This window comes from Scatophagus argus, chromosome 7 (assembly GCF_020382885.2).
Source record: "Scatophagus argus isolate fScaArg1 chromosome 7, fScaArg1.pri, whole genome shotgun sequence".
Classification (NCBI taxonomy): Eukaryota; Metazoa; Chordata; class Actinopteri; family Scatophagidae; genus Scatophagus; species Scatophagus argus.
Window position 1 is genome coordinate 1,120,292 of NC_058499.1, and position 258,892 is coordinate 1,379,183.

The 258,892-nt window shown below is 46.8% G+C and overlaps 18 protein-coding genes, 2 long non-coding RNA genes, 3 other non-coding genes and 1 pseudogene across 37 annotated transcripts; 11 read left to right on the forward strand and 13 right to left on the reverse strand.

Annotated features, from left to right (window-relative positions):
- Positions 1-13,974: 13,974 nt before the first annotated feature.
- Positions 13,975-48,024, reverse strand: LOC124062343 (ankyrin repeat domain-containing protein SOWAHC). Its single transcript, XM_046395031.1, has 11 exons — positions 47,878-48,024; positions 46,389-46,522; positions 40,761-40,961; positions 35,249-35,293; positions 32,954-33,076; positions 32,279-32,290; positions 31,103-31,105; positions 25,258-25,344; positions 19,055-19,127; positions 15,433-15,528; positions 13,975-15,238 (listed from the first exon to the last, which is right to left on the reverse strand). Exons 3-11 carry the CDS (start codon positions 40,761-40,763, stop codon positions 15,096-15,098), a joined length of 585 nt encoding a protein of 194 aa, XP_046250987.1. The 5' UTR covers positions 40,764-40,961; positions 46,389-46,522; positions 47,878-48,024; the 3' UTR covers positions 13,975-15,095.
- On the reverse strand, positions 26,236-26,308 carry trnak-uuu. The gene has a single exon. It is a non-coding gene; the product is annotated as a tRNA-Lys (tRNA).
- Positions 48,025-53,364: 5,340 nt separating the features above from the next.
- irx5b (iroquois homeobox 5b) lies at positions 53,365-57,544 on the forward strand. The gene is made up of 3 exons (XM_046395364.1): positions 53,365-53,879; positions 54,797-55,202; positions 56,401-57,544. The coding sequence occupies exons 1-3, from the start codon at positions 53,646-53,648 to the stop codon at positions 57,051-57,053; spliced, it is 1,293 nt and encodes a 430-aa protein (XP_046251320.1). The 5' UTR covers positions 53,365-53,645; the 3' UTR covers positions 57,054-57,544.
- A 7,076-nt stretch (positions 57,545-64,620) lies between these two features.
- LOC124061744 (protein ANTAGONIST OF LIKE HETEROCHROMATIN PROTEIN 1-like) lies at positions 64,621-67,776 on the forward strand. The gene is made up of 3 exons (XM_046393962.1): positions 64,621-65,478; positions 65,553-65,670; positions 66,643-67,776. Exons 1-3 carry the CDS (start codon positions 64,697-64,699, stop codon positions 67,087-67,089), a joined length of 1,347 nt encoding a protein of 448 aa, XP_046249918.1. The 5' UTR covers positions 64,621-64,696; the 3' UTR covers positions 67,090-67,776.
- On the reverse strand, positions 65,670-78,904 carry LOC124061745. 3 transcript variants are annotated; one of them, XR_006843812.1, is made up of 6 exons: positions 78,782-78,904; positions 77,026-77,225; positions 76,030-76,163; positions 75,781-75,891; positions 73,214-73,289; positions 65,670-65,805 (listed from the first exon to the last, which is right to left on the reverse strand). It is a non-coding gene; the product is annotated as an uncharacterized LOC124061745 (long non-coding RNA). The 3 variants fall into 3 exon arrangements; XR_006843810.1 differs by lacking the exons at positions 65,670-65,805; positions 78,782-78,904 and adding an exon at positions 70,746-70,935 and having other exon boundaries at positions 77,026-77,160; XR_006843811.1 differs by lacking the exons at positions 65,670-65,805; positions 73,214-73,289; positions 78,782-78,904 and adding an exon at positions 70,746-70,935 and having other exon boundaries at positions 77,026-77,160.
- On the forward strand, positions 68,002-80,849 carry rbl2 (retinoblastoma-like 2 (p130)). Of its 2 annotated transcripts, none has more exons than XM_046393960.1 (22): positions 68,002-69,223; positions 70,123-70,253; positions 70,629-70,829; positions 71,098-71,162; positions 72,512-72,640; positions 73,668-73,828; positions 74,109-74,173; positions 74,492-74,663; positions 74,782-74,945; positions 75,027-75,139; positions 75,223-75,326; positions 75,495-75,632; positions 75,724-75,888; positions 76,146-76,254; positions 76,692-76,964; positions 77,041-77,240; positions 77,523-77,699; positions 77,818-77,889; positions 78,019-78,118; positions 78,419-78,657; positions 78,795-78,962; positions 79,160-80,849. In XM_046393960.1, exons 1-22 carry the CDS (start codon positions 69,086-69,088, stop codon positions 79,325-79,327), a joined length of 3,252 nt encoding a protein of 1,083 aa, XP_046249916.1. In that variant the 5' UTR covers positions 68,002-69,085; the 3' UTR covers positions 79,328-80,849. The 2 variants fall into 2 exon arrangements, with proteins under 2 accessions (XP_046249916.1, XP_046249917.1); XM_046393961.1 differs by having other exon boundaries at positions 78,422-78,657.
- A 1,590-nt stretch (positions 80,850-82,439) lies between these two features.
- sall1b (spalt-like transcription factor 1b) lies at positions 82,440-87,986 on the forward strand. The gene is made up of 3 exons (XM_046394136.1): positions 82,440-82,577; positions 82,941-86,062; positions 87,235-87,986. The coding sequence occupies exons 1-3, from the start codon at positions 82,508-82,510 to the stop codon at positions 87,502-87,504; spliced, it is 3,462 nt and encodes a 1,153-aa protein (XP_046250092.1). The 5' UTR covers positions 82,440-82,507; the 3' UTR covers positions 87,505-87,986.
- trnae-uuc lies at positions 86,356-86,427 on the forward strand. Its single transcript has one exon. It is a non-coding gene; the product is annotated as a tRNA-Glu (tRNA).
- Positions 86,841-86,912, reverse strand: trnae-uuc. Its single transcript has one exon. It is a non-coding gene; the product is annotated as a tRNA-Glu (tRNA).
- Positions 87,987-91,641: 3,655 nt separating the features above from the next.
- Positions 91,642-94,087, forward strand: snx20 (sorting nexin 20). 3 transcript variants are annotated; one of them, XM_046394140.1, is made up of 5 exons: positions 91,642-91,707; positions 92,014-92,097; positions 92,185-92,261; positions 92,729-92,871; positions 93,336-94,087. In XM_046394140.1, the coding sequence occupies exons 3-5, from the start codon at positions 92,198-92,200 to the stop codon at positions 94,005-94,007; spliced, it is 879 nt and encodes a 292-aa protein (XP_046250096.1). In that variant the 5' UTR covers positions 91,642-91,707; positions 92,014-92,097; positions 92,185-92,197; the 3' UTR covers positions 94,008-94,087. The 3 variants fall into 3 exon arrangements, with proteins under 3 accessions (XP_046250096.1, XP_046250095.1, XP_046250094.1); XM_046394139.1 differs by having other exon boundaries at positions 91,666-91,792; XM_046394138.1 differs by having other exon boundaries at positions 91,666-91,792; positions 92,014-92,261.
- Positions 94,088-94,800: 713 nt separating this feature from the next.
- mphosph6 (M-phase phosphoprotein 6) lies at positions 94,801-97,809 on the forward strand. The gene is made up of 5 exons (XM_046394142.1): positions 94,801-95,417; positions 96,146-96,258; positions 96,495-96,585; positions 97,046-97,146; positions 97,452-97,809. The coding sequence occupies exons 1-5, from the start codon at positions 95,370-95,372 to the stop codon at positions 97,585-97,587; spliced, it is 489 nt and encodes a 162-aa protein (XP_046250098.1). The 5' UTR covers positions 94,801-95,369; the 3' UTR covers positions 97,588-97,809.
- Positions 97,810-98,532: 723 nt separating this feature from the next.
- Positions 98,533-101,779, reverse strand: hsd17b2 (hydroxysteroid (17-beta) dehydrogenase 2). Its single transcript, XM_046394137.1, has 5 exons — positions 101,186-101,779; positions 100,265-100,477; positions 99,855-100,040; positions 99,375-99,512; positions 98,533-98,975 (listed from the first exon to the last, which is right to left on the reverse strand). Exons 1-5 carry the CDS (start codon positions 101,451-101,453, stop codon positions 98,635-98,637), a joined length of 1,146 nt encoding a protein of 381 aa, XP_046250093.1. The 5' UTR covers positions 101,454-101,779; the 3' UTR covers positions 98,533-98,634.
- Positions 101,780-102,178: 399 nt separating this feature from the next.
- On the reverse strand, positions 102,179-111,996 carry gpia (glucose-6-phosphate isomerase a). The gene is made up of 18 exons (XM_046393113.1): positions 111,734-111,996; positions 109,976-110,066; positions 108,754-108,822; positions 107,696-107,815; positions 107,531-107,614; positions 107,018-107,164; positions 106,572-106,643; positions 106,280-106,324; positions 105,996-106,049; positions 105,437-105,497; positions 104,917-104,960; positions 104,085-104,237; positions 103,583-103,712; positions 103,408-103,484; positions 103,202-103,330; positions 103,046-103,121; positions 102,655-102,721; positions 102,179-102,541 (listed from the first exon to the last, which is right to left on the reverse strand). The coding sequence occupies exons 1-18, from the start codon at positions 111,850-111,852 to the stop codon at positions 102,418-102,420; spliced, it is 1,662 nt and encodes a 553-aa protein (XP_046249069.1). The 5' UTR covers positions 111,853-111,996; the 3' UTR covers positions 102,179-102,417.
- A 1,181-nt stretch (positions 111,997-113,177) lies between these two features.
- On the reverse strand, positions 113,178-125,717 carry lsm14aa (LSM14A mRNA processing body assembly factor a). 5 transcript variants are annotated; one of them, XM_046393115.1, is made up of 10 exons: positions 125,402-125,717; positions 124,173-124,336; positions 123,919-124,081; positions 122,630-122,737; positions 120,577-120,909; positions 119,120-119,302; positions 118,640-118,814; positions 118,465-118,503; positions 117,991-118,234; positions 113,178-117,646 (listed from the first exon to the last, which is right to left on the reverse strand). In XM_046393115.1, exons 1-10 carry the CDS (start codon positions 125,520-125,522, stop codon positions 117,626-117,628), a joined length of 1,551 nt encoding a protein of 516 aa, XP_046249071.1. In that variant the 5' UTR covers positions 125,523-125,717; the 3' UTR covers positions 113,178-117,625. The 5 variants fall into 5 exon arrangements, with proteins under 5 accessions (XP_046249071.1, XP_046249074.1, XP_046249073.1 ...); XM_046393118.1 differs by lacking the exon at positions 122,630-122,737 and adding an exon at positions 119,810-119,890 and having other exon boundaries at positions 113,178-117,649; positions 125,402-125,716; XM_046393117.1 differs by having other exon boundaries at positions 113,178-117,649; positions 120,709-120,909; positions 125,402-125,716.
- A 1,559-nt stretch (positions 125,718-127,276) lies between these two features.
- LOC124061722 (transcription initiation factor TFIID subunit 4-like) lies at positions 127,277-143,502 on the forward strand. Its single transcript, XM_046393906.1, has 15 exons — positions 127,277-128,509; positions 129,829-129,989; positions 130,414-130,488; positions 130,728-130,916; positions 131,013-131,135; positions 131,221-131,310; positions 131,469-131,660; positions 131,767-131,842; positions 131,929-132,034; positions 132,937-133,106; positions 134,007-134,137; positions 134,547-134,672; positions 134,873-134,929; positions 135,619-135,741; positions 141,019-143,502. Exons 1-15 carry the CDS (start codon positions 127,318-127,320, stop codon positions 141,178-141,180), a joined length of 2,973 nt encoding a protein of 990 aa, XP_046249862.1. The 5' UTR covers positions 127,277-127,317; the 3' UTR covers positions 141,181-143,502.
- Positions 143,503-143,507: 5 nt separating this feature from the next.
- Positions 143,508-150,889, reverse strand: LOC124061723 (BTB/POZ domain-containing protein kctd15-like). The gene is made up of 5 exons (XM_046393907.1): positions 150,082-150,889; positions 147,656-147,831; positions 146,901-147,045; positions 144,973-145,275; positions 143,508-144,084 (listed from the first exon to the last, which is right to left on the reverse strand). Exons 1-5 carry the CDS (start codon positions 150,106-150,108, stop codon positions 143,923-143,925), a joined length of 813 nt encoding a protein of 270 aa, XP_046249863.1. The 5' UTR covers positions 150,109-150,889; the 3' UTR covers positions 143,508-143,922.
- Positions 150,890-155,158: 4,269 nt separating this feature from the next.
- Positions 155,159-196,343, reverse strand: LOC124061603 (carbohydrate sulfotransferase 8-like). Of its 3 annotated transcripts, XM_046393621.1 has the most exons (4): positions 196,066-196,342; positions 178,135-178,323; positions 158,138-158,178; positions 155,159-157,600 (listed from the first exon to the last, which is right to left on the reverse strand). In XM_046393621.1, the coding sequence occupies exons 2-4, from the start codon at positions 178,253-178,255 to the stop codon at positions 156,554-156,556; spliced, it is 1,209 nt and encodes a 402-aa protein (XP_046249577.1). In that variant the 5' UTR covers positions 178,256-178,323; positions 196,066-196,342; the 3' UTR covers positions 155,159-156,553. The 3 variants fall into 3 exon arrangements, with proteins under 3 accessions (XP_046249577.1, XP_046249578.1, XP_046249579.1); XM_046393622.1 differs by lacking the exon at positions 178,135-178,323 and having other exon boundaries at positions 196,066-196,343; XM_046393623.1 differs by lacking the exons at positions 178,135-178,323; positions 196,066-196,342 and having other exon boundaries at positions 158,024-158,139.
- Positions 178,779-194,143, forward strand: LOC124061747 (annotated as a pseudogene).
- Positions 196,275-199,355, forward strand: LOC124061604. Of its 2 annotated transcripts, none has more exons than XR_006843782.1 (2): positions 196,275-196,410; positions 198,977-199,355. It is a non-coding gene; the product is annotated as an uncharacterized LOC124061604 (long non-coding RNA). The 2 variants fall into 2 exon arrangements; XR_006843783.1 differs by lacking the exon at positions 196,275-196,410 and adding an exon at positions 197,438-198,723.
- Positions 199,356-203,335: 3,980 nt separating this feature from the next.
- LOC124061748 (G-protein coupled receptor 35-like) lies at positions 203,336-204,337 on the reverse strand. The gene has a single exon (XM_046393965.1). It carries the CDS (start codon positions 204,335-204,337, stop codon positions 203,336-203,338), a length of 1,002 nt encoding a protein of 333 aa, XP_046249921.1.
- A 1,573-nt stretch (positions 204,338-205,910) lies between these two features.
- Positions 205,911-213,677, reverse strand: tph2 (tryptophan hydroxylase 2 (tryptophan 5-monooxygenase)). The gene is made up of 12 exons (XM_046395355.1): positions 213,168-213,677; positions 211,862-212,225; positions 210,884-211,018; positions 210,593-210,776; positions 210,403-210,503; positions 209,999-210,066; positions 209,603-209,799; positions 209,182-209,317; positions 208,663-208,789; positions 208,208-208,303; positions 207,449-207,582; positions 205,911-206,582 (listed from the first exon to the last, which is right to left on the reverse strand). Exons 2-12 carry the CDS (start codon positions 212,018-212,020, stop codon positions 206,408-206,410), a joined length of 1,512 nt encoding a protein of 503 aa, XP_046251311.1. The 5' UTR covers positions 212,021-212,225; positions 213,168-213,677; the 3' UTR covers positions 205,911-206,407.
- A 2,490-nt stretch (positions 213,678-216,167) lies between these two features.
- Positions 216,168-226,978, reverse strand: tbc1d15 (TBC1 domain family, member 15). 2 transcript variants are annotated; one of them, XM_046395353.1, is made up of 18 exons: positions 226,870-226,978; positions 226,369-226,441; positions 225,286-225,387; positions 224,977-225,051; positions 224,586-224,727; positions 223,769-223,976; positions 222,110-222,212; positions 221,693-221,890; positions 220,483-220,611; positions 220,197-220,300; positions 219,697-219,791; positions 219,260-219,376; positions 218,947-219,047; positions 218,643-218,742; positions 218,043-218,140; positions 217,481-217,597; positions 217,004-217,090; positions 216,168-216,608 (listed from the first exon to the last, which is right to left on the reverse strand). In XM_046395353.1, exons 2-18 carry the CDS (start codon positions 226,390-226,392, stop codon positions 216,429-216,431), a joined length of 1,980 nt encoding a protein of 659 aa, XP_046251309.1. In that variant the 5' UTR covers positions 226,393-226,441; positions 226,870-226,978; the 3' UTR covers positions 216,168-216,428. The 2 variants fall into 2 exon arrangements, with proteins under 2 accessions (XP_046251309.1, XP_046251310.1); XM_046395354.1 differs by lacking the exon at positions 226,870-226,978 and having other exon boundaries at positions 221,693-221,887; positions 226,369-226,539.
- On the forward strand, positions 226,906-245,553 carry LOC124062523 (zinc finger C3H1 domain-containing protein-like). Of its 2 annotated transcripts, XM_046395351.1 has the most exons (35): positions 226,906-227,706; positions 228,496-228,897; positions 229,202-229,389; positions 229,472-229,874; positions 230,342-230,529; positions 231,085-231,208; positions 231,345-231,439; positions 231,529-231,720; positions 232,026-232,181; positions 232,402-232,539; positions 232,882-233,000; positions 233,104-233,244; positions 234,079-234,253; positions 234,360-234,488; positions 236,179-236,811; positions 236,950-237,068; positions 237,223-237,354; positions 237,438-237,559; positions 237,652-237,753; positions 237,834-237,962; positions 238,177-238,354; positions 238,444-238,630; positions 239,441-239,629; positions 239,833-240,070; positions 240,154-240,259; positions 240,575-240,773; positions 241,091-241,185; positions 241,274-241,378; positions 241,954-242,058; positions 242,470-242,632; positions 242,763-242,863; positions 243,103-243,204; positions 243,539-243,578; positions 243,958-244,020; positions 244,628-245,553. In XM_046395351.1, exons 1-35 carry the CDS (start codon positions 227,139-227,141, stop codon positions 244,721-244,723), a joined length of 6,222 nt encoding a protein of 2,073 aa, XP_046251307.1. In that variant the 5' UTR covers positions 226,906-227,138; the 3' UTR covers positions 244,724-245,553. The 2 variants fall into 2 exon arrangements, with proteins under 2 accessions (XP_046251307.1, XP_046251308.1); XM_046395352.1 differs by lacking the exons at positions 243,103-243,204; positions 243,539-243,578.
- A 296-nt stretch (positions 245,554-245,849) lies between these two features.
- Positions 245,850-255,676, reverse strand: LOC124062526 (leucine-rich repeat-containing G-protein coupled receptor 5-like). Its single transcript, XM_046395356.1, has 9 exons — positions 255,462-255,676; positions 252,940-253,155; positions 252,455-252,526; positions 249,374-249,442; positions 247,884-247,955; positions 247,672-247,743; positions 247,523-247,591; positions 247,375-247,433; positions 245,850-247,036 (listed from the first exon to the last, which is right to left on the reverse strand). The coding sequence occupies exons 1-9, from the start codon at positions 255,629-255,631 to the stop codon at positions 246,549-246,551; spliced, it is 1,287 nt and encodes a 428-aa protein (XP_046251312.1). The 5' UTR covers positions 255,632-255,676; the 3' UTR covers positions 245,850-246,548.
- Positions 255,677-258,892: the final 3,216 nt, after the last annotated feature.

A 258,892-nucleotide genomic window follows, 5' to 3' on the forward strand; every position in this document is an offset into this window, starting at 1 on the left:
TTATTTGTTTGTTGCTGCTCAATCTAAACAGTTTAAACTCTTTATTAAGTGCATTTTACCGACTGAGAGATGCAGGATTTTTAATCTGATGATGTGCAGCTCAGTATTAAACCAGCATCAAACGTGCTGCTGTAAACTGGACTGAAATGTGCAGATATTTATTCAGGAAACGCAGTCTGAGACGTCTCTGAGCTCTCAGTTTTAATCTCTCTGAACGTCTTGACCCATTCAGATGTCTTTTACATGTTGAATGGGTGTACAGGTGTGGGCAGGTACCAGCAGGTTCAGGGATTTTCATGTCACAGATGTTAAATAAACCCACAGTACATCTTTAAGCCTCATTTGATATTATTGTTGCATGATCTTCCAGTGGGCAGATTTTTCCTGTTGACTTAGTTTTGAATAAAATCTGTGACAGCCTCAAACAGACTTCACTTATCTGAAAGTGACTTCAGTGCATTCATCTGACAGCTGTTTAACGTGCACACGCATGAAACATTGTTAAATATGCAGCCTTTCAGGTTCATGAGCGCTCATAAGAAAACTGTCAGGCTTCAGACGTGTCTGAGAGCTCAAATTCTTAAATATCAAACGAAACGCAGGTTAGTGAAAGACATAACTTCAGATTTGTGTCTCTTGTCAGTTTCTTATGTTTGTTGAAAGTAAACTCTCCTCTTGTTTCAGTGACTTCACTTCCTGTCCTTGTGTCTTCCACCCGTGTGTGCTTATTTAACGTCCCAGCTCACCTTGTCGTAGCGTCGAGCCTTTCGCTGCAGCCGACTGATGCTTCCCGAGTCCGCAGGCACACGGAGCAGCTCGCCTCCGACGCCTGGGAAGAAGAATATGAATAATATTCTCATCTGAGGAGTGGATATCTAAGCACACACAGAACGCAGGCCATCATTCTCATTTAGTATGTGACGGCTCTAAGCACCTCCTTTATGAAAACGGCCCTCGCGCGCCTCTCAATCTCCTCCATGATTGACAATTATAGCTGCATATTCAGCCTCCTTCAGTCTGCCGGTCCAGCTGACAGCAGACAGATAAATATGTCATAAATCACGGCGGCGGGGCTCCCGGGGCTCTCTGGGGAGTAATCTTCTGCTGCCTCGCCCGGCCGGCCACTCCTCATCATTAGGTGGAGAGTCTTCAGTGGCGGTGACGGAGCGAGCCGGAGGAGGCTCACGCAGCGGGAACAAAGCCCTGCTCGCCGTTGCCAATAACCCGCCACCATGAGACTGCATCCCCCCTGCTTATTTTTTTCCCGCGGTGAGATAACTCGATTTGATGTCGACGGCGTTCCTTTTTTTCTCCAAGTGGGGCTGGTGTCAGCCATTGTTAGCCTCCTGAATTATTAGCAGCCTTCAGCTCTGCCGCCTCTCGCTGTCACTTTCGTTAGCCGCGGCTAGCTTGACAGTTGCAAAGTTAATTAGCCCCGCTAATGGGAAGCCGGTGTTTGGCCGGATGTGACATTTGAGGTGTGTCGAGAGAGAAAACAAACAAATCAAGCATTTCATTAGCGAGCTGTGACAGTCGGTGTGTCTGAGCTCAGCGAGGCCCCTCATTTGTTTTCAGGCCTGTAATGAACTGCTCAGTCGCTTTGCTTTCTGCACAGGCAGCTGCTGAATCTTTACTCCCTCCACTTATTAACGCCAGGACAAATAAAACCACACGCTCTTCTGGAGGTAACGACACACATTAATAATTTATCGATGTAACGGCTCGGGGCTGAGAGCCGATCTGAAGCTGGATGATCAGTGGGGCGCGGGGCTGTGTGACCATCCGGATTATATTTACTGTTGTCAGTTCTGTCACTCGGGTGGTGATGAGAGCAGGGGAGGCCTCGAAATATTACCTGCCCATCAGGGGGAGGCGCTGAGAGTAATTACAGCGCCGAGGTGGTGACAGGAAGTGAGCGTGAACAGCTCTGTGCTCGCTGTGCTCTTCGTGGTTCAGGGCCTGGTGGACATCAGATCCCTCAGTCTGCTGACGGCTGATCAGGATCAGTCGAGTTCCTCCACCCGAACCGAGCATCCATCTGAATGGAGCTGCTTCACTGCGACGCCGACTTTGACCTGTTTACAGGTGGAACGAGTACTCAGGTGCTTTACTTCAGTAAATGTAGTAGTACTGCAGTTTCAGAGTGCTAGTAACAAGCCACAGCCTTGTACTCTCAAAGCATTGAAAGTGCTCGTTGCAACCCAAATCAGGCTGTCAGTGTTGCAGTTGTGAAGTTTTATCGCTGCATTACTGTCATGTTACCCATTTTACATGCTGTCATGTGGTTTCATTCACTGCATTTCATAAAATCATTACAGGTTTTTAGTTCTGCAATCGGGAACAGCAGCTGGAAGATAAATGTGGTGCAGTAACAAGGATGGTGATGTAGTATGTGGATTTTAAACAAACTTCCAGAAAATCAGGAAAAGAAAACGTGACGGCTAACAATTATTTTCTCTACCGATTGATCTGTTGGAAATGTGAGAAATTTGGGCACTTTTTCTTAAAAATGATTAATCGATTATCAAAACAGGGCTGAGTCCAAAGATCTTTTAAGGATGCCTGCATGTCTCCTGGCTGAGCTGAAAGTACCCACAATCCTGTGCACATTTCTTCCTCTCCTTCCTCTTCTTCATATTACCCACAATCCTGTGCACATTTCTTCCTCTCCTTCCTCTTCTTCATATTACCCACAATCCTGTGCACATTTCTTCCTCTCCTTCCTCTTCTTCATATTACCCACAATCCTGTGCACATTTCTTCCTCTCCTTCCTCTTCTTCATATTACCCACAATCCTGTGCACATTTCTTCCTCTCCTGTGTTTGTACTGCTGGTGTTGATGCACACCTGTTAGCCGGTTGCAGTTTGTCCCGCCGAGCCTCCGTAGGACCGTCGTCCCAGGCCGTCGTCCACCTCTGAACCAGTCAGAGTTGAAGCTTAATGACTAAACTTTCGCGTCCTGCTCGTAGGTGCATCCGGGTGTTTTCGGTCCCGGTTCAACTCTCAGCTCGTAAAGACGAATCCTGGTCAGCAGGAAGCCTTCAGGCTTTATGACATCATTCTTTAAAAACCTCATTTCTACCTTCAGTGAACCTCTGCAAACATTTCCATTCCCCTCTGGCCCACTAACATCCTCCTGCTGCCTTTCACCATAATTCCTTTATTTTCCCATTTCCTTGCATCTTGTCTCCCTAAATAGCTGCTCTCTTCCTCTTCCATCTATAAATCACAGGCTGTTTGTCAGCGCCTCTGCCTCGCTGTGATAACCGTCCTCATCTCTGGCTGAGCTGTGGAGATTTATAGCTCTTTGATAAGCAACAAGCTGGCCATCACTCAGACCGCCGCTCGCATTTATGCCTTTATGCTTATTGTGTTTGTGTTTCTTTCCCCCTCAGGAGGTCTTCACAGGCTGCCAGAGCGGGCAGCAAACACACTCTGTGTCATTATTTTCTATTAGATAAAGAAATAAATGGCCCACGACGGGCTTGGGCTTTGATAGAGAGAGAAAAGGTGACAGGCTCCTGAAGACGGCTTATTGTGTGTGTGATGCTCCTCAGCCTCACTTTCACTGCGGCTCTTTGTTCATCCCTTCATTCTGCTTAATTGGCAGTCAAATGAATTTATCAGCAGAAAGGAGACGTGACACACACATCAGTCCTGGTCACGTTTATCTGTAGTTCAGCCCAAGTATCACACCAGATTAATACGGAAATGTTACTACGTGTATTTATACACAGCACTGTTTTCTTTCTTCAGTACATTTCAGAGAGAAGTACTGCACTTTACACTGCACTACTACTCACTGACAGATGAGCTGTTCACAAGAAGATTTACTTCATTTGTGTACAATGTAAGTGTAAAACACTATTACTAATGTAATAGTGTACTAAAGTACACGAGTATTGTCAGCTTCATGTAGTGAATACCTGTACTGTACCTTTACTTTGTATGCCACATTTTACTTACAGCAGCAGATTTTTCAGCAGTTGTATCTGAGCCCAGCCAGCAGAACGAATGACAGAAACTTTATGCTTCTTCATGGTCAGTTTTCAGGTCTGCTTTAGGCACAAAAACCTCCTGGTTGTGGCAGGGAAAAACTCACGTTCTTCTGCCGTTTAACCTTGTGTTGTCACCACAAACACACAGAAATGGTCCCAGTGTTTCGCTGCCTGAAGTGGCCTCAAACTGCAGTCTCTCAGTTGGCAGCCAAGGTCCTCACCCTCCTCCTCCTCTTCCTCCTGCTCCTCCTCCTCACCCTCCTCCTCCTCACCCTCCTCCTCCTCCTCCTCCTCTTCCTCCTGCTCCTCCTCCTCCCCACCCTCCTCCTCCTCTTCCTCCTGCTCCTCCTCCTCCTCTTCCTCCTGCTCCTCCTCCTCCTCATGATGATTAAATCACATCTTTTACAAGTAATCTCAACATTCCTAATCTTAACCCGGGGTTTGCAGGAATGTACGTTGCCAGCATTTTATTCTGGTGACCACCTCAAGTACAGGATGTGAGGCCTTCTTCCTGCTGCCACATGTCAGGGTTATTGTTGGTGGTCTGGTGCATCCATCAGAGCCATCAGCTGGGTTCACGCGCTGCCCATTTGACGCTCACTGTGTTAATAGCCATTTGTTATCAGCGCACACAGATGTCTGTTGACATGTAAATGGCTGCGTGCACGGCGAGTCCTGACTGAGGCTGAGCTGAGGGAGCAGCGGCTAATGTTGCATGAAGGCAGCGTATGGCACACAGAACGCCACGCAGGCTGTTATTTACATTTGAAAGATATACGTCATGACGGCCGTCCAAAGCCTCGTTTCCACTTATTATCATGTCAGCCAGATTGACTTCGCTCTGCTGTCATCGCCCCCTCTCAAAGGTAAATTAGCCGTCGTTTGATTTATAACGTCATCGCTGTGATAATGTGGCTTCATGGCCGATGAGGCGGAGTCACTTTGCAGATCTGAGCTGTGTTCATTCTACGCTACAAACTGAGGGAACACGATTAGGGAAATCACACTAATTATCATGAAAGTGTGCTCCAGCCGAGGACCAGGGTGCCGTGTTCGACTCTAATTCTTCTGTCTGTGACAAAGCGTAACGCTGTGTTGGGCCTTCATCGAGGTCGCAGGATGAAGCTGGAGGCCACAGTCTAACTGAGATACCAGCTTCAGATTATATGCAAATACACCCAAATGTTCTTGTTATTTGTCATGTTCCCCCCTCTGGGACTCGTCCTGCTGGACACAGAGGCTACAGGGCTCGTCTGTTATCGAGACATCGGGAGTTTGTGCTGCAGGTTGCAGCGGTGCTTCGGTCTCCTGATTTTATGGTTTCAGATGGAACAACGTGTAGAGAAAAAAGTGCTTTACTTCATTCATCCCAGTGATGGTCAGTTAAAGCTCCACTGCTGAGGTCTTTGAGGTCAGTCAAAGTATCACAGTAAAAGTACTGTGTTAGTACAAAGTACAACATTGAAAATCTTACTCAAAGTACCACAAGTAAAACTGCTCATAACCTCAAGTTTATAACCAGTCAAGAGCCTGAAAATGAAAAGTGAAGTTTAAAATTCTGAAATGGAAAACCGAAAAGCGTTGAAAATGAAAACACACTGATTTTATTTCCACACAAAGGTTCGAATCCCGGTCTGGGCCCTTCTGTGTGGAGTTTGCATGTTCTCCCTGTGCCTGCATGGCTTTTCTGCAGGTTCTCCAGCTTCCTCCCACAGTCCCAACAACATGCACATTGGATTAGTTGGCTGCTCTACGTTGTCCCGAGGTGTGAGTGTGAGAGTGTGTGGTTGTCTGTCTTTGTGTGTTGGCCCTGTGATTGGCTGGCGACCAGTCCAGGGTGAACCCCGCCTCTCGCCCGTAGTCAGCTGGGATAGGCTCCAGCCCCCTGACCCTGATGGACAAGTGGTGTAGAAAATGGATGGATGAACTGATGAGCAGCTTCCTTAGCCCCACATCACGATGCTTGTTAGGTTTGTAAAGACGCTGCAGTCCGGACTTCTTTGCTTTTGTTTTAATAGCTTGGCTGTAATTACAAGAAGAGCTGGAACAGTCAGGCCTTACAGCAGCATCGCCTGTAAACGTTTGTCTTCTCTCTGACGATGATTAGTCATCAGATGCTAAAAACACGTTTCCTCAAAAGGAAGAGAAACGAAGACCCCCAGCGTCAGCTGTTTGATTCCCTCTGTGGCAGCACAATCTGAGGAGCTGCCACGGATCAGAACGCCGGCCTGGTTCTGCTCCTCGAGCCGGCCGGCGTGTTTCCAGCAGAGCAGGCGACGAAGCCGAGAGGTCAGCCTGACAAGAGCTACAGAGGCCCAGGTGTTGTTCAGCACAGGTGATCTGTCTGTCACGACCGCCAACACCAGCACAGTGACTTCGGTTGGTTTACACAAATCTTTATGATCAGACAAACCAAACAAAACACTGAGCCAAAGCCACCAACAGGCCACCGTGCCGACAGGCTTCAGATGAACACAGTGACTTCAGTGACTGTGATTTAATACAATCTGTGTTTTAAAAGGTGAACATTTCACAGCCCAGCAGCCTGCGAGCTGCAGCCAGAGGCTCATCATATCAGGCTGGTACATCTTCCTCCATAAAAACACACAGTGGATCCTCTGCACAGACCATCTCCGCTAATCATCTTAGCGATTGTGTCCCTTTATCTTCACTATCGGTCTATAAAATCAATCTGTGCCTCTGATTAAATGATAAATGGTTCAGTTGAAGGAAAACATGAAAAGGTTTCTTACCGCTGTCATAAAGTGTGTCCAATTTAGTAACCGGAAATGATTACAGAATGTTTATGCTTTCGTGTCTCCCAACATGTTTGAAATGTGGAAGTCATGAGTGAGGAGCAGACACTCATTTCATCAGACAGATTTATTGTGTCCTGGAGGTCAAGCTAGAGAATATGATCCATCCTGTGGGAGCTAACGTTTGTCAGAGTTTATGCCAACAGAAGCTGCTCTGTCCTGCTTCTCATACAGCCTGGGTAGGTTTACGCTGCAGTATCTCTGGCCAAACATGCATCGTTATAGGCTCTGCAAAACCCATCAGTAAGTCCATGTTTGCTTTTTGTCTTCTGGGGTTGGTTGTCTGTGTTTGTTACGAATGTGAGTCTTTTTAGAAGCTGCTGTTCAAGTCCCTGAAGGGCTGAAACAAGCCAAACTAATCCTGCCCTGCCAAAGCATCTTCACTGCGTTCTCTCGAGTCGCTCTGGGTAAGATCTTCATCTCTTATCAGTGGTAGAGTCTGCTGTTCCACTGGACTCTTTCCTCAGTTGTTCTACTTCTGTTTACAAGCAGGTTTATTGTGAGGGGAATTTCTACACAGTTGTTTTTCTTGTGTGCTTCCTGGAAAAACAGGATCCATTTTCTCTTGGATTCCCTTCATCCCAGTGTTTGCGTCCTCCTCTTCCTCCGGTCCGTCCTGGGAGTGTTTATTGTCTGGGTGAATATTTCATGACCCCTCTCATCCACAGGACCACAGACCACATGAATAAATGAGAGGAGACAACAGGAGAGGCCGGCTGTCTGAAAGCATGTTTTCCTCAGCAGGTGAGTCCATATCGCAGTGCTGCTAGTTTGGAGTAAAAGTTAAGATCCACAGTTTGGTGTTTTAACCCAGAAGGGAGCAGCTGAGGGCTAAAGGTCCCCACATGATCTCAAAATCAGAAACCCTCTTCCTCAGGACCACTCGCAGCAAAGTTTGATTCACTTTAGGTGACATTTCCACTTAATATGCCAAAGTGCTGAACACATTAAAATGTTGACGTGACGGTGAGTCAGAGGATCACCAAAGTTCTTCATTCTGATGGGAGTCTGAACCACATTTCATCACAGTCCACCCCAAAGCTATTGAGACATTTCAGAACCAAAGGGGGGGGGGCAGACAGAGAGACAGACAGGCAGACAGACAGGCAGGCAGGCAGGCAGAGAGGCGGGCAGGCAGACAGACAGGCAGGCAGGCAGGCAGGCAGGCAGACAGGCAGGCAGACAGACAGGCAGGCAGGCAGAGAGACAGACAGGCAGACAGGCAGGCAGACAGACAGACAGACAGACAGACAGACAGACAGACAGACAGGGACAACAAACAAAACTAACCTGATAGAAGCTTTGTCTGCTGGCTCCCCGCTGCACTGGGTTAGCAGAAGAAGAATCTTAGCTGCAAAATCTAACAAATCAGCACACAAAACTGTGTGAGGAGCAGAGAATTTACTGGACGGTTTAGTTTCAGTGATCACACTCTGACTGAGGCGTGCAGCTGCCTTGAAACTGAATTAGATGTGGAGTTTTACAGGATCTCACGGTGGATTTCAGCTTTTGTCTCCTCTGAGAGATGAATTCATTTAGGCTGAAGACCTGAGCATCTCACACACACACACACACACACACACACACACAACTGAGTTTAATTGTAATTCTTCTGTTCTGGTTTGTGTAACAGTTAACAACAATGAGGCTCTGTTAAAGTCAGGTGACAGTGATGAGCGTCAGATTCTGTTAGATGGATCATTTATAATTCATCAGATGTTCCCCTCGTGGAGTTTCTGTTTTTCCTTTTATTCCTGCGATTTATTCCACCAACACATGATCACAGAGTAACTCTGGCGAAGCTGCGGGGGCCTGTGATAGGCTGAAACAGATGTCCATCAAACAGAGCGTCCTCAGAACAGACAGTGCGGGACAATCATCACATGACACACATTAGAAAACGTGGGATTTGGCCACTGATGTCATTGACGAGATGGAGTTGAACGCTCCTCACTGTAAACACGAAACATGAAACTCATCACGTTAACTACGACTCCCAGGGTGCATTTTGGCAAGACCGATCCGACCACAGAGCTTCATACTGACGAGCTCCGCCCGCTAAACGAGCTAAAGCTAAAGATCAGTGTGAGAAAAGTGCATTTACGATCTGCACATTAAATTTACTTCTTATTTGGATTGGATGGATTGAACGTTCAGCAGTAACACAGTTTAACACTTTTCATTCAAAGGAAAGGCCCAACTCCCTTTACGTCTTTTCAGCTCTTCACACTCCTTTAGCTCCTTCTTCCTACAAATTAAAGTCAGCAGTACACTTTAGCATATGATTTCCTGTCATCCAGCACACACACCGCAGCTTCTTCTCTGGATTACAGTTGTGAGGCTGTGGAGTCAGCGGGAAATGAGACGATTTCTTTTTTTCTCCGAGACACTTTTAGCATCTTTGATCACTTCCTGTACCTGACAGTGATTGTTAGCTCACGCTCAGGCTGAGCACAAACTAAATTTCTGAAAGCATTAGAGAAAAGCTTCATGAGAAAGCACGTGGTCCGTAACGCCTTTCGGAGAGATGGGGCTGAGGCGACGGCGGAGAGGTCAGAGGTGAGCAGCGACAGCAGCAGGGTCAGTCCTTCTCCACGTGTCTGACTTCAGTTAAAGATCACTTAAACTCTGCTTTGTTTTCCGGTAAACTTTGACTTTTGGTGCGGTTCAGTCGAGCGTGTGATTACAGAGCAGCGACTGGGCGTCCAGGCCAACACTCTGCTGATAAATATCCCCATCCAATTACAAGATGTAATAATTTTGCACTCAAGTTGGTAATGAGGTCTAATGCCGGCCCCATGTGATAATTCCCCCACCGGATGCCGGCTTGATCAGATGTTGAGCTTTGTAATTAGACTGGCAGAAAATCATTATTTGGTGTTCAAATAGAAAATGAGGTTGGTGGGAAGTCAATTTGGCTCGGCTCTGTGAAGCGTAGACAGGAATTTAATGATTTAATTACAGTTGTAAGCTCCTTGGATGAGGCTCGAGCCGAGCCGAGACTCCGGCCAGGCTGCTGCACCGAGGCTGAGCCGGGTGGAGGGGGAGGTGGAGGATCAACTAACTGAGCTCTTGACATCAGTTCAGAAACGACATGGAGGTCTGACTGCAGGGCGACGAGGTGAAGTCCAGCTCCGAATGGATTCTGACTGTGCTGCTCACAGCCTGAATGTCACATTGAGACGAGGCTTTTAGCCACATCAGTAATGTCAGAATATAACGTTCATGCTTTAGCCATAACGCTTAAAGGGTCAATTCACACAACCTACAGAATACTTATTTGCACGAGTAAAGTTTAATTGCTCTTTTTCCTGAAAGTGTCCTCCTGTCCCCACACACCTGAGCTCAGTCTTTACTGCTGTCCTCGCCGACTGCACCGCCTGTTTCTTTGGATTTGTTGTAATTATTTTGTTGTGAAGAAATGGTTTTATTTTGCGTACTCTCAGGTCGATTCTTTGAACAGCGCACTGTTCACGATATGATTTGATACAACTCAGCTCCTTCAGTGGATCTGAGACGATGCCTGAGATCTTGTCGTCCTGTCGTTACCTGCCTGGTGCTGATGCTGAGACACGTGGGGATCTTCTTATTATTTCAGAATAAAAGCATGTCTGAAAGTTGATGATGATGGTTTATCGATGTTTGGTCGTTCATACTGGATCGTCATTGGAGGTGGCTCAGTTTACAGGAAGGAAACCTTCAGCCTCTCAGTGTGACGTCTGATCGTTTGAAGCTTAATGTTGTCTACAGCTCAGTTACTGACTGTTGTTCAAAATCCAGACTGGTGGCCTGTTCTCAGATCAGATAATAAAGGCCTGAGGTTTCAGACGCCTCCTGCACGTCAGACTTCATTATTCCTTTTATTTATTCCAACAGACGCAGGTTTGTCCCCGTCAGCATCCCATAGCCGTCTGACCGACTGTTGTGACATCGGTTATGCTGCTTTCCTCTCCGTCAGTCGTTCACTGGCTGCAGCAGCTAAAACACATTTCTCCTGCTTACATAAATAATGCCAACCCCTGCTGCCATTTACATACAGATGGCAGATTTTCTGCATTAATCATCTCAGCAACAGGAAGCGAACGGCTGTACCCAGAGAAATAAAGCAGGAGGCATTTCAGTGAGTATTATCCAGATAGGCCGAGCTGAGCATAATGGAGCCCTGATTGCTTTCCTATTGAGGCTATAAGTGCTTTCATTTTCGCCTGTCATCTCTCATAAACGTTTACTGCACTGTGGAGGTTTGTGTGATCGTCTGGGACTGCGGGTGTATTAAGTAACCATTAGAGGCCAGCAGCCAACTGTAAATCTTTCTTTGTCATAAAGACTTCAGAAGCAGCGACAGCAGGGAGAAACAACCCAAACGACTTCAAATATTCTGGACTAATTTGATAAACTGGTGTGTTGAGGAGCGATGAAACTGGGAGGCATCTTGTTGCTTTGTTTTTGTTTACGGACGTGAAGCAACCATAAACAAAATGCAACACAAACGAGTCACATTATGTTCCATTCATAACCGTGTAGAGATGTTAAACACCTTCTCCGACCACTCCAGGAGGGGCAGCGTCTCGCTCCTCAGGTGTACTTAAGCAGCTCCTCCTCCTCTTGAGCTGAATGTTGAAATCACAGCCATGAAGCTAAGTATTACACAGCTGTGGTAAAGTATCTCAGTAACTAAAGATAAATAAGCCAACAACCTAGCATAGGATATTAGTTTAGGTTAGGAGACTAGCTAACGTTAGCTTATCTGCATCACATGACTCCAGCTAATAAAGCAAACAAATGACTCTTACTGCGCTTTACATCAATACCTCACAAATTAACAACTTCACTCACTGACAGTGGAAATCTAAGAAATCTAAAAAGTCTCATAACGACAGAGGACACAGAGTCGCAGAGACGCCACTTCCTGTTTTTATGGTGAGTACTATTAAGTGCCACTAGGGGGCTCCAACAATCACACAGTGTCCAGAACAAACCAGGAAGAACCGCTGAATCGAAATATGAACAACAGAAACTTTTCACGCTTTTCAGACTTCTAACTCAGTGGAAGAAGTTTGCTTTAAAGGAGAATTTCTGTGTTTTTAAACGCGGACACCATGTTCACATATTTTGATCAGTGATCAATGATCTGCTGGACTCTCTGAAGTGATGATGTCACCGGTCATGTGACTGCCTGAGCTCTTCAGGGCGGGCTGTGTTACCTGCAGATTTAAGTGATCACATCCATCCATAACGCTTTAGATTTCACATCGTACCAACTGTACAAACCTTTCTCTGCTCCACGTCTCCATCCTGACACCACCTCCTCTTTCCTGTCAGTCTGGTCCCCTGGTCCTCCTGTCTGATGTGTGTCATGATCACAGTGGTTTTCTGAGCGCTGACTTCCTCCCACATGGCAGCAGCTGAGAGCGTCACAGTGTGCACTAATGGTGTCCAGGCCTGGTCGTCCTCTTTAATCAGCGCTGACTGTCTGTCAGGCTGCAGCCTGCAGCTCATTAAGAGCTTCACTCCTGGCTCTCTGCAGGCCTGCTGGGCACACCTTTACACAAGAAAACACATCACGCCATGATGGCAGCAGCCAGCGTCAGTGACTGACAGCCAGTCTGTCAGGCACTGACGCTCCACTGTGAAGGACGTGGGACTTCAGCTTGCTGATGCAGTGGGAGAAAGTCATCAACAATGAGTGAGCAACATCAGACAAACACGATGATACACGGGAGGTCAGGGGTCACTGACCTGCAGTCCTGCAGTCAGCAGAGGGACACTCTGCAGTGTTTGGACTGATTAGCTGTAATGTGAAGCACACAGAAAACCATCTACAGCTCTGCTGAGCTTTTTAGCCTCCGTTAGCTCCTAGCATTGGCTGTGTGGCACATTTAGTTCCTCCACGCAGACACAGTTTGGGACAAAGTGTACAGCTGGGACTGCCTCTCGCTTGGCAAGACGCATGCAGGAAGAGTAACTCAACGACTTTAAAGTTTTCTATCAGCAGCTCCCATATCACTGACTTAAAGTGCTCAAGAAACCCCACAGGAATGCGTCCAAACTACACAAGAAGGACTTCAATGAGCGCATAAATAAAAAAGTGAATGCAGGCAGTGTCCTCACAGAGACGGACCCTCACAGAGACTCAGACACTGTCTGTGAACAATGGAGGCTTTCTTCTCCGGCTGCATGCAGCAACACATCGCAGGGCTGCTGGGATCGCCTTCATTGTGTAAACCTTTGATGTGCTTTTCAGCTCATTAGGCTCCATTTCCCATTGACCGGGAGTCATGGTGACAGCCATTTTGGGCCGAACAATGACCCGCGATGAGTTAATGGCTCTGTTTTCATTCTCAGGGTTTAAACGCCGATCGTCAACGCAGCGCCGACACGTCCTCGTCGGACGGCCTCTTCGCAGGCTTTGTGAGAGGTGACAGCTGTGGGAAAACACGGAGGTCAGAGTTCAGCTGGGCCACGGAGAAGTTCAGAGGTCGTCTCATTGTTGTGCCATCGAGGAGGAGGGACGCTGGAGGCTCCGCAGACATCACTCACCCCCCGCCCCTCACTTCCCATGCAGCTGCTTTGTACCACATCATGAAGACTCCCAGTGCCCACTCGGCTTTTGAAAAGGCTCCATTTCGCTGGGTTTTGTTGCTAAATAGCTGTTGATTAGCTGAGGTGGTGAAATTAATGGCCGCACAGGGCAGTAAAATGGTGTTTCTTGTTAGGAAATGGGCTTGTAAATGCAGATTGATGCCATTGCTTCTATTCAACGAGCGACTGCTAATGAATCTTGTCAAGGAGGTCGTGACCAAGCCGGGGACTCCAGTCTGTTATGGACACGAGGGCCCACTGGTTACCAGGCAAACAGACAGTGAAAGAAACTGGAGTTTGTTGCAGGCTTCCATCTAATTTCAGTGGGTGGGGTGGGGGTCTGCACACACGTATGAATGTTGAGGATAAACTGCTGAATGAAGACAATGAATCGGCCTCTTGGGGCTAACATGTGGACAACGGACGCTCTCTTCCATGTGGTTATTAACGCCGTCCAACAGTCTTTGAGTTATCCCGCATTACTTCATTCAGATGAAGTGACCTTCAGTCCATTGATGTCCACGCTGTCACTCTGTGGTTTTTAAATGTGGACTAAAAACACAGAACACAAACTTGATGTTTTATATTTTACTACCATCGTATTACATTTAAAAATTAATTTTACAGTCTTTTCTGTGACAAATGTGTGCTCACAGCTTGGACCAGTGGTGGCGCTATCAGCGAGGACTGCAGTCCATACTGCTGTCAGGCGTCTCTAACAGACGCCTGAAGTGTTGGACTCTCTGATGGACCCGACGCCTCTGGCTCGCTTTCTACTGATGATGCATTTGAATTTCCACTTCGCTGTGTGTACTGTATGTTCCCATTAACTCACAAAGACCTTTAGTCACACATGGGCTGCATCGCCGCAGTGCTTTGCTAATTTCCACATTAACTGAACTGAGCGTTTGTTATTAGTGTTAAGTGTGTCCTCCCACCAATCCGCTCATTTCCCGCCGATCATTTACACAAACGGCGCTGGTCTGCCTTATTAGGGCAGATAATGAGCTTTATGCTGTGAGCCAGCCGATGGAGTGGAAGCTAATGAAGACATTTATGAGGCTGAGACGTGTTTCACCGTGTCAGACATTCACAGCTGATTCTTCATGGAGTCGAGCAGGACATTCAGTCTGATCCTTTTGGAGCTTCACACCAACAGGAAGCTGAAACGCACGTCTCCCGAGGGGATTCAAACCTTTAAACATCCCACATGATCCCATTCAAATGACCTCAGTCCCCATCGTTTTTACAGTATGGTCATTAAAGTTGAATTCTGTCGCTGCAATGAAAAAATAGCTGTTGTCCCGCCCGAGCAGCCGATTGGTTGATTTGTTGTCCCACATCACTGTGAAATCTAAACAAGACGGAAGACATTTAAACCTGTCTTGTGCCTTGTTGTCGTTATTTGTAAGTTTATTGTCTATCCTGTCCTGACCGTGTTGTTTACCTGACTGTGGGCCTGAGAGAAGCGCAGTTTCACTCCTCTACATGAAGAACAATACAGCTGACATGAGAAGGACAATCACAGAAATCTGTTCAATCTGTTGCTACTTCAAAGAACATCAGGCAGTATGGGACACAAACTCGGGTCTTTTCACAGGACTGCAGCACCAGGAACCTGAAAGTAAAGATCAAAAACCTCAGGAGCGTACAGAAGCTTCAGGGTACGAACGTCTCGTGTTTTTGTCCAACAGGAAGCTAAAAGTCCAACACGTCGTGGGAAGCAGACTGAGGCAGCGTCCCAAACTCCAGGTCGAGCTGTCCCTGACTGCGAGAACGAGACAGCAGCAAGGACGGGAGGACGTGACGCTGCGTCTGTCTTCCCCGATACAACCTCCCACCTGGAGATACAAACACAGCTGATGGGCCTCCAGACAATCATGTGACACCAACTCAACCAATCAAAACCGTGAGAACATTTTCATCTTTTTATGCTCATCTTGGACCACAAACGTGCTTCAGTATTACAGTAATACAAATTCATAAATATACAAGGGAAAACCAGATAACACATGAGGTAAAGCTTCCTGTTCACCTGACTGAAGGTCTGGTCTGTTGAAGACGTCGATGCAGCCGCTCCAGTAGTGGACAGCCATCTTCCCGTGATAATCTCTGATGTTTGTTTTAGCACCTGATGGCAACAAGAGAAAAAGTCACAGTGAGACTTTTTCAGGCTGGTTAGTCTCAAAATGCTTTTTCATCTGAAGTGTAACTGACAGCATCACAGCACAGCGACAGGAAGGAGGAGCGACCACAGACACGTCACATCGTATGCGTCCTAAAACCCCCCGGATGTCCCGGTTCTCATTTCAAAGTGTATTTCTTAACATATTTATTACACGGCTTTATGAGACACTGAAAGCAAAGAGACGACGTCAAAGGAGACACCAAAGGCTTCCGGTCGAAAAACCGAAAAGCACTGAGAGGAAAACTACTGCAGGTCAGCGGGAAGCGTGACGCCGTCGGCAGAAACACGTACAGCCATAAAACGCTCCTCCAACGACACCTGCAGGGACCTTCAGGGACCTTCAGGATGTTCTTCACTCCTCAGCATCGATAGCAGACGTCTGAATTCCTACAGTCTGCTCCTGTTCAGAGGTGAACTATCAGCTGGGTTTACACAGTAACGTGGCCGTCGTCCTGGTCCACCTGCCCAGGTGACCGGTGGACTTTGTGGTGCAGAGAAACAGCAGCTCCACCTCACCTGTGGGGGTCATTAAAAATAATATCTTCACTGTATCGATGGCTGCAGGAAATACGATGCAGTTCAGCTACTGAGGGTGCATTTCCCTCCTGATTCTCATCAACACATCCTTGGACCTGCACTCCATCATGTGGGGGTCTTCACAGGCACCAGGGTGGCTAATTAGCAGACGGCTTCCTGGCTGCAGGCCTGACGGACACGTCAAAATCCCTCTCCTCGCTCCTCGCCCCCCTCTGCAAACAAGAGGCTCAGAACGAGGCTGCAGAGGCCCAGGAGAGTCCCGGAGAGGCGGAGGGTAATTATTTGAGATAACATGTGGTGGAGGGGGGGAGGGAGGGGGAGAACAGAGAAAGGTCAACAGCTCCTTCTTCTCTCACTGAGGACAGTCGGCGGCAGCCTCTTCAGGATGAATGACACCACATCCGCTGTTTCCTGACAAACGTCTGATTCAGTATGCAGACAGAAAGGCTGCCGTCTAATCTGAGTGAAGAAGACAGAGTGTGTTGTCTGTTTTCATTTCCATTTTTGACTGTTTGATAAAAAAGGTTAACTCTTTCAGAACGGGGACAGACACCGACTGATGCTACAGGGCGTCCATGAAGTCGGTGCTCTTCCTCTGGACTAACCAGGCTGAAGCAGGTTCACGGCGGCTCTTCAGAAACTTTTATACCATCTGTGCTCTCGTCCATCTCCTCCCTCCGTCAGAAACACTTCACACCTGGAGATGTGACTTTTAGCAGCTGGACGTAAGGTGGAGGTTCGGGTGTAGCTCTCCGACACGTGTGAACATTTGACTCCTGGTCACTTGTCCAGGGTGACGTTTGGTGTCTCCTCCACGTTCGTGTTGTTTTGTTTGTGTTTGTTTGGAGGATGATGTATGAGTTTTCAGAGCCACGGTGGGTTTAATCAGGACACGCGGCTCGCGTTGACGACGTTGGAGACTCAGCGGTCGTCATGTTGCAGTACAGAGGAAGAAGCTCCTGTGCTCCTCGGTGTGACTTTGAGAAGCTAATGGTTACACAGTGTAACCGACTCTGGTCATTACAGACGGTTTACCTCCCACCGACACTCCGCCCGCCTCCACCAAACGCAGTTTAAAGGGCCACCGCTGCTTCTCAGAGAAACAGAAGCTCACCTCCGCTGCAGCGAGGAGGCCTCCCTGAAACCGAATCTTCACTCCGGCGTGCAGTCGAGTTCAACTCAGTCAGAACTTCTATGTGAGGAAGTGCTGCTGGTAACTTTTCTGCACCCCCCGTCTCACATGATCTCACATGATCCTGATCAGGTCGTGATGTTGCACCTCGAGGAGACTGAATCGCCGTTTCGCCTCTCATCCAAGTTCAGCTCACGCTCATCAGACAAGTCTCGCCTTCGAAGACACGTAACCAAGTCCAGCTGGATTCTTTTCAGTCTCCTTTGGATGGTTACGACCTGGGAGAGACAGAACGTCCACAGACACGTCGTGATGTCCTACATTTCCCACAAGGCTTTTGGACAAATGAATTCTCTGACTTGCACTCAATCACAAGTTTTTCAGTCAAACGTTTGAGAGTAGAAGTTTCAGCTTTCAGTTTGCCTCCTCCTCACCTTCACGGGCCGTGACTACGGACTGACGCTGAGACACAACAGACAGCCACAACACACAGACACACACACACACACATCTGCCTTCTCACACACGCAAATTATCTTCCAGTCCCTTGAAACTCCAGCAGACTTCCTGACAGGAGCTGTGAACACCAGCTCTGCGTCTCGGTCCCCCAGAGCCACTACAGGATCTGGATTACTGGACTCCACGTGACGCTCAGTCGGCCAGCACGTAAACCAAACCAGATCTCAGCTTGCAGGTTTTTCTTTGAGCCGTGAATCAACAAGAGCTCAGTTTACGGCTGATTTTGGAGGCTTTTTGAAGAGCGCTCACAAAACACTAAACACGTTAGCTAAATCATGTCTTTTCACCGCGTGCTGACATTCGTGTGATTTTACAAATGAGTTTTTAAACTGGGTTTAAATGAATCACAGGCCCTGAGTTTTGACTGGCAGGTCGGATCAGCTCAGACACACACTTAGTGTCCATATGGAGCCATCTCTGCGTCTGGAGACGGGGACCCTGCAGGACATGTGTGTCCATGCTGAATCGTGCGCTCTGACTCGCTGTCCGTGGTTACAAGGAGGATCAACCTGAGGTGCGGGGAGCCGCCGGAGATCCACGGGGATCATCAGGAGTCCATCATGAACCAGCCAGCCAAAAGGAAGCTCTGCTCTAACTGAGGAGTGTGTGTGTGTGTGTGTGTGTGTGTGTGTGTGTGTGTATGTGTGATCAGAGTTTGGACTAGACTTGTCAATCAGGGCGTTTGGGTGGGTCTTTTGTGTGGCAGAGGCGATTTGCATCGCTGCTCTCTCCGCCTTTCAGAGAGCCTCTGAGGCGTGGAGAAGAAGAATCCCTCGCCGCTCGCCTCTGAACGTGTGAATATCAATTTTAAATCTGAATAAAATCCTCACAGCTACAATCAGACAGAACAAAAGTCAGTATAACAGTATAACAACATCTTTCTAATCCACTTTACTGCACGAGATGACAAATTACAGCAAATACAGAGGAAAAAACTAAATCTAATCAATGACAAAGATGATTTGTGGTCCAAATATTCTGCATTCAGTATTTATCAAACGAGTCAAAGCAGAATTGATTTAGTTTTGTTTTCTCTTCTCTCTGATCTGTGTTGTGTGGAGACACGGGAGTGTTTCCTGTTTTAATTTTCAAGAGCCACACACACACACACACACACACACAGCTGAAATGAAAGTTTTTTACAGGATCTGAAAAGTTGCAGTAGCTTTGTTTACGTTTGTTTTTTTACATTTGTTTACACACAACATGACGCTCATGTGCCATGGTGCAGTTTTTCCTTAAAGTTCTGCTTTGGTCAGAGTTTAAGGTGGACTCACTCACTGTAGGTGTTGATCAGGGCGTGGACGACGTGCTGGTGGCCGTGAATGGAGGCGAGGTGGAGGGCTGTGTAACCCTGTGGACAGAACACACAGCATTAAGAAGACAAACTGTGGTCCTCCACCTTAATGTCTCCACTGTGGGACTAAACTTTGAGAGAGCTTGTGAAGCTCGTCTCTAGAGATATAAAGTGGTATTACAGTCAGGACAGGCTGCGGCTAGCTGGTTAGCATGCTAACTTCTGTAGGTACGCTATATAGACAAAAGCATTGGGCCATCACACCAACAGGGACTTTAATGACGTCTCATTGTAAACACACAGACAGCTTTGCAGCTCTAACAGCTTCCACTCTTCTGTGAAGGCTTTCCACAACATGTTGGAGTGTTTCTGTGGGAATTTGTGCCCATTCATGCAGTAGAGCATTTGTGAGGTCACACACTGATGTTGGACCAAAAGGCCTGGCTCACAATCTCCGTTCCAGTTCATCCCAAAGGTGTTGGATGGGGTTGAGGTCAGGGCTCTGTGTGGGCCAGTCAAGTTCTTCCACACCAAACTCATCCAACCATGTCTTTATGGAGCTTTGCTTTGTGCACTGGGGCACAGTCATGCTGGAATAGAAAAGGGCCTTCAACAAACTGTTGCCACAAAGTTGGAAGCATAGCATTGTCCAAAATGTCTTGGTGTGCTGAAGCATTAAGATTTCCCTTCACCGAGGAACAGGTCCATACCAATACTTTTGTCTATATGATGTATCTCTGCCTCACAGTACACATAACACTGTTGTTTCTGTACCTTCTTTTCTTTCTGTTTATCATTTATTAAAGCTTTTCAACTAAACTTGCAGCCACATCTTACAAACTGCACCTTTAAGCACGAGGAGGTGTAGTTGTGTTGCGGTGTTGATGGGCAGGATGTTTCAGCTGTTTACACTGGAGTTTTCTCTGTTGTTTCAGAACTTTAGCTGCATGAAACCAAAGTGTGTTCAGATTTGATTTGATTTATAAAAGACGGAGCCTGTCAGCTACAATGACGGTGATAGTTTCTCTTTGGCGTCCCTGTTTGTCTGAAAGAATCCGTCTCGGCGTCCGTCCGCCTGTCTGCTCTGATTTCGCCTCTTTGACAGGAAGTCCTCATCCTCGCTGTCCTCTCTGCCGTCCCTGCGAGTCGTCGTTTGTACACATTAACACCGACGAGTCCCAGCGGACGAGCCGCCCGTCAGCCTGAGCTGCCGTCAGTGTGGCAGCCTGTCAGTCCGGCGTTTACAGCGGAGTTAAATGACAGGAGATGGTTTGAAGCCCGCGCTGATTAAGAGAACGAGTCTGTAGTTTACGGGGAGCCGCGCTGTTAAACCCTCATCACCAACTTGACTTTAAGTGGGCCCAGGAGGCTGTTTGATGTGGAGAACAGAAAGAAGCCATCAAACGCCGCGCTGTCACTTCCTCCTCACAGGCTGCCGTCCTGTCAACGTCTTTACCTTCAGAGTGAGACGCACGTCACACCTGGGAGTCTATAGGATGGAAAATGAAGCTGTGTGTGGGACCGACATGAGACGAGTCTTCCTGTAACTGATGCATTATGTTATTAGGACAAAAATTGACTAAACACCAGCAGAGGCTTCCTAATGATCACCTTTAGGAATCCAAATGCGTCAGACACAGAAAAGCAGGACGTCCCCGATGCAGGTGACACGAAGACGTCTCTGTGGCCGCACGCCGAAGCCTGTTTGACATTTTGCTGAAAGGTTGAGCCGCTTTAATGTGTTCAAATGCGCTTTGAGCTTCATATCAGGAGGTAAAGGCCACGTCGGCAGGAGGTCCTGAGACTGAAGGAGGATCAAGCTGAGGCGTCAGTCCTGATCCAAGATGTTTGAGCGTTCTGCGCTGGCTGACTCCCAGCTCTCAGCACATGGACGATCTGGAATCAGTTCTGTGAAACTGGCACAAGGTTTTTACGTTCTGTGCATGAAAGATGAGAAATATTCTCCACCACGAAAAGGTGGAGGAGACGAGAAGCAAAAGTCCCGACAATCCAGCCAGGAGTCGTTAAGATATTTCAGTCCTGAAGTCCTGAAGGCCACACCAATAAAGGAAGAGTTCTCATAGTTCTGACAATCGTTGGTAGTAATAACACCGTACACACACACACTCAGGTTACACAAACAGGTTGGACAACAGGGCGATCACCAGTGTTTCCTGTGCTCTCACTGGTTTTATCTCTCAGTAGAGTGTTTGGACATCCCAGCTGTCGACTGCTGGGCTCACACCGTGCTGATGACTGCCAGGTAAACTTTTCTAAATCTGGTATCTGTTCCTCAAATAAAACAGACAAAAGAAAAAGTGTGTGATGGGATTTCACTGAAGATACGCAAAGTCTGCAGGCTGTTGTTAAGACTCTTGCATGACCAGCACAAAGATCAGCTGTGATGCAGGTAACCTGGCTGAATGGTCAGCTAGACTGGAATCTGAAAGCAGAAGACAGCTGAACGCATCTGACACAGAGAGGACCAGAACCACCTGAGAGTCCACCTCTCAGAGGCCTTAAGGCCATCGCCACACCCTGACTGGCTCAGAGGGCTCCGAGCTGCTGTCAGACTCCACAGGTGATCTGAAAAACAGTCCAATCAGTGCAGTCAGAACGACCAGTGGGGCGGAGCTACAGAAACTGAGTAGCAGCTTCAAACAAGCTGAGTAGTTGATGATCACCAACAAGTCTGAGGATCAACACTTCACATCTGGAAGCAAATCCACAGAAATGCAGGAAACAACCAACACTGAGGATTGAGTCACTAAATCAAGACACAGTTTTCTCCCTACACACTGCTTGTAAACCCTCTGCCTTATATCCTTATATGTTGCCTGCAGCAGGTGTGTGTTGTAGCCCACAGACATGAATCTGCTGCTGAAGTGAACTGACCTCCATCACGCATGTGAGAAATGTGATTTGTCTCGTTGCTGGAGGACGTTTTCCTCTGGTTCTCTCTGAAACCACGCGAAGCTGCTGGCACCCGTTTAACCAAATTTGTATCTCATATGTTGTTGTGTACATTTTAAAGGTGCATTAAAGAGGACTTACCCCCTTCAGAGAGACGCGTGTCCACGGATCGCGAGCAGCCATGAGAGAGGTCAAAGACATACAGAGTGAGACGCAGATCAAAGACACAGGCAGCAAACTCATTTCACACCACCGCCGCAGGTAATTGGACTGAAGTAAATATTTGTCAGAGCTCTATTTACTTAAATAGCGTGACATCTAAAGGGAGTTTGGCACGAGGCCTCATCTTTGTGGGGATTTGAGGAGCCATAATGGTTCAGAAACTCACTCACGTGCTGCGGTGGTGATGGACGATGGGAGAGGAGGTTGAAAAGGGGATCAAAAAGAGAGAAAAAAGACATTTAGACGTCAGTGTGTAACATCTGGAAATAAGAAAATATGTGATCAATACAAGAGCGCCACATGTTTTGTGTAAGAGCTCCATCACGATCCAGCTGAGTGAATTATTAGGCTGTTTATTCATATCAAATAAGATCCAGTTTTAAATGTGACATTAAAATCCATCCGATGGCTGAAAAACGACACAGCGTTTAGAAGAACATTACAGTCAGTTATATTACCAAGATGGCCGACACGTCTCCACCACCAAATTCTTTATGCCCCCAGTGCCAGTGACAGCCATGACTTTGAACTCTGAATTTCATATCTCAAATCAGAGTTTGGAGGTCGAAGGTCACTGTGAGCTCACAAAACACATTTTTACTCTTAAACTCAAAACTCCTGAACTACTTATGACAAAATTTCACCCAAATGTCTAACAGGATGAAATGACATTTCCTCTCCAACAGGTCAAAGGTCAGCTTCACTGTGACCTCATGATGCTTCCTGTCCGTTAGTCAGCAGCCGAACTCAGGAACTGAAGGGCAGACTGGGACCAGAGTCCACATGAGGTCACATACTGAACTGGAGACCTGATCCTGGGTGTCGACCTGTGCTGACTGTACTGACACTGTATCGCCTGTGCAACATACGCATACAGAATAACGCTGGAATCACAAGGTAAAAAAAGCTGAAACACAATTTAATTCTCCACTGCGCAGACGTTTCTTCTTCGATTTCCTTCTTCAAAAGAAATATTCAACTTCAGGAGAGTATTTAAAACTCTGCATGGAGAGAAACCCACCGACTCGAGGAAAATCCATTACGAAAGCACTGAAAATTCCCTCCAGCGAACCCAAACCGTTCACTGCAGCCTGAGCTATTTTTCTCCTCTTAATGCCGTTCTATGGATTATTGATTTTTGATTTGCAGGCTGCTCGAGCTGAGGGTCTTTTTATCAGAACCATTACCTCCTTAACGATTAGAGACAAAAAGTTAATTATGTAATTATGGAGCCAATAAGTGACTTGTCTGCTTCGCTTTGCTCTGGTGGGGCTTAAACATTATCTTCTGTGTGCACATCATGAGCAGCGAGGCAGCCGGGAGGAGAGGAGATTAACACTTAGAGAGGCAGATGCTAAATTGAATTCTCCAGGCCCACGGCTGTCTGGGAAGCCATTAAGTAATCACAACATTGGCCCTCTTGAATCAATCCACTTCACCCTGTGTGTGTGTGTGTGTGTGTGTGTGTGTGCACGCGTGTCAAACAGTATATTTTCACTCCATATTTATTGAATGTGAAAGTGAAAAGAGAAAGAAACAAAACGCCTGTCGAAGCTTCAGCAGTAAACCAGCAGAATGAAGTCCCAGTCGAGCTGATGCATTAGCTGGCCAGGCTAGCATTAGCCACTAGCTCCTGGAGCTAACCTCTGTGCTCTCTCTACTGTTTACTCCCCTCGACGTTTGTTGGTCACCATTTCATCCAATAAAAAGAGAGAAAACAAAGCTCTCCAAGCCAACTAGCTAACACTCAATTAACAAACCTGTTAGCTCTTTAACTTTAGCTGGGTTGGTGTCTGGAACTTCACTAAAACTGGGCGGTGACAAACAGCTAACAAGTTGTGATAGCTTCCTGTGTTTGTGAAGCTCAGCTGACAGGAGGATTTGCTAACGGTCTAAAGTCATGGGTCAAAGGTCACCAAGCTGACAGGGAAAGTGCAGTACACGCTAGTCCTGCTAGCAGCTCTGTGAGGCCGGGGTGCTTCGAGCTCAATGATCTAAATGCTAAATGCTGTTTAGCTATAATGTTTACATGCTCACCAGCTTAGTTTAGCATGCTAACATGCTAACATTTGCTAAATATCAGTAAACACATCAACACAGTCCAGCTGAGGTTGATGTGACAGTCGTCAGTTCTGCAGGTGTTTGGTCATAAACTGAAATGTTGACCTGATGATGGCTGAATCACAGAAATGAGCAATGATGGACAGACAGACAGACACACAGACAAGCAGGCAGTTAGGCAGGCAGACAGACAGACGGACAGACAGGCAGACAGACAAGCAGTTAGGCAGACAGACAGACAGACGGGCAGGCAGTTAGGCAGACAGACAAGCAGACAGACGGACGGACAGACATAAAAATGTGTGTGTTCCCCAGCAGCGGCTGCAGGAGGATTATGGCAGAGCTCTCCGGAGGTAAACAATACTCGACTGTTGTTTGTTGTGTGCCGGCAGCCTCTGACCAGCGGAGGTTAACGCTGTGAACTTCAGAGGCTGAAGGAGTAATTGGAGAGGAAAAGCCTCATGGGGAGTCCACTGTACGTAACCTCAGGGTTAAATGAGAGCAGGAATGATAATAATTGGATAATCAAAAAGCCCCCACGGGCTTCAGAGGATGTGTGTGTGTGTGTGCGTGTGTGCAGTAAATGTGACTGTGTGCTGGTGTGATGTTATGTTATCAACAGGACTTTAATCCATGTAAAATCCTGTGTGGATTAAACCCAGACTTTTATTTTGAGGGGCACAGACTGACATTTCTGCTGGTATATTTCCTACTTTTTCAGTTCTTTAAATGCAGTAAATATGTGTTTTACTGGATGTGCTATCTTATGTTTCTTTATACATTTATTCTTTAAGTTATTCATATTCATTATAGTATTAAGAATGTTGAACTGTTCCTTTAAGGATACATTTTAGGGGAAACGTTGGTTGAAGAGCTGAAGACAGGATGTTTGTTTATGCAGCGGAGGTCCTGAAGCTGAAGTTATTAAGGTGCATGACGGGTGCTGATTCTGACACACACACACACACACACACACACACACACAGCTCACCGATCTGACGTTGACGTCGGCTCCGGAGCAAAGCATCAAGTCCACGGCCTCCTGACGGCCCTGCTTGGCTGCCCAGTGAAGAGCCGTCTGAAAACACACACACACACACTGACAGTTAAACACACACACAGTTTACACACTCCAGCAGCAGGTTATCATACAGCACTGACTCAACACGACGATGGCTGCACTGCTGTGTTTATCTGAGCTCGGTCTCGTTCCCAGGACGTCCAAGGCTGAAGCTTTGACACGTCCCTCAGCGTCTCATTCATTCACCGAGATGCAGGACTTTAATGCGCCCCAACACAAACCGGATCAGACACAACAAAGAGTTAAAGTCCTGAGCCGATTGTCACCCAGCAGACCAGCAATGGCGTCCGGAGTGAAACCAATCTGCTCCTGAGTCTCGGCTCATCACATCCCTCTTCTCACAATAGTTTGCAAAAGAAAATGCAAAACATTGACTTCATCTGACCAACAGTCCGAATCAAACACATACGACATATGAAATGAACTGAGGGTAGGAGCTGATGCTCATGTCTGACCATCTGAAACCTGTTAAGGTTTGCTCTGGAGACTCTGGCTCCAAATGACATCACCAGAACAAGATGGCGGCACTCATATCAGGGATGTTTTGGCTTCACTTTTGTACAGAAGAAGAAGAAGAAGAATCACTTTATTGACAGTATATATATACACAGTAAAACACACAGGAGCAGTGGGCAGCATCAAGCGCCCGGGGAGCATATTGGGGGGTTAAGTGCCTTGCTCAAGGGCACATCAGCCAGCTAATGGAGGGGGGGGGCATTTTTCACATTAATCACTCCACCACACCCAAATTTTTCCTGCCCGTCCGGTGGGGGGGTCTATAAAATATCAGAAAACTGTGGATAATGAGGTGGGGGAATTGAACCAGTGACTCTCGGATCACAAGCTGCTTCTCCAACCTCTAGGCCACGGCTGCCCCCAAACAGCTATCACCCGAACAGGGACTTGAACCCTGGACCCTCAGATTAAAAGTCTGATGCTCTACCGACTGAGCTATCCGGGCTCTACAGTGGGAGGAAGCGGAGACACGTCGGCCATCTTTGTACATGTTTTTCACTGTTTCACACATTTCTACTTCAAAAACCAGCTACTGGCTGAGTGTCGACTGTCAGCCGACAGTTTTGTGGTAGGAAGTCTGATTTGCTGAACCTTTGGACTGTGGCTAACATTAAATCCACTGATTGTTCTCTCTATTAACCGATTAATCATCTGGTTTATAAAATATCAGAAAACAGTGGATAATGAGCACCACAATTTGTCCTAATGAAACACCAACGATATAAAGAATAGTTTTACAGCAGCAAAATTGCAAACATGGAAGAAGTTTGTGTGTTCAGACATCTGAGAACTTTTCTTCTTCCAGCCTTCACTTGTTTCACACACAGAAGAAGTCAGTTCATTTGAATAAAATCCTGCTTTGAAGTGAATTCATGGTTAATTAGTTTAAACACATTTGGCTACGAGCTGCACATGCACACACACACACACACACACTGTTCTGTAATAACATGAGCTTTAATTCAACCCAATGGGAGTTAATTCTCTGCTTAAGAGCCACGTTCAAGGACGGTTATGCCATCTGCATTGTGTTCTATTAAAACATGTCACTAATCACGCTGGTTAATGTGCTCCAGTCCGTCTGTGTTAAACCATGAAGGTGTGGAGGATGACGAGATGCGATGAGTTCGTTTATGAAAATCATTTATGAAATCGTTTTCACAGATTTGATAAAAACATTTTGTTCAGTTATGATGTCTAAACTGCTCGCTAACAAGAAACGTGTGGAGGATCTGCAGCGTGTGGAGTTTGGATAAAAACACTTGATTGGACTGTTAAGTTGTGGTCTGTGTCTCACTGGGACAACCAGTGGGACATTATGACTGTCCCCAGTTCGAGTGCTGCCATCTTGTTCTGATGACATCATTTGGAGCCAGAGTCTGTGCAGCAGGAATCGGGAGGTGGAGCCGAGGTATCGAGTTCCCGCCCATCTGAGCCAATCAGGAGCAGCGCTCAGGTCAGTCATGACATTTCATTCCTTTTTCATAGCATCAAATGACTAATTAAAACCAAAGTGAACAGACAAATGAACACTAATGAACACTAGCAGCAGTAGCAGGGTTGCTAATGCTAACAGGCTATGCTAACACAAACGTCAACACTATAATTGCTGAACTACAAACACTACAAACACAACCGCAGAGTGAAATTAATACACTTACAAACTTGATGTGTCAGAGGGATTTGAAGCCCAAAGCAAAATTAAAAACAGATGTTAGACTGTTAATCTGCCAGCAAAACAGCAAACAAAAACGTCTTCCTGTGACTTCAATGTGCTAAAAAATGTGTTTTCTTGAACAAGTCTCAGTGATGTCAGTGTAATGACAAATGAAATGTGCTGCAGGTTCAAGTGTCTCACAAGATTTCAGTTTCATCAGCAGCACCGAATTTTGGATTTTAGTTCTCTGAATGTTCAAAGCACAACCGGGCTGAAAGTGATCAGCTGATCAGAGTATTGATCACACTGTGTGACAGACGTTCTCGCTCTTCATCACACAGCCTGTAGCACACAGTAACAATACGTTCAGGTGTCAGACCTCTGACAGAATACTTTAATATAATGTTTACTTTTGTGTTTGTGCAGTTTAAAGCACAAACGTCACATGTTGACTCTGGAAGCCAGAAAAACGTCTTCCCATCCTGCAGCACAAAGCGAGTCCCTGCTTTAAATGTTAGCCGCTGAGGTGGTGCTGATGTAGTTGGTTCTGTAAGGGGAGCATCACGAGCCGGTCAGGTTTAATATATGCTGACTGTTGGTTCCGCCTCCGTGTCACAGCTGCTTTTCCCCGTCACAATAAAATGAAACCCTGTGATGACATCTGTTTGTGCAGAGTGCGTCTCCTCTTCATCCAACACAAAATTAATCAAACTGAGGATTTCTGGCCAACTGATTTCCTCCTCTTTGATAAAAACGAGCTCTGATTTCCCTCCTGGTCCGAGCCGTCCTGGGTTTTTGGACCTCCTCCCTCTCAGGGCTCATGTTGTTACTGTAAACTGGATCAAACAAATGGAACATTGTTTTCTGCTGTTTTCCGCCCATTTAATTTCGCCACACTGATGTTCCTCATTCAGCCAACAACCGAGAGCGTGAAAATCGAGCGGGACACAGTCATCATCGGGAGAAAAAAAGCCCCGTGGTCGTGAGCGGGGTGGTTAATGGAGGTTTATTTTGGCGGTGTGTCTGATTCAGGCTGACTGCTGAGGGGAGGTGGGCGGTGCTGCCACGCTGCCTCAACAGTGACGGTTTTCATTAGAAGGTGCTAAGTGAACCCCACCTCGCCCGCCGGCCTCTTCCGACACTCGGTTAGATTGTTTGTGCCTCCACCTGAGTCTCACACACCTGAACACACACCAACAGTACTGCGATTAGGAGCTGTGAGTGATATTGTCCACACCGCTTTGATGCTTTACTGAAGGTTTCTGTGCAGAGAAGACACTTTGTCAGGATTTAACTCTCCAAAGGTGGAGGTTTCAGAGCTGTGGGTGGAGCACAGTGACGTACAGAGAACATACAGAGCAGATGATGATAAGCTGCCCCGGCATCCATCACGGTTTGACAGCCTGTGTGAGCGGTGAAGACATTAACACTGAACGTAGTCTGTCTCCGATCAGTCTCTCAACAGTGTTCTCTGAGTAGGTTCTGATCACAAATAATTTCAAACAACGTTCAGTCACCTCCGAGTGAACATTTATGAGGGCACCAGCAGAAATGTGCTTCAGGTTATCGAGTCGCTGTGAGTGTTAAGGGGAACCACTTTGATCCATTGTTTCTGAATGGGAATAAGTCTGAATCACCTCACAAGTTGACTGTGATGGACCACAAGATTTAAGTGTCAAATCCATAAAAATATCTCAGCAGTGAGGTGAAGTATTCCTGATTTGTTGGGTTAAAACATGGAAGTCAGTGCTGCTGGAGGAACAGGCCACACCTCCACGCTCACAGACATGATGGACACCTGTCCGCCTCAGCGGGACGCTCCGGCCGAGCACAGCGTCCTCTGACAGAGACGGGATCACTGACGGTGACCCGGCACAAACCGCACGCCGCTGACCGGCAGTCGGCCTCCGGGCGTCAGGCATCTGCTGGCCTTTCGGTGGTTGCGGAGTGACGGGCGGAGCGAGTTAGCGCAGCTCGTCTGAAAGCAGCAGGGAAAAGCACATCAAAAAGGCGTAAATTTCACTCCTTCCGTTTTGATCAAGTGAAGCATGAAAAGGAGTGTAATACTCTCAAGTGGCGCGAGGGTTACACCATTGATGTTGTTATTTCTGCATGGGGAGGTCCATGCAGCTAATGGGAGGAGGAGGGGGGAGGCGCACACAGCAGTGAGGCAGCGCATTAGGCGAGGCCATATGGAGGGGTCCTTTTGCAAAAGCTCTTGAATAGGAAGCTTAGAGTCCCATAATGCCGTGTGAAATTCTACTTCTGGCATCGGCGGGGAGTTTTCAAAGCCAGCCTGCAACAGTTCGACCATATGTGCCGGTTTGAAATGCCGTCTCTTTTATGGGGTGTGGAATCACACTTTGATTTAACAATGAATCTGAACAACATATGCTGGGACTTGAGGAGACGGAGCTCCTGTAAGAGAATCAAAGATCGCTGGGCAGACACTGTGCACACATCTGTGAGCCTCCTCACTGGCCGAGCTGCCTAAATTAGGAGAATCGTACTTCATCCCCCTGTTGACTAATTTCCAGATCCTCACCACAAAACTGTGAAATCAGGTCTTCAAGAAAAAAAAGGCGTTAAAAGCACACACACTCGCACGAAGACGAGACGGTGGACTCAAACATTCGAGCGAGTGAAAGATCTTCTGCCTGATTGTGTGATGATCAGTCCCTCCCATCTGGTGTGGAGCCGAGCAGCTTCCCTTCAGGCCGACTGTTTGCTCAAATATTAATTACCATGTAATTACAATATCATTACACATCCTCATTGTCTGGGCTGCCGGCCCACTGAAATCACACCCGTCCCTAATGAGCGTGAATTCCACATCCTGCTGCCGCGTCCGACCGCTAAACACGGATGTATTCTGAGACAACGGGCTCCTGGGCACAGAGGCGTGGGCCCCCATCCCCCCACAGAGGAGACAGAGAGCAGCCACAAAGAGACACACAACAACAACAACAACAAGCGACACGGCGGCCATTCTGCATCTCCCGGCCGCTTAACATTTGACTTTTCAATATACAAATATTAGCCGTCACTTCAGAGGTTCTAGGACACTCGGGCCCCACCGACACTCGGGCCCCTGGGCCTGTAGTCCCACTCAGTAATCCATCCCTGCTGCTATTATTAACCAGCAGCCTGAAGAAGGTGGCAACAATAGGCAGGCAGTGTGTGAGCGGCGGGGGTTTTGGTGTGTGTCGGTCGGCGCTGAGCGTCAGGTGTCGGCCTGCACCGAGCTGTCAGCTCTTTGAAGGCAGGACTACACGCCTCGCAAAGCAATGCTGCCTCTCTGCTGCTTTCATACACAAACACGCCACTGAATTAGACGTCCGTGTGAATCCCATTTACATGAACTGCATTTTGCATCAGCAGCACCACCACCACCACCACCTCGCCTCAGAGAGACGGCGGACGTCCGAGCAGCCGACTCCTTCAGACTGTCATGTAGGCAGCGAGACAGAGGAGAGGGAGCTCAGCTAATTGAGGCAGAAGTAAGTGTTTTGTTGAGTCCCGGCTGCTCGTCTGTGTTTGGATGATTCGTGTTAAGGCAGCCAAAAGGAAAAGACAACTTACCCCCTTTGTGTACAGCGGCGTTCACATCACACGAGGTCATCAGAGGGAGTCGGGAAGGAGAGGGAAACAGCGAAACAAAGAATGCATTTCAACACGTCCTACTGGCTCCTTTTAGAGCAGCAACCTGTGAGTTGAGCTGTGAAACACTGCAATAATCACATTAAATGTACATTTGTTAATGAGGCAGCAGCTACACATCAGCAGTGGCATTAAAGCGCCTTCCTGCACGTCCCCACACACCTCAGCTCACTGCCAGGAGAGCATGATGGGTAGTAAACAATGTAAACATTCACACATACACAAAACGTGTCCTCCTCACCTCTAACATGTGAGTTAGAGGTGACATGTGAGCTTCATTAGATCAGAGCCTGGTCAAAAATGAGGAACTAAACTCAGAGATCAGACATCAGACTCCGACGCTTTACTGCACTGAGTACTTTCACTTTGAATATTCCTTCAGCTTGAGGCTCGGACGGCGTTCATCTGCCTCCGGTGCTGATGGGATTTTTGTTTATCTGATTCATCTTCCTCATCTTCTCCTGCCGTCTGATTCTCAGCAGCTTCTTATCCAAACTAATAGGATCATTACCCCCCACCGCCCACCCCCACGTCCTGTCCTCCGTCCCTCCCTTTCATTCATTTCAGTAAGAAGATTACTAACTTGTTTACTGCTGTTTGAACGTTTAATTTCCTTAAGCCAATTGTTTTCTCGAGCCGCTTGGCTTTCTAATGCCGTCTATCGAGTTTCACTGACAAAGCGCTGAGCTGGCGGCCGCCGAGGACGGACTTAACACAAAGCTGTTGGCTGATAAGATGGAGAACGCTGAGATTTATCCTCACATGCGCATTGTTTCAACCGCACTGTCACACTGCAGCCTTTAAACGACAAATTAATTATTACTAACATTCAACAGGTCCGTTACCAGCAACTTCAGCTCAGCAAACACCCCGAAGTGAATTTGTTGTTTGTGATTCTGGGCCTCATAAATCCAGCAGCCTGCACAGTGAAATGCAGCTGTTGCCTCATCCACACTACAAAAACTCTAAAGAATAAAACAAAGCAATTTAAGGAGGGTTAGGGTTTGAGTGTGTGTGTGTGTGTGTGTGTGTGTGTGTGTACAGTGAAACCGGTGAAATAAAAATAAAATGAGTCTAACTGCACCACGTGGAACTTACAGTGATGAAGTCCTGACGACAGCAGAGAAGAAGAACAGATAAATACAGTAACACGAAGAGTCTGATGCTCTACAAACTTCTAACCAAACACGTCTCCACTTCCTCCCACTGTACAGAAGTGAAGCCAAAACATCCCCATGCCGCCATCTTGTTCTGGTGATGTCATTTGGAGCCAGAGTCTGTGCAGTAGTGATCGGTAGGTGGAGCTGCGGTATCGAGTTCCCGCCAGCACATCCATCTGAACCAATCAGGAGCAGCCCTCAGCTGTCAATCATGATGTTTCAGCCCCTTTTCATAGCATAAAATATTTAATTAAAACCAAACTGATGAGGAAATGAACACTTGAACAAACTTCAGCGTAATAAAAACTACCTAAAATGACAGAAAGCATCTTTGGGAAAAAAGTTTTGACGTGTATTTTGCGTTTTTAGCTCATGCCACATCTGCTAACATGGAGGGGGAGGAGCTTATGAGCTGTACTGCAGCCAGCCACCAGGGGGCGTCCAGATGGTTTGGCTTCATGTCATCCATCTTTAAATACAGTCAGTGATCTGAACTGATTCTTGCTCTTTTCTCTGAATCTGCTGAAGCAGCTCAACCAAAACTGATCTTTTACTGATGAACTGACATCATTGTTTACTAAGAGACCACTTGTTGGTGGTGATGTTCCTGTACCTTCTTTGACACAAGGCTGGACTCCTGAGAGAGCAGCTGACGCTGAGCGGCCATGTTCCCCAGTGCTGAGCTCCTCAACCAGTCCCTCTCCAGTGGATCCATCTGAACCCTGTGGAACAGAGACTGGGAGGGGGTGAGGAAGGTGAGAAAATGAGGAAAGTCATCTTTGATTGGCCAATGCAGGGACTTGCTGGATGATGTTTTCTTTTTAAAGTCAGTCTGAAAGAGGCCTCAGCTGAACAAGGTCCACTGACAAGTTTCAGGTTATTTCACCTTCTGCTCACACTCCAATCATATCACCTCCACACATGGTTATCGAGGTGGAAGCTGTTCAAAACAATGCATATAAACTCTGAAACTCACTGGTACTGGACTGTATGCGGTCTGGACGATACGAACAGTTGCTGAAATGTCTTGAGAAGTTTCAGCTTGTTGGGTCAACATGTGAGTTCGGTCTACAGCTCCCATGAAGATTCAAACCACTAAGTCTTCAGAGTCATGGATTTTCAGCAGAGTTTCCTTTAATATTCTCTCTCATGTTGTGTTATTTTCCGACATGAAGCGGCGTCCTCGTTGCCCTCTAGCCGTGGTGGGGGCGGCCGAGCGGCAGGGCGGGGGTCCTGATGCCATTAGTGGTGTTTATTGGCCAGCAGGGTGCTGCGAAGCACCACCCAGGCCTTTAATCAGAGGCCTGCCGGGCCGTCCTCACTGTTTACCTGATACCTCCATGTTAATTACACAGTCTGGAGCAGTCACAGAGGGAGGCTGTCCTTCAGCCTGACGACACACAGAGCCCAGAGAGGCAGGAAACCAAACACACTGTGTGGAGGAGGAGCAGCACTCAAACATTTAACTCACCAATTAGAGTTAATCTTTCCTAAAAAGAACGTTGACACTGAAAAGACATAAAACAGGCACTACACCCTCCACATCACCACGGTCTCAGTGAATACTGGACTCTGATTGGCTGCAGGGAGTCCCATTAATTCCTGAACAGTCATCAGTGAAACTGTTCTAAACTAATGTGCTGTCTGCAGACTCCTCGATGTCAGAGGGAAATGACATAAAAAGCAATGTGAATATCGATGCTGAGCGTAGTCCTGCAGTAGCTCATCCTCACCACAGGGTGGCGGCTGTACACGAGCTGCAGCAGCCTACACGGCCTCTCTGAACTTCCTCTGCAGGCTGTCAGAGATCATCTCACATCACAGTCACTGCCGACAGCACACATGGACTGTAGGTGAAAATCTTGTGACTGATCAGCAACGCGGCTGGACAGCTGATAGTCTTGTTGTTAAACATCCTGTCAGATTATATTTACTGTTTATTAGCGACTCTGAATCAGTTAGCATCACGTTAGCTTTCCGACACACAGCTGAGCAGAGTGTGTGTCCTGTTTACTGGATGGAGTAATGAGCATCACATAGGAAGCTTATGGGGACTGACTGTCTTTCTGACTGTCTTGCAATAGACAGATTGTATGTCTCTTCAACAAATATAAACAAAACATTTAAAAATGTCATCCTGGTCTTTACTGTTTACTGTTACAGGAGAACATAAACAGATTAATCAATAATGAACACTAAGATTTCTCTCTCAAAACAAAGACTTGTACATCAGCTCCAGTTCAAACCAGGCGTCCTGCTGGCTCCAGTCACAGAGAGAAGTGGGAGGCCGTCACAGCCAATAAGCAGCCGGCGCTGCGTCCTGTCAGGACGGCACTGATTATGGGATATCACCATGGGAACAGCATGTGTGTGTGGATGCTGATGGCTCACCACTGTTCAGAAAACACACCAACACTACAGGACAGCCGAGCTTACACACACTCTCACACGCACACACACACACACACACACACAGCAGACATCACAGACACGCACACATGCGCAAACACACACACACACAGCAGACATCACAGACACGCACGCACACACACACACACACACACACACACAGCAGACATCACAAATACACACACACACCCACTCTCTCTCTCACACACACACACTCACTCTCTCTCTCACACACACACACTCACTCTCTCTCTCACACACACACACACCCACTCTCTCTCACACACACACACTCACTCTCTCTCTCACACACACACACACACCCACTCTCTCTCACACACACACACTCACTCTCTCTCACACACTTTCTCTCTCTCTCTCTCTCTCTCTCACACACCCTCTCTCTCTCACACACACACACACACCCACTCTCTCTCACACACTTTCTCTCTCTCTCTCTCTCACACACCCTCTCACTCTCACACACACATGAACGTACCGTGACAGAGGATGCAGTGACACTCGTGCTGTCGTCGTCCTCACTCTGTAAAACAACATAAACAACATGTGAGTAAATGTACACGTTTTGTTTGTACTCTGCCTGTCAGAGTGAATACTGTGACTGCACTGTGTGTCTGACAGCTGCACGCAGTACGTGTGTTTTCTGTACACGTTCAGGTGTGCTCACATTTTCCTCCACCTGTAATGAATGAAACGCGTGACGCCGTCCAATCTGAGCATCACACACAACATTTTGCTCTTAAAGCAAACCACTTGATGCCGTCAGGATTTCATTTCCTCGATAATTTCGTGACTCAGTTGTGATGTTTTTCCTCTACCTTTCCTTTCCTTGTTGTTTGATATGTCACCGGCCGGTCACCAGATCAGCTGTTTCCTCCTGAGTGTGTGTGCAGGAGCACTCGAGACATGCATTAATAATCATCTTTGAGATAATTGAGCACACGACTCTTCTTGTTGTGTAATTGTTTGCAGAGCGACTCATTATATAAGATTCCTGCAGACTGAGAGTGAACCTCCCAGAAGGAGCGATAAAGGATAAAATCTAACGAATCCGTTAAATCACCAAAAAGACGGCTCATCTCTCAAAGGCTCAGTAAAACACACTTCAGAGAGGACGAGGCCGCTTTCATCTCTCAACCCGACATCTTTATTTACCGTCTATTGTCAGCCCGGCAGACTGGAGATCCTCTCTCAACTTGTTAATGAGCACCATTCAATTACGTGATTCATTCTTTCACTTCCTGCACATGAATAAATCTGTTTCATGTTTCCTTTCTGAGTCATTGTCTCTCTGATTCCTCGGTTTGAAGCCCCCCTTCGCTTCTCTTAGATTTTTGTTTGATTTCTCTCAACAGCAGGAAACTAAAGTGCAGAAATCTGAACATCGGAGGTGAGGAATGTGGGAGCTCAAACTTTCCCTGAAGGAGGTCGATGGACGCGTGGCCTGCACGCGGGACCGCTGGCAGGAAGCTGCCCTTAACGCCGCTCGCCGTGTGTGAGTGTACGTTAACACGTCTGTGCCGTGTTTCTCCGCGACGCTGTGTTCAAAGGATGAAAGGTTGTGTTTAGAAAAGAGCCAGGATGTTCAGTGTAAACCTCTGAACTGCAGGGGGCGCTCTGATCCTGACAGGAACCTGCTGCACCAATCACAGCTGGTGACAGAAGAGTCAGAATAATGTAATGCAGTACTCTGTCCCGTGGGGCAAACCGCCACGTGAATACAAACACTAAGGATCATGGGTAATGACGGCTAAAACGCTGCTGGACGCAGGCCTGCTTCCTCGCCTCCTCCCAGCACAGCAGGACGCCGACTACAGGAAGTCCTGGTGTTATGATGGACGTTTACTGACTGTGAAGCAGAGAGACGAATGTTGGTCTGCTGGTGAGGAGGGAACACGAATCCCAGGAGAGACGAGGAGGAGGAGGCTGCTCTTCATCGCTCTCATTAGTAAACACACACACACACACACACTCAGGTGTCACACTAAATGATTGTGGCTCACTGCAGAGGTGAATTAAAGGTAAAAAACAACACAGTGTTGTGAGTGTCTGAAGTGATAACACACGCACAGCACACTTCACTAAAATGGGAACGCCGCTCACATCGGTGAATACGTCGGAATTTAAGGTCAACGTAGCAGAGTTTTACTTCTTCCAGCGATCGCTTTGGCTTTACCGCGCGTTGATGTTCTGTTCAGAAGAGTCGGCTAACTTTAGTTTACTGCACGGAGTGAAAATGCAGCTGATGTGAAAAGGTGAAGCTCTGAAATGTTCTGTAAATTCTCCAGCGAGTTTGACAGCTTTAGCCAAACGGCGGCTGCGGCTAACGTTAGCATCGCCTCCGTCAGCACCGCAGTGACCACATTCAAAGCACACCTTGTTACTGTTGTAGAACACTTTGATCGACATTTCCCGGCGGTCTCCGTGGAAACCAAAGCAGATATTTGCAGCACTTATGGGTCGGCATGAGCGTCGAGATTTGAACAAAGAACCGAGTCAGATTCACAAACGACCTCAGGTCATCGTGTGGTCATCTGGATCTCTCCCACTCAGAGCTCCTCGCTGTGCCCCCCCCCCATCCTCACCCACCACCCCTCAGTCCTGAAGCCTTTCACAGCTCCGGCTGTGCCACAAGAAGGCAAGAAGATAATAAAATCAGCTCATTCTGTGTGGAGGAGACATGAATGGGCTCCTGTTTCATCGCCAAACTCTGCGGAACAAAGTGGCCCTCCGTTAGCATAACAAAAGCCTTTCCCAGCCACTTCCACCCCTCCATCTATTCATCCTGTCAAAACACGGCCGCCGCTGGGCTTTTCCTCCTCTTTCTCACCCCCCCTCCTCCCCCAGAGATCCTCTGACAGCTACAGAGGCGGGAGGAGAACCTCCCACCTCTCATCACCATTTAGCAGCGGCCCTTTTGTAAGCCAATTGCCCATCCTAATTGGTGGCGTTTACAAGCCGCTACGTCAAAACGGCGGGCAGTGAAATCCTGCAGAGTGGGCGATCAGTTAGAAGAGAAGGAGGAGAAAACAGAGGGGTGAGGGTGAGGGTGAGGGGGGGTCTGCAGAGTCGCAAGGCCGGTCGGAGGAAAGAGAAGACGCACCACTAAAAAGAGAAGAAGAAGAAGAGAATAAAGACGACACTGAAAGACACCAACTTAACCTCGGAGCTCGGATGTCTTTTGTTGTTTCTGTCTCAATCACGTTTGTCAACAACGAAACAGAAGATGAGATCAAGAGAAAATTATGAAGTCCCAGTAATTGTTCATTTCCTTTGGGATTAAAAGAAAAAGAGCTTTTTACTTTATCGGACTAAATGATCTCACAGACTCTTGATCATCCAATCAGCGTCGCTGTGCTCCTCGAAGGGAAGACGTTTCTGATGATGAAAAGAAGACATATTGATCCCCGGGGGTTAATTCACTGAATAACTGAATGTTTCACTATTGAACCTCAGTGTTTTAATTTGCTTTACGCTGTAACGTTGTAGACAACAGTCACCTGACGCTGAGGAAGGCGTGTCCGGACTGCTGGTCAGAGGAAACGCCGTGAGGTGTGTGGTAAACTGCGTTACCTGGCCGACAGGTGATGAAGACGACCTCTGCTCGTGTTCGCTCTGAACCCTGTGAGAGCTGGTCAGCCAAACTTGACCATCACATGACAGAAGTGACAGAAATGCTGCTGTGGCAGCTCAGTGTCGTCAGTCTGTCAGTTAATTGTCTGGAATATTAACATAGAAAACACCTGGAGCCACAGCTGATTTATTCTTACAACGAGGCAGAAGCCCATGAGGGCAGGACTTCCCCTTTAATTACACTCGTCAAATCAAACAGCAGCCCTGCAGTCACAACTCGCTGAGTCTGTCTGAAAATTAAATGTTTCTGAACAGCCCAGAGAGACGGACGGAGACGTATTAAAGACTCTGATGAAGTCCGCTTCACAGACGCATGACTAAGCTTTATTAGCGAAAAAGACTCCCGACTCCTTAATCCCACCGCGGCTCCACTCTCGTTTTTAATAATTGTGTGATCGTGTTGAACTTTGTAGTGGGAGAAAATATTACATCACACACATAACGCGGCCTGTTGGGTCCACGTGTGTGTGTGTGTTGGATCTGAGCGAGGCGGGACAACATGGCGGACCCGCCGGTCGACCGCCTGCCTCTGTGGATGTGAAAGGTTTTCAGGTGATGGCAGATCCCACACACTGTGCTTTTCATTTCATTCGTTTGTCTACTCTAAACTTTCATTGAAGCAAAATTACATTATTTTAATTACATTTTACATTTTATATTTTATATGCGCTCCTTCAAATGAACACTGACTTGTGCTACTTTTGCATTAATTAATCAATAAAAACTAATTAATATTGATTTGTGTGTCACTTTGTTTAAATGACTGCTTCTCTTTGGTCTGACTGTTGATTTTATTGTACTGATTTTAAAAATGCTTTTAATCCCTCTATTTGTTTTAATTGTTGTTGTTTACCTATTTTACCTTTTTTTATTGGTTTTATTATTACATATTAGATGGTTATTACTCCCGTTGTTGTTCTTCTGATTCTGTTAGCTATCGTCAGCTGATGGGTCGTCTGTAAACACCTGAAATCTGACAGCAAAACTGCACTTTTAAAGGGCGAACGCGACGCTCACAACAGCGCGGACAGAACGAAACCGTTCGGATGAGTCGTGCTGGAGGCCTTCCCTTCATGTAAGTAATGAAAAATCTCGCACACATTAACATATTAATTGAGGTTTTCCAACAATCGTGTTTTGCTGATGGATGCATTCAAATCAGGCTTTCGGTCGGAGGAGACGCTTAATGAGCGCGGAGAAAGATAACGACTTTGTCAGTATGTGCTCTTAGTGTCGGGCCTTTTGGAGAGAAAGCACTTATCTCGCCCCGGGAACCCCGGCTTATGTAATCTGCCCTCTCATTCACGGCCGCTGCCATGCGATTGTTTGAGAAATGAAAAAGCCATTTTGGAGCGAGCGGCCGGTTTGAAAGGAGCCGCCTGTTCTGCAGCGTGGCCCTCGTTGTCGAAGCCTCACGGGGGTCACCGGAGGTCAAGGGAATTATGATTACGCTGCAGCCTCGGCGCTCATTCGTCGGGCTCCATATTGGCCCCAGTGACCCCTCCATACAGAGAGCCCTTTTTGGCTGCTGATGAAACTAGATAGCTCTGCAGAGGAACATGAATGTTTTGTTAAGAGGGGAGTATCGCCGTTGTTCAGTTCAGGAGGTTCATCTCGACAAGATGGAGGTCGTTTTTCTTTATTTCTTTTCGCTGCTTCTTCACAGGGTTTGTTGGGCTGAAATCACAAATGCGGTTTGAAACATTTTTCACACCTGAGCTCGAGTCACACAGGTGAGTTGGTGGCTGGCTGGACAGACGACACCAACACTAAACATCCAAGGTGACAAACAGATCCTGTTAATTATTACACAGCCTGCGGGGGAACAAGTACTTCAGTGCCACAAGTAAAAGTACTCCTTATCAGAATTTTAAATAATTAGATTATAATTAAAGATGCATTCATGTGTCTATCACTGTAATGTTGTAGCAGGGAAAAGTGGAGCTCATTTGAACTACATTAAGTATTATACACACATACTTTATGTATTAGGCTACATACATAAAGTATGTATGTGTATTATATTTTATATTTATGAGTTTCCTGGCAGCTCATCAAATCATTTTCCATCTTCAACTCATCTCTGAGTGTCGTGAAAAACATGGCCGAGTCATACAGATTGAAGTTTCTCACCATTCCACAAACGGCTGCGATGCCGAGTGGTTTCACAGCTGACTGCTGGGGCAGCACCGCGGGGCATGGTGTGTTACGCTCCACATGACCTCGATAGTCATGATCAGTAGATTAACCACCAGGTGCATTTCAATCGGGACCTCCAGAGCTCATCCCACAAGTTCTCAATTAGCACCACAACATTCATAAACGATTGGCTAAGACGCAGTTTGTGTTTCACTCACCATCCTGGAGATGGTGGGCTCACTGGCCAGAGACAAGGAGTCGCTCTTCAGAGACAGCAGGTCGGAGCAGGCCAGGTCTCCTCCGTCACTGCTGGAGCTCAGACTGGGCTCTGAGGGCCCCACAGAGATCACCAGGTCTGCAGGTCTCTGTGGTCTCTGAAGCTCCACTGCTTCTACCAGAGTCGCTGCTGGTCGCAAGGTCTGGAAAACACACGAGGAGAAGCATGAAACTGTGGCCAGTGCTTGACTGAATAAAATACTGGCCTTTTTGTCAGTGGTTTACATGTCTTAGCAGATGTTAAAGAATTATTATCTCCCATTTCCATCCAGGTGATCACTTTAGTTTCTGTGTTTGTGGCTGTAAGGATCACAGCTAAGTTACTGAATGGAAAACAAAATTCAAAATGGAGGAAAAAAATCTTTAAATTAGGGAAAAAACTGTTTTAAAATGTCTGATTTCCATCATGAATCCCTGAATCCTTGAAATTTCCATCATTAGAACTTTGACTGGCGCTTGTTTTGGACTTCCTGCTCGATGCTCAGATTATGTAAAACATTAATGATTAGGTATCTGACTTATTTACAGGACATTTTTACCTCACATAAAGTAAATCTGGTGGATTACAGCATTTTGCTCTCCAGACCTCCAGTGAAGAGTTTTGTGAATCCATTCAGTCTGACTCTATTCGCTGCCACATCTCTGTGCTTCCATCACTTTGCTGATGTTACTGAATGATGAAGCCGACGTGAAGATGAACGCACCTTTCCTACCTGCTGTACACGTACCGTCTGACTTGAACAAGTGCGATACACGAGGAACAGTCCCGACACAAACAGTACAAACGAACTCCACACAACACAAACCACCAGTCATCTCTTCCAATCTTCACTCGTGTCCCTCACACTGCGCCGAGCTGCTGCCGAATTAGCATATGAGAGAGTGTTTACAGCTCAACAAAATGTCCGTCTGCCTCCCTGAACGTGGCGTTCATCTTCATACGTGGCTAACAGGACGAACTGGCTGCCTGAGCCTGTTGACTACAATTAGGCCCCAGTTGGCAAGAGACATCAGCAGCGACAGTTTAACATCTCACACAGCTCAGATTGTCCTTTAACTGTTTAGGACTGGTGTCCCAAGAGACCTAATTACGCCTCTCCAGTCACTATTGTCCCGGCCACACACACACACACACACACACACACACACACACACACACACACACCGAGTGGAAGAGCCTGATAAAACGTCACACCGATCATTTTGATTTCAGCTAATTATTTAAAGTACTACATCACTTTTACAGTAAACAATAATGACACTGCTTTGCACTTCAGAAAAGGTTCCTGCTTGGCTTTTAATTCAGATGTAATCATCACATAGAGGCCCGGGGTTTACACTGGCTTACTTGTTCTGCGGTGAAGACCAGCGTGTTGTGTGTTTCAGTGGTGTCACTGAGGTTTAGCGCACACACGGAAAAACACCGTCAGCCAATCAAATATTCTGTCAGGCTGTTTAACTGTGCAACCTGTTCACAGGATAAGGAATATAATTTTATAAAATACAAATAAAGATTCAGATTCAGATAAAGGAAGAGAGTTTGGTCCAGATCATATTTAGCCTGATGTTAGCTTAACACAAATGCTATAATGGTTAGCTGTCGTCGTGGGAGAAAAATTTGCCCGTCAAAAACTTTATTATTGACGTTCTCTTGCAACCTAGTCACTAATCTTATATATTACATTTCTAAGCTAAACTAATAAGCTGCAAAGCTAAATAAAAGCAGATATTAAAACAGCATATTAAACCTATTAATACAGCAAAGGAAATAAATACAGTTATTAACACAGAAACATGAAATATGGCAACTGAAGTGAGCTTGGGTTAAGATTTTGTGTCACTGTAATTCTGTTCTGCTGTACTGAACCGTTGACATTCCTCTTTTTGGATTTATTCAGAATGCGTATTTTGTGTTGAAACGTAAGCTTGTGTTAGAAACAGTAAGAAGATTATGAGATGAAATATTTGATATTCAGTGTGCACAAAAATCGTAAGTCGTGTTGGAGGACACATGATGTTTTCCTCGATTTGTACCGGGTTGTTTTTACTCAGACCTGGTAAGGAAGGTTAGCTTGGATGTTGCACACTCGTACATGTTTGTTTAAATTGTCTTCATGTTGAGATTAATGAAAATTGTGGTTTTTTTTTTAGCTGCGTCGTTCACTGTCTTTTTACTTCAACGTGTATGTGTACGTGTCCAGGAAGAGCTAAACTCAGCCTGCACGAAACATGAAAACAAGCTGTCTTAGCCGCTGTGTTAGGATTTTAATTAACAATCACTTCACTCCTTTGAATGAACAGTGAAGTGATAAGGATCAGTGGGAGAACACTTAAAAGCATACATGTCTGATGTACGGTGTTTAATGAGCAGGTTCTCAGCACTACATGATCCCTGCTGTATGTACAGCGAGGACACGTGCGGGAAAACGATGTGTTTGGGATCCTCCTGAGGTTTGTTTGGGGGGTCTGACTGTCATTAAAACAGGAAAAGACCTCAGCATAACATGACGTGCAGCGGGCTTTAATTGGTGCTGCTGACTGTCATGTGCATCATCAAAGTGTCCCGACACGTAAACGCCACGTGCAGTACATGCCATTAAAGCACACTGAAGTGAAGACTCGGCAGCGAGGAGTGAGCAGTATGACGTTTAGGTGAACGCACGAAACAAGATGGAAACACTTCCATTGGTTACAAGTACAATACGAGTCACCAACGAAGAAGAACGAACAAACAGGATTTTACTTTAACTTGCATCTGAAATGCTTCTGTAGTGGCAGATTTGATGCTTCAGACGGCGAGGACACTTTCTGAGTTAAAGTAAATGAACAGAGCAAAGAATCATGGAAAAGCCAGTGTAGCATCTCCCCTTAGCTAACAGGAAACGCTTGACTGCAAGCCAAGACCACAAGAATCAAGGAAACTGGGGTCCATGATTAAGCAGAACTATCTAATGCCACGTGTGGCCGAGGGACTGGTGTGCTTTGTTTTGTTTTTTTTAATTATTTAATTCTAATATTTTGTTTTTTGTTTGTTTTTTTTCCTTTTGTTCTGCTTCCTCTGTTCTTTTCATTACAGCCGTGAATGTGCCCAACATACATATAACTCCATGGTTTTTGCTTTGCATACAACATGAAGCTGAAATCATTTCAGATTATTTGCAGTTGGCACAAGAGCAGCGTTAAATGGTTCAGATCAGTCAGCCGGTCTTTCTGGTGGGTCTACAAAGCCAAGCATGGAAACATGCTATTGCCGATTTGGATGCAGGTGGATCATCTTTCTGTTCTCCACTGTTTAATTCATTCTAACAAAGTAAGCACATAAAGAGCCTTCAAGAACCCTGGCTTGGGCTCACAAACTGATCTGCACTGGAGCTTCAGTGGAAGCCAAAATTGCAGCGTACATGTCAGACTTCACTTTCCGCCTCAGCGTGACTGCATCGTGAGCATCACATCGATCCTCTGTCTCCTCCATGTCTCAATTTGTTTTTCATTTCAGCACCCTCCGTCCTCAGTAACTGAGGAACTGATTTGAATGTGCTGTGGCTCAGCAGCACTATGAAACTCAGCTGTGTGTAGGCAGCGTAACGACCTCTCCAATAATCTGCTGGATTTAGCAGTTCTTCTGGCTGCGGCGGACTTGATGTGACGCTACAACAGCAGTCTGGAGAAGGCTAATAACAGCAGAAGATGGAGGGTTAACCCTGATAAGGTGCTGAATGGACCCACCTCACCCCCCTCCCTGCCTGGATTGCCATCTCCCCATTTCCCATGCAGTGGAGAGCATATCCCCCAGTGAACACTCAGGCCTGTAAATTGTTTATCAGACACTAATGCAGTAGCCTAATCCTATTTGCATTCATATTAGTTCCCCCGTATCACCATCTGAGGGAATTACTTATTTGAATTCTTCTGAGGGGTAAATAACCTTATGCATGATATCAGTATCTTCATAATTCAGATCAGTAAAGTCAATTTGGTTTAAGTGCTCCTCCGCCGCATGCCGGAGAGCTTCTGAGCAAACTTATTTGGAGGCGGTTCGGATCAGTGAGCGTGTACACATGAGGGCGGGTAATGGGATCTATCAGAGAAACGCTGTACGAGAACTGAAACTCTCACATGTTTAACCCCTCAGAGGCAGATTTAAACACGCAGTCAGACCCGAGCTGCTTTGTGCTCACCAAAACCAGTCGAAAATCTTTACTCATTTGCCCTGAATGTGCTTCACTTTAACCTTTCTGATGTATTCTGTTGAAGCCTTTTCCCAGTTTCTCTTTTGTCTTTTCACTTCATGTTATTGCTGGCTCAAGCAACTTAAAACTCTTGGATCTGATTGGTTCACACACTCTGCGTGAGACCTGACACCAGCACATCTACCAAAGATATCACAGTGAAGTCACGTGGTGTCGAAAATGGAAATCTTATTTCCCAATTAGGAAAATTCAGGTTAAAGTAGAGCCAACAAAACAGAAAATTTCATATAAGACTTGACGACTTTCACGTCACATACGCAGAAAAATGCTCAATGAAAGCAAGTGTTTGATAGAATTTGGTTAACATTAATTCATATCAGTTTGTGGATTGAACCTGAGGTCAGTTAGGAAGGTTTGCGTTAACCCTGATGAAAGCAACAGGTCTTCTTCGTAGCGTCTTTGTTGTTCACACATTATGACTTAAAAACTCACAAACAGTCAGAAGAACGACTTCCGGTACAGGAAGTGCGACCAGTCGAGGAGCAGGTGGGCGAACTGTCAAATTAATAACGACCACCTTCGGCACAACATTAGCTAAAACGTTAGCCACAGCGAACTCGCAACAGGCTCGACTAGCTTACCGTGAGTGGCAGCAGCACAGCAGCTCGATGTCAGAAACTGGAGCAGCTTCGCCGATAAATCGACTGGAAAAGTCGCAGAGCTTCAAACAAGGTTGTTTCTATTTATTTCACGAAAAGTCCTCAAAATTTTGATTTCTAATTTAAAGCCCTTTGTGGTTATTTTTATGCAGAAAGAAATAAGATATGCGAATGAGATTTGTTTATGAAGCAATAAAAATGTGATAGAGAAAGCAAAAAAGAAGACTGTCAAGAAGTGACGTTTGTGAGATCATTTCTCATAATTCAAAACACAACGTTGTGGAAATCTTTAAAATAGTTCACACACACTGAACAAATACATTATTGAAAACATTCAGAGCATCTTAAATCAACGAAGTGACGCGTGGAAACGAGACCTGAATACATAATTACAGCAATAAACGCACAAACCCTGAGTACAGTGAGGCGGTAAGACAGAAAAAAGGGGTTTTGAAGAAACAGAAAAAAGGCAGATTGATGAAGAAAAGCTGTCAGGACGGCTGGGCTTTGAACTTGATCAGAGACATCGTTTAAACAAAGAACAAAGACAGCAAATATGGAGAAGAAAGTGCTACCTGTGAGTGCTGAAAACAAAGGGTTTGAGGAAGACGAGACATTTGGCACCAGCCACGTTAAAGTGGAGCAGTTGAAGCCCATGAATATAGATGAGAGGCGGATGTGCATATTATTTCCCATCAGGCTTTTCTGTCTCTGCACTCACCTCCTCTGCATGAGTGATCACCAGCGCCGGGAGGCTGCCACCTGGCTCCTGATTGGCTGTGGTAGTCGGGTCCTGGTCCCGGTCGGAGCCGGTGTGTCCCTGATGCCCGGCTCGGTCCTGATGCTGAGGTGAGACTTGGTGTAAACAAACAGAGAGAAATCAGACTTTTCAGTCCACACATCAGGTCATTTTATGCATACAAAGACTCGCCAGGGTGCAGCTGCTGACCCGAGTCCCAAAAACTTAAAGGAACATTCACCCCAAAAATTTAAATGTAGTCATTATTGGTATTTAGTAGGCATTTATTTAGTCATTTCATCCACATGCCGATGAAAAGTCGGCTGATGCTTCTTACTTAACAAAACACTTCTGATGCTACGTTTAGTACAGAGTCTTTTAAAGGGATAGTTCATCATGTTGGGAGATATGTTCTTTTCAAGACTTATTCAAGAAGCTTTGGAATTAATACTCAAAAGTATGTTTACATTTAGTTCTATTTTCAGTTCAATTTCAATTCAGTTCATTTATATGGCACCAATTCACAACAAAAGTTATCTCATGACACGTTCCAATTACAGCAGGTCTAGACCAAACTCTTTAATTAAATTGTAACATAGAGAACCCAACATTTCTAATCAGAAAACACAAAAAAATGGCGCAAATGGTCATTTGAGAAACCCAAGCAGTAATTTTTGTGCCATTACTGGTTTAATAAATGACGTAAAACAAACAGGTTTCTATCTGTTTTCCTCAGAGTATCGACTACTAACAACACAGTATAAAAGTGTGAGTTTTTTCTTTCATTTAGTCTGTAACAGAGAAGTGAAAGCAGATGGAAATGGTGCCAGGCTGCCAGACTGACTGGACCACCAGTCAGCCTTTACAACATGCAGTCATCATTTACTGCACACCTTAAAACCAAAACCCAGTCAGTTTAAATTGTCATTCGGTTAATCGCACTCTAAAAATGCTGGACTCTTCTTCTTGTCGTATGTTTTCTCTGTGCTGGTCCAAACCTCTCGTATCCATTAACACTTTCTTTCACTGCTCTCATCGTCTCAGGCCTCAAGCTAACTGGTGACACCCAACAACACTTTTACATGTGCAGAGGAGCAAAGAGTCTTTCTGAGTAAAGGTGTGATCACACTTGAACGAGCATTTCCTGCCACAGTCTTTAGGTGCAAACTTTGACCCACTTCAGTTCTAACTGCCACATTCTCACAGACGTTGTTTGTGGTGTTTCTCCCAGCTGTACCAATATTCAGTCACCTCCTTTGAAGCCCATTGTGTCTGGTTTCAGTGCAAACAGACGTATCACCAGTGTTCACACCAGATTCAGAAACATTTTTATCTTGTCAAAACCACAGAGTCCTTCTGGGCCCCCCTCTCTCCCCTTCATTTCCTGTCATCTCTTTCTGCTCCACCAGCTCTCTACTCAAGATCACAAACTACATTTGAGTGAAAGTTAAGTCTCACAGTTTCTTCTCACCTCCATCCAGATCCACCCTTTGACCCAACTTCTGGTTCTGCTCAGGCCATAACAGGTCCTGATCCCGGCCACTGGAGAGATTGGACTCCTCAAGTGAAGCTCTGGTTGGATTCTGGTCTACTCCCTGCACCTCTAGCTGGTCCCGAGGTGTATTATGTTCATCCTCAGTACTGCCTTTGTCTTGTACTTGAACCTGGTCCAGACCAGAGTGAAGACTTTGTTGCTCCTGAACCCGTTTGAGAGTCTCGGAACTCTTGTTGTACTGATCCTGGGGTTTCAGGTCTTGCAGTGGAGCATTGTTCAGAGGAAACTCTGGGAAATCCTCCTCCATCATCAACTGATAGGGAAAGTTCAGCTCTGGAACGAGATATCCAAAACACTCAGTGACAATTATGTTCTTACTTGATCTTTAAATAATGTTAAATGTAATCATGTTTAGTTTGGCTCATGTCCCATCTGCTAACATGGAGGGAGTTTATGAGCTGTACTGCAGCCAGCCACCAGGGGGCAATACACGTTCTCACTTTGGGGGGGCTCTCGTGTCGATCACCTTCATAAACAGTCAATGGTTTCACCACTGAACCAGTGACTGTAATACCACCAGACTCTCTTTAAAAATCAAACTGTTTTGAGTTGTTGAGTCAGGAGTAAAAAGTATTTACAGCTAATTAGCCAACGTTAGCATGCTAACATGCTAAACTAATAATCATAGCCTGCTAAACGCCAGCATGTTAGCCTCATTGTGACCAAGTTAGCATGCTGAATTTAGTATTTAGCTGAAGCCTTACAGAGCTGCTAGCACTGCTGTGGTTTATCTCAGACACCTTAGATATACTCTGGTCATTGTTGCTCAGTTAGCCTTTCAACTAATGATGGTTCTTCCTTGATGATCACTTTAGAGAACGACTCTATGGCAAGCCAAAATAATTTTTCAGTCAGAGTGGGACACCCCAAAGCATTTGTTTAAAATGTCTAACTCTCTGATGTCTTCTTTACATTTGGTGGATGGCAGATAATATTTAGTCAATTGTAACAGTAAACAGAGAATGCAGTCCTAATCTAAACCAGTTTATTATGAAATCTAAAGTGTTTGTATCCCAGCTGAGCCCACAATCCACTCTGCAAAGTCTCTTCATTCACAGCAACATTTCTAACACTTAACAGAGAAATCCCACGGGTGGTAATTATGTCTGAGCTCACATAACAAGGCCTGCATTTCATACTTAGATAATAACTATTAAAAAAGAGTGTTTTCCAATTAATTAAACACACTGTCTTTAAGTAACCTCTGGACATTAGCCCCGTGGACTAAACTAATTTATGAGGTACTGGGGGAAAACAAACCAGCGCTCCTTTCATGTGAAAATCTGAACAAAAGAGTCAGTACCATGGAGAATAGGAGGGGAACTGCACTTCACATTTCCCTGAATATTCAACTTTGTACATGCAAATTGTTAACATAAGTTTTTGATATGATAAAACCGCACTACAGTGTCATTTCATGGGCAGGCCTACTGGGGCTCTCGACTTGGCGATGATGAAAGAGTCATCTGAGCTTTTCCGAACCATTACTTCATACTGCAGGAAGCTCGCAGAGTATTTAATATCAGACTGAGGAGAAGCCTCTTGAGTATCATTACCAGCAGAGGAGAATAAGAGGTGCATTCACCTCGGCCGCCGTGGAGCACTTTAATGAAAGATGCTTAAAAAAGCGTGAAAATGCCATCCCTAATCTACTCGACCCATCTGTGGAGGAGCAGCTTAAAATCGCATCGCTCGCACCATTTCACCCCGTCAGTGCAGTCATGCTCGTGATGTGCTTAGAGAGGCTCCTTAAGGAGAATGTTTTCACATTACTCAGGCTTCATTATGCCAAATCAATATTCGTTTGGCATTGCAGGTGATAGACTCCACCTCGAATCGAGGCTCCGTCCTCACAGCGCTGTACAAAACTGCTCAGGAAAAATATGAACCATTTGAATTACAAAGGAAACTATGGGGAGAAAATGAAAATTAAAGGAGTTAAATTTCTGGTGCTGATGAGAATCTTCACAAATCATTTAACTCTGGAATCTGTTTGATTTAACTCTGTCAACAAAGAGTTAGTGTTAAAACCCAGAGAGTATCAACTCCTGAACTGAAACTGACACCAGGACCTGGATTCACAAAACATCCTCAAGCTACAAGTAGCTCCTGTTGGGCCGCTCCAGTGTGGAGGATTTAGGGGAAGATATGGAATATAATATCCATAAGTCTGTCTTCATTAGTTAGCAATCACCTGAAACTAGGAGCCCAGAAGGGACTGGCCAAATGCTGGCTTTAGTGGCCACCATAAAGGAGTCTGAGACGAGGGGTGTTCAGTTGGTTGCAATACGCAACCTCATCACTAGGTGTGCGTATTCCACAACGTATTTTAGCTCTACAAGCAGCTCCTCCACACTCAGATGATACACATTATGTAAAAATATGACACTGAAAAGATTAATTAAAAATGTGACATTCATCTTTTCAAAGCTAAAGGTGAAGACAGCTGAACTGAACACAGCCTGCAACTGATGGAGGCCACTTTGAAAGCACAAAGCAGCTAGCTAACTAGACGTCGCAAACAGTTTCAACTTTAAAATTACATAACAGACCGGATGACACTCAGTGACATAAGCATTCATAAAGACTGCATCATGATAACGACAGATGACACGTCAGTCTTATGCACACCCCTTCAAATGAAGAGTCACTGGAAGAAACGCCAACTGAGGGCAGCTGCATAGGCAGGTCTGCAGCCTTAAATAGTTTAGTAATTAAGATCAACAGCAATTAATCAATGAAGCTCGTGACAGCAGCCGTCAGCTGCTCTCACCTGTAAATCTGGAAATCCCTGCTGCAGAGCCTGCAGTCCTGCTGCTGGTCCAGAAGACAGTCCACCTGGTGACTTCATCACAAACAGACCCATAAGACACGTTTTTCTGGCCGTTTTCAGCAATAAAGAGTGACGCCACTTTCGCTCTCCTCCTGCTAGGAGGAAAGTCTTCCTTCAGCCACCCTCCTCGTCTAATTATAGGACCCACAAATCAGATTAGACTGTGGCTGTGTGAGCTGAGCTTAAACACACACTGACCTCACATTAACACACACACAAACACAGCAATATCTCAGCAGCTGTTTGTGAAAGAAGGCAGCGGGAAGGACTGAAACCACAACACGTCCTCATGTCTAAATGACATCACCACAAGCTGTATTCAAACTCACCGAGCTCAGCAGTCCCCTCAGCAGGGTTTCAGTTTCAATTACATTACAAATACTGTTAATGTCCCCTCGCACCCGCTACATGACAATAATGTATGGGCTGCTTTTCTTCTGCCCTGGTTCATGTCCAGCAAATCATTGTTTAACTATTATGAGGAGGGTTTGACATGAAACAACCAAGATGGCCGCCAGAGGGAAGCTGGCATGGATGCTTTACTTTGAGCAGGATATCAGAACCAAAGATGGCGGCTATTGCACTTTAAGGCGTCAGCAGTTTTACAGACGCCTCTTTGGTAAAGAAGACTATTGGGGAAAACGCTTTTGGGCTGCAGTGGAATTTTTCACTGCAATACCACAAGTGGCCACCAGGCAAAATTGGAAGGAAAGCTGAGCAGCGCCGTCATATCTAGGTCTCAATATTACATTCATGAACGTCGAGTATAAAAAAACATTGCAAAAAAAAGAACACTTTCACATCTAACTCAGTGAATTAAGGGTTTAGAGGTATTTTTTGTGAGTTTTATTTTGCTTCTGTCAAGTTTGAATGTAGCAAGTTTTACGCTATTGTGAGATGTTAAATTACTGTTTTTGTAAATGGAGTCTGGTGGCTTTGGGGCAGAGCCGGCCCTATCCAATGTGACGCCTTAGGCGAGATTTTATATGGCGCCCCCCTCCATCGGCAATTTACATACGCTTACAAAAGAAATCGAATAGCATTGTTTCTACCGTTGTCTTTAATTTATAAGTCACCCAACATGTCACCCAATTTACATGCTTAACAAATTACAAAAGAATACAAAAAAATCAGAAATAAAATATAAATATCCTTAGCACAAAACAAATAATATTATCTCTCTATATGTAAACATGTATGTTTACAGACATATCGATGCTACACCATCACAGCTCATCTCTGTAGTTCACACTTTCCCATTGCTTAGTGCTACGTCACACCTTCAGTTGTTCTGATTGGTTGCAGGGCAAATTAAAAATAAACTGAGAAGTTCCAGCTGGACACACGTCTGTCCAGTTATATTCAAAACTAAAACTGGCTCCATGTTGACACGAATATGTTTTTGTTAGCAATAAAAACTATAATTGTGTAAAATTTGGAAATTCTTTAGAACGAGTTTCTTTTACTGTTGACACTTTGAGAACTTTTTGCTGATAATAAATTCTTTTACTTGTAACTGGGTGCTTTTGCCATGTGGTTTTACTACATTTATTTACTTTTTATAGCATGTAAACCATTGATCAGACATTTTGTAGGACGTGTACCTGTCTCTCTCTCCTTCAGTCTCTCTCTCTCTTTCTCTCTCTCTCTCTCTCTCCTTCAGTCTCTCTCTCTCTTTCTCTCTCTCTCTCTCCTTCAGTCTCTCTCTCTCTCTCCTTCAGTCTCTCTGTCTCTCTGTCTCTCTCTCCTTCAGTCTCTCTCTCTCTCTCTCTCTCTCTCCTTCAGTCTCTCTGTCTCTCTCTCTCTCTCTCTCTTTCTCTCTCTCTCTCTCCTTCAGTCTCTCTCTCTCTCTCTCTCCTTCAGTCTCTCTCTCTCTCTCTCTCTCTCCTTCAGTCTCTCTCTCTCTTTCTCTCTCTCTCTCTCTCTCCTTCAGTCTCTCTCTCTCCTTCAGTCTCTCTCTCTCTCTCTCCTTCGGTCTCTCTCTCTCTCCTTCAGTCTCTCTCTCTCTCTCTCTCTCTCTCTCTCCTTCAGTCTCTCTCTCTCTCTCTCTCTCTCTCTCTCCTTCGGTCTCTCTCTCTCTCCTTCAGTCTCTCTCTCTCTCTCTCTCTCTCTCCTTCAGTCTCTCTCTCTCTTTCTCTCTCTCTCTCTCTCTCCTTCAGTCTCTCTCTCTCTCTCTCTCTCTCTCTCTCTCTCTCTCTCTCCTTCAGTCTCTCTGTCTCTCTCTCTCTCTCCTTCAGTCTCTCTGTCTCTCTCTCTCTCTCTCTCTCTCTCTCCTTCAGTCTCTCTGTCTCTCCTTCAGTCTCTCTCTCTCTCTCCTTCAGTCTCTCTGTCTCTCCTTCAGTCTCTCTGTCTCTCTCTCAGTCTCTCTCTCCTTCAGTCTCTCTCTCTCTCTCTCTCTCCTTCAGTCTCTCTCTCTCCTTCAGTCTCTCTGTCTCTCTCTCTCTCTCTCTCTCTCTCTCCTTCAGTCTCTCTCTCTCTCTCTCTCCTTCAGTCTCTCTGTCTCTCTCTCCTTCAGTCTCTCTCTCTCTCTCTCCTTCAGTCTCTCTCTCTCTCTCTCTGTCTCTCTCTCTCTCCTTCAGTCTCTCTCTCTCTCCCTCTTCAGTCTGTCAGAGGCTTCAGCTCAGCTCAGTTCAGCAGCAGCGGAAGTGGAAAAACTTGCAGCAGAAGCGCACAAACTAAACCCAGCGGCCACCTGCGATGCTCCTGGATGCTCCTCCGCTTTTAAACCTCCTCTTCCCTCTTTTTCTTCTTCTTCTTCTTCTCTTCTCTCTGCTGTCCCGGGGAGACGCACACGTTCACTCTCCGATGTGAGTTCGTCCGTGCGCAATAGTCCGGCTCCGTGCGCGCCGTCATGGCTTACCAGCCTCAGGGTTTCCTCTTCCAGCCGTCCGTGTCGCTGGCTCTGCACTCCTGTCCGTCCTTCGGCTCCGGGGTCATCTTAGGGCCGAGGACGGAGGAGCTCGGCCGCTCCTCTTCGGGCTCAGCCTTCGCTCCGTACTCGGGATCGGCGACCTCTCCCGGCTTCAACTCGCACCTCCCGTACGGCGGGGAGCCCCGGGCCGCCGCCACCCTCAACTCCTTCGTGGTGAGTGTCCGCAGCGGAGCGGGCGGGTCCAGCAGGGGTTTGGGTTTTAGTTCTGGGAGTTTGTGGTGAAACCCAATTGTCACTTTTGGTGTGTAAACGGAAAGTGTGCAAAGCGGGAAAAGACGCTGCGTTTTATCACACCTGAGTTGGGTTTGAAAGCCACGAAGCTTTGGTCCTTTGTGAGAGGAACTTAAAGTTTCACGAGTTTAAAAGAAACCACAAAATGTTATTTTATTTTTACCAAATAAACAAGAATATTTCGATTCTCTTCGGTTTCTGTCTGTGTGAAGAATTTCCCGTTTTGATCTTAAACCGCATTTCAAAATGATTTTTAAATTTTCTGTCTCTCTTCTGCACTTCTGCTTTTTTTTCTGAAATTGTCAAAATGTGAATCTGATTTTTGTTGTCATTTTTATTTGTCTGTTTTGTTTAGTTTTTCAGTCTTGCTGTGCTGAAGAGACTTGAATATTGAATCTGAATTTCTTTATTTTCATTTATTTGTATTGAAGCACAATCCAACAGCAGCTGTGAATTTCATACAAACTGACTAAAACTGAAGTTTTAATGTGAAAGATTAAATGTGATGTAGAGAAATGTGTTAAAGTGTTCTAATCATGTTGTGATTTCAAGGTGGCCTTCTGCCTGGACTGTTGTTTTCATCCACAGTCCGTGTGCAAATTAAATGTTGTTTGTCTGTTTTAATTAAACTTTTCTTTCACCCTTCAGACCCGTAAAGATTAGGAATCTCCTTGTCAGAGGCAGGCTGCCAAGAAAACAGCTTCAGCTTAAAGCTGCAGACAGAAAACACAGTGACGCCGTGTGTGCAGAGAAAACACTGAAAAATGACTGAAAGACAAAACAGAAGGTCTCATCAGAGTGTTTCCGCTCAATAATCATCACATCATGTCCTCTTTCAGAGTCCTGGTTATGATCCGTCCTCGGGCATCTCCGGCTCCTTAGATTACCACCCGTTCGGGGCCCTGGGGCCATACCCATACGGAGACCCCACCTACAGGAAGAACGCCACGCGGGACGCCACGGCCACGCTGAAGGCCTGGCTGAATGAGCACCGGAAGAACCCGTACCCCACCAAGGGGGAAAAGATCATGCTGGCCATCATCACCAAGATGACCCTCACTCAGGTGTCCACCTGGTTCGCCAACGCTCGCCGGAGGCTGAAGAAGGAGAACAAGATGACCTGGACCCCCAGAAACAGGAGCGAGGACGAGGAGGAGGAGGACAACATCGACCTGGAGCGGAATGACGAGGACGAGGAGCCGCTGAAGCCCAACAACGACGAGCCGGAGACGAAGAGCGAAGCCGGTGAGTGAGAGGAGGAGGAGGAGGAGGAGGAGGAGGAAGGTGCTTTGTTTCAGTCCGTGGTGCCTTTCAGCTGCAACCTTCAGTCCTCTAATCGATTAGTCAAAGATTAATCAGCAGCAGGTTTGATTACTGACTGATCGATCGGTCAGTTCAAGTAAAAATGTCAAAGGTCTGAAGAGAATATTTTCAGTTTTTTTATGACCGAATCTCTTTGGGTTTCGGATTGTTGGTCGAACAAAACATTTGAAGACGTCATCTTGGAGACTGACCTCAAACATCTCGACTTGCCGTTGCAGACCTAAACGGAGAAGTTATTCCGCGACAGGCTGCAGCAGATTCAAATCCTAACGGGAACATTTGATTCAGCTGTGGGGGAGAATTCAGGTCCTTTACTAAAGAGAAAGTATCAGTACTGCACTAGAAAAACACTCCATTAGTAGGAAAATACCTGCTGTGAAAATGCTACTCAAGAAAAAGTGTGAGTGTTATGAGCAAAATGCACAAAAGCTAAAAGTATATCATCATTTATAAGCCGTTCAAAGGCTTTAAGGTAAAATATGAAATCTTAAATTAATATGAAATAAAATGTTTACAGTAATACTACTCACACTGTACTGCATTTTTGTGTGTCCCGAGTATGTGGAGACAATAAAAAGCAGGTAGTTTCAGAGGAAAGGTGTACAGTTTGCATGATCTGCTGTAATCACTGAGTGTTTTGTCATCAGCAGATTCATCAATCGATCACATCAAGAGATTGATTGGATGTTTGATCTGTAAACTGTTAAATGTGAAGTCTTTAAATGTCTCGATTTGTCTGATCAAAAGACCAACTTCCCCCAAAAAACAGTAAGAATAAATTACACAAAATTATTAATCGATCGTTAATATTTTTTATTGGTTAATTAATTTTTGCAGCTGTAGTTCTGTTCAGAGCGTTTTCATTTGCTTTGGTTCATTTTGTGTTTGTTTTCCATCAGCCAGAATTAGTTTGTCTGGTGAATATTTGTTCATTATTTAAAAAAAATAAACAAAGATGATCAATCAATTTGTCGTGAAAATAATCTGCAAATTAAATGAATATAGTAACAAAAATAATTATTATTTCCAGCAGCGTGTGTGTGTGTTTATGTCAGCGTGTGTGCTGTCCTTCCTCTCCTGCTGACCTCCTCTTCCTCCTCTTCTCCTCGTCCTCCTCCAGCCGTCCGCCGCTCGCCGTCCGTTGGAGACTCCTGTGTGCTGATGTTCAGAGACGACAGCGGCAGCAGCAGTGACGCCGATCGAGGGTTCACTGACGCGGACTTTAAAGACTCCGGGGACGGGAGGCCGCCCCACATCCCGGGCCACACCTCCACAGGGGCCCCTCCCCAGAACTCACCCCCGGGGACGGTCAGAGTGCTGGAGCCAGAGCACACGCCGGGGCCGCCGTCTAAGGAGCACGCCGACTCCTGCAACGCCATTCAGGGGCCAAACCCGGCCCCTAAACCCAAACTGTGGTCCCTGGCAGAGATCGCCACATCTTCGGATAAAAGTAAAGGATCTAATGACTGTTCACAAAGCGGAGGGGCGGGACAGCAGCAGGCCTCAGCCCACCCCTCGTCCACAAGCCGGACCCCGTTCCCCCACAGCCCCGCCCTGCCCCGACACCTCTACTACACCGCCCCCTTCATCCCCGGATACTCCAGCTTTGGCCCCCTGGGGCCCCTGCATGGCAGCCCCGGCTCACACTTGGCCTCCACGACGCATTTAAACGGATTACACCAGACGATGCTGCAGAGAGCCGAGGCCATAGCCAGAGACTGCAAACTGCGCAGTCATGAACTGAAGAAAGGCATGACGAACATGCAGACCTGAAGGGCCGTTAAAAACTTTATTTACTCGGACCGTTTGTGGGATCCTCCTCAGAAACACCCTGGATATAAAAAAACTATTGAACAGAGACAAAAGGCCCATCTGAGGCCCCTGACTTTTATTTAGAAAAACAAATGTTCATTTTTAGACGCAGTTTTTCTATGTTGATAAGATGTAATCTTTGTAGTGCGTTTCTGCACAGAACATGAAGCATCATTAAAAGATAGTTTTATTAATACAGAACTGACCACCGGCCATGTGTCAAATTAAATTTGCCTCAAATCGAAGCTCGACATTCAAAACTGCTCAGGAAAAAGATGAACAGGAGCTTTTCAATTTGATTTATTTTTCCAGGAGAACTTCTCCTGCTGGAGAATAACAGTTTAACCACAGTTTGAGGAGGATGTTTGCACATCCCAAAAAGTCTAAAAATTGATTGAATTCAGCACTTTAATTAAGTGGTTGGATCAAAATAATGTAATTCATCGTTAAGGATGAGTTTAAAAATTTTAAAAGACAAAAGCCTCGTCGGGGGGCGCCTGAAAGGGAGGCAAACATACCGCAGGGCTTGAGTTAGAGTCGTTACAGGGGTCTCCTGATGGTTTTAATTCTTCCTGTCTTCATATTGGTTCCCCCGTAGTCCCATATGTTGGTGTTAGCATGTTAGCATCTATCAGATTAGCTACAACATTTTTCACCTCCTCCATTTTCACACTGAACAGTCAAATTTCACAGTAAACTGATAAAACGTATCAGAGAGGGATCTGAATGAGGGGAGGAGCAGTCAGTTCACAGACAAACAGGAGCTCATAGTGTGGGCGGTTAAGACTGTTTAGATTTCTCTGCTGCTCGCTGCAGTAGCTAAAAATGGTTGTGCTAGCATTAGCATTAAGCCAGTCCAGTTCTGTTATGACTGTAGGAAAGCAAACAGTGAAGAGTGAAGCTCATGACAATCAGGTTAAGTCGCACTGATTGTGTCACGTGAAGGTTTCTGAATCGAGAGCAGGGAAGGCGGACTCCACCATTAACAAGGAAAATGCTATACAAACTGCTAATTACCAAATGTGAATGTCAATACATGAAATCTGACCATAATTATCAAAAAGGCAGTCTGGGTTCACGAAAATTTAAAATCATTTTTAACTGGTTAATCAGTCCTGTTTTTGCTGCTTGTGCTAATTTAATTTAATATTTCATTATTTACTGCTGAGAAGTACATAATTATTATTATTATTATTATAATTTTAGTCCTGTTGTCAGTACTGGTACGTTACCTTCTCCGTGCTAATGAAAAGGTGTGAGTCGCAGTGTAAATGAAATACCTTTGGACTGCTGATCAGACAGATGGGTATTCCCATATGCCACCTTTCTGTCACAAACTCACCGTGAAAGGCAGAGGAAAGACTTTTAAAAAGGTAAAAATATAATACGGATGGATAAAATAGATGAAATCAACTTATCCTTTGGAGGTTCACGGGGGGCTGGAGCCAGTCCCAGAGGACAGTACACCTGGACAGGTGGCTGACACATTCTCACCCATTTTACGTCTCCAGTTAACCTGCATGAGTTTGGACTGCGGGAGGAAGTCGAAGCCGCGCCAAGACGAGGAGAACAACCAACCATGCGACAGATTCGAACCAAGGCCTGCTAACCACCGCGCCATCGCCGCCGCCTGCAAATAAAACAGATAAACAGTGGTGCTTAGCATTCAGACTCGACAGCGTGATTCTTTGCGTATGATCTGTGTGTCAGCACAGCACTTCACATGTAGGATGAGAAGCTAGACAAGAAGGGGGTAACAACGTGGGAGCGTGACAGGTACTTTTAAACTCTGCGGTAGGAAGACGGGCTCTTTGGTGCCGCTCTGATTAGCCTCTGGCTTGGTGCTAACGTTAGCTTGCAGACTTCGTGTCCCAGCTGGTGGAGCTAACAGAACGTGTCCACGCTCACACTCAGTGGTCTGTCCTGAGCTTACCAGGAATCTGAGGCAGACGTTCAGATCACCACATGAAGGGTTCGAATCCCGGCTGTGGCGTGTGTGTGTGTGTGTGTGTGCATTAGCTTAATTCTCCTGTCAAGGCCCCGGTCTGAGCTAGAGTCGGTCCCCAGGCACGGCTCAGCGGGCAGCAGTTTTTGTCCCAAAATAGCAAAGACAAGTCATGAATGTTTAATTGGCACGAAATCCATCCTGTCATAGCGAACAAACCGCCAAACCCTCTGACGGCCACACGAGAAAGAGACGCCAGAGTCCACACTTACTGTACAATCATGACTGCTGTTATACACTTCCTTTATACCTCACAAGATCCTCAAAAAGCTAAAGTTAAACTGAAGAACTGTTGTGTGTGATGTGTGTCGGACACACATACACACACACACACACACACACACACAGGATGATCTGAGGCGAGTAGGTAGCCAGTCGTGGATCAGCGGTTAGGGTGTCGGACCCGTAACCGGTGGATCGCTGGTTCGATTCCCCGTCCCGGTGTCCATGGCTGAGGTACCCTTGAGCAAGGTACCTAACCCCCACTGCTCCCCGGGCGCTGCACGCGGTCGCCCACTGCCCCGGGTTTGCTGTGTGTGTGTGCACGTCACTTGGGTGGGTTAAATGCAGAGCACGAATTTCGTTGGAGTGAGTTCCCTCCAATGACAAAATATGTCACTTTAATCTAATCTTTAATCTTTAATCTGCCTATTGAGCTGCTGCTCTGACAAACAGGAGGGGACTCTGAGAGAATATTAACAGTTAAGAGGCTTATACTTTTTATTTTTATTTTTTTATTTTACATTTCTTACATTTTCTTGGGGCGTTTTTGAGGAATTAATTGTGTAAATTTCATACGGAGTTGCTTCTCTTTTGAAGCGGGTGGATTTGATCCTGATCTGACAGCAGCTAACACGGGGAGTGTGTGTGAGCGTCACGATAACACACGGCGAGAGGCCATGTTCCACGTCCACTGATGAAGAGGAGGAGGAGGAGGCCCTGAACCGTCTGAAGGCTCTTCCTGTTCAGCCGTTAGCTGAAGGGCGGTCAGATGAGTTTTTGGTTGGACTTTACTCTGCTGTGTTTAGCTGGATGTGGCATTTAAAACTTGAGATAAGGAGATAAAATGTTGAAGATGTTGTCTGAAAACCCTTCTGGCCTGAACATAATTATTTTCATCTTTAAATCCCAACATCTTCAAAGTTTTCATTTCATATCAAATCTGAAAGAAGCCATTTTATCAGTGACTTTGCTACTGATTTTACAGGCAGGACTTGTTTACTGTGACTTCAGTAAAGGTGTAGTATAATCATGTGTTCAGAGCTCTGAGTGCAGTAAAGCGTCTGACCTCAGATCAGATGAGTGCGGCTCATCTGATCTGAGCAGCCGGCTTGTTTCATACGTTAGCTTGCAGACTATTATTGCTTATTGATTATGGTCATTAGTGATTAATTTGCTGATTATTTTCTCCATTGACTTTTTTTGGTATAAACAATAGTGCTTATAACCTATAAAATTAAATAAGTGAAAAGCTAACAATTTTCACATTTGAAAAGCTGAAAGCATTAAAGTTTGTTGTGATTTGGTATAAATAAACTGAACTGAAATGTTTTTACACAAAAATGAGCGACGGTCAGCATTAATGTCGTGTACTTTCTGTCAGTTTAATAGTTTCAGCTTGTACATCTTCATACATTTAGTCACAAAAATCTCAACCTGGAGTGGAAAGTGGCACAGAAAGGAAATACTCAAGTAGAGTACAAGTACCTCACATTTGTACTTAAGTACAGAACTCAAGTAAAAGTACTTCATAGCAGTCCACTGCTGGAAATAAATCAGAGTTTCTGTCTTTTTCAGGATATTCCACAGAGTCAGCACAAACATAAACTGACAGATTCCAGAGTCTCGAGGAGGATTTCTTACGTGACAAATTCAGAGTTTTCCAGATGACATGTGAAGCGTGTAGATTTGTGTTGTTTAACCCGAGTCAGCCGGTCAGCCGGTCAGCCGGTTAGTCGGTTAGTCTGAGTCTCACTGAAATTCGCTTGTTCGCGCTTTCACTTTGGATGCAAACATCTGAAGTTGTTTTAAAAGTGAACCTCTCAGATGAGCTCATCTGTCCAAAGTGAGAGAATAAAGCAAACGTGTTGACAGCACAAACGGGAGGCTGAGTCTGCTTTTCAACACGTGAAACTGAACGAAATTCCACGCAAACTGCAGTCACGTTGTGCTCACCGTGACGGAGGGGAGGACTGACTGCTGTCCACGGACACGTTCTGGGTTAAATGTCGTCTACTGCATTCGGCCTTTTTTCTTTCCACACAAAGTTTTTGCGGAAGACAAACTCGCCACGCGCCCCTCCGGCCTGTTCACACTCCCCCACGTGCTGCCTGCTTCCTGTGGGGCTCGCGCTTCCAGCTGCGTGTTAACACCGACCTAAATGCTGTCAGACACCGCGGAGCCTGTCGGTGAGCCGGCGAGAGGCCCCGCCGCGGGCCGCGGAGCCCCCGGGACCGGCAGATGTCGCGTCGTGATGCCACGCTGCTCCTCTGCCCTCTCCGCCTGCTTCAGCCCTCCGTCAGCGGCAACAACAGCTGGGCTCACAGGCAGACCAGCAGACGGCTCCCCGCGGCTCCCCGTGATGTGCCGTCCCTCAAAATACCCCAGAGTCCCCGGAGACGCCCGGGCTGCGGCCGCTGGGACCCAGCCGGCCGGCTCGAAGCGTGACCCCCCGGTCTGCTGGGCAGAACCGGAGCTCCGCTTCGCTCCTCTCAGGTGTCACAGAAGAAAGGCGCAGGTGTGCTGCAGCACGAGCCCTTTAACACGAGCCTCAACGAGTTTCCTCCAAAACTGTTTTTTTACTATCCTCAACATATTATTATTATTATTATTATTATTATTATGATCATCCACGTGTTTCATTCACGCCACTTCACCTCAGTTTGTTTCCCCTGGAGCGCCCCCTACTGTCACATAACCACCATCAAACATTTCACATTTTAAGATCAGCTAAACATGACTGAGGCCTCACAGGACATTTGTACACACACACACACACACACACACACACACACACACACACACACAGATTAAACTGTGTTTCAATGCTGCACTTTCCTGAAAGGCAAACTCAGCAGTGAAAATCAGTTCTGTTTACTTTCTACTCTGTTTTACCGACGTCTCCGTCATTTTATTTATTTTATTTTATTTAGGCAGACACAGATTATTTAGGTTTTGTCACTGTGTATAAAACACAACATTTGGTTTGACAGCAGTTCACTTCACTTACAGCATTTCTATAAACGCATTTAAAAAAACAGGAAATGTGAAAAATTATCATACTTTGCACTCTAATCTGCTTATAACATGTAATACATGCCAGTTTAGTATGTAACTGCAACAATGTGACAAAATGTCATTACCTTCAGTGAATAATGTCAGATTATTCTGGCGTCCAAGACGATGTTTTCAAAAACACCAAATTATTCACTTTACTGTAAACGTTAAATTCTGTAATATTTTGGTATTTTTGCTTGAGATTAGCTGCACATTAATTTTAGATCGATTAAATTTAAAATCAGGATTGTATGTGTAAAAACTGTGAAATATAAACAGTGAGAGGAGCGCTGAAGGCCTCCGTGAGAGCTGCAGGTGCAGCGTGTGGGACTGAAGGTGTGAATAAAGGTGGTGCCGAGCCTCCTCCTGCAGGCCGCCGGGGCTTTGGCTGAAGCTGTGTGACAGATGGTGCCATTTGCTAGCAGTCATTCCTCCAGTGACCCTTACTGTTGAATATCACACAGCAGGAAGCTCCTCCATGTGTTTTACATGGTGGCATCCTGTTAGCGTAGCCGGCGCTAACCCATTGAGGTTCGAAGTAAACACCCACATGATCTCTGACGCCCCAAACCACCAGCTGACTGCATGTGGAGCAAATGAAGCCACTGGTTTCCTGACAGCCTAAGGTTCTCCATGATGTTTGAAGCAGATTTCTCTGAGTCTTTCACTTGTTTCCAAAGCAACATGTCCTCATTCCTGTTGGACAGAACCAGGCTCAGGTGTACTGGACCTTTGTCGTGCTGTCACGTGGTCAGTGTGGGGAGGTTCGACAACTTGGTCAGGTTTAGGAAGAGATAATTGTTTGGTTGACTTTTGGTTTCATGTGAGACAGGAACAGCAGCTGCTTCTCAAAGCCAAGTCAGCGTCCTACGAAGTCGGGTCCTACAGAGGTGAGACGTGAATCCTTCTCAGCATGTGGACAACATGTTTTGTCTCTCTGAAAGGCTGTTCATATGCTGCTGTGTGTCCTCTGGAACTTAATTTGATGAGTTAAGTGTCCTCTGTGAGAAGACGTCAGCAGGTTTTTAAGTTCAGGCATCGTGATATAAACTATACATTTAAAATTTGTTCATTTTAGTTGTCGCTCTAGATAAAATGTTACACATAAACATTAAAATAACGCTAAAAGATTCATGTTGACAGCCTTCTGTTTGTTTGTTGACAACATTTGTTTGGAGTCTCGGGGCCCCGGGTCGCCGTAGCCTGGAGGAAGGGGGCCCCCTGCAGGCCGAGCCTCCCCACAGCAGCTGGCCCGGCCTCACGCTCCACCTGAGCCAGTCAGAGGCCTGCTGGGACCTCCTGCGGCTCAGATGCAGACATCAGAGCGGCTCAGGAGCTGAATCTCAGACTGCATCGTTCCCCTGAAGCTTCAGCTGTCGTCTCTGCCGGGAGCGACGCCTCCTGTGGGCCTGCAGGTCGGCCTGGATCAGCGCTGTCAACCACCTCCGTTTGTTGTCGAGGACCTGGATCCTTAAACCTGGACCCTGCTGCCAGGGCTCTGAGCCAGCTGGAGCTCTGTAGACTCCAAAGAAGCAGGAGAGACAGGCTGTACCTGTGTTTCCTGTCGGGTTTGCTGTGAAACACTTTGTGTTAGTTTGGTGTCAGTGATTCAGAGTCACTGCAAAAAAACCTCGTTTCATATTGTTTTACATATCATTTTGATTTTTTAAATTGCAATTAATTAATTATTTCCATGATCAAGTCTACAAAATATAAAAACTGAAACAAATAAATCACAACGTCATCACAATTTTTCATCAGATTTCTAATTATGTTTGATCAAAAGTCCAAAACCCAAAGATGTTCAGCTTAAAACAACAGAAGACAAAACAAAAAATTCAAAATCGGTAGGAATCAGTGAATTTGACTTTTTTATCCGGTTTATTTTGCTCTCAGGTGTTAATTTCTATGCTGAATCTGTTCTATCAGCTGCTCTGTTTTTCACTTTGTGGTTTGGTGATGCAGAGCTTTTGCTGTTTGCTTTTTTCATTTTTTAAATCTGTTCATGTACTCAACGTTACATTTGCTTTGTTTTATTTCTCGTTGATTTAAATGAATTTTTTCACTGAATGTAAATCAGATTCAGTCCATCATTATCATCACATCAAAATATTTGAAATATTAAACGCCGTTCGGTGTGTTGAACGCATGAGAGACGGAAGGGAAAATCCATATTTTATCTGCATAACAATGAAAAGCTGGCGGAAGAAGCCACCTGAGAGGCTCAAGTTCAGCACCACGAAGGTGACAACGCGGGAGTCACGTGGTCGCGCGGCCTCTTACGTCATAAATAGGCGCCGTTGAGGTTAACCGCCAGTTCAAAATGGAGCCGAGCTCGGAGGATAACTCATCCCGAACAGCTGCGTTACTTTCCTCCGTTGTGAACCTGAGCGCAGCTCCAGCGTTCGGGGACCAGATGTTCGAGCTGTACCGGCTCCAGGCGGCCCTGCTGAGGCGGAGGAGGGCGCGGGAGATGATGGAGCGGGACCGGCGGCGGCGGCAGTACCTGCGGCGGAGGAGGGCGTTCGTGCTGTCCTCCTTCGCTGCTATTCTGAGCCTCATCACATCCACCACCAACAGACACATCTGGGTCCGGAACCGAAGTCCCGGGCAGAACCTGTGGTCTTCGGCGGAATCGTTCGACGACGAGCAGTGGAAGGCGCAGTTTCGCGTGTGCCGCGCGACGTTCGACTACCTGGTCGAACAGATCGGACCGGCCATCAAACGGCGTCGGACGAACTACCGGGTCCCCATCGAGCCGCGCCGCAGACTGGCCATCGCCCTGTGGTGGTTCGCCAGGTCCGGAGAGTACCGGTCCATCGCCACCATGTTCGGGGTGGGGATCGCTACCGTGTGTGTGATCGTGCGTCAGGTCACCTCGGCCATCCTGGAGCGGCTGTACCAGCGCTGCGTGTCGCTCCCGAGCGGCCAGCGGCTGGACGACACCATGAGAGCCTTCACGGACCGCTGCTACCCGCAGTGTGCGGGGGCCATAGGGAGGACGCACATCCCCATCGCTCCTCCCAGAGACAACCCGGATGACTACATCAACAAGAGAGGCTGGCACTCGGTCACCCTGCAGGCTGTGGTCGACCACGACGTCTGGTGAGCGCCGGGCAGCGTGCTGTGAGCCTCCCACTGACCGACTCGGCTTAACCGGTGTTCTCTATTCGCCACAGCTTCACTGACATCTACGCCGGCTGGCCTGGAAGCACCAGCAGCGCCGCCGTGCTGTCCAGCTCAGACCTGTACCTGAAGGCAGAGGACCGGCCGGACGGTTACCTGTTTCCCAGAGAGGTGATCTGCAGGGCCTTAACGTCCCTCCTCTGGGGCTGCCGGATGGCGACACCTTCCTAAAGTCCATGTACACCGTCTGTGTAGTACTGCTGCGTTGTCCATTAGAAGCCATTAGTTGTTTGGTCCATAAAATATCTGAAAAAATCGAGAAAAATGTCGATCACTATTTCCCAAAGCCCAAACAGACGTCCTCAAATGTCTCATTTTGTCCACAACCCAAAAACCTCTGTTCACTGTCATAACAGAAGAAAGAACCCAGAAAATATTCACATTTGAGAAGGTGACAGAGAATCTGAACATTTAAAAACCCAATAATAGTTAATGTGTTAACTAACTTTGTAGTTGCCAGTGAACGCACTAACTGGTGCAGCTCCAAAGTGTCCCAGTCTACACATGAAAACTGGTTTGTCTTTTCGTACGTCTGTCCCCGATGTGGACCATGTAGGATGAGGTCCAGTGTTTTCACGTGTCCTGGGGGACAGGACACTTTGGGCTCTGGGAAACTGCGGTGAGAAACTTTTCACAGTTTTGACATTATATAGACTAAACATGTAAATGTGGAAGTAATCCACAGATTAATTAATGATGAAATGTTAGTGGGAGCCTCACTGAGCATTCGGTGCTGTTTGCAAGAGGCTTTCTGCAGGTCCTGAAGTCTTTAAAAGCATCAACTTCCTTTAAAAAGTTTTAAATCTTATCTCCTGACTGCTGTAACGTTCTTTTGGAAAGGTTTCTGTAGTGACTGTGGCTGTCAGGAGGCGTTCAACACCTCTAAACTAAAGGATGTTATGAAAGAAAATGTGATGTGAAATGATTGTGGTCCGTCTTGTCCCTGCTGGTTTCCATCATGCTGTGGCTGCTGTGATGCAGAAGCTGCTATGGAAAAGGCCAGAAAACCCGTTAAAGACGAGATGAGATGTCAAAGTGTTTTTGTATTCGCGTCACGTGTTGACACTGAAGCGTCTCTTTCAGAAATCAGTTGTGTTTGACGGAGTGGAAATCCCAGTGCACCTCATCGGCGACGCGTCGTTTCCTCTGAAGCCGTGGCTGATGAAAGGATACGGCCAGGAGCACCAGCTGACCCCTGAGCAGCGCCGCTTCACCTACACCCTCACCTCCGCCCGCTCCGTGGTGGACACGGCTTTCACACGCCTGAAAGGACGCTGGAGGTGCCTGCTGAAGAAGAGCGACATCGACATCTCCATGATGCCCAGAGTCGTGGCCGCGTGCTGCGTTCTGCACAACATCTGCGAGAACCGCGGAGACACTTTCCTTCCTGAGTGGAACGTCGATGTGGCTCCGGGTTCAGGTTTTCTGAGGCAGCCCGACACCGAGCCGTACGAAGGAGACACGTACTGCACTGCAGAGGTCATCAGGGACACCATGACCTACAACCTGTTGACGATACTGCAGCACTGACGCCTGAGGACCTGCTGAGGTGCGGCCGCCGCTCAAATCAACACGAATCGCTTTGCTGCATGTTGTTCAGCAGCAGACAGGAAGGACGATGAGGAGCTCTTAGGCTCCGTTTTAAAACTGTTTGGGTTTACAGTCAAACCGAGTCTGAAGTTCGCTTTGGTTCACTAAAGATGCTGAGCATAAAAAAATGCTTAAAAGGAGCAGTTCAGCAGTCATTGTCTCCTCACAATCAGGTGGTCTCCTCATCCGCGAAACGTTTACGGACCGAAGGAGTGACGAGTTCATTTCCACACCGTTTCTGCGTCACACAGTTCGTCCTCTGCAGCAGCAACACGTCTGGCTTCGGGCTCCTTCGCCGTCCAGCGGGCGAGAGGAGGTCGCCAGGCAGGTGCTGCCAGCTGAAGCTGATGTGACATTTAATGATCACAGGTGTGTGAGGGGGTTGACACAAGCTGCTGAACGACGTAAACACACTGTTGGAAATCATCTCAAGGATCGTCCAACAGTGTTTTCACAAATGAGGTCTCTGCACGAGACTTCCAGACTTCTTCCTTCAAAAGTTTTGTATTTATTTATTATATTATATAATATATTATACGGTTTGTCTTCTGTGTGTGTGGCGGGGAAATACAACTCGAGTTTTGTTACGCAGTCTTGTGTGATTAATTAAATTAATCTTGAGTCCTGTATGTGGTTTTTTTTGTTTTGTTTTTGCTCAAGTCCAACTTGAAGGAGCAGTTGGTGTCTTTAAAAGACACAATGAATCTGTTCTGAGGGAGACCCGCTCAAGGCAGCACATTTCACACAGAAATAATTCAAATATCAACAGCAGAGAGAACAGACTAAATAAAGCTCAAATAAAGTAGATGCATTTCTCAGCTGCACGGACTCAGATGGAGGCTGTTGTTGAGGTTTCTCTGTAAGATGATATTTACATCACATGATATCAGACCTGCTGGAGGCTTTCAGGTTTACAGCATGAAGTAAAACAACAGTGCATGTGCAGTATGTACTGTCATTTACTGTGTACAGACACATCCAATACAAAGTACACACCTTACGTACTTTTACATCAGATATTGCTGGAAAGCGTTCCTGTTTGTGGATGCCTTGTATGCAATAATGGATCAATAATAATCTGCTAATGTGATTTATTCTCTCCAAAGTCCCACAAGTCCTAAAACAAATCATATACCTGTGCACACTATTTTAACTTTTATACTCGATACTTCAGGTACACTTGATGATAAAGTAAGTGACTGCTGGTAAATACATGTTAACTAAAGGTACATTTATTAATTTAGTGCTGCTACTTCCACTGAAGTCTTAAATAGAATAATTAATGTAGGATGCGTTTGTAGTTAAGGGAGCATTTTCAGAGTTCAACCATGGATGACGTCACTTGAGTAAAACATCACTCGTTAGTCTTAACTGAACTGCCAGCGTCACTCACAGCTAACAGTTTTGTGCCCGTGAGGCGGAGATTTCGACGGAAAACATGACAATTTAAAAGAGAAGAATAACGTTAACAAGGCTGTTAACGGCTAGGAAACACTGTTCAATACGTGTGGAGACTTTTCCAGAGGCCGTGCAAACTTTTCTTGAGAGGAAACAAGTCAAAACAAAAATAACCGGAAGTAGTAGTATTCGGCCTGACGGCAGACCCACCCATTCATGCTAACCTACGCACGTTTAGTGGGCTGGGGGAAGATACGCCGTTTTTGTTATTCTCTGCGTAAAATACGCGCCTAAGTGACGCTCCACTCGTTTTTCGTGGCTCCCCGTACGTCCGTAACGGCTACGCGTAGACGTACCTGTCAAAGGACATTTAAATGGGCACACTGTACCGAGCCGTATACCGTGCAGCACGCTAATAACGCTGTTACGATCACATTTGGACAAACAGCTGCGTGAGAACCGCCTGTTCTTCTGGTCGGTGGTGTTGTTTTTCTTTTAACCTGCTTTTAACCGCTAAGTTCGTTCAGAAAACCAAAAAATGACGGACGAAGACGACTTTGTGCAGAAAGCTCGAACCGGGTTTGAAGATCTCTGTCGGGCTTTGAATATGGACGAAGAGGCGAGCAGCGAGGCTTGGAAAACCTACGAAAGCATCAGCAGAAATTTCACATTAGAGGTAAAACACAAAGCATCTGTCGTATGAATTTTTGTGTCGTTGTTTCTGCTGCTCTCAGCCGGTGTCCATATTTACGGTAACGTTACCGCAGCTAGCTAGTTATTACACTTCCGAAGCTAACGCTTCTGTGAATTCAGTCCACTTTCTGTCGTTTCGCTTTCTCAGAATAACAGAATCATTAATCGAAAACCCGAGTCTTAAATTTGGATGACTTGTTAAGACCACAAAACACCACAAGCCACAGTTTCCACGCGTAGTCATGTGTAAGTACGGCGGTTAGCATTTCACACACAGGTCGCTGCGATGCTAAACTAACGTCTCCTCCTGCCGTAATGTGAATACATGCTGCACGTCCCGGCTGTCCTGACATTACACAGTAATATTAATGATAATAATAATCTGTCGGTAAGCAGGAAGCCACTAGAGGGGAGGATTTCCATCATGGGCCAGTGAAACCCAACACATCAGACCGACTGATGATAATGACGGAACCTGCTTATGAATACGGTTATTTATAGAGAGACTTACGTCTGAAATCTCTCTGCACAAAAGTGCAAAGTAACTACTCAGTACTGTGTTCAGTACAGCTTTGAGGTACTTGTGTTTTCACAGGCTGCACTGGAAGACAACCTGTATAAAGTGGCGAACACATGCACGCATCAGTCATATAACATACATGACGCTGAAATATACCACTCTGCATAATGAATACTTTGACATGTCATATCCTTTGTGTATTTTTCTGATAGTAGTTTTAAAGTGCAGTATTCATACTTTTACTTAAGTCAAGGATGTTTGCTAAGAAAAGATAGAACGTTAGAGTCATCCACATCACTGTGAACACTCACACTCTCCCTCTCCTCCCCCTCCTCCCCCCTCATGTCCTCCTCTGTGTGCAGGGCAGCGAGCTGCACTGGCTGGCCTGTGCCCTGTACGTTGCCTGCAGGTCCTCTGTGCCCACGGTGGGAAAAGGCACCTCGGAGGGGAACTACGTGTCTCTGACCAGAATCCTGCGCTGCTCAGAGATGAGGTAGGCCCACAATGCACCTGTGGACTCACCTGCAGGTTTGTTCACGGGAGGCTCTCTGTGTGACTGTTAATGCAGGACGTGCAAGACGAGGGTCACGTGACAGACGACCAGCCTGACTGCGTCTCCTCTTTACAACACGCACACGTGTTATTATGAGTTCACTACTGTCATCATTGCTTTGTTGTCTTTTTCCGAGCTACAACTTCAGTCTGATTTTCTAGTTATGTTGGGAAGGCGTTTGCTTGCTACAAGTCAAGTCATAATCGTAATTTTTACATTTGAAAATAAACAAATATTCTTTTGTTACTTACGCAGTGCGGATGTTGAAACAAACCGCAGCCTAGTGTTGTTCTTCTTCTCTCCTCGTCCCTGCAGCCTGATCGAGTTCTTTAATAAGATGAAGAAGTGGCAGGACATGGCCAACCTGAATCAGGATTTCCGTCAGAGCACCGACAAGCTGGAGAGAAACTTCACCGTGTCGGCGGTCATCTTTAAGAAGTACGTTCCCATCTTCAAAGCCATCTTCAAGGCCCCGTCAGAGGAGCCGCCGCGAGTTCACCGCAGTCGCAAACAGAGGTGAGACATCGTGACCTCTGACCTCAGCAGGAGTTCAGCTAGCTGGCTTTTTGTCACTGAGGTTATTGTCAGTCGAGTCGTCAATAATCATGTCAGTCAGCTTTCTCTGTGGGGAGATGAAATGCAAACAGCTGTTTAAAGATGACAAAAATGACCGGGACAGTTTGGGCTGTGTGTGTGTGTGTGTGTGTGTGTGTGTCACCACTGAAGGTGTCCACTTAAATGTTTCCTCTGATGTTTTCATCTCCTTCATGTCTTCTGTTTCCAGACGTCATCCCTGCACTGTGACTGAGGTCTTCAACTTCTGCTGGGTTTTGTTCGTCCACGCTAAAGGTAAAGATTTACTGTTTCCTCGCTGATTCGTTCACTTTGGAGTCAATGTCAGTGTTGGTGATGGGGGACTAAATGTCCTCATCCTGAGCGAAATGTTCTGTTGAAGCATGTATGAAGTTACAGTGATAAACCTCTTAAACTACAGTCACAGTTTAGCCTCAGAGGGACAGAAACACAAAGAGGGAACTTCAGACCATAAAGCCGACACGTGGACTCGAGTCACGCGACTTTAGACTCGACAAAATCCAAAAACGTTTGCATCTTAACTTGTGACTTCACTTGGACTTGAGCCTTTTGATACCTTCCTCCAAACCCAAAGACTTGCTTAGGACCCCAAACTCAAAGTCGAGGACTCGGGACTCGTGTTTTGAAGCTTGTCAGTCTTGAGTGCAGAGACTTGAAGCTCACTTAGAAGATGATTCAGCTGATTAGTCCAACTTTTATGTCACATATTGAAGCTGACAAAGCATGAGCAGCCAGCAGAAAGCCTCTACAATCTGTAACTTGAATGGACTTTAAGGTTAGGGGACACTTCATTTTACCAGTCGTGCTAAGAAGCAGTAAGGAAGCCTGTTGGATGTGAGATTTACTGATCTGATCTGAGAGCAGGTCCAGGCTTGTTCACTGGAGATCATCACATAAACTCCTGCTGCCATTCACAACAACTCGGTCCTTTTCTCTCCTGCTCGGTGAAGATTATGCTGTCACTGCTGTTTCTCAGTTTGTCTGTCGTCAGGACTCCTTAAACATGTCCACATGTCCTCATCACATGCTGTTATGAAACTAAGAGCACTGCAGATTCATCACAGACAGATGGGTTGTCTTGCAGTGCATCTGAAGTTTTGAGTCAGTTTGAAGCTTTGGGACCATGCAGACCCGACCTGCTCCGGTCCTGTTCTGCTGGTGGCTCCTAGCTGGCTCACCACTTGGTTCCTCTCATGTATGACGATTACATTCAGGTTAAGAACGTGGAAGTCTGCACCTTTTCTGTTCAAGCAGCTGGAAGTGATATTATGTTCAAGTGTTATTTATTTTATATACAAATCAAATAATAACTTTTTAATTTCTAATTTGTTTATTTTTCTTTTTCTTTCTTTATTTATTTGTTGCTTTGCTCAAGGGAACCGCAGTGGTTTTTAGTGCGGGGAAGAGTGTGGGACTCGTTTACTTTCCCCTCATAAAACCTGCTGCCTGGATCCTTCTTAATCCTCCTGACAACTAAAGAGTCAAGCTGAAACCCGCCTGGTAGATTTGGCAGTAATCATGCTTACGGTCTGCTGTGCCAACTTAACCTGAGGACATGAAAACATCCCTCATGTGGTGTCACGCTGTCTTTGTGTCTTATCCAGGGAACTTCCCGATGATCAGCGACGACCTGGTGAACTCGTATCATCTGCTGCTGTGTGCTCTCGATCTCGTCTTCACCAACGCTCTGCTGTGCAACGCCAGGAAAGACCTGCTCAACCCAAACTTCAAAGGTACGAGCTGCAGCCGCCTCCAATGGGAGCTGCTGGCCCCTTCTGTGCAGCGTAGGAACAGACGTCCACCCACTTAGAGCTTCTCTCTGCTCACTGAAAACGACTCCAGTGTCAGGATGTATCTCAGCTATGCTAGCAGCGCGGCCACTTTGCTTCAGGCTAAAAGAGCTCAACAACTGTTGGACATTCTGTGATGACATTAGACTTTTCATCTATCGCCATCACGAGACCAAAACTTCACTGTGTCCAGCAGGGAGGAGAGGCCCCCCCTCCACCATGAGACCTCGTTTAGTCAGACAGAAACATAACGCTTTTGCTAATATCAGTTAAACCTTTGATGTTCATAGTCTTGAACGAGACCACAGACGTCACAAAGCTCAAAGTAAATTCGGTCACTGAGTTGCAAAATGTGACATTGAAGAGTCATAAAATTAAATCAGCGTTGGCGTATAGGAAGCCTGCTTATCAGTCATGTACTCTACTGAATCTAACTCACAAAATAAATCAAAAGTTACGTTCTTTTTGTTGAACAAACTCCAAACTGAGGCTGCTGCAGTGTGTACCAGCACTGACCTCCCTTCCTGTTGACACCCGGTGTTTCCTCTGCTCCCCCCGCCTCCACCTCCACCTCCAGATCTGCTCTGCCAGCCTCAACATGAAAAATGACAAACTGTGTTCAGACAGGAAGCAAACTTTTTTGCATGTTGGTTTGAAAATCCCAATACACAAACAGGGAATTTAAGACCCAGTGAAACCTTGTTGACCTCCTGATTTCTTTCCCATGGGACTGAACTCAGCTGGACAAAATCCAGCAGCAGTTTCAAAATCTTCTTTTATCTCAGGGAAGTCTTACATATCACAGATATCAAGATTCAGAATTGATTTGAAAAGATGTTATTGACACCACACAGACACACTGTTGAGTTTCGTGCACCCACTTCAGACGAGCGACAAGTGCAGCAGTTTTTAAAGCAGTTTTAGCAATGATGTTTGCCCGTCTGTCAGCTCTCTGTGTGCTCTGGTCCAGGTCTACCAGAGGACTTCAGCAGTAAAGACTACAGACCGCTCGCAGGTCCGTACTGCTTCATAGAGCAGCTGTGTGAGCTGCATGACGGTCTGGTGCTGGAGGCCAAAGGAGTCAAAGAACACTTCTGGAAACCTTTCATCAAGAAGCTTTTCCACAAGAGGGTGAGACACGCTGCCTTTCACATGTATGTGTGATGACACGTCTGCTGCATGTTCGCACAGCAGCAGAGAGGAGGAGCCTTTGTGACCATGGATGTCTCTTCTAATAAATGAACCTGCCTCTGATTTTCCCACCTGATGTGGGTTTTTTCCACTTCTTGTGAACAGGAATAGGAAGTAGATGTAGGGGGAAAACATACAAACACACACACAAACACACACACGTCTGGTCTGGTGGTGTGTGATTTGTGTCAAACCGAACTTCCTCTCTCTGCGTCCGCAGATTCTCAGAGGAAAGGAGGACAGCCTGACTGGTTTTCTGGATCCCATGAACTTCGGCGACAGTTTGTGAGTGTCTTAAATAATTAACACAACTCATGGTTACAGAAGGAACATTTGTAGGGCCCTGCTCCCGCCATGGTTTGACTGTTCCAGCTGCTTTGCTCCTCTTTTATGCCACGTGTGTTGAAGAGGACGCACCTGTGCGTCGTCTCTCCTCGAGATGCAGGAACTGAGACATCTTTCAAGATTTCACTCTGAAATCGATTTCCAGGTCACAGACTGAGAAGACGAGGAGGCACTAAATAGAGAGAAGTAATGAATGTAATTCTGATTCTGCTCTGCCATCCTTTTCATTTCCTCGCGTCTGTCGCGCTGTGTCCACAGTTTATCTCTCACTCGGGTCTATGAGGAACACGTTCTGGCCACCGGCAGTCTGGATGAGAGGATCTTCACCGGTGAGGGGGCGAGCGAGGACATCGGCACCCCTGGGCCTTGTCTGTGTGAAGGGGCGGAGAACCAGGACGGCCCCACCGGCAGGCTTCACAGCAGCCTCACTGTGAGACGACAGACTTTATTCATTTGTCTCTGTTAAAGCTCCTCCGTGTTTTATTATCAACTGCTGTAAATAAACTATAAATATAAAATAACCAAGATGGTGTCACTGCTCTCGTCAGGCCTCTGCACTGAAGGTCTCCACCCCGCTGACAGGCAGGAAGTACATTCAGGAGAACAGCTTGGCATCTCCGGTCTCGTCCGCCATGAAGTGTGTCGGGCGACTCCATACCCTGCTGTCAGGGACCCAACAGGGGCCGAGCGCCAAGCTAATGGAGACTCTCAGGTATGTTGCTGGACCTGCAGCCTGTGTGTTACACCGTAATGAGTAGAAATGATGAAGCTCATACAAACTGTGGCCCTGCAGGACCTGTGCCAGGGACCCCAGTGAGGTCATCAGCAGGCGCCTGAGGGACATGTTTGAGCTCTTCTCTCAGCACTTCGAGGGCAGCGGGGCAGAGAACCGGGGGATGGGGAAAGGTTTGTGCACTCTCAAACTGATGAACAGAACGCTTAACATATCATGCTTCTTGATAACTGCTTAGATGAACTTCCTCCTTTAGAAATGGCAGTGAAGTACTTCCATCTGGCGGAGGCGCTCTACTACAGGATCCTGGAGTCCATCATTGAGAGAGAGAAGATGATCCTGGGGGACGCCGACCTGTCAGTGAGTACAGTCCAGGCAGACCTTTCAGAGCTGTGAGATATTTCAGCCTCTGCAGAGAAAGGTTTGAACGTGTTATTATGCAGAGTGTACACTGGTTTATGGGTGACGCAGTTACTTTGGAGGAACGTCTTCTCAGCCTTGTGCTCGTGGGGACCCTGTGTGTTTCAGTGTATTCTGGAGCAGGACGTCTTCCATCGCTCCCTGCTCGCCTGCTGCCTGGAGATCGTCATCTTCTCCTACAGACCTCCAGGGGATTTCCCCAACTTGATCGGCATCTTCCAGCTCCCCGCTTATCACTTCTACAAGGTATCAATACAACCTGTCACGTCAGTCAGAGTGTGTGCTCAAGTGTCGACACCAGCACATTAACAGGGTGTGTGTGTGTGTGTGTGTGCAGGTGATCGAGGTGTTGGTGCGCTCAGAGCAGGGTCTGTTTCGGGAAGTGGTGAAGCACCTGAACCAGGTGGAGGAGCAGGTCTTGGAGACCCTGGCCTGGACCAGTGACTCCCCCCTGTGGGAGAGCCTCCGTGGGACCAAAGACCACGTCCCCACCTGCCAGCAGGTCCTGAAAAGACACAACAAACAGGACAACACTTCACTTTGACTTTTGAAAACAAAACAAATACTCGGGTCTTTATTTGTTCTTAACACAGATTTGAGTATTTTTCAGTGTTTTCTGAGCATGAATGAGTCCTAAATTCACATTCAGGTCTACTCAGTGTGCACTGAAGACAACACAAGCTTCAGCTCTTCCTGTTGCTGAAGAAGCAGGCTCGCGGTGCTCAGCTCGTGACTGTGGTCCCCGTGTGTGCGTTTCAGGTGATGCCTCCTCAGCATCTGGAACAAAACGATGACAGCAGCTCAGGCGGCGTTTCTGTGACTCCTATCAGCCACGCACCAGACCTGAACGCCAGCAGCACTCTCAAAGGTGCGTCTGTGGGCTTTTATTCACTGCTCCTCCTCCCACTGTGGCCTTTTACTCGCCAAACTGTCTCAAAGTCTCAAAACTCTGGTGGGAAGTTTACAGTGACAAGAGTCCTTCAGCAGGTTTGCATGCAGATAAAAACATTGAAATAAGACTGAAGTGATTGAGGTGAAGAAGAAAAAAGATTGAAGAAAGATGATTTTCACAGCTGGATTTCTGCAGGAGAGGTGTGTGAGAGTGACACCGAGTTTAGTATAACGAAAGCTCAAGTGAAGCTAAAGTACCTCTTAAGCACAGTACTTTAGTATTTGTAGTTACTTTCCACCTGTGAGGCTCTTTGTGTATTTTAACCTGCCCTCTCTATATAAAAGTGTGTCCATCTTTGAGTTTATTAGAAAACCCTGAATCTAAAATAATGTCCCCTCCTCCTTCCCCTCCAGGTGTGTCGCCCTCGCCCACCACCCTGCTGGACCGGTACAGCTCTCCGCCCACCGGCACGGCTCGCCGCCGCCTGTTTGTCGACCCACTGGACGGCGAGCCTGGAGTCCCCTCCAACAGCACCACCGCCACCACCAGTACGGCACCAGCCGCCACAACCAAGACTGGGCAGCCCGGCCTCGTCACAGCCATCCCAGCTGGGCAAACTGTGGTCACCGTGGCGACCGCCACCGTTACTGCTAACAACGGGCAGACAGTGACCATACCTGTGCAGGGTAGGGGGAGTGAAAACATACACCTGAATGTGAGATGTGAGGATTAATAAGACACACTGACCTCTGACCTCTGCAGGTATAGCCAATGAGAGCGGAGGCATCACCTTCATCCCGTTCCAGGTGAGTGTGACCGGACAGGGCGGAGCCATGTTGCAGCCGCTGTCCGCACAGACTCTGAGCGGCACGCTCGGCGTCCAATCAGCCGTCACCAAAACAACTGGCAAACAGTCCGGCAGTCCTCTGAGGAAAGGCTCGCTGTCGCTGTTCTTCAGGAAGGTGAGAGATTCTTCTTTTCAGCATTTTGAATTTAAAGTATCTATCAATCTATCTATCTAAAATGTCTATAATCAACTGGACCTTTGCTGAGTTTGAGTGTTGAGTTTAAACCCAGACAAATCTGTTCAACAGTGTGTTAATCAGTGAGAGCTGCGATAGCTGTAAGCTAAGCTAAGCTAAGCTAAGCGAAGCGACTGCAGCTTCATATCTATATATATTCAGACGTGAATAATTCTAAACAACGATTCCGTGTTGTGACTCTGTAACCCTTTCCACTCGCAGGTGTACCACCTGGCCAGCGTGCGTCTCAGAGATCTTAGTGCCAAACTGGACATCTCCTCCGAGCTGAGGAGGAAGATCTGGACGTGTTTCGAATATTCTCTGGTTCACTGCACCGACCTGATGATGGACCGTCACCTCGACCAGCTCCTCATGTGTGCTGTTTATGTCATGGCCAAGGTGTGTGTGTGTGTGTGTGTGTGTGTGTGTGTGTGTGAGAGAGAGAGAGAAAGAACATTACCTCCACGCTGTCTGTGTTCCTGTCTACTGAAGTGTGTGTTTTTGCCGTCATTGTCAGGTGACCAAAGAAGACAGATCCTTCCAGAACATTATGAAGTGTTACCGCACTCAGCCTCAGGCCAGCAGCAACGTAAGGAACCTCTGAATCAGATGTGACACACATGAGGAAAACTGCCGCACACAACAGCTTAAACATTTCATTAACCGTTTGCTGATCCTTCTCGTGGATGTTAGAACACTTTCTGTGTGTGTGTTTCAGGTGTACAGGAGTGTGTTGATCTCGGGGAGGAGGAGACGTCACTCAGGCAGCAGTGATACCAACAAACACAACTCGTCTGCTGACACCAGCCAGGATCCAGGTGTGAGAACACCTTGTTTAAGTCACTGTGCTTACTGTAGGTCTGACTGAATGTGAGCTGTGTGTCACGGTGACGACCCCTCACAGTATTGCGTTTGGTTTTGGACACATTTCCTGTCATCCCTCAGAGTGCACGACCTGCTGAGCAGCAGTCAGACTGAGCCAGAGACCAGCTGGTGAACTCAGTGCAGCTTTTAGCAGCTAAAGAGGCAGAAGTTTACCTCACGAGGAGGTGGAGACCGCGCTAAAACTGATCTGATTGTGCTGTCCTCCCCTCGCTCCCTTACCCCTCTCCCCCCAGCAGGTGGAGACATCAGTCCAGTTCCCATTCGCTCCAGCAGCACCTTGCCCACCCCCCAGCCTGGCAGTGCCCCCTCCACCCCCACGAACACCTCCAACAAGAACTCCTGCCCCTCCTCGTCCACCTGCTCTGAGGGCGAGCAGGAGCGGGGAGACCTGATCCACTTCTACAACAACGTTTACATCAAACAGATGAGACACTTTGCTCTGAGATACTCGGCAGGCTCGCCCTCTGCGGGGGTACGTCTCTCTGAGCTCGTCTACGTGTCTCAGCGTCAAGAAATAAAGGATATTCAGTATGCTGCTCGTTGGACATAATATTATCACGTAGATTTTAGTACAACTCTGCAGTAATTGTACTTACTTTGTGTGTGCAGGTGGAGTCCCCTCCTCTGTGTCCGTACCCCACCCTGAGGACGGGCTCTCCTCGTCGGATGCTTCTGTCCAGCAAACACTCCATCTACATCTCACCTCATAAGACAGGCTCCGCCCCGACACCAACCAGAGACAAGATTTACTACTACATCTGCAGCAGCCCCCCCAACGTGAGCCCCACCCCCACGCAGCACGACACTCACACTGTAGTACACGTTCGCAGTACGGTGCGTCGTACAGCAAACACTGAAGTGACTTCAAAGTGAAATTCATCCGTTTTTTTTTTCCAATTATGGTTGGAAACTTAATTACATTAAATTTACCGTTTATTTTACCTCGTCTGTCGCTGTGACCTCTGACCCCTCAGCGTCTCCAGGAGATCAACAGTATGATCCGGACCGGAGAGACCCCCACCAGGAAGCGCATCATTCCTCTGGACGACGAGACGTCACCCAAGAGGGTTTGTCCCGACAACCACTCTGCCCTGCTGCGCCGCCTGCAGGATGTCGCCAACGACCGCAGCTCCTCCCACTGAGACCACACACACACACACACACAAAAGCTTATCTTGCTATACTTGTGAGGACCCTTGAGTCCATCACAACCATCACGGCTACCGTATTTCTTCTGAATTTTCTTCCACACACGTCAAAACTCTGCTGCTCGAGTTCACTCTCCACTGTGTTCACTCACACTGAATGAGCTTCAAATGTAGCTACTGCCATCTGTTGGCAGGATTACGTCACTACAGCGTACTGTTGGCCGAGACATTAACACACATTCGGTGGCTGAAATCAGACGACGTGTGTGCAGGTGTAACAAAAAGCAGGAGGTTAGCTGTTGTAGTTGTTACAGATGGATGCAGTTTGTGTCACAAACCGCAAATCTTCTCGAGTCATAATGTGTTTTTAGTTTCAGTGTGACATACACTTCCAGAGGACATCGTTATCTCTGATGTCCATAAGGTTAGAAATCAGAGACCATTCAGAACTGCGCAGATAACTATCATGTTTTTAAGCATTCAGCTAATTCAGCGGACTATTTGCCAAAAACAAAACAGTGATAACCTTGCGATCTCACCGGCTCCATGGCGGCCGTCCCTCAGAGCATCATGGGAACTGTGGTTCCTAATGTCAGAGTGTAAAACACAGAATATTAACAAATCCATCCATCACATTGTTTTATGTTGCACTATAATATTTGTTTGACTTTACTGAGACGCAGAATGTCCTGCTAAAATGGAACTGGGGGAGGAGGTTGAGCTAATAATCAATGAGAAGATGGTGATCAACCATCAAACACGTTTTGTCTGCACTGTGTTGTGTAGAAACAGAGCGTGTCGTTGACTCGTGCCGTTGGTGTTACGCTCTCTTCATTCCATCCATTTATTCTCTTTATTCATGAATGTATTTTTGTTACTGAACATTTTCTACATGAAGTTTCTAACTGAAGTGAAGGTCTGATGAAGTTTCAGCAGCTTTCTGAAACAGGATGTTCTCATTCTGATGCTTTAGTTTTACTTTATTCTCTTATTTTATTTACTTAAACTTTTATTAGTCATCCCCGTTTTCTGTCATACTAAACAAAATATGACTTAATTCCATGTTCTGTTTTACAGTTCGTTTACAAAATCGTGATCCTTTGTTTTTAAGCATGAAACGTGTCAGTTAAAGGGCTCAAGACTGACATTTATAAAGTTAAAATGTGACTTTTATTGGCACGTCAGGAGATATTTTGATCTCATTTTTCAAAATCTCACGTAGGAATGAAGATGTTTATATGTTGCTCTCCTCCTGCCTTTCTCATGTGTTAAACAAAGCGGGTTATTGTCGACTGTTTCGTCAACTGACTGTCATTACGAGAAGTGTGTAAATATTTGTAAAAAAACAAAGAGAGCGAGAGAAAGAAAAGCTATTTTATGAAGGTGATGTAAACAAAGTGCCTTTTATTTTTTTCACTCCTGAAACCTGTTTGTTTGTTTACAACAAACAAACTTGACTTTTATTAGACTTCCTTGATTGTAAAAACTGATGGAATAAATAAAGTGTTTAAAGTGACCTGCTTGTTCCTGCGTGTCGCCACCAGATGCTGCTGCTGCTTAACATGAGCATTTTATCATGAAGTACACCGATCCTCACATCATGAATTCATTTAACAATTCAAATAATACAAAGACAGCGCAAACAAAGTTCACAATCAAATTGAATCAAATTGTGCGACTGACTGGCGACCAGTTCAGTTCAGGGTGAACCCGCCTCTCAGGTGGGACAGGCTGTAAGACGCACAGCTGCTCCCTGTGATTTATTAACATTATCACCTGCAGCTTCACACCTCCAGCATGACGCGGCAGTAAATCTGCTGAGTCGTTCTGATGAAGGTGCTTCATGCTGAAGTCTTTACGTTCCTCAGCACTCGATCTCGTTTGTCTCGTTTGATCTTCACGTGTCGTCTGAACAGCATCGTGTCTGTGGAGAAATAAACTCCCACAAAACCTGATCTCTCATTGATCTCTCATCTGTGTGTGTGTGTGTGTGTGTGTGTGTGTGTGTGTGTGTGTGTGTGTGTGTAACTATAGCAACAGACTCAACAGCATGTTGACATCACAATTTTCATCATCATACAGTAGATGGCTGTCAGTTTGGAGGACTGAAGGGAGCAGGAGGTCCTATGTGAGGATGAGGAGGAGCAGACGGAGGAGCAGAGGGAGGAGCAGAAGGAGGAGCGGAGGGAGGAATAGACGGAGGAGCAGAAGGAGGAGTGGAGGGAGGAGGAGCGGATGGAGGAGCAGATTTTTATTGTGTGTTTAAGAACACAACAAACCAGTGAACAGACTGTTTTTATGTGCTCAAACAGAAGCAAATCAGCACATAAAAATCAGTTCTTTCCATCCGTCACTTTGTACTACAAACAGGTGATGATGTGATGTGATGTGATGTGCAGGTGACTGACACACACACATCACATCACATCACATTCAGCAGACAGGAAGTGGACTTCAGTCACTGTTGATGTGACTCAGCCCAGCAGAGAGCTGCTGAGAAGTCCTCATGTCTATTGACAGAGTACCTGCTGGAGCTCACCTGAGTGTGACAGACCACCTGGATGTGTCCTGTCCTGTCCTGTCTGACCTCAGATCAGCTGGCTGTGGCTCCTGCAGGTTTTGACTGCAGCTGATGATTCATCTGCTGATTATTTTCTCCATGAATCCACTGACTGTTTGCTTTGTCGACCTGTGAAGACAGCGAGACACGTGGGGTTTGTACCTGCAGCGTCACAGCGGTTTATCAACAGCAGAAGGTTTTTCAAATGGGATGTAAAAAATAATCTGGTCAAAGAAAAACAAACTAACTGCACTGCCAGGATTGGAATATTTTTATTTATGACTTTAGTTTACAGACTCCAAAGTTCATATTCCTGCAGTGACAAACAAAACCACACGAGTGGGAGGTGTCTGTCATGACAAATACTTTGTTTTCTATAGTCCCCCCATCCTGTCTCTCCTCCCCGTCTCTCTCTCTCCGCCTCTCCTCCCCATCTCTGTCTCTCTGTCTCTCTCTCTCTCTCTCTCCCCCGTCTCTCTCTCTCTCTCTCTCTCTCTCTCTCTCTCTCTCCCCGCCTCTCCTTCCCATCTCTGTCTCTCTCTCTCTCTCTCTCTGCCCCCGTCTCTCTCTCTCTGCCTGTCTCTGTCTCACTCGGTCGTGTCAGAGTGGGAATCATGTCCCGGAGGAAACAACCCAAACCGCAGCACATCCACACTGATGGTTTGTCTCTGCACAGACGCTCTGGTAAGTTATTTTAATCCTGAAGTTCAGTTTTATCTGCGTACTTAAACTTCATGTGATTTTTATGCTTCTAAACAAAAGTTGGATGGTAAAGAAATCATCTCTTCGTTTTGGTTATGGTGTGTCATGGCTTTCAGACTTATCTTAAATTAAGATACTTTTATTTGCTGCTGGTCAACGCATTTACGTTAAACGTGAAAGAGACAGGAAATGTTCATAAACAGGCTGCCCTCTTTAAATTCAAGAAGTTCATGAAGGTTAATGGATCACTTCAGCCAACACTTCATTCCTTATGATACACAGACATTTATGAATGTTATTAAATGTCCTGACAGCATTAACCTCTCTGTCATTCGTCTGTTGTAGAAGATGCGGAGCCTCCTGCAGTGGATCACTTTGCTCATGTCTGCAGCCGATGCTGTGCTGAGTTTACTGCGCTAACAGGCCTGGAGCGACATCGCAGCGACTGCTCCGCAAACCCTCCGGTTCTGATTGTGAACGAGGATGAAGATCTGCTGTCCGGCAGCAACATTTTTCCTGCTTCATCACCAGCCAGCCGGAAGCCGTGTGAAACAGCTAATAACTCTGAGATGGAAGACGTGAACGCATCACGGGACAGATCCTACTCAAATGCAGAATCCATGGATTGTTGTAGCAGCAGAAGTAGCCGCAGAAGCGTGGGAAGCCCAGGGAGCACGAGCAGTAACCAGAGCATCACTGGCACTCAGTGTGAGGCTGTCCGTTGGACCTCGGTTTTCCCAGAACCTGAACCCGGCCGCTCAGCTGAGAATCTTGAGAGCCCTGAAGTGGCCGTGGCTCAGCTTTCGAAGTCGCCGCACTCGGAGAGCTGCCACAGTGAGGCCGACATCTCGTCTCTGCTGCAGCAGCTCCTCGCTCTGCAAATACAACAAATCCACCAGCTGCAGCTAATTGATCAAATCCGTCACCAGGTTCTGTTGTTTGCTTCTCACCAAGCTGAGACACAAGAGACTGTGGTGATCTACACCAAAGACCTGTCATCTCCAAAATCCACCAATCAGCTCAAGGCTCTCAGTGCTCATCAGCAACTCACTGCAGCTGCTGGCACAGCCAAACGTTTATCAACTCGGTCTGCTAACATAAGTAACTGTGAGCATTTTACAGCCACAGAGCAGCCAAACCAAAGTCAGCCTGATAGCAAAGATGTGCCATCAAGCTCAGAGTCCTCACAAACTTTTAGGAAGCTCACGACAACAGCAGTTCACAAGCGTGTTTCCAAAAACCAGCATCTGAGCCGTGGTGCTTCTGACTCCCCACTTAACTTCTTATCCCAAACCAAGATGTCCTCTTTGATGTTTAGCAATAATTGCTTCATCAGTCAGACTTCTGAGACCTCCAGTTTACCGAAACCTTCATCAGACTGTGTGCCAAACATCAGTGAGATCGTGGAGGATCTGGACGCCCTGACAGCTTTGGCTCGGAAAATGAAATGCAAGAATCTGAAGCTTTCTGCAGCCACCCGGTCATCGAAAGGGTCTCTCTTCCAATGCAGATTTTGCACCAAAGCTTTTGGGAGCAGCAGTGCCTTGCAAATTCACCTGCGATCGCACACTGGAGAACGGCCATACAAATGCAACATCTGTGGGAACGGCTTCTCCACACGAGGGAACCTAAAGGTTCATTTTCAGCGGCACACAGAGAAGCACCCGCTCATCCAGGTGAACATGCTTCCAAAGCACCTGGATAATATCCAAAAAACTGCTGAGATTCCTCTTGACACGAATTTGTCACCAAAGAAGGCAGCTGCAAGATGGCTCAACAGGTCTCCACTCCCAACGACAGGAACCTCCGGGTCCCTGGAGGAGTCAGACTCCATCGACCTGTCCTCTCTCATCAAAAAAGAGGAAAACTTTATCTCAGTAGCCATTAATACAACACCATGCATGGAGCTCAGGTCAAAGGCAAACCTGACAAAGACCTCTGATTCAGATTGGACCAGTCAACATGTGAAACCATCTTTTGACTTCCTGTCCACAACAATGGCCACAAAGTCAGAGGAATCAATCAGTGTCATACCCAACCCATACATCCTTCCCAAATCTACCTCACTGTCAGGATTCCTTTCATTAAAACGCTCTAACAAGCCCAAACTCACCGCTGACAAAAGAGTGCCAGACCCAAATGAGTGTGCCATCTGCCATCGTGTACTCAGCTGTCAAAGCGCCCTGAGGATGCACTTTCGCACACATACAGGTGAGCGTCCGTACCAGTGTGAACTGTGTGGCCGAGCTTTCACGACCAAAGGAAACCTGAAGACCCACCAGGCTGTTCACCGTGCCACAGTCCCGTTAAGAGGACAACACTCCTGCCCCATCTGCCACAGGAAGTTCACCAATGCTGTAGTCTTGCAGCAACATGTGCACATGCACATGGAAGGTCACTTTCCCAGCACAGACCTCACAAATCAGAAATACTCAGTGGATTGTAATGAAGCATTTGGGGACAAAACTAAACTGAATCAAAGAAAAAACGTTCCTGAGGACGGAGGCTTTCGTGACAGCTCATTACGTGGATTCAAATCCCTGTCCATCCATTTGTCCCCATCTCCGTTTGCTAAAAATCTAATTGATGCTAACAAGAAGACAGGTTTCTATGGGCTGCATGGGGAGCTGCAGCTCAAACGGATTAAAACAGAGAGGCCAGAGGGATCAAATGAGGAATGCAGTCAAACAAACAACCAACAGGCTGCTGACAGCAGCCAGCGGTGGGACACTTTGTCCATGTCTGGCAGTCCAGCTCCTGAGCAGGCTCCTAAAGGCCAAGCCTCCGTGTACTTTAAAACTGCAAGGCTTGACCAACCATTCCAGACTTGGCTTGACTCGACCACTTTAGCTCTTCATTCATCTGCTACAGCATCCGGTGACCCGACCACCACAGGAGATCCTCCCAGCCTGAGTCACAGTGTCAGAGAAAAGGCTTTCTGGAGGAACACTTACTGTGATGTTTGTGGGAAGAACTTTGCCTGTCAGAGTGCTCTGGATATTCACTATCGAAGCCACACTAAGGAGAGACCGTTTATCTGCATGACATGCAGCAGAGGCTTTTCCACAAAGGGGAATCTCAAGCAACACATGCTCACACATCAAATGAGGGACTTCCCACCACACCTCTTTGAACCCTCCAATCCTGACCGAGCACCCACCAATGAAGGCTCCTTGTTGCCTGTTGGTTCCCAAGCTGTAACGGCAGAGATGACTACTTTCCTGAGCTCCTCTTTCAGGAATGGCTCTGATCTTTCTGGTTGTTCACAGAGCTCCTCTGTTTCTGAGTCCCCTCTGTGTGCTGTTGCACCACATCGCCGGATGCCCAAACAGCACCACTGCAAGACTTGTGGGAAGAGCTTCTCCTCCTCCAGTGCTCTGCAGATCCACGAGAGGACCCACACCGGGGAGAGGCCCTTCGCCTGCGCCGTCTGTGGACGGGCTTTTACTACCAAAGGAAATCTAAAGGTTGGTTTCAAGCCTTTTCTACTACAGAAACCTAACGACCCAAAACAGGCTCCGTTCTCCCCCTGCTTCAGGCGCAATGTTCCAGAGGTCGCGTGTCATGTAGATGTACTACTGTGTATATCTTCTAATCCTGTGGTGTTCCAGCTCAGGATTTCTGGTTTTCATGAAGCAGTCTGGTATAGGAGGTATTCTGACTCATTTATTTATTTATTGTAATTAAACATCTTTGTTACAACTGATATCTTTCAGACCTGGTCTGTACTGGGACAGCTGTAACACCGTGACACTTCATGTCCCATATGGTCTAGCGGTTAGGATTCCTGGTTTTCACCCAGGCGGCCCGGGTTCAACTCCCGGTGTGGGAATTAATATTTAGCCAGCATGAATCTGTCATTTGTACATTTGAGTTGCTAAATTCACTGCTGAAGCTCTGAAAACAAGAACTTACTTAAACCCTACAGGAGAACCAACAGATGGAGGTTGCAGACTTGAAGCAACCTGGCTTTGGTCTGGTGTCGGCCCTGGGATGAGGACTGTGTTAAACCAGTACGGGAGGCTGCGTTGGTGTTTTAATACAGGAAGCCTGGCTGGAGTCACGGGAATGTGTTTAAGTGTTTATCAGACACCAGCGTTTTGTAAGAAACACACACAGGATTTTATCAATGACTCGACTACGTAAACATTCAGCGCATTAATCAGAAGCCACACGTTCGTATTCGAAGATGAACATTTTCAGGATTTACGCAGCGACTGTTGTCTCTGCATGGCTAAATATTAATTCCCATACCGGGAGTCGAACCCGGGCCGCCTGGGTGAAAACCAGGAATCCTAACCGCTAGACCATATGGGACTACATGTCAGTAAACCAGTTAGTTAGTCTGCACATGAATAAAATAAACAAAATATTTAAATATTTAATATCTTAAACTGCTCAACCTGCACAGACTGTCATGTGACCGTCACTGCATTTGTGTGTGTGGGTGATTTGACACTTCCTGCCACGAGTCCATTCATAAATACATGTTTCAGAAGGACATTATCTGTCGCCAGTCGGGTTTCTCCATCCATTTCAGCCAATCATATGAGCCTAGATTCATGGTTTGCGATCAGGTAGTGTTACACCTGTGGAAACAAAAGCACGTCCAAACTAACCAGTGACTGCACTCCTGCAGGTCCACATGGGAACTCACATGTGGAACAGCGCCCCCAGCAGGAGGGGCCGCAGACCGTCGGCGGGGTTTGGGACTCGTCCCCTTAAACCTCCTGAGTCGTCGGCGACGCTTTCCTACTGCAGAAAGTCGGTCCACCCCTGGAACCAAAGTCCAGGAGGCGTGAAGATGAGCGAATGCTTGGTGAGTGGAGGGACGTCCTTCCCCTCAGGACACGTGGGACTGAAGAAGACGCCTGTCCACAGCAGCGAGCCTCCAGCTGCTAACAGTTAAAGAGCCTCACTGCCAATTCGCTGATTGGTGGAACAAAATGAAGGCTGAATTGTTTATTTGTACTTTGCAACTTGTTCTGCTCTGTCGCTGCACTTTTTAAAATGCATTTAAATGTTACGATATCAAATATAAAGCTGTGGTGCTGTGTGAGATTACAGCTGACGTACATGTTCCACATGGCAGTGAGAAGTATGTTATCATGTCCAACAGACTTAAATATGCTGATTATTGTGATTGCAGGTCTACCATTTATCTTTGTTTTTAAGTCTTACATAACAAACGTAACAGAGTTATGCTTTGTTGTTTGGATTTATTTGAATTGTTTACTTCTCTGATTTCATCAATTAGAAACTACTGATTATGTGACAACTGAAACAGCTCGCCGCGTTTGATTCACAGTGTTGCATTAAAGCCCTTTGAACGGTCCTGTACAGCAGGCCAGCCAGCGTCAGTGACGTGAGACAGCTGTCGTCATGGATACGGGCAGGACAGTCGAGGGTCATATGAAATGTATCTGTTCTGTCCCTACTGAAGCTGCCGTCACAGTTCAAATCTGAGCTGAAGACTCAAACGCCGGCGAGCGTTCAGCCGCACAGCAGTGGCGGGCCGTACATTTGGTACCTGGGCCTTCAGTGGGGACATACCTGACTTAGTCCACCTCTTAACACAACCGCTATCATGTCGCAATTAAAGAAAAATATACTATAACGATACTATCCAAAAACGCAACATGACGAGGCGTGGCGTTAGAGAGAGAGGAATTTCGCGTGTTGAGGATAATAACCATTATTAATACAACAAGAAACACAGTTAAGACAACTCCAACCTCTACACTACAACCGCAGCTGTGCCGTGTACATCACCTGGAGCAGTTCAGACCTCTGCTCTGACCGCCCAATCAGAGGACAGAGGAATGCTCACAGTGAGGATTCTGAAATCTGATTGGCTAAAGAAACAGTCAATGGCCAACATAGTCTAAATTGCACTGGCCAGCACTACTGATTCTGAAGGCCCTGGGCAGATTAGACTGACATGGTAACACATAGAGGCTGAAATCTGATTGGACAAAAATCGAATATCCACACACACGTACTGGAAGCGGTGCAGCCCAGAGACATGCTACGAAGTGAAGAGAATAAACTGTTGGGAATAAATTAATACAATTTCATGGAACAAATATTAGAATTTAGGTTGTAAATGTGGGTCAGTGGTTCTGATCGTGTTTAGGCCAGCAGAGAAGGCCTTGCTGGTCCTGAGGGCCCCCACTGCCACACACAGGACTGAAGCCTGAAACTGAACCTGCAGGCGTCTCAGACAGACAACAGACAGACAGACGGACAGACATGACTCACTGCTGCACACACACACACACACACACGCACAAACACACACTCTGTTAAAATAACGATGACTAAGTTGGAGGATCGCAGCTGAGCGTCCCTGTGAAGGTCAGCACTGCAGCGACGCGCCGACACAAACAGCCGCTAATCTGCTTTCTTCACTTCCGCTAAGACGTTCATGATGTCAGCCAAACATTCTGAGTTCAACGGAACGTGTTCCTCTAAAGGTGAAACTGGTTTCTAGTCCATAGGAGGTATCACGTGCCGGACGGTCAGACGGCCCTGAAAGACGGACTAACGTGTTCAGGATACTTTCTGACTATTAGAAAAACATCAGATTCACCCTTTAGGACTCAATCAGATGAACGTGTTTAATCTACTCAGGCCTCAAAACTGGACTTTTTAAATGTTTTAAAGGTCTAATAAACTGGCTGGCTGTTCTGTCATGATATGACAGCGTTGTGATTGACCAGCAGCAGGACAGGCTGCACCTCCACCCTCCACCGCCCGTCCTGGTGGTGTTCTCATGTGTAGCGCAGCAGCACAATCAGCAGCTTACTTAAAAAAAAAACAAAACAAAGGTGATGATGCATATTTCACATCAGAACTGCCCGGCTCAGCACGTTGTTTGCAAGAAAGCATTTCCTTTGTGAGCATTTCAGCGGCAGCCACGGCTCTATTGTCACCCTGACAATGGAAATATGCAATAACAAGAAGACCTGCCAAATCTGCGACGGGCTGACGGCCTCCCTGCCCCCTCGTCCCCGCCGAGCCCCCGCCGAGCCCCCCGCCGAGAACACACTGATTTAGCTTTGTTGGCAGCTGCTCACATCATCTGTGATCACAAAGCACACAGCAGCTTCAGAGGCAAAGTCTCAAGCCTCAAGTCTTCTCGGTCGCATCCGCACAGAAATAATCACAAGTCCAGGACTGACTGATCAAAAGAGCAGCAGAGTAATCATCATTAATCCATAAGTAAGTGTGCTAAATGAACAGCTGAGCTTCAGCAGCCGCAGACTCCTCAAGCTCCTGAGTCAAAGTTAAACTGACGTGAGATCAGAGAGGAGTGAGCGCTCTGTTGAACAGAAAGTCTCCGTCCTCTGGCTGAGGGATCAGCCTCAGAAGGTCTCAGAAGGCCTCAGAAGGCCTCAGAAGGCCTCAGCAGGTCCCGGAAGGCCTCAGAAGGTTTCAGAAGGCCTCAGAAGGTCCCAGAAGGCCTCAGGAGGTCCCAGAAGGCCTCAGGAGGCCTCAGGAGGCCTCAGAAGGTCTCAGGAGGCGTTTCATGGACTCACTGGTCTCCAGGATGTGATCACATCTCAAAGTGTCAAGTCGGTGGAAACTGATGCTTACGTATCACTGAGTCTTAACAATAACATTCATTAATACAAGACAAACCAGCCGTTAAGTTTCCCCTGGCAACATTCAGCCTACAAGGAAACCAAACTGAACACTTGGGGTGCATCCCAATTCTCTTCATCACATCCACGTCTCCTTCACTTGCATCTTTTCCTTGTGCAGCGTGACAAACACGCTCACGTCGTAGTTAGAGAAGTACTGCATCAAGAGTGGACATCTTAACTACATGGTGATAAAGCAGCAGGCTGAGCTCTCACTCTGTGACTCAGCTTCCTGTAGCTCATTGATTATTGATCGTAGGACGTGTGAGGGCTCGGAGCTGCAGCATCCATTAGTGACAAACACGCGGACGCTTCATTGGTCGATCTCTGAGTGTGTCTGACATTTCACGTGACCTTTTCAGGCGCTTCAGAGTCGTCCAGATGGCGTCCATCACGGCTCACAGTGACGGTTCCTCTCACTCGCTGTCACATCCACATTCACACTGTCACTCGAACATGCGCAACAACAAATTTGACTCGGACTTGAGCACCAAAGACTTGTGACCTCACTGGGACTTTGGACTTGAAAACACTCAACACCTCAAACCCAACCGACACCAGCGGGTTGTGACTGCGTGGTGACCTGCTGTTTGCCCTGGACAGGAAGCTGCGGCGCTAACTTTGGTTTTCAGGTCACTGCGGAGTAAAATCCCTGTGATCAGAGGTGGAGACAGCAGCTCCTCCTTCCTGTCTCTCTTCTCTCAACAGTCAGCTGAGGACGTGTCTCACCGTCCAGACGTCCAAACAGACAGAGACCTGTGTGGTCCAGCTGGTGCCTTGTTGAGCCAGCGAGGCCTCAGAGGAATCCCTTTGTCTCCACCACAAGCGCTCGTTTATGTGCTTATTTTGTAAATGAGACACGAGTCCACAGGCTGACGATTGTTTCATACGCGAGCAGCAGCGTGGAGACAAGAGGCGCCGGCTGTCACTGCATTACGACCTGAAAAGGAAAATATGCAGCAGCCAGCAGATGTCCTCACGTCCACGTCAACTGCTTTATGTACTTTTATGTTGTACATGTACTTCATTGAAGACCGCATCAGCAGTGTCCTCTGTGAGGCAGCACACTGAGACGTCCAACGTCCTGTGAACGTGTCTCCACCCACTGAACTGTCTGTCGGACTCTCAGCACCGACCGCTCGCGCGATGTTGTTCGTTTTGCTCTGACGCGCCTCTCACGTTCCCGCACGTTCGTCTCTTCATGTCACGTACCGTCAGGTACCATCAGGTACAGTCAGGTAAGTGGCTCGCGAGGCGTGTGTTGCCTTCAGATGATCGGTCGGGATGTCTGGACTGTTTGGCACAGAGACACGTGATCTGTCGCGGGGTAGACACCGCCCGGCTGGTGCCACCAGAGCCACGAAACAAACTGACTGTGATGCGCCGCGCCCCCCCCCACACACACACACTCACACTGATCTTCACTTTCACTTCCGCTCCACCCGCTTTGTTTGTCACTTCAGCTGGTTTGAATTCTTCCTCAGAGGGACTTCCTCCTTCACACACACACACACACACAGGTTGTATACTCTGAACACTAAAGTACTGCGCGTGAGTAGAACTGTGACAAATCTGTTCTTTACTGCAGTGTTTACATTTTGTCTAATGTGCTCTTCCATGTGTTCATTAGTGATAAAGGAGAGTGTAACGCCGTGTAAAGAATACTCCTGTACTTCTATCTGAGTGACAGCCTGAACTCTGGACTTGTACACACGATGGAGTATTTTTATACTGTGGCTTTACTGACTGAACTGTTCTGTGTGTGTTTCCAGCACACACTCTGGGTATTTGTACTTCTCTGGAGCTTTTCAACCCCTCGCTGAGCTGCAGGAGTCGAGCTCAGACGGTTGTTACTGGTGTGTAAATCCTAAACCAAAGTGAGAGTCGATGAAGAAAGGACGTGCTGGCTGTTAAACAGGTTTTTCCTTCCTGTTTTGGATCAGCTGTTGGGCTGCGATGGCAGAGGCACAGAAAGACACCAAAGACCCGACTGAGCCTGACGGGACCACTCAGGATCCAGGTTCACAGTTTTTATGTTAACCTTCTGTTCCTCAACAGGCCTCATCTTCCTCTTCTTCTTCTTCTTCTTCCTCCTCTGCTGCAGTGATGTATGAAGCTGATGATAAAGGAGCAGTTCAACAAACCAGAGATTGTGTTCAAACTTTACGATTTGGTTTCATGTTGTGACATCACTGGGCTTAAGGTCTGCTTTGTTGTTATAAAATGTAAAAGCATTTCATTCAGCCGACTGGGCTGGAAAAGCTTTTCCTCTTTCAGGAAGCTTTCTGTCTGTGGCCGCACACTGAAGACATGAGGCGTTCAAGTGCTCCTCCACTTGTTTTAGATGACAAAAATTCTTCTTTCTGCTCCCAGTAATCAAGATCTTAAACCTTGTGTGTGTGTGTGTGTGTGTGTGTGTGTGTGTGTGTGTGCGTGCGTGCGTGCGTGCGTGCGTGCGTGCGCGCGTGCGTGTGCGTGTGTGTGTAGACAAGCCCTCCTGTGGGTCCAGGTTAACCACTAAGGAGCTGCAGCAGAACTGGAGGGAGGTGAAGCAGAGGGACCGACCCGTCAGGCTGCTCTTTGAGATCTCATCCACTCGGATTGTTGAACAGCATCTGACTAAATATGTGGTGAGATCCTGAAACACACACCTGACACACACCAGAGCACCGCCGGAACGTAACAAAGTACTTAAGTACTTTTACTCAACTAGTACTTTGTTGTCTTGCTGTTTTCTACTTTGGCTCTGACGCCAGATGTAGCCTGCGCAGGGTTAGTGACAGCAGCTAGCTTAGCTTAGCATACAGACTATAAACAGGGAAACAGTCAGCTTATCTTAGCATACAGACTATAAACAGGGGAAACAGTCAGCTTAGCTTAGCATACAGACTATAAACAGGGGAAACAGCTAGCTTAGCTTAGCACACAGACTGTAAACAGAAGAAACAGCTAGCTTAGCTTAGCACACAGACTGTAAACAGAAGAAACAGCTAGCCTGGCTCTGTCCACAGGTAGCCAAATGTCTTTTCCAGCAACTCTGAAAGTCACTGACAAACGTAGATGTGAAGTTGTGTTGTTTCCTGTTTGTTTGCAGGTGTACGAGATCGTGGTGATGCGTTCTGGCAGCTTCGATTCTCGCCGTGTGTCTGTGGAGCGCCGATACAGCGACTTTTCCCGCTTTCACCACACATTGCTGGAGGAGTTCAGTGAGGAGCTGGAGGAGGTGGTTCTCCCCCGAAAACTCCTGACTGGGAACTTCAGCCCTGAAATCATCTCGGAGCGCCGTCTCTCCCTGCAGGACTATCTGGCCAAACTGTACGCGATCCGCTGCATCCGGCAGTCACCTCATTTCTCCAGATTCTTCACCGAGCAGGAGCAGAAGCGAGCGCACACCTTGCTGCGGGCGGGACAGTTTCGGCCGGCTGTGGAGCTTCTGCAGACCATCTTAGATATTGAGGAGAAGCTTTTACCGTGGCAGAAGCCCACCCTGGTTGTACCGACCCTCTGCGCCCTGGCGGTCTGTTACCGGGATCTGGATGAACCAGAGCAGGCATTTGCGGCTGCCCAGAGAGCTCTGCCTCCGGTGAGACGCTACGGACTGAAAAACTACAGATCAGCTCTGTTGGACCTGCTCATGAATTTGGGCTATCAGCTGGGACGTCCTGTGGCTCAGTTACAGGAGGAGCTGACTGTCCTGAGAGACGCCGAGAGGGGGGAGGTGTCCTCCCACTCCCTGAAGGAGATAGTGGTCCACGAGTTCACCTGAGGAGGGGACTGGAACCCACAAAACTCCAAAGATGAATCACTGACTGAATCTGAAGCTCAGATAATAAACAGTCAGAGTCACTCGGTTAGTTAGTCCTCTACAACAAAGTGTAAAATGTTCAGGTTTTAGTTCTCTGTTTATCATCAGCTCATATTTTAAGGTGCTGCTGGAAGTGTTTCTACTTTTGGTCCTCCATATTGGTAAACATGAGGTGGTCAGAATATTAGGAACCCCCTGACTGTTGATGCGCCACCAGCTGAATGCTCCGACACAGAGGTGAACATTAGAGGCTAATCCTAATCGTACAAATGTAGATTAAAACAACTCACCACTCTTTCCCAGATGACATCTTCAGAAGGTCCTGACCTGAAGTCATTTCATCAGCTGTCACGTCAGACAAAGAAAAACAAGCTGGAAACAACAAATGCTGCATGAAAACTTTATTGGCAGTATATATTTTTTTACATACACATATCAAATGCAGAAGTCAAAGTCAGTGTGTGTATGTAAAAATGTATATACTGCAAATAAAGTTGATTCTTCTTCTCTTAAAAAAAAAGAAATAATAAACTGTTCATCTGAATAGTTCCTAATTACTTTTTTGTTTCTGACTGACTAATTGATTGACTGCAGTCATCGCTACACTAACGTGACGAACTGCGTGTCAGAACTTGTTTGACTGACCTCAAACTGAACTGAGGTCAGTCACAGGCAGCTTGTCCACGTGTTGTTGTTAAGAAGAGCTGACTGTGGAGGTGAACTAAACGAAACGTTCTGAATCCCTCCGCGTGGACAGGAAGACGTGTTTGTCTCATGTCAGTCTCTTGAGAAACGCGCGTGTCGTCCTGTTGCTGCAACACAGATTGGTCCACAGACAAACAGCACTTGAACGCAACACACCAACTCAACACCAGCATTACTCAACATGCTTCACCGTGTCGCGTTTACACGACGCAGACAGAAGGTGACAACAACAGAACTTCAGTAAGTGTATGTCAAAGAGACTTTGTCCGAGTCTCCCGGCGGAGGGACAAGTCCGTTTAGTTTGTACAGCGACAAAACAAAGTGAACTTATCTTACCGGGCTTTTCATCTTGAGACAAGAAGGCACAAAGACTCCGGGGAAGATGCTAAGCACCCCCATCCCGTTTTCAAAGACGTCTAGTTGTCTTCATGAACATCGAGGATATCAGAGGTAGATTAGCCGGCCTGCTAACCGCTGGACGCTGCTCGACGCTCGACTGCTCCTGTCTGAGTGTTGAACAGCAGCTGCGTGGAGCCGCAGCTCGTGGCTTCAGCTAAGGACTTTAACTGCTCAAACTGTCCCGCTGGAGTTTAGTTTGTCATTTAAATCTGCTCAGTCATGGCGAACGACTCTGTGAAACTCTCCAAAAACCTCTTACGCATGAAGGTAAGCGAAGCCGTCTTTGCCAGCAAACAAGAAGAGACGTTAGCCGTGTGTTAGCTTAGCTTTAGCTCTCAGAGCCCTGCAGCTCCACTCCGAATCTCGTTCACAAAGTAGACTATAATTGGTTTCATGCTTTTCTGAAAGCACGAATCTGTGGCAAACGTTGGCGTTATTTGTTTTGTATGAAGTTTGAAGCAGTTACTGATTCGGCTTGTAATTCAGCGACCGAATAAAAGTTAAACCTAACACACAGTTAAACCTAACCCTGAAACAGCCCCCATCCTTACACTGGACGATGACAGTCACAAATGTCATCATCTACCTCACTAATTGAACAGCACAGTACCATGATTATCTGTCTATTGCACTGCACTGCACTGTATTTATTTATTTAAATCCTAGTCTACCTACACTGTCATTGCACTGCTCCACAGATTCACTGCTATTGTATGTAGTATTTTTCTATTTTTTATCTTTATCTTATTCTATATAGTACCTTTGTGTTCTTACTGCTACATGTTTGTTTTTGTACTCGAGAGCAAAATCTAACCGGAGTCAAATTCCTTGTTTGTACACGCAAACTTGAAAGCTGATTCTGATTCTGATTCTTTATCTGCTGTATATTTTGGTGTCTGTAGATGATAAAGAAACTGTTAGTGATTTAAATAGTTTCTCTAATGTTCTAAAATAGCCTTTGAGTAAATGAAGTGTGATCCGGTGTGCCTCCACAGTTCATGCAGAGAGGTTTGGATGCAGAGACGAAGAAGCAGCTGGAGGACGATGAGAAGAGAATCATAAGTGATGAGCACTGGATTCTGGACCTGCCAGAACTTACAGCTAAAGAGTAGGTGTCAGGTTCTCCAGCAGACAGCCTTGGCGCTTCACGGTCTGGCCAGCCTCGCCAAACTCTGTACAGAAATCTGCCAGTTGAGTTTTCGTGAGCTAAGTGGAAAAGCTTGATGTATCCACCAGTCACACCTCACCTGGTGTTAACTTTTATGGCAGTGTAAGGAGGGTGTTTGCCTTTTGTTGTCATAGTGGGAGCTCTTTCTAAGAGTTTGTCTTGTTTTCCTCTTTCAGGAGTTTGATCATAGAGGAGAAGAGTTTTGTTCCCTGTGAGGACCTGAAGTTCGGCCGCATCTCATTCAAGGGTTTTAATCCAGAAGTCGAGGTCTGTTTTACTTTGTCAGTCCGTCTTATACTCTGCGTGAATGTTACTTTCAAGGACATCAGAATAACTTGGTGTTGTTCTCCACGGTGTCGGCACATTTCGCTTTGCTTCTGCGTCATAACACAAACATTTCTTCACCCCGTCATGTTTATGTTAGCAGTCGGGCCCAGAAAAACTCTGCATGTGTCGTGTGCATCAGATTGTGCAAAGAGTCCAAATGTCAAAAAACGACAAGTCCAGTCAGGCCGTTTAAAGCCAACAAAAACTGACCTGTGACTAAACGTGATCGCTGACTGATGGAGCTGAGGTTGGCATTTTAGTCAAACTGTTAAAAAGTCTCATTCGGGTTTTTTTTGACTTCCTCCTCAAGATGATGTTAAAATATTTGAGATGAAAATGCTGTGCGTCACATATGAACGTGACCACGTTTCTTTAACCGTCGGCCATCGTTCTGTCACAGAAGCTGATGGCTGTGATGAATCCAAAGGACGAAGAGGAGAAAGAAGAAGAGGAGGTCAGCCGGATGCAAACAGACGTCACAGATGAGGAAATGGCTCTGAGGTACAAAGTGACGCCAACCGTTCATCACATTCACTACGAGCGTCCCGTGAATCACATCTGGGTTGCGATTTTAGACGTCACGGATGCTCTGATGTTTTCAGATGGAGTTAAAATAAGTTAGTGCTTCCTGCTTGCTATAACCTGCACATTGTTCCTTTAGTGTTAAAATGGTAAGAACTGTTGGCGATATCGAGACGTGAGAAGGAAACCTGGAAGCTGACGAGGCTCAGCGAGCTGATTGGCTGTGCTGCACGAGTCCCAGGATTTCATTTTTTGTCTGTGACTGAACGTTTCTTCTTTGGCAGGTACGAGAGTTTAGTCAGAAGCATGAAGAAGAAGTTTGCAAAGAAGCGTGACAGAGCAGCCATAGAAGAAGAGGACCTCAACCAGAACCAGGACCAAACCAGCACAAAGAGGGTCTTTGTGAAACCTCAGGACTGAGCCCAGCATGTGACGGACTCATTTTTATGTCAAAGGTTCAAATATATTTTTTAACATCAGAGACTGTTGAGCAGCGTGTGCAGCATTTAAAGCTGATTGGATGTCATACATCCTGTTTTTTTTTTAAAGAGACGTATCTGTGAGATGCTGTGAGAGTATGAAGAGTGTTTTTACAGTTTGTGCAGAACAGATGAGACTTAAATTAAAATCACAGCTCGTGTACTCGTGTGTCTGTGCTTTCTTTAAGCAGCCCTCACGGCGGTGGTTCAGTCACTTCCTGCTGAAGTCACATGTCCAGACCCAGACGAGGACTGGACTAAATGTTGAACTGTCCCTTTAAGCCGTCTCAGGCGGCTTCACTTTGGACAGAACATGAAGGGTTTTTAAAGCAAGCAAAGCAAAACTGTTTAAAAATATTAAAACCAGTTGGTCAAACATGACAGCAGTCAGGATGACGTGAAACTGATTCGAGTTCAGGGTCTTTACAAAATAAGAGCACGTGGGAGGACATTCGTGTTCCTGTGGGAAACTGCCGACTGTCACTTTTACAGGTGAAGTCGTGTGTGAGCAGCGTGAACACACACACTCAGTGCAACATACAACCTGCTGCTGCAAATACACACTGTGGATTAATCCGCTGCTGAAAGTAGTCCCCAACGGATGCACGAATTCGTCTGACTGAGGACATCACTGAACCTTTTCTCACGTGAAGCTAAAGAGTTCCACGCTCAGTATCAACCAATGAGCTTGGAGCTGAGAGCGACAGACAGGAAGTCAGACAGCAGTGACAGATGCACCAATGGAGGCAGAAACAGAAGTGACATGAGGTGTTGGATGACTGAATCTTCTCTGGCCTCCATCTTCGTGACAATAACTGACCATGACTCACTTAAATCTCAGCACCACAAGTTTCAAGTTCTGAAAATAACTGAAGCCACCAGCTGCTCAGGTGAAAACTCGAGTCAGTTTTATTCTCTGAAAACCACAACACCTCCGCAGGAAAGTCACTCTGCCGTTTGTGTCCTGGAGGACATTTTCCCATGAGCCTCAGCTCCTGTCGAGGCCTGCCGGTTGAAGCTCAGTGTGCTTAACGAAGTTGATCATGATGGTGTCGAACAGGGCGGTGGGGCAGCAGCGGTGGAGAAACGGGAGCAGCCGCCCCATCTGTCCCGGAGCGTACACGGGTTTGGGACGGACTGACAGCAGAGCGTGACACATGTCGTCCACCACAGGAGACAAGTCCCCCGCCACATCCTGGGACATCCTGGACAGACTGCTGGGGAGAGACGAGATGTACGCCTCCCCATAATCCTCTCTGGCCTCGGGGGAAACCGCTGCGAGGATCTGGTCTCTGTGGCGAGCCGCGTCGTCACCGGTACCGAAGATGTCTGAGAGGAAGAGATGTGACGGTTTACACCAGGCTGCTTTCTGAAGCCGACCTCCCCCACGCGTGGACGTGCACGTGCACGTGCGAGTGTAGGTAACTCATTTTCATTCATATGTGACAAAAGCCCCTCACATGACAAAATGAACACAACGTTCACATTAAACTTTCAGTTCACGTGAAAATCTGGAAAAAATGATTGAGTTGATTTGTTTCCACATGAAGAAGATATCAAAAAATGAGACGGAAGAGCAGACACAGCAAGAGGACAATGAAAGAGAAGGAAGAACAAAAGGCGGGACAGACCAGCAGCTGAACAGTGTGACGTTGAGTTTTACAGGCGTGCAGTGAAGGCATCGTCCTGTCTGTTCTGTCAGCTGACAGACGCGTGAGTTGGACCTACTGGTTCTGAAGCCCGCAGGCTGAATCAAGGCCACTTTGACGCCCCACGCGGACAGCTCCATCCTCATCGCCGCCGTCACGACGCTCAGCGCCGCCTTTGACGCTCCGTATGCAGTAAGCATGGGCATCGGCACCTCACCTGCAGGGCGGAGCAACACGGCGTTACATCACACACACCTGAACACGCACAACCTCTTCGATGAGGCTGAGGGGTCAGAGTTCAGTCGGTGCCTTCACCGCCGACCCCCCTGTGAGGGTCACGTGCACTCAGTCACATGTTTCCCTGACGCAAAGCACCGACGCAACAATGGCGGCAAGCGGGTTTGATTATATTCTATATTATTAAATCATTTTTATTGTTGGGTAGTTTACCAGCTGGATCACAGAAATACTGCAGTACAACACAAGTACCTCAAAGTGTGCGGATTTTCAGCGGCTGCAGTCACATTGAACTGTGTGGACCCTCTGTGGTCACGTGTACCTGCCATGCTGGACACGTTGACGATGCGTCCTCTGGACCGCCTCAGCAGAGGGAGGAAGACTTGACTCATCTTCACGGCACCCAGGAAGTTGACGTCCATGCAGAATCTGTACGCTGCGATTGGCTGGAGCTCTGCGTCCGCGGGACACTGAAAGACGCCCGCGTTGTTCACCAAACCCCACAAACCTGCAGGGACGTGACACGAGACAGATGTCCTATGGTGCATTCAGGCGTTCGTGGTTTTCCCATTACTTACGCTGAGTTTGTCAGCAGGCGGCGCTACAGCAGTGATTATCACTTTGCTTTCACAAAACCAGATGTTCTTAAAGTCAATAATTAAAATAAAATTGAAAATCTTTATTTGATCAATCAAAGCAAGTTGCATAAGATGGTGTAACTTGTTTCTTCACCTGTGGCAGACACCTGAGCACAGACGTGTCGGTGTGCCGTCTCTATCTGGCGGCCGTCGGTCACGTCCAGCTGCAGGACCTGCAGGTTTCCAGATGTTCCTTCTCTGAGCCTCCGAGCTCCGGCTCCGTTCACGTCCAGCACACCAGCAAACACCATCACCCCCATCTCGCTGAGCCGCTGAGCCAGCACGTGTCCGAAACCTGAATCACAACCTTAGAGCAGAAGACAAAACCTGCATGTTCAGCAACAGTCATGAAACTTCTCAGTTTACGGTCCAGATCCAAGACTGACCTGATCTTCGTCCAGCAGCAGGGAGCAGAGCAGACCTGAGTGACCCCCCCTCAACTCTCCTCAGCAAAGCTTTTCAAACCATAAACCACGTAATCTTCTGAAAACAACCACTCGGAGGTCATCGTCACTGGCTGCGGTCCTGCTCGTTCCGGCCCACCTGCAGACAGGTATGTTGTGTTCTTGCCAGCAGGTGTGCTTTCTGAAACCTGTTCCTGTCAGCTGTTTTTCCAGTTTTCTGCCTGGAGAGTGATGTTAAGGTGACCGTGTTGCAGTCAAAGTGGTGCACCAGCTTGTGTCTTGGGTCCACTCTGTGCTCGCACTGGACTAAACAACCACGTCACTCCGGGCTCCCTCTCCCCACCTGTGGAGGAGCGTGCGGCTCACGTATTCGCCACCGACGCTGTTGGCTCTGAACCCCCTCATTGGCCCGAGTGTTCAACCAATCAGCGCAAACTAAGGTCTGGACCAGGTCTGGATCACCACACATGTCAATCGCCAACACACTCTGAAGTCGGAGCTAAAGAAGTTCCTCAAACTTCATGGATCTACGATCCTTCCTGGTTCTCGCTGTGCAGATGCAGCAGAACCGAGTTCTTCTAACTGTGAAAAGAACTCGTGACGTGACTCACCTGTAATCAGCACCGCTTTGCTCCTCGCCGGCAGCAGCTCGGCTCTCCTCTCAGTCAGGTAGATCAGGGCGAAGCTGCAGCTGAAGAAGGCCACCCCACAGACGACCGGAGGAACAGTAAGATACAGAGAGGCCCCGACGAGGGCCCCGACGAGGGCCCCGGCAGCTGCGGCCCAGGATCCATCGCCACAGCCCTCTTTGAGCTTCCACAGCACAGTGAAGATGAACACGGCCGCAGCGACGACACAGAAGCAGGAACCGACCTCCATCTTCTGACGGGCATCAGCGTCTTTTCACCTGTGAAGTGCTGAGTCTGATGTGAAGGAGCAGGAAGGACGAGCAGTCCTGCCCTCTGAGCCACCTGCGCAGGTATGCTGAGCTCCTGCCAACAGGTGTGTTTTATGAAACCTGTTCCTGTGGCTGCACGGAGGCCTGAGAGTGCAGCGTCAGGTCCTGCTCTTATCAGCACATCGACCTCCACCTACTCTCCAAACAGCACAGCCGAGATAAAGATCACACACACGAGTCCTGTTGTCTGTAACCTTTGACACCGCAGCACAGACCGACAGGCTGAACAACAAGCTTCGCAAAACGAGGAAACACGTCGAGAGACGGCAGGAAATCCAGACCTCATGTGCTTTTCTGATTGTGACTGACAGGAAGTGAAGCATCATGAGCACAAACTGACTTTTTTTCCTCTGAAGTTTGTGCTTTTTCTTTGGCCGACGTCTGATGGCTCCTGAAAGTGAAGGCGGAAGATGATTTTCTTTAACTTCTGAATAAGCAGTTATGACAATATGTTTTATTCTGGAGTTGAATCTTTAATAAAACATCACTTATTTTATTAATCCGAATCTGCAAAGTAACGTGTCAGATAAAGTACAAACTCGCATTATGGACAAAGTGATTGATCAGTGAACGGGGACTCTGCTTTGGTCCACACTGAAGTTATCCTCCCCTTAACCCTTTAATCATCAAAACATGACGCCAAGAGTCAGTGACAAACAGGGCTTTTATTTTGAAAGTGAGGGTGAGTGGTCACCTACAGTAATGTCTGCACGCTTTGCTTTGCCCTCTCAGGTAAAAGCAACTGACACAAGATGCCTTTTCAGACACGTCTACATGTGAAGATCAACAGACATAAAGTGCTCGTTCTCAAGGGCCACAAGGACACACAATTTCAGCCAATGACAGAGGACTACGTGGTGGGAGGAGCCAGCGGGGGAGGAGGATTCAGGCGAAGTTCTTCTTCAGGAAGTTGATGAGTCCGTTGGTGGACGAGTCGTGGGAGCTGACCGCAGAGTCGTCCTTCAGCTCGGGCTCGATCTTCTTCGCTAGCTGCTTCCCGAGTTCGACTCTGCGAGCGGGGAAACAGGAAGAAGTTACTGAGTGATGTCACTCGCCTGCACCACCCTGACGCCTGAATTCATTTAGTTTCAGAGTGTGAAGACACACGAGACGTGCGCTCACCCCCACTGGTCGTAGCTGTTGATGTCCCACATGACGCCCTGCACGAAGATCTTGTGCTCATACATGGCTGAAAGAAAGAGATTTATGAGAGTTTATGGATTAAACACAATCATCTGGATCATCAGTCACATCAGATAAGGTTTTCATATCAGACGAGATGTCAAGTCAAAGTTCACGTCGACGTCAGAACTTTGAATCACTGACGTGTGACTGACCGGTTAAAACCCTGACAGTTTCATTGTGTGTGTGTGTCAGCTGCTGTAGTTTAACCTGTAGCTACAGTGACCTCTAGTGGCAGCAGGCGGCTGCTGCAGAGTCTGGTGGACTGCAGGCTTGACGTCCCACCAGTTCAGCCAGCACAGACCCTCTGATCCGTTTCCTGTCTACTCACCAACCAGAGCTCCCAGCACGAACGGGCTCAGCTTCTTGAAAACGATGGAGTTGCTCGGCTTGTTCCCTTCGAAAACCTTTGAACGGAGAGAGAAACGGCGTCAGAGCAACGCGTCTGTGATGAACTTCAGCGGACTGACGTGAGTGATGGAGTTACTTTGTGAGGCAGCAGCTTCTCCACAGCGTCGCCCTTCAAGCCTGCAGCCTCCAGCTCCTTACGAGCCTCTTCGGGAGTTTTTCCTTTCATCAGAGCTTCCGTCTGGGCCAAGAAGTTGGCCACGAGGATCTGAAACACAACAAGCCCTTATCACACAGGATCTGTCAGAACCTGACAGGACCACAGAGCAGCACGGTGGGCGTTACCTTGTGATGGAGGTTGTCTCTGATTGGATGCTGCGACTGAGCAGGAATGAGGAAGTCGGCAGGAATCATACGAGTTCCTGATGAGGAAACAGGAAGTCAGTTTGCGTCTTCTTGTTCAACAACTGACACAATGAGAGCACTGACAGCAGCTGGAGCACACAGGTGTGGGCCTCACCTTGGTGGATGAGCTGGTAGAAGGCGTGCTGCCCGTTGGTCCCTGGCTCGCCCCACACGATTGGTCCGGTGTGGTAGTTGACACGGGTGCCGTCTTTAGTGATGTACTTCCCGTTAGACTCCATGTCGCCCTGACGACCGCACAGACACTCAGTCAGTCAGTCAGTCAGTCAGTCAGTCAGTCACAGCGACAGGAAGAGCAGCAGCAGGTTTCAAACTCGGCTCAAGCTTTTCAGACATGCTGGGTTTTTTTTGTGAAGTGAATTATGTTTAAATATTTCAGCCAGTCAATGAGTCGATCAGCTGAAAGTCAGTATGAAATTATTTTAATATCGAAAATGTTGTTTTAAGTAGAAATCCAAATCTTCTAAAGCTTCAGTTTGTTAAGATTTGATGCTTTTCTTTGTCTCACATGAGAGTAAACCAAGCGTGAAGCACTGAGCCGTGTGACATTTGGGATTAATCGTGACCAGATGGTCTCGGCCTCCCCGTCTCTCACCGACCTGCTGGAAGTAGGCGGCGAAGCGATGCATGTACTGGTCGTAGGGCAGCAGCGCGTGAGTCTCAGCCTGGAAGAAGTTGATGTACCAGACGCCCAGAACGGCCAGCAGGACGGGGACATTCTGCTCCAGAGGGGCACTGCGGAAATGACTGTCCTGCAGAGGAGAGGGGAGGTCAACCACAGACAGACGGGGTGGGGGGGAGGAGGAGGGAGGAGGGAGGAGGGAGGAGGAGGAGGAACAGGAGGGGGAGGAGGAAGAGGGACGAGGAGGAGGAAGAGGTGGAGGGAGGGAACAAGAGGGGGAGGAGGAAGAGGAAGAGGGAGGAGGGAGGAGGAAGAGGAAGAGGGAGGAGGGAGGAGGAAGAGGAAGAGGAGCAGCAGGAGGGGGAGGAGGAGGAGGAAGAAGAGGAAGAGGGAGGAGGGGGAGGAGCAGCAGGAGGGGGAGGAGGAGGAGGAAGAGCGAGGAGGGAGGAGGAAGAGTGACGAAGAAGAGGAGGAGGAGGAGCAGCATGAGGGGGAGGAAGAAGAAGAGGAAGAGGGAGGAGGAAGAGGAGGAGGGAGGGAACAAGAGGGGGAGGAGACAGAGGGAAAAGGGAGGAGCGAGGAGGAGGAACAGAAAGAGGAGGAAGAGGGAGGAGGAAGAAGTGGAGGAGGATCAGAAGGAGTGCGAGGAGGAAGAGGAGGAGGAGGAGCAGCAGCAGCAGGAGGAGGAAGAGGAGGAGGAGGAGCAGCAGCAGGAGGAGGAAGAGGAGGAGGTTTCATGTTATAGAAAAACAAACAGTCGATACTGAAGTGTGTGAGAAGCAACAAAACAGAACTGAAGGTTTTCCTACCATCCAGTGAGCTCCTGCAAGAAGCTGCTCAAAGTTTTCAAAGCCTGAAACACACACACACACACACACACAGGTCAGAGGTCACATGTGACTTCAGGTGCTGAGTTTCTCTTTAAGCACCAACAGTTTGGTTTTAGCTGAGAGTATCCTTTAATCAGTACTGTGATCCGTCTGTAGCAGCTGGAGAAACTGGTTTTACTGAACCTGGAAGACTGGACTAACAAGCAGTCGCCCCAATCTCCTCCGCTCAGGCTGAACACTGAAGTAACGTGAATCAGTCGGCAGAGCAGAGGACAGGTGGACTGTTCGGTGTGATGAACACGTTCTTCATCAGCATGAAATAAAACTTCATGTTTTACATTTTGTGATGGATCAGGAAAAACATCCTGACAAACATCCGAGTGTGAATTCAGCTTTCTGAAGCTGATTAGCTGAAACATGCAGTCCACCAATCAGCAGGCAGCTCTGGTTTGGGGCTGAAGTGCAGGTCAAAGGTGAGGAGCGGTCACGGCAGACGTACCTACGTGCAGCGCGATGGACAGACCAATGGCCGACCACAGCGAGTAACGACCTCCAACCCACTGAGGAAGAGCAAACATGACATCACAGTCACTCCACCAATCACAGCACACGCAGAGCAGCATCAGGACGGAAAGTCAGTCTGTACTGATCTACAGTCAGTCTGTACTGATCCTGAGTCAGTGTGTATGCAGTCAGTCTGTACTGATCCCGAGTCAGTCTGTATGCAGTCAGTCTGTACTGAGTCTGAGTCAGTCTGTATGCAGTCAGTCTGTACTGAGTCTGAGTCAGTGTGTACTGCAGTCAGTGTGTACTGATCCTGAGTCAGTCTGTAGTGTTTGCTTTGTGTTAATATTCCAGGTGGTGACGTTTAACAGTGAATATTACAAAGTTATTGAAGTCAGACAACAAGCAAACCAAACTTTTCGTCTGACATCATCAATCAGCTGCTTCACATGCTGCTCAGTTTTACATGATGCAAGTCAGAACCCAACACACCATCATCATCATCATCATCATCATCATCATCAGTCTAATGGACGACAACATGGCAAACTTACATCCCAGAACTCAAACATGTTCTGTGTGTCGATGCCAAACTCCTGCACTTTGGCCTGGAGAGGAAGAGGAGGAGGAGGAGGAAGAGGAGGAAGAGGAAGAAGAGGAGGAGGAAGAGGAGGAGGAGGAAGAAGAGGAGGACGAGGAGGAGGAAGAGGAGAAGTTACTCATGAAATCTGACATTGAGGTTTTTGCTCACACAAGTGATTTGATTGTGGGGCTTGAACACAGCCAGCAGCTGACCGTGGGGTCCGTCTCAGTTCAGGGACACAGTGTGGACACTTACTGCGTTGGTGGACAGAGCCGCAAAATGCTTGGCCACAGCAGATTTCTGTGGAAGAGAAGAGAGAACATGAGGATGACGTCTGTCTCATGGACGGCTGTGTCCCGCCCTGCAGTGTGCATACAAACGTCTCAACGTTCAGGCGAAGACACCAGACGTCCACTCAGGGAGGAACCACAGTTTTAACCATTTGGATTGTCTGTGCAGGTCAGCTCTTTCTGGGTAATCTGATTTCCTTTGGTGGCTGCAGGCACATCATCATCATCATCATCTTCCTCTCATCTCACAGACTCACATCATTGGCTGTCTGGAGGAACCAATCCCTCGCAGACTCTGCATTGGTGATGGTCTCCTGAGTGGTAAACGTCTGAAAACAGGTCAAACATCACAAAGTGAGTCCAGCAGTGAAACAACAGGACTGAAACACACACACACACTCTCACATGAAACAAACACGCACACACACACACTCACATGAAACAAACACACACACACACTCTCACATGAAACAAACACGCACACACACACACACACACTCACATGAAACAAACACACACACACACACTCTCACATGATATGAAAACATCTGACTTGAAACCATGAAGCTGTGATCTGAATATGTTATCAGCTGACATAAACATCTAACAAATGGACTGATGGTGCGAAGCAGGTCGTGTGTGTGTGTGTGTGTGTGTGTGTGTGCGTGTGCGTGTGCGTGTGCGTGTGCGTGTGCGTGGTCACCTTGGAGGCGATGATGAAGAGTGTGGTCTCCGCGTTGAGCTGAGCGAGAGTCTTGGCCAAATGAGTCCCGTCGATGTTGGAGACGAACCAAACGTTTGGTCCACCGGCTGAGTATGGCTTCAGAGCCTCGGTCACCATCAGGGGGCCCTGAACGCAACACAGCGAACCTAACTGGTCAGCGTCTTCATCGTGTGTCTTACGGTTACTTCATACTTCATACATAAAATTACTACAGGAAGTGATGACATTCACAGTGTGACTCCATCAGATCAAACACAACATCCGAATGAATCCCGTTTTTCTACTGTCCACTTACTCATTTATGACTCATCATCTAAAAAAAGCTCAGGGCTACTGAAGGCCCCTGAAGGCAACGTGTTGTAACTGAGGCTGCAGGCTGAGGAGCGTCAGCTGTCAAAGTGTATTTCTAACAGACCTGCTGCTAGTTACAGGTCACAGAGTTTATCTGTGCGAGACTGATGACATCACACAGGTAAACGACAGGTGGCTCACCAGGTCGGAGCCCCCGATGCCGATGTTCACGACGTCAGTGATGCTTTTCCCGCTGAAGCCTTTCCACTCGCCGCTGCGAACTTTCTGTAAGCGGCAGAAGGCAAAAGGTCACAACCTTCACGTCTTCTTCTGTGGTGGCGGGAAACACGAGCAGTCGGTACGTACGTGACAGAAGGCCTTCATCTTGTCCAGCACCCGGTTCACCTCTGGCATCACGTCTTTACCGTCAACAGTGATGGGCGTGTTGGAGCGATTCCGCAGGGCGACGTGGAGCACAGCACGACCCTGCGCACACACACGGGATCACAAAGGTTTTCACGATGAATCGAAAAACACGCTTACACAGCCTGTAGCCCCGCCCCCACCACGATCTGATTGGTTACACATCACGAGTAGCAGCCAATCAACAGTGAAGCTACAGTCAACATCAAGAAGAAGGCCGAAGTCGCCCCGCGGAGGCCAAAGCAGCAGGTTTTAAATCATTCGAGTCTCCCTGAGCCAATCAGAGGAGAACAAATCTGTCGTGTCTCTTTTCACTGCAGCGCTGACATGGCGGCAGGAAGTCTGCACTTCACACTGTGAGTTTCAGATCTTTTAATTAATCTGCATTGATTGATTTGATGTTTTCTGAAGTAAAAAAAATGAAAGAGAAGAACATGATGCTGATAATCCTGATATCCAACAGCTGCAGCCATATTCACTCGTAAACCTGTTCACTCCTGAATCTGCACAAACTGCAAAGTCACCGAGGATGCTGTTACACAACACCATTGCATCATGACCGCTGTGTGTGTGTGTGTGTGTGTGTGTTAATGTGCACAGTCACTGTGAGGGCAGCTTTTGTCACTGCTGATAACGTCTCCTCATTGCTGCAGTGTTACAACAAAGGAACAAAACAATCAGTTGAGGGGAAGTAAAAATCTATTTGTTCTGATTTGATTTTCTGGACAGGAACTTTACTGTTCTAACAGGAGAATTCTGTCCGAAAACAACAGCAGCTGACTGTGGATCCAAACCAGTGATGTACGTGATCAGTCGACAGAAGACAGATTAGTTAAACTAAACTAATTATTATTATTTCATTAACGTCTGTGCAGGAGCCTGTAGAGCTCAGTGAGTGTAGGACACCACACTGTCCAGTAGGTGTCACCTTTGTGCCTTCAGTGGCCACTTTCTGCCACATTCAGGTCTGATTAGCATGTTTTAAATGTTGTGTTCAGTACCTCGGTGAAGTTGATTTTCTCTCCAGAGAACATCTTCTCCCGGGCCTCCTCCACCCCCCTCGACTTGGCCTGTGAACGTTACAGCAGTACAGTTTACACACATGAACATACCAGCATCATATCTGCCCCACGAGCAGCAGCGGTGTGGCAAATCTTTACTTCTTTTGTGCAGCCTAAAGAGGAAGTTTTGTAAGCCGTGTTACCACATTCCCACAGATGTTAACATAATGCTGCAGAACAATGGCAGCACTCTGCTTGCTGCAATCCAGAGTCCAGGTGGGAGGTTTCTCTTTCAAAACAACGTGGCGAAACCTTCCTGTTTCATTGTGTCTTTGAGCAGCAGCATTCAGATCAGCTCTCATTTTATCAGAAGAGGAAGAAATCGACCCAACAGGTTGACAAAAATGTGGTCTCACTTTCCAAAGACTGGCTGACATGATATGTGATATCAAGAGTCGCTGGACAGCGAAAGAGAACATGAAGCAACAGTCGGCCAGACAGCTTAACGTTATCACAACATGGGCAACACGCAACGATACTAAAAATGGTGGAAAGCAATGTGGCCTGACTCAAATCATCTCTTCGTTTACACATTGAGCCGTTTGGTTCGTCGGGTTTGGCCTACAGATAAAAACTGAGAGCGTGATGAGGCTGTGACGTTTCAGCCTCTGCACGAGTCAGCGATGAAGCTTCATCAGGCGCACGGTGCGTTTCAGGCCTCATGCAGACAGAACGAGCCGTGATGAAGCCGAAACTCGTTCTGCTGATGTCATTTGGAGCCAGAGTCTGTGCAGTAGTGAAGGGGAGGTGGAGCCGCAGGATCGGGTCCCCGTCTGACCCAATCAGGAGCAGCATGTCCACCAGCTCCGAGCATCACCGTGTGGCCTCAGGACGGGTTGCTCCAAAAGATGGTTTTGACCGCAGGACTGATGCGTGTCCCCACCCACACTCAAAATGAACCGGAGGGCTGGCGCTGATGGAGGCCTTCGCCTGACGCTCACCCGCAGCGAAGCAGCAGCATGTTTACTCGTGTCACAGCTGATTAACATCTGGCTGGACGGCCATCTTCACTGCAGATTGGATTTAAGAGGAGCTCAAGTTGTGTTACGAGCGAAGAGACTTAAGGTTGATTAGAGGAGACAGCTTCAGCTGTGTGTGCCGTTTCAAATTAAAACACTGTTACAGGAGAGAGAGAGTGTGTGTGTGCGTGTGTGTGTGTTACCAGGGCGAGCAGCATTCCCATCACTTCCTGGTTGATGAGATTCTTGGAGAAGTCGAGCAGGATGTCTCCGTCGTCCGTCTCCAGAATCGTGCTGTCCAACACACAGTCAGAGACACATTCAGCTCAGAAAGATGGACAAAAGTCAATGTCTCATTAGGACCCACTTTGTCCTCTCTGAGATGCAGAAACCGTCACGTGTTATCTGCTGCTGCCTTAATTCACCGAAATAAAAATGTTCAATGTCTTGTTTCTTTACTGATTAATTCATCCAATGCCAATGAAGGAAAGCCAAACACAAATTAACCGCTAGATATTTTGACAGATGATTAAACAACAGAAATCCATGGCGGCAGATTAACGGATGTTTTTCACTAGTCTGATATTCTATAGACAAAATGATTAACTGAAAATCAGTAGAATAATGATGGTGGTACTGTGAAGAGTACTCAGAGTACCGCGTTCCCTCACTGCTGTACTACACACACCGTGTACTCCCAGTGTTCGCTGCTGATTGGCTGCGGCTCTGGGAGATGAACGGGGCGTGTCTGCTGTTCAAACCGGTCATGTTCACCCAAACACGACGACATGAACGTCTCTGTGCAGACCGTAATATTAGTGTTTCTGTTTAGCCCTCCGTTAACGCTGCACGCGGTAGGTGTTCCTCTGTGGCGTTAACAGACGCGACGCGTCGCGCCGCACGTACACATGCAGGATGACTCAGTTCATCACAAACGCTTCCCTCGGGTTCACATTTCAATGTTTCTGCTTCATCGTGTGCAGAAAGTGACTTCAGCTGATTTCACAGCAGCTACGAGCTGAGGCTTTGAAGGAAGACGGCAAAATGTGCGGATGGCGTCCATTCTCGGACACGTCCCTGTCCGCACGCGCGGCTAACTTTAGCACGACGGCTCACACTTCACGATGTTCAACAAGTTTGGTCCAACTTGCGCTAGCATTAGCCAGTTTGTCTGTAGACACGGTTAACTGCGGGGCAGGTCGGATGTTCAACATTAGGAACAGTTTATTCTGCAATGTGTCGACACACTCACCAAACTGTAACCGGGCTGTGAAATCTCTCATTTGGACAAGTTTTATGTCCTTGTCCCATAACGGACTTAAGGAATTCACATTATGTTTAGCTAACATTAGCCAGGTATAAATCACATCCAGTCTAAGCAGGGGAGATGGACAAATGGTGCAGTGTTCATCAAAGTATTTTATTAAACATTTTAGACGCTCTGACAGATAACCTGTTACACGGAAATCAACCCAGCTCGGCTGTCCGATAATGGATGCTGTGACATTAGCAAGCCAGCTAACATTAGCTGGATGATAATTGAGTGCCGACATTAAGACCGTCGCTTGTTTTAATCGACTGACGGTCGACAGGCTGACGAGTTGAGCTGACATGTGATCGCAGGTCTGAGGATTGCAGCCGGAGACGTTTCCAGTTAGGAAATGAAAGCGGGGGGAAGTTCTGCTGTGAAGCAATGACCTTGTAAGTGAAGAAGAGCGAGAGATTGATCAGACCCGCGCTGTTTGGCGGCGGACGCACATCGAATACAAGCCGTCAGTGAGCTCACCGAGCGGGCAGCTTTGAGTCGTGTTAGCTGAATTACTGCGGTGATCTGCAGCGCAACGTGAAGGCCGAACAGGCTGCGATGTCTGTCAAAGTCCCAGCTGTCAGCATCACGCCCACCTCCCCATCCTCATCACCACCACCACCACTTCCACATGATATCAAAATGTCTCCCCTACCTGAATTTGCTGAACCTGTCCTTGTCGGAGTCAAACATGTCCCTCATGTTGAGGCTGCCGGCGTTGGCTTTGTACCACTGCTCCAGCTTCTTGTAGGTGGGATCGTTGGTTAGCGCCATGATGCTGGTTGTCCTGGTTATACTGGCAGCGGCTCCGTGTTACTCCAACCTCAGAGGCGGTGTTGTGGTCTCGGTGTGGTGCTCAGGAGGAGATGAAGAGGGCCGGGCGGAGCTGATAAACCACTGACGGGGGACGGAGGTGGTTAGACCCGTCTGCACCAATGGCTGCTGAGGCCAAACACCGCCCCGCTGGATTAACTCCTCCCACAGCAGCACAGCCACACCTAATGGGACAGTCCGGGACTGTGGAGGCAGATTAGGGCCCATAACACACACACACACACACACACACACACCCCTCAGGCTGAGTTACGTAAAATGAAATGAAATGTTATGATGGGACCGTATGGAAGCAAATCATACCGACTGCCTGGGATTATATAAAGTGAAGGCGATCATACTGGATGTGATGTACGGAGGCATATTAATGCCAAAACTGACTAAAGTACAGTCACGTGACACGCCTGACCAATGAGCTCTCACCATTTCCTGTTCTGGGCTATGGAAGCCTACACACTCAACAGACTGAAGCATTTCCTGTTCAGGGTTTGTAGCCCAAACATTCAGGTGACTTAACGGTCTGCTAAGGAAAGAAAGGATTCACTTTTAGTTTATTTTAGGGGTGCTGATGCATCTCTAAAGCCCTGAAATTAAAAACCTCACAAGTTGATTTGGAGCATAATAAAGTTGTGTATTAAACCGCCAGTGGCATGCAGACAAATACGTGCTAAAGTTAATTAGACTTTGTGTTTCATCATGGCCGCACACTGATCAGACATTTTCTAAATAAAACCATTACATTATACTGTGTTTGATTAATTCATATATTTTAAAGCTGGAATCGCAAACATTTATGTAAAGAACAGATCGCGTTTCTTAAAATTACATTAGATGCATGAAGTTAGTTAATATGCTAGTTCTGCATGCAACAGAACGCCACATGCATGTCACGGTGACAGTGCACAACATACATCACAACTGTTCAACCAAAATTTGTCATCTCAGCCTTTTCATGTCTCTGCATGTTAACGATGATCTGCTTTCACGGTGAAACGTCAGTTCTCAGACTACAAAGACGACAGAACAGTGGGTCGCACCTGAAAAGGCTGACAGCCCTGCCCAGGTTACGTGACGCCACAAGATGCTGACATGTCTGTTTCTACATGTCGGACACTTCACTCCGGCCAGGCAGGTTACGATAATCTAAGTCTGAAGAGAGAAAATGTTTGGGTGAAAGCAGCTGAAGATGTTAACCTTTAGGTTTCTGTTGTCACTCGACATTTCACATCCAAAGAGCACAGACGAGACAGGAGGACCACAGGGACTAATGAACAACAGTTTATTATTTGCTCTTAATAAAAACCCCAGTCCACTGAGGCCCACAGAGGAGGACGCCATGCTGGGTTCAAAGACAAAACATGTGGCTGTGACTCCAGAGTGTTAAAGGAAGCCGGACGCGAAAAGCAAGCACGACCTCGGCGAGCCTGCTCTCCACGTCCTGATGCTCAAACCGCCAACACTCGCTTCAGTTATTGCATCAACAACCTTTATGGAAAAAAAAAAAAAAAAAAAAAATCTTTTCCCACCCAATTTTGTGGCGACTGACACATACGAGCATCATGTAGTGTTGTGTGCATTTGTATACAACACCGGTCACATTCGCCCTCTCCCACCCCAACATCCTTCCAAACACACTCACATCTCAGCAGTTCTTAACTTGGCCTCAGAGGAACCTGAAATGGACCTTAAACTTGGTCAACAGGTGCAATTTTCACTTTGTGCACTGAATGCATTTATTTATGAAGCTACAGCAAGCAGCTGCTTAGCTGAGCTTAGCTTAGCATAGAGTGGAACAAAGCCAGCCTGACTGTCCAAAGGTAACAGTTTTTACACTCTGACTCCTGGACTCTGTTCCAGTCTTACTGCTAAGCTAACAAACTGGAGCTTTACATTTAGTGTGCAGAGTGGCGTCAATCTGAACATCGAACTGAGAATATAGCAATTTCACTACGTGCTGCACTATTCCCGTAAGCCTCGTCTTTTCAGCACATATGCTTTACTGGTGTGTACAGCATTACTAACACAATGAGCAGAGAGACAGCTGGGACCTCTCAGGTCCTCTGAGGGGCTGGACCCTGGCTGGTTCTCTGCCTGAGGCTTTTGTTAACATTTGATTTGTTTGAACACAAGTCTTCTTAATGCAGACCTTCTTTGTCTTACAGCTCTGAGGAGTTAAGAACCACTGCTGTGACTGAATCAGTTCCCCCTGAACAACCTTCTGAAATTTGGTAAAGAACCAAACAGGAGCGGATTTCTGTCCTGGATCAGGTACCGAATCAGTTTAGACACAAGAAAAGTCTGAAATTTTCAGGCGTGTTGGACTACAACAACCCCGAACTAAAGTGTCCGACTGCAGCAGCTTCAGACCTGCTTTGGGTTAAAAAAAATGTTTATTATGTTTGCCAATTAAACATCATATTTTCTTACTCTTCTTACGTCTTTAAACGATAGGTTGCTGATTTGGATCAGATTCTTCCAAGTTTTGCTTTTAGTTTTTCTGTGGCAGCTCCATAATTTTCAATCTCACAATTTGGTTTGTGGTTTCAATTTAAATTTGTTTGTGTTCTAATGACTGAAAATGGGAGCTTTTTCCAATCTCATAATCACTTTCCGCCTTCTCCAAAATAAGGAAATATTTCATTTTTTCCATGAAGGACTTTACTTTCACAGCACATCATACAACACCTACTTGATTAGAGTTTGAATTTAAATGAACTGCAGGTTTTTCTGCTGCATCCAAAGCTCCCAAAAACTATCACATGGGTTATACAAGTGGTTTTAGTGCCTTAATGCAAAGGAATAGCTTCTACAACGGTGAGGAAACATTGTGAAGTTCAATTCCATTCATCAAGATTTTTAAGAGTCACGTGCACTCAAATTCCACGACAGCAGTGTGCAATACTCGACAACAAAGTCTCAAATCTCTTGTTTCCATCTGTCTAGTCTTCGAGGTGACATTAGCAGTTATTCTCTAACATTAAGGCGAATCAAGGAAAAAAAAAAAAAAAAAAATTTTTCTACATTTCCTGAGCACAGTTAAGTACTTTAAAGGTAGCTCTGCATGTCAGGCTGACATCTATTCCCAATAATTTGGGGGACATTTTCGTTCTGGAGTCAAAGCCAAGAAGGAGACATCGTTTAAAAACAACTTTACGGAAACAGACCTCAGTCAAAAAGATTAGCATTTAACTTTCATACATTTTAAACTGCTACAAGTTCCGGAAGCAAATGAAAGTAAATTTTTCCTACTTTTCTCCCACGACGTGAAAAAGCTGTCGTTGCTGACAGTGTCTGACCCCAGTCTGTACAGAATATTGAAGTCCAGCATCATTTTTAACCAGTTCAGGGCAGCTAGTGGTCGTCACAACAATCTCAGTTAGCTGAGGACAACCAGAAAATATTATTTCATATCAAATCTTTGCTGCCAAATTAGATCAAACGAGTTTAAGTATGTAAACCACGCTAGGCGAGGATGGCGTCAGATTATTCGGTCAGAACTCATCAAACGCGGCCCAGAAGTTCGTGTATTGCCAGAAAACTCTGCTGATGTTGCTACACGCAGACAGCTAGCTCCTTTTCCTACTCTTTTCATTAATGGCCGACATCACTTCCTGTAGCGTTAGCGGGCTGTCAACCACCGTGTAGTGCTGAGGGACGTTAGTGGCATCAGGTTGATTTTGTCGTTTACAAAGTGAGATTTACTGTAACAAGTGCGACTCGTGTGTGCATTTTTAAATTAGTGTGTTTCATGAAGCAGCCACATAAACAGCTGAAAACACACACACACACACACCACATGAACGAGTGATAACATCTGCAATACAAAGCTGCTATGGAAGATTGAAAATGTCTGAATAAAAACAAGTCAGACAAAGAAACAGAATGAATTCACTTCGCGTATGAATTTACGGTCATAATTCCATTAAAAACATTTTGACCTTTTAAATTTGTTTTCTTTTTGGCTGTTATGTGAATTTTCCAAATTAAAACTGAATCAGGACACAAAAACGTTAAAATTCAGGCAGGACTATGAAGTACGAAATTCTGACCGATTATCAGCCTGGATGATTAACGGATCCAATGTTTAGCATTTTTCATGTTTTTTTGTTGATCTGATTTCTGATCAAATAAGTCATTTAAAAAAATTATTGTTAACAATATTAGATATACTTTGTACTGATAATCTGAATGCACAGTAAATAAAGCTGTCAAATGCAATTAAGTACAATATGTGCTCTAAAATGTTATGGAGTGAAAGTGTGAAGCAACAGAAAATGGAAATATTCAAGTAAAGTACAGCAACCTCAAAACTGTACTTAAGTATAGTACTTAAGTAAAATAACTTATGACACTTTTTACTGTTATTGCAAATGTGTATCAGCTCTAAATATTGATTATTGGTCTCACTGATCATTAATAATCGATCACTTGTACTGAATTAAGTCTTCTTGGGTGCATCGGTTCAGTTTTTCCATCTCCAACAGAAAAAGCTGCTCCTGATCTCATGAAAACGAACGCCGGTGCTTTGGGTTTAATGCTGGCAGGTCTATGACTTTTTCTGTTGTGATTTTATTTTTATGTGGAAAACTCACAATGAAAAACTAATGTCTGAGTTACTATAGACAAATAGAAGAACTTTACTATTAACTGAATTACGATGGCAAATGCAAATGAAATCGTGTGTTGTTCTTCACATAACTTGATTTTCTTTTTTCCTTTTTTTTTGGATTTACTTCAGGCATTTTGAATCTTCCACACCCATCTGCCAGAAAGCTTTAAGTGAGTTAAGATTTTAGGGCTCATCTGAGTGGATTCAACTCCAGCTCCAGCTGAGGCAAACTGCAGCATCTTTAAGAGACAGCCATTCACGAATGAAGTAAATCAGAAGTGAAAAATATTTTAAAAAAAAAAAAAAAAAAAAGGAAAAAAAGTGACTGAAATCTGTCCTATGATCCATGTGCGTCCCAGACCGAGTCAAACTCGTGGACCAGGGGGAAACACTACCACGAAATTCAGTCGAGCACTCATGTCGACGTCTACCACCAGCTCCCTACTCTAATGTTAAAACATGACGTCTACTGAAGAAAGCTCGTCTACACGGTTAACATGAGGAAACGCTATGAGACCAACTGAGGAAGAAAGCTACGCAAGTTGAAAAGTGAGAGATTCAGGTGAAAGAACCACGAGCACCGAGACTGAAGACGGGCGGGAGACGTGACGGCGAGCGGGTGACTACATAACAGCATCGAAGTCTATGGAACAGTAGAAAAATACATGTTAGAAAGGTGTGGCTGAGACCCTTTTGGTGCTGAAGGTACGTAGGATAGACTGAACCCCCACCCTCCAAATAAAGCTAAGTCATACAACTCTGTGGACAATCCTGGACAGCTAACAAAATATCAGATACGGGTTTGGGAAAGGAGCCGGGAAGATCGTTCACTGAAAACATTCCTCTGAAATATGAGAATTATTTCAGCCACCTGGAAGTTGTTTTTTGAAGAGATTTGGACTTTTTTTTAAAAATGTTTTTCTCAGAAACTGTGTCGTTGTTTTTGCCGTTTCCATCGTTGTATTCAAGCAATCTACCCCAGTGCTGGTGACAAATACACAACTAGAAGACAATCTTCATTATTTATAGCAACTCAAACTATTTGTTTTCCATTGAAGCGTGAACAAGTTCCACCTTTTGTGTACAATCTTCCTCCCACTGAGACTACGCAGCCACTTTGTTGTCCTTCTGGAAGAGAACAACAAACAAAAACAAAACATTTTGAATTAAAAAAAAAAAGAATTTTATGTGTCACATCTTTGTCAGTGAACGTGTGTGTGTGTGCGTGTGTGCGTGAGTGTCAGCACAGCAGAGGAAGAGCAGGAGAATTTATGTGGACCACAACAGAAAACCTGGTGTCCAGAGTTCAGATGGGAAAACCCTCATCAGGTTCTGATTGTTTTTTCTGGCACAAACTTACAAACTTTGGATGTGAATGTTTAAGAAGAGCTGCACATCCATGTACTGTCTCATGTTGCAGCTTACATTAGGAAACAGCATCCGATTGAAGTACGTTAATGAACTTTTACCCTGTATGCAGATAAGTCGGCAAACTCCCGGCCAGCCTGGTTTCCTCTGTATCCTCCCCTGAAGGCGCCGCCGCTGCCCTGAGGCGGCCCGAAGGAGCCTCGGCTGGCCGAACGACCCCGACCTCCTCGGAAGCCCATACCACCACGTCCACGGTAACCCCCGCGTCCTCGGCCCTGACGAAGAGGGATGCCGAAGGTCTCGGCGTTCATCCTCCTCTCCTCTGCCCAGGTCTGCCTTCGCTCCCTGCAGGAGGAGGTGATGGAGAGCAGCTACACATAAATGACTTCTAAACCTCTCATGTCCCACAGCACACGTCCGTCCTCACTTATCAATACTGAATTCAGCAAACAGACACAGCTTGGATGCAGCTGGTTTAAAGTTACAATAAACAAAGCACAAACAAACTAACTGTGTTAAATGAGCATATTGTAAGCTGTATCAAATCATAGACTGTGTGACGTGACGTGACCTACCTCAGAAAACCTGAGCCTCCAGACTTGTCGTTTGCTTTCCTGGTGAAAAGAAAACAGACAACACAGTCGTGTCATTGCAAAGAAACATCTTTCAGGTCCTGGGGATACACAACACAGCGACTGTCCGTCTGCGAGCTTCTGCTTTCACATCACGTTCGTTAACACAGACTCGGACCTGGTGTCATCACAGGAGATGTTGTCGAAGAAAGACTTGGACTTGTCGTAGTAGCAGTTGGGGCCAAGCGGGTCACACTCTTCGTCAGCGTTGCCCTCGCTGTTCTGGGTTTCGACACCGGAGTCGCCCTTATCCTCTCCGTTCACCGCTTTCTCAGACTTCTCAGTCTTTTCATCTGAGTGAGAGAATGAAGAGTCACAACTCAACGGTGGCTGAGAATTACCTTTGGAAACAGACAGAGCGGGTATTTACTGTGGTTTCTTTTGGGACTATAAACAAACAAATTTTGTCTCTAAATATGTAATTAAGGCATACCTGTACGTGGGTGAAAAAATGAGAGGAGGGAAAATAAATGTACAAATAGATGCACAGATGGGCAATGTGTCCACAATCACACCCATGACGACTGCAGACTCTTTAGACCCAGGATTTTCACAATAAAATGGCTGAAAATATCCTTTCACACAGAACAGAAAATACCTTTCAACTTCAGCTTGCTCTGAAACTCTCTGTCAATCTCCTCCTTGTTGAACTGGGCGTTGGCACTCTCAAAGTCAAAGTCTTTCTCAAACTTCATGGGTCCATCTCGGCGAACGTTGAAGCGTCCTCTGCCACGGTGTCCGCCGCCTCGCCCACGCCGGGTTGCCGGTGCACCGGCAGCACCTAACAGAATGAAAAGAAAACATTATAATAAAAAGAGACAGAGCAGAAGATAAACCACCAGGAAACACAAATTACATGGCAACACATGAGGTAGCAAACCAAAGCACACATCCACAATGGCAGAAGTCTTTCAAAATGAGTTAGCAAAGAGCCATTAAACATCGGCTTGGCTGCAGGTGTTAGCTTTACAACGAATCAATTACAGGAATAAAATACACATCAAACATGGTGAAAATGCAGTAAATCATTCGGGTAGCATTCTCAGGTATTCACTGAGCATGAAAACACCGTCTGAAAACAAGGAGACGTGTCTCATCGCCTCGAGTCTGTTGACATGAAGGGCATGTCAACCTGCACACATGTTCACTAGCAAAGAAAAGAGGGATGATCGGGGTCGAGCGGCCGCAGAGGATGACTGTATGGGCTCCGCTGTCCAAAAGGAAAGTTTGACAGGCATGCAGAGTCTGAATGGGCTGAGGATGGTTTCAGAGCAGAGGAGGGTTTAACCTGTGGAACGTTTACTGGCATCCCTGCCTTCACCTCGCACCTGCTCAGACTCTGGTTTGGGGACTTTCGGGACGTCTGCGCCTGGAATAGCAGAGTCTTTTAGTCTTCCAAAACAACGTCAACAGTCATGAGAAAAGAGCCCTGGTGGCACTAGTCTCCTACCTTCAGACAAAGGCACAACGGTTTCAAATGTGGGACCTCTGGAACAAAACGTTAACAAATCACACAAAGTGGAAATGATTTGTCATTATAAAACTACGGAGGTTTATTTGTGCCTCCTTCCTGAGCCGCATCAGGCACACCTGGAGGGAAGTCAACATGCAATCTGGGCAAAACAAAAGTCTGTTTCCTCCTCAATATATCTGCATTTTTTTGCTGCTGTTTTACACACATCCTCACTCAGTATCTCTGCTGTGTGCTCACAGTCATTTGTACATCAGACACAAAACATCCAATCAGAAAGACTCTCCCCCAGCTTTCTGATTGGCTGGTATTATGACACACAACACCGGGAGCGCAGAGCAAAGATACGAAGACAAACACTGAGCGAGGGTCCAAAGGTCTGCGAACACACTCGGGTCAGCATCGTCATTGTGTGCAAAAACACAAACTTACTGAGCACAGAACAGATTCGTTTGCTCAAACTGAATGATTTGTTGGTGTTTAAAAGGTCTGCTGCATGGTCAGGAATGAGGCACAAATTTAGCTCCATACAGGACAGCAGCACATATCACAGCAGCGTGCTGATCTCTGGCCTGAGGTCTCACCTGAGTGGCTAAAGATAGAGTGGGTAAGCCCTGTAGTGGAAGCCCTATCTACAGCAGTGATGTGAGAGGCGGAGATGGTTCGGGGTGCAGACCAGCCCTGGTTGCTGCTGCGGCCTCCCCTGACAGTCTCACCCCTCCTTATGTCCACGCCATCCTGGTGCTGGACCTTCTGGCTGGCGCTGGAGGGGGCCGTGCGACCGTGGGTGGGGCTCCTGCGTCCGAGGCCAGGGGCCGGAGCTGTGGTGGCGGCAGTCGGGGCTGACGGGGCCGCCTGGATCACCTGCTCCAGGGTGGGGCTCTTCCGCAGAGGCTCCAAGGTGGGGCTGCTCCGGCCTACAGGGAAAACCAGCGCAGCGGTCGGATTAATGACACACACCGCTCACAATGACTGTTCATTAGTCAGCATCGATCACCAACACCATCGGGCCTGAAACTCAGGATGCCTTCACACATCAACTGTTTGGTTTAGTTCAAATAAAACCTGGTTAGTTTGGGCTGTGAAAGCTGTCGAAAACTCTGGTGTGGACTAAACAACCGTAAATTTCATCCATCTGAATTTCCAGAAAATGATGAAAATAAAACATGACTGAAGCAGTTTGTTTCCGTCATGTTTTATGTTGTGTGAATATGAGCTGCTGGTTGATGGAGATCAACAGATGGTGAAGCTAATTAACCAAGTTTGTTTATGTCATTGCTACCAGCCAATAAAGGTTTTAAAATGAAATATAACCGACACGAACATTTCTAAAGATATGACAGGCCGACAACGCTTTTATTAAGCCAACTGCCGACTGTGTAGTTTTCTTATTGTGCACACTGAACGTGAACTGAATGAATGAATTCAGCACTGCAAAATGGGCCAGCGATGTTAACCCCCCCACAGGACAGACTTGATGTTCTCTGCAACTTTGGGGAAAAACATGATTTGGAAAGTATCTGGAAAGTATCAGCATATTGGATGTCCCGAATCACAAAAGGCAGATGGAAACAGTCTTTGTGTCTGTTTGCAGGTGAACTCTGGAGGCTTCCGTCTGTAGTGGCAAAACGAAGTGCACCACAGGATTCTTAGAGCACATGTCAGATTCTGGCATTAATTTAAAGCCTGGAGGATCTCAAAGTGATGTACAGTACAGCTTGTACGTTCATAAGGTAATTCTGTAACCATGATAATGTGTGATTCACGAGTGTTTGGGGGTTTTTCCAAAATGGAAAAAAGGGAATGAAAAAGGAAGTGGTTTCAGCCTATCTGCCCCTCTGTTTATTTTAGCTGTTAAACTAACAAAAAAAATTACAGGTGACCAACCATCTCTTTATTTGTCCTGTTTTTGATTGTTCACGTATGATTTACACATGAGGTGGAGTTCCAGTGTGGTCCAATAATGTTGATAATCTTTAACACTTCTGTGAACTCTTTGTGACACCAGTAAAGATCAATAAACACATTAGAGTCAGAAAAGAGCTGACCTGCTGTCATTTCCTCTGACGCAGGATGACATCGCTGTCCAACCAGTGAGTGACCGGTCAGTCCATGTGACTTCATGTTTACTCTTGGTTTATTTGTTTAAAAACAAAAAAAAAAAAAAGTCAAACTGAACCAGAAGGGAACAACATCAGTGGATGTTTTTATCCTTTGTTGTCGACCAAATGAAGTGAGCTGTACGTGTGAAAATGGCTCTCTGAAATGTCACATTACAGCCTGCAGGCAGCAGCACATGCAGATTACTGTGAAGAGCGTGCACTTTTGTTTGCAGCATGGGGGGGAAACAAACCGGTTTAAATGTATTACTATTAAACTTTTGATTCTGGAGGCATTTTCTAAAGATGGATCTCATTCGCATCCACACTCACTCATCACAACTTGGAAACACAAGTCAACACAAGGCAACTAAACATCCTCTCTGTGCAGCTTCTGGCTGATTTTGCTGTTAAGTGAAACACATATTTCTGATTAGTGCAGAGTTTTCACCCTCGTGCAAATGACTGATTTGGTACTGCCCGCTGTGGTGAGCGGACACACAGATTTGTGACTCCATTTTCAAGTGGATTCTTTTACCTTGAGGTACAAGGGAACCCAGAGACCGCGAGTCAGAGCCAATAGCGCTGCTCTGAGACTGGGTCGAGGCTGCAATCGTGTCGCTCACCAAGGAGGCCACTGATCGTCCTGTGTGGGGAGGAACAGCAGGAACACAGCACTGAGGGCAACATCACTCTGGGTTGCTTTAAATGCACTCTGTTGTTCTGCATCGCCGTGTACCAACATACTGACTGCGACAAGGAAACTGAAGTAATATAAACCAAACTATGACTGACAGCTGGAGCTCACTGTTCTCCCACAATGCACCACACACAGAACATGGAGGAGATGCTCACACTCAGTTGTGATCAGTGATGAAAGTGAAAAACCTGTGGGAAAGACATTAAAGTCTCTAACTTTAATTAGCAGTGTGACATCATGTGGTCATTTCATGATGTAGTTTGTGCTGCTGTTGAACTGATGTTTCTCTTATTTTGTACAGAATATTTAAATCAATGAAGGAAATATACACAACAGACATCTCTAACAACTTCATCTCTCTTCCCTTATTTCCTGTCATCTATCATCCTATCAAATCAAGAAATATAAAAATACCCAAAGAACACGCTATTTCAAAAGTATGCGCTGCTACAGCTCAGGCTTACTGTGAAAGTGAAGCTTTTCTCTTGTGCTGCTGTAAAGCTTTTGGCTCCAAACAGGCAAAATACATTTGTACAGAAGCTGCTGGTGTTCAGGAACAGTGTGCATCCACCAGGTGTGGACACCTTCATTCACAGTGTGAGCTGAACACTTTTGGTTGCTTGAAGTGCTCAACAATAACAACCACACGTTTACGAGGTGAAAGGCATGAGAACATTTCAATGTCACTGGAAGCAGGAGTTTGTGGGAGAATTTCCAACTGTGTATTGTGCAGTTTGCTGCAGATTTGAGAGCAACTCAAAGATAAAGAAACTATTTATGTAAGGGCAAATAAAAATTGATCTTGGGCAAGAAGAATTTTGACTTTAACACTGAAGCCTGAAAACCCCTAAAATCAAAGTTCTGGTATCAAGTGAGCCTTGTTAATACACATGTAGAGGAGGAGGTGAAGGCCTCAACTGCTTAAAGTCACTGATGCCATGAATCAACCCCTCCTCAGTTTCTGTGGCATGATTTACGTGGTACAAGAGCCATAGAGAGACCCTGAACCCTTGGATGTCATGCCCAACTGAGTCCCTGCTCACATAAGACAGGCTGAGGACAGGCTGCATCACAAATAATACGTTTTACGTCCAAGCCACTCTGATGCCCCAAAGTGTTGTGCTTACCAACACCAACTGGTCCAAACTGAGGGGAAACCAGGGGACTGGTGCTGAACTGGTTATAGGCAGGAACCGGGGCCCGGTTGAAGAGGCCATAGGAACCAGCAGACTGGAACGGAGTCGGGGCAGCGGCGGAGGCAGAAGACGAAGAGCTAGAGCTCATGGACGACTGAGGGGAACAGAGATGGTTAATGCTCCACCACTGCAAACCACAAAGAGGAACACCAAATACCCTGTCAGGTGCCACATGTTTGTTTTACCTGGACGATGGCAGGGTCCTGAGGAAGAGAGCATGTTGGTTTGGGCGGTTCACACACAGTCAGGTCCTTGATGTCGCTGCCTCTGAAGATGATGTACTCGAAGGTGTCATCTCGTGGTGGGATGGGCCTGTCGGTTGGCCGGTCCTCCGTGCCAAAAGAACGTACTAACAAATCACAGGTCAAAGCACAACTAATGTCAATGAAATACAGAAATAGTCACTTCATCAGATCTTTTTCTCATACTTTAATGTGCGCAGAGTCAAGACCTTCAGGCTCTTCCATGCAGTCAGTAATTATTTGACAGGTTCATCACATGGGACACTGCACAATGTATACAATCACGTTCAGTGCTTCAGTGCTACTGCCTGGTTGCACCACTAGAATATTAACACGCCAACTAATCTCATCTATCTCAGGTATAACAGAAGAATCACAAGCTTGTTTATGATAAACTTTGTTGCACCGGGCTGCTCGTTAGAGGGATTAAGGCCGCCGAGACACGAGTTTCATTTAAAGAGTTTGTCGTCATAATCTGCTGTTAGTGAACCAGGTGAGACGAGTGCGCACTCTGTGACGTCAGCTGTTCAGCCAACCACACACACACTTTAAGCTGCTTTGTTATCAAATAAAGCAGTTTGAAAACGTACAGACTTAGTCGTGGAACATCATTTTCTTTTGGGTTTGCCTTCACATGTTACTGCTCGGCTGCTGCAGGCGTTGTTTGCATGCGACTATCCCACTTGCTAACGTTAGCTGACAAGTTGGAGAGCTGACTCATGTTCCAAACACAGACTAACACGATTGTACCCACATAGCTTTAGAGGTCGTTAAAAGGCCGTCGGATTACATCATTGTGTGATAGTTTCCTACTGTGCAAGTAAATAATTCATCAGACCGAAGTAACATTGCTGTAAGCCTTCTTGACGGACGCTTTAGCATCATAGCGTAACGTAACTCCATTACTGGAGGTAACGCTACGGCATGCTAGCATGAGCTTGTTAGCGTATGATAGCAAACACTAGCCGCTTGGCTAACGTTATTAATTTGTTCACGTTACGACTCTGAACTAAATACACACACGTCAGACTGTTTAAGCCCCGCCTGCCTCCAAATCATACTTTAATAGTTATCTGGAAAATATGAACAAATAATGCACACTCGCACGCAGACGACGACAACAGAAACTAATGTTAGCTGGTGTTCCAGTAACATTAGCCGACTGCTGTTACCTTTAGCAAGTGCGACAGTCGAGTTCTCGGTGTCAATAGTGTAGAGGATTCCTTCGTAGCGAATCTCGGCCTTCGAAATGAGGCTGATTTTGCTGCCGAGGTATGGCGTCCCGCCGCTCATGGTGTCTTCGTGAAGTCGGCAGTGTGAACAGGGAACAGAGCTGACGGCTCTTTCGAACCGTGTGGTTAACCTGCACTGATTCTACACGAAATTTCTACGGTTTGCGCTTTTCTGCCAACTCGCTCTTCTCGCCGCTACAACATGGCTACCTCAACCTCCATCGACTCTCTCCGAGCGCGGGGGCTAACGGGAAATCATAATATCGCGCGTTTACGCTCGGCCGTGAAATCTAGATCTGTGCAGGACGGAAGAGCAACACAACCGGCGTGGACTCTGGGTAACAGCAGTGGGCAGAGTATTCAGATCACTTATTTTAGTAAAAGTGCACCGCACTATAAAAATACGAAATAAAAAGTCCTGCTTTGAAGATGTTACTTAGGCAAACGAGTATACGTTTAATCAGAAATAGGTATCTACTTTACGTATTAAAAGTAAGTACACTGAAATGTGACTTTCGTTGACTTTTCTGTTTAAGTTTTTTGAAATGTAACATATCTTAATTTTAACAATCATTTTAAACTTGAATTAATGATTTATTTTCCCAATTTTTTAATTTTTTGGTTAGTAAACTTTCTGAAAATAATGTAGACACAAATAACTCAGAGCCCAAAGTGACACCTTCACAATGTTTGATTAGTACCAACAGTCCAAACCTCAGCTTATTTCAAATGTATTCAAATTCATTCATTTCTCCAGTTTGGTTCAAATCAGTACCAACATTTATACATATACATTTATATTATTAGTATGTGGTGGGAAAACAACTGAGATCTTTCACTGAAAGAAAAGTAGGTTTGTTCCAAAGTAAAATGTATAAACTGTTTGTTTTAATAATCTCATCACAATGAACAAACACAATCCTGGGTTTCTTTTGCAAAACAACTAAGTGCCTCTCAAATAACTCAGCCTGCAGCAGCTCCTCATCTTTGGTGAAAATGTTTGAAATCTTTTAGTTAATAAAGTCATCAGAATATAAGAACATTAATCATGTCCGTAAGTCTCACCCGTCTGTACTGAGCCACCTGAACCCTGTCCCGTCCTACCTGAGCAATTTCCTCCCACATGTCCCTCAGACACTCGACTGATATTGTGTCCCACACTCAGTCCTCCTCGTGTCAGTGTCCTTCCCACAGTGTTACTTAAAGGCACCTTTGACGTTATTGGAGCTTCTCTGTTTGCTACCTGAAGCAGCCCTGTTGTCCTGGATCCCATCGAGTGGCCACTGCTAAAGGAGCCACACCTGTCCTCTTTAACTCTGATCACTTAGTATGCCAGTTATCTCTCTGATTGATCACTTCGACCATAAAACATCAGAAAATTGTGAAATTTAAAATGTCTTACTGACAGTCCAAACTCAAGGGTACTCACTTTACTGTGAAATAAAACAGACAAAATACATACTTTAGAAGAATGGAATCGTGAAATGTCTGTTTTTTTGTTTTGTTTTGTTTTTTGCTCGAAAAATGAATAATTAATTAATTGATGATCAAAATAGCTGCCAATGTTGCAGCTGTCGTCTGAATAAAGTAAGAAGACATTAACTCACTTTTTGTCGGATATGTAAGTTCCGAGATCCAAATGAAACTTAAGTCAATAGTGAGCTGAGCTTTTATTAGCTGTAGCCGATCGTCAAGTCCCGTTTACGGTGTGTTTTAGCTGCCGTTTAAACCTGTGTGAGGCGCCACAACTAACATATCGAATCTAGTTAATCTATATCTACGCTGAAAAACAACGCCGTTCCTCCGCGCATGCGTACATTCTAAAATACGATTTGCACAACGGTCCAACATCAAAGATGGCGGGAGCCTCCGACCCACTGGAGGACATGCTCTTCAATGAGGTGGATGAGAAAGCAGTTAGCGACTTAGTTGGCTCTCTGGAATCACAACTCGGCGATCGACAGGTTCCCGCTGCTTCATATTCCGACGGGAAACGGGAGGGAGCTCCGGCCGCTGTCAGTCAGTTCTCAGGGAAAGTGCGCGATCAAGTGGGGTCTCTGGAGCAGCCGCAACAAGGGCATCCAAAAGCGGGGTTAAACCAGGAACCCAGCGCTAATGATCCACTCTCCGGCAAAACTCTCACCTCCTCTACCTCCTCTGTTGTTGCCGGGGCCGTAATAACCGCCGGAGCTAGTCTGCAGACAGTTGGAGCATCTCCTCCCACTATTTCCCCCGTACCGGGACCCGTAACTTTGACCACTCAGTCCGCGGCTGCTAGCTTCCACCGGGCTGCTGTCTTGGGTCCGGGCACGGCTCCCAGCACCAATATAGCCCCCGCGGCGGACGCTATAAGGACCGCTTCTCCCGGATTACAAAGTTTAAACGGCAACGCTGGAGCTGTAAAGTTGGTGAACTCGCCCGCTGTCCCTCCACCAGCCGGGGCCAACACAGTCATAAGTACTGTCAGTGCCGGGAGCTCCACCATCATCGCCCCCATGGCTTCACAACCCACTTTTCCCGTACCTCAGTCCTCGGTGGCGTCTCCCGCTGGAACTTTGCAGAGGCACCCCAGCCCGGTGGCCAGCGTCGCCCAGAATGGTGTAGACCCAAAGGGTGCCCAGCTGGTGACTCAGGGTGCACCTTCCCCATCAGCCTCCACCTCTCAGGTCGTAAACCACAGCAACCCTCTGATGCGCACCAAGATGTTGGTGCCTAACCAGTCTGTTTCTGGAAACTCTGTCATCCTGGCAAACACCCCTCCGCCTGCTGCAGTCCAGTCCACCATCAGCCAGACTCAGACTGGGACCAGTACAGCTGCGGTCGCCCTGGCTGCTGCCGGGGTGAAGCCTGCCGTGAACGGAGTGGGTCAGCCGGCTGTGACTGTGGTGAGGCCGCCCGGCTCTCCCGTGGTGGCCACCTCCATCCAGCAGCAGAGACCCGGGCTGGTGGCGAGCTCCACCAGAGCGGCTGCTCCTCAGCCTCCGCTGGCTGTGCGGCCTCAACAGCAGACCACCATCCAGCTGCCGCCCGGGTTCACCATGCCTCCTGGTGAGAGAACACCCCCGTCCACCTCACCTGTGGTCGGCTGTTGTAGCTTCAGTTTGTGCCTTTCCTGTGTGGCCATCACAGAGCGAAACATCTGACAAACTCAGGAGGAGCTTTAACAAACCTCCAGCAGGATTCTTAAAACCTCCGTTAGCACCTGAGCGAACCAGATTCAGTCTGCTGCAGCTCAGACAAGAGTTTTAAGTTTTCCATCATGGATCAAAGTGTAACATGCAAACACCAAACTGTTATTACTTACCAGTGTGAGTAGTAACACATTTTGTCATTTCGGTTCTCTTCTGTTTTGCTGTACAGATTTTGTAGTTTCCACTTCTGGCTGTCATGTTTGCTTGGAGGAAACTTCACAAACATGAAAAGTCTTGATTACGCTGCAACAAACTGAATATTTGGTTTGTGAGGACTTTTTAAATATCAGCAGGAATTCTGGAAATCGGATGCTCGAGAGGAGCAAACTGGAGCTAAAGGCCACTGAGTGATGAGTTTACAGTCGTGACAGAAATGTGAAAATGCTTGGACGTCGATCTCACTGTCAGGCTAAAGAGACAACAGATGATTCGTCACTAACTGATGAGTAGGGCTGCAAGTGACGCTAATTAATCTATTAATCCATTAGTTGTTTGGTCCATAAATGTAGAGGTGTTTGGTGTTTCCCAGGGTGCCGTCCTCAGATGTCTCGTCCACAAACCCAGCTGTTGCACTGGAGATGCCTGAAAATATTCACATTCAGGAAAATGTAGCCTTTTTTTCCTTAACAAAGTCACTCGAGCTGATGAATCAGTCATCAGATTAGCTGCTGATTCAGAGAACTGATTGGTTATCACGCTGGTCTGCTGGTTTCAGTGTCCACAGAGTGCAGTCATTACATTTCAGGACCGTTGAACAAAAGTGGTCTTGGAGTGATTTACCTGCTGGTGTTGATGTTCAGCAGGCGAGCGCGTGAATGTTTCCTGTTTGCGTCTGGAGCGTTTCCATAGCGATGAGACACGCGACGCGCCCTCATCCTGACCAGTCGCTGTGGCAAATTCATTAAAACACCTTCCACAATTTCCTGTCAGTTTCAGTGCACAACTCTGATACCTAAAAGTTGGCTCCGAAAAGTAAAAACGGAAAGGCGGTCTTCCTGCGCCCACTTGGTCGCATCCTTCAGTCAGTCAGACAAAGTGGTGAACTTGGGCCTGTGAATGAGTCTTTCGAGGATGCTCCGCAATCCTGTCACCTGTTAACCTGCTCACCCGTGGAACATCCCCAGCTGGCGTCTTTGTCAGAGGGACGTGCTGACGACTGTTTCCTGTTTCCCTCAGGTATGGTTCTGGTGCGGACGGAGACGGGTCAGCTGGTCATGGTCCCTCAGCAGGTCCTGGCTCAGGCTCAGGCCAAGCAGGGCCAAACGGTGGCCAACATCGCCCAGAGACCTGCAACGCCGACAGCCGGGGCCACCATCCGGGTCAGCACCGCCACCACGGTACGTCCGCCGCACATCACCGCGTTCTGATGGTGAAGTTAAGTTTGTAGTTTAAACCCCCGAGCTGAGCAGCACCATTAATCAGTTAGAGTTCAAATGAAAATTAGTTGCTATTTTGTTAATCGATTAATCGTTTGAGTCAAAAACTTTTTAAAAGTTTTCTTTCCAGCTTGTTAAGCGTCAGAGTTTGTTGCTTCTCTGTGTATTCTGTGACAATAAACTGAATTTGGGGGTTTTTTGACTGTCAGACAAAACAAAACGTTTGATTCCATCACCTTTCTGATATTGTGAATCTGGTGAAAATCACACCAGCAAATAAAAATGAGTTGAACCGATTTTCCTCATGTGACTGCTTAGAATTTGATTTCCCATGATGCTTTGTTGGTGCTTAAAGTCATCTGTCTTCCCTCCCTGCTGTCTGCAGGCTCCTCAGACCGTCCGCCTGGCCTCCCCAACTCAGACCAGAATGGTTCAGCCTCCCTCCACCACAGCTGTACAGGTGTGTGTTTCCTGTTTCCTCCACTTCCTGTCTTTCTTTTACACCAGCTGTTCCTGGTCCTCAGGAGCAGTTAGCTCGGCATAGACTATTAAACTCAAATAATACAGCAAAATAAACCACCACCAAACTGTGAATCTCTGCAGCCGAAAAGCATCTAAGTAATTAAAGACTGTGGTGATAAATTATGATTTGTCTGCTGGTGGTTTCCCTCCCTGATGGTGTTGGTTGTTTCCCTGAAGGCTATCACGGTGGCGCCCGGCGGTGCGGCGGTGTCGGTGAAGATGACCACCCCTCAGAAGGCCCAGACAGTGATGACCGCAGGGGCGACGCCTGTGGCCAAACCCGCCGCCGTCCCGTCTGCCCCCCTGACCAGCACAACGCCCGCTGCGCCCGCAGCACCTGCTGGCAGAGTCACGGTGGTGTCTCAGGTCGAGTTCCATTTCCTGTTCACAGAGCAGCTCGAGGCTGCAGCCGAGAGAGAAGCTGACACACTCTGGTGCTGTTGTTGTTTTGTTTTTTAACAGGAGATGCAAGAAAACGTGAAGAAATGCAAGAACTTCCTGGCTACGCTGATCAAGCTGGCGTCCCACAATTCGCCCTCCCCAGAAACCTCCAAGAATGTGAAGGCCCTGGTGCAGGACCTGCTCGTGAGCTGCTTTATTCCGTCACGTTTCGCCTGCACTTTGGCAGCGTCTTGGGCTGAAGTCTAACTGGTTTTGTGTTTCTCCTCAGGATGCTAAGATTGAGCCTGAGGAGTTCACCACTCGGCTGCAGGCTGAGCTGAAGTCCTCCCCACAGCCCTACCTCATCCCCTTCCTCAAGGTGCTTCTGCCTTTGGTGTTTTGCTTATATTTTGTTGCTAATGTTTTAGTACTTTTACTGTAATGAAAGCTGAATGCAGTACTTGTACAACATTTAACTTCCATGTTCTCTGAGTGGAGCCGTCACTCATCTGCCGACTTGTTCTTGTTGCTCTGCAGAAAAGCCTCCCGGCCCTGCGTCAGTCGCTGCTCAACAGCCAGCAGTCTCTGGTGACGGTCACCCCCAGCACCTCCGCGCCCCCCCTGGCTGCCCCCGGCTCCGTCACCGCCGCCGCCGCCATCAGGCCGCGGCTGCCCATCAGTCCAGCGAGTGGCGCCGTCAGACTGAACCCACCGCTCACAAACACTCTGGTACGATGACGAATTGCTGAACAGCCTACGAGAATACTTGAGAAATCAAACAGTTTGAGCAGGTTTTGTCGTGTTGTTGATGTGACTGATGTTGGTCCACCTCCAGGCTGTGGGCAGAGCAGGAGTCCAGACTGTACAGACTCGTACGCCTGTTGTCTTCAGTCAGAGTCTCAGACCTCAAGGTGAGACTGTGGACTAACGGATGGCAGCGACTTTCTGTGTGCATCAGTATGAAGAGTGACTGAACGTTACATGTCTCTCTCTTCAGGTACACTCATAAGGGGACCCACAACTGTAATTGGCAAAAGTCCGATTCACCTGGCAGCTCAAGCCAATCAGAAGAAACTTAGTGACCCAGGGGGCGGGACTTTCAGGTGGAAAAACTCATCAGCACCTCTCAAACGCAAACACAAAGTATTGATCAAACTAAATGTGATTACAGCTTTTGCTATGATTTAGCAGCTCAGCGTTCGTTGTAGATTTCAGAGCGTGAGAGTCGAGTGCACTCACGTCAGACGTGATGTCATTCAGGTGCGTTATTCTGCACATTACAGAGTAAAAATGTCTGAGAAACGCTATTGACTGACACCTGTGTCTTCACATCACAGAGTATCACACCGTTTCATTTCCTTCTTCTCATATTTTGCAATTTGAATAAGAATGCATTAAAACAATACAAAATATGAATGAAACCAAACTCCGAACTGTCTGAGATGCTGCTTTTCTTGTGGACCTAAATGAAGACAGACACACTTTGAGTGGTGTTTTTAATGTCCTAATCATGAAAAATATGTGATTACAAAAGTGGTGACAGTTGGATGTGACAGGACTGGATTTCATTTGCTTTGTAGTCCTGAATTCAGGAGGAAAACATTCTTCCTTCTTCTGTGAACGAAATGTTTTGTCTGTCCTCACTGGATTTCCTGGGTGGCTCTCAGTCCTGCAGTTCACAGATGAACCACTAGATGGCAGCACATGAACACAGCGCTGACACTCAGTACATCCTGTCACAGCAGCGTCTGTTCACTGCAGGCAGCTCCCCGACAAGGACCCAAAATACATGAATTATACGAGAAACATCAAACACAGTCATGCATTTTAAAATGATGTCATCAGTGTTTGGGTCTTGGCTGCTTGGGATTAAATCAAAACTAAAAGAATTGACTTTAAAACAAAGGCAGTTTGTTTCTATGGGAACGACGTTACAGAATAAACTCGCAGTCAAAGTTCACTTATCGAAATGCTAATTTCTCCCCTCGGCGTCTGTCCACCTTAGAGATGATGATGACATCAACGACGTGGCGTCCATGGCCGGAGTCAACCTCAACGAGGAAAACGCCCGTATCCTAGCAACCAGCTCGGAGATCGTGGGCACCAAGATCCGCTCCTGTAAGGACGAATCCTTCCTGCCCACCGGCCTTCTGCACCGCCGCATCCTGGACACAGGTACGGTCACCTGACACCCGCCATGGTGTGCAAACAGTCTGAAGTCCTCAGTCTGAAACTGGAAATAAAATTTAAGCTGACAAAATTAAGATTTTGGTATCAACCTTCATGTCAAACTTGTCTGACTGAGGAGACGAAGAGGAAAAGGTTTCTTCCCAGAGATGCTCTTCTTCTGCTCTCTGATTTAGGTGCAGTTTCTTCTGTCTGTTCATCAGGACTCGTATGACGTATTTCTGCACAAGTTTTGGGGTTTGAGCCTAAAATGAGTCCAAGAGGAAAAGCGGAGCTGCAGGGCAGCTCGTAGTGGAAACCAAATCACAGAATTCATCTGATGAAAAGTTTAACAATCGTGCTGTAAAAAGAAGTAATCCATTCAGACTCTTCACGCAGAGTTTAGTTATTACTTTAGTTGTCTCAGATGTTTATCTTTCTGTCCTTTAAGCGTCGCTCTGCACTGCAGTGCAGCCTGTGAAACTGGAAGCTAAACTGAATCATCAGCTCAGACTCGCTCAGCATCTCCTCTGAGTCCCCGCACAAACAGACCACACAAACGTCTGATCTCCAAAAGGCCACTTGAAATCCAAACACAATCCAAACAGGCTGCAGAATTCCTCTACACGTCTGTCAGACCCGCCGCTTTGTGAAATCTGACTCAGATCATCTGTGGATGCTGTCATGTGATAACGTGTGTTCACGCTGCGTGTGAACGTCTTCAGCAGAGCCGCACTGGAACGCATGTTGGTGTCAGCGTGCATAACAAATACATTGAAACGTATTTTTGTATGAAGAATTTTCTGTGGAGGGAAAATGACATGCCTGTTGAAGTGAGAGTGCAGCACAGACGACGGTGATGATGATGATGATGATGATGATGCGTCTTGTGTCTCCTCTGGTCCTCAGCTAAGAAGCTGGGAGTGACTGAGGTGCCGCTGGAGGTGGTGAACTTCATCTCTCATGCCACCCAATCCAGACTGCGCTCCCTGCTGGAGAAGGTCTCAGCTGTCGCTCAGCACCGCACAGACGGGGGAAAGGCAAGACACACATGCACGCACATGCACGCACACACACACACACACACACACACACACACAGACTGAAGATTATCACAGAGTGATTCACAGGCTCTGAAGGATGTCAGTGTCTCCTGACGACATACAAACAAAAAACCCCACATGAAACTGTCTCAGTGGACTTTCAGACAGGAAACATGCAGGCCACAGAGTGGCCCTGGTGCACAGTGGCCCCTGGCCCCTGGCCCCTGGCCCCTGGCCCCTGGCTGTCAGCGTGTCACTCACAATCCAAACATGAAGGTTTAATGCAGCTGATAGGACAGTCAGTGTGGTCAGGTGATGTGCAGCTAAAAAGAGGTTTCGTCTTTGTCCCTCCTCCTTCTCCTCCCCTGCCTCCTCCTCTTCCTCTTCCTCCCCTTCTGTCCATCAGGATGAAGAGCATCACGAACAGACGTCAGACGTTCGCTCTCAGCTTCGTTTCTTTGAGCAGCTGGAGCGAATGGAGAAACAGAGAAAAGATGAACAAGAGAGAGAGATTCTGCTGAAGGCGGCCAAGGTACAGAAACAAAAGACTCTCACTGTGTTTTATTTCTATTGATTTCTGCCTCTGATCTCTGAAGACACTCCATCCATCAGGTTAAGCTTGAACAGGAAAACAAAAGTCTGAGTGCAGATTTTGTTTCCATGTGAGCTGACGTCTCATGTTTCAAAGTTCTCCGATAAAATCTGACTGATGTGTTTGTGTTTAACTTCCAGAGTCGCGCCAGACAAGAAGATCCTGAACAGGCTCGCCTGAAGCAGAAGGCAAAAGAGGTACGTTTACATACACACAGTCAGCATGTCGACAAAACAGCCTCGCCTCCAGCAACATTTAGCACCTGTTCCAGGCCTTTAGTCGTACCACACCAGCCTCGCCCGACGGGCTTTCCTCACAGAGTCAGTCTTGTCTCCAGCCAGCAGTGTTGAGTGTGTGGCTACACCCTCCCTCCACCTTCTGTATATTCATACACCAGCCACACATGGAAATATCCACCCTGCCCGCAGGCTGGCTTTACCCTCCTGCAGCGTCTCCCCTGAGGCCAGCAGAGGTCAGGGGTCACTAAGTCCCTGTGCTGAGGCCCCAGGGGGAGCGAGAGCCGAGTTTAGGCATGTGACAGCAGTCTGAAGAGGTCTCACTCAGGATGCTTTATGGCTGCTGATCATTCAGTCTTATGTAACTGATGAGGAAATGAATTGACCATATGAATCATCACAACAATAACAGGACATTATACGTCCTGTTAACATCCCTCATGGCATCATGGGAACTGTAGTTCCGTCACTTAGCTCAACATCAGTCCTCATGTAGTAGACAAGAAATAATAAAAGGGACAAACTTCCCTCATATGAACTTTAGTTTGTTTTTGGATGTTATGGTTGATTGTGAATGTTCTCAACATCTGTTAAAAACATAGAGATGTTTACCATTTTGTGACGTTTTGTCCTTTCGTTTTCCTCCGCAGATGCAGCAGCAGGAGTTGGCTCAGATGCGACAGCGAGACGCCAATCTCACGGCCCTCGCCGCCATCGGGCCACGCAAGAAGCGCAAGCTCGACTCGCCGGGAGCCAGCACGGCTGGCACGGAGGTAGGAGTCAGCGGTGTTAAAGCTTCTGTCAGTGACGCTCCTGATGGTTAAAGAGAATCTTCTGCCTTGGTTTTCTGCTCTGCAGCTTAGGTCGGGCTCAGCTGTTCCCGGTTTTATGAACTGGAGAGATCTCAGAGGCTGAAACCAGATGCACTTTTTCTCTCTGCATGTCAGACATTTTGTTTCAGAGTAGGAAATCCATTGAGACTAACACTTTTACACCAGCTGTAGCATGTGGGGTTTTTTTGACAGTGGGTAGATAGATAGACAGACAGACAGATAGATAGATAGATATTTTATTGATCCCAAGGGAAATTCAAGGGTAAACACACTAGCTGGTTTGACTTCTCGCCCTTTGCCAGTACACGAGTTTTGCAGATCATAACTTCATGGACTGCGTACAGAAGACGTTTAAACTCTACAGTCTTAATCAATAACACTCTGAATTAAACACACGCGGTCTTCCCAGAGCTGATGATGGGCGTAGCTAAAGAGTGAGCCATCTTGTTTCCTTCCCATCTTTGATGAGAGGTGCACGTGCTCAGTGCTGCACTGTTGCTGACATAGAAACCTATGAACACCGCAGAGAGATCAGACCTGGGAATGAACGCCGTTCACACTGAAGACAAAGGCCAGATGTCAGTGGGTGTCAGTGGGTGTCAGTGGGTGTTGTGTTTAGTGTGTATCTGGTGGAATATTCAGACCGACATGTTCAGTTATCGTTAGGTTGACATGAGGAGGTTCAGGTCTGAAAGGAGTTCTGACATCCAGCTGTGTCATTAAGGTCAGTGTGTTATCAAATCCTGTTACTGCTGCTAAAATCCCCCTAGTGTGTGTGTGTGTGTGTGTGTGTGTGTGTGTGTGTGTGCGCTGCACGATGACTGCAGAGAAGCACACACTCTCTCCTGTCTAATCCAGGCAGTGACTGTGACCACAGTTGAGTGAAGGGGGTCAGTATCTGCCTGGAGGTGTGTTGTGGGTCGTCGTGACTCCTCCTCCTCCTCCTCCTCCTCCTCCCCCCACAGCCCCCCACCCGGGCAGCCATAGATTTCAGCTCTGCAGAAATGAGCTGGAGGCTGGGTGTTGGAGGGCTGGGGTGGGGGTTATGGCCTGGGGGTGGTGCCTGCTTCGTTCTCGCCCCACCCTCACCCACATGCTCCCTCTCCACACATCCTGCCTGAGGCCCGCCCCCCAGCGGTCCCAGACAAAGGCAGCACAGTGATTTGGGGTGGGGGCCGTGCAGAGAAATCCAACATTACGGGGGGGGGGGGGGTCGATTAAGCCTCTGACGGGGGGCAATGAACTCTGGGAAATGTGAGCTATGTGCTGGCCTGTACTGAGTGATGTAGCTGTGGGATGTGCAGCTGCATTAGTCAGGTTTTTGTCTTCAGTGCGTGAATGTTGACCTCACATGCAGGTGGAGCAGTTTTCATAAAGAAGCTCCACCCAGTCTGTCTGCAGGTCTTTAAAGGTCTTGAAAAGCACTGAACTGGGTTTATTAGAAGGTTTTCAAAAGACGTCAGTCCTCCTTGACCGATTGGCCACTTGGGGGCAGCAGAATCAAATATCATCCCAATTTATCCCAATTTATCTCAAAGCTTTAAAACAGTTTGTCAAAATAAAACACAGCAGAATGTTTGTTTCCCTCCACTCCTGTGGGTGGATGTGAGTCCACTGGTTGATGGAGATGATAATAAGATAAAAGGAGCTCCAGTCAAAGCTCAGATACGATGAAATCAGACGTTTCTGTCAGCATCACGTAGAAGATCTGATGTGTTCAGCCGGACGGGACGTTTAACTCACATGTTTTATGGGCGTCATCTCTTATTCATCAAGTCCGCTTGTGTTCACACAACTTTTTCTTCTTCCAGCAGAAATGATTTTGTGTTCTCTGAGCCTCCCCGGCTGCCTGTTCTATCTGATCTGCCCTCAGGCTGCTGCAGTCCGCCCTTTAGCTCCCAACTGCAGGCCTGATCAGGCTTCAGATAGTCCCGTCCTCCCCCACCCGACCGCACGGCCCGAGGCGGCAGCCTGTTATGAATACACGCTAGCAATGCAGGAGCTTTGCTATTCACTGAAACAAACAACAAATAACCAGCGTTACATTTTCAGCTGCTGATGTCCACAGGAGGCGGACAGGGCGGTTTCACTGTGAAAGGAGTGAAATCTAACGTCTCTTCAAGTATGATGGAAATCCAGCTGGGACCAGAACTATTTATCATTGTCACGTTTTTCAGTATTTCAGTGTTATGGTGTAAATTCACGTGACTGACAAGTGGCAAATGGATAGATGGAGTAATCAGTTAATCATTTTAATCAAAGTTTTTGTTGAAGTGTTGTGAGCTGCTGTAAACTGACATGAGATCAGTTAAAGAGAAGACGGCTCACTCTGTTGAACTACAGAAAAGCTGTACAGTGGTGTTACAGAGTGGAGCCTCTTCCCTCACAGATGATCTCTGGTGGAGTGCAGACTGTGGATGTGATGCTGTGCCTCCACTTTCTTTGGCTGTCAGTTTGTCCCAGTCGTCTCAGACCTTCAGACGTCTATGAAAGTATTGACAGGAAGCCTCCAGCTCATAGACGGGACAATAAGGTCTGAATTGTGAAGCCTTAAACCTGCATTCTGTCTAATGTCCAGCAGGGGGTGACTCCACCGGTTTCAGACAGAATTCTGATGGTGTGTGAGCTTATGAGAAAATGAGCCGACTTCTCAGTTGATTTCTGACCTCAGTAAACAGGTTTCTGATGAGTTTATGGTCTCAGTCTCTAGTTTCAGGTCTTCTTCACTACAGCATGAAGGCCATTTTGTAAATTATGGAGACATTTGGAGTCAAACAGGGCATAAAGCACAGGATGCTTGTGATTACCTTGTGATTACCTCAGTCAGATCCTATCAGGATGTCCTCCCCAGCTCTACAATCCAAAAGTGATCTCTTCTGAAAAGCCAAGATGGAGGCAGGCGTCATGCAAACCAGTGTATGACACCTTCAGACTGTTTTTCATTCTCCAACTGCAAAGCCCAGTTATTACTCTGTCTGTTCTGAAGCTGGGTTCACGTCTGTAAAGAAAAGATTTCTGTAAGGTTTTGTATGAAATGGATCAGGTTATTATGTATAGTGATACAGTCAGAGGTGTGTGTGTGTGTGTGTGTGTGTGTGTGTGTGTGTGTGTGTGTGTGTTGGCGTGCCCGCAGGCCGTGTGGCTTCATAATGCTCTGATTGTGTTCCTGTGTGGACCTGGAGCTTCATTCCTATCCTGTGCTGTCAGCTCTGCCTGCAGGCTCAGCAGCAGCCTGGTTATCAGTACAGTACGAGCCGAGTGCAGAGTGGGAGGTCGAGCTGTGCGTTCGCTCTGTTTGTACAGCGACAAAACACACGGTTTAAACGTCACGCCGGTCGGACTCACATCACTCAGGTTTTATTTCCGTTATGAATCCATCAAGCGGTTATTTTCCAGATGAACTGATTTATCATATAGCTTATAAAATGACAGAAACTTGTGAAGAAATGTTCAAGAGGACATCAGATGTTTTGTTTTGTCCTGCCAAAAGTCCTGCTCTGCAAAAGGGATATGAAACAGAGAAAAACAAGGTGACACCTGAGAATATTCTTGCTTAAAACGACTCATAGTTGCTGCGGGGTCACGCGGCTGATTCACCAAAACAATAATGTTTTGTGACTGAACCGCCAACAGGGCCAGTTTGGCACCAACCAGATGAGATGAGATCCTCCTTCGCTGAGGGGAAATGGAGGTGTCTGAGTATTGAAGTCTGTCGTCCTGGTCACAGCTGAAACGTAAGAGGACTTGTAGCTCGTCAGCCTGAAATCTTTTGTATCAGTCGAGAATGTTGAAGGAAGTGAATGACGGTCGTTTCCTGGAACAGTTCAAATGAAAAGTGGTTGCGTCCTCTCAGCCTTCGGGCTCGGCTCTTGTAGGCGATAGAAGCTCGGTGTCTGAAACAGTTGGCACTTCATCGCTTGGCCTTATGTGGAAAGTCAGAGCAAAGTGTGGATTTCACTTCAGTCTTTTTTAGTGTTTTTGATTCACCATCAGGTACACCGGCCACAGGGACTCCACCCACAGAGACCATCTGTCACCTCAGGGTTAATCCGAGAAACTGCTGAGCCGCGTATATTCTTTCTCCAGCACTCGTTCTGTTCATGCCGTTCGCCTCGGGACATTTCAGCAGCCTGGGAAGAGACGCTGCGAGCCGCCGCTGTGAGCAGATTTCCTGTTTGTGTACAGTACAGTGTTGGGAAAGAGGGCCTGTTGGAGCAGCATCTCTGACGGAGCACAGCAGTTGTGTATGAGGAGTAGCTGCAGGGGCTGGGTGTTACCTGGCCTCAGGCTGCAGACACACCTGAGACGTGAAGGTGTGGTGATCCCTTTGCAGGTCTGGACTCAGTTGGTAATTAAACTAGTGTGGGAGATCTCACTTAATGCTATTAACGATGATTCAGATGACTGTGGAGCAAACCCTCTCCAGGCTTTGTTGACTGACGAGGGATGAGTGCCAGTTTGTGGAGCCAGCAGATGATCGAGAGCCACACAGGAAGCCCTCTCATCTAATTTCTGATTGGTCTCTTCGTGACATTTCATATTAAAATCCGTTTTCCCAAATCCCCCTTTTCTCCTCATCCACTCCGTGTTCTCCATTTGACTTCCACATATCAGAAACATGAACACTTCAGTGTGATAAGAACCATCTTTGGGAAAAATGTATTTTATGTGTACTTTGATGAGTTTTTAGTTTGGTTCATGTCCCATCTGCTAACATGGAAGGGGAGGAGCTTATGAGGTGTACTGCAGCCAGCCACCAGGGGGCGTCCAGATGTTTGGGCTTCACTTTGGGGAGCTCCACCTTACAGCGAGTGCTCCTCATGCGTGTCAAAGGGGAGCAGCTTGACGCGGTAGCTGAGGGTTTTATTACATGCAGGCTGTTGAAAGTGAAAGTGTTTAGCTGGACTGTGGATGCTGTACATGTGAACATGTCAACATTCAGGGGCCACAAAATGTTTGTGATGGAGTTTTCTGAGGCGGTCGTGTGTCACCATGAAAAACCACGAATCCTTTTGTTTGAGAAACTGAAACCAGTGAATTTTTTGGCATCTTGTTGGGAGAAATTTGAGTTGGGAAGTGGATGAACTATTTTTTAGTTCCCATCGGTATCAGTGGTGTTCATGTGATTCTTTGTTATTTTAGTATTCATTCTCTCTTCACTCCCTAAAGGGGGACCCTGCCTTCCAGACTCTAACGCTCGTCTGTCTCCTCCCTCAGGTGGCTTCAGGCTCGGGTGCAGGCTCCTCCACGGCCACCTCCTCCCGCCAGCAGCTCCGTCAGCGGATCACACGAGTTAACCTCAGGGACTTCATCTTCTGTCTGGAGCAGGACCGCTCCACGGCTCGCTCTCTAATGCTCTACAAGGCGCTGCTGAAATAAGGGGGTCCCTCCAGGACGAGCACTCGGCCCACTGCAGATCACAACCTGGACTACACTTCAACCTCCTCCTCCAACCATCATATCCTCAAACGTGTTTCATGTTGGCCTGAGTCCATTCTTCAGTCCCTGCAGGATCTTTTAACCTTCCGTTTGTCTGCTGGTGAACCTTCACCTTTTTTCTTTTTAAAGGATGTCTCATTTTTAGCTCAGTCGGGTGTCTGGTTTTGGGCTGCACATTACATTTCTGTTTCATCTTTGTTAAAATCAAACTCCACCAATTTAACATCATGTTCCTGTGAAGACCAGGTCACACCAGAAAACGTCCTGGAGTCTTGCTCATGTAGTGACAACTCACAGGTGAACCGCCGTAGCTTATGAGCTAACTGCTAACTTGCTAGCTTGCCAGGGTAGTGCAGTAGTTCTCTGAGCTTCTCTCTATTTTGTCTCTCATTTGTTCTCTTTACTCACCTGAACATTTTATTCTGCATTTCTGTATTGTCTTTGTTTATTCCATCTGCCTGGCGCCTACATGCCCCACAATGCAACTGGACTGGAGGTCAGCTTTAACAGATGCTGTTGTGCTATGCTGAACCTGTTGAGATGAGTGATGTGCAGGTCTGAAACCAGACACTGAGTGTGTTTTCCAGACTGTGAGATGAGCTCATCCTGATGGTTTCTCACAGAGTTTCGACTCCAGCGCTGTACCTGAACAGGTGCCTTCCGAGTCTCATCTCTCTGAACCTCTTCGCGGCTCCATTCAGATTTTCTGTTGGCTTCTTTCTACCTGGAGCCCCCTCAGCCACCACTCAGGACGCCGGGCTCATGCGCTCTTAAGTCAGTTTGTGTTTTATTTTTTAACTTTTCTGCTCTCGCTCAGATCTGTGATGTTGGTACAGTCAGACATGAGACCATCACGTTTGCATTTTATGAAGTCGTCAGCCTCGAGAATAACGAGCTCTGAGGATGTTTTATTGAGCATCACGATGTTGATTGTTGTTAGACGAATGTGCACCGTGAGAACCGCGAAGCTTCGACGGTCACATGAACGGGAATGCGACGGTTGGTAGATCATTTTAGCGTGCGTGCGTTCGTGTGTTTGTTTGTAGTACAAAGATGCCGATGACAGCAATGGCCGATTTAAGGAACATTTCAACATTTTGGTGAATCTTTTCTTCTCACATCTCAGCTGGTTAGCTTAGCACAAAGACTGGCTACAGCTAGCCTGGCTCTGTCCAGAGGTAACAGAGTTCACCTGCCAGCACTGACGAGCGTTACATCTGGTTTGTTTCATGGGACTCAGGTGTAAAAACAGCTTGTGGCTTGACTGGAGGTTGCGTGTCTGTTGTCAGTAATCCAGTGAAAATACAATCGTCCAAATAAAACACACCAGATACGACATGTTCATCAGTGAGCTTTGCAGCTGCTGGTTGGTGTATATTGTTACCTTGAAACTGAGCCAGGCTAGCTGTTTCCCCATTTCCTGTCTTTATGCTAGGCTAAGCTAGTGGTTTTCCCCCGTTTCCTGTCTTTATGCTAGGCTAAGCTAGTGGTTTTCCCTCCGTTTCCTGTCTTTATACAAGGCTAAGTTAGTGGTTTCCCCTCCGTTTCCTGTCTTTATGCTAGGCTAAGCTAGTGGTTTTCCCTCCATTTCCTGTCTTTATGCTAGGCTAAACTAACCACTCAGTCTGACTGTTGTCGGAGAAGAAAAGGCTTTAAAGGTTGAACTGTTCCTTTCACACACTCGATCCAGTTTCCTGGGAGCTGGCTCTCCCACACGGAGAAAACTCACTCAGGCTAACAAACATAAAGCTAGCTGTCAGATCAAACAACATTCCTACAGTTTCCTCCTCCTCCTCCTCCTCTTCTTCATCCTGGCTGGCGTGTGATTGAACTTTTAGCTCGACTATGAAACATTAGAATTCAAACCACAGTCTGAAAACCTCCTGTTTTGTCAGAGTAGATTAATTATGCAGTTTGGCTTCACGATTTTGCTGTTGAAAGTTTTTAAGATGATGTTTTTGGAAAAGGTGTGTACATCGAAGGTTTTTAACGCTTTAAATGTCCTTTTCCCCCCTCATATCGGGCATTTGGTTTGTATAGCGTAGCTCTGAGTGCTAACTGAAGCTGTGGTGTATGTACTGTATATTCAGTCAGAGTCTTCAATGCACCCACGTAAGGTATCATCTGTTGGAAGGACACAATTTTTGCGACTATTTATATTTCCTACATTCTGTATTCAATCCTGACGCATTTCAGGCAATGCAATTTTACAGTCGTTTGTACCTTTGCAAAAAAAAATGAAATAAAGAAAATGTTAACGGAGCGGAGAGTTTTTTTTCTGTTTTTATCAATACAGCTGTACAAATGAAAAATAGTGACACAAGCTAACAAATACATTAAATATACATTTTCAAAATAGCCGTTTTATAAAAAAGAATTAAATTATGCACCCCGTGGTTTCCATACGCACTTGACTTTCCATTCATTTGTATACACACACAGGACGAGACTCACCAGCAAGCTGCTCACAGCAAACAAACATCATGTACATGTGGATTTCTGTCAGTTTGGCTTGTTTCTTTCCACCTGGCTTCACCAACATCATCGTCATCGAACCGAAACTCTCAAAGCGTGTTTAAGTGTGCAGACGAGGTCAAAGGTTTCCTGCAAAGTTTTCAAGTGTCCCCGTGGTTTTTGTGCACCAGCTGCTGGACGCGTGAGCGAACGGGCTGTCGGTAAAGTTTAGTCCAGAGGTTCCTGTTTGATCCGGATCGGGGTGCTGGTGATGGACTGGCTGTGCCGCAGGTCGCGACACAGGACGTACTCGCTGAACTGGGACGAGTCGACGCCCCCGCCGCAGGACGCCTTGATGCTGAAGCCCTTCTGGAAGAGACGCTCCAGGACCTGCAGACAGACAGACAGACAGACAGACAGCAGGTGTTTGAGCGTTTCAGGTAATCTGCAGTACGACTCGCAGGTGAGACATCAGGACACGCGGAATTCTCTAACGTCAGGCACGTGGCAGACTCATCACCCAGAATGTACTTCCTTTACTTTATTTCTTCTCGAGTTGTCATCAATGACAGAATAAAAACACGAGTGCACAGAAACAAAGCAAACCGACTGCCAAACGAGCTGCAGCGCGTCAGGATAAACCCGAAACGTTCGGACGCGTTGATCTCGGGTATCTGAACCGCTCGTGTCGCCTCGTGTACACCACCCGCACCTCCACCCAGCATCAGCTCAACTCACTGACAAAACGCTGGTCAGGTTCTCGGCTGAGGGGCTTCGTTATGTTCGGAGGTCAGTGCGGCAGGAAGTGGTCGTCGCAGGTGAACTGCTGAACGTGTGTGTGCGTCCTGACTGTTTGTTCTGTTCTACTGTTCACAGAAGAAACCATCACAGAACATAAAAACATTTTACTCATCAGTGTGACGTTTATGTTCTGCAGAGCAGGCGGACGAAGAGCCGAACCGACCTGCTGCCTCATGCCTCATGTTCGGGGGTGGAGACGCGGCTTGTGATCGGAAGGTCGCTGGTTCGATTCCCCCACCGGAATTCCCCATTCCCCACCTCAGGAAAAATTTGAGTGTGGTGGAGTGATAATGTCCCCACCCTTCATTGCAGCCCACTGCTCCTGTGTGTGTTTGTTGCGTGTGTGTGTTTCAATCAGTGATGGGTTAAACGCAGAGAAGTCATTTCCCAGCTTGGGATTAATAAATTAAATAAAAAAAAACATATAAGTGTGTGAACTGTCCCTTTAAATGTGACGCAGCTCAGGTGTGCGCTCACCTGCACAGAGTTGAGTCTGCAGTATCCGTTGAGGGGGAAGCGGATGACGTGGGTCGGGTCCTGGTTCCAGCCGGCGTTCACAGAGTTGCACATGACGTCTCCGGTCTCGGGGAAGATCTCCTCGATCAGCACCTTCTCCCCGCTCAGCGCGATCCTCTCGCCCAGGTCGGGCGTGACGCGGACCACCAGACACTCGCAGGGCGCCGCCCGCTGGGCCTCTCGCTCCGCCTGCCAGCGCTCCAGCTCCCGCACCATCGGGGTCAGCTGGTAGTATCGAGCCTCCTCGTATAGCTGCGGGAAGTCCTGATGGAGAGACAGGAAGTGAGTGAACTCTGACCTCCACTGGACGGAGCTGTGGAGGATCAGCTGCTCAACATATTCACACATTCAGAAAACAGTAAGTGGAACCTGAGAACCGATTAAAGGTGTCACGCTTTCAGTTCCAGACCTGCCTGTGCCGGTTTGTTTGGGAAGAGAAGCTGACAACAAACTGAGCTTCTGTCTTTGGTTCTCCGAGTGTTTCGGCTGAACTCTGGATTCTCTCGTCTTTTTGTCAAATTACCGTAAATTTGAACTTGCCAAACCTTCACCTGCAAAAAGCCACCAGGATTAAGTCTGAAGACTAACTGGTTTTGGATCAGCGAGCTGCCGGCCTGACGATGGCAGAGCCGTTGGTGCTCTGATGCAGCTCAGGTTTGTTTCCCCTCCCTCATTAACTCTTTCACTTCTGTGTTTCCTTCTTTCCTTCCTTGCTTCCTTTCCTACGTTCTTTTCTCTCCCCCGAGGGTTCGGTTCCTCCCTGACCCCTGCTTGTGTTCGGTGTGTTGGATGCCGACGCTCTTCAGGACCGACTGATCCGAGTGCTTCTTCCTCCGCCGGTGAAACGCAGAAACAGAAGGAGGCTTGTGTGTTTCTACTCCACGCTGCTGCTGCTGCTGCTGGCCTCAGGCTGCACACTGTATCAAAGCCTCGCCTCCTTCAGCCGTCCTCCCCCTCCTCCTCCCCCTCCTCCCCCCCGTCCTCCCCCTCCTCTCAGGCTCGGAGCGAGGGATAGATGTGTTTTATAAAGAGAGGTTGTGTCTGCAGGGCTTTTTAGTCATCCTGAGCAGAATAACAGAGGCAGCACTCGCTAACTACAGGAGGGAGATGAGAGAGATGCAATCTGCCCGCTGACACACACACACACACACACACACACACACAGATTAATTTAGTAAAACACACAGTGTGTGTGTGTGTGTGTGTGTGTGCTGGAAGCGTCACTGGATGCAGCTCTGATTAACGAGTTCAAAGAGTCTCTGCTGCTCAGACTAACGAAGAGACGACGCGTCGGCGGACGAACACAAATCGTTTGTTTCAGCTCGAGGTGGCGACTTTTCAGAGCTGCGAGTCAGAAATCCGTCGTCAGAGAAACGCGGCGAGTTCAGCTGCTGTGATACCGAACTCTCTTCATCTGACTTCAGTTTACTTCTCATTAGCTGCTGAGGAGGAGGAGGAGGAGGAGGATGAAGGTGACACGCCGCTCACTGTGGAGCTCCTCAGCACTAATGAAACAACAGATGTTACGCAGCTGTGCAGCGTGGGATGATGGGAGTTGTTCTCTGATGGGAGACGTTCACGGACGACTTTAAAAGCATTTTGCGTTTAGCCTGGACTTCCTCTCGCTCTCCGACTCTCCTGTTACAGCAACAGGAAGTTAGCTTGAATAAAACTAAAAGTGCTCAGCTCAGCAGCACACAACACAAAAGTCTGACTTGTTTCTATTTTATCTTCGATGTCAGCAGGATTTCCTGGATTAAATAAAGTTTGGATTAAAGGACAGTTTGGACTCGGTCATCAGCGGTCAGGACGTTGAGCTCACGGCTCAGACGAGTCGCCGGAGGAAAACATTCAGCACGTCAGCGACTCGGTCAGCTGACGGACTTTACCTTGAAGTCTTCGGGCAGCAGCAGCTTGCAGGTCCGCAGGAAGCTGAGGATGTAGCGGAAGATGTCTCCGTCCCTGTCGATGAAGTAGTGCTGCTTCAGACTGTCCAGCACGATGGGCTCAGTGCCGTTGAACAGGCGACTGATCCTGCACAGACAGCAGAGGGCTTGTCAGTCTTCCTCGCCACAAACACACACACACACACACACACATTCCTGCTGCCACAAAACACCCTCCACAGCACTAAATGGGGATTCATCCGCCGCTGAAAGAAGTCCCTAACAAATGGCCTGATTCCTCCATTTGTTCCTGATTAGTCAAGTAAATGATCAGCTGATTTGTTCATCAGAAAAGTTAGCACTTTCATGCCCTGAATGATGGGATGTGACTGAGTACATTTACTCAGATACTGTACTTGAGTAAAATTTTGCGGTACTTGTGCTTTTCCACTACATTTTTCTCTTTTAGTTATTTTCCAGGTGTGATTTTTACACACCAAACATAAGAGTTTATTAAACTAAACAAAACTGAAACACACAAACACCTCCCTCCTCCTCCCTCCTCCTCCTCCCTCCTCCTCCCTCCTCCTCCTCACTAACTCCTCCCTTTCATTTAAAGGAAACTCTAACTTTACTTCAGTGGTCACATTACTTCTACAACATTTCAGTACAAATACTGTACTTTTGACTTTACAAAACAGCTTTCAGACCTGATGTGAGCTGAACTCTCATCACGGCCGTCCTGCAGGTTGTCTTACCTGGACTCGGGGTATTTGGTGAGCGTTGCCAGACTGCTGGTGTACATGTGGCCCCCGACGTCGATGTGGACGGGGGCGTTGGCCTTGGTGAGCTGGGCGGGGGACGGGATGCCCTGGGCGGTCATCGGGGACACGGGCGAGCGGCTCAGAGACATCCTGGACATGCTCCGCCCCTCCTGTCACAGGTGACAACAGGTCAGAACACACCTGAGAGCACCAGAGCAGTTTGACGTCACTCTGAACGCGGCTGTGCGTCGGTGGGCCGAACAAAAAGCAAAGCTGATGTGGTTCAGAGTGCGTTGCAGGAGCAGGCTCTCGGCTGATGAACCTGGACTGAAGGACCACAGTGATACGAGGTCGGCCTCACCCCTCTGGGCTCTGAGGGGCTCCCAGGAGCCCCTGCTGCTCCGCTGCTCAGCTGGTGGTCTGAACTCTGGTCTGTTTGAAGTGCGTCTGCAGGCTGATCTCAGCTCTGCCGTCCGCCTCATAACTGACCTTCACTGACTCTCGGTGCTTCTTTTTCCAGACTAAAACGATTAATCAATTGACTGTGAAAGTCGTCGTTAGTGGCAGCCCTGATGCAGCTGCTGCCCAGGACGTCCCCTCATCCCCACAGACCAGCTGGAGGCAGGGAGGTCTTCTGTTACCCTGTGAAGGTGGAGGTGGTGCCACCGAGGCAGCTCCAGCTGGCGGCTGCAGACTCAGAGGGGACGGCCGTTCGTTAATACCCCTCAGGTCCCCCTCAGGTTCTCCTGAGGTTCCTCAGAGGCTTACAGTTTGCGAGGGCTGGACCTTCGGCACCTCAGCATCCCCTCTTTGAGCCCCTTGGGGTTGCTTACCCTAAACCTGCAGCTCCCGGCTCTGCTGGTTCACCGCAACAGGTTCTCACCACGTGGGTCGGGTGTAGTCCCGCACCCCAACCTGACCTTCGTACCTTCAGTTCAGTGCGAGTTCCAGCCGACCCAATCGGGGGCGCTGCAGTCACAGACCTGCAGTCCGGGCACCAGATCCTGATGCACCTCGGCTGGTGAAACCACGGCAGCCACAGAGTCCACGTTACTCTGTGGCTGCTGCTGACACTTCACCCCCATGAAGCTAAGAACACTGCAAGCCTTTTACTCGTGTAAAGTATGTCAGTAAAGCTCCGGACTTGATGGATGTAATATTCATGGAGGGCAGCAGCCTGACAGATGAAACAGAGGATGGTGATGACCTGGGGGGGCTGCTGGGCCAGCCTCACTCTAATTGACCCCCCCCTCCTCCTCCTCCTCTGTGGTAAAGAAGAGCTTTGAAGCATGAAAGGTGAACAGGAGGCGGGCTGCAGCTTTCAGTGTGTCTGCCCCGCGGCCTGCATGCTGCCCCGGGCCAAACCGACAAACACTGCTCCCCTCTGTCTGCATGTCTGTCTGCAGAACTGTTCTTCTGCAGCAGGAGTCAGCGCTAACATCACAGAACACACTCAGGCTGCTGATTACAGACTCCTCACACATCATAATCACCAATAATGTCAGGGCTGAGACCTCCTGAACTCAGCCTGACTGAGACTGAGGGACTCCGGCGTGTCTTTGAAGGCACAATCAGAGTCCCTCTAACCCTAAACAGGGACTCAATTCATTTATGTTCTCTGAAGACGGAAGGAAAGAACTGCAGAGAATCATAGAAAACGCAGATGATCCAAATCAAACTGACCTAAAAATCAAATCATGTGAACAGACTCCACATGTATGAGCTCTTCGGCTCGGAGGTTTGAATTTGCGGAAGATTTCTCACTGCGTATGAAACTGCAGCTTTGAACCGTTTCTGATTGGACTGAGACCTGCAGAACCGACACATGTGGAGAACCTGGTCCCGAAGAGCGCTGCTGTCGCTTCGGTGGAAACGACGCCACACGCCAGACTCCATTCAAAACTCCCCCCATTTAACGCGCCTTTGCTACGCGGCAGAGACGGTATCGCCTGACTCTGGTTTAAGAGGGTTTCTTTATTGTGTGCGGACGTTTGCTAAATTCGATATATTCTTCATGAAGTTAAACTAAGTGTCGATAATGTTTACTTTGCTCACAGGGCTCACTGTCCCCCAACACGGCGTAGTTTCCGCTCAAAGGTGGTAGGAAAACCAGGCGAGCTAAAAGCAAAAGTTCACGTTTTGTCAAAATACGCCCTGCTTTGGCTCACTGGAGGATGCCGAACATAGCAGGGTGTCTTCCAGCTCCACAACATGTAAAGCGGTGTTGTGTTGTTCTGTTATGTAAGCATCTACACCGACGAAGACTTAAATCTGTAATATTTTAAAAAGAGTTTGGTTACACCCTGGGATCAGCGCGAACCCCCGGGGAAATGTAATTAGAATTTCAGGTTCTTCCAACCGAAACTGGGAAACTTTGCGTGTAAATGTGGCTGATTGAAGGTAAGAGAGCGCCGACTTACCTGAGAGGACACCGACACAGAGGACATGGAGACCGCCCGTCTGCTCCGGCCCGGGGTTTGAAATCTGAGGATTCCGGCTGCTCTTCGCTTGACGTCCTCGTCAGGTTGTCTCGCTGTCCTCCGGTGTGTGCGTGAAGCAGAAGGAGCAAAATAAGCCTGTCCGCGTCTCCTCCGAAAGAATAAAGAGGAGGGCTGAAAGAGAAGACTTGCCCGGGGCCCTTCAGACCCCCAGGGGCCAGGATTAGGTTACAATAACGCGGGCGGTTTCGTCTTTTCTTTCGCCTCAACTCGTTTCTGTCGGCTGAGGAGGGACGAGCGGGATCCTCCGGCTGCCTCGGCGCTTTGTCTGAAAGGTGTGGGATGTTTTACCAGACAGCCATCCACCATGTGAACCTCAGAACCAAACCCGCCTTGTTGCCTCCACGGAGAAAAACAAGCGCGTTTCTCCCGCTGCCGCGTGTCTTTTCACTGTGGAGCTGCCCTGCACATCCACGTCTTTCTCCCCGACAACTCATATATTTTAGCAACATCAAACATCCCTCTGGCTCTGGAGCCAAATGACGTCTATCGTCATGCATTATGCCCTTCCAGCCGCCTGCGGCCAAACGCGCCATTTCAATTATTGCGCACTGGTAGATGGAGATGTGCGCCGGGAGGGTGCGCACACAGATCCGTTTTGTCCTCCTCATCTCTCGGCTCAGTCCGAAATATCTCCGCGCTGCTGCTCTTCGAGGGAAGTCCGGAAAAGGCTGGCATTCGGCTCGGTCGGCTCGCCTGCCGCCAGGAACCATTTTGTGTCGCGGCGCGCACGGCTCGACGCGGAGCCTCTCGGGTCTCGGCCGGGTGGTGATGTGGCCCGAGCGGCTGCTGGCTGTCACGTTCAGGCACCGACTCCTCACCTCCTCTGCTGTTCACTGCCGCAGCCGGGCTCCAGTGGCTTTTCAGCGACCGGCCTCTCAGCTGGACTCGATTCGAGGACGCTGATGTCTGAAGCTGAGGCTCAGAATCGTTTGTCTCGTTTCTAAAGTGCTGACACTGAGCTCAGGAGGTCTCAGTCCTGACCCCCGGCTGTCAGCACTCCTCTGTGTCCACTTTATTATTACTGGCTTGTATGATCTGCACCAGGATCAGTTCTGAGCAGAACCACTGGCTGCAGCTGCGATCTGCACATGTCACGCTGCAGACTGTCTCTGCTATGCTGCAGGTCCTTCCTGTAGGTCTCCATGTGTTTGAACTTTGATGTGATGTTACACGGCATCACTTGATCTTCACATGAAGTTTGGAGCTTCATGGATGTGGCGGCTTGGCTCTGTTTCACAGAATATGTCCAATGTTCAGATGTGGAGTCAGTATCAAAGTGACAACAGCATCCACTATCAGTACATGAAGCGGAGGACACGTGACAAGCTAACCCGAAGTTAGCCGGTAATAACAGTAACATGCAGTACATGCATTAACCCGAAGGTCCAGAAGCAACAGAGCAACAAAATAACTCTTATAGCTCTGTCTTTGGTCCCCACCACCTCCTGAGGGAAATATCTGTCCCTTTAGCTGCTAAAGGCTGCACTGAGTTCTCCAGCTGGTCCCTGACTGAGTCTGTCTGCTGATCCGTAGGACGTGTACTGCGAGTTTTTCTTTGAAAAGGACACTTTAAGGGTGCTGAGAGTAAACCACAGCAGTAAAGTGGCATTGGAACAGATCATATATGAAGATGGATGACATGAGAGCTCCTCAAAAAAGAAACCAAACCATCTGGACGCCCCCTGGTGGCTGGCTGCAGTACAGCTCCTAAGTTCCTCCCACATGAGCCAAACTGAAAAGTCAAAGTACACATCAAACAGCTTTTTCCCAAAGGTGGTTTGTGCCATTTTTGGTTGTTCTTATCACGCTGATGTTTGTTCATGTTTGTGATCAGTGTGGCTGTAATTAGTCATTTGATGCTCTAAAAAGGATCCTGAAACTCCACAACTAACATTGACTCAGAATTTGATACTGCAACTCCACCTCCCCATCACTACTGCACAGACTCTGGCTCCAAATGATGTCACCGGAACAAGATGGCAGCGCCCGCATCAGGGATATTTTAGCTTCGCTTTTGTACAGCGGGAGGAAGTGAAGACGCGTCGGCCATCTTTATGTCAATGGGAGAAACGAACAAGAGCTGAACCTCACTATTAAAGGTGAGTGAAGAGAAGGAAGCTACAGATGCAGCTGATGATGCGCTGCAGGTTCACTGCCAACAGACACCCAACATTTAAACATAATATTTATACATAATTGTTATAAAAATGTACTTCATAGGAGCTCTACAACTGCTGCAGTAAACTAAAGTCCCAGTTTTTTGCTGCCTCTGCATCACATGGTGTCCCGTGTGACATCTGACCTGCTGCTGTCCTGTCGAGGGGTTTCCCTCTGCAGAGAAACAGGGGCTGATGGGAAACTAATGCGTGGGTAATTGAGGTTGGTGACACCGAGACTTCCTTTAAAGAGACACACTGAACCAGTTACATGTCTTCATTTGTCTACAGGACGCTGCCTCCCTGAATCAGTCAACACACTCACTCACACACACGCACACACACACACACACACACACACACACACACACACACAGTTAAATTCTCTTCTTCCATTAGTTTTTGCCTCAGGCAGCACATGTGCCTCCCTTTACTGAGCAAACCAGCAGAATGACTTGACTCTCTCCGTCTCCCTAATTAAAGAAACCCTGCAGTTACTTCAATTAGATGAAGAACGGGGGAACCATGTTATGAATTTAAAGATTTAAATATCTCCTAAACCCGCCCGAGGTGCTGCCAGCTTCGTCTGTTATCTATGATTTTTCTTTATGCACGCAGGGAGGTGAAGATAAAGAGGGGAGGATGAAGGGAGGAGTGTGAGGAGGGAGGGAGGGAGTCCACTCCTCAGACATCCATCAGTCTGACACTTCAGTTTCCTTCACATCGACTCCATGTTTGACGTGTGGAGGCCCCAGGCAGAAGCTGCTGCTCGCAGCGGCTCTGATGTCCCGGTGACGGTAAATAAAGACGCTGCCATCAGAGAGCAAACACAAAGAAATATTCAGCAGCCACGAGCGTCCCAGAAAATGAAAAAATCTAAATATAATGTACGCGAGAGAGCAGCTTTCACAGTCGCACCGTGAAGTGAAATTCATTTGCAGTGACACTGTAAATACCTGATGTCTCATGGCTGAGCGCGGACACTTCAGAAGGTTTAGACTTAAAGAACGGATGTAAATAACATCTTTTCAAACCACTTCGGACTCCTGGAGACTTGGGTTACGCCTGACGAGCTGTATGGAGACATTTTATATATGTTTTTTTCAGTTGTTTTTAATTTTTTTAAAACAAGTCCTCAGCTTCTTCACTTGTTTAGGGTTCAGGGTTTTGGGTTTCAGTCCAGCTTGTTTTTTTAATGATCCATGATCACCCAAAGGAGGACTTATGTTGTCCTCCCTTAGCCACGTACCTTCAGCAGGTCAGGTCCTGAACAAGTAGTCCCCCATGTCAAAGTGTCAGGATTCTAACGAAAGTCCGATACCAGCGTCAGCTCAACAGTGCCGTCATCAAGCATTTTGTGTTTGTGAAGCAGCTCTGAAGAACCTTTCAGGTGCTCAGGAGGTGCAGTGGAAGCTGCTGGTTCACAGGGATGTTGACGGCAGGACCACGGTCCCTCTGACAGTGCCCCTGGGGGGCGTCTCAGACCTCATAAGACAAAGACACGGGGCGGGAGGGGGTGGTGGAGACAGCCCCCCACCCCCACCCCCTGCAGGGCGTGGAGACTGAGACGCTCTGAGTGTCCATGAAGAGGTGACAGACGATTGCATCTGTCTAAAAATACAGCAGCCAGAGGTCTGATCAAAACTACGCTGATACCTCAACTCAGTTTAAAAAGACTAAAAAAGTCTTCCACAAAAGCCGCTCAGTGTCTCCACAGTGTATATCACTTCCTGTCCTGATTCTCCCCAAACCTTCTGAATGACCCACACACACACACACACACACACTCACCTGTAGATGAGACCTGGACATAAGGCTTCATATCAATTCTCCTCCTCATCTTCATTTTACATTTTTATAGATTTTGGATGTCTGCACTTGAATTGATATTTTACTTGCTGTACCTGATGGTCCTGCTCCTCAGGGTAAATGAGCCTGGCTTCAGTGATGAAAACTGCACGGAGCAGCCATGATCGTTCTGATCTGTAGCTCAGAGCAGCCAAACTGGCATGTGGCTCGTGTTCCTTTGGTATCTTAATATTTCCTGTCAATTCATACACATTTCAACCAAACAGATGAAGCACTGAACGCAAGCTATTTCAAGTCAACATGCTGCCACCTTGTGACACATCGGCTGCAGTACCTGCTGCTGCCACTGGGTGGCAGTGAAGAGCCACACGTGAATAATAACCCGCCTGACAAAGAAGTCCGGTCTTTTCCCGTCAATAAGTCTCAGCTTCAAACCATCAGTGGATTACCGCCTCACACACACACACACACACAGTGAGTGTGTGTCAGAGCTGATTCATTGTTCTCCATTACAACACATCAGCCAGCACACACACTGTAGTTTATTTCGACTCTGCGGCACACACACCATTCTGCTGCCACAAATTCTCACTACAGCTCCAAAGGTGGATTCATCCGCAGATAAAAATAGTCCCAAACAAATGCAGTGTCCTCCTGTGTGTGAGCAGCAGCTTTGGGGAATTACTGAACCTTTTTAAATGTCATACTAAAGATTTACATTTAGAGACTATTAAAGGTTTCTTATTTCTTACTTTAGAGTTTTAAATACATTTGAATTAATATTTTATTGACTTTGCTTTACCAGATGCTCCTAACCAAAGAAACCCAAAGGATCAGTAATTATTATTTTTCATAATGTAAGCCCGATCACAGTACTTCACAACATCAGACTACGTGTTTCGTTGTTACGTACCGTAAGTTTACAGACAGGTGAGTTTCATCTGGCAAATCAAAGCCTTCGCGTTGTTCACTTCCTGCAGTGAAACGTGAAGACGTGTTGGTGTTCCTGGATAAAAGCAGACGTCGTTAACAAGACTCTCACACATTTATTTGTTACCACGGCGACACTTTCAACAACCAACATCCATAAAGCATCAGGTGAAATGGCAGTGTTAAGGCTTCCAGGTCTGATGCCAGACCAGCAGAGTCGAGGACACTCGACTCTCACAAAGGCAGGAAGTTTCATTTTAGTTGGACCCCGGGTCTCATCGTCTTACAGACAAGCAGGACACAAACAACAAGCCTATGCAGAGAATATAATTCATATAAACTACGTCCACATTCAAATCCTGTCCACACTGTGTCCACACAAACCTGCAGTCTGCAGCCGCTCGGTGACGTCCACCGAAGGACACATTCAGACGTCCCCGAACTCCCCACAGCTTCAACACTGACACACCTGAAAACTGCTCCTCACCTGTCTGTCTCAGTGCTCACCTGTCTGTCTCAGTGCTCCCCTGTCTGTCTCAGTCCTCACCTGTCTATCTCACTCCTCACCCGTCTGTCTCAGTGCTCCCCTGTCTGTCTCAGTCCTCACCTGTCTATCTCACTCCTCACCCGTCTGTCTCAGTGCTCCCCTGTCTGTCTCAGTCCTCACCTGTCTATCTCACTTCTCACCCGTCTGTCTCAGTGCTCCCCTGTCTGTCTCAGTCCTCACCTGTCTGTCTGCTCACCTGTCTGTCTCCTCACTTGTCTGATGGCTGTGGTTGTTGTGTGTTAGCTGTAAAGAGGAGAAGACGGTTACCCGTCTCTCTGCTGTCCAGGTGTTTTTCTGAGGACAGACGTCCCCACTGAAAGAAAGAATCAGACGCGATCTGAGATCAGTGAACTGAAGCCGAACTTCACAGAAGTCGTTATGGCTGCGTGACTGAAGGCTACGACAGAACAAAAGGCGTAAAGATGTTTCGCTGAGTCATGTGGAGCTGACCAATCAAAATTGTTTCTCACTGTGAACAGCTGACCGGAAGAGCAACACCTGGCGACAGACTCGTGTCCGCAGAGCCAGTCGCCACCTTTAAACATTAATTTAGACGCTTTCAGGAGGGATCACGTTAGTGATCCACCACAAACACCTGCAGATGTTCAATTTGATGGTTTGAGTTTCTGCGTTAGATGGAAGATGAAAATTGTGGTCAGGTACATCCTGGTCAGACCAGGTGTGTTTGGTTCAGCTCAGGAACAGAGTGGTGACCAAACGGTGGCTCAGAGCTGGTGTTCAGGGCAGTGACGACCTGCACTCTGTTAACGACAAACAAAGCAGTCAGTGCACATTTAAAGCCCGCAGGATCTCATCAGGGGTTTGTTCTCGGCGACGCACATCCACTCGTTCCTGCGGCCATGTTCCCGTCAGGCCAGCTGCATTGTGGGTAAACAAGCCGACAGCCGACTGAGTTCAGAGGTTCAGCTGTGGAGGATGGTTCACCCGCTCAGTGCAGGTCTTTGAAGGGTTTGGGGTAGTTAAACATCAGATAATCCATGTAGTAGAAGTCGAAGGCCTTCTGCCTCTCTGTGGAGTTCAGCTGAGCAAAGTATCTCTGGGTGATTTTGGAGGAAGTCCGCTCTGCGCGGGGGTTCCTGTCCTTGAAGTCGGGGAAGGTGAGGTTCCTCGGCGCACCGATGCTTTGCAGCAGGAAGTTGGCTTCCTCCTCCAGACTCTCAAACTTCCCGATGAAGTTGTACCTGAGGAGGCAGGGGTTGCACAGCTGGCTGACCGGCTCCCAGTGGATGTCCATCCCCACCGGCCGACGTACGTCCAGCAGATACTGGACGAACTCCCTGAAGGTGACGCCGGCGCCGGTGCGCAGGGCGGTACGCGTGGCGTTGGTGCGGTACCTGGAGATGATCGGCCGTCCGAACACGGGGTGGTAGTACGAGTTTGGGCTCTCAAACTTGTCCCGAAACGCAGACACCAGACGCTCAAAAGGCTCCCTGACAAACAGCACTTTGGTGTAGGAGTGGAGTCTGTCGGCGATGTCAGCGTGGTCGTAGCTCTCCAGCCGCCGCAGGTTGTTGGCGTAGTGTGCTGCGTCGTGAGGAATGTCCCGTGTGGAGGTGGCGCTGCCACCCAACACCATCAGCACCCGCTTCCAGTTGGAGCAGCCAGCTTTGGGCACCTCGCAGTACAGCAGCTTCGACCGGTCCTCCACGTAAACCCGGGACACCTGCCGCCGGGAGACTCGCTGCTCGGTGACGCCCGGCTGGTATTTGGCACAAACGTCGGCCAGCAGGCGGCGTCGCGACTCCTGCGCCTTCGCCAGCCGCTGCTGCTGCTTCAGGCGTCGTTTCTGCTCTCCACCAGCAGGAGCGCTAGAAGCTGCAAAGCTGGTCTTCAGGAGGAGCTTCCTGTGCCGTTTGGTGACCGGCTGTTTGGAGCCGACTGGCGAGTCATCAAGCATCAGCGAAGACGAGTCAGACGAGGCGGCAGCGACGTCTCCAGTCTGCTGTGCGGCTGCTGAGCTGACTGCGACCAGATCCTGCAACACACGCAGACACAACGTGAAAACATGACAGAAACTAACTTAATCATTAAACACATTTACTGTAGAGAGATGAAGTGTTCTCTCACACACACTCTGCTTTGAAAGATTAAAACATCCTTAGAAAACATTTGTTTATATTCAAGGTTTTAACAATGATGCACGCAGAAAGTCATGTGACTGTCATCTATCTTCCATCTCCAGTTTGTAGCTGTGACCGGCTGTGTGCAGGTGATGTGTGTGATGGAGGTGCAGGGTGAGATATCTGAGACTGACGAAGAACTCCTGTCTCTGTCTGTGTGTGTGTGTGTGTGTGTGTGTGTGTGTGTGTGATCTGGAAGCTCTGTACGGCTGTGTGGAGTTAACATACAAACATGGTCTGAGATCAGTAAACAAACGGTATCATGTACTGAAACCTACGAGGAGCTCGTCCTGACATGTTCAGTGTGAATGTGCTGTAGTGCTCTCTCTGTCCAGCAGGGGTCACTGTCTCCCTGCCTTCACACTGTGTGCTCGAGCTGCAGGTTGGCTCACCTTCTCTACGGGCCACCTGGGAGCCACCGGCACGTTCACGCCTGGAGAGAAACACAGAGAAAAACAACACATGAGACATTCAGGACAGGACAACTGATCTGGAGCCAGCGTGACCTTCTGCAGAATAACTCGTACCACAACATCTGAAGCAACATTTACATCAAATATCAGCAGCAGCAGCAGCAGAAAGACGCCACATTACTAAACCAGTTAGACAAAAGGGATATTTATACTACAATCTGAACAAAATACACAACAAAGTGTCTATAAACAGGAAGTCAACAGGTTATTGGCAGCAACAATTAAATCAGCCTGATGTACTGCAATGAAACAAAACATCTCACAAATGAAGAAAAGTGATTAAAAAAACCTTTAGGGTCAATCAGGGCTCAGTGAACACAACCCTCTTCTTCCTGTCTGCACACATTCTTAATAAAGGTAACAAACAAGACAGCCCCACCCCAAAGCACAGATAGACAGACAGATAGATACTTTATTGATCCCGAGGGAAATTCAAGACACCTCCCGCTTTATGGTCTGTTTGACTCGAAATGAGACCCTGATTTACAAAATGAACAACACGCTGTAGTGAGGAAGACATGAGACCAGAGACTGAGACTGTGAAGCCATCAGGAAACGCTTTACTGAGACCATAAATCAACTGAGAAGTCGGCTCATTTTCTCATAATCACAATCTCAATTCTTTTTGAAACCAGTGATGTCGCCCCCTGCTGGACTTTAGAGAGAATGCAGGTTTAAAGCTTCACTTTAAATGGATGCTCGTCCACATTTTCACAGTTTCAGCTTCCAATAACAAAAGCATTGTTCCTCCTTCACTTCACTGTGTTTACAGGTGAGGAGCACTCTGGCCTCCTATTGGTCAGCATCACAAACTCAACTTCTGTGAAGCGTCCAGATGAGGCGGGTCCGCTATGATCCACGGCACAAGATAAAACCATCAACTGCCACACTCCCATCAGTCAGGTCAGGCCGTCATCAGGCTGATATCATGGAGGCTGAACCCGCCTTTATTTTGAAGGAAACCTCCTTCCTGTAAAGTGTGTGACTTTGTGCTGAACATATCTGACAGTCAGACAAAGCAAAGCTGACTGTTGACAGCAGTCAACAGGAGGCAAACAAAGCTCTAAATAACTCTGGCAGCATGACTGAATCTTAAATAGGAAGCACACACACGCACACACACACACACACACACCAGATGGCCTCTCAGCAGCTTCCTGACACTGAAGGTTAGCGGCATCCAGCTCCTGGTTATTTGTTACCCAGACTGCACCTCACCGTCAGACACACAACTCAGAGCAAACGTGCGACTGATCCAACGAGTGGCAGCTCGAACACAAAGAAAACTGCAGCAGGAGGTTCAGATTTTCTGTGTTCAGCTCAAGATCAGCTGAAATCAACAGCACGATGAATTTAACCACATCCCTTCAAACACCTGAGCACAAAACCCTCTGTGGAGATCCAATCCGTTTGTCCAGGTAAGACAAGAGCATCTTCGCTAGATCACCTGTCGGTACCACCGACACACGTAAAGATGGCCGACACGTCTCCGCTTCCTCCCGCTGTCTAAAAGTGAAGCTAAAATATCCCACATGTGAGCGCTGCCATCTTGTCCTGGTGACATCATTTGGAGCCAGAGTCTGTGCAGTAGTGATCCTGTACACAATACTAAACTCATCAGTCACATGAAGGCAGCAGACGCTCGATAATTAACAAGAAAATGCACTTCTGAGAGCAACAACCACCGTAGTTTATGATAAAAAAAACTGACTGAACAATTTTCATTAGTATTTTACCAGGAGTATTTATACTTGGACTGCAGTAAAGGAGTTCAAAACGGTTTTATTTACTCTTTAGATCTCGATTGTTGTATGAGGAACATGTAAAGTGAAAGCAAATGTTCTGAGTTCAGAGTTCACCCGTCCGATCAGGAAGCAGACGGGTGAACCTGACGGGAACAGGGAGCCGGTCCACCCACCTCCTGCACACACAGGCACAAAAACCAAACACACCCTTCATCAAAGGCTGCACTGAGCCAGGAGCTTCAAAGACACACACACACACACACACATCCTGTTTATCAAATCTGTCTCCGCAGCAGCAGCCTGAAAACATAATAAATATTAAACACTGCCAACTCACAGGTTTGTACATGTCGAGTACATCAGACACACATGCAAAGACAAATCCAGAGGTGGACGAGGTACTCACAACAACAACTACCAACTGTGTAGAAATACTTCATTAGAAGTAAAAGTCCTGCACTCATTCCTGCTGGAGAAAAGGTACACAAAGTATCAAAAGTAAATCCATTTTCAGATGGCAACCTTCAATAATTTGTAATATGTTATAAGATGGTTTAATAATTTGTCTGTAAAAATCAAAGTAACTGCAGCTAATGAGAAAAATGGCACAATCCTGTTAACAGGAGCCGACCAGGGGCCAGGCGGAGGCTGAGTGGGGCCAAGTGGGGGCCGAGCTGGGGGCCGTGCAGGAGCCGAGCGGGGGCCAGGCGAAGGCTGAGTGGGGGCCGAGCGAGGGGCCAGGCAGAGGCTGAGTGGGGCCGTGCAGGAGCCGAGAGGGGGGCTGAGTAGGGGTTGAGTAGGGGTGAATGGGGGCCAAGCGGGGAGCCAAGCAGGGGGCCAAGCGGAGGCTGAATGGGGGCCAAGTGTGGGCCGAGCGGGGGCGGGGGCCCTTCACTCCAGTGTCTGGGTGCTGTCTGCTTCCTGTCGGGTTTTCCACTTTACCAGCTTCATGTGTTGCGTGTGACGACAGCGCAGGAAGTCACAGATGGTTTGCTGACTTCTCGTCAACAGGCAGACGATGATTCCTGCTGGTGGTCGTCCGCACTGTGCAGACTGAACTCAAATGTTTTCTTCCTCGGACTGTCACAGCCAATTTCACCCTGGTGTTACGGGACTGAAAGCTTCTACATGACACGTCTCCACGAGTTCTTTTCGTCTGCTGCGGCGGACGGCCGACAACCACACGAGCGTCCGCGCTAAAACGAGTCCCGCACACAAAGCACCGGAAGACGCGGCGTGATGTTTCACAGGGGTGTGGTGTGTCGGCGGGTTTATTGGTGTTCGACCCGTAGTCATTTATTCTTCCTGTCTGACCTCCTTCTCTCCCAAATCAAATTTGAAATGTGACTTCACACTCTGGAGTGTGTGTGTGTGTGTGTGTCTTCATAAAACACTGACCTACACGGAGGTCGTCCACCATTGATTAGATGCCAGATCCTGCTGCTGCTGACGGACTGAACTCAGACCGCAGCCAAGTCAGGCTGACAGTGTGTGTGTGTGTGAGTGTGTGTGTGTGTGTGTGTGTGTTAAGGCTGAAATGTACTGAAGTTTCACGGGACAGTGAACTGTGAGCAGCAGCTGTGTGAGCTTCAGTGTTCCACGGCTGTGTGAGGCTTTATTTTATTTGGTAAAACGTTAAAGCAGCAGAAACAAAAGCAGGTTGCTGTTAAACATTTAAAACAGGTGACTTTTCCCCTTCCTGTTAACTTGACATTTCGTCCATGTTGTCTCGCACGGTGGCGGGTCGTTAGCCGATCGTCCTGCTGCTGAGTGTTTAAACACGATTCTCCCTCTTCGTCACACATTCGTCCTGTTGTTATGTGCTCCTCCACATCACCACCCGGACGCCACACGTTCACCAGCTTCATCGCTTCGTCAGCCTCATGGTGATGATGCAGCGATGAAGCCGGCCAGACGTTCAGCCGTTTCTTCAGTCTCACAGTTAAAGTGAAACTGGTTTCCTGGTCCTCCTCCAGTCTGCACGTATGGACCTTCTCATGCATATCTGTGTGTATCTGTACACGTGTGTGTGCTGTGTCTCAGTCTGATTGTTTGTCCTGAGCCTCTGAGACATTTTACTCCACCACAGATGGTGCTGAGGGTGGGGGTGTGGAGGTCATGGGGTGGGGGGGCTGCAAACACTGAAACACGGTTTGACTCTGGAGGAGCTGAACATCTTCAGACTCCGGCTGGTCTGAACGGCGCCACATTAAGCACTTAGTGATGCACCTCTGACATCACGGGTGGCTTTCTGCTTCCGTCATGTGATGAGCTCATGGTTGCATCTCAGCGTGTGTGTGTGTTTAGTTGTAGTAGTTTATGTTGACCTGAGACATGTTCATGTACTTCTGCTGTTGCCAGACGGACGTGGAGAGACAGTAAAGCTTCTCAACTAATCTGAAAAACTGGAACGGACAAACATTTCAAATGACAAGCTGAAATGAACGAATAAACTGCTGAAGTGGTTCAGTAAAAACCACTTCAGTATGTCCAGGATATAACATCCAGTCCGGGTTGTGTTCAAACGAACGGAAGCGAACGACCGGTCCCTTTGCTGACTCAGCATCGTCACGACGTCCCAGCAGCGGACTGGGGGCTGCAGGTCAGACCTCCTCCCGGAGCTCCCGGAGCAGCACGTTGTTTTGTCCGTAACGCTGACCTGCTCTGCTCTCCGGCCTCAGCGACTCCACAAACTGCTGCTGCACAACTTTTCCAACTCAGAGAAGTGCTAACTTTAGCCGAACAGCAGCTGAGCCTCAGAGCCGCAGCAGGTGTGTTTACTGACTCCTGACCGCGGCCGCCGGTGGCGCCGCCTCCCACGGGACTCTAATTAATTACCCAGCATGCCGCAGTTTCGCCGAGCTCAGCACCTGCTGCGGCCGATCCCGTCAGCGGCACCGCAGCACAGCTGAGGCCGCGCTGACCCCGCAGTGCGGCGCGCTAATGACGCCACGTGGAGAGAGGAGGCCTCGTGCTGTCGCCGTCAAATGAAAAGCTCGGATCAGCTAAACGAGCTGCATTCAACCTCACTTCGTGACGGCGTTTCCAGAAATGCTCACAAAGCTGAAGGACGCTGGATGTGTTCAGCCCGACGCGCCTGAAGTCCTCCTACTCTCATTAAAACCATTCGTCCTGTCTGTAATCAGGCAGCTTCCTACCTTTGCACAGCAGACAAATCACGTGACAGCGAGCACGGAGCAAAGAGACGGACTCCACGTGTCCGTCAAATCAGAAGCAACTCGCTCTGTCAAGTCATCAGGCGGACGCAAGCGGCTGCAGACGGACTCAGCAGTGAGTGTAAACAGTGTGTGTGTGTGTGTGAGTGTGTGTATCCACAGCACGGATCAGCACACGCAGAGATGAAACTCAGCTGCCATTGGTTTAAGCTTTCATAAATAATCATCAGCCAGAGCAGATCTGTAGAGATTAACTACCTGCGCACATATATTATAAATACAAGTGCGGCAAGTCAGATATATATATTTATATATATATATATTAACTACATATATATGTGCATACATATATTAAATGCATATGTAAGTGTGAAGTATCTTAAGATGAAGTGTGATCCAGCACAGCTCTGTACGTCTGTAAGTCCACTCAGAAATCCGTGTTTGGCTGTGATGGCGGAGACGTTAAACGGGGACATTTTGTATGGACGCTGCTGCACGGCGAAGTGACGTCTGTGTTTGATGAATCATAAACCAGCTGTAGTGTGACTGTGTGTGAGGCAGAGCTGAACCAAGGCGTCCGTCACATTCAGGTTCATTTCACTTCTACAGACACAGGCTGGATGAAGGGGGCCCAGCGGGGTCTCTCTGTCCTCTGCAGAGCGGAGACGACACGCTCAGTGAAGCCAGCGTAAGATCCAGAGGTGATGTGGCGTCTCTCTCTGTGTGCGTGTGTTGCCGTCGTGTCTTTGACTTGTGTGGCGTGTGGGCCAACCGGCCATGTTAGACTACGAGGCGAGCTCACTGAAACTTGAAGAGCAGGAGCAGAGGGACAGTCTAGAGGCCTCATGTTCAGCTCTCAAACGTCTTCCCTGGTAACTCAAGCCTCCAGGTCTGCTGCTGGCTGCACTACCAGATCTCCGACAGCCTGCAGAGGAAGTGCAGGGAGGCCGTGTGGGCTGCTGCAGCTCGTGTGTTACAGTCGCCACCCTGTGGTGAGGACGAGGCACTGCAGGCCTGCGCTCATGTTGGTCTTCACATTGTTTTTCATGAGGAGTCAGCAGACAGAACATTCATTTAACAGACAGTTCAGCTGGAACCACTGAGTAAAAATCTTTCCGATCATAAATCTTACAGACGTTACAAACGGTCCATCATCAACTTCCAAACACCATCTTCGTCCGCTGGCTTCAGATCAGCTGAGCTCGGCTGCTGTGCTTTGCTGCTTTTTCATCAGCCAGCAGAAATAAGGTGTTTAGTGATGAATCCTCAGCTGTTCCTTTCTGCTTCATCACACAGTCCACATCTAACCTTGTGGGAGGTTTTTGTTTCCACCGCCAAAGGATTTTAAATTCCACAGTCAGATTAAACGGAGACAAATATTCAAATCTTGAGCAGAGGTTTTGCATTAGTGCGTTCACCCGGCATGCGCACCGGATTACGGCTGAAAGTCCTCCAATCCTCTGAAATGCGCTCGACTCTCAGTGTGTTTGTGTGAATTTATTGTTTCTCAGAATTGTTTTTTAGACCAAAAACTGCAGAATCACCTTCAGTAATAAACATACGAACTTAAACCACACGTCTGCTTTGTTCATTTAAACGTGACTTCTCTTGTAGATTTACTGTCCATTCAGACAGCAGAAAAACTTTGAATGTTAAAGCTGCGATGAAACATTATTTTAATCATGTTGTAGAGCCATGAATTCACTCCTCGTCACGTCTAAGTTCATTCATTCGGATGTCGTGTTTTGACTGTCAGAAAATATTCACACTTGAAAAGCAGGAACATTTTCATTTATAATTCATGAACAATGAATGTAAACTGTATTTATATTTTTACACTGAACCTCCGAATGTCAGACTGCAGCAGCTTCAGTCCAACAGGAACTTTGGTTACGTGTCATTTCCTGTCATCTCTCCACAATCACTGTAAACAATAAACCAATCAATAAATAAAAAGCACAGTTCGGTGTAATGGTGTGTTCAAACAGGAAGCAAATTACAGTTTTTCATGGCAAGATTACACGTCAAGTCGATGCAAAGAAACAAACGGACGTGAATTTGTGTCGAACGAGTGGAAAATATCAGCACAAAAGACGTGTGCGTGACACAGAGCTGTGAATGATATTAATAAACTCAGCACTGTGTACTGGGACTGGCTGTGATGGAGCAACACATCAGATCTTTTACTTGAGTAAATGTACTAATAACTCACTGGTACTTGAGTAAATGTACTAATAACTCACTGGTACTTGAGTAAATGTACTAATAACTCACTGGTACTTGAGTAAATGTACTCTGCTGGGCTGCCGTGTTCCATGTGAATCCTTCTGCACAGCGAAAGTGCGACAGGACGGCTTCTCAACCAGCTCACCTTCAAATATTCATCAGCTGAACATCAATAAAAGATTAACAGAGAGGGGAGGTTTCTCCCGACGGGTTGGAAACGTTCCTCCCCCATCAAACCCTGCTCACCCCCTCCCCCCTCCAGAACTCTACAGGTTAACAGACCTTCACCTCCGTCAGTCTCTGGGGCTCCTCACCAATTTCTGTCAGTGCTCACACGTCAGCTGGAGCGTCTTCACTGACTTCGTCATCAGCTTCATCTCCCTCCTCACCCCCTCACCCTCTCCTCACCCCTTTACCCCAACGTCCTCCTCCTTCAAAGGGACTAATTATGATGAACTTTTGTCCTCTGCATCAAAGAGACTCCTGATAAGGTCAGTGAACTACCAACAGCTCCTTGTTGAGTTTGATGTTTGACATTTGATTGGTTCAAAGACAGACTATAAACTGAACTGAATCATCAACTCACAGCTCTAATGACTGTCTGTCTGTCTGTCTGTCTGCCTGCCTGCCTGTCTGTCTGTTCCCCACTGTCATCCAGGCTGAAACATCTCAACAACAACAACTGGATGGTTTGTGATGAAATTCATGCTCCCCTCAGGCTGAACTCTGAAGACTTCAGTGTTCCTCTGACCTTCCATCTAGCGCCATCACCAGGTCAACTTTTCAACCTGATTGGTTGATATTTTGCCTCGTCCCTCTTGTAAGGTGCAGCCTTTTTCAGCCAGCTGAAGTGTGAAGGAGACGACGAGGAAGACGTTTGTGAAGCAGCCTGAAGAGTATCTGTGCTGGATGACATCCTCAGTATGAGCGAGTGAAAGGATCAGGGTTGGTGCTTCGATCCCAGGCTCCTCCTGTCCACATGTCAAAGTGTCCTCGAGTGAAACGCTGAAGCCCAAATCGCTCCTGACGGTCAGACGAGCGTGAACTGTACATTAGCACATCAAACAGACTGAGGACTGAACCTCCATCCACAGCTGGACAGGAGGACAGGCGAGACGCTTCAAAAAACTCATTACAGGCAGGAAACTCCCTCCTGATCAACACTTCTCTCAATGGAGTCCCAGCAAAGACTCCTCGTAGACCTCACAGTGCTGCCTGCTGATGCTTTACACAAGCATGATTCAGCCCCTCCTGCTGTCCTGCTGCACCTGCTGCTTCACCATGTTGATCTCCAACTAAAGCAAACACGTGCTGCGTCCCCACAGCCGGTCGCTCAGACTCGAGCCACAGAGCCGTCACACATCGGCACCCATCGACACTTCACTTCCCTCTGGTCCGAAATAAAAGACATTCAAATGGGAAATGTCCTGAGTGAGAAGAGCTGCCATGTACTGTCTGCAGCTGTGAAAACAAGCCTCATTTCTACATCTGTTTAACATGTGCTGATGTTAGCATTTAGCTCAAAGCCCTGCTGTGTCTGCACTGTGAGTCTGCTTCGACGCAGAGCTGCAACAGCTGCAAGTTCATAATCAATAAGTTCCACAGAAAATCAATCAGCTAATCAACTAATCAGAACACTTTCGGGTTCTGGTTCCAGATGTGAATCTTTTCTGTGTTTTGGACATCTGAGGAGGTCACTTTGGACTCTTACTGGACAGGTTTCATGTTTTTAGACCAAACAACCGATCAAGAAAATATTCAGCAGACTAATCGATAATGAACATAATCATTTCTGTCTGCAGCTGTATATAGCTGTATAATTTCCCTCGGGGATGATTAAAGTGTCTTTCCATCTATCCATCTATGTATCAATGTTTTCATCACACCGCAGTATAAATTAAGGATGATCCAATCAGGAAGAAGAAAAAAAATCAACAGGACACAAGTTTGGTCAAATGTACAAACTACTACTACAAAGTACTTCAGTACGTGTGTTTACTGTAAAGTTGTTGTGTTGTCACATGAAACTGCAGTTCAGAGGCTTCATGATCCTCTGATTAACACACTGCAGGACTCTGCTGCTCACCAGCTGCTAACAGCTAACGGCTAACAGCTAACTAGTTCTCCTCCTGCTGCTTTCAGTGCAGATTTGTCCTCGTGGTTTAACCAGCACCACATGACAGCAGCTGTCTGTGACTGAGGGGACAGATGGACGGCACTGCCACAAGGTTTCACAGTCGCGCTGAGCAGCCAGTGACAGTGACTTTAGTATGAGAAGACGCGCTGATGTGGTCAGCGCTCACTTCAGTTTGTCATTCATGAAGCTACGGCCTGTTTGTCTCAGACACAGCTTCTGTAGTGCGGTTCTGTCGGGGTCAACAGGACGCCGTTCCAGCCCCGCAGTCCATTGTGGTATTTTAGCGGCGTGTAGGGAAACTGTCTCAAGTGGTTTTTTTGATTGGCCTTGATACCAACACTCACATAAATGCATAAGCCAAGTCTTCAGCTTGAATTTAACAATGTATGTTGTGTGGACTCATATTGTCCCCAGAAGGAAGGCGAGTCCCCACACTGTGAGTGTGTTAACAGACTTACGTCCCCACAATGCTAGCAGCACACACACACACACACACACAGCTGCTTCCTGTATTATTCATCAGGCTGCTGTGTTATTCATGCCGCTGTGGTTGAGGCTGCATCGGTTCAAGGCGACGACAAGCAACATGATGCCGGCATTGAGCTGCTGCTGCTGCTTCAGAGGACAACCTGATGAATAAATCATCAGCAGGACTCATCTGCTCAGGTGTGGATGGAGCTTGTTGCACAGCAGGTAATCAAAACCAGGAGGAGAGCAATCACAGATCTGAATACATTCGGCCTCCTGCTGGTGGAAACTAACCTGACACACTTTCTCCAGCCACCTCAGATCAACTGAGGTTCAAACTGTTTACTCATTACCTGCAGCTGAGTCAACCTCAGCTGGGTTTGTTCGATCAGGTGACAGCAGATAATGAGCACGTCTCAGTCCGTTTGTAGTGAAGGACTGAGAATCGAAGGTCCGGAGCCTTTAAGTCCAGCACAGGTGGTCCACATGTGGTCCACATGTGACGCTGTTGTGTGCGAATCACCGATCGACCTCAGTGAACCTTCACACTTTTCCTGTCATTATTTCAATGATGGAAATTATTCAGCTGATGTGACCGGCTGCTACTTTGAGAACAAGAATTAAGTACAGGACCACAGAGACACTCTGAGTGTGTGCTAATCAGACAGTCTGCTTTGCCTTTAGTATCTGTGTGCGTTATCTGTAGCCTTTATGTTGCTAAGCTAGCAGGTTTCTTGATGGTTATTTGTGAATGATGTGACCGAAAGACAAAATACACAAACGTGTCATTTACGTTTCGGTAATAATATCATGTCTCATATTTATAATCAGAGCTATCCAGCATGAGGAGCTTTAGTCTCCGTGTGATAACTCACCCTGAGATCAACACATCTACAGCGTAGAGAGACAGGATGGACTCTGAGTGCTAATAGACGACTATAATAAGCTCTGTTAATTAGTGTCCGTGTCATATCTGCTCTGATTAAAGGAGATTATTCAAAGGTTCACATCGTATTAAGAAGAGCAGCACAGAAGTGAGGTAAGGATCTAAAAATACACCTGGATTTATGATGTGCCTCCCACGAGCCCGCAGACGACTGCGCAGTAATAAACATGAGCTCATATGAGCTGAGACGAAAAAACACTCTTCACATGCACCTCCTGTTTTGTTTTTTTTACACTCATGACAAAATGACTTCATATGAATTAAATTCGGGCTTCAGGTGGAAAAGAGAATTAAAGCTGCAGGCGAGCTTTTTATTGCAGCAGGAGATAATGTGCTGCACTCCAGATACGAGTGAGACTAATGGATCACACCCCGAGAATCGCTGAGATGTGAGGACATCACAACATGATCTCAGCTGTGTGTGTGTGTGTGTGTGTGTGTGTGTGGGCTTGTATCTCTGTCAGGACCTCGTTCAGCTTTAAACTGTGACTTCACTGGAGTGAGGACATGTCTGCAGTGTGAGGAGTCCTCACTTGTTTATATGGACTCAGTCTAAATCAGGGTGCTAAATATCGTTCAAGTTAACTAAATAACACATCATAATGTTTTAATATTCACGTTTCTTCTGAGAAGCTGGAGACAGCAGATTTTTGGTGCTTTTGCTTCTTAAATGAATTAAATGATCAAATATCCAGGCTGAGCAGCTGTTGCAGCTCAACTCCCTGCAATCCAAATTCTTTATTCTTCAGAGAAACTGAGAACGAGTGGAAGTATGTGACCGCTCTCATTATTTTTGTTGTTGTTTATTTGATCACACAGTCAAACATGTGACTAAGCGAGTCCCCACAGAGGACTCGTCATCGAGCAGAGGGACAAAAAGCTCATGTGAGGCTTGTCAGAGGACGACTCCACGAATAACACGCTGGATGATCAGAGTTCATTGACCTCTTCAGCTAACGAGAAGATTTGCGTTGACTGAACCTAAACTGGGTCTGCAGAAAAAAACCACAGGAGCGTCATATTTGCCTTTTTATTTTCTATATCATCACGAGTCACAGCACATCATGTCACATCTCTGTTTTATAGCTCCATTAAGTCCTGTTAGTGAAATATTGTGCTGCGTCGTGCTGAGGCTCTGCTGCAGAGGAAGCTTCAGGTGGGACTCTGCTCTGAAGCGTTGGAGCCAAAATAACATCCACCTGGATGAAAGATGAGTCATTAAAAGAGCGTCGTGGATTTAAAGCAACCAACAGCCATAAGTGGTGGTCTACTTTATATTGCAGTTGCCATCTTGTTTTATGGAGTCAGAAGTGACCATATTTGTACAGGAGGGCGGAGCAGAGGAGCATGTTCTGATTGGATCTGACTGAGAACTGGAGAACACATCATGGTAGCCCCGTCCTAAAGCACCCCCTGCTTTATGGTCTGCTCCAGAATTTACAACATCATGCTGTGCTGAAGAAGACTTGAAACCACCAACTGAGACCATAAACACATCACCAAACTGTTTACTGAGGTCACTGTTAATTTTCTCATAAGCTCACATATAATCAGACCTCTGTTTGAAACCAGTTTAGTCGCCCCCTGCTGGGTATTAGAAAGAATGCAGTTTTAAGGCTTCACTGCCCTGCCCACTATTTATCCTGTCTATGGTTAAAAAGCATCATTTCGAAATAATCCTCCAAAGACAAAGAGGAATAACAAATTTGGATCTTTCCAGTCCGTGTGCTGCTCAGTGAGCCGAGAGAAAATGATCTGAGATCTGCTTTTTATCTGAGACCTGCAACGTCGAGTCGGTCTGCAGCAGATGCATTTGCAGTAAAGCATCTTTTATTGATGTCCATCCACGAACAGGAAGTGGGACTGGAAGCATCTGAGTACATCAGGGCAAGTTGTTTAAGATTCTGCTCCAGCTGGAAACACAGTCGTTAATGTATTTAGCTTCTTAATGTGCTGCTGCTTCATCCTGACAGAAAATTTATATCCATTCATCTGGACAACGAAGCGCGTTTACTCTGTTGTAGTGTGTTACAGTCGTCCCCGTCTGTTTGTGTTGTCTGTAGTCATTGTTGTTGCTGTGTTTTCCTGCTGCTCTCCCGTCTCTGATGGATTCCTTCTGCGGAGGAGGACTGCAGGATTATAAATCACTGTTGTACAAGAGAAAATCTCACTGTAAAAAGCTACAGCAGTTGTTCTTTGTTTCTACACGAGATAAGGGAGGTTTCTGGAGCAAAAGTCGTGCGCTGCATTCAGGTTCTTCTTTGGCCAAAAAGAAGAAGTTAAAAATTTTCAGTTTCTTCTCTTCCTTTGGGTCGGATTCAAGAGAAAACCAGCATGGATACTTTTATAGATTAAATAATAAATAATAACAACAATTAATCAATGTGAAACTAATCATTACTTGTAGTCTCAATACTAACATCCGACGGCAGCTTGTGATTAAATCATTCCAGACAAAAGATGAAACAATAAATCAAACTCCAGTATCACTTCTAACATGTTGTATCAGTTGAAACGATCAAAACTCAATAAGAAAGCTCAGAACTGGGCTGCAGTTAGCAGTTAGTCTGACGATGATTGTCTCGGTTGTTTTATCTGTGAAATGTCAGGAAACTGTAAAGTGTGACTGTCTCAGACTTGAAGCTGATGTCTTTAAATGTCCAACTATCAGCCTAAAACCCAAACAGAAGAAGTTCCAACGAGGAGCTGTGCTCAGACTGCTCGACTTAAATGATTCATCAGGGGTCAACATCCCTCAGTGATGTTAAGGATGTTGTGCAGACTGACCATCAGCTCTGTTTTCTGTCTGAGCTCACACACTGACAGCTTTTGTCCACAGCTCAGTGGACGAGGTGGGAGTCACCCCAACGAGGCCTGAACCGACCCGCAGACATCGAGGCTCTTCTGTTTCCCTCTGTGTCTGTGGGCGTCTTCACACAAAGATGATGCTGTGATCAGCCGGCAGAGGGCTGGCTGATCACAAAGCCGGCTGGACGTGACATCATGATCACAGGCTGCAGGACGAGGACGAGGTCTCCAATCCTCTAAATGTCCCCATAATGAGACCATTATCATACGTTTGCACACGTCTCGGCCGCACGCAGCCTCTTTCTGTCCATCACATCAGCACAGGACATGACCTCATGCAGATGATGCTGATGAAATGAACAAGCTGCTGGAAGGAGGACTGAAACCCTCATAAGGTCCTGATCCAAAGGAGAGCTGACCTTGGATCAGTGCTGACTCAGCCCACTGCGTGTGTGTGTGTGTGTGTGTGTGTGTGTGCGCGTGCTCCTCCTCAGCCCTGCTGGTACAGAATGAAACTGAAGTTAGCAGGATTGTTTCCTCATCTGCAGGAAGTCTCTGGATTTCTCGTGCACTTCAGACGAGGCGCGCTAACGCTTTTAGCTTCAAAGCTGCAGTGCAGATTTCAGCTTTAAAAAATGAGACCAACTGACCAACTACATGGAGCCATTTTATGTTTGTTTTTCTTAATAATTAAATTTTTTTTTTATCATTTTAAAACAAGTCCCCAGCTTCTTCAGTTATTTAGCAGAATGCTGCAGCTGTTTGCTGTGAAGTGCCAGAAATGTTTTTTGGATGAAGAAACTCCATCAGCCTTTCCATCAGCCTTCGTCTTCGTGGAGACGCTGCAGAGGCCACATATTTCACACGGTGAAGACATCTGGACAGGACGAGCTGATGTCTGAACTGCTTTTAAGTTCTGTGAATGCGTCTGTGTTGACTGGACCTTCAAAACCATCACAGAGACACAACACGACTACAGAGAGACGCCGGCTTGTCATCTGCAGGCGTCACAGTCCAGGAACGTTATTCTCCTGACTGCTCTTCAGACAGTTTGTCCGTAAAGTTTTCCAGGAAAGCACATTCGCAGCCTTCGTCAGTGTTTGCTAAATGTTTGAGGCACTGCTGCTTAATTGCTGCTTTAAACAAAGAAAGTCAGCTTGTCTGCTCAGTCGATCCGCCGACCAGCTGTTAGACGAGCTGAACGCGAGTGTCGGTCAACACGGACACGCAGATGTGAGGAGAAATTCGAGATTTAGATCAGTGGGAAACAGGAAGTGCTGATTGGCTGATGCTGCGATCCTCACAGTTCTCCTGTGTTTTTAACTGAAACAAACCAGCAGAGTCGGACGAGCGTCACTTCAACACACCTGAGATTTGGTTTTCCTTTGTCCACCTCTGAGGCGAAACGAGGGGTCAATGTCACAGCAGCTCCCGAGCAGCTCTTTGTGCCGCTCGTCATTCGACCCCCCCAGAGAACATTAATTAAAGAGCACCGCTGGAACGAGGCTGAGGCGTGCGGTGACACGTTTCTGTTTGGACTGAAATAGGCCGAGCATCACACTTGTCACACTCCCACAGCCAAACTTTCAAATTACATTAAGTCACTTAAGGGAGGAAATTGAATCTGCAGCACAGGGAGGGAGCGTGCAGATAATTTAATGTGCTTTCCTTCAGACTCGTCGCGCCTGCTGCTGCTCTGCTGCCTGCCTTCAAACAAACGCTGCTGTTTCTACATTATTTACATGCATGTTCTCTGGGGCAACGGCGATAAGGACACTTTCATTTAGGATAGTTTCATTTGAACCTGAAATAAAATGCAAACAGAGGCTTCCTGTGGGGTTAAAAAGTAAAAGTACACAAGTACTTTCAGCTTCATGCAGTTAAAGCATCAAAGGAACTACACTTTATATCAATATATGGGGCTGCCTGAGGATCTTCTCAGCCCTGCATCGTTTGGTGTAAATGTCCTACAGGTCGGGTAGAGTTGTTCTGATTGTCCGCTCAGCTGAGTCTCCTGAGGACCAAGAGGTCCTGCTTTGTGCAGCTGCCCATCCATGTGGTGATGCTCAAGATGCTCTCAGTGGTGCAGGTTAAAAGAAGTTCCTGAGCACCTTGAGGGGGAGCCTGAAGTCTCTGAGGTGTCTGAGGTGGAAGAGACGCTGCCTGGCCTTCTTCACAGTCCTGTTAAAGTGCAGTGACCAGGACAGGTCCCGTGTGATGGTCACACCGAGGTATTTAAAACTGTCCACCCTCTCCACCTCAGACCCGCCGATGCAGAGTGGACGGATGTCCTTCTGCTGCTTCTTCCTGTAGTCCACAATCAGCTCCTTAGTTTTGCTGACGTTCAGCAGGAGGTTATTCTCCTGGCACCAGCTCTCCAGGTGGATGACCTCCTTCCTGTAGGCCTCCTCCTTGTTGTGGGAGATTAACCCCACGATGGCTGTGTCGTCAGCAAACTTTATGATGGTGTTGCTGTCTGATGTGGACACACAGTCATGTGTGTACAGAGAGTATAGCAGGGGACTCAGCACGCAGCCTTGGGGAGATCCAGTGTTGAGGGTGAGGGGGGATGAGCTATGGGGGCCCACGCGTACCACCTGTTGTCTGCCAGTAAGGAAGCTGTGGATCCACCTGCACAGGGAGGAGTTCAGTCCAAGATCACACAGCTTGGTTACCAGTCTGGAGGGGACTATGGTATTGAATGCTGAACTGTAGTCCACAAACAGCACTCTCACATAGTTCCCCATCCTAGTGTCTACGTGGGAAAGTGTCTTGTGCAGCAGGAAGGTTATGGCGTCGTCTGTGGATCTGTCTGGGTGGTATGCAAACTGTAGGGGATCCAGGGTGGGGGGCAGAGAGGAGGTGATGAATGTTTTGACCAGCTTCTCAAAACGTTTCATCTCCACAGATGTGAGGGCTATGGGGCGATAGTCACTGGGGTTACTGGGCTGGGCTGTCTTTGGGACGGGAACCACAACAGACTTCTTAAAGCAGGTGGGAATCACACACTGAGAGTTGAATATCGTTGTAAACATCGGTGTGAGCTGTTCAGCGCAGGCTTTGAGGACTCGACCGCTGGTGACGTCAGGCCCTGCTGCTTTCCTGGTGTTCACAGTAACAGGACAAACTGTGATATAAACAAAAGACTCTGTAAAGTTCAGAGGAAGACGACAGGACGGGTTTTTGGCAGATGGGGGTAAACAACAGGAAAACATGGCCAGGTCAGATAAGAAGTGTTGAGAGGTTGGGGAGGACGGGGTCTAAATATCAGAGCGTTCTGGTTCCAGTTTCTTGGGGAATAACTGATGTTCTCAGAGTTAGAAACCATTTCAGTGTTATTAGATTATTAGACAGAACAGAAGACGAGTGGGCTTCAGTTTCACAGCTTCAACTGAGAGCCATTGATTTAATTAAGAACAATCATCTGAAAACAGCCTGTAAATGATTACAGGCATCTATAATCAGACTGGGCCTTTCTTCCACTCCATGGATCAATGGCTCAATAATCAGTCAGGTTTTAGTGATATCTGATCATCTATGAACCAGGAAAGAGTGGACGGGCGTCAGATCCATGACAGAGGAGACGACGAGGAGGCCAGCTGAGAGGGAACATCATATTTTAATCAATGTGATATCTAATATATTTACAAAAGAATCAATCGTTAGAACGGCACAAAAAAACCCCAAACAGACGGGAATTATGTCCTGCTGCAATTCAAATGCCCAGCAAACGAGCTTTAAATAGTCTGAGAGGCTCCAGGATATCGACAGAAGAGCAGACTGTTTGGATGAAACGAGGAAACAAAGCAAAAACAAAACAATTAAGTGAGCCTTATCAATGGTTTAGTGCCAAATAAACAACTCTGAATATTTCAAAATGGCATAAACTCAGTAAATATGAGCTGTTAGTTTGTCCAAATATCCTGATGATCAGGCCTCGTCGTTTTCCCCCACACGAATGCCTTCCCCTCACTGTTCCTCTGCTTCTGAGAGACTCGAGAACCCGAACGTAAATAAAGGTCCAACATGTGATTTGATCTGTCGGTGGTGAATGAAACTGGGAGCCTTTCAGAGTCACGTTTCCTCACAATGAAAAACTGCAGCCTCCACCTCGTCTGCAGCCGTCGTTTACTGACGGACTGTGCAGCTCGGCTCTGAAGGTGATGTTCTGTCAGTGTTTTCTGACATTTTCCTGACCCTGGAGGGGTGAGTGCACTTCAGGGCTCGAGTGTGATGACAGATAACACATGAGCGCACTGAGCCACCGAGCGGCTGCTGGATCAAAAGCTGTCAAGCTGTTCAGCAGCCGTGCATGTTTGAAACCCTGAGCCTGCTGTTCAGGGAACAATAACAAACACACAGACTGCATGGATTATTGGATTACTGCAGATGTCTAACAGTGCTCACGTTAGAATGCTATGAATGAACAGAAGTGTCATGTAAACGTCTGTATGTCTAATGTTCTACCTCTCGTTTTCCTGGAGACAGCAGATGATGTTTGTGACGTGTTAACTGAGAGGAGCTCGGAGCTCGACTGACTGACAGGACGAGTTCAGTTTAGTTTATTTATGTGGCGCCAATTCACATCAAAAGTTATCTCATGACACTTTCCAATTAGAGCAGGTCTAGACCAAACTCTTTAATTAAATTCACAAGTTCACCTCGAGAGTCTTTTAGGAGAAAATTGCTCACTATGAAAACTGAAAATGTTCTCAGCCCTGAGTCGTGTCTGCAGGTATTCCCTTTCAGCAGCGTCAATCAATACGCCAGGAGAGCCTGAGTGCATCCTGAGAGCCACAAAAGAGCAGCTGGTGCTTGTTCAGTGTATTGAGTTTTCATCTTCTGACATCTGGACTGTGTCGACAGGACAGTCAGAGGACAACGTTCAGACGCACGTGAGGGTGAAAGTCAACATGAAACTCAAAGTGAGGGGGACAAGCAGAACTCCACCTCCCCGTGGAGATTACAGCCTGCCTGTTCAGTGCTTCATCTGACCTCTCTGCTCCACAGTGACTCTGCATCTTCAGGAATGCACACCTCAATGAGGTCTGAGTCAGTGTGGGTCCACAGACCGAGTAACGTATTGATCTGTGCACACCTGCTGCCAAACACATGCTCATATATTCAGAAGAAACTCTCCAACTGCTTGACTCCTCCTGAATGATGCGTTCACGGTCAGCACCACGAAGCCGAATGTACCGGAGTGATTTTTCACTGCGAGAAGACAAAGTGAACCATGTGCTGATGAAATAATGACTCTGTTGTTGTGGGTGTTAAAATGGAAAAATGAGCAGATGCTTCACTGTTATGTTGCCGCACAGAGAAAACAAACTGGATGCTGCTTTGATTGTTTTTCATGCAGGTCCAATTTCTCATTTCAACAGAAGCAAAGAAAAACTAAAACTCATTTTGCAGGTTAATAACACAGAAAACCAAACAGCAAAACCACTATTGATCATGTTACGTTTCTCTGAACGTAACAAACAGGATCCACCACATATGAAAACTTACCTTTGAAGGAGCACACATTTCTCTTTCTTATCAATCAAAGACAGGAAAGCTGATAGAGTCAGGGAGGAAACTCCGTCATCGGTTATTTAAACAAATGAGCTAAGAACAAACATCCCCGTCATGTCCTCTGATCCTTGGTAGCGATTGATACATATTGGTATTAATTATCAGTTCAGTCACACTTGGAGATGTCTCGCTTGGAGGGTGATGGATGTTTGTGCTGTGTGGAGTCTAATGAGTTTGACACAGCGTGTCAGTAAACTGAGGGGTTTCACTTCCCTCCGAGCTGCTAAATGTTTGGGTCTCGGTTTGGCTTGTTGTTTTAATGGGAACACGTTAAGAACAGCTGTTAAGCTTCTTGAACACCCGCCGCGTTCGCAACACAACAATCGCATCCTGCACTCCAGCTTCTCTGAACTACGACTGAGGAGAAGGTTTCTACTCATCTGTGAAGTCTCGTTCATTAACTCATCCACACTCTTCTCTTTTATATGCCTTCAGGCTGGGTCTGACGCCAACACTAACCGCTAACTCTACCACCAGCTTAGCTTAACTCGTGTTCTGCTTTTTGGACTCTGGCAGCGGTCAGATCCAAAGCGGCTGCCCAGTCCGTTCTGCACATGTGCAAACGCGGTCCTGTTAGTCGGAGAAAGTTACCACAAGTGTGCCTGTGCAAACTAAATTACTCGTGATGTCACTGATCGTATAACAAACCAGCTCATGACAGTATTGAAAGTTGCCGGATGTGAATAATTGGGAATTGCTTAAAAACTAAATTAATTACATTAAAAACTTGATTTAAGCATGACAAGTTTGCTGTATTAGTTTAAGCTCCACTGATCAGTGATCAGCTCCTGCCCGGGAGCAGCCAGCCGAGCTCAGCAACGGACGGCACTGACCTGAGGTCTGATGCTGGACCGTGTCGCTGAGGTCCTGCAGGTGGGCCAGCAGCAGCAGGGATCCGACTCCCAGGAGCACGAGGAACCACAGCGAGCGGTAGAAAGAGCAGAGCAGCTTCATGACCACAGGCTCACAGAGACAGCCTAAAGTCCATCAGACTGATCCCGGATCAGCCACGATCGCACAGCCTGAGGAGGTGAAGAGATATCAGGATTAGATCTGCTACAAACAGATCTTAACATATGAAACACCAATCCTTGAACAAACATCAGCATGATAAGAACGACCAAAAACAACAATCTCTGGGAAAAAGTTATATGATGTGTACTTTGACTTTTTATTTTGGCTCATGTCCCATCTGCTAAATGGAGGGGGAGGGGCTTATGAGCTGTACTGCAGCCAGCCACCAGGGGGTCCAGATGTTTTGGCTTCGCTCTTGGGGGGCTCTTATGTCGTCCATCTTTATATACAGTCAATGCTCCTGGCAAACCCTCCGACCAGCAGAGAGCACGGTCACTGTGGCGTAAACAGATGCTAAAATGACCGACGGTCTCTGAACACAACCCTGTGTTACATACTGTGTGTGTGTTTATTGTTAAAGAATCTCATTGAGCTTCCTGCTGACTGCACACTTCGTTCTCCCATGAGGCTGTGCAGGAACATCTGTTTCTCAGGAGTGCAGTCAAACAGCTTCCCTCAGCAGGTGGGACTCTACAGCGGCTACACAGGTACACACACACACACACACACACAGATGGGCTGATATTAATCGTGAAGCAGCAGCTCGCAGGACTGATGCTCTCCTGCTTTGTTCTGACCTCAGCTGGGTGAACACACTCATTAGAAAGTGAAGACACATGAAGCAGTGCAGCGTAAAGCAGCACACAGTGCAGCCGTTAGGGAATAAATGTCTAATTTAAGGAGATCAGACATCTAAATGACTTTAGGCTCAGAAGGGCTGTAAGAATTTAGAGTAACTGAAATAAAATGCATAAAATGCAAAATTTTTTCTGAATTGTTTTTTAAAAAAGGAAAGTTTGAGGTAAAGCTACCGCTGACATTGACTGATGTTTCTGTTTCCAGCAGGAACAAGTGATGAACATATCACTAAAATATCATCACATTAAACTGATGTGTTGACCTCTGCAGGCTTACCCACTAGCCTGACCTCCAGAGGGCTCACGCCTCCAGCCAACTTCCAGCCAACTCCCAGCCAACCTCCAGCCAACTTCCAGCCAACCTCCAGCCAGCCTGCAGCCAACCGCCTGCCAACTCCCAGCCAACCTCCAGCCAACTTCCAGCCAACTTCCAGCCAACCTCCAGCCAACCGAGTTCAGTTCAAAACCCAAAAACATTCGATTTACTTGCACTGAGAAGTGCAGTAAATATCCACACCCAAGATGCTGGAAACCACTGAAATGTTCTGTAACATAACCGCATTCAACACTGTGTGTAAACGCTGTGCAGCTTGTGTGTGTGTGTTTGACAGTTGAGTTGAACTCTCTGCCCCCCCGACAGCTGCTGTGCTAAGTATAAAAACACTGACTGGCCTGCCGTCACAGTAAAGAAGCCAACACCAAAATATTTTTGGAAGTGACAACTGAAAATGGCCGCAAGTGAGCTGAGGAGGCTCCACACCAAACCTGGATGGACTCGAGTCCAGCAGACCACCCTCATCATCAACATGCCATCAGCTCACAGTGGCTGACGTTCCTGTGTGGTTTGAAGGAAGCAGGCGGGAGCTGAAGGTGAGCAGGATGTTCACAAACCACTGGATTTATCAACTCATCGATAAAACCTGATGAAACTTTCCCGCTTGCTTTGGTCTTTGGAGTCAGGTGACAAGTTGATGCCCTTCATCTCTTTTTGATGGATGACACTTCACTGGTCTTAACAGGTGGAACCGTGTTGGTGTGTGTTTGCTGTTTCATTGGTGAAAGGGTGAGACTGAAATCTGATCCAGTTTGTCCAGCTGGACGCCAACACTCTGCACAGAGCAAACAGCAGAATCACACGATGTTGAGCTGAAGGAATTAATCTGAGTTGATCCACTGCAAAAATTTATTTCCAACAATTCTCTTCGTCTTCAGCATTTCAACTGTGAATATTTGCTGAATATTTGTGGGCTTCACAGAAAACAACTGAGCATGTTAAAATGATCCTCCTGTACCAACACTGTGGCCTCACTGAGATGAATGAGGGTCAGGACCCGACAGCTGAGGTGTTTCCACTGATGAGTCAGTCTATTGTCACATCCCTAATCGATGCAGAGCCAGCACCACCTCATTGATCAGTTCAGTACAGAATGTGATGTGATGATAGACTGAACTGCATGTGCACAGCCAACAGCCAACAGTGTGACAGGCTGTCACTTCCCACAGCTTGCTTTCTGAAAACGTGTGTGACGTTTTCCACCTTTTCCCCCCAAACGTCCTCCACTCAGGAATCTTCTGATGCTGCATCAGAGGAAGCTTTTCCATGAGACACATCCGACTGGAACTCAGAGTGTGGATCTGTGTCCCACTTTATTATCGCGCAACCAGTTTTCACTAGCAACAAAAGAGGATCCCTGTTAAACCAATCAAGCTGTGATAGCAGAGGACGTCGCTTCACTGAGACTGAGAGGAAAATCCATGTGAGAGTCCCAGAGCAGCACAAAGCTGAGCTGAGTGTCTGTGTGAAGGCCCAGTCTGGATGTTAATGGAAGCTGAGGGAAGAGAAGCTCGTCTCTGCAGCAAAAGAGCTCCGGCTGTCACAAACAGAAGCCGCTTCGCCTCAGACTCGCTCAGACAGAACAAAGTCTTCAGTTTCAGACCTGCAGTGATTCTGCTGGAACGAGTTCAGCTGTAATCTGCAGCTATTTTCATCGGTTTCTGCTGTTTTTGTATCATCTAGTGAGACTTCATGTTAATGAAAAATATCCAATAAACTGTGCTTTCCAAACATTTGGAGAAAAGGGGTAAACAATCCAGTCAAACAAAATCTGATCGGCTCAAAGCGGCTCACACGCCCTGCAGCTTTGTTCTGTGGTTTCTACACGGATTTCTGGACGTTTACTCGTGTTTTAAATAACATCCTCAAGCTTTCACCTGCATGCACCTGTCCTTTACACCTCCCACAGCTCCTCAGCCCTTTCTCTCTCCGAGTCTCTGCTGTTAAATACTATGTGATCTCTAAATGACCTCTGAGGGTGGAGGTGGAGGTGGAGCTGAGGGTGGAGCTGAGGGTGAACAGGCCTTTTGTGTGTCGGCTACACTCAGCATGCAGAGGTTATCAGAGCCTAATCAGATGTTTCCATTCGAGTCATGGAAAACTCATACTGATTAATGCTGCTAAATATTTAGTGATGAAGAGTTCATCTGTAACTGGAGGCCACAGAGGATTAGTGACATTAAAGACCAGGCCGAAGCAGACTCTGCTGGTTTAGCTGCTTGTTATTAATGCTTCTGGGATCTTTATCTCATGCTGAAACTCCCTCCTGGGACTGAACCAACACCAGGACTGCCTACAGTACAACTACAACAAACTACAATGTGAGCGTCACAGCTGATTAATCTGCCTTAACCTCCTTCATTAATAGTGTAGTCTATAAAATTTCAAATAATTGCAAAAAATGAAATTAGTTTCACTGTTCAGAAAAACAGTTGAAAACCCAAAGAGTCTTGGTTTACCGTCAGAACTGACAAAGAAAAGCAGCAAACCCTCAGCTTTAAGACGCTGGATGCAGCAGATGTTGAGGTGTTTTCAAAGGTGGCAGCCCTGCTGTGAATTTCCACATTTGCTCCAACAAAGGGACATTAAATATGACAATCTCTGCGATTCGTCTGAAAGGCAGATGGCAGACGCCTTCAGGATCGATGTGGATCTAAAATCACGGCGTCTCCCGCCTCCAGGCTGCAGTCAGACACTTTGTGGTGCTCAACGGCTTCATTTAGTTGGCTGTGTAGCATAAAGAGCTGGTCTAAACGAAGACAGTGAGGTGTATCCAGACTGCAGCGTGGACTCATCTGGCACTAATTCTTCAGAGTTCAGCAGGAGGACAAGAGCAGTTCTGATGTCTTTCTGTCTTTCTGGAAAGCAGCATCCTGGGTGAGACATTAACATGAGCTCAGAGACAAAAGTGTCCCTGAGATTAGAGCGACCTGAGCAGAAAGCTAAAGGTGAAAGGATGGATGAGCTCTGCAGCTTACATGTTATGTGAATGTGGTGTGGTTCAGTTTGCCCACAGGCTCATTTCATGGCAGTGAAATAATTAAAAGAACAACTTGGGCCGTCTGGCTTCAGTCTGCTAACTGAGTTTCCACTTGAGTTGGTATTAATTCATTGCCATCAGCTGTTAAATTAGCTTTCACTTTGTGCTACTTTATTCCAACAATAATGAGATGGAGTGTAATAAACACATTAAAGGGCTATTCTGGTGTTATTCTGGTTTGCACTGGTCACAGTCTTTTGTCTTCTGTGCCGTCGCTGACACACTGCCGGGTACCTCGATGTGTCAGTCGTATGCCTGGTAGGTTTTATTATTATTGTTATCATTAAAGTGCTCTGAAAAAACAAAGTGAATGTCTACAGCCTCATGACAAACTCCGTCAGCTGAAGAACATCACGTGATGGTTCAAAGCTGCAGATCAGCTGCTAAATGGACCTCGGGGTAAATTGCTATGACATTTTCTATTGGTTATAGAGCTCTCATCAATTCAGAGACTCGGTTTTTTAATCTTTACACACCTCAGCTGAAATATTCTGTAAATCCTGCTGGATGATTGCACAGGGCAGAGATACAAACGTAGCATATATAATCAGGAATATAATCTGTAAATCCGATGAGTTGATAAATCACCTCCTGCACCACAATAAAGGGCCTGTAGCCTCTTGGACGTGAGCTAAACACATTAATCTCTTTTCATTCCCTGATGAGACCATAATCTTACGGGATAACATACACTGTAGAACTGTTTTTGTTTATTAATATGACGTCGTGTGCCGGGCATCAAGGCGAACTAAGGTCCAGTCTGTCGGTCCTGAGCAGCTGAACGTCACTTTGATTTACTGTTATTGTAAATCATCGTTTCTAATAAAACTTCCAGACAAATGAACACTTTGCTCTGCTGTTTCACTTCCTGTTCCTCCTGCTCACCGTCTGTGATGCACAGGAAACAAAAGATGAACAACCGTGTGAGAAAGTATCAGCTCTAAAGCCACAAGAAGCTACAACTACAACTCCCAGGGTGCACTTCACCAACAAACAGCCAGTCAGTCCACGTTTTCAGCAGACACAAGAGAGTGAACCACAACAGTAAAGTCTGAGGGGTCACATCACTGTTGTTGTGTGTGTGTGTGTGTGTGTGTGTGTGTGTGTGTGTGTGTGTGTGTGTGTGTGTGTGTGTGTGTGTGTGTGTGTGTGTGTGTGTGTGTGTGTGTGTGTGTGTGTGTGCCAGCTGCACATCGTGATGAATGAGTCTCTGTTTGTCTTCTTTCCTCTGAGTGTGTCTGAGCAGCCTCCTCCTCTTCGTCCTCTGTGGAACAGAATACAGTATGACTGGCTCCTCCTCCTCCTCACACCTTCAGCTTGTGGTCCAGCTGTGACCGGACGGGCCGCTGGTCTCTGTCGGCGAGCGGTCGGACCGGTTCAGCACAGCTGACTCGGTGTGTTATGAGAGCTGCAGTCACAATGTTGATGCAGCTCGACACGTCTGAAGCGGTTCAATACGACCGATCGTTTCCTGTTTCAGAGTGTTGATGAGGCACTCGGGGAGGTGGTGTTACTGCGTGATGGATGCCATGCTGTTCCCGTTCCTCGCTCGCCGTCCGTCTGCAGGTTGTCAGACGACACGGCGGACGAGGCTGCAGACACGTATTGATCTCTGAGCGAGTTCTCCATCTGTCATGTTAATCCACCGCCGCGGGACTCTCAGCTCCACGGCCTCCATCTGATCAAAGTGTCCTCCGCCCGGCTCGCGCTCTGACAGGTTAAAGGTCAACGGGGTGAAGATGTGACGGGGCTGAAAGCTGATCCGCCAACGCCATCAAAGATCTGCCATCGCTTTGATTATTGTTCCAGAAATGCTTTACAATTTACTGGACAGAATCACAGCTCACAGCCGCCGTTAGCAAATCAGATGCGTCAACACAAACTGAAGATCTGATGCTTTTCTTCTATGGTTTCAAAGTTCAGCTATGAAACTGGTAATAATTAACTGTTACTAGTATCTGATTATTTTAAAGATCAATAGACTGTATGACAGACCGTTAAAGAACAGATTTCGGTTGGATTTCATTCTGTTGGTCAAACCATAATAAGCGATCGATCTCTCCACGACCAGAAACGATTGAGCGCAGATTAACTGATGCGGACGATCGCCGTCACCTGCTGCACCCACAGGTGAGGCTTCGTTCAGCAGCAGGCCTGTTTGTGCAGTACGAGAGCGGCTGGATGACTTTTGGTATTTCCTGCACGTCACGCCGAAAAGGCTCCTCGCTGCAGCACCTTGTTTTGTTCCCTCGAGCGCTGAATCATCACTTCTCCACAGCAGATTCACAGGTGGAGCAGAAAAATGACTCGGAGCTGTTTTCACAGCACATTTGTTGGAGGCATCAGGGTTTTTTTGTTGTTGTTGAGCGTTTGTTCTTTCGGCCCGTTTTTCCCCTCGGAGCATCTCGGATTTATTCAGCAGACGTTGCTCGATAATTAGGTCATGTTATTTGTAATGATATTTGACTTAATGGGGTCTTTTTAAGGATATCGTTTCTGACTCTTGTAAAGCAGAGGAGGAAGAGGAGAGTGGAAAGGTGGTGTGGGGGAGAGACGGGAGACAAACGGGGGTGAGGAGACGTGGACAGGTGCATACAGGAACCACATACGATATGTCACTCAGTTTTAGCGCAGCATTATGTCTGTATTTGCTAACATCAGGCCTCAACGTAGCCAAAGTTGTGAGTTTCGAAGCCAAACGTATTGGCGTGATGCAGGATGAGGCTTTCAGAGCCAAGCTGCTCCGTGTGGGAGCTCGGCCTCCATTAGCATCACACTAAGAGAGGCAGGGTTGGTCCCCGGAGTCTTGTTTCTTTGAGATGGGAGGAAGTCATTACAAACATCCATCTGCAACAGGAGCGCACACACACAAAGGTCACTGACAGCCGCTCAGGGGGAGAACAGTCACGATGTCAGAGCTCAGATCCTTTTCTGCCAGCTGCGGTGTCTTTTTAATGTTTTATTAATGTGTCATAAATACCTGCCCTTTGTAGATTATTTGACATGGCGCAGAGGATGGTGGAGTGCGGTTTTCCTCATTAGTGTGGGTGGAGGGATAGGGTTTCCTCTGTGACAGGCCCGATGTTCACGTTAAAGGTGCTTATGGTAATTGAATCCTAATACTGATTCAGTGCTGAGCAGTTCAGAGGGAGTGCAGGAGAAACGAGCTGCCGCTGCATTAAATGATACGGTTCATATTCTCTGAAAGAGAAAAGTGTACGTGTTTCTGCTCACTAAGTACCGAGGGAAACGCACACACCACCTTCAGGTTTCCTTTCACCTGCCAGGTACAGCTGCTTTAACTGGGACACATTACACATTAAAGGTACAATAGCTCCGTTAGACAACTGGACGAGAGGTTTTCTGGAAGAAGTTTCGCCTCTCTTCTTCAGTACTAACTGATGGCAGGGAGTACTGGAATATTTATACTGTGGGTGTGACAAAGGTCCCTCATGTGGGCCGTTAGGGTCACCTGGGGAAGTGTTAACGGTCGTGAGGGGGTTCTGATGGGTCGTTGACACCCCCTCAGAGTGGTTTTGGTCACAAGCCTCTTCGATGTGTGAACCTGGAGGGAGCAGGTGAGAAGTGAATCTTTTGGGTATTATTCCTAAGAGGGCCTTGTAAGTGGGTCACCAGTACCAGTACCAGTACCAGTACTCCCCACCATCAGTTAGAACTGAAGAAGCTTCTTGGATGAGAGCTGAAACGTCTTCCAGAAAACTTCTCGTCCAGTTGCCTAACGGAGCGGATTCTACCTTGACCACGACCTGGACGACTGAGAATCTCCATACATATTACACATTAAGTCACACACAAATGGCAGTTAAGCACTCGACTCTGGACTCCAGCAGAGCTTTCACAGCCCTGTTGTTTCTCTGAGTTATAAACTCAGAGGAGTTTGTCATGATGCCGCGTCCTCAGGTTAAACCCGGGTTCTTCTTCTGTGGTGCCTGATGAGGCGCTGGAAGCTTTCTGTGATCATGAAGCTTCCCTTCAAGACAGATGAATGACCTCAGAGCTCACAGCTGACAGAATCAGAGCTGTTCACTTCCATCAGGAGACGACAGCACGCATACTGTCATCACACCAGACGTGTGTGTGCGTGTTTCTCCACTGTGTGTGCATCTTTAACATGAGTAACTGAGTCAGATTTGCCTCAAACTGATCCAGTTCTCATAGAAGTCGTCACCTCAGATCCCCCCTGATAAGAAAAACAAAACGTTTGGTCCTTAAATGCACCTCCAGTCTGCTCTTTGCTGTGTGGATTAAAAAAAATGTTTAACATGCCTTATTCTGTTTTATGCTATATGTTTTATGCTATATTATTAATGGTATAATTAATAATGTTATAATCATGTCGAACTAGTTGTTTGTCTCAGTACTGCACACTCTGAGGGAGACAGAGGTATCATGCATAGTAGGAGAAGGACACCATATCTCAAGTCACTCTGACCGATGGGCGAAGACACTGATACACCACCCCTCCCCTCTCGCTTGAGTGTAAAGGTGTTGAGACTAGCAACCGGTGTTATCTTAAAGTATATATAATGATGTACTTCCTTGAGTGCTTTAGATCCCACTTGGCGTTTGGCTGAAGCAGACTTGTGTTCTGAGGTGGGATCTCCAAAGATCTTTGTTTCTAAAATAAATAACTCTGTTTTAAGGCTATTCAACGACTCTGTTTTAACTCTCTCACATCAACCTACTCGGGGAAGCAAGTGGGCTTCAACAATTTGGGGGCTCGTCCGGGATGTGAGGAGTTTTTTTTTTGATCTGACCTAAAACCAAACCGCACACCGAGGACACAGCGCTGTGGTCGACCTAAAACAAAGGTAAAGCAGAAACCTGTTGTAACGAATTCTGCATATTGAATACTCTCAAATAAGAAGGCAATCTGTGTCTGCAAGTGTGAAGTTTCCAAATTCAGAGTCTGTTGAAAATTCAGAGGATAAAAAAAAATAAAAAAATAAAGTGTGAATGAGTGAAAAACAAAGTAAGGAACTGGAACAAAAAAAAAAAAAAGAAAAGAAAAAAGAGGTTAAAAGATCAATTGTAGATCTTGTCCTTGGTCGTGGCGGACCCCACCGTCCTCTGACGAGGGGACGGAGCCCAGGAGGCAGCTGGGTTAGAGTCCCGGGGAGGTGAGGACCCCCGAATTCTGAGTTAGAAGAGCGGTGTCTCTTCAAATATTGGGTTAGAGTCCCTAGGAGCGGCGTCTCCTTAAAAGCTGAAAGGATAAAAGTTCCAGAGTTGGTGAGTATTGAATAAATGTGATATTGTGTGTATGTGTGACATGTCTGGGTAATTGGGGATAAAATAGATAAATAATAGAATTCAGCGGTGTCTTAAGTGCAGAGCATTACAACAGTGTCGTGACAAAACTGTTCAAAACAGACAGCGGAAACCTCACGGTGTCAACGAAGCTGGCTGAGCCGCGGAAACCTCACGGTGCCAACGGAAGTGGCCGGTTTATGTCACAAGGGTCAGTTGCTCGGGTGAACTCCATACAAACTGACTGGCTGTTTTGCTCTGCTCACTGAATAAGACTTGTGGCTCGGGTGGACCCCATACACACCGGCTGACTGCTGAATTTAGATTTTAATAAACTATTGGTTAATTAATTACTTAATTAATTAATAGATTGGTATAACATTTTTAAGGATGGAGGGTGAGTTTAATAAGGAGTTAGATGACGGAGGTTGTGGACCTGAGGGTCGGTGGAAACCTCTGTCAGCACAACTAGAAAATATAATACTGGCAGGGACAGGGGTTACTGAAGAGAAAGAAAAGGAGAAGGAAAATGGAGGAAGGAAGGGAAAGCATATGAGGAGGAGAGGAGAGAATGGTCCGAGTTGGCGGTCTGGTGACAGGGTGCCGATCATCAAAGAGAAGAAAGAAGAGCGGAAAAGCGAGAAGAAGGAGGCCAACACACCGGTCCGACCCCCACCCTACGCTCCTCCACTGCATCATGTGAGTCCCCTCAGGAAAGGTACCCAACAGAGAAAATAGAGAAAGGACAACTTTTCGTAAGTATACCATACCCAACACCCACCGCCTCTGCAGCCAAATGAGTGTTAGATAAAGCCTCAGTCTCAACACAGTCACTAGAACAGACAGATAACGAATCAGCAGTGTCAGAATATCGCGCACTGCCAAGACAAGGCCATCGATAGAATAGTACACACCATACACACACTCCTACCAGGCGAGGATGAAGCGCCCCATGAGCAGCATAAACACCCTATGACCTTGAAATAACACACACACTCAACTACGATAATTTTCCCCTTAATCACCACCAGCTAGGGAGTCAAATACAAATCATTTGGACTAGGTGATGTGCAAGCAATAGTTGATAAAATGCCCCAGTGGCAGAAGGCGGAGGATTGTGGTTAAACAACTTAGATAGTCTTACTGCAGGACAGACTCTGGCGCTTGAAGACTTTAGAGCGGTGGCAGCTGGATGCATGACGGGAGCAGACCTGAGGGAGATTTAGGAGGAGGCTAATACGAGACGCTCTACTGATAACACACCATTTACTAGGGTAAGCACTGACATAGTCAAAGCAATGAGAGAGAAGTATCCATTGCCCAACATTCCAATGGTTCCAAAATTACAGTGGGCGCCTGAACAGCACCCATGCGAGTTTCTAGATAAATGTAAGGACACGTGGATCAAACACACAGGTGTCCACCCAGGGCCAAAAGGGGTACAAAGGGAATGGTACAGACAGGCGGTGTTAGAGGGTGTTCCAGAGGAAGTTAGAGAAAAAGAAACATTTAGTGTATCACCTCACTTGAGCACAAGACGAACAGCAAAAGGAGCAGGACACTATTAAAGAGCTTCAGGGTCAATTACTGAAGCTACAACTGAACGAGGCCTGACAAAGAAGGTAAATGACAAAAAGAGAATAGAAAAAAGTGAAGCTGTGAAGGTAATGGTCACTGCTGAGAATAATGATACTCCTGATTTGTTTCCTGTTCCCTCTTGAATAGAAAAAAAGCTGCCCGAGATACCCACCATACGGCAGAGGAGGAGGCTCCGGGGGCTGGCCACAGTGGGGAGGAGAATGGACGAGAGGACGTGGGGGAAGGGGCGGACCGCCAAAGGGACAGCCGGGAGGAAACGTGTGCTACTACTGCAACCAACCAAGACACTGGGTGAAAGACTGTTCCAGTATACCGCAAAGGGCCGAGGTTGAGGCGATCCACCACGCCCAGGCCTGACGCAGGCACTCAATCACCAAGCAGCACCTACAGTATCCAGTATCCCATGGTGAACTGGGATGACTGGGAGGAGTGGGGAACACACCACAGAGAGACCACGACAGCAGACCCGATGCTGTCTATAAAGTCAATCTATTGGGGAGAGATCTCCTAATCAAACTGGGGGCGTCCACACTGTGTAGCCTGGACAGACTCATAGTGACATTGCCAGCTGAGAACCACAGGGCAATACCTCCTCCAGTCTGTGGAAGAGCAGTATGCGAACATCTACTGGGCTCTGTTGCAACCTGAAACGCCTGAGCACAACGGCATCCTCTCGGCCTACCTGCAGTGGAAACCCTGGATCTCACTGCTCGAGCCCTACATCTCTCCTCCTGACCCAGCCCACGTGACCCTCTTCTATGACAGACTGCAAACTGAGTGGTATCAAGACGGGTTCCAAGAACAGCTACAAGGTAAAAGTTGGCAAATACACTCCACCAACATATATGTGGCACCAGAGGGAGTTGCAGCAGCAGTCACACTCACAGCAGATCAACTAGATTGGTATATGATGTCAGAAGAGGCGGTTCCTCACGTCTCACTAGCATTACATCCTAAACATCAGGCAAAAGAACTGGGAGGCGTGGTTAAACGTGCTCTGGTCCAGACTGATTGGATACCCACACAAATCCCACATCTTGACTACTCACTCGCAGCTAAGACATATCGCATTGATATCGCAGCATGCGACATGGCTATCTTAGAACATACACAGGTAGCTAGGCATCATGGGCGGGAAAAAACTGACCATCACCTAGCTGCAGAAATGATAGATACCCTACCAGACTACATATGGGCTCAGAGCCCCACAGACGTGGGTTTAACAGACTGCAATCCCATTACATTCAGGACAAACACAGAACAGCCATTGTGGATCAGACAGTATCCTCTAAAACCTGAGGCAGAAGCAGGGATCCAGGACACAATTGAAGGGTTATTACGAGCAGGGGTGTTAGAACCCTCACACTCTGCATGGAACACCCCTATCCTGCCAGTAGAAAAGAAAGGGACAGGTAAATACAGAATGGTGCACGACCTCAGAGCCATTAATAACATCCTTTCCACTACCACGGTGCCCGTGCCTAATCCATATGTGGCTCTGACTAATTTGGATCCGTCTCAATCATGGTTTACATGCATTGATCTGGCTAATGCATTCTTTTGTCTCCCATTAGCGGAAGAGTGCCGTGACATTTTTTCATTTACCTATAAGGGTCAACAGCTGCGGTACACCAGGCTGCCACAAGGGTTCACATTGTCACCGGGGCTGTTCAATCATGTCCTCAAACAAGCTCTAAGTGACTGTATTCTGCCAGACAACACCACACTTATTCAGTATGTAGACGATCTCCTCCTGGCGGCACCCACAGCTACTGCCTGTCTCACAGCGACCAGCTCTGTCCTGCAACACTTAGCAAGGAAAGGGTTTAAGGTAAGTAAAGCCAAATTACAGGTAGCCAGGAAACAGGTTTCTTTCCTAGGCAGAGTGATCTCCCAGAAAGGAGCAGGGATGTCTCCATCCCACAGAACATCCATCTTACACCACCCAAAACCAGTCAAGGTAAAAGACATGCTCTCATTTCTTGGGCTCACGGGGTACAGCAGAAATTACATACCCAACTACACAGGTCTCACTCAACCACTTCGCGCATTGGTGAAAGATCAAGGGATGCGTAATCTCAACGCTCCTCTGGAGTGGACGCACACAGCGGAAGTAGCATTTATAACGCTGAAACAAAAATTGGCTACTGCTACTGAATTGGCCTTACCAGACTACACGTTGCCATTCTACCTTGATGTTTCTGAAACAGAAGCAGTTGTTAATGGCATTCTGTTCCAGAAAAAAGGGGGAGAAAAAACAGTGCTAATGTACATAACTGCAATAAACAAATCCATCAAACACGAGGCAGAAATGAGGGAACAATGCAGCAGATCATGCAGCAAAGATGGCGGTTGGGTATCAGGTTAAACGAGAACTAATGTGTTCAGAAGAAGAGATGGAACTGAACCAGAACTAACTGACATTATAAGATTGCAAAAGGGGGTCTCACCACAGGAGAAAACGTTCTGGAAAGCCAGAGGAGCTACGGAGGTGGGAGGACTGTGGAGGAGTCCGGATGGACGTCTTATTCTACCCCCAGGTATGAGAAAAACAGCGCTAGAGGAGGCACACGGAGTAGGACACGTGGGAGTGGCACAGATGCTGAAAAACCTGGAGAACTGGTGGCATCCTCACTTGAAAGATATGGCGAAACACTGGGTAAGAACATGTGAACTTTGCACCAAGTACAATGCCAGACCGACCATCAGACTCGAACCGGGTAAGTATCCTCTCGAAGTACGACCAGGGAAAGAAATTATCATAGATTACACAGATATGATAACCACAGTGAGAGGGTACAGGTATGTGTTGATGTGTGTGGATGCGTATACAGGGTGGCCGGAGGCGTGTCCAACAAAAAGGGAGGATAACAAGTCAGTGATTAAGTTTCTGATTAATCACTACATTCCTCGACATGGGTTCCCAGAGAAAATTCGATCAGACAATGGGACTCACTTCAAAAATCAAGACCTCCAGCAGGTGGAGGCAATGCTAGGGCTGAAACATTCATTTGGCACTGTTTACCACCCGCAATCACAGGGCAAGGTTGAAAGGATGAATCAAACAGTTAAGCACAAATTGGCAAAAATATGTGCACAGACTAACCTGACCTGGCTAGATGCCTTACCCCTGGCGCTCATGTCCATTCGAAGCTCCATTAACCAGAGCACAGGATTCTCTCCTCATGAGCTACAAACAGGGAGAGCTTTTCCAGGTCCCATGACAAGATTGATTGGGATTGGTGAAGACAAACAAAACCTGACCACAAGAGCATATTTTAAAGAACTGCAGGCTCTCGTTTCAGCTTTTGCCAAACAGGTCACGGACCGACACGAGGGGGCGCACGAGGCTTCGTCGCCAGAGGTGAATTGGGTCCTGTTGCGGGTAATCAAACGCAAGTGGTCGGAACCAAGGTGGACTGGACCGTTTCAGGTGGTAGAGAGAACCTCGCATGCAGTCCGACTGAAGGGTAAAGGAGACACCTGGTACCACTGGAGCCAGTGTGCAGCAGCGGAAGAACCGCAGCGGTCCCTCTTCGAGGTCCACCAGGACCTCCAGGCAGCAAACACCGACCCGGCTGGGTCGGGCGTGAGTCACACACACAAAGGGGCAGAATAATCCCCGTGTGCTGACTAGGTGACAGGGCAGTCTACCCCTGGCACTGAAGAACAGAAGAGAAGACGTCACGGGAGGAGGTGAAATAGCGCTCCTCTCCTGCATGTGGCGTGCCAAGCCACCAACCTCCAAAACAGACACCTCTGAAACCTATGAATACAACAATCAGAGAACAAAACAAATTGACCAAGCAGGTGGTATCACTCATACAGAGAACAGAGTTGATTAAAATCTTCTCATTCAGGGATATTACCAACACTTGTGGGTGGCAGATAAACTTTCCAATTGGGCTTTTCTATATTACATATACGTTGGATGAAATCCGAAGGTGAAACGGTAAGATTTGAGAATTTAAGAAGTTAAGATAGCACGTAAAGATGTCCGACTGTCAGTTATCTTTCTTCATTGTTTGTTGGTTTATTGTATGTGTGGCTTTCGCTCTTGCTCTAATAAAACTCTCGCTGTGCGGTCATACCAGACTATAAACAGGATAAGTTGTGCAGCCTCGTGGCTGCTAGAATTGAGTCATAATTCATTTAATATTGTATCTGTGCTATTTTAAGTGTAAACTGTTGCATAATCAACTTCAAACCATTGACAGGGTAAAGAAAAGAGAAGTGATGTATGGTAATGCTAAATGGCTAGCAGGACTCAGCCTGCTGGCCGTGATGATTGTAACTTTAATTTTACTCTTGTGTGAATCCACTGACAACACCACATTTGCTTTAGAGCCACAAACCCACACCTACCCCTGACATCTCATCCAATGACATTGTAGCTATTGATTATACCACACTAAAACCCCTAGATATAATACAAATCTCCACAGGATACAGAGATAGTAACCTCTGGAGGAGTGGATGACAAATATGTTTGGTCAGTGGTTTAATTTTGTCACTTATGGTCTCTATTGCGACTTTTGTGGGAATTTTAGTTACTTGAGGATGTTGTTGTGTACCCTGTATTCGAGCTCTCACTGTTAGATTCATCACAGCCACAGTAGAGAAGGGTAGCGCCCCTGTTCCAAGGCACATGATGCCGTTGTTGCAAAGATGGACTCTGATGGGGAGGACAAACAGGATAGGGTCATCAGAGAGTTTGAATTTGACATTCGTAAGTGATCTCTTAATAGAGATCAAAAGGGGGAATTGTGGATTAAAAAAAATGTTTAACATGCCTTATTCTGTTTTATGCTATATGTTTTATGCTATATTATTAATGGTATAATTAATAATGTTATAATCATGTCGAACTAGTTGTTTGTCTCAGTACTGCACACTCTGAGGGAGACAGAGGTATCATGCATAGTAGGAGAAGGACACCATATCTCAAGTCACTCTGACCGATGGGCGAAGACACTGATACACCACCCCTCCCCTCTCGCTTGAGTGTAAAGGTGTTGAGACTAGCAACCGGTGTTATCTTAAAGTATATATAATGATGTACTTCCTTGAGTGCTTTAGATCCCACTTGGCGTTTGGCTGAAGCAGACTTGTGTTCTGAGGTGGGATCTCCAAAGATCTTTGTTTCTAAAATAAATAACTCTGTTTTAAGGCTATTCAACGACTCTGTTTTAACTCTCTCACATCAACCTACTCGGGGAAGCAAGTGGGCTTCAACAGCTGCTACAGTTGGGTGAAACCAAAACTCAGCTTGTCCCAGCCGACACGAGGCGAGGTCCCAGGGTCCAGCCCGGACCTGCCAGTTCATCCACAGGATGGCATCCAGAGACCACTCACACTCACCTTCACTCTTTACAGACACCAGTGAACCTGAGCTGCCCGCGTCAGGGCTGTGGGAGGAAGCTGGAGAACCCGGGTGGCCACGAGGCCGCAACTTCCATCACCAGTTACTTTGGAGATTCAGCTTGTGATTGATACAAACTATGAATCAAGTATTACAAACCATCATGGTGTGTTATTATACATTACGCTCCTACGCAGGAAGCTCCGGTCTGATTGATCTCATCCGCAGTCGGACAAAAAACACTAACGCTGATTATATCAGATGAGATGGCGGGTTTGTCGAGGAAAAATGATCTTCACAAACCCAATAACAATCTGGACAGAAAAACGTCTCATCTTAGCTGTAATGAAGTGAAATAGCATTTGGCTTCATCAGTAATAAATTACAACAACTGCAGCTGCACCAGCCAACAAGCAATCAATCGTACGGGAGATCCACACGATGGATTAAACATCGTTATTAAGGTGATCGATCGGGAATCTATTAACCAGCAGCACACAGGCAGAATACCTACAGTGTCAGGCCTGTAAAACTCTGTGTGAGTGTGTGTGTGAGTGTGTGTGTGTGAGTGTGTGTGAGTGTGTGAGTGTGTGTGTGTGTGTGAGTGTGTGAGTGTGTGAGTGTGTGAGTGTGTGTGAGTGTTGTGCAGTGAGAGGGGAACATGAATGACACCTTTTCAACTGCACTTTTTAATGTTTATATAAACACATGAATGCTTAAGGTCAGGGTTGCAGTCCTCGCAGGTATAGAAGTGCAATCTGTGTGTGTGAGAGTGTGTGTGAGTGTGTGCATGTGAGAGTGTGTGTGTGTGTGTGTGCCGAGGTGTTCAGGACAGTCGGTTATTTTTAGCTGTGAGGAGAAATAATTCAGTACGATCACACAGCCGCTCGTTCACCTCCTCTCTGACAGAGGAAACCAACCAACACATGGATCCACCTGCTCCACCTGCTCCACCTCACACACACTAACGGCCAGCAGCTGGAGCAGCTGAGTGGATCAGGAATAATTGCCTGAGCAGCAGACAGGTGTTTGGCTGAGGAGCAGACAGGTGGGGACGGGTGGAGACGGGTGGAGCTGCCACGTCCAGCACATGTAAACAGAATCTGTGATAAGAACGTCAGGCAAAGTCAAACACAACCTTTTCATAAATCCACGACACCATCAGACTGAACTGCTGCCTCTGCACAGCTTCAGTCGCTTCCTGTCACTCCACAACTCCGATCCAGCTCGGTTAACCGAAGAACTGCCCTTTCAGCCCACTGGGTGTTTCCGGACGAACAGCACGGGACTGTTTGACTGAAATAACCGGAGGGTCCAAATTTCACCGTCAACCGTGAGGGCAGAAAGCAGCACCGACACTCGTTTGCAAAGGGGAAAAGTGCATTTACGTTAAAAAAGACAACAAAACCCGCGGGCTGAATGTGACAATCCCCCGGTCTCACTCACCTGTGCGTGGACCCGCATGGAAGCTGTCGGCGGAGTTTACCCGTCCCCCGAAAAGTCCCGCTTCTTCCGGCGTCTGCTCCTCCGTTTACCGAGAGGAGAAAATAACGAATACCAGGCGGTGACGGTAAGACCGAGCAGAAGGCGCTACTCTCCTGTCTTTTCCGGTAAAATGTCCGTTTCAAGTAATGAAGGAGGAGAACCGGGAGGGAAAACGCCCAAACTTGCGCACGGAGACCAGAAGTGCGTCCCGGTGGGCGGCCGAGGCCAACGGAAAAGATGGCGCGTCAAGTTGGAAGAGAAGAAGGAAGATACCGGATGTTAAGGTGTTTCACTTTCACAATAAAGGTATGCAACTCTGTTTCTCAATTTAAAACGCACACTGACACATTTTTATTGGCAGTTTCCACAGCCTTGACTTATTAAGTGGGAAAGTTTTGTCCCCGCATTTTATATCTATTAAAAACTGACCGTTTGACTGTTTTCTTTTTCAGCTCATATGTGTTTAAATTGTATACTGACTATAATTAAAGGTTAAGGGTGGAGCTGAGGATAAATGACGACCTCCGACTACTTTCAGAGGTAGACGCCAAATTCAGCATCCACCACCCTTCTGGTAGCATGTGAAGCTTTTGTCAGTTTTAGAAAATCAGAATCAGAAATACTGTATATAAAAAACATCTTTTGTCCAAAGTGTGTGCATTTCAGCAACACCAGAACAAACCTGTCACGGAAAAGTTGAAAGAAAATATATAAAATTTAGAAATCTATGTACAGGAGCCTACATGTTACACTAGCCTAATGTGTGTGTGTGTGTGTGTGTGTGATGTAAACAGATGTAAGGCAATAAACAAACAAAGGACTGAATAAGAACAGAAGAAAATAACTAGATGAAATATCTACATACACTATATGAGTTAAATCTTTGTGTGAAACAAAGCCAGTAGTGCAACTCCTGCAGTCATGGTGATATTATACCATAATTAATGTAATGCAGTGTAATCTGGTGTTAAATATACAACTTCTTCTACTACTCACGCATCCATAATAATAACCTACCTGATATTTTCTATAAATTAAATTAGAGCTAAAAGTCATTAATATTAGAGGAAGACTTTTATTTACAAGCGACCGGAAACATGAACTCTTATTGTGGATGACTTTACTCTACGCATGAAGCAGCAGCAGAAGCAGCTGTGTGTGTGTGTGTGTGTGTGTGTGTGTCCTCTCTCTTGCTTCTATTTCTTGCTGTTTACCGGCGGTCCCCGGGGACCTCCGTGCCGCCTTTGCCAGGCAACGGAGCTTCAGAGAGCCGGAGATGAGAGCAGGCGGGCGGGCGGGCGGGCAGGTGACAGATGCGTGCAGAGCAGCGGGGAAAAGCACCGACACATCACTGTATCATCACACAACTGTATGATAATAACGTCCAAAACTGAGGATCCACTCTCACTGCTTTCTGAGACACGAGGAATACTTTCAAAATACTCATGTTTAATTCATTAGCATGCAAATTCTGCAGTGCTGGAAGAAGTAGGCTTTTAAAAGTCATTATAAATATTAGCTTCTTCACTAGTCTCCAAGTATTAAGTATAAACTGCGTGAAAAGCTAGAGATAGAGCTAGATAATAAATAAACCAAAAAGACCTGAGACTGCTAAAAAACAGTCTACTGGGGAGGACCAGCCAGTTGAACTGGGAAAAGTAAAGTTAGTTTTGATTTTGTCTTTCATTTGAGACATCAGCTAGCTTAGCATAAAGACTGGAAACAGAAGTCAACCGATAGCTTAGTTTAGCATAAAGAGTGGAAACAGAGGGCAACAGCTAGCTTAGCTTAGCGTAAAGACTGGAAACAGAGAGCAGCAGCTAGCTTAGCTTAGCATTAAGACTAGAAACAGAGGACAGCAACTAGCTTATCTTAGCATAAAGACTGAAAACAGAGGGCACCAGCTAACTTAGCTTAGTTTTTAAGACTGAAAACAGAGGGCAACAGTTAGCTTAGCTTAGCATTAAGACTGAAAACAGAGGTCAACAGATAGCTTAGCATTAAGACTGAAAACGGAGGTCAACAGATAGCTTAGCATAAAGACTGGAAACAGAGGACAACAGCTAGCTTAGCTTAACATAAAGATCTGTTCTATTTTCTATTCTGTGCTCTATTTGGTTTATTCAGTTTGTACAAAAACAAGTATAAAAAACATAGTTTGTCTGTTATGGGAAGTTTCATTCTGGCACTTTTTCTTGTTAACCAACATCTGGACACAGTTACCTTGCAGACCCTGAATAGAAACTACGGGTTATTTATCCAGTTGGTCTCAGGAGCCGTAAACTGGAAAAGCACCTTATCAACCGAGAGAACACAGTAGAAATGATATGAAACCTGTAGCTGTGGTTAAAATTGGGGTGTCTTTAAAACTGAGTTTTCTTTCACAGCGAGGCTCATCCCGAGTCTGAAGGTGTGTGAAGTGAGCACAGCTTCAGTCCTGAGGAGTTCATGTGAGACAGTTAACACTGTGGTGCACATAAGGTTAACAAAGTCGTCATCATCACAGCCTGGAAACAGTCTGGTAACTGGACACCTCAATGTTTACAGCTCCTGAGTTTCAGTTGGCAAGCACAGACAAGCAGCAGCGGCAGCTCATTCTCTTATTGTTAAGGACCGAAGGTTGTGCACATACACCTGTACTATAAATGGGTGATAATATATACATATATGCAATATGTAAAAAACATGTTTTTATTTTAAATTGTACATATGGTGTATATGGTTGTGGTAACCATATGTGCATTGTGTACAACACTCCTGCAGAGGACTTGTGTCTTTTTGAATAAATAAACAGTCGGCATACTTTCAGTTGTCTTTCAGTACGAGACTGTCTGTGTCTCAGTGTGTCCTCTGTCTCCCCCTGTTGTTGCAGCCTGATCAGTACTGCTGAACTGTGGAGGAGCCACACAATGAGATGAGCTGTGTGGGGTTCATTAAATCCAGGACAAAAGGCGTCTCATGGCCGTGGGGCCGAGATAACAGATAGCGTTCTCCTCTGCGGTGGCATTTATTGATCCGAGTGAACGACTAATTCACCTGTTCTTCTCCTGCTGCAGTCGTCCTCATTGAGCTCGGCTGCAGGCTGAATACAGACATTATTGGAGACTCGTCTGCGCCTCATATTTCACTGCTGCGTGCTGAGGATGATGAAGCGCTGCGGCCTGATGGGAGTGAACTATTGATTTAATGATGTATATCTGTATACAGATCCTCCGTCAGAGCCAGGGGCTGGATTAAAGGGCCGTTACTGACCTCTGGTGTGTGTTTACTGGCCTGTTTTGTTGACTGTGTTTGTGTGTGTCCTCAGAAGTCTGAGGCTTTTGTTCTCAGTCTGCACACAACTTTTATCGTCTAAATGAGGTAAAATGTCAGTTAGCTTAGCATAACCAAGAATTTGTCTCTCATTATGAAAACTAACTTGGAGACACACAGATTGAATTTAAAAGTTTAACATCTTTCAGCCTCTAAAAACCTTCCGCCAGTTTGTGATGCTCAGTGACTTCCTGTTTACACAGCTGACGGCTCCTGATTGGACAGACCTTCACTAAAGTTTTAAGGGTGCAGCTTAATTTAGTAAATCACTTTTATTTAAATTATTTAAATGTTTAGTTTTATATTCTTTTTATATTCTATGTTTATTTAGCTTATATTTCTGTTTTGTTCAACTTTTTATCTCGTATTTTTATATTCTATTTATTGCTCCCGGGACCTGAGTCCTAATTTCCTACCATAAACATGTGAATGTGAGCTGGTATGACAATAAAGTTCCTTGAATCCTTGAATCCTTGAATCCTTGAATCCTTGAGTCTGAGGAAGGACTTCATGTTCAGTGACTTCATAACGAGCTGCTGTGACTCGGAATCCTGGAGGTTTTCTAGAACTTAAACTGTTTTCATTTGTGTATTTTCAAAATAAAGTCTGTCAGAAACAAACAGCTACATTTTCACAGGCAGCAAAAGCATCTACAGATGGAGAAGGTAAGAAAATGCTAGAATTCAAGCAGAAAATATTTTATCTTCATTTATACTTCATCTTTTTAGCCAACATTTGGTTCATGTTATGGTTTACATGCTGATAGCTGAGAGTTTGTGTTCTTTAAACGTGATTTCACACAGCAGCTTCGGTGGAAGACATACCCCAAATAAAAGAGAAGTATTAACATCAAAATAAGATACCAAAAGTAAAACTACTCATTATGGATCATTTTATCATTTTTAGTGATGCATTAATGTGTTAATCTTTTTAGTTTGCAGCCGGTGAAAGTGGAGTGTAAGAATTTCGATAATATTTTGTATGAATTATCTGAACCTGTGCAGTAACTAAAGCTGTCAGGTAAATGAAGGGGAGGAAAAGGTCTAACGTTTCCCTCCAAGGTGCAGTGCAGTAGAAATACAGTATGAAGCAGCAAAGTAGCATGAAATGGAAATCTGAATGTTTCACAGCGTGTCAGTTGTCGCTTGTCTTTTGTCCTCACCATGTTTCCTGTCTGCCTCTTTGCTGTCCTCTAAAACGATATCTTCACAGAGACAGACGCACAAGGAGACCAACAGCACGGTCCGTCCTGCTGCAGCCAGACCTGATCTCCGGGTGCCCGCTGGATCCCAGGTCAGGAAAGTCACGGTGAGTTCAAGAGACATGACAGAATTTGTGTTTTTGAGCTCTAAAACAAGCTTCATTTTTATATTCAAGTAAAAGTTGACTGGGTAGCTCAATGGTGGCTGGGGTATGCAGTGAATAGTGACATAAGATAAGACAACAGCGTTGTCTTTTCACCTTCTGTTTAAACAAATGCACTGATAATAAACTTTTAATCATCTAAATCTGCAGAAGAACTAAAGCTTTAAAGTAATCGTAGATGTTTGAGTAGAAAGCAAATGTACTTAGTTACTACGCACTTTGGGATTTGTGTTTTACGTTGTTGTCCTTCCTGTTTCCCTGTGAACAGGAAGTGATGTCAGGATGTGGGTCTGCAGCTAAGCAGCAGAACAAACAGATGAGATTTTGTGTCCACTGCTGCCAGCGGAGGAAACAGCAGATCAATAAGGTCCAGAGAGCGAAGGACTCGACGGGGGTTCAGATCCACTGTCTGAGTGTGGAGCGTTACAGGGAAATCTACAACTCGGTGTTACAGCCGTCCATCCTCGCCACTCTGTCCTCATTTCAACCCACTGTAAGACAAGTCCCACAACCTCATCCGTCACTCCCAACGCTTCACTCTCAGTCTGCTCTCCGTCAGCACTCAGACACAACAGACCCTTAAAAGTAGCTGTGTGTTGGCACGAAACGGGGTGACGATACGATACGGGCGACGATTCCAAACGGGGTGACGATACGATACGGGCGACGATTCCAAACGGGGTGACGATACGATACGGGCGACGATTCCAAACGGGGTGACGATACGATACGGGCGATGATTCCAAACAGGGTGACGATTCCAAAGGGGGTGACGATACGATACGGGCGACGATTCCAAACGGGGTGACGATTCGATACGGGCGACGATTCCAAACAGGGTGACGATTCCAAAGGGGGTGACGATACGATACGGCCGATGATTCCAAACGGGGTGACGATTCCAAAGGGGGTGACGATACGATACGGGCGACGATTCCAAACGGGGTGACGATACGATACGGGCGATGATTCCAAACGGGGTGACGATTCGATACGGGCGACGATTCCAAACGGGGTGACGATTCGATACGGGCGACGATTCCAAACGGAGCGAGCGAACGATATACGGCGACACCTTAACATTTCATAGACGTGTGTCCTTTGTGTTCAACCACAGCCACAAATCTTTACCAAAAAACTATTAATTACAAATCAATACAGTGTTTCTGAGAATCGATGCAGTATCACATAACAAAATGTTGTGATGCTGAGGTGTATAGATACTTTCTGGCAGAGTCGATCAGGATCCATTCAGCTCAGAGACAAATCAAAACTGTCCAGTAAGAGCACAGATGGTGTTTGCAGCAGTACAGCTGTGAGACTGTGGGAATACAGTCAGGTGATCATGAACTGATCATCACGCCAATCGGCGAGGGCAATTTATCTGCACTGGCAGGTGAGTTTTTGGGTATTTGTTGATATGCCAACATGCAGACACAAACTATAGCACACACACATGTGACTGTGTTTCATGTGGGACTCTAAAATATTCCTAAACAAATCTCATCATTGCATCTGTTCACTGGTATACAGATGAATGTTTCGTGCTGACCGTGACCTGTCGACCCATCAGTCGCTGTCTGCAGGCCAATCAGAAAATGGTTTAATATTTAATGTTTAATATTGTTCACACCTGTGGGTAAAGTCGCATGTTTCAGCATCGTTCACGGTCTCGTGGCTCTGGATGTGTTCTGTATTTCGCTGTTTCCTGCGGCAGCACTGACCTCAGTTTAATCACAAGCTGGTCTCTTTTTAAGGACTACGTCCCGCAGGTCCTGGAGCTGAAGCAGCACCTGTGGACCAAGCTGAGTGCACCTGTGCTGCAGGAGACGGTGATGGAGGACGGACGGGTGGAGGTCAAAGAAATATTTGACCTGACTAAGATGTGATGGAGAGAAACTTGTCATGAAGAAATAAAAGTGTGTCTCCAGGTTATTCACCATCATTAAAGTGAATGACAAACATAAAAATATTGATTTAGTAGGACAATAAAATAATTCACTTTGTCGCAGATTCCTGGTGTGACTCGAGCGCAGCCTGAAATGTGACGCTCACTTTGTGTCTTACAGCAGGTGGATTTGCATGTTCGGTTTGCCCCTCAGGCACATGAACCTTCCAGGTTTCAGCCGCCTTCTGAAGCTGGAAAGTCACTGATCAGAAATGAGCTGGATAGCATTTTATTCAACCTGAATTTATTTATCAATTCTTTTTGGACGTTTATTTGTTGAACTAAAACCTGAACCACAGAGACTAACCAGGGCCGTAAACATGAAGGGCCCAAATCCGCCACCCCTCCCAAACTAAAGTCAAATTTGAAAACTGATTTGCTCTCCTGTCACCTCTTTTCCTCCTGTTTTCCTCAGCTCTCCTCTCCCAAACCCACAAAGTTATCAGTCCCTACTTTGAGGTGAAATGATTCGTCAAAACAAAACAATTTCCATGATGTGTTTATTGATCAGCAGGTTAGTCAGTAATGAAAATAATCAGCTAAGCCGTTCCTATCAAACTACCACACGTTTACAGAATATGCTTGGATCTATGAAAAAGCAAACCTTTAGCGTATGTTTCTGAGCTTTAGAGAAGTTGATGTGGTCTCCTCTGCCAGAGTTTTGGAGCTTGGGGTCCAGCAGGTCACCTGTCTGAGCCGAGACAGGTAGAACATGGGGCCGATGAACAGGCCGATGTTTGGAAACACCAGCAGGACCTGCAGAACGTAGCACTGTGCAGAGCTGATGGTCTGACTGGATGTTATCACGGCCATGTACGGAACCAGAGCCACCAGAGGAGAATAAGCTACAGCCGACGGCACCATCACGGCCACGATGTTCTTCAGAGCTCGTCTCTTCAGCGGCACGCTGGACCTTGAAGCTTCGCCCGGTGCGCTCTGACACAACACCCACACGATCCCCAGCAGACACAGCAGCATGACCAGGAATAGCAGAGAGATGATGATGGACAGGGGCAAAGCCAAGGTGAACACGCCCACAAAGTATCCCAGCAGGCCCACGGTCAGGGTGAGGATCCAGGCACAAGCACACAGGGCCACACGGTACTTCCACTGCCCCAGCGTGAGGTAGGCCACGGGCCGAGCCACCGCCACGTATCGCTCCAAACACATGAAGGTCAGCAGCAAAGGGCAGCCAAAGATGTTGAGAGCAAACACGGCTTCGTGGACAGAGTGGGCGGCCTTGGAAACCTCGTGCAGGCATGTGTAAATGTCCAGAGGCAGACAGAGGCAGTACAGGATGTCCATGACGGACACGTTGAGGCCCAGCACCTCAGACGCCGTCATGGCTCGCTTCCTCTTCAGCAGCATCCACATCAAAGCTGCGTTAGCTGGAAAAGACATCACTAGTATGAAGATCTTGACTCCGAACCAGACCTTGTCACCAGTTTGCATGTGACAGTGGTTCATCACTGCCGCCGCAGAAAAGGCAAAGGACCAGAAGAAGCCGTGGAAAGCTTCAGGGAAGCCGAGTGCCGCCTGAGCGCCGCTGAGAGAATCGTTGCTTTCGCTGGCAGGTGATGGAGCTGAAGTCGTGTCGTTGTTTCCCATTGTCTCCTGGAGTGAAGACAGATTTAATAACTGCAGAGCGAAAGTTTCTACACCACAGAGGACACGGCCAGAGAAAACCAGACCGTGTCCACATCAAACTGTAATCGACGGGAAGAAGGGAACAAACAAGCCTGGTGAGGAGTTTCGTTAAACCAGCTGCGTCACCTGTGGCCCAAAAACGTTTTCCCCGCCGCTATAAAAGAGACGTCTGTAACCCTGCTGACAGGACACGCGCATCCACACAGGCTTTATGTTTGTAAAACTTTCCATAAGCTAAGAGAAGCAATTAAAACCTCTGTGGCGTCATCGCAGTAGTATTGTGTTTTCTTGTATTTATGACAATGAAACTTGAAGTAAACTCAGATGTTGTTCTGTCTGTGGTTGGAGACAAACAGCAGAAACATGAACTGACCTTCAGCATGAAGATGGACGTCTGCTCGGTGCTGTGAAGGGTCTCCTTCCTCCTCCTCCTCCTCCTCCTTTAAAGCCAGGCAGCAGACACGCCCGGAGCGTGTTTGCATACAGAGGTGATGGTCGATTTGTTTGTGAGCAGGGCTCCTTATTTCGGTGATTGTGAAACATTTTCCAGTATGCAAATGTCTCCGGAAAAGCGAGGAAAGCGGGTGAACACCTGACGCTTACATCACGACATTTACATCGTGTGTTCACCTGAGCGGGAGGCTCAGGGGCTCAGAGCTCGGCTTCAGTGATCAGTCTGCTGATATTCTCAGTTGTCTTTATCAGTAAAGCTCAGATGTGGTCTCTCAGGACCGTCTCACTTCCTGTCTGAGGATCCTGATCAGAAACAGCTGGTCTGACTCAACCTTTCATCAAGCTTTTCTATCTGCTCGGTGTAATCTGTGCAGAAAGTCTAAAATAATTACTGAAGAACCACATGCAGTGGGCCTCTAACGATCACATGACCAACTGTCACATGACCAACTGTCACATGACCAACTCTACAGTCACACGCTGTGAATCAGGAACTGAGTTGAGTCGACTAATCTTCTCTCTTAACTTAAAACTTTTGTTTATTTCAAGTTAATTCACCTTAAAACTTAATTTCAAGTTCATCACTGAACCGAGTTCAGTCAGGTCCGTGAGAAGCTCGTAAAAAGGCTGATCAGCGTATCAGCAGACTTCCCAGCATGCACTGCGTCACAGTTCAAACTCTCCCGAGGCCCTTCGTCGTGACAGGCGGGAAGAAAACACGCGTGACCACCACGACATCAGTCTGACGTGATTTGTTGGCTGCCATGTTTCCTCAGCCTCACAACCCGATCGCAACCCGATCGCAACCCGATCCTGCAGCCGAACCAGCAGGACTTACAGTCAAACTGAGCATCGAAACAGAAAGACAGAAAGGAAAATCAAAACGTGTCACACGCTTTTGTCTTCTTCACGAATTAATTTATTCACAGCAACGTGAACGAGTCTCATCAGGCTGATTTGTACAATAAACTGACACACAAAGAACAACAGATCAATCAATCAATCAATCAATCAATCACAAGTGACTGAGAAGGTTCATGTGGGTTCGCTTTGCCTCCACTGCAATGGATGAAAATCTGAGTTTTAAACATTTAAGATTTGGTGAAAAATAAGCTGCAATGGCTCCATCAGGTTATTTTATTTTTATGTTTATTTTAATATTTCTGTCTATTCTTTATTCTTATTTTGTGAAATATTTCTGACTGTAACTCTTATTCCAGTGCTGTTCGTGTACCCTGCTGTTCAGACGAAGCAATTTCTCCTTTGTGCGACAAACAAAGGTTTTCTTATCTTATCTACTGCTTCTGCTTCTGAATGAAGCAATGTGCTCTTTTCGAGTGAAACCTTTTCCTGTTTTATTTTTTAAATTCATTCTGGTGTAAATCGCCCGTAAAACAAAGCATTTGATTGGTGGCTTACAGAACATTTAAAACAGCTCAGGGTTTGATATGATCATCTTGTTAACCACGAGTGAAGCGTTTATCGGAGCTGACTCATTGGGCGGCGACGCCTTCAGGTGAGATGCAGTAAATCTTATATACAAACGCTGTGAGCCAATCAGAGCGCAGCGCGGACGCCTCAGATGCCCATGTAGGTGTTCATCTTGCCCAGAGCGTCGCACACGGTGGTGAGGTCGCTGCGCAGGTCCTGCACCACGTTCTCGATGCCGCGGGTGTCCTTCAGCAGGTCGATGCTCTGAGTGTACGGGTTGTAGTACACCGAGAACGGCCTCTTGATGGTCTTGGCGAAGTCCCTGTTGGAGACGGGAGACGCCTGTGACGCTTCGGCAGGAGGACTTCAGATCAAACCAAGCCTTTCATTAATCAATACCTTTTTGTACAATAAAATAAATGAAAAAACTAAATGATAAAGTGACTCATTATGTGATGTTTCAATGGCCAAGAGCAAGTGTGTGAGCATGTGTGTGTGTGTGTGCGTGTCTGTATGTGTGCGTGTGTGTGTGTGTGTGCATGTGTGAATGTGAACATGTGTGTGTGTGTGTGTGTGTGTGTGTGTGTGCATGTGTGAATGTGAACATGAGTGTGTGTGTGTGTGTGTGCATGTATGAATGTGAACATGTGGGTATGTGTGTGTGTGTATGTGTGCGCGCGTGTGTGTGTGTGCATGTATGAATGTGAACATGAGTGTGTGTGTGTGTGTGTGTGTGTGTGTGTGCATGTATGAATGTGAACATGAGTGTGTGTGTGTGTGTGTGCGTGCGTGTGTGTGTGCATGTATGAATGTGAACATGTGTGTGTGTGTGTGTGTGTGTGTGTGCATGTGTGAATGTGAACATGTGTGTGTGTGTGTGTGTGTGTGTGCGTGTCTGTATGTGTGCGTGTGTGTGTGTGAATGTGAACATGTGTGTGTGTGTGTGTGTGTGCGCGTGTGTGTGCATGTGTGAATGTGAACATGTGTGTGTGTGTGTGTGTGTGCATGTATGAATGTGAACATGTGTGTGTGTGTGTGCGTGTCTGTATGTGTGCGTGTGTGTGTGTGAATGTGAACATGTGTGTGTGTGTGTGTCTGCGCGTGTGTGTGTGTGTGCATGTGTGAATGTGAACATGAGTGTGTGTGTGTGTGTGAATGTGAACATGTGTGTGTGCATGTGTCGTTCACCTCATCTTCTCTTTGGCCTCCTCGAAGCTCTCGGACACAAAGTAAACGTCCTGGAAGGTGGTGATGAGACACTCCTGGTTGCAGGTGGTCTTTGGGTCAAACATCTTCACACAGGCCTGATCTGACAGGGCATGCTGGGAAAACACAGCGCGAAAGAAGAAACGTTTCATCTGCAGGTGCAGTCAGTGCTGGTGCTAAACGCACTTGTTAATAAACTCACAGTCGAGTTGTCCGGCGCCTACATGTCCCATGATGCTCTGCTCACTACAGCTATTCCTTTGTTGGCCAAAACACAGTGTTGGATACTCACTGGCTGCTCATCGGCCCTCACGGCCCCGCTGATCCTCAGCCATTTAACTCATTTACAATCGAACAGAACGAGTTTCTGCCCACGGGGGGCAGCCGTGGCCTAGAGGTTGGAGAAGCGGCTTGTGATCGGAGGGTCACCGGTTCGATTCCCCCACCGGATGGGCAGGAAAAATTTGAGTGTGGTGGAGTTATTAATGTGGCTGATGTGGCCTTGAGCAATCACTTAACCGCCCCCCCCCATATGCTCCCCGGGCGCCTGATGCTGCCCACTGCTGCCCGGACGTGGAGGGAAGTCCGAGCTGCAGCTCCTCTCTGGTGTCTGCAGCGGGACGACTCGGCTTTGTCTCGCTGAGGCTGACTTATCATCAACACTGACAGGACAGGCACATAACGCGAGGCGAACTTTCCCTTTAAGTCGGCGCAGCTGTGTTGCGTGTTAGTGTGCGTTACCCTCAGCTCTCCGATGGACGACAGTAAACCTGCTCCGTAGGCTCGCAGCTGACCGTCCTGTTTGCAGAGTCCGAACTCGATGGTGAAGAAGTAACACTGCAAAAGACACAACACGGTTTTTAGTGAGGACCACGTTGTCCTCCCTGTACACACACGTAGTAACAATATAACCATACAGTAGACAAAAACACTTGACTTCACCTCAAAGTGCTCCACAGTCTGATCTGAGTCATCTCAAACACAAGTTAGTCTAATAAAGATTTGGTTTGATTTTGACCAATCATCTCTCTGCACACTTCAGCCAATCGACCTCTGTGTTAAGGATTCTTTCAGCCACTTGCTGGTTTTACTCCATCACCTCCACCTCCACAAGTCTGTGTGTGGTGATTTCTGTGGCCTCCAGAGGGCGCTGGTGGAGCTGAGGAGTCGCGGAGGGAGGCGACGTTGACGCTCACCGTGGCCAGTTTCTGAACGTCCTCGTCAGACGCGCCCAGAGAGGCCAAGCCGATCTCCTGAGAGAACTGGGCGAACTTCGGGTCGGCCAGCAGAGGCACATGACCCAGCAGCTCGTGACACGTGTCCCTGACGGCAAACGGACACACGCTCGTTAGCACAGCTTCAGCAGCCGGCTCACACGCTCTCATTGTGAACAGTCCAACAAACTGAACCAGGATCAGCCTGTCTCAGACACACACACACACACACACACACACACACACACACACACACACACACACACACACACACGCACGCACACACACACACTGAAGTTCCCACGACTTTCCATCAGGATGGGTGTGAGTGAACTGTTCCTTTAAGGATTGTCAGACGTTTCTTTCATTTCATTAAAGTGACTTAAAAAACAGAAAAACAGACGACAGACGTCCTTCCTGATTCAGCATTTCCTGGAAATAATTCTCACTGACCTGATGACATGCGCGTGGGGCAGATCACAGGCGTGCAGGTGTACTCACGGCTCAGGTGTGTAGAGCGGGTCGGTGCTGTGACGGACATACTGAGTGCAGTTGAACACTCTGTAGGCCAAACCAGCCAGGAAGTCCCTGGGGGACAGATAACCTGCGACTGGTCGGACTGTGAAACCAGACCTCTCTGAAACACACAACATCACATGCTGTTAAGTTCTAAATATTACTGCTACAAACACTTCCTGCTCTCGTGTCCGGACTGTTCAAATCATCGCTCTCATCAAACATGAACTTCCTGGCAGAGAGTCGTGACTTCCTGAACACCCCAGGAAATAGTCTGTCCCATTAAACTACACAGGTATGAAAAGCTGGAATCTGAAAGTAACTCCAGCCGCCAGATGAATGCAGACTGATGTCACACGCCAGTCTGAGGTCACAGGAAGTCAGCGGAAAGTGTGGAGTGTCAAACCTCTGAGGAACAGCGAGACGTCCTCCAGCTGGGGGATGTTGTCCTCTCTGTAGCCGCAGTGTTTGATGAGCAGCGGCAGGTTCTTCAGGTGTTCTCTGCAGGCGTGAGTCGGGTACAGTTTGGTCAGCTCTCTGAAGACGACCCCCCACGTCCTGACCTCGTCCGCGGTGTACTCGATGCGAGGGATGGGCTGCCCGCTGGACACAGAGATTCATCTGCTGGTTATTTTCTCTATGAATCCACTGATTGTTTGCTTTGGAAAACATCTTCACAACGTTTGTTTAGTCTAAAGCTCAACATCACAACAAACACGTTCACATGATTCAAATCATTCGTCCATCAGAGGTTTTCATCCATCGGAAGTCAAAGTTCAGGAACTGACACAACGATACTCACAATTTGTAATTCATGGCCACTTCCACAAAGTATTTCCTCCTCTGCCGATAAACTTCATCTTTAAAGCCCTGACAGGAAGGAAGAAGTGGCTTAGATATTGTTTTCACTCTCAGTCTTTCATCTTCCCCATACAGCAACAAGTCCAACCTTCTGTCAGAATCTTGTAATGACCTCTAAGTAAAAGAGCTTGAACCCGTCTGAACCTGAACCTGAACCTGAGGTGCTGACCCCCATCCCGTCTCTGTGGTTTATTATATTCTACTGCATTGTGCTCGTGTTGTTCTTTCTGAGCTGATACTTGTTCAGTGTTGTCTGTCAGCTCTTCCGCCATCTGGTGGACAAAAGTCGTAAAGTCAGCTTTAAAGGTGTGATGTAAAGGTGTGTGAGGCTTGAATGAGACCTACAGGATGGTCTGCGTCCAGTTCTGATCCGTACATCAGCACTCGGTGAGAACACTGATCCAACTCGGAGATCTTCATCGGGAACCACGGAACATCGTCTCCATCTGGTTAAACACAAGACCAGAGATCAAACAGCTGCGGTCTGTCTGTCAGAAACAACGGACAGGTTCCGCATGAGCGCAGGTGTGCCTACCTGCCTCGGCGGCCCAGACGTGTGCAGGTGTGTTGAAGGAGATGATGTTGACGTGATCTTTGAGGTGCTCCAGCAGCTCGTTAAACTCCTTCTTACTGCAGTTGCAGTCAGCAAAGATCTCCACCTCGTTAACGACTCGCTTCGACACCCGAGACTCGATGTGGTTCAAGTTCACTCGCTTCTCCTGCAGGACGAGAGCAGGAGGGAGGAAGTGAAGACGAGATGTGAGTAAAACCAGAGATCACGAGCGCATGTGACACAGGAAGCAGGAAACAGGATTTACTGTCTCACCTGAAAGAGTCTGAGAGCTTTGACCAGACAGCCCACCTCGTTGTTCAGAGAAAACACCACCGCCGTCTTCCCAGAATCCTCAGCGCCGTCCTTGTCCGGCGACTCGCTGATGGGACAGAAAGACGGACGTCTGGACTGGAGGACACAACAACAACGTCAACAGGGACAACTTCAGCAACAGCAACAATGACAACATCAGTGATGACAAAAAGAACATCAACGTCAACAACGACAACAGCAACATTTCAGGTTCTGCAAGCTTTTGTTTTCTTTTGTTTTCTTGTTCCGTCGCTCTGACACGCTAATATTTAATGAAGACAAACATGGAGCTGATGATCGATAAGGCAGCTGAAGGTCTGCTCTTATCGCGTGTTGACTGTTAACGCTGCGCTTTACTGCCGTTCAAACAAAACGTGAAACGGCCTCAGAACCAAACTTCCTGTTTCCTCTGACTGCCTCAGGTGTGTCACCTGTTAACATCACCAAGCTGCTGATGGAGGACATCATTTATTCATAACGAGCTCAGATGATCTGCAGATCATCATCATCATCGTCATCATCATCAGGTTCACCTCACCAGGTTTTCAACAAAACATGAATAAATAAAAATGAATCACTTGAATGGCCTGAAGTAATCAATGATATTTCCTTCTCTGAACATTTTTGTGTCCAGGTGTGAGGGATTTTGTGCCCTGAGCGTTGACTGGAAGGCAAACAGCACCTGCAGTGTCATGCAGTCGTAAACGCACATCCCTTCACTTGTCATCCCTTAAAGTTTCAAATTTAGCAAATTAAAAAAAAAACCCATCAAACTGTTTCCTTTGATGAACTGATTTATCTCCATTAAATTACTTAACAACAAAATGTACTTAAAGTACCTCCAGTAAAAGTACTCATGAATACTGCATGCTTATGTCAGGGAGACGGAGGAGGAGGAGGAGGAGGAGGATGAAGATGAAGATGAGGGGTTGTTCTCACCATCTGCCCGCCCGTGTGGCGTAGCCGCTGGTGGTCGAACATGGCCGAGTCCAGCGACAGCCCCCTCCTGGCCCAGTACTTGCTGGAGAACATCATCATGGCCGGCTGCATCCTGGGCACCTGCTCCGGGCCGGGCTTCATCACGTGAGGCGAGGCCATGGGGAACCAGTGGGTGTACGAGTACCAGGGCTCCAGCCTGCTGCGTTCTGCTGCTCCTCGCTCTCACTGACACTCTGAGACGCTGCGTCCGTCCGCCCGGCGCTGGACCCACGTCGGCCCGCCTCCGGGTTAAATGCTGACAGAGGAGAGGGAGGAGGAGCTGCTGCTGGTGCTCCTCCCTCCACTGCTGCTTCTCCTCTGCAGGCTGAACAAAAGAAAGTTTCACTCAAAAACAACATCTACTGGACCTTTTAATCGTCACCTCGAAAGACAGAACTAACTGTGGCAACACAAGCAGTGAGGACAGATATTACAACAAAGTATGCAAAGACGGCATCAAATACAAACCGCACTCGCAGTGTGTGAGGCTGTGCTGAGACGCAGCTAAATGCTAACACCAGAATGCTAACATGACCCAGTGCATGCTGGGATACAACCGAAAGACGGACACCATCGGTACAAGTGAGTAAAAGACGCCTGCATGGTCCTGTTATACAGCCTGTGTGTGTGTTGTTAGTAGAGACCAGGTGCACACACACACACACACACACACACACACACACACACACACACACACCTCTGTCCTTGTGAGGACCTTGACATAACGCATGTCCTAACCTGAAACACCTAAAACCATCACTACTAAAAGACCCTGACCCTGAGCCTTCCAGGTGTCCCCAACCCAAACCCTCACCCCAACCTAAACCCTCACCCCAACCTAAACCTTTCACACAGCCCTTTACAGCTGTGAGGTCCGTCCCGCATGTCCTCCCTCGTCGGTCCGGTCCAAACCATGACAAGCTGCCTGAGGACGTTTTCATTTCCACTCCCTTCACACCTGCCCATATTAAAGGAGCAGTTCAACATTTAGGTACGTCTTTGTCTTTTCTTTTGAGACTGACATGTTCAGACTGATTTTGTGGGGACAGCTGGTCCAGCTCTGTCCTCTCTAAAGCTCACTGATGGACATCTTTCATTTTGTGTGCCAAATAAAAACATTTTCCTGCTCAAAGTCAGCTTTATTCAGCTTCAAAGGTCCATTTTGACGAGTTTGATTTGGTTAAATTTTACTGAAGATTGTTTTTTGTCCACGAACTGATTCAAACTGAAGAAAAAGACAAATTCACTTCCGGTCAGGTGTTCTTACGGCTGTGAATTCGGCTTTTTCCTTAATTAATCCCTCGCTGAGTTGAGGTTTAAAATTAGTAATTAGTTGAAACAAGCGTTTGTGCAGGCTGCGGGTTGCTGTCGTGTCTGCAGAGTCTCCACCTCCACCCGCCGAGCAGGTGGAGCTCACACAAAGCGGCCTGCGCTTCAATAAAGCCCTGAGAGATGGACGCCTGATAAGCGGCGGCGGCTATCGGCTGCGGGCTGAGGCAATTTCCTGCCACACAGGAAATGAAAGAGCGCGGAGACGGCGGGAGAAGCTCCGGCCGCTTTGTTCTCGCTCCGAGGCGGCTTTATGAGCAGATTGTAGGCGATACCTTCACCCACCTCCTCCGTCAGAGGGGGAGGAGGGCGGCTCGTCCTCACGTCCATCACGCACATTAAAGCCGCTCGAGTGACATTTGGAGGAAAAAGGAGTTTTAGTTGTTCGGCTCTGACATTTCAGCAGACGGTAGTCAGCCTCCACGTGTCTGATCGGGCGTGAATATTAATGAGCTGATGTCTTTTGTTCGTTATTTCACACACATTACGTTTGACTTCCGTCCATTTCAAAGCTTGTTGATGTTTATTGTGGCCACATTTCGGTTCAGTGCAGATTCGTGGTGTCGTCGTTTGATTTTGTGTTCATGTCAGTTTGCAGTTGTTGCCTTGTTTGCTTCCAGCAGGGAGGAGAAAAGGAAGGAAGATGTGGGGGTTTGTGCTCGTTTTTCTGAGCATTTTTTACCAGTTTTATATTTTATTATAAGCCCTCCTTCAAAGCAGTCACAAAGCAACACAAACTCATTTTGAGTGTGATTAACTCGTGGGTTCTGCTGTTCCTGTCTCATGGCTTCAGTTCAGTTGAAGGTGCTTTAAGAACCAGCAGAAACCATGGACGTCCAGATGGAGTGCGTTTAGTCTGAACATCCTCTGTGGGACCATGAGATGGGAAGTAATCTGCGCCTGAAATCATTTTATTAAGTGTTCAATCAATTACATGAGAAGATGAAGTCACAAATGTTTAAGCCTGCAGCAGAAACACAGCAGAGTAAAGTAAAACCGGTCTGAGTGCTGCCAGTTTCTGATTTGTTCCAGGCTCAAAATGTCTTTACCAAACAGCTTTATTAGCAAACCTGTCTTCTGCTTCCAGTAAAAGCTGTCCGGGTCTGGACCGAACCTGTGGCATCACACCGTAACAGCAGGGCATGAGGTCTGATTCAAACAGGTGCGTGTTGGATTGAAGAGTATTTTCACATTTGGTTTTCTTACAGAGAGTTCAATGAGCAGACAGTCGCAGTCCTTCAGAGTTTCATTACACCACAGGCTGCTGGTCCCTCCCGCTCTGGATTCAGGTTAGCTGAGATGCTAAGTGTCAGGGTCACTGGTGACTTTCCTCTAAAATGCGTCAAAGCTGAATTAGCTTACGGCTAATGCTAACAAATTTCTGCTACTGCTGTTTTCCGTTAAAACACCTTAGCAGGCTTTTATTGTGAAGCAGCCACAGGAAACTCGACTGTTTCGTCCCGTTGCTGCAGTGTGCAGCATGAAAACTGATTTTTATTGTCTTTCTGAGTCCACTGCAGTGTTAAGACACACCCCTGTTACCATGGAAACCACAGCTGTCAACAAATCAAACATGACTGAAATCTGAAGGATTGCAGTAAGAGTTTATTACAACACGAGCTTTGGCCGTCATTCCTCTCAGCTGCGATGCTTCCATCCTCCTGTTTTGATTCACATTTCCAATTTATAAAAGAAAAAAACGTCTAAATGTGGGTTTTAAAAAAGTGTTTCTCCTCACCTGAGGCGCAGACAGAATAAAAGATGACGTCAGTGACACGCGCAGCGGCGAGGAGGCGCAGAGCGACCACGTTTCCCGTCGTCTGACTTGTGACTGGGCCTCCTTCATGTTACGTGAATCCAGTTAACATTTGAGACTGACTGGGATGGAAGCTCAGCTGACAGAAACGACTGCAGTTTTCAGAAACTGGATTTAATTTGATCTTCTCATTTAACTAAACCATTCCCTAAAATGTGGCACTATTCCTTTAAGTTACAAACATGACCTTTATCAGCACAGAAAAACACAAATCAACGTTTTCATCACACATCAGGGGAAATTGCTTTTCCCGCGGGCACGCGAGCGTCTTCTTGTATTCCGTTTCACGTGGAACGACTGATCTCATATTGGATGATTAATACTGCGAGGAGGTTACGTAATGAGTTATAGTAGTTTGATCTGTGATACAGCAGGCGAGCAGCTTCACAATGTTTGTCTTATTGAAATGAAAGCGGGCTGCACTGCCAACATGCAGCCAATCAAACAGCAGGTTGGACTGAGGTGTTGGGCCTGATGTGAGCTCGCCGCGACAGGAAGTGAAGCACATCGCAGGTCCCAGCACGACAGACGCTCTGCCGGTCTAAAGCTCCACTCACACTGGATTCAGCCTAACTGTGGCTCAGAACTACAGACACGACGAGCTCCTGTTTGTCTGTGAACCAGCTGCTCCTCTCGCTCGAATCCTGTCCTGCTTCCTCCCTTCTGCAGCGTTTTCTCGATTCTGGCTTTTGTGTGAAAATGAAGGAGGTCAAAGAGTTGTTGCTAATTTGATGCCAACATGCTAACACCGACATGAAGACAGAACAACTAAAACCCTCAGGACAGCAGCTGACCTGCAGTCCGGACCTGTGGGCTGCATTTACATTTGGCAGGTCAGAAAACCCCTGCAGTGTCCTTTCTGTCTGACTTCTGAGTGACTTATGGATGTTTTTCTGGAGGGACATCAGAGACAGTGATGTCCTCAGGAAGTCCAATTGATGTCAATATTCGTTTCTTGTGTGTGTTCACTTCTGAGGCTATCGCGGCTCTGAGAAGCTGAGAGCTTTGACGCCACCTGCTGCAGTATCTCTGCCTCCCCTTCAACCCTCTGGCGCCCCCCTGAGGAGGCTTCTGTCTTTGTCCTGCTGAATGTCTCATACAGACCAGATCCTGTACTTGGACCAGGGTTACAACAACATCTTTATTAATGAGTTAACTTACTGAGGAGCTCAGTGAAGACTGTGACGTTCCCGTCTGAATGGAGCTTTAGAACACATCATTAGCAGTAGGGAAGGAATGACTACTTGACTGAAAGAGACAATATGGTACAAGAAATTACAAAAATAAGATTCTGAACAATCTTAAATCCTTTTTACATCCCTCCTCTTCTTCTCCGTCGTCGCCGTCCTCCTGCTGACACACTGAGTCAGTCTCTGCTGTTCACTACGATATGAAGGCAACTTTGCAGCTGTTGTGAGAGCTCGTTTCTCTCAAGTGTCCGTTGGAGCAGGCGTCCGGTCGCTGTGTCGGTCTGCGACCCAGAGGGGATCCGGAGTCCGTCGGGTCGGAGCCACAAGCGTCTGCGTCGAAGCCCAGGATGGCGCTGATGGAGTGAGGCAGGTCCTGAGGAGGAGAGCCGACAGCTCAGTCGTCAAGACGCAACTACAACCCTGCAGAAAACACTCTAAGGTCTTCTCACTACACCCTCATGATGGTTTCTCATCATCCGAGTCGTCTCTGAGGGCTTCAGACTCTGCACATCTCGTCATTTCTAATAATTATGAGATACGATCTTTCTCTGGTGAATACAAAAGTTCGATCGAACGTTCGATCAGGCGTCGTGGTGCAGAATAAGAAAAACATGTCAGGCTCCCAAACAGAATGTTGAACGTCATATTACAGAGTGATGTCACGCAGTATTTTGGCCTTAACATCGTTTCATTTCACTTTCCTACTAACAGAAAACAAAGAAGAAGAAACAGCAGCTGGAGCTCATGAGCTTCGTGGCGTGGACGTACCTTACAGCTCTTTATCTGCAGACAGATGCCTTCTGCTTTCTGAAGGATTTCTTCAACGTCCAGTTTCATTGAGAGCTCATTGATGTGCTGCAGCAAAGACAGTTTACCAAAAACATGTGAAAACTCAGACTTCATCTCCACCCTCACGCCAATGAAACGTCTCATTTAGTTTCTTAGTCCACAAAACATTTCTGGAGCTTCTGGAGCAAAGTAATGTTGCAGTATTCTGCTGAACAAGCAAAGAAGCTGCAGACTCAACACAAAAAACACTAAACCTGCTCCTTCGAGACCCCAGACTGATCTGAAAAGTTGTTATTTACACCCCTTTAAAGAGAAACTGAGTAACTGATCCAGGCTGCACGCTGTGAGACACGTTTCATCATGTCTGTTACATACACGAGTCTTTATGTTGGACAAAGCTGGACGGTTTAGGATCATGGTTTTCACTGCTGAGGGGGAAGCGAATGCACGGCTCACCTTGAGGATTTCATTGAAGCCGTAGTTCTCCTCCATGATTTTCTGTTTCTCGGAGTCCAGGATGGCACAGCAGACCAGCAGGTGGAAGTTCTGACAGGGAAGACCCGTCCACATCACCTGAGGAGACACGGTTTACACTCAGTGCTGGTTCAGATCAGCCTTTGTGTCTCCTCTAGGGGGCGACTGTAGGGACTCATTCAGGCCGACATCTGGACTGAACCGTTCCTCAGTGAAGGCAGCCGTGACGTGGACTTCACTGCCTCTGAACGCCACGTTAACGTGACAATAAGCTCAGTTTTGGTGTGTGTGATGTGCTGATGAGCTGCTTGGGTTCAGGTGGCCTCGTGGGACCTTAGTACTGTTGGTTAGTGACTTGTGTCTGGCTGGTTGTTTGGTTTATGCTTATTTGTTGTTTGTTTATTTTATTTACAGTGTAAGGTTTGATTGCTACAGCTGAGTCTTGTCCTCTGGAGCCTGGCTTAGCCTCAGTCTGGTCCAGTGTACTGTACGTCCCTAACCAGGGACACCACAATGACAAAGCAGCGGTCACCGTGTGACTCACCTCCCACAGCCGCAGGACGTCCTGGAAGCTGAGCTCCCTCTTGAATCTGATCAACAACCAGCGGAAACAGAAATACAGGTAACCTGAATCCTGAGACTCTGCAACACAAACACACAGTCAGAGTCGGAGGGAGCGAACCAACACACGCCAACACCAGTGTGTGTGTTCACATGTAGGAACTAAATCAAAGCTCAGTATTTCATGGCTCACGATGCTACTGATATTGATGTTTGGAGATTCTAAAAAATGTTTTTTGTGGTGTGATGGCTCAGAGACGTCCTGAGGAGACATTTTACAGTGTGGACATCATCTCGTGTCTCCTCTGTGGTTTATTTGTTGCTCTTGTGTTTGTCTCCATCCTGCTCGTCTGATGTTCTGTGATGTAATACGTTATTTTGAAGCATTCTGTATCTTATCTAACTGCTCACTCACTTCCTGTGTGTAATATTAAAAACACGTCCAGTTATAAACAAACAGATGTAACGCGTGGATCTGATGCGGTTGCGTGGGCCCGTGTGACACACAGCTGAGATCAGGAAGTGGAACATGACTGAGTGTGAAGATCTCACAGACTTCCACTGTTCACTGAGTGCTTCTTACCGAGGTAGTTCCAGAAGGCCAAGTCCAGCAGTCTGAGCAGAGTGCTGAGCTGGATCAGCTGAGTCTTCATCCCCTGCATCTGCTCCTCAAAGTTATGGTGCTGCCAAACACACACACACACACACACACACACGTACAGCTTACACACTGGAGGACTGCATCAGTGAAAGTTAATCAAACTGGATTAAACGTCTCCTGGTTTGACCTTCACAAACTGTTTAAAACAACCAAAATGCACCAACTTCATGCATAAAAGGTGACACCAGGAAGCCCTTTGTGACGGACAGCAGTCTGCTTCACTCACCATCTGGTCCATGAAAGACACAAAACACCAGAAGGCATCCACCTCGTTCTCCATCACGTAGAGGATGGGCGACAGCAGGTCACTCATCCCCTGAACGTAACCTGCAGATGATACAAGGAGACTTTACATATCCAGAGAAAACACGGAAAACACGACGGGAACCACATGAATTCAGTTACAGTCTGCTCATCATTCGCTACGTTCGCAAACACATCATCAGCAGTAATTAAATCTCACAGTGTGTTAAGTGTGGTTTCAGTGTTGTTCCGTATGCGCGTGCTAAACAAAAGTAAACTTTTTTCGAGCGTCTCACCCAGGTCGAAGTCGTACATGCAGTAAGTCATGAGGATGTCGTGGAGGAGGACCAGACCCGGGTTGTCGATGCCTTCGTAGAACCTGTTTGTCCTGTCTGTTCGGTTTACGTCTTTCTCTGAACATCAGGATTAAAAAAGAAAAAGCTTAAGAGGCGGAAAGACGTTTTGGAGGAAATGCACACAACGCGTTGAATTCAATATTACATGAATCTAAAACTGCTCTCTGCCTGAAATGAAGCAGTGTGGACGAAGTAAAGCTGATTCAGTCCCAAAGTGAAGGCAGTGAGGAGGTTTGCTCCTCCGGGACTTTGATGCTGCTTTAGTTTAAACCTGATGTTCTCATGTGCTTCCAGTCTCAACAGTTTGCAGTAAACTGGATCCTCTGGTGGTGCTGATTATCAGACATAAAAATAAAGAAACAAATGAATCATCTGACCGATCAGACTCCTGTAGTCTCTCAGTCTGGAGTTTCTCTTCTCTTGTTCCTCGCTGACTGACTTCCACTGCAGCTTCATCTTGAAGTATTCATCGCTGGCGACACACAAACACACAAACATGACGGTTTGATCAAACACAACATGACGTCTTATTGCAGTCTACTGATGCTGAATGTCTTATACAACACAAAGTAAATACAGCAGCTGAAACAAACCATTTTAGATGTTTTGCTTAAATGTGACGATTAACTGATCGTCAAAATGTTCGAAAATTATTATTATTGTTATTTATTGACTCGGCGACGAAACATTTCAGTTAACTGTTGGAAAACAATAATAAAGTTCATATTCAAGAAGCTGTGAGCAGAAACGTTCAATTATTGATTTTAAATTCATCACGATGATCATTTTGCATTTCCTGTTGACTGATTAACTGGCCGTCAATATGCCCTCCAAGCTTCTGCGGCTTGCTGTTCAGAATCATTTGCAGACGTCGTACGTTTTGGCTCTGTGCAGGGCTTTCCTCTCCTCCAGCGTGCTGTCCCAGGGAAAATACCCCAACAGAAACTTCCAGGCTTCTTTCCTCACGGCGTGACAGAGGCCCTGCAGGGTCACATGACACACGATGACAGCACATCATCAAAGACACCGCATACCAAACGCTCAACGCAGTGAGGACATGTTCGTCGTGTGGCTACAGCTGAGTCAAGCTTCTATCCAACTCAGACAATTTGTTTAGGAGTGCAACAAATAAAAATGAATCATAATCATTTAACTCAACGTGCCCCTTTGAAGATGACGCGTTTGAGATGTGGGACGTCGATCATCCTCCCCTCTGGATCCTGATGTTTGGTCCAGTCGTCAGCCGACAGCGGCTGCCTCCTCGTCACCTGCGGCCTCGTTCCCAAGTCGATCTAAAAGAAAGCTCGACATGTGACCCATCACTTCATTTCTACAGCCTTAGAAATGATCTTCACTGTACTGTACTGTACTTCAGTTCTGTCTGAATCTGAACAGCCAATCAAACCAGCTTCCCACCAGGGTAACTGCACCTTTGTTGCTGTTTTTGCAGACGCAGCAGCTGATCCCAGAGCATCAGGTGACAGCACTGCTCATGTTCCTTCAGTGGTTCCTCAGTGATGATGTGATCAATAGATTTATATTGAATTTGGCCAATCACACCCATCAACATGAAGCATCACAATAGCTTTCTTGTGTGTAACGTAACCACGCACAAACAAAAAGCAGCCTGATTATTAAGGCTACGTTAAAAAAACATCAAAAGAAGCTCAGTTTCTGTTCTTGCACTAAATATTTAAATTCAAGCGTTTTCAATGACCCACGTCTATTTCCACAAACTGAAAACAGAGAGAGTGTCAGTGCACTAAATGTTTCCCATCTGTGGAAACAACAGGGACAGACTCGTCGTGTGGACTCGGAGCCGAGGCTCAAGGCCACAGACGTTAAATTCAAAGTTTTAGCTGTGTTATTATTCAGAAAACATCTTCTCTCAAAGTCCAGTAGAATCATCAGCAGGAGACAGGATTCTGAGCAGCAAAGACTTTAATGTCGACTGTGATGGAAATTTTGTATGCTTTGTAGTAACAATGACATAATGTTTACTTTTACTTCATACTTAATGTAGTTAATCTGTAGCTTTAGTTGTGTACTGTCATAGTGACCAAGTAATGACCTGGTGAACTGACTGTTATAGTCATAGTATAGTCTGTAATATAAAAGAATTTCCCTTTGGGGATAAATACAGGAATTCCTGTAAACAGTTATATCTTTTTAATACAGCTGTATCTTGCTTTTCTTTCATCAGTTAGAACATAACATGACTAATTCACGCTATCATAAGGAATTATGAATATTAGAATATATTAGAATTATGTTGAATTTTAGATTTAATATGTTAGAACTCTTTTAGCGTGTGATCGTGTGTGACGCAGCGTGAAGCAGCGTGAAGCAGCGTGACTGGGAGCCTCCACTCACCCTGGTGATGACCTCGAAGCCGGGCTCCTCCTGCTGGTTGATGTCCAGTCCTGGGATGACTTCACCCAGCGGGTCGGCCACTTCCTCCGGGGGGCGCTGGTGCTGCTCCTCCGTCCCCCGGAAGGCATCGAATATATAGTTGGTGACTTTGGAGAAGCCGCCCAGGGTGGTGATGTACGGGTCCTTTTTGAACTTCTGCTGGAGACAAACTGGATTATTGCTGCTGAAAAGCATCTGCTTTCACTGTGAAGCTAAACTTATTTTCAAACTTATCCAGTTCTACAGATCTCAAATTTCTTGTTTTAAAAAGTTCACAGTGATGGAGGGCTGTCTGCCTCCGCACAAAACCTGGATCCAAACACCAAAATGTTTATTTTCTTTACCACATTCACTCTGTGGTTATGTGTTTTTTCTCACATTCACGAGGCCAAAGTTGTTGTCATCCAGAAGGTTCTCGAAGGACTGAGACAGAGCTTTGTTTGGTGTGCTGACCAGCAGACATGTTTCATCATCTGGAGATCTGCAGACACAAAACTGATCTCAGAACATTTTCAGAGGAACTCGTCTCGGTCACGTCTCCACACGATCGCACTCGCAGACTTTCAGAATTAAAAATAATATTTAACTGAGGTTTGCAGTTAAATAGGAGAATAGGAAATTGTTGTGCCAGGGTTGCAATACAAAGAAGCATACAAAAGTGGGAAAGTAATCACACATAATATAAAAATAACAGAGTAATATAAAAAGAAATAACAGAGTATATACATGAAATATAGTTGTTTGCTCTCAAAACGTGCAGCAAACAGCACAATACGTAGTTGGAGTTTCTGCCACCACCCAACCAAACTGCTGCTGCCAGAAGAGCTGAAATATTCACTGGTGCTTCACCTCCTAAACACCTTCATGTGCTGCCATTTTCTCATGGCCATCTGACTGGTCCTGAGCATGTGCAACAGAGATGAGAGAAGCGAAAAAAACACGTTTCGTTTCGTCATTGTTTTTTTCACTACACGTCTGACTGGGCTTGTGAGTTGCTAGATTTACTAGCCCGACGTGGGATTTTAGTGGTCCTTAGCAGGAGTGAAGATTCTCTGGACTCATCACCGTAAACTGAATGTCTTTGGGTTTTGAAATGTATATTTCATACTATCGATGCATTAATGACAGTGCGTTGACAGAAATATCATGTGATTGTAATCTGCAGCTTCCCTCAGCTTTATGGAGATTCATAGTGAGTTTTGTTTATCTGTCCAGGCACAATTTTACTGCTCTGGTTTGCTTCATTTTCAGAGAAAAAGCAGTAAAAAGTGACTGCATGACCCGCTGAGCAGCAGACAGACTCAGTCAGGCACCAGCTGGTGAACACAGTGCAGCATTTTGCAGCTAAAGAGCAGAAATTTCATGTAGTGATTCTCTGATCTGGAAAGTTCAACACAACATCCACAAACAGTGAGTCAACATTTTCATTCATCTCTGCAGGCTTAAAAAGTGTTTCATAAAAGACAATCAGCCAAGCGGGGAACAGACAGTCAGCAGGACGTCAAATCGCTGCTCTGAGTCGGAAAATATCCGGCACTTAATCCAGGTGATTTTATTATGAAAGGCTTTGATAAGAACTTTAATAACAGCAAGCTGTGCTGAGATAGAGGGAGACACCGTCCCTGTCCTCAGGAGAATAATCAGAGTTAATAAAACATGTCCACTGAAGCGACTCGCAGCATCACTCTGTTTATATGACATTAACGCGATCTGACATACAAATGACACACTTTAAAACAAATGAAGAGAATGATGATTGTTGAGCATTTAACACGTCCTTATTTTCTTTCCCACTTACTGCAGATATTTTCAACCACAAGCTTCTATCCAACCGCACACATTCACTTTCAATGATCAACAGGCATTTTTCTGCATTGGAGTCAGACATATTTTAGCTTCACGACTCTTTTTATGGGCACACGTTATAGTCTTTTATAAACGCAGGGGTAATAAAACTGTTTGCCTACTGTTTGCCTCAGCGCACTTCACTGATAAATGTCCAACAATTTGAGCTGTTTTCACACATGTGGTACTCACTCGCTAAGCAGAGCGAATCTCCTCAGGCTATCCAGGAACTCTCTGCTGCCTCCCTGGTGGAAGTGCAGAGCAGGCAGGGAGGTGGACGACTCCTTCAGCTTGAGGACCAGAAAAGTCCAACCTTCTTCCTTCACAGTAATGGACCTGAGATCACTGACACTGAAGGTCAACGCCCACCTGCTCCTCTCATGGCTGTGGTTCAGAGAATCTGACAAGGCAAGGACACGGAAGAGAAAACGCACAGACAGCTTGTCAATAGCCTGGTATTACAGGTATTACAGCACCTATAGCTCCCACAGGCACGGCAGGTACTACAGCTGCTACAGCAGTGCTGTTTCAGAGAGCGAAACAGCCTCCTCACTAAACTGGCGTCCCATTATTATCACTGTAACATTGTTATTTTATCACATTCAATGACTTAAAGATTAAAGTTTGTTCTTTTGGTCATGAAGAGTTTTGCTGACGTGTCAAAAGACCTCCCAGGAGGATCAGGACTTCTGTATGAGCTTTATTAACAGCCTGGATTGTGACAGTTTGTTGACATGTTATGAATGCAGTGAAACTTGTTTGTCAGGAGACAGAAACACTTTCATTTCCTCCATCCATACAAGGTCAGTTTTTTGGCACTTCAATCTTTACTGTTAAGACCTTGATAATACAACACTTAGTCAAAATATTTATATGATTCATATGATGAAATACAGAATAATGAAGAAACTTAAAAACAGCAAAATGAATTAATTTGTATTTCTCTGGTGGCTGGAGGTAACACTTCAGACTTATTGGAATATAACTGAAGTATAAGAAGGAAACTCACTCTCTCCATTCGTACAGGTTTTCCTCCTAAAGGACACAGCGTTGACCATGTCCCACTCTGTCTCATAGCTCTGCTGTGTTTCTAGCAGCTGCTGGGACCTCTCACCTGAACACTGGTCCCACTCCATGACTGAACTGGAGTCCTGATTACACACAGAAAGTCACATTTACACTTGCTGTATTAGCTGAAATATACTCAGCTTCTCTTAGGCAACTGCATGTGAGCGCAGAGAGAAGTGAAACGGCTACCATTTTCTATGCTGGAGGGACATTATGAATAGAACCAACGAAAAAGTAAAAACCTGGTGTGTCCTGGTGGTAAATGGTTTGAATCAGAACTGCAATGCTCCAAATTCAAGTTAGTATCTGAGGTTATACAAACTGAGACAAACCTTTCCAGCACACAGCATGTTTGATGGGTCGACAGTATCTTCCAAAGGTCTGTACTCCACGATGATTTCAGCATCCTAACATTGTGGAGAGACAAAATGTGGATGATTCTATTATTGGTACTTTTTAAAGCTTTAGTGTCTACTGGCTTTCCTCTGCTCTCTGTGATACAACTGACCTCCTACTCACGCACACACACAGAGGAAGTCAGCAAACAGCAGAGCAGCGGAGACAGTAAAGTAAAGGTAAATGGAAGACTAGTTGACGGCAACTACACTCATTACTGCAACTTTTGCAAACCACTGTTTTACCTTGTCAACAATCCGAAGTGACCCTGAAATGAGTAAATCCTGCTCGATGCCATCTTCATCACTGCTAGGATGAATGAAGACTCCTTCATGTTCAAATATAACCTGTGTGACGGACATTAAGGTTAGCTTGACATCTTGTTCTTCTCATGTATTTCCCACATTATGCTGTGTGAAAAAATTAAAATAATAAAAACTAACATCAATATATCCAAGCAAATTAAGCAAAGAAGAGTTTCAGCCACTATCTTTGTTAGTAGGAAACAGAGTCACAACTTTGGAGGCATGTGAAAACTGTTGCTTACGTCATAGAAAAATCTTATCTCTGTGACTTAGTAAACACACGAGAGAAACAAACTGGCAGGTAAGGAGCCTTTATTGTCATTGTATTAGGAACACAACCAAATTGCGAGCGTCCCACCCATGAACATGTACAGAAACCTGACTGTTTGTAGGTTAGCTCATTTTCCAGAAGGGTGAGGCGCTGTTTTCACAGGAAAACAGATGACAAACTTTTTTTACTACCCTGCTAACGTTAGCAATTATCAGACACGCATAGTGTTACTGAACTTCATCACTAGCGTGTAGAGGGTGGCTCAGTTAAAAGCAGTAAGTGCGTTATTATTCGTCTAGAAAAAACACTGGCCGTTAACAAGCCAAGTGTTGACCAGTTAGAGGAATTCTCTGTGGCCCAATATGTCAACAACCGTCAGCTCGCTCCGTTGGTAAGATGCTAACGTTAATGATAACACGAGTTTCAGCATTCTGTGTAGGAGTCCATGGGTCGTGTTGTGCACTAAAAAAACAAAACATACAGAACGTGGTATAGCAGAGGAGAGTGCTTTCGTGGCATCATGTCCTGCTGTGTGGGCTAAGGATGTCGTTGTGGCTACTAGCACAGCGGCTAACGCTAGCTAAGTTGGGCTAACTCATCAACTGGCTGGCTGACTAACCTGCGTTGAAGGATGTGTGGGGTAAACACAGATCTATAACTATGGACTAACGGTTATTTTCTTATAGATAAAAGTTGTCATTGACATAAACTGTCAGGCTCTTAAAAAATAAATAATCTTAACATGTTTTTACCTTGACAAGAGAATCCGCCGCCATGGCGCCTGCTCGTTCTACTGATGACGACAGCAGCTCACGTGCCTGTCAACTTCCAAAACAGTACTGACAAGTCACCTTCCGGTGAAAAATTGTGCGCAGAAACACTGTATGTTCACTTGTCATTTATTTACCCATTAACCCGTTTTAGCCTTTTCCAAAGAATATACATGCTTTAAGTTCACAGCTTTTAGTACATAAAACCAAGCGGGGGGTTACGTTTGCCAGTGTTTGTCATTGAGCCGACTGTGTCCTTCTACATAATTAAATGAACATCGAATAAAGGAAATTATCAGGAATCAAGACATTAGTTTCAATAGTTCGTCGTGTTTGTGTCGTTTGTACATAGTGTTTATAAATGTTTTTAAGCTGCCTTCTTGGTTAAGTCTTCCTTAAAGGGGATACGTTTCTCACATTTACCGGGTAAAATGGAGAAATAAGAAAGAAAGTGATCATGAGAAACAATCAAAAACCTCTCACCGGCCAAAAATGGTTATTTCCCCAACAATTTGTTTAAAATTCGAAACACAAGTCACAGCAATCTGCGGGCTTCTTCCGGTCTCGTTGTATCGCGAGACTTGGATGAGGGCAGTAGCGAGCAAGCTAGCTGCTTAAGCTAATCGTTAATGCGGACTGCTGAGTTCATATCAAATGTTCGGTGAAACATCAAAATGAGTTTAAGATCTACAGCCCGATGAGTTTACAATCAACAGTTAGCCGTCAACGGTTACTTTGGATTGTACGACAATATGGATTTAAGTAGAGTTAATCGTTCCCCAAGAGAGGAGGGGGAGCTCGAAGACGGAGAGATCTGCGATGATGAAACCGAGGAGAGAGTGCCGATCCTGCGGGGGGATGGTAACAGGCCCGGCCGCGGTCGTGGCCGCGGTGCTTCTTCGCGGACAAGAAAACCTCGCCAACATCCGCACAACATGCTGCCTCACATGGGCCACCAGCCGCCAGATTTCCGCCTTCACTTGCCATACAACCGGCCCCACGGACACGGCCCTTTTCCCCCGAGCCACAGGCAACAGTGCGGGCCAAGCGGGCCTGACCGGCCTCCTGCTCCTTCTCCTCCTCCGCTGCTGCCGCTGCCGCCGCCGGGACTCGGTCCTCACGGAGAGCCGAGCCCGCGAACCAGCTTCTGGGAGCGGAGCCACGGCGCCCTGGGCAGGTTCAGGCACCGGACCATGCCGAACGGTGGACGCGGGAACTGGACCCGAGGCAGCCGGGGTGGTGGAAACATCAGAGGTCCCCCCGGTCGTTACGGGCCCCTGGAGAGCCACGGCAACAAGAAAGAATCTCCTTTGAGAAAACGTATCCTTTCCATTGTAAAATCAGAAGTCATCGGGGGTCACTGATTTAATTACAGCTCACCAGGGGCCCGTGAAGACGTGTTATCTCGAGATAATAATGTGATTACACGTGAACTGGATTTTAATATTTATTTGATAACCATCCTCACAGAGTGCATTCTGCCCCCCCAGTGTTTTCATTTTGTACCTGATGTCTTGTAGGACCCACTCAGACCTGCTGTCATGTCTGACATTTCACAGCTGAAATGTGCTCAACAGGAAACGAAGCCAACAAAACGATGACGTATTGCTGCTGTGAACTTCCTGTCTCCTCTCTGTGAATGTTACTGTAAACTAGAGTTTCACACAGTTACAGACTTTGGTGTTTATTGGTCATAGGTGATGGGTGAAATTATCTTTTCTCTTTTTTAAAAGCTGTTTTGAGCAAACCAGCACTTTGAACACTAATGTTGGCTTTAGGAGATGTTTACACTTTCTCACACTCTTTCACCGAGTTCAGACATTTTTTTATTTATTATTATTAACGATTGATGGGGAGTGAAAATATGAAAGAACATCTCTGTAGTTTCTCTCTGGTATCGGAGAACTTTATGACTATCATGTGGTGATTTGATCTTCAGTGAGGAGTAATGCTTGTCATCAACAATCACATAGCTGTTTTATTTTTCAATATTTAGTGTGACCGAAGCCTTCAGAGCTGAGCTGATTAATCCATTAGCTGATCTGCTATTATTTTAACAAATTTTTAAGACTAATAAAAAGCTGTACTGTCCTGAACACGTGGCCTCAGAAAAGCCGCAGGGGAGGAACCAGGCGAGGAAAGCAGCTCACAGTGTTTCCAAACCAGAGAACAGTGTTGACGAGTCCTTCGAAGATTTGCTGTCGAAGTATAAGCAGATTCAGCTGGAGCTTGAGTGCATCCGTAAAGAGGAGACGAAGGCTCTGGAGCCCCAAGTGTCCCCTGCCAGAGACGTGACCCCTGACAACACTGCCAGTATTACAGAGACCAAATCAGTACCCGAACTGGCTCCGAGTCCAGAGGAACCGTCCACGCTGGAGACGGCTGAGAAGAAAGTGTTCCAGGCGTTCAACATCAGACCTCTCCGTCAGAAACTTCCCATCCCTATGAACCTGGACGAGGTGAAGAGGAAGTGGGCCGAGCAGGAGAAAGAAGGCGACACTGAGAAGGCTGGTGAGCCAAAATGAAGCACTTTAGTCACTTTGTGGTTTGCTTCTCCTTAAATGTTTGAGAATCCTCAGTGGTTTAACTTCCCTGCTAACCCAAAGGGTAAAATGTATCCACATCAGATTCATCTGCAGTGATTCTGATGATACATTAATCATATTTGTCCCTTTTCATACTAAACTGACAAACTTTTACTGGTTCCAACTTTTGTCTGATTTTGCTGCTTTTTGTTTGTTACATTTTCAGAAATCACAAGTGAAAAGAAGCTTAATAAGTCACATTTACAGCTCGTTTCACTTCCCTTTACCAGATGAAGAAGACAGAACAACACAAGATGGAGCAGAAGCAGAACAAAAAGCTGATGAAGAGTTGGAGGAGAAGAAGACGTGTCCGTGCTGCAGTGAGGAGACGGACAAAGATCAGAAAACAACAAAGACGTGTTCGTGTGGGAGGGAATCATCAGCCTCCAGTGAGGACTCTGTCCTCTCTGCTGATAAGGTGAGACTGACATCATCTGAAGGGATCCTGTAGTCCAGAATGACACCAGTGTAACTCTGTGTATGTCTCTCAAAATGAGCAGCCGGTGGTGAAGGTGGTGGAGGAGGAGGAGCTGTCGGAGCTGCAGCTGCGCCTCCTCGCTTTGCAGTCGGCCAGTAAGAAGTGGCAGCAGAAGGAGCAGCAGGTGATGAAGAAGAGCAAAGACCGGATCACGAAAGCGGTCCAGGAGAAGAGCTCCAGCTCTGCAGCTGCTCCACCCAGCAGGCAGAGGGTCACCACCAGGTCCGCCTCCTCCGCTGCCGCTGCAGACCGGAACAGAACCAGGTCCAAACCTCTGGAGAGGGACAGAGACAGAACCAAGAACACATCCAGACCTCCAGAGAGAGAGAGGCCCAAACCGATTCCCAAAACTGGTCCCAAGCCTCCACTGGAGAGAGGCAGAACTCCAGGAAAACCTCACATGGCCAAGAAGACAGTCAACCCAGGTGAGAATACCTGCTGCCATCGCACGATGCCAACTGCTGAGTCGGATTAGTTTAAGTGTAAAATGACTTCAGATGAGTGCTGACAGTCCTGTACACTGACGTGATTGGTTGAATATACACCTGCTGCAGGGCTGTCCTGACTTAAGGTGGCAGCTGAGCTCTGTTTGTGTTCATGAGGTGAAGCGGTCGGTTATGATTAATTGTCCCGTTTTTCTCCTTGGTAACGATTACTACAGAATATCTTTTCACATCCACTTGTGCACAAGATTCCTCACAGCAAACCCTGAATGTACATTTGGGTCCAAAATGAAACTAAATTAAGAAAAAAAACTCATCTCATGTTTCTACTGTTGCCCTTTATGGTTTTTTTTGTTGTTTTTCTGTTCATTTCTGAGTAAATTAATGGTGAGCTTTTGAAGTTCTGATAAAGCAGACTGAGCTGAATCATCTGCTCCTCTCATGCGCAGTGGCTAAGCAGGCGTTCAGGAAGCAGCAGCTGAGGACGTGGAAGCTTCAGCAGCAGAGCGAGCAGGAGGAGGAAGAACGTCGCAAACGAGAAGACGAAATCCGCAGAATCCGCGACCTGTCCAACCACGACGAGCAGTACAACCGCTTCATGAAGCTGATGGGAGGGAAGACGAGGACACGCAGTAAAGTAAGAACATGGACACAAACACTTGTGCTGAAGAAAATGATCCAGGATCACATCTGAAACAGAACATGTTTACAGAAATCCCAACGCCGCCTCCTGTCTGATAAGATGCAGCTCGGTAAACACTTTAATCTGCTGAAAGTGTCTTGTTGCTTTGACGTCTCAGTCTTTGCTGCAGGGATTTCATTGAAATTAAAGCCAGAAATCTGAGGAGTTATTGATAGAAAATGGATGGAACATGATGATAAAATTACTCCAGATCTGAGCCAAGATCCTGGCTGCGTTTCAGGACCATGAGACATTAACTCATAACAAAAGATCACAATGTGACTGGTGCTACACACAGCACATTGGTATATCAGTTTCCTGTCACAGAATGAAGAAGTGATGGTGTCTCTTAAAAGGCCTTGGCTCCACACTGGAATCAAACCACAGCCTCCCGAGGCGAAGTGCTCTGTGTGACCCACTCATCATCCACCCTATTCCCCAAATCTCTGGTTCTTCAGAGTGTCAGGATGTCTGCTGTGTTGGGTACTGAGGTGTTTGTCTGTTCTTCAGTCCACAGATCGGGAACACAGGAAGTCTGCAGGTAAACAGAGTCTGGACGCCTCAGGGAACCTCTACCAGTATGACAACTATGACGAGGTGGCCATGGACACGGACAGCGAGACAGGTTCCCCAGGTGAGCAGGAAATTCTCCTGTCCTGTGTCTTATAAACAATATATTTATTTTTCTTTGCTAAACATGGGAATCTCTGGTTAAACAGCCAAGTTATTTTTCTCCTTCTCACCTCCACACACGTGACTAAATGTTTCAGTGCCGTCACCGACACACTCCCAGCTGACTGCAGACGATCCGGGATGTTTCCCTCAGCCGTCTCTCTATGTGACCGACTCTCATCAGTTTCAAATGGTACGCCCCCCCAGCCTCGCTCTGATGTTCAGGAGGTCGTTTGTGACGTTAACGATGACATAAATTCCACTCCTGTTTCTGTGTCTCAGGATTTCTCTCAGCCATTCCTCTCCTCCACGCTGTCCGGCCTTCCTCCCCCACCTCCGCCTCTCCCACCTCCACCAGATGACCTGGAGCCTCCTCCCAAACCCCCCTTCGCTGATGAGGATGAGGAGGAGGAGATGCTGCTCAGGGAGACATGTCTGATGTCTATGGCCAACAAGAGAGTGACAACAACTGAGGTTTGTGTCAGAGTTCTTTGTTCTGTACTATTTTTTGCCTGGAGAAAATTTCTTCAAATTTGGCTTTTAAAATCTTTTTCAGTGTTTCAGCCTGCATTTAGGGTAAAACAGAGTTTATACAGAATATGTATTTCTTCAGAAGTTAAACAGTGACGGGAACCCGGTTAACAATCCTCATCACACTCTGGATTAATATGGACCCATCGTGGTCCTTTTGAATCAAAGTGCGTTGCCGTTTGTTGCCAGTCGTTGGTGCTGTTGATTCCAGTCATTCAGTGCAGCCTCTGATCACACATTCTCTGTAGGAGAAGAGCTCCAGCTGTCCTCCGTCTCCCATTCGTCAGCCCCCTGCAGGCGTTCAGCATCCGACCAGAGGAAACCTGAGCACCGTCAGTCTGAATGCGGTTTCTCAGTCCAGAACCAACAAGTTCTCCAGAGGACCCCAAAGAGCTCCACTGGTGGTGAGAACCACACACTCCACAGCGATCACTGTCTGCTGCACCCCATCTTCATCTCATTTCAGACCAAGTGTTTTGAACACACTTTGTCTCGGCTCACTGCGTTCGTGAAGGCTCACATTAAACAAATAAACACGCAGCTGACCATCAGGACGATGAGGTGGAGCTTCGTCCTGCTGCAGACTCACCTCCAGGGTCTCACCTGTTTGTTGTTTCCCTGCAGCTGCCCAGACACAAGTCGGTGGTGGTTTCTCTCAAAGATTCAGAGGACAGTGACTCCGACATGGACGCATGCAGTTCCACACAGGCGGCGTTTGGAGGACTGGAGTTCATGATCAAAGAGGCCAGGAGGACCGTCGAGGTGGGTCCAACTTACTGCAGCTGCTGCTGCACACACAGAGAGAATAACAGAATATGTAAGAATCTCACAAATTACTTCAAATTGTAGAAATTGCAATTTTGGCTGCTCGTATAAATCGTCATGTAAAATTATAATTGAGTGATAGTTTCTATGGTTTTCTTATCATGTGGTCAATTCAGTTCAAATGCAGACTTGAAAGAAAACGAAAAAAACAAATGGATTGAATGAAATAAAACCAACATGGAACAAATAACCACCAGCCTATCAGAGCACACAAAAGGTTTTCCTGCCGGTAAATCACAGCAGCTCTGTGATTTACGATGTGAAATCTGTACTTTCCAGGCAGCGAAACCAAAAGCAGCATCAGGATCTGAGAAAGAGAACAACCCTGTCAGAACTCCAGAGGCTTTACCCGAAGCCAAGAAGGCCGAGTACCGTCTGCTCAAAGAGGAAATCGCCAGGTAAATGAAATCCTGCCGTCGCTATAAGCTCATTACAGAACAACAGCCAGAATCACACTGTGACTGTCGAGAAGACTGAAATGCAAGTTGCGATGCGTCACAGCAGGGAGAAGCAGAAGATGCTGAAGGATCACAGTGTGAGCTCCAGCTCACCTGCCGTCTCCGACTCTGTGCCGGATCCATCAGGAAAATCGGCTGCAGAGCTGAAACTGACCGAAGCAGAGCAGAGACTCAGCAAACACAGGTGAGTCACACTGCTCATCTGTAAGTATATGGACGTTTATTTAGAACCATAGTTGTTAATAAGTAATAGATTAATAATAGCGAAGGGTAAATGTGGTCTGTACCTCCTGATCTAATGAATAGAGCCTGATTCAGTTAGCATTCATGAAGGAAGGCAGCGCCTCCTCACCAGTCAGAGGCAGTGTAGGCACATCATTTGCCACCATCCTGGGAAAAGAAAATTACCACCCTGTCCTGCCACATCGGCAGCTCATTCTATTTATATATTCGGTGCAGTTTGTACCTCCGCTCTGAGCTCAGGTGGAACATCATCATTATGTCTCTGCACCTTTTAGACAGAGCTGTGAGGTGCAGTAAAGGCACAACAGGCTGATTGTTAACAAGGTTGTTGTGTGGTGCGTTATGCTGAGACGAAACATGAACATGTCTGTTTGGTGTTTAGTTCAAAAACCACTGTGGTCTCCTGTTTTTAAACATCACACTGTGGTCTCCTGCTGTGTGTACCAATGTGCTGTTTTTAAACAGGAGACCACTGTGATGTGAATAGAGACTGACGTCCATTAAAGTAGCTGATTACTTTTATTGCGTCATTAATTGTATCACCAGAAATGTTCTTGATTATGTCTTTCCAATGTGCATCTCCACATTTCTCACTGATTCTCTGCTCTTCCCTCTAATGTGCTGCCAGTCACACAGTTCAGCCGTCAAACTGAATGAAGCGGCAGTGACGTCATCAGTCATGTCGGATTATTCATTTAACACACAGTGTACATCCAGAGCAGGTGTTGGTGCAGTACATGTACACTGAGTGTGTGTGTGTGTGTGTGTCTCTCAGAGAGCTGCTGCAGAGGGACGAGGCCATCCTGAGACATCTCCTCCAGCAGGAGCTGAAGAAGAGGGAGTCTCTGAGGGCTGCTGAGGGGAAGGTGGCCAAACTGAGGGAGCAGCTGCAGGCTTCAGAGAAGATCGTCGGCGCTAACAGGACGCTCCTCAAGAAACTGCAGGAGCAGGTGGCTGCAAAAACTCCAACCACGGATCATGTTGTTGCTCTAAGAGTCCCGTCAGTTTGTATCCGAGCCTTCTGGTTTCTGACTGACCCCTCGTCCTCCCCTGCAGGTGCAGCGTGTTGAACATCGCGTGTCCATAAAGAGGAGTCTGGCTGCCAGGTTGGAACAGGAGCTGACTCGGGCTCAGCTGATGGCTGGCAGAGGATCAAAACGACGAATGGACTCCAACCGGACGCTGGTGAGCAACACTTCAGTTTCTGTGGTTTATTTCGTACTGTTCCTCTGCGGCTCTATGTGAGAGCTGGGATGTATGGACTCCGTTCAGCAGGGTTGGTGTGGCGGCGAGGGGGTGTCTGCTTCACCCTGACACTGAGCGTGTCACATCAGCCTGTTCTTTTAATAAAACATGTAAAACATCCAACGCAACACGTTGCTGGTAACTAATGGCACATTTTTAGTGGCAGCTTCTTCACATTCATTTCCTTATTTGTTTGGTGGGATTTTGGAGGATAAAATACAAATCACAGGCTGCGAATGTGAAGGAACGTGATCTCAGTTCTGAACCGCTAAATAAACTCAAGAAATGCATCTTCCAAGGAGAGTTTTAACCGCCAGCTGACATCTTGGTTTGGTCAGCTGAGCTGCAGGCTGAGTGATGATCAGGTTTAATATTAAGAAAGTCATGAACATCTTTTATTTGTTCACTTTGAGGCTCCATGCTGCCAACCAAAACTGTATTCACAGGACCAATGTTTAATGTTTTTGGTTTCTTCCTGAAATTAATAATCATTTCAGTTAAGCCGTCCATGATAACATATTTTGGAGAGGAATTCATTTAAACTGAAAACAGTTTGACCGTCTTCAGCACCATGTTTCAGTTCACCTGCCTCTACTGTACACGTCGGGGTAATTTTACTTCACATTTTGAATTGGTGATATTTCCCTGTTGCTCCGGATACAACGCAACTTCTCCCAGTTCGTACATCGGACACTGACAGTTTAATGCTGTTTGGCTGCTCAGAAGTTACGTAAGTTACGTAACCTGACGTGTTAAATGGCACATTTAAACGGTAATAATAAGTTACATACAGCGACGTATTTGATCCTTTTTACCTGTTGTTTTTATTCTTAGTTAGCAAACGTGCTAGCGAACCGTTAGCTAACATTAGCTATCTGACAGGCAGTAACACACGTAGCAGCTGCTGCGTAGACTTTGTTGTTTATAGTTGTTTATAACAGAGACAGCTGATTTGCTTTTATTTTTATATATATGACAGGCAGTGTTATCTGAGTTTAGTCTGCTGAGTTAGCACACCCCGCTAGTTAGCGCTGTTCGATAGGCTGGTAGCATGACGCAGTTGTTGCCTCAGTTAAAACACAGTAGTAAAACACTAATAAATACTTTAAATTTGGCTTACAAAGAAAAGACAGATTAAAAGAAGCAGTGTGCAAGCAAAGTCTCCTAAACTCTTCTGGCTCAGGCTTTCCCAAAACAGGATGAGCTGTGCTTCAGGTGAGAGTAATACATAAAAATTGAGTGAAAATGACCGCCTTTGAGAGAGTGATGCTGTAGTCTGGCAGTGTGATATTACATGTAACAGTATACGAAGGTTGGAGATGGGACTCATGCTAGAATAACGACTTTCAATTTCCAAGCAAAGCATCTGAATTTGTAGATAAAAGTTGAGCAAAAGTGAAGAGCAGCCTGAGTGCAAATATCTGGTAAATTCATTTCTGTGTTGCTGTTTTGTTTCTGTTTACATACAGAAAGCGGGAAATTGCACTAAAAAACAAAAGAACGCTTGAATTTCTCAGACATTTCGAGCATGATTCGTTGAATTAAATGTAAAACAGAGAGAACATAAGTGTTACTGGGTCTTTAGGTGTGTGTGCAGCATGGAATAAGCTTTACCTTTGTTCCGTCTCAGCCCAATAAGGTGCAGCGTATGGACGGAGCTCTTCGTGGATCAGAGCGTCACTTTGCAGAGCTGATTGCCCAGAAGCAGCGGCTGCAGCAGCTGGAGTCAGAGTACGCCCTCAAGATCCAGAAGCTGAAGGAGGCTCAGGCTCTGCGCAACAAAGGAGTCCCGTCAGACCAGCCCACAGAGCCTCCAGTGCGGGCCTCCACCCCTCCTGACGCTCAGAGCCAGCTCCCACCGACTGCCACCTCCTTCCCTCTGCCCCAGCCCTCCCTGCACGACCTCACCCAGGACAAACTCACGCTGGACAGTGAAGACGTCCCAGAGGCTGACGATCACGACCCTGAATCGGCACCTGCGCCTGGTGCTGCCACAGGAAGCCGTCGACACTCCTTCCGTCAGTCCAGCAGCTCTTTTACCAAACCCAACTTGGAGCAGCTCAGCTCCACCCCAGCTAAAGACAATAGTTCCACCAAAACTGCCAAGGCTTCAGCTGTCTCCAAAGCTCCTGCAGCAATGTTTGCAGGGCTGGACGTGGACGCTCTAAAGCAGAAGTACCATCAGCAGGCCCGACTCGGAGAGCTGCTGCTCAGGGAGCTGCACAAAGTCGCAGTAAATGTCGACAACCGCCCAGCTGGACAGGTGAACTCTTTCTCAAGGTTGAAACCTTGACAAACCGTCTTTACCAGTTTACACGATCTTGCAGGATATGTTCATATTCTAAAGTCAAGTAAATTGATTGATCCGGTTCATATTCATGATCAGTGTGTTATTGTTCAGCCACTGCAGGTGGTTTCATTGGAGGTTGACACAGCAACAAGCCAATCAGGGAGCTCAGAGCTGAAGCCAGTTCCCTTTGGACCATATCACAGCCCTCTGCTGGTCTTCAAGTCATACAGGTAGACTGTACTCCCAAGTGAAAAGTTACCTTAACCTGGTTTGTAACCATGTGAGCCAAAACAAAACAAGCACCTGCTTGTTTGCATGGATTTAGCCATTTTTTTAGCCACAGCTTGTCTCCCAGACTGAGAGTCTTTGTACTGTCTGTGTCAGGTTCAGTCCATATTACAGGACCAAGGAGAAACTGTCCCTGAGCTCTGTAACATACAGCAACACCATCGAACCCAGAAAGTGTTTCTGTCGCTTCGATCTCACGGGAACCTGCAATGATGACGACTGCAGATGGTGAGAGCTGTTGTTTGACTCTCTGCTCAAACTGCTCGATGTTTCCTTCAGGATTTTACATGTGTGCTTCCTCTGCACGGCAGGCAGCACATGAGAAACTGCACTTTGACCGGAAACCAGCTCTTCCAGGATATCCTGTCATATGATCTGCCCCTGATTGGCTGTTCTGAGAGCTGCTCGGACGAGGAAATCAGTGTTGCCACAGGTGAGCCATAGAAGTTTCTAATTTCTGTCAGTGTGTTCTTCTAACACAAAATATTTGGACCTAAACCCTAATGAGATTTTCTGTTTTTGTAGAAAAGTATATGAAGAAACTGTTTGGTTCAAACAAAGACCGGATGGGAATCGACCAGAAGGCTGTCCTCCTCGTCAGCAAAGTAAACGAAAGCAAACGCCACGGTTAGTTAACTCTAATTTTCAGCATTTTCGTGATCATCAGAAGCAGTTTCCAGACTTGTGAACTCTTGGTCCTTCTCCAGTCCCTCCCTTCACCACCCGTAAAGACATGCGGAGATGGAGACCGAAGCCATCGGCACTGAGTAGCCTCAGCCCAGAAGAGGACAGCGAGGACGAGACTGCAGCTGAAAACGCGACAGTGGGGAAACAAGGTGAGGACACTGACACAAAGAGAAACGTCTCACATGTTTCTGCACGTTGAGAGGCTGAAAGATTAATGAGAGACCTTCCATTCTTTTTGTGGAAAGACCTCTTACATTTCCATCGAACGGTGAATTAATATCTGGTTTTCAGTCACTTAAACACTTTGATGTTTTGTTGATGATCAGCTGAAGACTTTGCTCCTGTCTGTCTGCCTTTGCACAGATGACTGCTCCAGGACCAACCTGCCTGCTCTGGATGTGTGCGTCACATCAGAGGACAAACGCTATTTTGTCAGTGAGACAGATGACATTTCAAACCTGGAGACCAGCGTCCTGGAAAGCCCCCGAGACACTCAGCTGTGGATCAAATTAGCCTTCAAATACCTCAGTCAGAAAGAGACGTAAGTCACCAAACGAGCAACTGATTTCAGGCTCCACCGTGTGTTCTTTGCTCCTCTTTAAGTCGAGACTGTCGTGTGTTTGTCTGTAGGTCTGCTGCCGAGTGTTTGGAAGCTGCCTTGAACACGTTGTCTCGCGCTCTGGAGACCAACTGTGAGAACCCGGAGGTGTGGAGCCACTACCTGTCTCTGTTCTCCCGACGGGGCAGCAAGGAGGAGGTGCAGGAGATGTGTGAGATGGCTGTGGAGCACGCGCCCAACTATCGAGTGTGGTGGACCGTAAGTCTGCACACATTTCCTTCCGAGGCTGGTGATCTCACTGCTGAATATCTGCAGGCTCTGGCTGTGCTCCAGCTCAACCATCTCAGCTTCACAGGAAACAAAACCGAACTGTTTGTCTGAAATTTAGCACTTTTATTGCGCTTTCAGGAGAATAAGTTTGTTGCTCTGTGTGCATTTATGTGTGAAGAGTTGACAAGAAATCAGCACAAGTGCAGGAAGCACAGACTCATCAGTTGGATTTACTACAGTGAAACCAAGTGTTTACAGGAGTACAGGCTAAACACTGGTAACAATGACAGAAACACAAAGAAAACAAACATCACAGAACTTCAGTTGTTTAGTAATTCACGACAGAAATACAAAATAAAACTGTAGAAGAAACAGCGAGGGGCTGTGTGTTCTGTGATCAGGCTCATTTTAAAGGTCCTTGAACTCATTCATCTGGTTTCATTATAAATCAACGCTGTGTCTCTGCTCTCCTGTCTGTCTGTTGTGATGCTACTGTTTGTCAAAAAGAAGACACTTACTTGTCTTCTCTCATCGTACTGTTCAGGTGTTTCATTGTCCACAGGCGTCTCTACTGAAGCACCATGAGACCGTTAGCAGCACATTAACCATCTAGTCAGTGATTTAAAAATGAGACGGCTCAGTGTGGACCTCGTCTGAGTCATTATTATTTTGTCTCTTCCTGTACAACATTTAGTTCATGGGACAGTAAACCTCAGTGTGTTTTTGTAGACATAAAATGACATACCTGATGTTATATTTTGGAGGTCTTAACATCTGTTGACGATTTCCTCTCCGCAGTATTTGACCTTGGAGAGATCGTTCGAGGGGAAGGACTACGTTTGTGATCGTCTGCTGCAGTTTCTCCTCAGCGAAGCGTCTTCTGGTGTCTCGGAGAAAGTGTCCTTCCAGATGATGGAGGCGCTGCTCTACAGAGTCAACCTCAGCCTGTTCACAGGCAAGATGGAGAGCGCGCTGGCCATTTTACAGGTGAGACGTGAACAGCAAGAGATAGACAGAAGTCAGCAGTCATTCTGTCACAGTGCGCAGTGTGTGTGTGTGCATATGAAAAGCTGAATACATCTGGCGTCTCTGGGCAGGTTGATGTTAGATTTAGTCCTGACCCTCATCTGATCTCCCTCTTATTATCCAGTGATATTTATGACATTTTTTTCTGTTTGATTTGTGCACAGAATGCTTTGAAATCAGCCCAAGACAGGAGTATAGCTGAGCACCTGACTGCCAGCGACCGGGCGCTGCTCTGGCTTTCTTACATTCACCTGACGGAGTTCGATCGGCTGCCGTCCAGCCTGTACGACCCGGCTGTGTCCGGGCCGTCCAGACTGGTCAGCAGGGAGTCCTTCCTGCTGCCCTGGAGGACACAGCAGGACGTTAGCACGCCACCCGACATCCTCATCGCCCTCTTCCAAGGTACAAAGTCACCAGAGAGCACAGCTGGTGGCATTTAATGTGTCCTAGAGGACTTGTCCTTTACCTTTTGTCTCTCCTCTAAGATGCCATCCACCAGTGCAGTGATGAGTCTGTGTCTCCGAGCGAGAGGACGCTGGCCTGTCTGCCTCTTCACACCAACCTCATCTTCCTCTTCAAACTGCTGGAGAGGTGAGCCGGCTGCGCTATGAGGGGTTTTAACTCTTCTGTTGTAGAAACTGTGTGCAACACTCTCTAAGTTTAAAGGAATGGAGCGTGTCTTTGTGTTCTTACACCAGTGTTAAATTAACATTGTGTGGAAACTTGATGGGACAGATGGGATTTGTTTTTGTGTGCAGTAATACATGTGAAAGCAGATTGTTTTAATTCACAACTTACTGCTTATGTGTATTTTTAGTAGAGGCTTTTAGTTGTAAGATAAAATCTTTTCTGTAACTCAGTCGTTCCTGCGGAGTCCGTAAAGACGCTGATGTTGTGTCCCTGCAGGTTTGACGACGGCGTTGTTCTGTGCGAGTCTCTGTTGGAGTTCTGTCCTGAGTCCTGCGCTCTGAGAGACGCTCTGGCCGACCTCCACATCGTGAAAGGAAACGGCGATCAGGCTGTCAGCATGTGGCTTCACGCTCTGGCTGAGTGTCCCAACAACGCTGAGGTCTTCTATCACTCATGCAAGTTCCTCATGGCGCAGGTGAGTGTACCAATGCTAATCCAATGAATTGAAAGTGTGACTGTTTTTGTGCAGAAATCATGTGGGAACTGAGCTGAATACAGACTGAAACAGCAGAGCATGTACAGAGAAGGTGATTTCAGAGATCACTTACAGAGAGCTGATTCCACTCATTGTGACTGCACAGCTGGTCTTCTCTGACACAGACACACAGAAACAAGTCAGCAGCTTCTCTCACTGCAGTCTGAATCTGATAGTTAAACAGATCCACTGCAGTGCAAGTGAACACGCTGAATGTTCATCGTGATTCTGTTTGTTCCCGTTGTCTTGTGCGACAGGAGAAGTCGAGCGCCATCGCTCCTCTGTTCAGAGGATTCGTCCTGAGTCTCTTTGAGGACGAGCAGAGTCAGAAGAAACCCGTGGACGTCCTGCGGTACGTCGCGTGATACATGTGGTGAAAATGAGTCACTGGGATGAACAATGAAACACACTCACTTTGCCGTTGTTCTTCCTCCCATCAGACACATCCTCGGCTTTCCCACTGAGGAGCTCCTGAGAGGTCCGATCATCAAGGAGCTTCAGGAGCAGCTCAGTCAGCAGATGCCTTTCCTCCACCTCATCCACTGGTGTGTCTGTGTGTGCGCGCTGATATGTTTATTGTATATTTAGCCCCAGCCCATCGAACATGAGCCCCAGTTACCCCAGGATATTTGATGGACAGTTTTTATTCCAGACTCCTCATAGGCCAACCAGAAAATCTGCTCAATCTGTTAGTTTGATCAGGAAACATTTTATGTGGTGTTGTTTTCTTCAGTGTCAAAATAATCCAGTGACAGTTGATGGCTGCTCACTCTCAACTTTTTCCGGTGATCATTTGGAACCAAAGTCTGCAGTAGTGATTGAGAGGTGTAGCCGCAGTATCAACTTCCCGCCCACACACCCGTCTGAGCCAATCAGGAGCAGCACTCAGCTGTCACTCATGATGCTTTAGTCCCTTTTGATAACATCAAGTAACTAATTAAAACCAAACTTATCAGAAAAATGAACACTTCATCAGTGTGATAAGAACTGCCTTAAATGTTACAAACCTTCTTTGGGAAAAGACGGATGTCGTATTGATTTATTGATTTGATTCTTTTGACAACCTAATTGGATGTAAATCCCTGAGGTTCTCGTGTGCCTGTTGTTGTTGTTGCTGCAGTCGCTGGCAGTGGCTGCACGGCTCTGTGGACAACACGGTGGACGCCTTTGAGAGAGCGCTGGGGTCACCCATACAGCTGGAAGAGCTCCACCAACTGTGGATGGAGTGAGTGTCACCTGCTGTGTTGTCATGTTCCAGTCAGAGTGATTTTAATGCATGTGGTAATAAGAAAGAGATCAGAGAGGACTTCATTCCTTAAGTGTTGTAAAATAACTGTATACACAGCAGCAGGTCTTATGTAATGTGCATTAAATCATTAAACTGACAGGAGATCATCTTTATTGAAGGAGGTCTCACTCTGTTGTTACAGAGTGGATCTTCTTCACTCATAGATGATCTTTGACGAGTTCAAACACATTAATATTAATTACTAATAGCTGACAGGAGATGTTTGTTATTTGAACAGATGAGAAGCTGCTACCTGAAAATGTTTTGTACTCAGTTAACAGACTCTGTGTGTGTGTGTGTGTGTCTGTGTGTGTCTGTGTGTGTGTATGTGTGTGTGTGCCTCAACAGTTACCTGCTGTTCATCAGCAGTCAGCAAGCCCCCGCTCAGGCCAACAGTCAGTCCAAACTGTTCTCAGATCTGGTCTGTCGCTGTCTGAGCACGGTCCCGTCTCGACTTGAGGTTCCCTTCAACCCAGCAGAGTTCTGGAGCTGCTACCGCTTCCACAATAAGGCAAGACTGTGTGTGTGTGTGTGTGTGTGTGTGTGTCTGTGTGTGTGTGTGGGTGGGGGGGGGCTCAGAGACGAGACGGCTCAGCTGCTGGTAGCTGCTAAAAATGGTTGTTTGTTGGTTGGCTCTGCAGGTGGTGAATCTTTACCTGAGCTGTCTGCCGCAGTCCCAGCATGCACCTGTCCTGCAGAGACTGAGATATTCCATGCCCAACAACACTGAACTGGGCCTGAGGTACACACACACACACACACACACACACACAGAATAAACATCAGGATGGTGTTGATCAGCTGTGTAGTTGTGACCTCAGCGACTCGCAGCAGGTAAACGCTGTGTGATGTAAGTCAGCGGCGTTTCCTGGCGGTCACGTGCACCAGCTGCTGTAAGCAGCAGGCGGGCTGGTAGCTGAATGGTCTCAGGGACAGTTTCGTTGTTTTCGGTGCTTTCTAAGTTGACTTGTTGCTGCACAGGTTGCTGCATCAAGAGTGGCAGGATGGAAACATTGAGCACCTGAAGTTCCAGGCCAGGATGTTGAGCGGTAACTCTCCAGAGTGTTTGGCCTACTGGAAAATGTGAGTGCAATGAAAAGCAAGGTGACAGAAACAAACACTGATGTGATGAAAATCCCCCGAACACAACTCACAGCCTCATGTGTCTGTGAGTTGTCTAAAGATCCTTTGGATGGGGAGGTGTTGTGTGCAACTGAATGCTGCTGCTCACACGGCGGCCGTCAAATGAAGTAATCTGTTGTGTCAGTATCACAGTGTTTTAAATGAAACCCATCCTTAGTGTTGCGAGACGGACCAACATGTTGGTTTCAGTCTGAACATGAGATCTGATGAATGATGTGACGCACCAGAAGGAGATGGAAACGTCTTTTATGACAGGCTGTTTGTTTCTCGGCAGAGCGATAGCTGTGGAGAGGGAGCTAAAGGAGCGATCTGAGGTGAGTTAGTCATGTGACAGTCAACAACAGGAAGTTCAGTCAGTTACATTTCTGTCACATATACTTAGTCGAGAACAGGTTTAATTCAAAACAGTCTGAAACTCAGAGAGGTTTGGCAGGAAGTCTGAAATCTGTTTTCTCCGCCCCCACTGTTGGTCGTTGTAAATTATTACTGAATCTGATTTCTTCCTCTGCAGGTTTTATGCCACCTGTAATGTGTAAAGTGGCTGTGTAGCTACTGTTTGTTCAGTTACAGCCTGACTAAACCTCTGACTTCATCCACTCTTTGTTTTTTTTGTCTCACTGACACGATGCTCTGGCATCTGGTATGTTTTTTTTTCTCCCCTCCCTCTTTTATTTTATATTTTTTCTTTTGTAGGTGCGACTTCTCTATCAGCAGGCCCTCCACAACCTTCCACTGTGTGCTGCCCTGTGGAAAGATGTAATTTACTTCCTTCACTTTGTCTTCAACAAACACATAATTCACAGAACTTGTTTACACTCGGTCACTTCATGTGTCTCAGGCCCATCGATTTCTGTATGAAACAATTCAACCGTTTGATCCAGCTTTGACTGTCCCAACTGAGGACACTGAAGCTGTCTTAACACAGTTAGCAGCGATGCTAACGGCCCACTGCTAACTGCCAGCAGCTTTCTGTAGCTTAAAACAGGAGGTCATCACTAACTGTTATTATTTTTCCTTTCTGACGTGCTGCTGAAGATTCGTTCACTGTAAAGTCGCTGTGTGTGTGTGTGTGTGTGTGTGTGTGTGTGTGTGTGTGGCTGCTGCAGACTTGTGTAGTGTAGTGTATGTAGTGATTGTTGATCAGTTAACTGTGAGATGTATAAAGTTGGACTGAAGAGACACCTGAAGTGACACAGTGAGCGTCTGTGTTGTTTTACGTCACACCTGGATACACACCTGTTCACCTGCTGCCCTCCCCCGCCCTCCCTCTCCTCCCCACCTCACCCCCACTCGTTCTGCTCTTTTCTGTCCTCCCCCTCCGCTCCTCTCTGTCCTGTCCCCTCCCCCTCCCTCCCCCCTGCAGCGACTGCTGTTTGAGGCAGCAGAAAGCGGACAGACAGACAGACTGACGAGGCTGCTGGACAGGTGTCAGCAGGTGGGAGTGAGTCTCAGTGAGTGATCAGACAGAAGATCAATCAGTGACGTCCATCAGCTGCACAATAAACTCACAATAAAATCAGAATCAATAAACCAATCAGCAATAGATGTTTGAGTGAGAGCAGACAGATGAGACGAGGTAAGACAGACAGACAGTCAGATGTCCCCCCACCACCTCCTCCAGGACACCACGGACCCCCTCCAGGTGTCTGGAGCTGCTTAAATCACATCATGTACGTAAGTATCGAGCTGCTGCTGGGTGACAGTGTTGCTTTGTTCTCTTCATGTCCTCCTTTTTGTTTCTGTCATTTTCATTTGGATTTCATTTCCTCCCTTTTTGTTTTTAATTTCCCTGATGGGGGGGGTTAGTGTGTGTGTGTGTGTGTGTGTGTGAGGGGGGGGGAGTTGTGGCTGGGACGGACCATTACGGCTCACTGTGGTGTTTACCCCCCCTTCCCCAGTCTGTGTTTTAAAGATGTCCTTCCTTTGTCTCCTGAGGAGAAACAAAGACTTTTATTTTGTTAAACTGATCAAAGAAAAACTTTTTGAATATTGATCTGTGTGGAGCACGGCCCCCCGCTGCGTTAGTGTTTTCTATTTGGTGTCGTCGGTCTGAACGTGAGCGAGAAAGAGAGGGACTGCCTCAGAGACTGACCCACGTCCAGACCAGGACCACTGCTAGAGACAGTCAGGACCTCGCTAACGTGCTCTCATGTGCAATTTGTCTTTTTTCTTTTTTGTCAAAATTCTAATGATGAAAGAGTATTAGCAAGGAGGGGAGACGAGTCCTTCCACTGATGTTATTTTTCATATGTTGGATTTAAATGTTATTAAATTATTTTCTAAGGATAAGAAACTGTCTCTGGGTTTTCATTGTGTCACAAGAGTCTCAGTGTTGTCCGTCGTTTGCTTTTTAAGGTGTCAGAAATCTGAAGACACTCGATCACAAGTGAGGGAAAGCAGAAGAAAGCAAAGTGTGAGCGTTTGTTAGATTAAAGATTAAATCTGAGGATGATTTCAGCAGAACTTCACACGTTGAGCTGCACAGCTCAGTGATCAGTTGGTTTCTTCTGTGTGTGTGATGACAAAATGAAACAAGCAGTAAAATCAATGAAAGCACGACAGAAAGAGGAAGAGTCTGATGTTACTACCGTCTTTATTATCAAATGCAGGCAGAAAATAATGAATCAAACAAACATGCAAATAAAACCTATTTCTGCTATTCAGTTGAGCCTCGGAAAACTTCTTCTACGGTGGCTGAGGGAGCTCATTAAACTACAGGCTGACAAAATGTACAAAACATGAAAAGATCTGAGAGTAAATGTGATGAAGGAGAAAAGCTGTAATCTAAACTGCTCACTGAAGGTGGACTGCGGGGCTCAGCCTGAACGGGGTCTCGAGTCAGACGTCCCACAGCTGAAGGCGTTGGGGGTCCACCTAAGCCCCGAGGCCTGGGCCAGTAAGAACTTTGAGGAAATCCCAAAGCAGATCCCAGTGTGGGGCAGGACTTCAACTGATGACTTTATTTTTTTTATCATCGATTAATCGTTTAGTCTTTAAAATGTCCGATTGTTTCTTTTGTCCACCCAACAGTCCAGAACCCAAAGACTCTGAGTTTACTGTCATAAATGACCGAAACAATTCACAATACTTGGTGATCGTTTTCTGCTGATTGTCTTAACGGATGAACTGTGTGAGTCTGTGTCTGGTCTTTACCAGGACAGGGTTTCTCTGGTGGACTCGCGAATTCTGGGAAGAAGTTTTGAGCTGGCGACTCGGCCGTCCAGGCGTGACAGGGTTCAGGGCAGGTGGACCCTGACTTATTTGTTTGTGAGGAGGAGGGAGGTTTAAGCGGCATGGCGCCCTCTCCGGTTAGATGTCATTTCTTCCTGAGGGCAGCGACGGATCACGTGGGTCATAGCCAGGAAACAGGAAGTGTTAAGGAGCATCAGAGCTGAGTGTGTGAGAAGAAAAGAAGCCGAACACAAACTGATCTTCTGCATCGCAATCAGAAGACAAACCGTCAGAGTGAAGCTGCAGCCGAGAGAACAGCTGATCTGAGCGCAGCTCTTCGTCCAGGCTCTGCTCTCAAGAACCACCACCATCATGACGAAGACCTCAGAGGAGAGACACAGGAGGAGCAGTCCGGATCCGGGATCGGCGTGTGTGCTGATGGTGCTGCAGCCGGAGAGAGCGGCGAGGACCCGGAGCCAGCAGAGGAGCACGAGGAGGCGCTGGGAGGAGAGGAGGAGGGAGACCACGGAGACGAGGAGCAGGAAGGAAACGCTGACCTGAAGCAGCCACAGAGACGAGTCCAGACAGGATGTTGACGGAGCTGCAGGAGGAGACAACAACAAGTGTTTACATGAATGACTCAAACACTGAAGCTGATTTTACTGCACGAGTCAACTGAAAACGTGAGGTCTTATTCGTTCACTGTGTTTGCTGTTCAAACAAACAAAAATTACAAATAAACATAAACCAGCTGCAGCTTCACTGTGGCAGACAAGCACTGAATCATTTCTTTATTCAAATCTCATCAAATCCCATGACTTCCATCTCAGAACTATCAGCAGAAGTGAACGAGCTTTTGTCACTTCCTGTCTGGACTGCAGCAGCGTCTTTGATGAGGGGTCATGGCACTGCAGGTTGGGGTTTCACCGTCAGACTTACAGTCCACAGCGTCCCCCTGCAGAGACACACGGCAGCAGGCGAACCGCAGCTCCGACGTGCTGCAAAACAAAACACAGCCAGCCAATCACAGCAAGTCCACGTGGATACAGACAGGAAGTGACGCTGTTACCTGACCGTGTGCTGTTACCTGTGCTGGTGTGACACGCTCAGCTCTTTCAGGCGTGTGAGACTCTGCAGCCCGGACGGAGACAGGCGGCTGACGGAGACAAGGTCTGTCATGAGGAACAGTGTGTATGAACAGGTTTAGTCTACATGATGAGGACTGTGGAGGCTTACAGAGTCCGGAGGTCAGGCAGCAGCTGGAGGGACGCGTAGTCCACCGTGTGGACTGGATTGTTCTGGATGTGTCTGTCCAGAAGAAAATCAGCACACACGTTCAACACATGACAGTACAAAATATTGTTTGGACGCGACAGTGAGGACCTTCAGCTACTGCATCACAAAGGCCATAAATTAGTTTTCAAAAAGATGAAGCCGAAAGCACCCACATGGTCTCGATGGAGGGATTTCCTGTGAAGGCGTTTTCTGGAACCACTGAGATGCAGTTGTTCTGAAGGTTCCTGCAGGAGAAACAACGTCTTTTAATAGTTCTTACTGAAACCTAAAGAGCAGCCCTAAAGCGGGAAAACCAGGGGAAGGTTCTGTTCACATCAGTCAAAATCATCCGAGCATCAACGTGTCACACTCTCATATTTAGGACTGACATTTTGTCTTTATGATTTGACTAATCTGCGTGTTTCACGTGAGAGTGACAGTCCAGTAAAGGTGAAAACAGATCAGTTATTGATCCGTGTTGGTCATCGGGTTGTGGGAGGAGCTCTTGGACCTGAAAGACCTGATCAGGAACAGCTCGGAGCTCAGAGCTGCTGGACTTCTGCTCAAACACCAGATGGCAGTAGAGGCCAATTTAAAGGAAACTAAAAACCAAAAACAGCAGCCTTCAGAATAAAACTGTATGCACTGAGAGGACACGCACTCTGATGTACTGTATGTGTACTGTAATACACAAACACTCTGATGTACTGTGATACACATACACTCTGATGTACTGTGATACACACACTCCGTGATGTACTGTGATACACACACGCCGTGATGTACTGTGATACACATACACTCTGATGTACTGTGATACACACACTCCGTGATGTACTGTGATACACACACGCCGTGATGTACTGTGATACACACACTCTGTGATGTACTGTGATACACACACGCCGTGATGTACTGTGATACACACACGCCGTGATGTACTGTGATACACACACTCCGTGATGTACTGTGATACACACACTCCGTGATGTACTGTGATACACACACTCCGTGATGTACTGTGATACACACACTCTGATGTACTGTGATACACACACTCTGTGATGTACTGTAAGTACTAGAAGGCTGCTCTGCTCCTCGGCCGACTGGCTCACAGGAAGTTGAAGGCTGTTGGTGTAAGTCTGCCATTGCTTCATTTTATTTAACTATTTTTCCGTGTGTGATCTGTGCCGCCGTCGCTGCATCCTGGGCTCAGCATCGCCAAAATGACTGTGGTTTGACGAAACACAGACAAGCCGGAACGTCCCCTCTGCTGCACCGGGGTGACACTGGGTTCATCCAGAACCTGGTCTGCCCACGTGAGACTTCGTCCTCAGTCACTCAACTTCATTCACTGTCCACGGGGTCTGAGGTGTCTCTGTTCTGATCTGGAAGTTCACCTTTGTGCCTGTCCCGCCTCTGGTCCGGACTCTGTGGTCTCCCTGCACTACACTGTCGGGGTCTGGACCTGGGTGAGGACACTACCTTTTGTCCTCCTGGGTGTTGGGACTGGATCAACACGTGGCCTGAGGCCGTGGGTCATTTTAGCTGGACTACCTTCCACTGTGCTGCCCCGAGACCCAAAAACCCTGTGAACATCAGGACTCCTGACATCCTGAATGTGTGTGTGTGTGTGTGTGTGTGTGTGTGTGTGTGTGCTCACAGCTCTCTCAGGTTCCTCAGACGTCTGATGGCTGCAGGAAGACGTTTGATCCTGTTGAAGCTCAGGTCTCTGCAGAGACACAAGACTTCACGTCACGTTGCGTCTAACAACACGGATACAAAGATCAGTTCAAATATTAAAATATGATCAATCACATCACAGCTGATCGGTCGGCCTGATGGAAGAGCCAGTTCAATAAGAATAATCAATAATCCTGCAGATAACAGAAGTTCACACGATGAAATCATAAAACCATCTCATCTGCTGCTCACATTTCAACTCGGTGTCTAAGTTCAAACTAGTAAAATCCAAAAATAATATTAATGAATGTATAAGTGAATAAAAACAAGTGAATAAATATGAAAAAGTTGTTTGTGAACACGTTTGTCGACTCTACAGATGAGAGGCTAACAGTTTCCTCGACTTTCTGCTGTCGTAAAATTAAAATAGAGAGCAGGATTTTTTTTTCTTTATCTAAATGTTTTGTCCTTTTTATGTTTAATTCATTTAAATTAAAGCTACCACAATAAGATTTAAGGACTACGAGTTAATGTCACCTTTCAGTGTTTGTGAACTTCAAATAATTTTACAGTAAAAATCCGTTAAAACTCAGATTTGTTTAGTGATGCAGATTTATTCACTTCTTCTTCTTCTTCTTCTTCTTCTTCTTCTTGTGTGTTTGGCTGCGTGTGTGTAAAATTCACTTTGGAACTTGTGATAATGAAGTTTTGGGATGCAGAGGAAGGATTTTATGGCGCCCTCAGAGTCTTTGAAGAGATAAAATGGCTGCAGCGTGTCGGCCTGCAGACTTCTGGTCTTGAGCTGAGACACAAAGAGACCGCAGGCGGGCGGATCTATCTCACACAGCTCTACGTAGGAACAGACCAGTCTAGATAAAAGCCAGCCAGGCGCCACACTGTACACACACACTTTACATAACTGATCTGCATCTTTTCAAATTAACAGCTCCTTTAGTCACTAACAGGTGCGGAGGAAAGAATTTCGATTCAGTAGAAATACTACAAAACAAAACTGCTTTGTTACAACTTCAAGCTCTGTGTTGAATAATGTCAAGCATATTTAACAGTAACTCAGTATCACAAGTATATTGTATTATGTAATATCTGATCTGAAAGTAACAGCAGTTATTTAACGTGTCTTTACTGTTGGTAATTAACTCTTTGTTCTTTATGTTTTTACATAAAATCTTCATCTATAAACTAAACTGTAGCTTTCTGATAAATGCAGTGCAGTGAAAAGCACAGTATTTAGTAAGTATACGTATAAAGTAACAAATAGTAAGTACGTCAAAAGTGTGTGATGTTACTCAGCAAACACAACTGATTTGATTTGATTTGATGTGATTTAATTTGATTTAATTTGATTTAATTTGATTTAATTTGATTTAATTTGATGTGATTTGATTTGATGTGATTTAATTTGATTTGATGTGATTTGATTTGATTTGATGTGATTTGATTTGATTTAATTTGATTTAATTTGATGTGATTTGATGTGATTTGATTTGATTTAATTTGATTTAATTTGATGTGATTTGATTTGATTTGATTTAATTTGATGTGATTTGATGTGATTTGATTTGATTTAATTTGATGTGATTTGATTTGATTTGATTTGATGTGATTTGATGTGATTTGATTTGATTTGATTTGATTTGATTTGATTTGATTTGATTTGATTTGATTTGATTTGATGTGATTTAATTTGATTTGGCTCGTGTGGTTCTCTTTCTTCCTTCTCATGAAAATTAGATTTTGTGTTGCACATTGAAGTGACTGAAAAATAAATTAACAAAAAACAACAACCAAAAAAATCCCTCAAAACATTATTATAAAGAAAATCAGCCTGATGCAGACAAACAAATGAAACCTTTTGAAATAAAAACAGGATGAAAACTTTCCCGCGGTTCAGTTCAGTTTATTTCAGACTGACTTCGTACAAAACGTCTCGCTGCGTCTCGTCAACACCGAAGCTGCAGAATGTGGTCACCGCGAGACGGCGGTCCGTTTGGGTTAAACTTCCGTGAAGACAAACACGCATCGAGATTTTAGAAAAATCAAAAGAAAGAGCGGCAGATGTGAGGATTGTTTGTGCGTGCGTCACAGACGAGACCGGGCTGCGATACGCGTCAGCGCGCTTTGTTTTCCCGCAGACAGTGAAGGGAACACGTAGCAGGAGCAGATGAGTGTGACCACACACCGAGAGGCCGTTTGAACTGCACTGGTGGCTCACTTAGAGGACGAAAGCTGCACGGCTTCGGGTTCCTCACTGACTCACAGCACAAGAACTCCGAGAAGAGCAGAACTTCAGCCCAGCAGAGTCTCGTTTCTGAGGCTTTTCGTCACTTCTCACACGTCGAAAGTGGACGAACAAAAACATGACGCGCATTTTTATGTTCTGTCTGTTTTTAGCTTGAGTCGTTTTAGGTTCTTGTTAGTTTAACTTCCGGCTCGTTTCTGAAATCCTGAACGAGATTCAAGAAAGAAGTTAAACTGTCTGATTTTCTGATTCAAAACATCACGAACAAATTATTTAAAAACTACTAAAAAAAGACTAAAAATTCATTGAAACGCTTCAGTTTGTCTCAACATCAACGAGCTTCAGTTTCTGTATTTTCACATTTAACAACAACAATAACAATAATAATATGGAAAAACCAAACACCAAATACGACAAAACTCTGTAAATGTTCAGAAAAAATAACAATAATAATCATAATGATAATAATATATAATAATTAATGTTTACCATGAAACAAATACATTTTTACAAACAATTAAAGCTTAGATTCACTCAGAAAATCTAACGTTCTGTTTTATGTGAAACATAATTTAGTTTTTTTCAAGAAATGTCTCGGAATTTAACACAGTCACAAATAATAATAATAATAATTATTATTATTATTATTATTGTTATTATTATTACACTAATAGTAATACTACTACAACTAATAATAATTATAATAATTCAGGGTTTAAAGCAACATTTTGTGTATAAATGGCTGCTGTTCTTCTGTTTGCTATTGGCTGTATTTAAGGTGGACATTTAAGGTGGACTCACAGAGTCTCGAGGTTGTGCAGTCCGTCAAAACTCTTCCTGCCCAAAGTCTGGATGCGGTTGTCATGGAGAAACCTTCAGAAAAAGAAACGAAAACAGTAAATAAAACACAAGAGGATGCAGGCCACAACATGTCCTCCTTCTTCTTCTCTTTTCCTGTCCTCGTTTTTCTTTTTCAGTATTTTATTTTATTCCGCTTCCTGTTTCAATGTTTCATTGAGTGTTATTGTGAAAAAGCAAAAAGAAACTCGTTCGGCTTTTGGTTTGGGTTCAGATGACTCTTCTTTAAGGTCTGAGGGCCTTTGTCGTCATGGTAACAACCAGGGGACTCGTGGATGACGCTGGCCAAGGTGGTTGACTGAGGGTAGGAAACAGGAAGTGGAGCCCTGACCTCCTCCCTCTGTGCTAACCAGCTCACCTGGCTCTGACCACCAGGGGTCGCTGTCACCGAAACAGGTGAACCACAGGTGTGACAAAGAGCTACTCACAGCACCAGCAGCCGGCGGAGGGAGGCGAACGCTCGGTCGGGGACGTAGCTGATGTTGTTGACGGCCAGAGTCAGAGCCTGCAGCTCCGTCAGGCGGCTCAGAGCGAGAACAGGAACCTTCGTCAGGTCGTTGTCGTCCAGCCGCAGGTGACGCAGAGATGTCAGGCCCTTAAAGGAGGAGGCCGGCAGGCGGGAGATGAAGTTAGCATCCAGACGTCTGCGGGGAGAAAAGACAGGAAAACACATCAAGCCTGCAGACAGAAAACTGGGCGTAGAGAAGCTCGTCTGACCCTCGTTCAGGTTGTAACAAAGACCAAAACAAAAGACAGGATGAGCCTGGATGACTTGTGACATGAATCTGAAGCAAAGTTCCTGAATGTCCAGTTACGCTTTGATTTCTGCGTTTTTATCTGTTTGTTTTTATTTTACTCTGCTGTATGTTTTGTCTTCAGACCCGACTCCAGGCTGGACCAAACCAGGGACCACACGAGCTATACTTACACGCATTCATTTTACTCACAAGTTTTAAAAGCGCTTGAAAGCCGCATCACATCATCCTTCATTCTTCTTCTTTGGTTCCTCCGAGTGCAGTCGGCGTGGAGCGAAGTGCGAGCTCTGAGGTGTGTTTGTCGTTCCTGCATCAGGGAGGTCCTCGCATTCTTTGGCTGCATGGGAGTCATTTATGGTGCTGACAGGCGCAGCTCCTGACTCAACCACAAACCAGCAGCTGCCCACCACCCACCTCCACCCTCCACCCTCCACCCTCTGAGAGGTGTTAACTGTTGGCTACAGCAGTTGGACACGTGTTGCTCCAGGTGTTGGACTGGATTTCACCTGTCGGTTCAGCCACGCTGCTTCAGGTTTCCTGTGTGGACTTTCAGGAGGATCAAAACTAAATTCTCCTTCTTTTGTTCAGACATGAAGTGTAAAATCACTTTCTTTTTGTTTTTAAGTCCTTTTCTTCCTGTTTTCCTGATGGACATGGACGCACATCAGAGTGTCCTCTCAGCAAACCGGCCATGGAGCTCACAGCCTTTGTCAACGCTTCATCAAGTAGATTCACACAGAACACGCAGGACGTCTCAGAGGACACGCAGGACATCAGTGAGGACATGCAAGATGTCACTGAGGACACCCAGAACATTTCAGAGGACACACAGGACCTCTCAGAGGACACGTAGGACATCAGTGAGGACACACAGGACGTCTCAGAGGACTCGCAGGACGTCTCAGAGGACACCAGGACGTCTCAGAGGACTCGCAGGACATCTCAGAGAACACCAGGACGTCTCAGAGGACTCGCAGGACGTCTCAGAGGACATCAGGACGTGTCAGAGGACACCAGGACGTCTCAGAGGACACCAGGACGTCTCAGAGGACATGAGGACGTCTCCGTGTTCCTCAGCCGCTCACACAGTGAATGTGAACTTTGTGCCAAAAGCAGTAAAAACAGTCAGAGGCTGAAGGGAGAAGCGACTCGACAGCAGACCACAAACCGGATCAAAACCGGATTAAATATGAGATAAAAGTGGACGATGACACGTGGAGCTGACGATCGACCGTCCTGTGTTTTCCTTTCATTCAGAGTCACGCTGGTTTTGTGTTTCTTTTTCAGAAAAGTCAAGAAAAAACAACAAAAGTGAAAAATCAATAAATGTTTTGATGAACTGGTAATTAAAGACGTGTCCTTTGGAGTTCAAATCTTTTTTCTTTCTTTTCAGATGAGGATCAATTCGATCGATTCTGATTCACTTCTGTTGTTATCAGTCGCTTGTTAAACTCACTATTTTATTTTCATCTGAACTAAATTCTTGGATGAATTTTCTTCAGCATATTTTGTCAGCTGAAAAGGAGAATTAAATCAGCTTTCAGTGCTGATGTTTTTCCAAACTGAATTTTTCGTGGTTTGTCGTCTTTTTCTTTTCCTGAAGAGGAATAAACAAGACAAACAGTGTGGGCTCGTCTTCCTCCTGTTATTCTCTTCTGCTTCTTTTATTTTCTTTATTTGTTTATCACTTTTGTCCATCTCACCTCACTGTTTATCACGTTCCCACATCTTACAGAACTCTGCTGTGTCTCCGCGTTGGACGGACGTCCTGCTCTGCAACGTTTTAATGTGTAGAAATCACAAACGAGCTCCTGATCGGAGGAGACTGAAGGTTTGGTTCACTTTGTGCTCTGATTCTCCTCCGAAACGACACAATAAGTTTCACTCATTTAATTAAGTGCTAAAAGTTTACTGCACTTTGAGTAAAATGTGATTGTTCCACAGACCGAAGTGAGCTCTGCACCACCTTCACGAGCTCGTTTGGAGGACTTTGTCACACATTTCTGTACAAAACGTTTTGCTTCAGCTCGTTTCCTGTGTGAGTTTCACTGTGACTCTCAGGGTTTCTGTTGTTTCTGTTGTTTCTGCAGCTCAAAACGTCAAAATGTTGTTCTCTGAGAACCTGAACAAACTGCCGATTACAAAGCGAGTGAAGCAAAAGAGCGAGAGCTGTTCTCAGATCAGTGTGTACTCACAGGGAGGAGGTGAAGCCGCTCAGGCCGGAGGGAACCGACCTCAGACCCACGTTCACACAGTCGACGCGCTGCAGCCTGTGGACTCCTTCACACCTGCACACAGCCGGACAGTCGCCGCCTCCTTCAGGTGTCCCCAGCCAGGTGAGAAGGAGCAGCAGAAGGAGCTTCATCCCTGCGGAGGAGGTGGAGGAGGTGGAGGACAGAGCAGCAGCAGCTTCCCGACACAGAGGAGCTGCAGCCGAGCAGCTGCAGACAGATGTGTCCCCGCTGAGGGGGTGGAGGGGGATGTGCTGCCCTCCTCTGGCGTCTGACGGTACTGCAGCGTGCAGTCAGCGCGGCTCCCAGAGGAGGCTCTTTAAAGGCCCTTAAAGGGTCATTCCACTTCATTACAAAGTGGCTCCTGGTCTTTCTTTCTTAATCAGTCATAAAAACAACGAGATCTTTGTGGAACGACACTGAGACGAGTTTTTCCAATGTGAAGTGCAGTCTGGTTCCGTCATACTGAAGAGAAGACAAACATGACATGTCCAACACGCTGCAGCTCACACCAAAGCACCGCGACAGGAAGAGGAGACGTGTGTCGTTTTGATTTTGGGGTGAACTGTTCCTTTAAGTGCATTTGTTCTTTTCTCTACAGTTCTGTTAGACATTCCCTTCCAATCTCATTTCGAATGTGATTCATTTGATAAAAACAAAGAGAAAAAACAGAATAAACATGATAATACTGACATCACGGATTCATTCATTCACATTTTACTGCCACAGAGGAAGTTCACGGCGAGCGAAAACGAGTCAAAGCGTCTTCTGGCGTCTTCTGGCGTCTTCGCTGCAGAGACAAACCGACCGTCTGTGAATATTAACACAAACAAAACGCTCAGGAACAAAGAGTCATAAAGCTCTTCCTCCTCATCTTTCAGGTTGACTTTCTGTTCAGGAAACCTCGTCTTCCTCTGCAATTAAACCCGTCCTCAGCCAATCAGGGAGCGGGACGCTGAGCACACGCCCAGACCCTGACCCCCGAGCGCCGTGAGGACAGATGGATGTTCTGACCCGTCTGGATGTGGAGGTGGAGGACAAAGCCAGCACGCCAGCTTCTGCCTTGAGCCGCCATTTTGTTCCCGACTGAACCAGAAACAGTCAAACCAAACGCTCGCGTCCACCACATCACTTCCTAAACATTTTATTGTTATTTTCTTACTCTGCTTCTCTGATATCTTAAGGTTTTCATGAGTCTGACTCAAAGCTCCAAGTTGACCCAGCAATGGGTGTGGGAGTGTGTGTGTGTGTGTGTGTGTGTGTGTGTGTGTGTGTGTGTGTCGGTGGTTTGTTCTCAGTTCGGCTGCAGTCGAGGTTAAACAGCATGACTTCCTGCTGAGGGTGGAACTTCCTTCTGAACAACAGAGGTTAAACACACAAATGAGAAACTGGCATCACACACACTCACACACACTCACACACACACACACACACACACACACACACACACTCACACACTCACACACACACATACACACACACACACACACTCACACACGCACTCACACTCATTCACACACACACTCACACACGCACTCACACTCATTCACGCACACACACACTCACGCACACTCACACACTCACACACACACACACACACACACACACTCACACACACACTGCACTTCAGTTCATCCATCTGATCAATCCAGGTGTGCCTTTCAGATTGTCCTCACTTTATGTGTTTATGTGTTGTTGTCAGGTGTCCACATGTTGACTTGTTGTGTATGTGAAGCATCACGTGTGTTTGTGCACTCGGACACACAACATGTTTGTTCTGGTGGTTTTTGTTGGTGCAGACTGAGATTCAGCAGCTCCATCAGAGTCCAGTGGTAGATAAGGATGGAGAGGAGGGATTCTGGAGGAAGGGGCTCGGTCGGTCCGCCCCGGCTCAGCTCGGACCCTCCTGTCTTAAGTTATGTGGTCCCCGGGGACGCGGCTTCTCTCAGACTGAAGACGACAGCAGGGACACAACGAGGAGAAAGTGGACTGCTGGGACTCGAACTCATGCCCGGCTGCTGTGAGGAGATGATCTGTGATGAGGAGAGAACTTGATGGAGTTGCTGGAGTTTTAGTGGACTGTGGTGAGTCGAGGAGCTCGTTATTTGGACGTGTTTTACAGCAGAGTCTGGACTCTGAAGCCAGGAGCCAGAAGTGACCGAATTTGGACGAGAGGGCGGATCTGAGGAGGACGTCCTGATAGGATCGGACTGAGAACCCGAGGACACGTCGTGTGGTAACGACACATCAACCACGAGGCGAGTGCGTTGGTGAGGACATGTGAAGGACAGCAGTAGACTGAGAGGTGCACCTTATTTTGAAAGATCTTCTGATGATTCATGCAGAGTTCATGCTTATTCTCATGTGGCCAAATGTGAGACGAAATCCACTCAGGTGCGTTTGGTTTTTCACTCTGAATCCTGTGAAGTGTCGTGATGCGTTCACTGACAGGTTAGTTTGTCGTGTTGTCGATGCTGTTGCATGAAATGACCTGAAAAGCTTTTGTCTAATGAAGCATTTTTGATGTTTTGTCACCCTCAGCTTAAAGACTGCAGACCTCGGTGAGGGTTCAGAGCTGCGTGAAGGTCGACCTGTCGCCACTTGCTCCTGGGTGAAGGCTGCAGCCAGGATGTGGTGGGTGGAGGAGGTGTTCTGCCTCCTGAGCCGGACAGGATGTCAGCGGTGGGAGGGAGGTGGCTGAGTGAACTCCACGTCCCACTGAGGCCGAGGAACAGGACTGCAGCGAATCCACCAGCAGACAGCAGCTCTCACTGGGTGTGAGACAGAACAATCCAGAGGGAACTTTTTGCCCTGAAAACCTAAAAAACAAAAAACGAGTAGCGCCCCCTAAAGGCAGCGGATGCATCCATCCGATCACATCCTGGATGTTACAGCATTTGGGCTTAACTCGATCAAAAATAAAATGTCCTGACTGATATCGTAACATTTTCTTTGGGGTCAACTTTCTTCCTCGTTTTAAATTCAGTTTGAAATGCAGGAAGTTTGAAAGGTCGTGTGAAGCAAAGGAGACGGTTGGTTATTTCTGATCATTAATTACTATTGATTGAATGTGTTGTTTATTTCATTTTATCTTTCACTACATGTCAGCCCAGAGTTTACATGTTCATGATGGACACATTAAACACCGAGCTCTGCAGGTGATCTGCAGGTGACCACTGAGCTCTGCAGGTGATCACTGAGCTCTGCAGGTGATCACTGAGCTTTGCAGGTGATCACTGAGCTTTGCAGGTGATCACTGAGCTCTGCAGGTGACCACTGAGCTCTGCAGGTGATCACTGAGCTCTGCAGGTGATCTGCAGGTGATCTGCAGGTGACCACTGAGCTCTGCAGGTGATCACTGAGCTCTGCAGGTGATCTGCAGGTGACCACTGAGC

Coding starts and splice junctions, on each gene's coding strand:
- LOC124062343 (XM_046395031.1), bottom strand. Junction 33,077..35,248: donor TCACTGCATCCTCTGTCACG/GTACGTTCATGT, acceptor ACCCCCTCCCAG/TCTCTGTTCCACAGGGTTCA. Junction 19,128..25,257: donor CCGACGTCAACGTCAGATCG/GTGAGCTGTGTG, acceptor TTCTGTCCACAG/GGTTACACAGCCCTCCACCT.
- irx5b (XM_046395364.1), top strand. CDS start 53,646: ATGGCTTACCAGCCTCAGGGTTTCCTCTTCCAGCCGTCCGTGTCGCTG. Junction 53,880..54,796: donor CCACCCTCAACTCCTTCGTG/GTGAGTGTCCGC, acceptor GTCCTCTTTCAG/AGTCCTGGTTATGATCCGTC. Junction 55,203..56,400: donor GGAGACGAAGAGCGAAGCCG/GTGAGTGAGAGG, acceptor GTCCTCCTCCAG/CCGTCCGCCGCTCGCCGTCC.
- LOC124061744 (XM_046393962.1), top strand. CDS start 64,697: ATGGAGCCGAGCTCGGAGGATAACTCATCCCGAACAGCTGCGTTACTT. Junction 65,479..65,552: donor GTGGTCGACCACGACGTCTG/GTGAGCGCCGGG, acceptor TATTCGCCACAG/CTTCACTGACATCTACGCCG. Junction 65,671..66,642: donor GTTACCTGTTTCCCAGAGAG/GTGATCTGCAGG, acceptor CGTCTCTTTCAG/AAATCAGTTGTGTTTGACGG.
- rbl2 (XM_046393960.1), top strand. CDS start 69,086: ATGACGGACGAAGACGACTTTGTGCAGAAAGCTCGAACCGGGTTTGAA. Junction 69,224..70,122: donor GCAGAAATTTCACATTAGAG/GTAAAACACAAA, acceptor CTCTGTGTGCAG/GGCAGCGAGCTGCACTGGCT. Junction 72,641..73,667: donor GCTCAACCCAAACTTCAAAG/GTACGAGCTGCA, acceptor GCTCTGGTCCAG/GTCTACCAGAGGACTTCAGC.
- sall1b (XM_046394136.1), top strand. CDS start 82,508: ATGTCCCGGAGGAAACAACCCAAACCGCAGCACATCCACACTGATGGT. Junction 82,578..82,940: donor GTCTCTGCACAGACGCTCTG/GTAAGTTATTTT, acceptor CGTCTGTTGTAG/AAGATGCGGAGCCTCCTGCA. Junction 86,063..87,234: donor CTACCAAAGGAAATCTAAAG/GTTGGTTTCAAG, acceptor GCACTCCTGCAG/GTCCACATGGGAACTCACAT.
- snx20 (XM_046394140.1), top strand. CDS start 92,198: ATGGCAGAGGCACAGAAAGACACCAAAGACCCGACTGAGCCTGACGGG. Junction 92,262..92,728: donor CGGGACCACTCAGGATCCAG/GTTCACAGTTTT, acceptor GTGTGTGTGTAG/ACAAGCCCTCCTGTGGGTCC. Junction 92,872..93,335: donor AGCATCTGACTAAATATGTG/GTGAGATCCTGA, acceptor GTTTGTTTGCAG/GTGTACGAGATCGTGGTGAT.
- mphosph6 (XM_046394142.1), top strand. CDS start 95,370: ATGGCGAACGACTCTGTGAAACTCTCCAAAAACCTCTTACGCATGAAG. Junction 95,418..96,145: donor AAAACCTCTTACGCATGAAG/GTAAGCGAAGCC, acceptor GTGCCTCCACAG/TTCATGCAGAGAGGTTTGGA. Junction 97,147..97,451: donor GATGAGGAAATGGCTCTGAG/GTACAAAGTGAC, acceptor CTTCTTTGGCAG/GTACGAGAGTTTAGTCAGAA.
- hsd17b2 (XM_046394137.1), bottom strand. CDS start 101,453: ATGGAGGTCGGTTCCTGCTTCTGTGTCGTCGCTGCGGCCGTGTTCATC. Junction 100,041..100,264: donor TGCTCAGGTGTCTGCCACAG/GTGAAGAAACAA, acceptor ACGTCCCTGCAG/GTTTGTGGGGTTTGGTGAAC. Junction 98,976..99,374: donor GCCTGCGGGCTTCAGAACCA/GTAGGTCCAACT, acceptor TCTTCCTCTCAG/ACATCTTCGGTACCGGTGAC.
- gpia (XM_046393113.1), bottom strand. CDS start 111,852: ATGGCGCTAACCAACGATCCCACCTACAAGAAGCTGGAGCAGTGGTAC. Junction 107,615..107,695: donor AGATGAAGGCCTTCTGTCAC/GTACGTACCGAC, acceptor TGCCGCTTACAG/AAAGTTCGCAGCGGCGAGTG. Junction 103,122..103,201: donor AGAAGCTGCTGCCTCACAAA/GTAACTCCATCA, acceptor CTCCGTTCAAAG/GTTTTCGAAGGGAACAAGCC.
- lsm14aa (XM_046393114.1), bottom strand. CDS start 125,522: ATGAGCGGCGGGACGCCATACCTCGGCAGCAAAATCAGCCTCATTTCG. Junction 122,738..123,918: donor GTTTGGACCAGTTGGTGTTG/GTAAGCACAACA, acceptor CTCCCCACACAG/GACGATCAGTGGCCTCCTTG. Junction 117,650..117,990: donor CCGACTTATCTGCATACAGG/GTAAAAGTTCAT, acceptor GTTCTCTTCCAG/AAGGACAACAAAGTGGCTGC.
- LOC124061722 (XM_046393906.1), top strand. CDS start 127,318: ATGGCGGGAGCCTCCGACCCACTGGAGGACATGCTCTTCAATGAGGTG. Junction 134,138..134,546: donor ACCGCACAGACGGGGGAAAG/GCAAGACACACA, acceptor TCTGTCCATCAG/GATGAAGAGCATCACGAACA. Junction 135,742..141,018: donor CCAGCACGGCTGGCACGGAG/GTAGGAGTCAGC, acceptor CTCCTCCCTCAG/GTGGCTTCAGGCTCGGGTGC.
- LOC124061723 (XM_046393907.1), bottom strand. CDS start 150,108: ATGTCCTCTGTGTCGGTGTCCTCTCAG. Junction 145,276..146,900: donor TGCTGCCCGAAGACTTCAAG/GTAAAGTCCGTC, acceptor TCTCTCCATCAG/GACTTCCCGCAGCTATACGA. Junction 144,085..144,972: donor GCAGACTCAACTCTGTGCAG/GTGAGCGCACAC, acceptor GTCTGTCTGCAG/GTCCTGGAGCGTCTCTTCCA.
- LOC124061603 (XM_046393621.1), bottom strand. CDS start 178,255: ATGAAGCTGCTCTGCTCTTTCTACCGCTCGCTGTGGTTCCTCGTGCTC. Junction 158,179..178,134: donor GGTCCAGCATCAGACCTCAG/GTCAGTGCCGTC, acceptor GTTTCTCTCCAG/GCGTGAACGTGCCGGTGGCT. Junction 157,601..158,137: donor CCAGGTGGCCCGTAGAGAAG/GTGAGCCAACCT, acceptor CGTGTGTTGCAG/GATCTGGTCGCAGTCAGCTC.
- LOC124061748 (XM_046393965.1), bottom strand. CDS start 204,337: ATGGGAAACAACGACACGACTTCAGCTCCATCACCTGCCAGCGAAAGC.
- tph2 (XM_046395355.1), bottom strand. CDS start 212,020: ATGGCCTCGCCTCACGTGATGAAGCCCGGCCCGGAGCAGGTGCCCAGG. Junction 210,067..210,402: donor AACTGGACGCAGACCATCCT/GTAGGTCTCATT, acceptor CCTTCCTGTCAG/GGCTTTAAAGATGAAGTTTA. Junction 208,790..209,181: donor CCGCTCTACACACCTGAGCC/GTGAGTACACCT, acceptor GTTTGCCGTCAG/GGACACGTGTCACGAGCTGC.
- tbc1d15 (XM_046395353.1), bottom strand. CDS start 226,392: ATGGCGGCGGATTCTCTTGTCAAG. Junction 220,301..220,482: donor AACGCGTCATCTTCAAAGGG/GCACGTTGAGTT, acceptor GTGACCCTGCAG/GGCCTCTGTCACGCCGTGAG. Junction 217,598..218,042: donor ACGTCCTGCGGCTGTGGGAG/GTGAGTCACACG, acceptor GTGTCTCCTCAG/GTGATGTGGACGGGTCTTCC.
- LOC124062523 (XM_046395351.1), top strand. CDS start 227,139: ATGGATTTAAGTAGAGTTAATCGTTCCCCAAGAGAGGAGGGGGAGCTC. Junction 231,440..231,528: donor ACTCTCATCAGTTTCAAATG/GTACGCCCCCCC, acceptor TCTGTGTCTCAG/GATTTCTCTCAGCCATTCCT. Junction 237,963..238,176: donor CGCGACAGTGGGGAAACAAG/GTGAGGACACTG, acceptor GCCTTTGCACAG/ATGACTGCTCCAGGACCAAC.
- LOC124062526 (XM_046395356.1), bottom strand. CDS start 255,631: ATGAAGCTCCTTCTGCTGCTCCTTCTCACCTGGCTGGGGACACCTGAA. Junction 252,527..252,939: donor CTCCGCCGGCTGCTGGTGCT/GTGAGTAGCTCT, acceptor CTTTTTCTGAAG/GTTTCTCCATGACAACCGCA. Junction 247,956..249,373: donor CTGAGGAACCTGAGAGAGCT/GTGAGCACACAC, acceptor TTTCTCCTGCAG/GAACCTTCAGAACAACTGCA.